We start from the raw sequence: 286,353 nt of genomic DNA, 5'->3' as shown, positions 1-286,353 counted from the left end.
GCAGGAGAAAGAAACTAATGTTTCTTAGAAAATGTTGTGGAAAAAAGTAAAAAGTGTAAGTAGAAAAATAAATCATGATTCCATTACCCAGAGAGTTTTCATATCCTGTCAGACCTTCTGTGTATATAAATACACATGTATACACATGCACTCAAGTATGTTTTAACAACAAGATACCATACATATGGTTTCCATAGCCTTTTTAAACTAAGTAATGTATCATGAATATCTTCCAGTGTGGAATCTTCATTTATGTACAGTAATTGATGGCTGCATATTAATGCATATTTTGTATGCCAGTTGTGGGTATCCCATAATTTATTAATGAAACTAATTACAGATGTGGAGGTTGTAAACAACATGTTGCTGTTGTAGCGCTGCCACATACATCCTTGAGGGTGTGTACATACACATACTAGAGAGAGAGAGAGCCTCTCCAGTGATTAATTTGTTAATCATGAAAATGTCAGATGGTGCCTGTAAGAAAAGCTTGTCCTGGTGCTGCTTCTCCTCCGGTGATGCCACAGAAGGCAGCACTGGGCAGAGGGAGAAGAGAGCTCAGGTCTGAACTAGGTTGTTTTGGGTACATCTTCCACCCTACTGGGTGCATTCTTTCTGAGCATTATATTTAAGTTAGATGAGCAACATGTAGCAGGACCAGAAGGGGAAGAATGCTAGATTCACAAGTGGCCTTGACAATGTTACAAGCAAAAACAAGGTAAAATATTTGATTTTTTTGTTAAACAAACATATTTACTAGTCTCAAATGTGCATCAAAATAATGCCAAAGTCAACACATTTTTCAGGAATTTCTGTTGGACCTTGACTTGTCCTTTGGAGCACTGTGGCCCTCTTCAAGTTCTCTTTCTCTATATTAATAGCTCTTGAAACCTGGAGAAGGCAAGTCCGTAAAACACTAGAGTACCTCTTGTAGTGGAACCTGCCAAACACGCCATCAGGGTGGATTAGCTCCCGGGACTTTTTAGCAGCGATGAGGCCTACAATGAAACTCTGTAACTGGCCACACAGGCCACTCAGCAGATTCCAGCCCTGCCTCCTACCCAGCCCAACCTAGTGTCCTCACACGTTCCCGTTCTGATCAGAAGAGCCAGCCAGTGTTAGTTCATACACAGCTCAACTGTGTGTTAAGTGCTGTTGCTCACAGAAGCCGATGTGAAGGTTTCTTACAAGTGATCTAGTCGTGGAGACAAATGATGGCTTGTGTACAGTCAGCCAAAGGGCTTCTGAGACTAGGAAGGGAATGAGAGAACAAGCCAGCCAGGGAAGGCTTCATGGAGGAGTCGACTCTTATGGACTTCAGTTAACATTGATGATGAGAGGGAGCTTGCAAGGTGGGGGTGGGGGACGTGTCCTTGCAAGGGAGCAGCAGGATTGAGGGGCAAGAAAATGGGCTGGGGGGTCTGTCTTAGTTCATTTGGGCTGCTGTAACAAAATACCATAAACTGGATGCCTTACACACAGCGGAAATTTATTTCTCGCAGCTGTGGAGGCCGGGAAGTCCAATATCAAGGTGTTTGTGGTGAATGCCCACTTTTTGCAGTGTCCTCATGTCGGGGAAGGGGAAGGCAGCCCTCCGGGCTTTCTTTTGTTAACGGTACTAATCCCATTTGAGGGGGTTCTGCCTTCATGACCTAATCACCCCCCACGGGGCCTCACCTAAGACTATCACACTGGCAATTAGGTTTTCAACATGAGTTTGGGGGGGGACACGACCATTCAGACCATAGTGGAGCCTATTGTGATGATCCATGAAGGAGGTGATGAAGGCTTGAAACAAGGCATATGGAGGAAATAGGACAAGAAGTGGAGTAAGGCAGGGTATCTCAATTTTGGCACTATTGACATTTGGGGCCAGATAATTCTTTGTTGGGGGCAGGGGACTGTCCTGTGCATTATAGGATATTTAGCTGTATCCCTCTGCCCTTGAGATGCCCATAGCATCTCTTCCCCTAGTTGAGGCAACTGAAAATGTCTCCAGATATTGCCAGGTGTCCCCTGGGGGCAAAACTACCCCTGACTGAGAACAACTGGCATAGGAGAAAGGAAGTGGGAGAACACCAAGCCAGTTTTTGTGCAATCAAGGCACAACTACTTATAGAAAAGCAGAATTATTATAATAAAGTGTTTAGTTGTGTGGAACTTGAGGTGCCTGTGGGATGCTCTGTGGAGATGTCTAATAAGCAGTTGCATATATGGTTTTATAGCCCAACAAAGATATTTGGGCTGAAGAACGGCTTAGAAACAGAATTGAAAACATCAGTGACATACGTTCATCTACAAAGGAGAGTGTTGTTTTTCTAGGTTGGAGACAGAAAACCATTCCAGTGATGTATTGCTTTGAAACTAGGTTTAAGACATTAGATAAATTTACACTGGTGGAGGAACTCAACTCTCCTCTGAATTGCTTCATCTCTAGATGAGGTTTTCTTAAATGCGTTAGCTGTTTCAGAATTATTTCTATCTTCTTCCTTAAAAGAAGATAGAATCTTCTTCCTTAAAACTTTGTGAAGTTTTTGTGAAATTTCTCTACATACCTTGTATGAAATGAAGACCCATTGTGAATTACTCTGGTAATCGTTCTGAACTGGGACTAAAGACATATTTACTAAGTAAAGCTTTGCAGATAATTTCCTTATAGCTACCAGTCCAAAATATCTTCACAAGACCCTTATGACTTATTAATTATCTTATGAGGGATGAAATAAAGATAAGCATAGTTAGGCCTTCTAATACCACTTTTAAATATAAATATCAGAACATTTAAAAGAACGACCTGTGAAGGAGATGATTAGCTGGCCCCAAAAGATCATTTTTTTCCCTTGTAGAATTATTGTCGGAAAGTGACTGCCTCACTGTAGATCACATTCCAGCTTGTTTGCATGTCAATGAAGCTGAGTGCCTATTTCTCACCCATGGAATGTAGGGAGCTTCTAGCCTGCAGTGTTAGGAAGCAGGTTTGCTATTTCTCCTTCCACTTACCCTGACTTGCAGGCTAGATGTTGACACCAGCAAGGGTGGCCTTGAAAACCACCATCAGTGAGCACATGAATGACTGCATGGAGCAGAATCTCCCACCCGCCCCCACCCCACCTCGTCCCCTTTATTGATGGGGGAATCCAGCTTGGACTTTGTGTTAAGTGAGAAACAAATATCTATATGTTAGGACCCTGGGATTTGGGGATTTGCCTGTTATAGCAGCTAGCAATACCTTAACTAATGCCCCTGTTTGAGGCAGGCACTTAATAACCCTAATTAGATATTTGCCAATCCAACCAGATGAAAACGACACGTTTACTCACCTGTTCCTGAATGCTATACTGAACCAATGCTGACATGTTCCTTATTTAATGTTGACTTGTTTACTTATAGTTCAGAAATGCCCCAACTCTTAGATTAAAAGAAATTTTCAAATATGACAACCACAATATAAAACATTCTTACAGGGTTTTAAGAACATGCTGCATTCTAAGATTTATTTTATTAGTATTTGTAGCCATCTACAATATCCTGGGTGTGGAAGATTAAAACAAGGAGCTCACTATAGAGGAAGGGAAATACATACGCCCATGCCGTATAGAGGATCTGAGAAGAGAGAGTGACTCCTTCCTTCTGGAAGGGGTGACTTCAGTCCACCAGGCTGTTGACTCGACCTTACCATGCCCTCTAGGACAAAAAGCCTGTTTTCAGGTCAAACATGTCATTTTAGTTTTTAACCATTGTGACACTTAACAAAACCTTTAAAAACTCCTTAATAACTTCTAATAACCAGTCCATATTCGTATGTACAGCTGGTTTGTTCAAGTAATGATTCAAACAGGATTCACACATTACATTTGATTTTCATGTCTCTTGGGTCATTTTAGTCTAGAACAGTCCTCCACACTCCCCTTTTTTTCATAACCAGTTGAAGAAACCAGGTCAGTGGTTCCACAGACTCACCCACGCTCTGGATGGAGTGCATTGCTTTCCTGTGTCATTTACTTTTTTTCTTTATCATCTCTATTAAATCTAAAGGCTTGCTTTTAGGTTTAGGTTCAAGATTTATGGCAAATCTATATTGCAAGATTTTTTCCCCCTGAAATAATAATTATTTTAAGAGGCCAGTTCTCAAATTATTTAGAGTAATAGAGAGTTATTATGGTTATTTTATGTGTCAGCCTATCTAGGGGAGGGATGTTGTTTTAAGCAGCTAAATTTGTGGTGATTTGTTGCAAAGCAATAGAAAACGAATACACTCCCGTTCTCTTTCCAAACAGCTAATCTCTTCATAATGTTACCATTGTGTTTAAAATATTTCATGGGTTCTCCATAGCCTGTAGAATAAAGCCCAGGTTCCTTATGATGGCATTAAATTCCCTCATGAGCAGACATTTGGCCCAGCCTTACAGAACTAGCTGCAGATGTTTAAACACATTCTGCTTTCTCTCCTCTCTAGGACTCTGCACTGCCTAGAATAATAGGGCACCTCCTTGCTAATTATTTCTTACTCATGTTTTTAACCTTAGCTCAGGCACCATCTCCTTGCAAACCTTTCCCTGGACTTTAAATTTAGGTTCAGTGTACACTCTTGGGCTCTTGTCTGAATCACGTTTTTCACACCGTATTATCATTCTCTCTTGGCGTACCCGTCTTCCCCCACTAGGCCACGAGCTCCTGGTGGGCGGGATGATCACTCACCCTCCTTGCAACTGTTGGCTCCTAGCACCCCGCCTGGCTCTTCGCGGGCTCTCCATTACTGTTCATGAGTAAAAATAACCAGACTGCTCCTTGCTGCTGTTCCACAAGCTTCAACTGCCCTAAAGCAGAACTCCAGCTTCCTCGAAGCAACCCTCCTGCAGGCACTCTGAAGCCAAGGCGAAGAGAATGGCCCACTGAAGACAGGAGCATGTTCACATTTTCTGGATTTCCTGCACTTGGATTCGGTTGGGTCTAAATGCTCAAAAAGTAAGCCCTGAGCCCAGTGGAATCGGGCAGGAAGCAGAGGAGCTTATCTGCTCTTCTGTGGCTTTCCCGCCTCTCCAAGGCAGAGAGCTCACATAAAATGGACAAAGCAGATGAAAAACAGCTCCAACAGCATTATTTTGGATGGTAAGATACAGCCACAGAAACCCAGGGAAAGGCCTAGTCAGCAGCGACAGCACCACCGGGTCGCTTGGGACAGGCTTTAGTCACTAACTCCCATAATCTCCACAAGCAAGTCCCTCTCCAATGTTCCTTGTCACGGACAGATGATCTTTATTCAATCTTATATAATCGTACTATATAAACACATCTCCCATATTCCTTTCCAACCAGATTGTTGTCGCTGTGCTGTTCCTATTTAGAAATTTGGGAGCTGCTCTGAGTAAGCAAATAAGGGCATAACTCCCGGCCATCCCTCCCTCCAGACCACCCCAACCAGATTCTCCATCCCTGGCCAGCACTGGCAATGGCCGCCGAGACATGCCTTTGAGGGGACCCACCTCCCATCTCTGCCATAACTCGGCAGTGAACGAACACAGCTGCCCCATCACCCAAGTAGCCACTTCTGGAAGTTTTCTTTCATTTCTGCTGAAAATTATTTTTCAGGTTAAGGAAGAAGTTTTAAATGAGGTTAAAAAAAAAACACACCAAACCTGCAGCTAGCTAATCATTTGTATGCTGAATATTAGCCCATCACGATTTGAAACTCCTGGATAAAACAACTCATAATGAAAATGCAGGGAGACTCGTAACTGCAGCGATTCTAATGCTCGCTCACCTCTATTATTATAATAATAGGGGTCTCAGATGGAGCCGTGGAGAACAGTGGCTGCCCCTGACTAGAATTCATCCAGAAAGATCAAGAGAGAGCCCTAATTGCCTTTCTTCTCAGATCAAACAATTGACTTAATTCTCTAGGCCTACACACCAAAATGTGTTTGAGGAGATTCAAATAGGTTACTATAGAGGATTAAGGTTTTCTCTGCAGATTATACTTTTATGCCCTGTAGTTCATTGCTTGAAGTGTTAAGTAGTTTTGTCAAAATAAGCAGGGCTGGAAGGATTTTTTTTTTTTTAGAAACTTACAAATCACATACTCTCGCTGAGTAACACAAGGGACTTCTGTTTTTTTCACTTTCTCTCTCTTTTTTTTTTTTTTTTAATTTAGTGGTTGAGGCTTGGGAGTGGGGAGAAATTAACCATGTTAAAGATTAGTTGGAAATTTCAAGAGGCATCTAAGATAAGAGAAATACAAGTGCGAGGGTTTATTGTGTTTCATCTCTTAAAAATTGTTTCACAAATGATGCGGCTGAAGAAGCCACATAAAGAGAAGGGATTTTCTTGTGAACGCCTAACTGCCTGAAGAGAAAGTCCAAAGGGGACGTGAAATCCGACCCTTGAGGCTTCTCTGTAGTGCTGTGCTAATCAGTGTTATTTTACTCACTGAGACTTCATTTCTGCTGAAAGGAGTTGGTGGCAAAATAAGCTTTCATTCTCTTGCAGTGGGATATTCCCAGGAAAGGGCACGTGTCGGGAAGTCATCAGTGACATTCTGTCCTTGGTTCCACAGGTGGCCGTCGCTCGGCCAATTTCATTCTGCTCAGTTGTCTCCCCCGGCTCCCTTGGGCATGCACCTCCTTAATCAAAAGACTGTCTGATGAATTTACCCAGCTCCTTCTCTGCACAGAGCACGGACGATCTGTACACCCTCCCTGGTTTTTTCAGCTCTCCTGGGTCCGTTGCTCTTAGCAAAGATACATTAGGAAGCTTAATTGATGCTGCACCATTGCACAGCACGCATTGCAAATGTAAACCACAGACTAGATAAAGCCAACTGGACAGCGTTGGAGTGCGAACACCCCCTGGAACCACAGCCCGTTTGTTTTTGTCCTGGCCTGGCACAATCGCGGTTACTTTCAGGGTCATTTTCCCAGTTTCTCCAGAACCCAACTACATTGCCCTGTGTCTTGGCAGGTGCCAGGAAAATTATTCTTCTTGCTTTGATATCTCATCTCCTCTAACATGGGCCTATCTCCATTTTTCTCAGCCCTGTTCTCTGTCTTCCCAAATGTAAGAAAGCGTGGGGTGGAGGATTGCCTTTTGGGGGACAAAGTGAAATGCTATGGATGGAAGAGAGACACCAAAGCCCGGAGGGAAGGTGTGAGAACTAGAGGCTGGGAATGGGGCCTCTGGTTCCTAGAGGCCAGGAGAACAGGGGCGGGAAGAGAGGGAGCCGGGCAGAGGAGGGACATGGCAGGTGGGTGCAGACAAAAATCTAACAGGGTCAGGGGCACAAATGCTACGTGTTCAGCACTGCAGACGCCCTCTGTCTCCTCCAAGAGAGCATCAGGAAAACACCTGTTGCTCAATCACAGAGGTGAGCAATGGACCAAATTAGAGTGTTGAGTCCAAGGTCCAGACTGACCAAGAGAACCGAGACCACACGCGGGATGGCTGTTTCTAGACCACATTGCCGAGCGGGCTGTTCCCAGCTCTCTTCTCCTCTCTGTCACACTTTCCCTTTTGGTCATCCCCATCCCGACTGAGTACCAAATGGACCCCTCTGCTCTTTCAGTGCCCAGGCCTCAGTCTTCTCTGTACAGATCTCCTCTCTGCTAGAGACTCAGCACAGATTGAGTCCCTCGGGTGGCAAATAGATGAGGCCTTTGAATGCCTGGAATTCAAGAGCAGAATGAATGCTGTAAGACAGGGGTCAGCAAACTGTTTGTGAAAAGAGCCAGATAGTATGTATTTTAGCCTTTGTGGGCCAACAGGCAAAATTGAGAATATTATGTAGGTACTTCTATAATAGTAAGACAGATTTTCACACATTTTTTAATTGGTAAAATTCAAAACTTTATAGACACTGGCATTTGAATCCCACATAATTTTCACAACCATAAGATATTATTATTCTTTTGATTTTTTTCCAGCTATTTAAAAATGTAAAAACTATTCTTGGCTTGCAGGACATGTAAAAGCAGATGTCGGGCTGGATTGGGCCCATGGCTTTGCCGACCGCTGCTCCAAGAAGACTGAAAACTGCCACCACGTGGGGAGCTGCACCCAGGACACTGTGGTCTTCCCATAGTCTCTCTGGACTTTGATCCTGATGACCTGGATAAAAATGCTGGTCATCCAAACCTCAGTTCCCAAATCAGTGCCTGTGATTCATGACGGGTAGACAACATGACAGAGTGATGGAATTTTGTGCCTTTTTTCCGGGCTGTAGGCCCCAGTGCCTTTGTAACAAATGCTGGCAGGCATATCACTTAAGCACGTACCTTTATCAGAATTCTGCACCAGGGACCACATGCTGATCTTACCTTTTTATGGCAACATAGGGGTTCAGAGCACTTTAACATGCAGTATCTCATCTAATCCTCGTAAAAATCCGAGAGGTAGAAAAAGTAATTATTATCCTCATGCTACGATTGAAAAGGGCTTAGGCATCCAGGCATGGATGGAGAGTGGACCCCAGGTGTTGCTAGAAACTGGTTAGAGCAACAGTGAAGACAGACCTGGCCATTTGGTCAAGAGGGGAGACACCAACCAAGAAAATAAAATAATCCTATTAACGTTCAAAAGAATTGGTACACATATCAAGATGAAAAAGGAACACGTCCTCCTTTGAATATTTCCAGAAATATTTAGCCTTGTTTATTGTAACCTAAAAGCATATCTTAAGGCAAAAGGCTCCAAAAGCTGAATAAATCCAAAAGATAAAAAGAATAGACTTCAAGGCAATAATTATACTTCCAAAAACAGTCCCAGGACGCTTCTAAGGGCCAGTACCTAGTATGTATGTTTTGTTATTGCCGTATGTGTCAAGGTCTTAAAACAGGCTGCACAGGAAAGCCTGAATTGGGTCACAAGCCTGAGACTGTGACCCCTTTGCACGGATTGCAAGGAGATCACAGAGGCCTACGGCTTTAATGAGCCGCGGCCGGTGAGTGGCAAAGCTAACCTCGCTGCCCACCGGCGAGAGGTCAGGGAAGCGGGGACAGCCTGCTGCTGCCGTCTGCTTCTGTCACAGCCACACAGTGACATCACACAAGCCCAGAGTTCTTTGAACACTACCCCCAGGAAGTGTCGCTCAGTGACAGAACTGATGCCCTTGGAGGGTAACAGTTCAGAGCAAGAGCTCTGGAGTCACACTAACCTGGGTTCAAATCCCCAGTGCTCCCCTTCCTGGCCTGTGACCTCGGGGACCCTGCCTTTGTGTGGCTGGTGGTTTATGAAGGAGGATGGTACAGGAACGGGTGCCAGCAGCTTGTGGGGAGCACTAAATGAGCGAGTGCATGTAAAATGCCTGCCACGCAGCAGGTGCCCGGTAAATGCGCGCTATTGTTATCAGTGTTATTTATGAAGCCCGGTAGCAACCCTGAATGGCTTCTGACTCTGTGGAGAAGCACTTCAGTGGCAGAAGAAAAAGCTTCGGGTTGGGATTCAAAAGACCTGGGTTGCACGTCAATTTCTGACCCTCGAGAGAGGTTAAGTGATCTGAGAAAAGCTACTCACAGTGCCTGACTTGCCTCATCTCGGCAATGGAGTTCATCACATCTATCTCGCAGGGTCACTGAGAGGAGGAAGGAAGACGGGGTGCAAGATTGCTTTATAGATTATGTTATTATATAGTGCAACAAAAATGTTCACAGCAACTTCTCTAAATGTACATATTTATACAATACTACATCTCATTCCGCGAAAGATTTGAGACATTCTTCAAACCTCAGGCAAAGCTCAAAACCACATAAAAGAAAAAATCCACACGAAATAATGAACCACAAATATGATTTAAAAATGAGGATGCAGGAATAGGTGAAAGTAGGAACAAAAGATCCAGGAGAGATAAACATTCAAAATTATAGATCAGAAGATTTTGTCTGCTTTACTGTTCAAATTGAATACCAAATTTATCTCTAAGTTTCCTGGGAGCTAAAGGAATAAAAGGGAAATGTGGTTTTTCATTTTTACTGAAAAAAAAATGCACACATGCCTATCTTGCCCTCTCCTCCCTTCCCTCTCTCCGTTTCTTTTCTTCAAGTGAAGCAGTAATTTGTAGTCCTCACTACAAGCTTGCCAAGGTATTATTTATAGATGAAGAGACTAGGGATCAGAGAGGTTACCTAGCTTTCCTGAGATCACACAGCAGTATGAGGCAAGGCCAGGATTCTGAGCCAAGTCTGCAGGCACCAAAGCCCTTGCTCCTCCCACCGCACTAAGAGTAAAATTGTTTAGCAGGCGCCTTCGGGAAGGCTGTTTATAAGAGAGTTAGCCAGGGACTATGTTAGTGCCCCAAATTTCTGCCTAGTGTGTGATTCAGAAGAAAATTACTTTTCAGCGCAAAAGAAGCAGAATGAATCCCTCCCATTACTGGAGTGTTGGGCGAACAGAACAAGCCTTGATGGGGGTATGAACTGGGGAACACGGAGGGAGAAAAAGGGCAGTTTGGGCTCATAAATGAGCTTAGCAGGGACACTTGCAGAGGGTGTCCCTGCTAAAGGCTGTGTGTGAAGTAAACCGGAGCAAGGGCAAACAGAATCTCATGGAAAGTGCCCTAAGACAAGAAAGAAAATTCCAGCCCAGACCTGGTGGGGCAAGAGTGGTGCAGAAGGAAGACACCCGTCAGCAGGAGGGAGACAGGGCAAGAGGAGGAAGGAAATAGAGTCCCAACCAGCCTTTTATTCGGGTCTGGTAACTGACACCACAACTCTGTGGTCCGGAATTACAAGTCATCATAACTAAGTGCGGTTCAAGTTTAGTGTACAGCATAAAGTATACAGTATACAGTTCCCACTGCTCTTTTTAATAGATCCATAAAGTCCTGAGTTAAGGAGCTCCTCGGGGCACCATCATATTGATATCTGGACCGGAGGAACTTACCCATTATCACAGCCCAGAGTAACTGACACCCGTGATTTTAACAAGGTTTACGTCTCTCTGGGCAGCGGTAGATTACGTTAGCATGGATTTCACAAGAAGGTCATAAAAGATGCACTGAGTGACCAAGAATGCAGTGTCTTCAAGCAATATCCCTACAGTAAATGTGGCATGTAGCATCCCAAGGCTTTCCTCCTAGTGTCTCTTGATCAAAGCCGGGTGCTTGGCTCCTACGGTATAGCTCGGGGAAGGAAATTCTGCAGAGGCAAAGATTACTTGGTTCAGTTCTGTGCCTTTCGATGTCAAGTTTGACCAAGGAATAGTCTTTATGTGGCATTGGATCATATATTTTTATATACATATACATATGACATATATCTTACATTAATATTTTAAACAACTGTCCATTGACATCATTTTTCTTGATGTGAGATTTTGATAAGAATTGGTCATTTGGCGGTTTGGTTATATTTTTGGACACACATATTTAAGGGAGACAATGTGTCAACTGAGGATGAAACTATGTCTTTTGGAAATAAAAAGTAAACAGATGACAATTTTATACTATTTTATGAAATGTGAGTAGGCAAAATATACTATCTACTTGGATTGATAGCTATTTGGCCACTACTTAGAGACAAGATGCAGAAAGCTAGAATTGTTCTTGGGAAATAGTTCTGGGACTTTTCTGGTACTTGAAAAAATGATTAATTAAGCCTTGCAAATTTTACACTATCGAGCATGAGAAGCAGCTTTGGGCCTGTAAACCATCAGAGCAGTTATTACTAGCTCCCCTCAATGACCGTATAAAACCTGGATAATGTTCCCATAGATAACAGTTTTGATCAAGGCAGTTTGATACTGCCAGGATGCATTAATTGAAAGATGTCTTTATTTTAATTTCTAAATAAATTTACCTGTTTTATGAGATAATTGGACATAAACCAATTACATTTTGGACAACATCTGCCAAAAATGATTTTAGTTGGGTCCTATAATTAATTAACTGGAAGGCCTCTCAATCAGAAGGGTTTACCCATTAGTGAATGTAATTTGGAGGAATTTGGGCCATTAATTGCTACTGTGAGGATTATTCAACTCTAGTCATGGTATTTTAGAATGAGAGCCCCAGTGTTTGGGAGAGAACCCTAAATGGAATCCCCACCTCTAGTTTGAATGCACAGCATTTGCAGACAGGACCAGTGAAAGAAAGTCAAGACATGAGAAGTGACTGAGACAGAAATGAACGTGGAGCCATATCTCCTGGGCCCAACATCACCCAAATGAATTGAAACGCCATGTTAGTAGGTCCGAATGTATCTGGGCTTCACAGATGAGTCACTTACCACCCTGCTGACTAAAATCTGGTTCGGAGAGTAAAGTTGTAATGGCTGTATATTGTATTTCTGTCTTTTTTTTCACTTATTTTTTTGCTTGGCCAAGATACCACCACCATAACTAGAAATGCGAGGGTCTTTTCAAGAAAAGGCCTCAAGTAGATGGTGGCTCTTAGGAGTCCTGGTCTCTTGTCAATAAACAAAAGGTCATCTTCGTCCCTTGGGATGGTGTGGAGTTCCCAGAGTAAGGAGCATGATATCCCACTTATCTGCCTTACACCTTCAACTTTTCAAAATGCAGCCTGACACAGAAGTGAGTTTTAAGGAGCCTCACATAAGACACCCTGCCCTAAATAAAGCCCTGAAGTCAATTCCTTAGCTCCTCTCTCAGACTTATTGACTCTTCTTGACCAAGCTTTTCAACAAGTATGTGAGCCTGGTTTCTCCTGCTCTTCTGATGCGAAGCAGTATTCAAGACAGGAAGAGAAATAGAATGGCTCAGAATAGCTGGAGACATGACTGGAGACAGTGACAAGTTTAGTCCAAAGTCATAACAATAAAAAACAATCCCCAATTCTAGACCTGGAACTGTATTTTATACAAGAAACAAATATTGCATATTCATAATAATAATTCTGAATCAAGGAGTGGCTAAATGCTTTTTTCAAGGCATGTATGATACATGTTAAAATTGATCATAAATTATATATATTTTTTGTTTTGTTTTGTTTTTTGAGATAGAGTATCACTCTGTTGCCCAGGCTAGAGTGAGTGCCATGGTGTCAGCCTAGCTCACAGCAACCTCAAACTCCCGGGCTCAAGAGATCCTGCTGCCTCAGCCTCCTGAGTAGCTGGGACTATAGGCATGCACCACCATGCCCGGCTAATTTTTTCTGTATATATTAGTTGGCCAATTAATTTCTTTCTATTTATAGTAGAGACGGGGTCTCGCTCTTGCTCAGGCTGGTTTCGAACTCCTGACCTTGAGCAATCCACCAGCCTTGGCCTCCCAGAGTGCTAGGATTACAGGCGCGAGCCACCACACCCAGCATAAATTATATTTATAAGCTCAAAATCAAATAATATTTTAGCAAGAAGCATATTTTACCATCTGAAGATAAATAGATATGTACTGAAGACAGACTCAAAATAAGAGGATAATGAAAAGAAAAAGAGAAAAAGAAAAAGAAAAATAACAACTACCTTCCATAGGATATAATAGGAAGTAAACATTTGGATTCCCACAAAATTTGAATCACAGAAACTCCACACAGTTTGCACACGTGACTAAAAAGAAACCACTGGCAGTAGAGTTTTCATCAAGGAGGAACTGACCAGGCAACAAGTAAGGAAACTCAGGACACACACCACTCTTGGAAAGATGTGCTCATGCAACAAGGTGCTTGTGCAAGTGAAACTCAGGGACAGAAGTTGGCTGCACTATGGGGTGTATTGGGTGGAAACCAGCTGTATAAATATGCAAGCTCAGGTGTGTGCATTTGTGAATATCGGAGGGGCGGGTGCCAAGTCCATGTAAAGAAAGCAGTGCACACTGAGGTTCCTCTGTCTCCTTGTCTTCATCCATTGTCAAAGTCTATGGGACAGAGGAGGTCATTTTTAAAGCCCTGTGAGTCCAGTTGGGATTACACCACGACAGCTGTGGCTGGAAGGAAACCACTGTTTTTATTCCATGCCCAGAGAGTAGGAGCAAGAGGGTGTCAACAATGTTTAGTGTTCTCTGTTTTTGGATCTATGGAAATATATGCTCCATTTCTGAAGGTTTTCCATTAAAATAGATGGAAAAGAATAAAAAAATCTTTTGACCTTTACTGAGGTGATACTGTAGAGTGGTTACGTGTCTGACAAACCAAGTTGAAGTCCTAGCTTTAGCTCTTACTAGCTATGTGACTCTGGGCAAGTTTTTAATACTTTGCCTTTTTTTAATAAAATGAAAAAGCAGACCATTTCAAAACCATGAATGCCATTGGCAAAGGTGTGGTTGAGAATATCTGTGCCCCATGTGAGGTCACCACTGGAGATCCTGTCATCTGCCACCTTCACTGATCCTAGAGCCTCATGCTGGGTGGTGTCAAGCTCCACCATGGCGCACCGACTTGTGGGGAGAAAGTGCGTAGAGTGTCAGTCCCCAAATATGATCACAGCAGGGCCCCACCTGGCAGCTAAAACTTATAGAGGCTGCCAACGCTACTCTTCTCCCATGTGAGAAGAAGCCCTTGAAAGGCAATGAACCTCTTTGCTGGCTGTTGTCTCAGAATTCTCACCTTCTTTCCATCTCAGTTTCCCTAAGAAAAGCAGTTTCCCTAAGAAAAAGGCCAGGAAGTACAATATTTATACTTGGGGTACCAGCCCATGGGTGCATTAGAAGCAAGGGCCTTTTCTATTGATTTCCTATTGATCTAGCCTCCTTGGGTTCTTAGAGTAAAGCTATTTGGAGAGTAGACTTGGTTCAGAATGTTACCTGGAGTAAGTCAGTCTTCAGTGGACAAGCTCCCACCTGGTTTCTCATCCTCCAGAGCCTCCACTTTCCCTTCTGCCTCCATCTCCTGTGAGTTTGCCTGACTTCTGCTTGCTCATACTCAGCACATACACAGCTGAATGCAGCTGCCAGATCCAACAGAAGCAGGAGGAGGCTGAAGGCTGCTGGATCTTTCAAACCTAGGCATGCACAATTGTCAGCTCCTACCCGTGGAAAACATGAAAATCAGGGCTGCCCAGGGCCTCTCCTAGTCTTGGTGGCAGAGCACTCATTCCTAAAGAGCACCTGGAACTCATTTTGGGTCCTGGAACCTGCACCTGATAACAGGAACCTCAGAGAATCCCTGTGGTCACAGCATTTGGCCAGAGGGTCCTTTGGTGCTGACCAAGGTGCTGATCCTCTGGCTGCCAGAAGTCTTCCTGCAAATGCAACCCCCGCAAGGCAATGGAACTGGAAACCTTGTCCTGATTAGAGGACCCCATATTTCTTGCTACTTGGGAGGGGGAATTATCATTATGTTCCTGGGATTTCAAACGGTGATCTCCTCTCAACTGGCATTGGGGAGGGAAGCTGGAGAATAGTTGCTTATAGGGCAGCACATTCAGCAAGAACATGGAGTTTTATTTTGGGTAGAGACACAAGTGGGGTGGAAAATGGGGAGCTTGGGGCTGAAGTTCCCAGGCTGGAGGCAGGGTGCTCCATGGAGCTGGTTAGGGGCAGCAAACAGATGGCTGCAAAGGACCATAGGGGTTGCCCAAGTGACAAGAAAGGGTAGAGGGTAGGAGTGAGGCAGAGGTTGAAGACAGGAGGAAGGGGGTGGGGCTAGTAGGATTTAAACCTGGACTATGGTGAGTGGGAGGAATGATGGTGTTTGGAGAGGCTTGACCAGCAAGAGTCTTGTAGGAAGAGCAGTGTCAGGATGACAGAGGCTCCCAGGAGGGGCTGTGGAGGAAGGCCTTCTCTGCCTCTGTAAGTGCAGGATGGCTATATGAACTGTGACTTTGTAAGGCAAATTCTTGTTTTCAAAGAGTTTACAATTTAACAGATGATACATTCACTCAGTAGAGGGTTAAATAAAAGCCCAGGCAGCAAGCATCACAGGGCAAAATGACTAATACATGGTACTCAGTGTAAATGGGAGTTCTAAGGAAGGAGGATTTGCAAATGGTATATAATAATTGGAGAAGGCAGCATGGAGAAACTCCAATCTGGTCCAATTCTTAGGTATGAGGCAGGCTTTGGAGAGTTAGAAGTGGGGCGAAGTGAGTGTCCAGGTAGGAAGAATGTACTATGGCAGAGTTGAGTAAGGCATATTTTCAGGAAAAATATAGCAGGATGGCCAGGGTGGAAACTTTATGAAGGGAACAAATGGAAGATGCTTGGAGGATAGCAAGGAGGCCAGAGTGACGCATTCCCCAAGAACTGGAGGAAATAAGGCTGCCAATGCATCATGAATGGGTCAAAGCCAGGTCACCTGAAATACCATACTGTATCCTTGGCCCAAGGGATTGCACAGTAACAAGACAGAATATATAAACTTAACACATATAAAGAAAACAATCAGAAAAAGTAGGACTAATCAGTCTTAGAAGCCTCGCAAATGAAATTTAGCTGTCCTTGTCAAACTCTGTCAGGGAAGAGGGAGTTTTACCCAAATGATTTCTGGTCTTTCTGGTTTTACCTAAATGATTTATGGTCTCATTGGCAACAGCATGGTAGAAGGGGATGCCAGCATCAAAGGCTCGAGTAGATGTTCAATTAGACGAACAGATAGATGAATAAAGATGTTATTAAATATCCAGTTAATCCAGTTCTTCTCTTTCTATATTTGCCATGTATTCTTTTGATTGTAACCTAGCATTCCTTATAGATTTTCTTACAGAGAGAAAATTACTAATCATAGACGTTTCAAGGATTCTAGTTTCTATAGCAAGAATTTCGTATTTCAATTAGTCAGCTGTCATCTGGGTTTCTACATCAAACTCATGAGTTTGGCTCATGGGGAGGATCCACTTTTGGTTTCTGAGGCTGAGTACCAGACACTGGATGGTGGTCAATTTGCCGCATAGAAATCATTGTGCGAGCCCTCTTGCTGAGCCCTGCCGGGGCTGAGAAAGGGCTGTGGGGAGCAGGATTATGGAAGGTCTTAAATGCCAGTGTGATGAGTTTTGAGTTTATCCTGTGAGTATTCAGGGGTGGTTCAGGTCACTTCCTGAGCACTTGCGAGAGGAAAGGCGCTGCTCTGCAGGGTAAGAAATGACAAATGCACAATCTTCCATGGAATCCACCATCTAGTGGGGAAGGCAGGTCCTCACAGAACCATTCACGATGAGCATCCAGAGAAAGGTAGAAATGGATTTCAGGGAGCAAGTGGCATTCAAACTGGGTCTAAACAAGAGAGAACATTTTTAACTGACAGAACTAGGGGAAAGGCCATTTTAGGGTATGGAAATAGCCTGAGGGATAACAAGAAACCCCTGTGGCTGCAGAGGGGTGATGAACGTGGAAAGGAGAGGGCTGGCTAAGGCAGAGATGACCTTGATCAAGGACCATGCTGTAAGTGATCCAGGCAGTTGGTGGCTTGTGAAAAAGAGAGTGATGCAAATGGATTTTGCTTCTTTTTGGGAAAAAGTTCTGGAAGGATCATGAGGAATGCATTTGAAAGGAGACATTTTTTTTTGGAGGTGAAAGATAAATTCTAAGACTGAGTGAAGTACTAAGTAAAAGATGAGGAAAATCCTGAATTAGAGGCATAGAAGAAAGACACTGGGGGAGGAAAGAAAAGGGCAGCTTCCAGGGCAGGGTTCTTAATGTGATGGCCCAGCAACCCCTACAAGGCCCACGGATGGACCAAGGGACCACATAGACCTCAAAGGCTGTGCGTCAAATTTTGTGGAAGCCACGTGTGAATTTAACTGGGGAGAGGATTCTGTTAGCTAGCAGCCCCCCGACAAGCAGATGCCAAGATGGGATTAAACATTCAAGAAATTTCTTAGGGTAAATGCCTGTGGGGAGGACAGAGAAGGAGCTGGGAGAAGGTGGGAGAAGCCTCAGAGAGAGAAGGAAGGACGTTTTGGCAGAATCCTCTTAAAATGCTTTGCTATGTAAAGAAGGTTCTGCAAAGCCATCGGGGAATCTTCCAGCTAAATCACCCACCAGAGGAGTCCCTGGTCTCCCAGGAGCTGCTGTGCCTCAGTGTTCCTGCTGTGATTGTCTAGGCACAGCGCTTTGAAGCACAGGCAGGGTGCAAACACAGCAGCTCTATTCCTGAGCACAGCAGCTGGGAGAACCGACAGGCTCACATACTTGACCACGACAAGGACATCTGACCTTTACTGAGTTCTCAGAAAGGTACATGACCCAAACAAGGCTAAAACATCACCTTTCTATCATAGAAACTATTGAGGTAAAACTAACAATATGTGCAAATAATTTGTCTGCACATCTAGGAGAATGGGGATGACACTACCTGATCTGTGATGTAAATGTGCAAGGAAATGTGCTTTGTTTCTGCCAGGTTGTGTTTGAGATGCTGGCATGAGAGCCCATTAAACATCTCCCTGCAACCCGGAAGCTCTGATGATGACAGTGTGAGCTGCAAGTCTGTGAAAGAGAGTTTCCATAGAGGAATTGAGGTGACAATGCAAACAATAGGAATGAATGCGTTTCCTTCAGAAGAGTGTTGATTGAGCAGAGCAGAGGGTCAAATGTCTTTGTTCTGGGTGGGAGCACCGGAGTGTAGCTGTCCAGGTATATTGCTGAGAGAAACCAGGATAAGACTGAGAGGAGTGGCCCAAAAGAGAAGCAGACAATCACTAGAGCACCCGTGTCCTAAAAGCAATGAGGACAGAGTCTAAAAAATAGCAGGGTTGTCAAAAATGCCAAATGCTTGCTGAATGTCAAGTAGGAAGAGGTCTGAGAGAGTCATATTTTAAGAAGAAAAAAATAACGAAACAGACTTTTCCAGGTAGGCCTACCGATCTCATCTTACTGCTATCTTACTTTTGTATTGTAGTAGTTCCTTGAATTTTTGTGAAGAACTTTTCACAACATTCTATTTCTCTATTTTGAGTTGTCACCCAAACTCCACAAAATAAAAACTGAACAATACCTGATACATGTGCTTTCTGTTGACTATTTTAGATCTGAGGCATATCTGGCTTTTGAAAGCATCCTATAACATTTTTTTTAAAGTAGGTGTTTGATATCATCCTTTAATGAATTCACTTTTGAAAAACACATTTTCTGGGGTGAAGGTATGTTTCCCTGTGTAATGTGGGGACTGGAAACTTGTAGTATTGTCTGATGGTTCAGAAATGCTTCTCTGTGCCAGCTATTGATCCATGTTGTTTGATGACCAAGACTTCAATTCCTATAAAGCATAAGTGTTTGGAGGATCGATTTAAGAGTCGTCCATTTGAACAGCACGTCTTGTCCTTCTCAAAATGGTAGTTTTGGTTTTCTCCGCTAGGTTACTCAGCGCACTTTCTCTAAAGATCCATATGACTCATTTACTTGATTTTTTGTTCTGGGAATCTTTTATTTCTCATGTGAAATTTGTAGTTTTAACCTATTAGAAAATGCAAACTTTGCAATATAACATATTTCTCTTTCCCTCTTATTACCGGAATTACACAGTACTTAGGTATAATGAAAGGTTAACCTTGGTCCTAGTAAGATGATTGCCAGAGAAGTGCCTGGTTCATATATATTTGCTGAATGACTGCACAAGTTCCTTTTGATCAACTCGGTCCTATCTCTGATGTAGATGTCATATGGTGTTTTAGCTTGTAAATTATCTTGGGTTGTCTCAGAAGGAGACTGAGAATTTATCTTGAATTCAATTTATAAAACAAAGAAGCAAGCTGCAACTACAAAAAACAAAGAACAAGACAATGAGTTTCTCTGATTTTTCATGGCTTAATGTAATATAATGTAATCTATAAGAGCACAAGCAATGGTGGTTTCACCTCTAAGCTTAGTCAAGAAGAAATATCACCATTTCACCACTTTTTAGATAATACATTAAATTGGTTCAAGGCGATAAGGTCGTAGAAGGAGTGCGGTCTTTGAAGTCAGACAGATTATACAAAACTTATTCATGTTGTGACCTTGGAAAGCTAAATAGTCTCTTTGTCTATAAAGTTGAAATAATAACTCCAAATATCTCCTAGAATGGTGTATGAATTAAATGCTATAAAATACACGAAGCCCTGCACTTACGATCAGACATAGCTAATTTTTCAGGAGACTTCAGTTTCCTTTCTCCCTTTCCTGTGAGCATCAGCACGCTGAGAAATTCAATTATGGGAGATGAAAGGCAGTCAAGAAACACTCAATTTTTCCTCCTCTTATAAATCAAGAACGTATTTATGAGTTATAATTTAGTATGCTTCCCGAAGAAAACAAAAACAACAAACACAAAAACTAGGAACCAAACCTCCCTGTTCTCTTGTATTAGCGTGACTGTAAAAGGCCTCCTGGCATGTTTAGTTTGCCACTTAAAGTCTGGCATTCCTGAGTCCTATGAGGAAGATGACAAAACACTCACTCTGCTTCAGGTATTGACATTCTAGTGAAGAACTGATATTTTCTATAGGATTATTACTCATCATGACTGAAGTTCAATAGATAAATTAAAAGCACAGCCACTCTTCAGCCCTGGAAGTGACTCACTTTTCAAGTAATGCTTTCGCATCACTTGAAGATGGGCTGAAAGATGCCCTGGATCAGAAATGCTCATTGTCAAAGGGGTCTCTGGCTCATTCCCAGAAGAATTTGTGGGTTGTCTAATAGAACTGCACAGGCATTTAGCTGAGTGCTTTCTGGAGCTTGTCCTGCACATTCCTGTAATTTGCACCAGGTCACTTGTTATCCATTTTAGCTGACTGAACAGTTTGAATCACGGGTGTGAAAAGGCAACTGAAGCAATAGTTAGCAAAGACCTTCCAGGAATATGCTATTGACATCTTGACCATGTGTAAGCAGGGTCATGAACTACAACCAGCTCTTCCCTTTGCAGATAACACACACAACACATACACACACACATTCACTGTTTAAGAACAACTATTAGTCACTGTGAAAATGGGCTTACGATGAGAATCTGAAAAAATATATATATAAGAAATCTAACCCTGAGCAGAAAATACTCCAACTAACTGAAAGCAAACACTTTGCAAACTCCAACGGGTCTCCAGCCTTGATGTGGATATTTTTGGCATTCTTTTTGAGATTGATTAAAGCTTAAACAGTTCAGTGTTGGTCTCTATCTATGCTATACTGCAAATGTGGTGTTCAGGTACTTATTTTCCAGTTTAGCATTTCAGTAATAGTCTGTTATTTTCTGCCTAGGTTGCTTTGTGACAATCTCATGCAGAATTTCCTCCTATGTGGTCTTTTCTCTTCTAGATACATCTCATTATCCATTTAAGAGTAATGAGATAAATATGTGCCATCAAGTGACTATAGGGGAGTAAGTGCCCAGCACAACCTTGCAAATAAGTGGTTGCTCTCTCACCTGGAGAGCTGTAAAATATGTCCACACTGGAAACATTTTAAGGTACTGGTCTTTTAAAAAATCTTTACTTACTATACAGTTCTCACAGGAGTTTTGTTAAAACTCTTCTTACCATGAATGCATGTGGGTGTTTATAGAAGTAAGAAAGTGAACATAAAATGGTTTTCCCATTGGGCATGTTTCATGCAGGTTATAGATCACAGCAGTGATCAGAAATGCTAGATTTCTGCAGGAAAAGGCAGTCACCAAGGTCAGAGCCTTAGGGAATGTTGGTGGGCAGCAGCAGTGGTATGATCAGAACAGCTGGTGGCTGCTGCCAGCAAGGGCAACCATTATTTTCTGGGCTTTCATTGCAAGGAAGGAGGGGTGGTAAGTCCCTATCTAGGGGGCCTGGCTGGCTCCCCAGGGTATGGGGATGAATCTGAGGCTCACTGTACAGTGTTTAGTATGAGCAATAGGACAGGCTGCAGCTGGGCCTTCCAGGCCCTCTGCTGTTGGTAGGTACTTCATTAGAGCAGGAGGTTAAACCTTTCATCCACAATTCAAGACACCACCCTTTATTTCTTTGCTCAAATGCCCCATGGAGTTTTTGCTGCATAGTCTATGGCATTCCCTGATCATCATGCACCCTCATCTGTGTCCAATTCTCTGACTCTTCCCTAGTTAAATTTGTGAAATGGAGGTTTGAAGCCAGAACAATACACATATTACAGTTTGGAAGTTTAAAAATAGTTATTCAGAAAATCTCTTATATCCTCTCTCTCCATCTGAGTATCATGGGAATTCAAATTTAGAGATTAGTTTCTCCTAAAATCAGGACCGATAGTCATGTTGCCGTAGCAACATTGCTAATGAAAGAGTTTCCAGGAGGCCCATTTGTCAAACTCTGTTCCAATCACAAGGGCTGGATTTATAAATTTCAAAGAGTGCTTCCTCCTCTATGGATTCATGTATTATTTTATAAGCAGGCATAAAACTATGTAACTGGATTAAAAAGTAATGAAATACTATGACTGGTAGGTTAGCTATTTGAGATAAATGAAAAACATCACAGTCATCATTGTACATAGCCAATGTTTTCTTTCTTGAGTTCATTCTAGCTTGGGTGGCAAAACTTTTTCCAAATCCTGCCCATAGCCATGATATAAGAATAGACTCCAAATAACTGCCTGAAAACCAGAAAAAAAAATGATACATTTAAACTTGTGGAGCTTTGGTAAATTGAATTCCAATCCCAGATTTTGACTTTGACTCCACCATCAGTTTGATGTTGCTAGTGAGTGTGTGACGCATTCTTTCAGAAATGCCACGCTGGGGTGCAACAGGATATTGCTCTGTGAAATATGTGCTTTGGTTTGAAGATGGCAGGTTGAGCACACATTTTCCTTTTGGAAGTCCCCCCAAACCACTGGGGACAAGAAAAAGATAGACATAGTTAACCCATAATGAGAAGGGCAGGATGAGGACAAGAAGTGGATAACCAACGGATAAGAAAGTTCAGTGAGTTTAATGAATTTCTGGTAGATAGAGAAAGGAAATGAGTTGAAGGAAGGAAGCCCAGAACGTGGTACGGGAGGTAGCAGTGCCAGTGGGAGGAGACAAGAACACGGAAGAGACTCCAGGCTCCACATCAAACCATGGTATAAGTCAGGAGTAAGGGGCAGCAATTGAAGATAATCTCAAGGAACAACTACACAGGTGGGTTCCACAGCTCTGCATGCAGAACAGCAAGACGCCTAGGACTTACCCCTAAGCCAAACTAACCATTCAACTAATCAGCAAAAACAGAGGGCTGTTTTCTACAACATATATGAACTCTGAGAAAAAGTTAAGGTTCTAGCTGTGTGTTTGTGCCTGTGGTAGACCTACAGCCTAGCAGAGGCTGGCCCTTCATTCTTCTATAGCAAAACAGTCACCCACATGGTTCAACCATTTGAACAGGCTTCCCAATCGGAATTCCCTCAGGGAGAGAGACAGTGGAACTTTTGGGATGCAGATCTACTTACACAGCAGCAGAGGAAAGCCATACTAGTCACCCAGGTTTTTGCTGTTCCATATGAATGAGCACCTTCAGCAGCAGGGCAAAACCCAGCCGTGTGGAAAAGACCAAGGGTACCCGAATCAGCTGAGATGCATTCAACTGCAAGTAACAGAAAACCCAACTGAAATTGACTTGAGCAAGGAGGAAGTTTATTTTCTCATATAAAGAAGAGTCTGGAGATAAGAGGGCTCTTAAATGGAGTAGCTCAGCAGTGTCATCAAGGACTTGAGGTTTCATCTTTCTGTTCCACTGTGGTCAGCATGCCAGTGATTTCTTTCCTCTGGTTACAGATGGCAGCGGGTATTACATGAAGAAGAGTGCCAGATTTTTTTTTTTTTTAGCATGTGTCGCTTATTATTAGTGAGAGTACCTTTCCCATAAGTGTCTCAGGAGATTTCTCTCAGGTTACATTGGATCTCACAGTTATGCCTATACCAATAAAACTAGAGATGGAAACGAGACTATTGTGATTTTTCTAGACCAGGGCTTCTCAATCTTGCCATGACTGACATTTTGGACCAGATAATTCTTTGTTGTGGGGGCTGTTCTGTGCAGTGTAGAATGTTTAACAGCATCCTTGGCCTCTGTCCACTACGTGCCAGTTGCACCTTCCCCTGTTTTGACAATGCCAATTGTCCCCTGGAGGCAAAATCACTTCCATTCTTCCATTTTAGAACCATCACCCTATGGTAACCCTCAGACCTCTGGAATCTGTACTAATAGGAAATGCACTGCAACATTGTACTTCATTCTGGAGGGGCAATGCTTTCACCAGTCTCAAGTGGGCTGCGGAAGACAATGGTCAAGAAAAAGACTCCCAGAGAGCAGAGCCAGGGCAGGAGCAGGCCCCGGGGAGCTTCACAGAGAGCAGAGCCAAAGATTGTCTTTGCTATAGTGGGATTTAATGTAGGAGTCTAACAGTGACCTCTGTGAATTTCCCATTCTACCATTTCTTAAATGAGTGGGTATTTGTCTTGTTTTGTTTCGGTTTTAGTTTTACTGGTTTTGTTTTTCAGTTCTTCTTTTTCTTTTTCTCCATTGTATAACATGTGTATTTTTTCTTAGCCATAGGATCATCTGACTCCAAGGAACCCATCTACACCTAGCAGAGAGGATAAACCATCACTTAGAGATTGAGGCAGCCACTGAACGAGATTCTGTGGTGGTCTCTCTTGTAACAGGTGAGGCATGATGTTCCACTAGCATATATGAATATTGAGGAACTAAAGGGAGGACTTTGGTATACCCTATAAATTGGGTTACTCAATGCTTACTTCCAATCTCCTTCACTGTTACTTGTCTTTACTATAAAGGTCAGAAATGTAAATACTTACCAAGCCACCTACACAGCTCATGGTAGCCATATGACACAGTTCTGACCAGTAAGACACAAACAGATGTATGGAGGGAACTGTTCTAGGGAAAACATTTGCTTTATGCATAAAGGAAACAGATGCAGTTGGCCCCAGCCCTCCCTTCCCTGGATCACAGATGTAATTCCTAGAATTGCAGTCATCTTGCAACCATGGACAACAAGCCAATGTGCAAAGGATGGCAGAGTGGGAAGATAAAGTCTAGATTTTTCATAACGTCATTATCCATTGTATCAGTTCTGGATTGCCTGTCTCTGGACTTAATGATAGTTGAGTAAATTAAATCCATATTTGTTTAGGACATTATAAATCAAGTATTCTGTCACTTGAGACTGAACAGCAACTGATTAATAAGGAAAGGAGGAAGGGAGGAGTGAAGAATAGTCATGCGAATAGCCTCATCTTCCAAAGGGGAGAATTGATATACTGACTTCTGTCACTGGAAATTGGTCTGTGGTAATATTTGGTAATTCTCCACCTATGCCCACCTTTTTTGTTTGTTTGTTTGTTTTTCATCCTGCAATCTTCTCCCCATTAAAAACAGTATGTTAGGCTGAAGCATTCTGGGCTTATTACCTAGATTCTAAGTGTGCTTTTGAAATTCATCATCTTGAAATCCAAAGGCTTTTGATTTACAGGGGAAAGAAATATGTCATTGAATCCCAAAAGCTTGGTTTTGAGAATCTAAAGAAGGATCTAGGAAGGAATTAGGGAATAAAGGTTGGTTTGCCCAAAGTGAGGAAGGAGGATGGAGGTTGAGATTGAGATGGTCAGAGGGAAAGCCAGTACTTAGGGGATGGCCTGGGCTCAGCCCCACCATCTGCCCCCACCCCTGGGGTGGGAGAAGGTAAGTTCTCAAAAAGTGAGAGTAGAAAGGAGAAGTACACTCTTCTGTGGGGAGCGGCAAGCTAAACAGAAAGCCTCACTGAAGTGCCACCACCTGCTAACAGAATGATGCCAGAGCTATAAAATGGGAATTATAGTGGGGCAGGCCAAGGCACAGGAGGCCTGAGATGACCCTGCTGGGATCCCTGTGTCCCCATGGTCATAGAAGAGAGTTGGAAAAGTGGTTCATGCCCCAAAAAACGGTCACAGAAGGGTTAAGATGGTTATTGGATCTGAAAGGGATCTCTTAGCAGAAAATGGACAACACAAACCACGTGGACTAATAACCAGAGCTCATGGTGGTGTCTTGAACCGCTCAGTGGATGTTCACAGTGATGCTAATGACCAAAGATCAGGAGATGCCCAATAGGACGGGGTCAACCATAGACTAGCAGCCTACCTGCCCCCAATGATTTGGTACCACATAAATCCCCTGGACAAGACTTGCCCTCCCAGGAAAAGTGGGTGGGAAGGGAGGAATTAGATCCAACTCCATACAGTTTAAATGTAGAATGACTGAGTCCACTTGGAATCAACAACGATTAAGATTTCTGCCAGCTGGTGAAATGTGGTCTTTCAGTTACATAAAATAAAGAAAGTTAATCCTTTTTACACCCAAGAACATGGCTTGAGAAAATTGAACCTACATCATAAGAAATTGAGGCGTAAGTATATTATTTAAAGTAATTAAAGATAAACAAGCAAAGAAATAAAAATGATAATACATCAAATGTTATAAGGAGGAAGAGGTGGGAGAAGAGAGGATGGTTGTATATGTTAATTAAATCCTCATCTTTCATTTCTGGGAGACAACAGGCTAAATATAAATTTGATACATTCAGAAATCTCATGTGCATATTATTTAGTATTTTGAAGATAACAAGCTTAAGAATTAAAAAACAGAAACAGTTAACAGGTTGTTTCTTGGGAGAGGGAGTGTGGGTACATAGGAGACCATTTCTTTCCATCATAAATTGTGTTTTGCTATTTGATTTTTTTTTCTTACAATATACCCATGTTACTTTTATTTAAATTAAACTAGGAAAAAAATAATCATGAGCCTGTGCGTGTTTGTTTGTGCTATATGCTGCAGTGATTCATGCTAACAGAATATGCATGCTAAAGATAAAAATACCTCTGAATAAATGTTCTGAGAATATGGAATACTATGCACTAGAAAGGCTTTACAGATCTCTGCAGGAATTCCCAGGGTCTACGGGCAAACAGGGCAACTGCCAGAACAATGGGAAATAGACGCGATGGGGCAAGAGACAGGGGAAGGACAAATCACATGCAGAGTTTAGATGGGAAGGCTTTTCAAAACAGTTATTGTGATTGTATCAAAGCTTGTGCCATGGTGATCAGAGTTTTGGGAGGATAAATTTGGAATTTGGATTGTCTTCTGTGAAATATAGAGGGAGAGATTCTTAAGGTCTACACACACACAAACACACACACACACACATGTTGGGTTTAGCTTTAGCTCTAGTCCACCAATCATCATCTTTTCTCACTTAGACCTTGGGTATTGGGAGCACAGTTAGAGGCCTCAGAAGTAATAGTCTGTGACAAACCCATGTCCCCTTATAAGCAGAGGACTGACAGACAGAGAGTCGGGAGTTATGACTGAAACCCGAAGTCATTTGACTTGTGTTTTAAACAGATGATGGTTCGTAGGAGGAAGGACTGTGAATTATAGGGGTCTGGGAAGCAGCCCAGCAAATCCTTGTAGTGGTGTCAAGCATGTGACCCCTTGTGCAATAACACTGAGATCACTTTGTCTTCTTTTTTTTGCCTGGGTGGCCTTTGTACCCACAACCCTGGTCAACATCCTTCATTATCTTCTTGAGCTAATAGAACCAAAAGAGTAGAGATGCATTCTGGGACAGGTGAATTAGTGGTATGAGGAGCAACACCCAATTCAGGCAATACATGCAAAGTACCACTCAACATGCGAAAGAGGCTAGTTAGGGCTATGTAATATGTTGGATCACAAATCAGTTCAGTTGGTTTAGAGCTGGTAGAAACAATTAATGGGATTAGTTAAACATCTCAGCCTGCCACTTCCTGAAAGTATTTGCAGAACTCAAAAAACCACAGAATGAATGGAGATATTTATTTTCTAAAAATGGTTTTAGTCCATGGCACCAAAGTTATAATCATGCTGTTCCACAACTATATTATGGTCCCACCAAAGAAAAATTCTCTTCATGTGGCCATAGAGAGGTGAATAGGAGCTTCTGGTCTCTCACCGTGCAATTTTGCTTTCCCAATAATACTATTCTGGAAGCATTGGGGGTAGATTGCTTTTGCTAGAATGCAATACCTGAAAACTGGCCTTTGCTTTCTGGCCATTCATCTGACCACCCAGGAGAGAGCTTATTCAGAGCACACAATACAGAAAGAAGCTTAACCAAAATCAAACTCCATACACATATTTTATGCCTACAACAGGGTGCTCTGGTCGAAATTCAACCCTAGGATATTTGAAGTCTTGATGTGTAGGAGTTGGAAAATCTGTCATTTGAAAACTGCCAGCAGTTGTCTAATTCAGTGGAGGCATTAGAACTCCTCTTGGAGGAAGATGTTTCTTTCGTTCTGGGTGAACCACCTGAATTGGGCTGCTTAGTCTCCTAAAAGCTAATACACCTACCTCTTTTCCGTCAACTTGAATTCTTTCCTGGAAATCCTGGCTTTCAGTGAAAAGCTGTTACATGAAAAATATTTCCATTAATTGCCATGAATTTTGTCCTCACCTGAGGTTCTCAAAAAATTTTCTCACAGAGAGAAATACAGCAGTTGGATAGTGAAAACAAGATTAAATTGTTAACAAATAATTTTTACAATGTACATGGACAGAATTTGCCCATAAACTGTAACGTAATAGAGGATTGTAATCTTTTTTTTTCTTGCACCATTTACTTCACCAGTTTTTCCACCATTTTAGGACTCATGGTTATCTTGCAGTCAAGCTGCATTTAAAAATAAATTTAAGCACAAATATCTTTAGGGCAAAATAAAGGCTAAACATGAGAATGCTTTGGGAGATAGTGCAAGGGTACAATAAACTGAAGATTAGTGGAAGAAATAATGGGAATTGAGGTTGAAAGGAGAAAGAAGGAAGGGTAGATTGTAGAGCAGGAGAATATATTTGTGGTAATGCAATCTTGGGAAGAAAATTAAAGTAAATTCTTGCTAGAAGAGCATATCTTTAAGATGTCTGTAGGGAAGATTTAAAGGAATCTAAGTATCTATTGGTGAGATGTTTTGAGTTTTCATTTCTCTTTCTCTGTGTATGTCCACAAAGCAAAACATTCAAACATGTACACAATTCAGATTCGTTCCAGATGACATTCTCTAACTTGAAACTATTGGCCTGGGTAAATCAGTGAATTTATTGCTTGAACATATAATTTCAGAATATGACTTCTTATGTCTCATTTATTTAGAATGTTTTGGGATATAAAAGTCATCACAGTCAAAAAAGGAGTATTGCAAGCAGAATAATGGCCGCCCCAAAGATGTCCACATCCTAATTCCCCAAACCTGTGAATATGTTACATCACAGGCAAAAGAGACTTTGCAGATGTGATTATGTTAAGGATCTTGAGACGGGAGGATCATTCTGGACTATCTAGGTGGGCCACTGTAATCACAAGGGCCCTTACACGTGGGAGGCGGGGGCATAGGAGAGGCAGTGTGTGATGATGCAAGCAGAGGTCAGAGCAATGCAAGCAGGGGACCACGGGACTAGGGCAAGGACAGGTGATCTCCAGAAGCTGGAGGAGTAAGGAATGCAGTCTTGCCATCCTATTTCAGACTTTTCATCTCAAAAATTTTAAGATAATAAATTTGTGCTGTTTTGAAGCCACTATGTTTGTGGAAATGTGTTATAGCAGCAATAGGAGCTACTACACGGGGTCATTGTTTGAAAGTGGTGTAATTGTCAAGAGCCATTATGGCAAACTTATTAATTTGACAGTCCTTGTGAGATGTAGGTCTGTGCCCACCCGTTGTTCTAGAGGACCAGGCTGAAATCAGCACTATCCCGGCTGTAGATGTTTGAGACTGAGGAAATAAATGCCTATGTTGGGAGCATCCGTTTCTGAATTCAGCTTCGATAGAAATAAAAAAAAAAATCACTTCTTGTTCTGTATGAATCGAGTTGGCATTATGCCTAAAGTACTGACTTTCCTTGGGGTGGAAATTCTGTTGTTTTTATTTTGGTACTGCCATGTATAGTGTCCCCTCAAAATTCATATGTTGAACCCCTAACCCTGATGTGATGTTATTTGGAGACGGGCCTTTGGGTGGTAATCAGGTTAGGTGAAGTCATGAGGGTGTAGCTTTTTGGTGGGATTAGGGCCTTAAAAGAAGAGACACAGAGAGCTTGTTCACTCCCTGCCAGGTAAGGAACTAGCAAGGTGGGCCACCTGCAAGCTAGGAAGAGGCCCTCACCAGAACCCAACCATGCTGGGACCCTGGTCTCAGACTTCCAGCTTCCCAAACTGTGACAAAATAAATTTCTGTTGTTTAAGCCACTCAGTCTATGGTATTTTATGATGGCAACCCCTGGCTGACAGAGACAGATCTGAGAAGAAATGGAGAGAGGGTGTATGGCTTGATTTCTGTATGGCCCTGGTGGTAGGATCCAGCCCAGTCAAGACGGAGCAGAAGAACAAGGTTGGGAAGAGTTGTTATTTCCTGAGGAGATCCAGGTGGCCCCTTGTGGTAGGGGCTGGAATTTGATTATCTCGCAGACGCGACAGGCAGAGATTCCTGGTCTCCAGTGCACACTCACCGTCTTCCAGTCATTCAGTCAAACACTTTCCAGCTGCTGCTGTGGAGGGATTTTTGTGGATGTGATTAAACTCCCAACTCAGTTGATGTTGGAGAGCCCTGGGTGAGCCCAACCTGGTCAGATCAGCCATTAGAATCTGGGTCTAGAAGTCAGAGACAGACGAAGTCAGTGATTCAAAGCACAAGAAGGACATGACACATCATTGCCAGCTTGAAGGTAGAGAAGGCCACATGCCAGGGAATGTGGGTGGTCTTGAGATGCTGAGAGCAGTCCCGGCCGATGGCCAGCAAGGAAACAAGGACCTCAGATCTACAACTGCAAGAAACTGTTCTGCTAGCAGCCTGAATGGTTTGGAGTCAGAATGAATGCCTTGGAGCCTCCAGACAAGGACTGAGCCCAGACAACACCATGGTTTCAGCCTTGCAAGTTCCCGAGCAGAGACACAGCCGTGCCACGCCAAACTTCTGACCTACAGAACTGTGAGCTAATAAATGGGTGTTGTTTTAAGCTGCTGCATTTTTGGTAATTTGTACTCGGCAATGAAAAACTAAACTAGCAGACTGTACTGTTCTGGTTCCTCCAACTCTGGATGCACAGACTCCAGCTTTTCTAGGATTGAGACTTAATTAAATAGTGAAACTTTTAGTTGGAGCCACACATTCATGAGAGGGTCCCACTCTGCCCAGCCTTTGAGATAAACCATCCCTAAAATAAATTTTGGAACCCTTGGAAATGGCCCTTAGAGCCTTGGAGCTTTATAAAAGACTATTCATCCTGCATTGAAGCATATGGACTCAGACCTTTATAATTTTGCTGTTAAAAAATCAGTGTGGCTCCATTTCTGTCCACAGGCTAGGCTATTTTAGTTAAATATAAAAATTGCCTAGCTAATCAAACTTTAGGAGGTGATTACCATTGTAGACTATTTCTGAGAATTACCTTTTTTAAAAAAAATTTCTAGCTTAAGAAAAAGAACCTGCTGATTACTTTCCTAAACAACTAGAAATTTAAAAAATAGTTTTGAAAGCTTTTTTCTGCTATCAGTCTGCTTGGTAAAGTGTGCCTTTAGTAAGTATCAGTGTATTTAATTCAATTTGGCAAATATTTAGTGAATATTCTATTTTCTTTTTAAAAATTTTGTCTAAGTAAATTCATGGAAACATTTTTCCTACTGCACAAATCAATCCCATTTTAAAAAGTCTATTAAAAGGCTGTTATGTAAGGCACTATGAGATTCACTACAGTAGATTTAAACCTGACCCAAAGGAGAAGATACCATATATCTTCCAGGGGCGTGAAAGATTTGTTGTCGGAGTCAGAACATCAAACGCAGATTGGCTTACACAAAATTAGGAATTTATTGACTTAACTGAAAAGTACAAAATTAGGCCTGGCTCAAACTACTGTTTTACCCAGAGGTTCAAAATATCACAATTTCTCCACGATTATTTTAGCTCATGTTTCCTCTTTTTTTCCAGATTTATTTTCAGGCTGGCTGTCATCATGCTAGCAACATGACTTCTGTGATTCTAGACCTCACACCCTCACCACCACATCTGAGAAAGGGAGGAATGTCTTTTTGGCATTCTTTTGGAAGACAATGGAGGCTCCTATTCTCAAAGCTCCTGCCAATGTCTCTTGTGCCTCATGGGCCTTAATTGGGTCATGTCTTTTTCCCTGAACAAAATATCGAGACTCTGGGATAGAGGAAGGGAGGAGGTAGGAAGCAGTCGATTGGTTTATGTTCCACTTGAAAAGGAAGGAGAAGTAAATTCCACCCAAACTACATGGCTGAGAATAGGAAAGGAGCAGTTGCCTGAAGAAAAATGTGGGGGCTGTTGGAGGGAAGAGGGGAATCAATATATGTCCACGATAGTAGAGTAAAATAAATAGAGTAAGAGAATCACAAAATACTCGGATGCTATGGTGTCAAAAGAGAGGAAGGCCCAACCTTTTATCGGGGTTTGGGGGATAAGAGAAGATTTCATGAAATAGTTGTTATTTGCCTATATTATCCTTCAAGATTCATCTCAGAGAGGGAATAAAGATATCCTCAGAAGTAGGAACATATTGGCAAAAGCAAAGAGGCAGAAAAGTGTGGAGCTATATGATGGTGACACTAATTAATCTAGCATGACTACAAGACAAAATGTTGGGAAACAGCTGAAAAGGGAAGTTGGAGCCTTATTGAGAAGGGCTTTCTCTGAATTCCAGCAGGAGGACTCAGCTTTAATTTAGAGGCCAGTGGAGACTCGTTGATAGTTTTTGAATAGGGGAGAGACATAACGAAATATATATGCCCTTTGGAAATATTAATCTGCTTGCAGTGAACTGGATGAATTGCAGCAGAGAGAGACAAAATTTTGAGAGCTCAGTTAGGAAGCTATTGCAGTACCCCAAGGAAAAGCAGTGAAGTAGCGTGGCAGTTAAGAAATGGAAGGAGGTGATGAGATGATGTAGACTCTTCATGGTTTGCTAATAAATTAGCAGTAAACAGTTAAGGAGGAGGATGAGTAGTGACATAAAGCTCTGATGCCAGATTATCAAGAAAGTGATATCATTCATGAAAATGGGGAGCATCAGAAACACAAGGGTTTGGAGAGCTACGAACTCCACTACTAAGGAGAGGTAAAGATTACAAGCCCCCATGGCACGTGATCCTCAATTGCTTGAAAGTGTAAGGTTCCCTCTGCTATAATTCACCCCTTTTATGAGCAAACGTAGTTAACTATTTTTTTTTGAGACAGAGTCTCGCTTTGTTGTCTAGGCTAGAGTGAGTGCTGTGGCGTCAGCCTAGCTCACAGCAACCTCAAACTCCTGGGCTCAAGCGATCCTACTGCCTCAGCCTTCAGAATAGTTGGGACTACAGGTATGTGCCACCATGCCCGGCTAATTTTTTCTATATTTATCAGTTGACCAATTAATTTCTTTCTATTTATGGTAGAGACAGGGTCTTGCTCTTGCTCAGGCTGGTTTCGAACTCCTGACCTCGAGCAATCCGCCCGCCTTGGCCTCCCAGAGTGCTAGGATTACCGGCGTGAGCCACAGCGCCCGGCCCGTAGTTAACTATGACCTTTCTACCATAACAATTCATAAGCAGACCCATAACCCAGAGGGAGAATCACAGGCTTTCAAAAGTGTTGGGGTTGAACGGGTTCAAATGATGCCCATGTTTCCCTAAGCAGTGTCAGAATTGACCCTCTAGAGTCAAGTGAGCAAAGATCAAAATATTAACTTTAGTGCTGAGAAAACTGTACAAAAGTGAGGCTTAGTGTGAGGGTCAGATGGCCTTCCTCAGGCTGTCCCCAAGAACCAAAACAACTTGCTGCTTTACAGTCAGTGTTTGGGATGCAAGTTTTCTCCTGCAGGGATGCAGGCTCTAAATAAAAACTTACCGCTCATGCTAAGCGTGTGACACTTTCTCTATGGGCAAGCAGATGCCAAAGAAGAGAGGCACACATCAGCCCAATTCTTTCATTCCTCTTCCCCAGGGAAGAAACAGTGAGAGGAGTGGAGGGAGGCCTGGGGTTTTACTTCCAGATGTCCCTCCAGGTGGTGTGGCAGACACACGTTCCTCACTGCCAGTGGGGACTCTCCCAAGACCTTGTGTAGAATTTGTCTTCCTGTTCTTCATCATCAAAGCCCAGGGTCCCTGATTTGTGATGGCCCCTGCCTTACCCCTGGCTCTAGCTTGAGAGAGGAAGCCAGATCAGGTAAGTTTCCCTGTGCTCACCTAAGGAGCTAGGAGGATTTTAATCTATGGGGTGTTGTTTCACTCTGGTGACAATGTGAGGAATGGCACTTGGTGGAGAGGCCAGGAGAAGATGGGGCTGGAATCTGGGGGAAGGGTGATGAGGAGATTCACTGATGCCTCGACCCTGGGGCTGGAGATGGGTAGACAGAGATGTGGGCCATTTAAGAGGAAGAACTGCTCTTTTCCGGTTATTGTGGCACGAAAAACCATGAGTGGTAAAGTCTCTCGCTACACCCTGTACGAGTTGGTGCGGGAAGTCCTGCACGGGAACCAGTGGAAGCGCCACAAGTTTTTGGAGATGGTGGAGCTGCAGATCAGCCTAAAGAACTATGATCCTCAGAAGGACAAACACTTCTCTGGCACCATCAGGCTTAAGTCCACCCCCCGCCCCAAGTTCTCCGTGTGTGTCCTGGGGGACCAGCAGCACTGTGATGAGGCCAAGGCTGTGGACATTCCCCACATGGACATTGAGGCACTGAAGAAACTCAACAAAAGTAGACTCTGGTCAAGAAGCTGGCCAAGAAGTATGATGCCTTTTTGGCCCCAGAGTCTCTTACCGAGCAGATCCCACCAATCCTGGGCCCAGGCCTAAATAAGGCTGGCAAGTTTCCTGCCCTGCTGACACACAATGAAAACACAGTGGCCAAAGTTGATGAGGTGAAGTCCACAATCAAGTTCCAGATGAAGAAGGTTCTATGTCTGGCTGTGGCTGTTGGGCACGCGAAGATGACAGATGATGAGCTGGTGTGCAGCATCCACCTGGCTGTTGACTTTTTGGTGTCATTGCTTAAGAAGAATTGGCAGAATGTCTTGGCTTTATACATCCAGAGCACCATGGGCAAGTCCCAGCGCCTGTATTAAGGCATAGTCTAATAAATCTTAATGCTGCCAAAAGAAAAGAAAAAAGGGAGGAGGGCTCTTTTTTTGTTTGTTTTGGCTTATAGATGATTATCTTCTTCCTGTGTCCTTACATTGTCTTCCTTCTGTGTGATTCTTTGTCCTAATTTTCTCTTCTTAATTACTTCTGTAAAGACCCTATCTCCTGAAATGGTCACATTCTGAGGTACTGGGAATTAAAACTTTAACACATGAATTTGGGAAGGGGGTTCACAATTCAGACCATAACAGAGAGAATGGTATTCCTTGACGATCTTAAACTCTATCAACAGCCCCTCCTTAAATACATTCTCTTACATGATTTTGTGGCAGATCCCCCCAACTCCATTTATTTCAATGCCAAGAACTAGGAAAATTTTAATGAGGGCATTGTTTAGTTTCATTAAAGAGAAACCAGGGCAGAGATGCTCACAGGCTGGATCCCAGCAGCGGAGGTTTTCTAGGCTGTCTGTCATCCAGAGCCAGAGAATGTTAAAGCAGGGCTGGTGAGAACCTGGCCCCTGATAATTAAGACGATGGTAAGTCTTCCCTCAGCAACAGTGTGGAGCAATGAGATCATCCTACCACAACCCTGCAGACTTTATGATTTGCCAAAGTATTCAAGGTTAACTCTGTGCATAAATTTATGTTCCCCACTAATTATGAGGCCATAATCCAGGCCCATGTTTCTTTAGTAGCTTTGTTCTCTGATATTTCCCCCACCAAGTTTGAGCTTGAATAGTTTTCCTAAGGGAAAGTACCCATCCAGAGCGATGACTGATTTTATGGAATTTTGTTAATATCAAACACAATTGAAGACTGTCATTTAGAGCTTTGTTTCAGGGACATAAAACCTTTAGGCAGTGCCACACAATGAAGGGAAGAAATGACAGATCTGCAGTGATGAAACACTTTTCTTGATCAGTGTGATTGTATTAGAATGCTCTACTTGGATATATTGATTTGTCTTTGAGAGTGCTTTGGGCAACATAAATCTCATAGAAATATCTTTGAGGAGCTGCCCCAGAAGGCCACTGCTTCCCTCCTCAGCAAAGAGAAAGCAAGCCAGGGAATCATTTGTCAAAGTTTCAAAGAGAATGGTCCATTTATGGACTGACGCTGGATGGTTTCCTATATGCCAACATTCGTGGGATTTAAAAAAAAAAAAGATGCATTTTATGATTAACCTCCACACATACAGAAGCAAAGAGCTATATTTGTCTCTTTTGACTTACTTTAGCAATGTGATTTTTTAAAAAATAATTACCTTCAAGGGGAATCATATTTATTATAGCTCAAAAATTCCGTTTATATGCACCATTGTTCAGAGCAATTTCTTTTTCCCTACATTTAATGGCCAAGTGACCATTTATTTTCTAGATTCATTCATGCTTTGGAAGATTTGGCCACCCATGGAAAAGAACATTCTCAAGAGCATTTGTATCCCTCTTCTTATTTAAGAAAATAAGTTTTGAACGGATTATAAATTAATTGAAAAATATTGATTAAAAATGCCTCACTTGCTCTATACTCTGGGACATATAACTTCACTTTTCCAATTTTTAAGAGCTATAATGAAAAGAACATTGATGTATGTTAAGATTCTCTCTCTTTTGAATTGAGTGAACTTGAGAAAATTTGTGAATTGAAAGTTTGCTTTCCTCCCCAGCCCCCTCACGCCCCGCCACCATGAGTATTTGTGATGTTCATGTTACTGAGGATATAATATTAGAGGAAGGGGGATAGTTTTGTACATTATTTAAGAGCTTGTATTTCAAGCCAGTCTGGCTTGGTAAATCTGTCGCTTGCTGGTTGGATGATGCTGGACGTGGGACTTAACCCTCTAAATATCAGTTTTCTTACCTGTGAATGAGGCATAATAATTGATCTTACCTCATGTGGTTGTTTTGAAAAAGAAATGAAATAATTTATAAACATATTTGTAAAGTGCCCACCCACTTAAAAATGTGAGATCATTGACATCATCATCATCATCATCATCATCATCATCATCTCACCATGAAAATAAGAAATAACCATTAACTGGCTTAATTATTTTACTTTCCTGAATATAATAAGACATGGAATCAAAGGAGAAGTGAAATCCATAAAATTCAAACTCTGTTCTGGGTAAGCTGTGTTGATTTATATTATTTGAAGAACATATCTTTGAACATCTATGTTCATATATATACACATATATTTATAAAGAAATATATACTTATATATATAAATGTAAAAAGGTATATTTATACTAAGTCATAATTTCATAGAAATTTAAAATAACAACTTGAAATGTGTTGACCAAGATTTTATATTTAATATTAAAACTATACTTCACATGCAAAATCATTTTCTAAATAAAAAAATATTTAGTCACAAGTGCAAAATTGGAATGAGATTTAATAATCTCCCTTAGGAACTGATTTTAAGGTTTAAACTGTGCTTTTATGAACACTGCATTAAGAACTCCTAAATCCTTCTTATAACGTCTTCATATTTAAGCTTCAGCAGAGAAAGAGAGGAGCTCACCATTCTCTCACTTATTTAAAAATATTCTTGGATTTAAAAATATTAAGAGCTTCTGCTTGAAGATGACAGCATAAAGATAATTGTACTAAGCTGTACTCTCTAATATTAACTGAAAGCAACACAAATTCTAACAAAAGAGTCCATCTTTAATGAATTCAGAAGACAGACACAACGTCAAACTATGAAGAATTGCTTCTAAATATAGGGACATTTGGCCCCAATTCCAGAGGATGCCAAAAATGGATTCACACTGGACAGTCCAGGCACACCCTGTAGGGTTTTCCAAGGTGGCACAGCTCCAAAGGATTTTTCCAGTTATCCCTTACTGGGAACCATTAATTCCACAACCCATGCTGAGGAACTGCAGCCCAGATGGGACTGGAAGGAGAAAAATTCGTTAACTTTGCAGGAAACGGGCTGGGGGCATATAATGGGCATAACAGCACTAATAACAATATGGACAGTAACAATGGCTGGTATTTATTAAGCGCTTACTCTGTGCTAGGTAGGCACTGATTTCAATGGCTTATATGTACCAACTCGGTTAATCCCCACAGTAACTCCATGGTGAGGGTACTGTCATTATCCCAGTTTTACTAGTCAGTTACAGAGCCTGTATTCCAATACTGAGCCTGTCCTTTTAATCTCCACACCCTGCTGCATTTCTGGGGTGCGCATGGAATCATCTTTGATCAGTGGATCAACACAGTTGAGGAGAATGAAAATAAATGCCAAGTCACCATAGAGAGGACTTGAGCCTTCTGGGTCTTCACTGTGAGCCACAAAAACTTTCCTCTCACTCCCAGAAGGAACGTGGGGTACTGGGAGGAGAAATGTCCTTGGAGCAGAGTTGGTGGAAAGTCACCTGAGGCAGTATCACTCCTGTGGACTTGGCTGTCTCCCTCTTTCACGCTTCTTACAACTCTTGAGCAGAAAGCTGAACAAGATGGAGCTGTCCTCATTTAAAATGAGTCACAATTAGAAGGAAACTAGTGTAGACTAATGTACGGGATATTTGAGAGACAGAGAGCAAAAAGGACCAAAAAAAAAAAAAATCAGGTAGGGTGAAGGGAGGGAAAAAAACCAACAAAACAAAGGCAAGTGGACAATACACATCAAAATATGAATTAAATCATCAAGTGAGTAAAATTTCAAACACTTAACACAGAGCACAGAATTAATAGGTCTACACCCACCCTCCACCAAAAGATTTTAATGCTAAAAAAATTGCTGCCATAACAGAAGACTTGATTCTGTGATTTGAAGGTGCATACCATGTTGAGAACACAGAACCTGATATGGACTCAGAAGTTATAATAGTATCTATTGCATAGTAGATGTTCAACTAATACTTGTTGAGTAAATGAATAAAAGCAAGCCAGAAAAATAAGAAGTAAGTCACCTCTATCAAGAGAAAAACAAGTTGGTATTAAATTTCATAGCAACAATGCTAGAAAATGGAGATGCAATTATCACAAAGTCTTTGGGGAAAGAAAGTGTATTCTAAGATTTTTGTACTCAGTTAAATGTAATTCAGGAGTATGGAGAATAAACAGATTATTTTGACATACAAAAGAACTCAGGAAATATGATACATCTTAGCTTTTTTTTTTTTTTGCAAAATAAATGAATGAATGAATGAATGAATGAATAAAAAATCTGCTTTACTACAAAATCCAGCTGACCAAGAGATAAGAGGTAAATAAAAACGTAGAGCTCAGGACTAGCAACTGAAAATACTGATGTGAGTGCTGAAACTATTTAGATGCAGCACAATGACAAAGTAACTGGAATTATGGCATTAAAAGATAATGTGAAGGTTATACATTTTAACAGCATAGAAATAATGATCTTAGTATAACAGTCAGGAGGTCGGAAGGAAACAGAGAGGGGAGGAAGTATATGTCTTCTCATTTCCCTTTGTTTCATTATGGAGCTTGAGAAGTTCTAACGCTGATAATTCAAATGATAAAGGCTTACGTGTGTTATTTTAATGCATAAAGAAAACACCAGAATAATCTAAAATAGCAATACAGCCAACCAAGTCAGTGTATGGAGGGGTGTATAAATTTGGGAGGAAAGGTATATATGATAATTTCCTTACCCCCTTAGAGGAAGGTTGTGGATACTGTTCAAGGTTGACAAATAAATTTTAAAAGTTGCTTAAATGTATTATTCAAAAGTATAAAATTAAAAAACTAAAAATTTATTATAAACATAAAGCCACACAAAACAAAATAGAGAAGTCCAGATCATATAGGGAAGTATAGAAAACAATGGAAGTATTAAAAACATAAAACATAACGTAAAATGTAGAGTTAAGACTACAGGTTGATAAATGTAAATGACTACAGATTGATAAATGTAAATGGAGTAAAAAATCTGTTGAGTAAAAGATAAAAAGTGACTCAGCAAGGCTGAAAATTAAAAGTGGGTGAACTACTTCCTCCCACCCCCAGAAAAAAAAACCCACAACAAATCAAGGCAATGCAAATAAACAGGAAATGGGGTTGCAATGTTAATATCATCCAAGATTGAAATGAGGGAAAAAAGCTATTAAATGAAAAAGAGAAAGGAGCTTGCAATGAAAGAGTTTACAATCCCCAATAATTGTCTGTCATGGATGGTTAAATGCCAAAGAAAATAATATCAAAACTTCTATCATTAAAATTGTATGAAATGGAAGACAAATATATAGAAACTCAAGTGTGGAGTCTAAGTCTAGCCCTCTTCTGGAGTTATTAGATAATTAGATGAAAGATACATTCATTCAGAAAGTCATTCATTCATTGAACCAATACACATCTACTGAGCACCTACTTACTATCTGCCAGATATTGTGCTAGGTGATGGCAATGATATGGGAATTCAAAAAAGATTCCTGCTCCCATGGAGCTTCCAATCTACCCAGGCTGACATTAAATCAGCACAAAGGAAATGTATAATTGCACCGTGATAAATGGTATATGAAGGAAAGTTATGTGGTATAGTGTATGATTAAAAGAAAGGGATCTGGCTGAACCTAGCTGAGACCTGACAGATGAGTAAGAAGTAAATCAAGTAGGGGATGGGGAGGAGCACCCCCAGGAATGGGAACAGCACATACAGAAACCCTTTGGGATGGTGTGTGTTTGAGGAAGAGAAAAGGGCAGTGCAGTGGGAATGGGTAGAGGCCAGGCTGTGCAGAGTCTTGCAGCCCATGGTAAGCAACTTTTTTTTTTTTTTTTTTTTTTTGAGAAAAGGTCTCACTGTGCTACCCAGGCTGGTCTAGGAACTCTTAGGCCCAAGTGATCTTCCTGCCTCAGTCTCCTGAGTCACTGGGACTACAGGTGTGCCACAGTATGCGGGGAACTTTTACTTCATCCTAAAAAGAATGGGAAAACATTAAATAACTTTAGAGAGGCGTGGCAAAGCACAGATTTATGATTTGGAAAGATCTCTTTGGCTGCAGCATAGAGAATGGACTGGAGGGATGAGAGTGGACATAGGAAGACCAGTTGGGAAGTTACTCAAACCTAGAAACGGCAATACCCAGACCAGGATATAGTGGAGAACATGGATTAGGAAGATATTTAAGGGAAAACTGTATCTGGTTTTTGGTGATGCCTTGGCTATGAGAATGAGGGCAAAGGGAACGTTGCAGATGAGTCCTTGGTTTCAAATGTCCACAAACAGAAAGGATGACATGGACTTAGTGACATAAAACAACACCTGCTTATTAGCTCACATTATTTCTGTAGGCCAGAAGTCTGGTGTGGCATGCCTAGGTTCGCTTCCTGGGGTCTCATGAGGCTGAGATCAAGGTGTCAGCTGGGCTGGGCTCTTCTATGGAGACCGGGGGAAGAATCTGCTTCCAAGTTCATTCAGACCATTGACAGAATCCAGTCAATGGTTTCCCTGATGTAGTTTCCCTGATGTAGGAAACCCTGAAGGAGACCAGGATGGTGGTGGGGAGTTGATGAGTTTGGACATGCTGTGTTTGAGGTGCTGATGAGGAGTGGAGATGCTGAGGAAGCAGCTGGAATAGAGCCTGGAGCTGGTGAAGGCAGAGTGTTGGGTGAGTCTCCCACAAGGTTGTGATTGTCTCCAAGACGAGAGGAGTCCAGGTAAAGATGCTACCGGTCAGTGCTTAGCACAGTGCCTGAAACAAGGTATTGTCTCAAGAAGTGCTATTCTATTACTCATTTGAGCTTTGTTTTTCTTCCATTTGCTGTAGTCTCTTTCAGATTTTCCGTTTATCTGTACATTGAATCTCTGCTGTTTTCAGGGGCCAAATGTCTACATCTAATTTTTCGGTGTGGCTTGACATCTACTGTAGGAAAAGCTGTGGCTGTTCCTTTCCTGCTTCTTCACTCATGGGGTCATCCAGCCCAGTGGCCGTCCGGCTCTCAGCTGGGCAGGTCGGACCATGCTCTTGGGTTCACAGTGCAGTGTTCCAAGTGATGGAGCTTCATACTTCCTGTTTGCTGCTCTTCAACGTGTGGCCTTCAAACTTGGAGGATGCTGCTGGGATTCCCCCAAGATCTCCTCTACTTGTTATCACCTGGCACCATCTCTACGGCATCTCTTTGAAATTATGCCATGTAGAGGAGCTTTGTTGATACAACTTTTTCACTATTTTCAAAATCATTGTGTCGCTATCACAAGGGGCTGAGCGGGAAGTTAGATACCTTTGCTTAAGTCACTATTTTATTTTACCTAAAGCACCTTCCTCCCAATCTGTCTTGACTCATTGGACTCTTATAATCCTGGCTTTTATTATTCGGAGTACATATCCTTCTCTTGGGTTCTGCTTTCAGATCTTCTCTTCAGAGACCTATTGGCTTCTCCATTTGACTCTCTGATTCTGTTTTTTTATTCAACTCTCTACTCTGATCTTAGTGTCCTTTGTCATACCACCATGGTCTTGGAGGAGAATTACTTCTTTTAGCTAAACCTTCGCAAGCTGTAGAGGCAGAATTTTAAGACAGCCCTTGTACCTTCTGTCCCCTCTCATCACTCCCATGATGATGTTATGTTACCTAGCCAAAGGGAGATAGTCCAAGTGTGCTTAATCTAAACATGTAAGTCATTTTTAAAAGCAGAGAGTTTTCTCCAGCTGGTGGCAGAGGGGAAGTCAGAGATTCGAAGCATGAGGATTTGACACACCTTTGCTAGCTTTGAAGACGGAGGAGGCCACATGCCAAGGAATGCAGGTGGTCTCTGAAAGCTGACTGTAGTCTCTGGCTGCCAGCTAGTAAGTAAACAGGGACTTCAAGCCTACAGCTCCAAGGAACTGGATTCTGTCAACAATCTGAATGAACTCGGAAGCAGATTCTTCCCCTGGTTTCTGTGGAAGAGCCCAGCCCAGCTAACACCTCATGATCTCAGCCTCATGAGACCCCAGGAAGTGAACCTAGGCATGCCACACCAGACTTCTGACTTACAGAAATAATGTGAGCTAATAAGTGGGTGTTGTTTTAAGTCACTAAGTCCATGGCAATTTGTTTCACAGCAATGGAAAACTATATGTTAACATCACTCACTAGCTTAATGTGCTTCAGAGAAAAATCTGATAATAAGTTTCTGATGGAAAGAGATCAAGGAACATTGCAACACTTTTGCAAACAAGGGCTAACCAAAATATAACATTAACTTTTCCCCTCATGCCTGCCCATTATCCTCATAGTCACCGGACTGGACTGGACAGAGCTGATGGTCATCCTAGCCGCCACTTCTCCCTCTTCCTCACCCTCAGTTAGTCAACAAATTCTGTCACATATCCATCCAAAACATCTCCCCTATTTTTTATTCTCACTGAGTGGTCTTATTTACAAAGCCTCATTATGTTTTGATTGAATTACTACAAGAGCCGTCTAACTCAGAGGTTTACTTAATTCTCTAAATTGCTCTCGTTTTAAACTTTCTGGATCCCTAATTTGATTAAGGCACCCCTTCTGCTTCAGCTCCTTCAAGGACATCCTGAAGCCTTCAGAAGAAAACTCAAAGTCCTTGGCAAAGTATTTCCAGCTTGAAGTTCCCACATTTATCCTTGCCTTTAGTCATGCTAAGTTACTTGCCTTTACTATGGTGAAGCATATTTTTTCGCCATTCTGCTTGGAAGACTACCCTGCCAATTCTGTCTGAAAAATTGTTATTCATCCTTAAAACCCAATTCGAGCATCATTCCTTCCAGGAAGTGTTTTATAAGTTAGATACTGACACTTCTCCCATGGAATCTTCCTCGTGCTTAGATAGTTGGGTGCCCTAGGGTTTTTTTCCCCCTTCATCACTGAAAAACCTGGACAACCACTTTCCTGATAAGCAGAGAGACCCTGGATTTAGACCAGGGTCATACAGAGGTGTATCAGACAGGGTCCAATGTCCATCTTTATCATTGTCATGGGTATGGCCAGCTTTGGGAGTAGAGATGGGGAAATTTGCATGGGAAACTCAGAGTTGTCTGGGAAAGATGGTCCAATTACCCCTCTATCTCTTCTGATTGAAATTTGAGTTTGTGGAGACCCTGGGGTTTACAGGCTTGACCTGAAGAAAGTCTAACGGCAGGTAAGGACAACAACGAATTACTTCTAGTGCTAGTTTGAGTCCAGTGGACAGGCCTCCTCATGGTTTGGTAGGTAGTAGGGTAAGGACTTTGTCCACCCTATGGTGCTTTGGCCATGATCTGCCATAGCCAACTCCTACTCCTTAGCAGAGACGCTCCTCACATTGGAGGTGGGATCACAGGATGGCTTTCCTTTAGCTACCAGCACACTGGTATTGAGCATGGTGTGCTGGTTTCTGCCTATTGCCTGTTGTTTGCACCCCAAACTACCACTCATCGTCATTTTCTTAATAAAGTTTATTATAACCAAATAGTATTGATTATAATAAACAGAAATAATACTTGCCCTATCAAAAGCATTTGTCTAACCAACTATGGCCAAGAAAACCGAATCATGCTGGTGTGGGATTGTCAGTCCTTAGGGAACTAAGGCTGGGCAGATGCCTCAAGAGGTGTCTACAATAACACTGGATTTTGTTCTCTGGTTCACCTGTTGGTTTCTCCAACCAGCTAATAAGCATGTTACAAAGTCTTATTCCTATTTTCCTATTTCTAGTGAGTATCTCACTCACAATAGGCAATCCAATAAATGTTAAACAAATTTTTAATGTGCAAGATTTTATGTCCTGCATTTTTATTTATATACATTATTATCATATTTGGTTTTACATTTTCAAAGGAGGATGAACTCTGATCATTAAGATCAGAGTTAAGATCATAACTCTGTCATTAAGTACACTGCTTAATGACATGGTGTTTTGATCATATGTGTTGCTACAAATGTAATGTATATTGTTTTCCTCCAAATTTGAAATTTTTCTAAAAAATACAAAGGTTTCCTACATAGAAAATATAGAAACAAGAAATTAATGATGAAAAGAACATATCAATAGATTATACATGGTTACATCACATATTTTTACATCAATAAAATACTTAAATATTTAATTTTTATAATTTTCCTCTAATTTCCGGAAAGAATTAGTAACTCATATGATAAAGGAAGAATACCAGCAATTTGAACTACTATGTTAATTTTTAAATTTTACTACAAATGGGAAAGAATACTTTTTGTATAACTTTTTTCTTTCCTCGCTCCATGCAAAATTATGTAAAGACTTTGAAGTACTTGAAGAATGATTCAATGTATCCAATTCTGTAAATGGAAAGATAGTCTATTAATTTCTTCTTGGGAGTTTATTAAGCCACATAACAGACTAGTTAAAAAACCACCCATTATGGGTCAAATAGCTAAAGGAATCAAGTAATTTCTTCTTCTAACTAGTGAGAGTATATACAACCATTTTTAATGAACAATGCTGAACCATTCCCTGCATGAAAATATTTAACAACTCTTCTAGGATGAGCAACAATCTTACTTTATTTTAATCTCCGACAAAGCTTTGCAAAGAACGATGCATGGAGCAGGTGCACAACAAATGCTTTGAGGGACAATTGAATAAATGGATCCAGAAACAAAGAGGAGTAAGTGCTAGAATATGCTGAAAGCATTACCAACATTAAATGTCTTGGGTGTTTGGGAGATTGAGGGTGAATTTTAAATAAAATAGTTCATACATGTAAAAAGTTATCCATTCCATTAACCCTCATTTGGAAAATCATTATTTTCATCTAAATCAGCGATTTAATATTTTTTTCCCTGATGGGAACTTTCTGGTGCTGAATCTCTTTTTGTCACATTCTCACCCCAACAACAGACCATCGTACATAAGTAGTCAAATACAGAAAAAGTAATGCTTTCTCTTCACAAAGAGCTAAAAATTCAGGAAAGCAATGAATCCCAAATCTTTTAAAAAACATAACCTAACTTTTAAAAAATTATAAAAATATTTTCTGAGCTTCTAGATGAGAATTTTTCCATCAGTTCTGATGGGGCAGCATCTTTTCATGGTCCACACTAATATCCTGAACACCCTGCTGGCTCAGCACCACCGTCCCCTCCATTATCATGTATTCAGAGGAGATCAGCATTGTCTTTCAGTGTGTGTCTAACACTTATCCCTCAGGTATTCAACCTTTTTTCTCCTGATTAAGAAGCCCAGCTGCAATATTCACCACTAAAGAAAGAAAAATTAATGTCTTTTCCTGAGTCACCATCCAATAATGTACCTGGGGATTTCAAGGTCAATGCATGTGACAGCTCGACACTGAGAATCTGTAATATGTGGGATCATTGGAAATGTGAAAAAGATGCTCTATGCATCACTACCTGAGAGTGAATATGAAAGAACGTAAAATTTAAGGCACAAAAGCTTAGGGAAATATTACCATAGTCACACTTGATTACTTTAGACGTACCTTAACATTTTGGAAGAATAGATATTAAACAGTATTCCTCAAAGATTGAAAAACTCACTCATTCAGGTATGCAATAAATATTCATTGGAGGCCTACTGTGTATGTAACACAGCAGATACATTAATGGATAACAAAGGTGTGTAACATATCATATCGATCATGTATACACCATTTCCCAGAAGGCCTTACCAAAAAAGCAAAAATAAACAGGATTGATTATTATAAATCGTGATGAAAATCGTTCCTTATGTACAATAGTAACACGACCAGACATCTCTTTAACAACCTTGTCCTGCATTATACATTTTATAATATTTTTTGGTAACCAGGGAGAATTTTTAAAAGACTCTTATATGGAGGATGTAGACCTAGACAAATTCGATTGAGGACAGATGATCCAAGCACTAATGCTTTGAAAAATTTCCAAGTGAAATAAGACAAGCCTGACCTGCTTATAGAGATCATCTCTTTTCTGAGATAATCATACAGATTTAAAACAAAAGGTGTTGATGCAATGCAACATTGGGCTTTCATGACTAGGAGGTGGGATTTTACACATACTGGAAGCTGCTCATTCTCTAAGAACAAGTTAACAGCCTTTAAAACTAAGGGAGCAAGAATAATCATGTAGGTTATTTAAGAGAAGCATTGAAAGGCTTTTTCTATGAAGAAACATGATCTTCCAAACTGTGAACTAGATTATCAAGAGAGTAAATTTTAAAAACTGTTCAATATGTCATTGAATTGTTCTATAAAAATACAGTATTATCATTATTAATTATTATACTATTTCCCTACATTTTCCATGTTAGCTTGCAAGTTTGATGGAAAGGTGAATGACTTTACATCACACTACATCGTTTAGGTTTTTGGACCTAAAAGGAGGTGATTCAAACTTTAGTTACATCACGATAGAGATTAGGGTTACTACAAAGTCATGGTCTTGAACATCAACTTGGTTCGTAATATTACCTGGAAAGTCTTCTCTTTCTCAGTCATCTCTTTCTCCTGTTCTCCATAGAGGTAACTATGCCTACTTCTCTGCAGTAACACCAAAACATTCTGGCTCCAAATCTATCAGCTTAGAGGATGTAAAACTCACATCCTTTCCATCATACTCCCTTTCACCATTTCCTAACTTCTGGAGCATTGGAAAAGCTAAATGACTTCACATCCTTACCCACAGCAACTTGGCTAAGATCCCATCTCCCACTGAAATTACTGTAGCCAAAGTCTTCAGTTACCTCCTTTTTTCTACATCCTTTGGAAACTTTTCAGTCCTCAGCTTAGGTGATACCTGGGCCAACTTTCAGTCCTTATTATAACTCTTTCCCTAAAGCCAGAAACACCAAATCTCCCTGCTTTTCTTCTAATTCTTGAGAAAAATCTTCCTTCTTCTGCATGAAAGTTTTTTTTGTTCATTACTTAAATACTGGTGCTTTGATCAGCTTTGTCTTGTCCCTCTTCCCTTTGTATTCTATAGATTCTCCCTGCACAATCTCATCCATTCCTTTGCCTGAAATTATCATCTAGATGTTGCTGACTCTCCAAGGCACAGCTACATCCCAAATTGGCTGTCTTAAACTTCAGATCTATATAATTCAACTGCTGCTTGACTTCTCCTCCTGAATGTCACATAAATATCTCAAACTTTGCATACTTGAATTGAACACATTATCTTTTCCTGAGACCCTCTATGATAGAACCACAAGCCAAATAAATGCTCAGTATGGAAATGTGCAGGGATGGTCCACAATGCAGTCAATCAGCAAACTTGTTTTAAATCCCTCATTAATCCATGAACATAAAAGCCAAATTGCTGTTACCATTGTGCTAGTGCTGGCTCTTCTCACCTCCTGTCTGCATTACCGCACTAACCCCCTATCATGTCTCTAAAAATTTGAAAGATGAAAGTAGTATAAATGAGTGGCAACTTAGCAGAATGGAGAAACTGAAGCCTGATTGCAAGCACGGGGGTGGGGTGGGGAGGGAAATTCAATAAGAAGCAAACCAGTTCATGATGGAACAAGTACCTCTGATTGCCAGGGTGCGGGGTGTGGCTGCAAACACATTGACTATTCATCTGTATCAGGAGCAGTTGGACCCCAGATCCTTGTCCCGTCCTGCACAGCCAGGTAGCTTTCTTCACTATTCTTTCCCCATCCCAGCAGAAGGTGGAGATTTACACTCTAGAAAAGCTGAATCAGTGAGGCCATGCACGCAGGAACAATAGGCATTTGAGGGCAGGGGGAGGAGCTGTATCTCAAGGGTAAATTAGGTGAAAATCTATATTCTGAACATTGGGGTTGTCCCTGCCCTCTTCCCCTGTAAAGCTCTGTGAATGTTGGCAGCCAGAATTATACCCCTAGTGAGGAGATTGAAGGAACCTCTTGGTAGAAACTGACTCCAAACAAAAGATTTACAAATGCTAGCAGCTGGGTACTCCAATAAAACTATAGGTTTCCTTCAATCACTCTGTGGTGAGGCCCACCAGCCCCACGTAGAGCTTCTAATTAGTATTTTAGTACCTCACTATTAACTATGAAGAGACAGCTAAGGATCACCGGACATTTGAGAAAGACTTGTAATGTGGAAGACAAAGACCAAAGCAAACAGAGAAAAGAAACTCAGAAAAAAAAGAGATAACCATCAGCTAGCAGAAGAAAATATTGTTTAAAAAATCATGACATCATAGAGATAGAGTAATAATATTGCAAGCAAAAAAAAAAAAAAAAAAAAAAAGAAAGAAAGAAAAACCCTGAGATTACCTTACATGGTTGAGAGGAATTTAAGGATCATGTCAGGAAGTTTGTGGCTGAATTATGACAGGTTTATAGAAAATTAAGCATTTTTTTTAAAAAAAGAGGGAGTTATTCATTTCAGGAAAAAATTAAACTGAACAAGAAAGAAGTGAAATGATTGTACAGTTTAAGGCTCAGCTGTGAACAGTGTTTACAAGGGATAATATGATAAACTCTGAATATTGAACTTCTACTTGCACTGTAACCGTGTTGGAAAGATGGGGGGGGGAAGAGAAGTGTGCACAGGTGTTTGTGGGTTTGTGTGTACTGGGGACGTGGTAGTTAATCTAAATCCTTACTCTCCATGGTGGTAAGTCAGTAAACAGAAATAATCCCCAGAAATGGTCATATTAAGTTGGAGCATCTAAAATTATTGATATTAACCCCTTTACACCTATAAGTGATGCCTTCTAAGGACTCATGTTACTTAGAAATATGGAAGAACTATCTAGAAGAGTTGAAGGAACACCCGTGTGTAAGGGGATTGGGGGTAGAGTGGAAAGTTTTTGCTATAAGCGTTGAAGAACACTTTGGCATTTTAAACAATATACATATATTAATTTTATAAAATTAAAATTAATAAAAGAATGAATAGGTGGCTTACTTCCAAATCACCTAAGCGGAAAAAACCCAATTTACTATGTGGGATGATTAATAGCAGTAATTGATCTAATTGTGCCCACCTTTTCTCCTTTAAGGATTTTTACCTTTTAAAAAATGACTATTAGGAGAGCTTGCTCTGAAAAGACAAAAATAGTCTGCTCTAATAGCTCGTTTAGAAGTTTAATTGGAAATTTGGTTGTCTTCTTCCAATTAAGCTAATTGAAGTGGAACTCTGATTGGGCCCTGGGAGAGAGGGAGTTCCCCAGCTGAGGTTCGTAGAATAACAGCTGACTTTAGACAGAGAGAAATAGAAGCAAACGCTTAGGAAGACTGGTGAATGAACTCTAGAGGGATTTCGATACGCTTATTGACTGACATATGCAGGGAAAGTAGCCAGAAAAGTTCTGAAGAAAAGGTGGGGGAGTGGGAAGCCTCACCTGAGATTTTAAATAAATGTGTATGAACTTACTCTTGGTATTTTAATTGGAAATGTGCAACCTTTTCAAGAGAGGGCATTTGTTTTAATCCCTTTATCATTTGCTAGACAAGTACATGGTTTGCATCTGGCAGGTACAGCAAAGTGGTAAGGTATGTGCAAATATTAAAATATTAAATATTTAAATAAAATCAACAAATATGATTTAAATAAAATAACAGATTAAATATTAAAATATTAAAAATATTAGAACTTATCTTTCTCCTCATCTCTTAGAAATGCCCAAGGCCTGTGGAGTCCATTTTATTTTATTTTATAACCCTGATTATTTCTGGATTTGGATCGGGAAATTTGCATGTTGGAGAAGCATTCCAGTGATTTAGCTGTAGATTCTAGTACTCCTGGAGGCCCAGCTCAAGTCCTAATGCCTAAACTACCCCATCCCTCAACCTCTTCTCACTTGACAGCTATCATTTGAACTTTTTCATCTTGCCGAATTCTTTTAAGGTCGATGTATATCTTTGGATTCAAAGAAAGCCAAATAGTCTGGATTTAACATGTTTGTTGTTTTCAGTACAAATTGTTTATTAAATATATATTTAATGGTGATTCAGTTTCTGTAACTTTGTAGGATTTTTCATGTAAATGTATTCACAAATCAGAAAGCACTTTTTGTGTCCTTAATTTATGATAAAGAAAAAAACACATTTTACACATAAAGTAGGTGGTAAAGGACACATCATATATGTTCAAAAATCGTTGGCTCAATCCTTAACATATTATTTGATATATTTTAATACTATAAATGAATACTTTTTATAATGATTGAGGTAGTAAAACATAAGGAAATACTGTTATAAATTAGCAGTAAGTTGGAAATAGTGACATTCTGAGATAATTTTCAGCTTTCTGAATCTCTGCTAAAGTCAGGAGAGAATCCGGTGTCTTTCCTAAGCTTTTGATCCTGACCTTCTGAGAATGAGAAACCATGACAATAACATTAAAAAAAAAATTCTGATCGATAAACTTCTGTCTCTCATTTTGTGATGAGTGGGAGGACAGTCAGGGAGGGTTAAGACAGAGAATTACCATATTTTTTCTGGAGTCTCTCTTCTCTTCCCATCTGCCTTAGCCTTGACTATGCCTCATATTCCTCCTAGCAACCCTTGGCATTACTGTAGCCCCTGAGAATTTAGCTGTAATGTCAGTGAAGGTTGCGGGAAGAAACCCCACATGACTAAAGTTGAGGTTCTGCTGCTCACAGGAATCAGGACTTAAAACTTCAACTTTAAAAAATTAAGTTCAGTTCCAGAAAAATGGGGAAAATATATTTCCTTTAGTTTGGAAACAGAGATTTGCAGCTGCTTCTCTGCTACCCAGACACGCACCTAACTGAGCAGTTGGGCTTTCTGGAAATATCGCAGACACCACACTGTTGGGTGGAGAAATGGATCCCAGGGATGCTCAAGGTCAGAGCAGGTCTCCCCTCCTCCTCTACGACACCTTCCTTAGTCATGGAATCTGAATCACCTAAGGAGAGCCTGGAAGTCCCCACCCCTCACCTTTTTCCTCTCCTGTTCCAGGGCTTTGCCACCCTACACAGGGCTCACTGCAATCTGATGTTTGAAGTAGCGATATTGTCGAGGTTATTTTTATATAAGCAATTAGAGCTTTTGCAGTCTTGGGTGGAATTTTAGGTTTCTTGGGGATATTTTTTCCTTAGAAACACTGTTCTGATTCTATAATGGGAATCAGGTGAGTAATTGGGGTTAATAGGCAGAATTTTGCTTTTCAAGCGGTCTTTTTTTCTTCACTGAGCCTTTGGACTGATCTTCTGGAGAGAATGTCTTTGAGGCTGCAGCCATCAGCAGAGCCCGCCATCATCTGCATCTGTATAAAGGAAAAAGAGAATCCTTTTTTCCCCCAAGGAATGTTCTCTCAAATGGATGGCATTAGACTACGTGTGCAAAGGGGAAAATGCGGGGCTCAGTGGCGGGATTGCAGAGTCTGAGTCAAAAGAAGTGAGTTTAATTCGAATTCCTGTGATGGGGTTAGGGCAAATGACCCCACTTCCCTTGTGAATGTTACAGCCTATTGTACAGAGCTTTTGTGAGAGTTGTATTAAGTAATATATATGATGGTTATTCTAAAGTGCCGCATAAAAGTAAGGCATTATTATCAGGCAGCTAAGCAAAGTTAAAAGCTTTAATAAAACCTATCCTTTACTGACTATAAGGAGACTTTTTTTTTTTTTTACATCAATGTGCAAACAAGACATATTTGATGCTTCAAAGTTAAGTTTTTGAGACCAAATAGCTCAGGAAGCAATAAAGATGATCTAATATGTCAAGGAAGACATTTTAAAAAAGGAATAAGTAGATTATAGAGAGAAGTAGGAGACAATCTACTTCTTTTAAAAAGCGATGTCTATTCATAGCATATTTGGAAAAGTATTGAATTCAGGAATATGAAACCTGGCAAGGTGCTCTAAAGAATCAGGTGTCAGTCGCTACAAAATGTTTAGGCAGGCAAACTGAGGTCAGTAATGGGACCGTAATCATGGCAGCCCTTGATGGAAGGGCACGCACACAGCAGGCGTGTCCATCTGTTTCACCCTCTGTCCCTGTCACTTTCACCTGTGCATGGCCCAAGTGATTTTTGCAGAATGAATGTAACAGTTCAGGAGTTTCACTGAGAGGAGATTTTTTTTACTGGGGAACTTCCTCTCTTAGGTTTGAGATGGCACATAGGTCAACATTGGTCTATCGGTGATGGCTGCTTGGGGCATTCCTTTTAGGGACTCTAAGGTTACATGTACGAAATCCCCGTGAAAGAATGTGATGAAGGGTTGGCAATGTCTGCCAGGGGCATCAGAGTCAGGGATGGTGGACAAATACCTCTTCAAAGGGTTTTCAACTGGAAGGTTAAAGTTGTGAACGACTTTCTACCTTCTCTTCTGATAACACCCTCATGATTATTTGAAGATGTGGCAGGAATTGGGGGTAATTTGGGAAAGATACTGCGTGCTTGACAGGGACTGAACCCATATGTGGCCAAGGTTCATAGTGCTCAGAGGATACGCATGGGCTTGTCTCCATTTTCCAGTCTCTTCTCAGTTAGTCTGGGGGCATGTGACTGAGTTCACCCTGCCAGGGTTACCTCGGCGGCAGTGTGCGCTAGATGGCATTGCCAAAAGAGGGAGAAAGACCTACAGGCCCCTTGCACTTTGCAAGAGAAATAAACTTTGTGAAGATTTTGGATTTTGTCTCTTGCTACTGCCAGGGTTAGTTGCTCTAATACATACTAATAATTATTATGGGACATGGTTTGTTGTGGTGTTGGCAAAGGGGTTACCCTACCCAAATGTTTGCAGGACTCTTCTTCATGAACTGGGTCCCTTACGTGGGGTGCAGCCGGGAGGAACGTGGCTCTAGAGCACCGTGCATACTGTTGTACAATGTCCATACCCTTCAAAGAATGTATTAATCGCATCGTTCCCTCCTGTGGGTTTCTGTTTTGGACAAAGTTAATGTTAAATAAAATGGTAAAAAACAAAAGCAAGAACAAAACAAAAGTTAGCTTCCATGGGATCTGTGATTCTTATGTTCTGATGCCATCTGACTTTTCTAGGCCTAGTCCCTCTTAGGGACCTCAGCTGACACCAATTGCATTGCTTAAACGTCCCTCTCTTTTCACTCTTTTCCCTGCTATTCTTTTTGATTTCTTATCTCCCTTTATCTTAATCTTACTAATTCTTTCTTTCTTTCTTTTTTGAGACAGAATCTCACTCTGTCATCCTGGGTAGAGTGCCATGGCATCAGCTTAGCTCACAGCAACCTCAAACTCTTGGGCTCAAGTGATCCTCCTGCTTCGGCCTCCCAAATAGCTGGGACTGCAGGTGTGTGCCACCATGCCTGGCTAATTTTTTCCATTTTTAGTTGCCTGGCTAATTTTTTTCTATTTTTAGTAGAGATGGGGTATCTCTCTTGCTTAGGCTGGTCTGGAACTCCTGACCTCAACCAATCCTCCCACCTCAGCCTCCCAGAGTGTTAGGGTTACAGGCGTGAGCCACTGCACCTGGCCTAATCCTACTAATTCTTAAGCCTTCCATGCACCCTTCTACCTGGGCAGAAGCAGTTTCTCCTGCATATGAACACTCAGTACCTCTCATAAGACATCTCCACAGCACCTTCTAGTGTGTACTATAGTTATGACGTTATGGCATCTCTTCCTTCTGGATCATGAGCTTCCCAGGAGGAGAGAAAAATATCCTAATCTGACTTACCATTGAATATCCTGCAGCACACAGTGGAGCACCTAATATACATGGAACAACTGAATGAATAAATGAAAATCTCCTTTGTGAAGCTGTGAATTCTCCCAGTTGAAAAAATTATGAAATGGCCTCTGTAGAAATAGGAGGCAGCTTAAGAAAGAGCAAGCATGTAAAATATTATAGCTCTAAATATGCTAAAAACATTTTATTTACTCATAGTATCAGAATGGTGGAAGGATTTTATTCTTATTTCCCTCTAATCCGACTCTGTTTTTTTCTTTGTATAAATCAGAGATCCACAGACAGTTGTTTTTATGGGGGTGAAATAAAGGATGGAGATGGTGAGGGGCACAAATACAGAACTGTCCTTTTTAATCTGAAGCAATTGAGGATAAACAGCTTTCTTTTTTTTATAGAGCAATTCCATAAATAATAGTAGAATTCTTGATGTCCCAGCAGCAAGAAGTCTGCAGGGCAATGATATATATTGCTGGCGGGGGAAACTATTGTTTACAAGCTAATTATTGTACAAGATGGATTTCGGTAGCTATCTGAGAGATTAAAACAGCAGATTCAGAAAGATAAAGTGTGTCAGTGTGTACATTAAAAAAAAAAAATCTCCGTGATTACAAACAATAGTTTGAGAGAATTGGAAAAAAAAAAAAAACAAGTTAGAAAAAAACCAGTTTATTAAGTAATATCATATAAATAACTTGTTACAAAAATTGATTTGCAAAAGGCATATTTACTCTTTGTGAGAAATCACTTTTTAAATTGCATTCTTTTCAAATTTATAAGTCTAAGAAAACAAAATAAAAGAAGCCATTTCAAGGAGTGCGTATTTGCCATTTGACTACAACAAAAGGCCCGGCCACACTGAGCTAGACGTTAATATTCTCAACCCCGTTCTTCTCACACAGAAAACTTTCTCAGGTGAACTGTGAGGTTATGGAAATCTCCCTAACTAGAAATGCTGACGGAAGCTGAGCAGTGATTTCTTCCATCAGGTGTTCTTGTTGCCAAAGACGCGAATGGTACCGAGGAAAACGACATGAACTGAGCACTCCAGCCGGTAAATCTTCAAGGGTGGCATCAGTTTCAATTTATACTTGGAAGTATTTTTAATTAAAAACAATCAATACCGAAAAGCTTTTATTTTCTGGGTTTAGAAATCACAAATCACAGTAGGAGAATGCCAAATTGCCTTAGCTTGGTACTACTGAAGACGCACATAGCATTTATTATAAGGCCTATTCTTATGCAGTTCACTCTCAAAGCAACGAAAATAATCACAAAGGAAAAAACAGTACAGTGGGTTTGGAGCGTTCCTATGTTTCTTCCGAGCAGATCAGTTTTACACTTGCTACACAGCATTCCCCCTAAATGCCTCGTAACTCTATACATTTGATTCTTTAATAAACGCTAAACTAATAGATCATAGAAAACTAAAAGATTATAAAAGGTGCCTCCAGACATATTTACATAAATAGCATAGTCTCACAAGAAAGACCAAGATCTCATTATAGAGGAATGCTTTTTCCACAACGCTGGGTCCATGCCTCATTTGTCAAATTAACCCCGTTTGAGGAGAAATTTAAGTTTGTGGTCCACAGGTTTAAAAAAAAAAAATGGAATTAAGCAACTTGTAAAAGCTCTTTTGAAATTAATCTAATAACCCAGTGGCTCCTCGGCTAAGTGCCTCAGTCCTGTCTGAAATATAGTGAGTAAGAGCCTTTGTTTTCATTTGACCTCTTTTCAACACTTTCATCTGCTGGCTCTGTTGGGCTAATGTCCCCCCCCCAAATAAAAAATAAAAATGCGTCATAAATAAGGTATTACAAAATGGGGAGTAGATTAAAGATAGTTGCAGCAATGCTTAAATTAAATTGACGATGCAGAGGCCATAAACTTCTGGCTTTAAAAATGAGCTATTTCTTTATTAACTTTTAACAAGTGTGTGAGTCAATGTATTTTCTCTCTAAGAGGGTATATTGCTCTCCACATTAAATATGGTCTGGGTCTGATATTTTTAGTAGAGAATTATCCCTTTAGAAAATTATTCCATAAAGATGCCATAGGGAGATTAAAAATGCTGCAACCATAATAGTCCCTGAACTTTTAAGCAGACCGTACTGTAAGTCTGTATTCTCTGGAAAAGAAAGCTGCTGTCAGAGCTTAGGAAGTAGTTCATCTTCCTGAAGATTTACATACCAAGTGTTAATCTTTCTACTCTTATAATCTTATAAAGAAGGTTGTGGTGTTAATTTGAACACAGCAGACTGCTTGGATTTTGAGTCCCTTGCTACACTGTTGGAATTCAAAAAAGATTTCATCTAGATAAAACATAAAAATTAAAATTATATTACAACAATCCTTTTCAGAGGGTACTTTTCAAAATATTGGGAATCATGACTTTTTAGAGTGTTTCTTCCAGAGTAATTATACCACTTCAAAACTAGTGACTAGGATAAAAGAATTTATTTGGAGGTCTATTCCTGGGAAAAATGAATTGAGCTGATAAGGATGAGTACCTGATTTAAATATTTAGTTTGTTTTCAGGAATCAACTCTGATCTCTCAACTGCACATTTTATGATACTCAAGTATACAGAATCTAGAAATGTCCAATGCATAGTTTATATACCATTATACCCAGTGAAATATCCACTTCTAGGCAAAGCATTTGATGTGAGATATTGTTCAGCAAATCAGGACTTCAAAAATTTCTGTACTTAAAAATGAAAGTAATGGAAAAGTCCTAACACTAATTTGGATCCATAAAATTTGGATGCTTCTAAGATACAGATTCAATTTTTAAGAACTTTTGCACAACTCTTTGGGACCTGAAAGTGAAAACTAAATCACACTTTTTTATACTGAGCTAAAATTGAACTGCCAGGTTTTGTTCTATCTGAAAATGGAGTAATTTTGTAGCTGAACCTCCCTTTATGCATCCAAACTGTAAAGGAAAGTTCTGAAACAAACATACATTTACTGTGCCCAGATTCCCTCTCTTGTGGTTATATGGAGCCATCTTTGCTTTTCTCCAATCTGATTTAAACATCTTAGTAGTTTAAGGAAATCTTTCTCTTTGAAGAGAGGGGAAAAAAATGTCAGAAAGGCCTCAACGTCCTTGAAACAATGCATAAAAACAACCTTGCTTATGTTGAAGCAATTTTAGTTTTTCAGTGACTAAAGCAAATATTTAAATTTTACTTCTTCCCATTGTCCTTCCATTTTTTTAAACCATAAACATCTAAAATAAGGACACAGGCAGGCAATGTGAATACTGAGCTTTTGAAAACTACTTATTTTCCTCCAGTAATCTTTCATATTGACCCAGGACCTATCACTTAAAAAAAAATCTGCACATGGAATCGTGTTTGACCTGATATTTTAGTGGTAAGGAAGTAAGACTGAGCCGGAGAATGATGGAACTGTGGCTTTTACTGTTTCCATGATGTCAAAGAGTCTTAATTATAGGAAGATATCACTCCAACTTGATACTTACAAGACCCTAGTACTAAATATTCAGCTCCAGTTTCGAATTATCCAATTTCCTATAAATTTACTTCATCATCGGATTTTGTGGTAAGAGATTAAAGTTATTTCAATATTTTGGCATATTATTCTGTTCTTGGTACATCGTATCATCTTCAGGGTGAGATAAAAGATCCTGCCAATTACATCTCAAAAACTACAGGAGTACATATTTTCACTTATTAGGAGAAAGTAAACCCTACCCTTAAACACTGGAAATTGCTGGTGTCAACCCTCAACTTTTGATGATAACTTTCTTTTTACAGGACTATCTTTCTTAATTCAATTTGTTAAATGACAGAAAACATAAAGATAGAGAGCTCTTTAATTGTACAGTAAGTCGTGTGATTAAGGTGCTGTTCTATTGCTATAAATAACTAGTACTTATTAATTAACTTTAAACTAACTTTTTTAACACTTACCTGTGACTATGATACATATCAATTAGAGTGAAGACCTCTTATAGATTTTTGTTTGCATTCTTCTCTCTCTCTCTCTCTCTCTCTCTCTCTGTGTGTGTGTGTGTGTGTGTGTGTGTGTGTGTATGAATAACTAGAAAAAGAAACCCTGAAAGCAGGAAATAGCTCAAGCATGAAATACTTGTTAGCATACAGGGTAGTCCATTGTAAAATAGGAAACCATTCAGGAAACACAAGGAATAATATGTTTGTAAAAATTTTTCACTTGAATTGAGTAACCCAAAATACTACATTTCTCTTGTTTTAAAGGTGACATATTTACTCTCTGGGTAATATACCTAATTTAAAACTTAAACAGCAATGAATTTCCTAACAGAAAATATGTGCTGATATGACACTATTCCCAAATAGAAATGACACTACGATTATTTGTAGAAAATTAACATTAATTGAAAATAAATCCCTAAGACTAATAAGTGAAGTCAGCATATTCTTAAGTATATATTATATATACACAGAGCCTGTTTTTTAGGTTTTCAAAACAAGGATATTTTCATTACAATACTTTGGAAATTTCTGATGACTGAATAATGTAAGATTCTATTGACAAAAGTCATTAGAACAGCCACATGAAATAAATAATTTGAACCTGCCAGAAGGATCAGTTCAGTTCACTTGGGTCCTCTGAATAATAACTGACTATGAGGCTAATTGCATAATTAGAGAAATAATAGATTGGATGGATTTTACATTACTTTTCAGTCGTAGTTTGAGACCATTACTTTATCATTAGTTCAAAGACAAGCACGGCAGGATGGCCATGAAAGCAAAGTTAAAGACAATGGGAAAATAGTAATGCTTTTGAAAGTCAACTATCATTTTAATTACAATCTTAAACACTCTTGTTGAAGGGAATCCAAGTTTTCCCAGTGAAAGCGTCTTCCAGACATGGAATATGTAGGTTTTCACCATGATCTCAACGTTGTTCATAGATATCTATCATGTTATATAAATATATAGATGTTTCTGGATGTGAAGGGCTGGGTATTAGGTTTATGTGTGCCTGGCTCTAACCTGTCCATTGAACTTCAAGAGTGGGATTTAAGTTTTATTTAATCTAACTTTACTAATTCAATTTAATTGTGTAAGAAATAAAATATCTGAAAAATATGAATTATTGTACTTCACATTGCTACTTTCAAATACAGTATAGTAGAATAATACTGACAACTACAGACAAGGAGTTAAAATTTATCTCAGAAAAACTCTTCCAAGAGCTTTTAAATAATTAGACTTGTTTGTCATTAACCTACTGACAGTTGAAAGAATCTCTAGTAATCCTTGATACATTTGGTGGCCAAAGTTGTCACATATGCTAAAATATTCCCTTCGTTAACATTAATAGCTATTTTCCCTTTCCCTTTATAGGGTGCAAGAGTAACCTTTTACATGTCTAATATATAACAAATTAGGAGTTAGTGGTAAGGAATGAAGTCTTATTAAGTTTTTTGTTATTGTTTTTGAATGCTGCCATTGAATTTCCTTCTATTCCTTAAGAGTAACAAGAATTTTAAGACATTGGTGGATCTGATGTTTTGAATAGTAGGTGGTGCCAGAGAAAGTTCTTGAAGAACAAACAGGACGGGCAAGTATCATTTTAAATTCTTTGTGACAGAAAGAACACACCCTTATATAGTTTATCTCCTTGTGAGCTGATATACCCTTGTTTCTTTTACTAAGGTTATATTTTGATCGTTAAAGTACAATCCCTTATCCCATTAGCATGTGGAATTTACAGTTAGAGCAGTCAGCTGACCTGAGTCAACGGAGTGTAGCCAAACACCAGGCCAGAGGAAACAGGCATGTTCCCCACCTGCCCTAAGAGGACACGCGAAAATGCCGCTCCCTGCGCCTCCCGGCACGTGCCTGTTGAGCTGACTGGGTTAACTGGATGCACTGAAAAATAAAACTCTGCCTCTCGGAAGCTCATAAAAGTGTACTAGAAAAAAAAAGTCTCTAACATTAGATCCGCACGGACTTGCAGCCACTGGCTTTTCGCAACGGGTGGAACAGGGGACCCCTTCACAAGAGCAGTGGATAAATATAAAGAAATAGCCAAATCTCATGTATTTCAGTGTCGCACGGGCGCGTGAAGAAGGCAACAACACATCAGGAGTCTCTGTCACTGTCCACCCCTCCGTACATATCCGCGAGCTTTTTGAACCGAGGCCCCCAGTCGCTGAGGTAATCGTAGTCCTGGTCGCCGTCCGTGCTGGCCGACTCCAGCGAGCTCAGGGACTCGGCCGCCGAGCCGGCGCCCTCGTAGGCGTAGGTGGCCAGGGAGTCGTAGGGCGGCGCGGCGGGGTCCGCGTCGTTCTCCTGCAGCCTTTGGTTGATGAAGTCTCGGACGTCGGCGTTGTCGCGAGCCGCCGCCGTGGGAGTCCGTCGGGGCAGAAGAAGGGCCTCGGGCACGATGTCCCTGCGCAGCTTGCCGTCCTCTATGGCTTCGGGATTCCTCAGGGTGCCGATGTCAAAGGCCTGCGTGTCCTCCTCGCCGCCGCCTTCGTCGTTGTAGCTCACGATGTTGTCTCTGATGTCCTCCTTGGAGATGATCAGAGGCTCCTTCTTCCGCTGCCGCCTCAGGGCCGCGAACAGCACCACCGTCACTGGAGGCAGAAAACACGACAGAAAAGGGAAACGGGACGTTAATTTGCTGCCCAATTAACGTCAGGGAGAAGCAGCAGTGCTGGAATGCGAAGTGTTCAAAGTTCTCCAGAAAGTGCAGACTCGACTTTTTATTTCCCTAAGGATGCACTTGCCTCTATCCGTGATCAAACCTCGGCCCCCCCCCAAAAAAATACAGAGGAAATATTTGAAAGAAGGCTATAATTTAAGTAGAGGATAAAACACTATCATACATTGTCAGTAGTTTCTTTCTACTTTGAAACGGCAAACTAGTTTCAAGGCAAGGAAATAAAATAAAATAATAGAAAAAGCTCAGCCGCAGCGAAAGTACTGCAATGAGGGTGCAAATTATGCCGAGCACCTGAAATGCTGCATGAAACCGGTTATAAGGACAAGGCTGGCACCTCCGGGGATGTGTGGAAGGGTTTGCATAACCCCACATCTAAAATAACTTTTGCACTATGCCTCCTTTGTTTTTTTCTTCCCTGAGAAAAGTGTCAAATTAGTTTAAAACCCAAAGTAAGATGCGAATGTTTGCATACCTTGTCTACATGTAAAGAAATATCGTTACAGATAATACCTGGAGAGACCCAGGTCTGTAATTCAGAAAGCTACTTTGGATTTCAAGGTTGGCCAATGTGAAGGGGGAAGCTAATAATCCACAGGCCATATTATTTCTGTTTGAGCAAAATGAAATAAATACACTTAAGTGAGAACTTAAAAAATTTTTTTAAGTTTCATGTTCTATAAGCTTATTATCCAGAATGTTCATTCTTTTGATTTTTCCTCCTAACTCAGATTAGAGGAAATAATTGTGTCTAAATAGCTTCTGATTTTTCTTCATAGCTGGCTAGGTGGAACATAGCTGACTAGCTGTAGAGAGAGACACATCTATCTGCAAATGGACGTAGGGCTGAAAAAATAAAAACATAGCAACGACTTAGAGAGAAAATAGCCATCCAGGGCTGAAAATGTATTGTTAAACTGAGTTTGTCCAGGGAAGTTTATTGCAGGAAGTCCCAGTAATGTCTCTTTACTGTTTCATCTGTGACAAGGTCCAATTTTTGTGAGCCATGAAAATTGAATTATTGCAATAAGAATTACAGACTAATGGCTTTTTAGAGGATATACGTAACTATTTATATGGATGTATTCTTAGACATGTGTCTATATATTGAAATTTTAGACATTAATAGTATTAATAATAATAATGGGTTACCTATTGAGAGCTTTCTATGTGCCAAACACTGTGCTAAATGCTTAACATACTGAATCTCACTTAATTATCATAATAGCCCTGCAAAGTGGATACCATTATTAAAACCCCATTTTACCTAATAGGAAATTGAGGTTTAGAGATGTTACATGTATATGCAATTCAAATCCATGTTGGTCATACTAAAAAGCCTATATTCTTAATTGGCATGCTTTGAAGCATGTTTGGAATATAGACTATTTCCAAAGGAAGTGGCAATGTTGCTATTTTCAAGTGTGTGGTTCCATGATTGTACACACTCTCTTTTGCTTCCAGAGAGTATTCCGATGCCTCGTTCGTCACATTCATTCATTCATTTGATAAATATGTATGTAGTGCCTACGCTGTGCCAGGCAGGGTTCTAGGCACTCGGCAGGTGGATGGGTCGGGGTGGTTGGATGGAGACAGAAAATAAACAATGTGTATAATATATAAGGAAATTATTAGAAAGTGATAAGTGCGGTATACATAAGAAAAAGCAGAGCAGAACAAGGAGGATGGGGAGTGCTTCTGTGTATGTTTGAGGAGCCCATATGAATACACAGCATATATGTTTTGTGTATGTTGCATCATTTGATCAAAGACATGAGGACTTATCCAAGGAGCTATATGGCAAAGAATAAAGAGCTAGAGGAAAGGCCCTGGGGTGGGAGTATGCCTGGAGTGTTTGAGGAACAGCTAGGAGATCGGGGGTCTGACCAGAGGGAGCCCGCAAAGGAGAGGATAGGAAAGGCGTGCATCTTTGGGATCTTTCCCCTTTCCTCTGGGGGCTGGGATGGGGGCAGAGAACCACAGGGCTTTGGGCAGAGGGATACCATGATCTACCCTTCATGTTCGTTTCCAGTGTAAACAATAGGGTTGTTTTACTTACAACCCTCTTTTCTTTGCAGAAGAGAGGGTTGTAAGTAAAAATGGCCTTGGGATCTAGAGAAAGGAATCAAGAGAGCTGTCTCGCAAAGAATTAAGCTTTGATGTACACAGGTCATTCAATCACTTGAGGCAAGGTAGGTGGCACTTATCACTTCCTAATTCTTCTGGGCTTAGGGTACCTATCTATATCTTTTATTTTAGTCCTATATACATCTGAAAGTACAACTGCCTAGAAGAGAGAAGACACATTTAAAGATGTAAAGGCATTTATTTTAGGCCTTATTCTTCTATATCTAAAACTGCCTATATATTTTCCAATTAACCCAATGCATATCTGAACAGAATTTCTTGAGGGTATAACTGTCTAGAATAAGCTCTCTCAAAGCTAACTTACAAACTAAAAACATGATTTCTAAGCACATGGGGCAAAATATTCTAAAAAAGTGAGACACTGGCACTCTGGGAGGCTGAGGTTGGAGGATTGTTTGAGGTCAGGGGTTCGAGGCCAGCTTGAGCAAGAGTGAGACCCTGTCTGTACTAAAAATAAAAAGAAATTAGCTGGACAACTAAAAAACTACGTAGAAAAAATTAGATGGGCATGGTGGCACATGTCTGTAGTCCCCCCTCCCAGAACTCGGGAGGCTGAGGCAGAAGGATTGCTTGAGCCCAGGAGTTTGAGGTTGCTGTGAGCTAGGCTGATGCCACAGCACTCTAGCCAGGGCAACAGAGTGAGACTCTGTCTCAAAACAAACAAACAAAAAAAACAAAAGAAAGTGAGACACTGATGAGGTGCCCTTACCAGGAACTGAGCTTCCCTTTTTCTTTATCCTTTTTGAAGCCAGAGGACAAAAGTAAGATTCCTTTTGGGGGTGTGGGGTGATAATCAGGCAAATTTGTACTCAGATTCCATCCAAAAACTAGGAGATCAACAGATCTAGGTTAAATTAAATAATGTTATCTTTCTAAGCCTATTTTCTTATCGGTAAAACAGAAGCAATAATACAGTGCCCAGTATTGTTGTCAGGAATGAGTTAATGTGAAAGTTTTGCAAATTCTAAAGCACCATAGAAAAAGGAGATGTAGTAGTTGTTTCATTGTCTTTATTGATGTTTTATTTTTGTAAATAAACATCATTTTGTAAATGCCAGATGCCCAATGATCCATTCTCTTGACTCCAGATTTCCTCCTATATCAATGTGACTTTCCTTTTACAAACTCTCAGGGTTGCCTCCACTTTCTTCAATTGCTCCATTTTATTTAGTTTGGCTCTCCTTCAGCCCGGAAATTGTCTCGAGTCCCACAAGCTTACAAAGAAAGTGGAGTGCAATAGGGAAGCACCAAGCCTGGGTGAGAAGACCTAGGTTTAGAACTTAGTTCTACCACGTGTTGGACATGTGACTTGGCTACGTGACTTCACACTGTGCAGCCTCAGTTTCTTATTTCGGATGCAGATAAATATACACCAGATGGTTCTGAGGATTAAGTGAGAAAAACTTTTGTAAAACACCTTGCACACCATCTAGCCTACGGTATGTTCCCAGTAAAGGTTAAATCCCATTTTTTTTTCTCCTTTTTTTATTAGGTACAGAATTCCAAAGAGACTAGACAAGATGTGGGAAGCACCAAGGCCAATTAAAAATAGTAAAGAGACAGGAAATGCATTAGGGAAGGGAATGAAAGGGAAGACACAGTGAGTTGATCAGAAGGAAGAAAAGAGGGAAGATAAAATGGGTAGACAATGAGGGACAGGAAGAATCACCTCTATCAGATGAGAGCTGGTTCTCTTTCCATAGACCACAAAAAGGGTCCATGGAATACTACTTGACTACAGCCAATCCAGGGCTTCTAAAAGTGACTTTTTGATCAAAAAGAACATTCATATTCTTCTCTTCCAAAGCAATTTTTACAGACTCACACCATTAGAAACACTGATTTGTCTTTGCACACTGTCAGTTTTTATTTATCTTCATATCTTAAAATACTTTCTCCAAATCTTAGTTGACAACAAGAATCACAGTTCTGTAGTTGAATTTTAAGGCTTCTGTTATAATTAGCAAAGTTGATTTGGAATGGGAAGCTCTCAAGCAGGGATCCCTAGGCATTCTTTTCTTGGAGAAATGTAGGTTCTCTTTTACTCTTCTCAAAATCACTCTGTCTTCATTTTTTTAAAAAGTTTTTTTCCAGGTGTAATCCAGAATAACTCTAATGCCTTACCTTTTTTCTTTTTTCATTGTATATGCAAGGTTTACAAATCTTGCTTTTATTTTTGGAAGGGTTGCAGTAACTAACATTTGATTTCTTAGTTCACAGCCTGTTGAGTGATTTGAGCTCCACTTGTGGGCTTAATTAGTTGGTTGAAGGTAAAAACATCATTTGAATCATTGTTAGACATTGATTTTCACTTTTAGTACATTCATTTCTTTTGAGTGCTAGATTTATTTCCTTAATCACAGAAGTTATTTACTATTAAAAATCTAAGAAATAACAGATATTACATTATGTACATATGTGGTAGTCAGAGAGCAATGCTAAGAAGGTAGTCGTTTAAATGGGTAGATTAAGTTCTCTGGGTTTAAAAAATTTCACATCTTTTATTTTTCCCAGAGGAGAGAAAAAGTCATCACATTCCTCCTTCCACTTTCCCACTGATCTTTAAGCTTTACCTTTGCAGAAAGGGTCTTCATCATCTACTTCGTGCTGGACATTTTCACTCTTTAAAATTTAACAATGTTTGCCAAGTTGAATAGTAAACCACAAATGAAACGAAAAGGGTATATTTCTATTGCCTTCAACTCCCCCCTCGTCCCCTCCCGAGATTCATTCCCAGTCTGATAGACAAGAGATTCTTTTGGTGGAATGACTGGTTCCTGGGCAAGCAAAGACATGGGCCAGTTTCACATTCTTCCATTCTCCAAAGCCATTTTCAAGCAAAAATGAAGTCATAGTCGAACAACACAAATTCTCAGCATGTAACTCTACTCACCTAGATCAGGCTGTATGCCTTAATGGGGGAGGCGGACAAATCTAGGGTGTCACAGTAACAGTGTGAGCCCCTCACCATGGGGAGATAGGATGCGGGGAGAACCAGTTTACCTAGTAGGATCACGATGCACAGAAGGATGGCAACCAGAGCCCCTGTGCTCAGTCCCGTGGGGTGGATGAGCGCCTCCGCGTGGCAGGACTGCATGTTCCCATGGTGGTCACATGCACAGACCCGGACAGTCACTGTCCCAGTGCTGCTTTGAACTGGGTAGTCGTTGTCTGAAATGACCACGGGCAGGAGATAGGTGCTCATCTCGTGTCTATTATAGCCATTTTTCCGAGTTAAGATTCCCGCTGTGTTGTCTGGAACAGGAAAGCAGAGAGATGAATGTTTGTGGGTACTGTGTCACGTACTGAACCCACTGTGATGGGAATAGATAGAGGTCAACACAGGCTCAGATAAAGAGAAGGTAACTCGAGCTCATTTACCTTTGTTGTCTTGAATGGTAAAGTTTGAGCCACTGGCTGCTTCGGGGGCCAACGAGAAGGAGAATTTGTGCCCGCTGTAAGGGTCGTCCTTGTCAACCGCACGTAGGGTCTGAATCAACTAAGATAAAAACCATAGAGCTGCCATAAAATTTTTTTTAAAAAAACTCCTGTACAATTATGCCATAAAGTTTTGATAACTCAAAATCATTTCTTAACAGTTTTACAATAAATTACTTGACTAAATGATTTTTACTTTTAATTAAAAAGATAATAGCCTTTAAAAAATTTACAATGAATCCACTCTGTTGAAAGAACTGATGGATTAGAAAGCCATAGAACAAGGGATATTTCTTTGTTGCAGGGGACTGCCGTGTGCATTGCAGTCCGTTTAGCAGCAACCCTGGCCTCTGCCCACTGGATACCCAGTAGCACCTTCCTAGCTGTGCAGTCGAAAATGTCTCCAGAGGCAGGGCACGGTGGCTTATGCCTTTAATCCTAGCACTTTGGGAGGCTGAGGCAGAAGGATCACTTGAGGCCAGGAGTTTGAGACCAGCTTGAGCAACATAGTAAGACCCCATCTCTATAAAAAGTAGAAAAATTAGGCAGGCATGGTGGAATGTGCCTATAGTCCCAGCTACTTAGAAGGCTGAGGGAGGATCGCTTGAGCCCAGGAGTTTGAGATTGCAGTGAGCTATAATGGTACCACTGCACTGTAGCCGAGGCAATAGAGTGAGGCCCTGTCTCAAAAAAAAAAAAAAAAAAAAAAAGTCTTCAAACATTGCACATATCCCTAAGGAGAAAAATTGAGGATCACAATGATCTATGACAACATTGCAACTTAATAAAATGGAAGTGCTCTTTGGACAGTCTGTTTAGAAATACAATCTTAGCATATACATAAGCTGTCAACTTGCAAAAACTGAAAAGTAAATGAGTATATAAAACACGGTAACTGCAACTTTCCACTTGCACGTGTACTTTAATAATGTACTTCTATTTTGACAAACTGTATCATAATTTTTATATCACTGGCAGCAAAGACCTATTTCAGGTGGGGACAAATGTGTAAAACAGTAAAACATTCATGAATTAGTATTATTTGTACAGATGGGCAATGTAAATAAGTAAAACTATGAATTATGGGCAATTGTAAAATATGTTCTAGTTATTACTTTCGAGTACATATGGTAATTAATCTGTTCACCAATAAAGATTTTTCCAATAAAGCTGTGACTAATCTATTTTAATGAAAACTTAAGACCAATTTGGAATCAGCGTCAGTCTTTGATGAACTTCCAGTTCTTAAAAGCTGCTGGTTCTCTTATGCCAGTCCTGCTTTTTATTTATAGCATTAATTTCCTTAGCATTCACTTCATAGACAATTCACAACTAGCCCTCAGTTCTGCGAATCATCTAAACGATTAGACGATCTAAATTAATCTGACTTTCAATTTGAATGCGCTTTCTTATGAAACTCACCTGATCCGCCTTTGCTTTTTCACAGACAAAAGTTTCATAGAACTCAGCAAATTCCGGGGCGTTGTCATTGACATCTAGAACTTTAATATATAGAGGTACTCGGCTGCTTTGCTTTGGGTTATCTGTCACATACCAAAAAGAGAGAAATAGGCATTTATATGTTGATCACAATCCCCTGTAGGCAATGCTGACTCACTCTCCCACTCTCATTCATGCAGACATTCCCCAAAGCTGCAGTGAGTACTGCAGGGTGCTGAGTGCCAATGTGATCACAAAAGGGAAAATTAGATGGGTAGGTCTGAAATTGGACATGCCTGCTGGAGATACCTAGCTGACAAAGCTACGTGTGTTGATAGAGTGCACCTGCATAAAAAACCCTAAGGTAATAGAAAATAAAGAAGGGCATTTTAGAGGTAAATTTTCAAGGAAGCCAAGGAAGCAGGTAGATGGGAAAAACATGGGCAAAAAGAAGAAAGGAGAAAGTGAATGAACCTCCAGGAGGCCAAAGGACTATTATTGCTCTTAGTTTTCTGAGTGCTGAACAAGAGCCGGACATCATGCTAAGCATTTTGCTATATTATGTTATTTAATCCTTACAGGCTTTTGAAGTAGATACAGTTATTGTCCCATTTTAAAGATGGGAAAACTGAGGCATAGAGAAGGTAAGTAATTTATCCATGTTTACAGAGATAGTAAGGAGTGGAGTGCAGATTCAACTTGGGTCTGACTCCAAAGCCCAGGCTGTTCATCTAGAATAATGACAGAACATAATCAATGTTTGAAGACCTGAGACAGATAAAATATTTTGGTTGCTTTCCACGATCATCTCCTGATGGTATGGAAGACAGATTCTTGGTGTAAGAATCAGAAGTCAGAATCTCTTGCCTCAGCTCTCTTCATTCACTTCATTCATATTAATATATCTTTTTGTTTATTCACTTTATAATTATTTAGTGACTATCTGATACTTAATATATGCTGGCCACTATCTGGGGTGCTGGGACATATATGGAACATAACAAAGATCCTGCTTCCTGGAGCTTTATTGTAATAGATGAACTGTAGACACGTAAATATCTAATTCATCAGATGGCAAATGCTATGGAGAAATTAAACAGGAAAAGAGATGGAGAGTGATGGAGGTGGTCTTTTGAATGAGACGCCATTTGCCCAGGGACATAAATGAATAAAGAGAAAGAATAAGCCATGTGAATATTTTTTGCTCTCCAGGTAGAGGAATCAGTAAGTGCAGAGGCCCTGGGGTGAGAGGAGCTGACTTTATATAAGCTCTTGCTTTCTGTTACATCAAAGGTAGTTAAGAAGTTTAAGCAGTAAGATTCCTTAAGATCCCTTCCATCTAAAATCTTACACTATTCTTCCAAAGTTAGAGCAGCTGCATATAAACTTTTCAAAAGTCTTAATCATTAACACTTTCAAATATATCATAGAAACATTAAATCTTAAATACAGAATTTTTAAGGCACAAAGCTTAAAATACTCACAAAAAGACTACTCAGTAAAAAATAAAATTTCATGATGCGATAAAAAATGGTCCTATTCAGTGGGATATGATTTTGTAATTTTAAACCTTTAAGGGTGCTCTGTCATTGGTATCCACATCAGTCCCTTAACGCAAATTAACGTAAATGTTAAGGTAAATCTTGACAAAAATTCTGAAGAGCAAATTCCTACTTAACAAATTTCTAATGAGGTGTCCTTACCACTATCAAAAAGCAATGCTTCATTTTGCCCATATCAGTTATTCATTATTCTATCCAATATCCTGTAGCCGCTTCAAATCTCATGAGTTATGTTGACAAAAAATACAACTGTAATAAACCATTTGATATGGAATATTTCACACTAGATACCAACTGAAATAAAAGGTTTAGACCTTTTAAAATCACAAACAAAAACTAAAAAATGAGCTATAATTTAGAAGCCTATTTTTAAACATTAAAATACTATTTTAAAGATCATTTTCCTTGTATGTACTTTAGTCTGCATATTGTGGTTATAATACACATTAACTTTCATTGTGTATAATCATTTTATTTGAAGCATTCTTTTGGCACTGTTTTTTTTTTTTTGCCTTAAATTTCATGGGGACTGCCATAAAATTCATTCTAAACATTTTATTGATTACTTGGTGGTTGTATTGCTCCCTTTGGTGTACAAAGGAAAAGTGAGAATTTCTATCTTTTAATTCTGTAAAGATTTTGAAATAGAAATTCTATAGAAAGCTAGAGAAGTGATATCTACGATTTCTAAACAGTGCCTGTATTTTAGAACATACTTGACCCCTCTCATCCTCTGCCCCCACAAAATGTCTGAGAGTCCGTTTTATCAGCCATTCCCATAATGTTCTAATTTATAAGCTTTTTGCAATCAAATCCAGCAAATACCAATTTAATCTAATTTGAAAGATGCATTCCCATTTTATTGTTTCCAAACTGCAGAACTTCCATGGTTGGCTCTCAGTGAAAGAACCAACACATGTCTAGAAGAAACGTCACTGCAAATCATTCCAGGGCTCTTTCCCTGGCTCCATATGTATGAGTGTCCGCTGTGCCCCGCCATGCTTGATTGGGATACTCACTCCACGGACTGGGGAAGCACTAGTATTAGGTTGGACTTACTGATCTCGGTTGCTATCACTGTAATGTTGTGCCACAGCAATGTTTCACGGTCAAGAAGTTTTGATGTAAAAATCGAACCATTTCCAGAATCAATGTTGAATATTCTGTCCATATCTGTGTGTCGATCGACAGAATACCTAAAAATGTAGAGAGGAATTCAGAGAGGCTTTCTTTGTATTTGCTTTTCTCACACCATGAAACTAATTCCAGAATATCTATGACATGAATTTTTTCTACCTGTAGTGTATATTTGAATATCTACAACTTAACATTAGGCAAAATATTCTGAGAAATTAGTTCTTTACAATGGAGGTCTCAATAGTAAACTCACTAGACAGAGAAGTTGCGTGATTTTGAGAATCACCACTAAAGTTTCTTTTCTTCATATGTAAGTAGGATCAAGTTTATGTAGGAATTGTTACATTTTTAACACTCAATTTTTAGAACCCCAGAACTTCAATGTGTGTGTGTATGTGTGTATGCACGCATAGGTATGGTATTGGTTATTTTTCTATTATCCATTTTATTTTAAAAATCATTCTGTTGCAAATGATGGCTAGTGTGGCCAAGGTCAGTGAGGCAGGAAAGAGAGACAGGAGATGAGACTGGGGAAAGAGCCAGAATCCAGACAGCAGGACAGACTGACCATGGTAAGGAGTTGGGATTTATTCTAAATGCAAGGTAAATCTACCAATGGGTTCTAAGCAGGAGAGTGTCACACTCTAAATCATGTTTAACAAAGACCACAGACTGAACTGAGGAGTGTGGTGGACAGTTGGGCTGTCACAAACTGATAGAAGAGGAGTGACAAACAGGATGGGACTGAAAAACAGGATATTGGGAAGATCATAAGTTCCATTTTTGATATGCTGAAGCTGAGATGCCGGAGAAAGGTCTAGGAAGAGACATGTAGTCTGAAGCTGAGGATAAAGATCCGGACTGACACCCTAGATTTCCAATATATCTGTGTAGAAAGAGAACGTCCAGTGAAGGAAGAAAAGCACTAAGGACAGAACCACTTAAAGAACCAATGGGAGAGCAGAGACCCACAGTGCCTGAAACAGAGTAGGAACTTGATAAATATTTGGGAAGGAGAGTTTGTATAAATTTGAAGAAATCCAAGAGTGGCATTTTGGAAACCAAAGAAGGATAGTCTTCTGCCCTGGTGGAAGACTAATAAATTTTGAGAATGTTATCTTATTTATAAATTGATTAATATTACTAGTTTTTAGAATAGCTATCTAAGAGGACAAAGTACGTGTTCATATTTATTATGAGTGGGGGTAGGGTATTAAAGAGAAAACTCCGAAGAAAGTTGATACCTTAAGGCCATTAGGGAAAAATCTTGCCCACTTCAGCTGGATTTTTAAAACTTATATCATGATACAAAGTTTAAAAACATTGGCTCAGTAGAAATACAATCTAAATAAACGAGCTAACTAGTCAGACACATATGGAAGTATTATGAATGCTCTAAGAAAAATAAACCCTTGTTACTAATTTGCAGTAGTACACCATGTCCAAGATTCTACTTCAATAAATTATTTTGGTTTAAAATATAAGTAGTGAATTATAATAAACAATACTTTATCTTCATAAAATTAATTTTTGTCATCTAGCAAGTGTATAAATGAAGTTTGGAGGTTTATTGTAGGCCATTTAAGCCTGACTTTAAAGAGAATTAACGATGTTCACAATGGGTATATATATCAAATTGGGTTGAATTTCAGTTTCAATGTATGTAATGTTTTTATTATCAAAAGGGTTGAAACAGATGAAACAGCTATTGTTTTTGCCATTTATGTCATGAATTAGCATTTACTAAGAATTTAGGCAACCGCATTGAACTTACTTGATCACTTTCATTTTTAACTTGAGAATGATAAATATTTATAGCACATAGTTAATTACCAAAAAGGAAATCTCAATATTCATAGACATTGTAAGAAATTTAATAATTATCTACAAACATTTTTTTCCTCATGAAAAATGTCAAGCTTAAGATGTGCCTCTTCTTGCCTTTATAAGCTATTACAATTATATACAGCAGTGACCTTTTTTTGTTATTTTTGTCTCTTTTCCTCCTGCTATAGTTTTAAGTTTTAAAAATAATTATATTTTCCCAAAAAGCCTTGAAATAAAGTTTAAGAGATGAGAATTTTTAGTTGGAGACAGCTTTCTCTTTTAAAGAGAAAGTCACTATTTAAGAATTACCAAAAATTGTATACTATTTGTTTCCTTTTATTGGGAGATTTAAAATGAATAAAAAACCTAACATGCCTACATTATTTAGAAAAGATGCTCACACACAAAGCCTTACTAGTTTGTTTTTTATATTTCCAAAGTAATTTCAATTTATATCAAGGATAGCTACCATCTAGTAACATTAACTATAATCATTAGTGATAAGAAACAAGGTAATCAATCCCTTCATGATTATGGTAGATCAGTCTGCTAGGTAACATTTTCCCCCCTAGGACTACATTGTATTCTGTGATTAAATAATCTGTCTTCTAATGTATTTAATGTATCTTCAAGTCATGAAGATTTGTGGGTCAGGAAAAGAGGTGTGTTTGTGTGTAAAATTTTCATAATGCATATTTATAGGGACATAAGATTATTTCATGAAAATCAAATGGAATTCATGATAAAAGTTATTGGAAGAAAATTATTTTTTATGATTAAAGAATTAAATATCTGTGCCTGCATAATGATAAATCAATGTTTGCAGGAAAAATTCTCTAGTGTTAATTTCGCACCTAACACATTGTCTAGCACCTAGTTGTTCAATATTTATGGCTTAAATATCCAAAACTATGTATGGATTTAGTTTTCTAATATAAGAATAAATTTTATCCTATAAAAGGACACTGGAATATAAATTTATATACCAATATATCTACGTGTATTTCTAGCCTTAAATCTATATCTATGTATCAAATCCATATGTACCAAGGTAAGGCTGGCAGTAAAAAACTTCAAAATTAGCTGACAGCAAATCCAGTCTAACAAGCTAACTACTTTCTTTCATAAAACAGAAAATAATGCAGTGGGTAAAAATGGTATTTGGTATAAAAAGTAATATAGACATAAAAACAAAGTCTAAATTCCCAGAAGACATTATCTCTTTCAATTAAAAACATGTTGAGGCTGGTCCGATGGTAGTGGGTTATCAGAACTTATTCACATTAGTGTCACTAAAGTTGGTATTCAACCCCCCACTGCTAAATTTGACTGGCTTTAAAAAAAAAAATAAAAAAAAAATAAAAACATGTTGATCTATCAAAGAACTAACCAACGCTCATATTTGTAAACTTCTAGCATTAATACTTTCAAATCTTCAAATCAAATTTGACCCTGAGTTACTAAGATTTTTTTTCTTATGCAGTTAGAAGAAACTCCAAGTAAGAGAATAGTTGTGAAAGTACTTATGTTATTTGTGCTGTATAAGTGAAAACCATCATTTATTTTCTTTATTAATAATATTAAAGGTATTGGAGAAATACTTGATCCATGGAGCTCACATGTGGCTACTCTGGGTTGACTAAAGCCCAATTCAAGGTTTCTTATAGATTTTCCAGTGGAATGATAAAATAAGAGTTTATTTGCTCAGCGATTTAAAATTATTTCACCAAAATAAGGTAGGCTTTTTTTTTCTTCCAGATATGGGACTTATCATAAGGTCTCATTTGAACAAAGAGCTCAATGGCTAAAGAGAAAGCGACTGACTGCCTTAGAGCCTCAGATTCTTTTGTCTGCAATAATATTCTTCATGCAGCAGCCAGTGTGATCCTAGTAAACTTTCCAGGGGCTTCTCATCTCACTCAGAATAAAATGCAATCTTTACCATGGACTTCAAAGCCCTATAGGACACGCTCATTGCCACCCCTTACCAAACCTCCTTGTGGCCTCGTAGCTGACCTCCCCTCCCTCTCTCATCTCTTCCAGCTGTTGTAGGCTTCCTTGCTGCTCTTTCCACATGCTATGCAATGGATATCAGACCTAGCTCTTGCTTTTTCCTCTTCTTGAAATGGTCTTCCCCAGGTATCGGCATGGTTCGCTTTTTAATTCCATTAAAATCTTCACTCAAATGGTTCCCTACCAAGAAGGCCAAGCCCGACCACGTTATCTAAAATAGCACCCCAGGTACTCTTTATTTCCTTATTCTGTTTTATTTTCCTGCTTATAATTTATTTTCACCTGATACCTTATATATTTGCCATTTGTTTGTTTCTGTCTGCCCCAAGTAGAATGTAAGCCACACGAGACTAGGCGAATCTTTGGTCCTTCTTTAGGGCCTAAACGTACCTGGCATACTTGGCAGGTGTCCTGATCAGAATCTATTCGTGTACTCACTGGCAAGAACTTCTAGAGTTTTTCAATCTGCTCACTTTATTTATGGGAAATAATTTATACAATGAAATTCTGGTTTAGCACTTTTCTTATTTAGTCAACTAAGCTACTAGCTAAAGCCTGGAGGTTGGTTGACTCGCGAATTTTCTTGATAAGATTCTAGAATACAGAAACATTGGTGGTCCCCAAGAGCAACGAGACCTTCTTTCAACATGATTTACAACTAAGGAATAAGGAAAGTACAGGAAAACAGAGCTTGCTGACACAGAGTAAATTTGGATTCTACTCTACTAATTTCCCCAAGATTTCACAGACATATAACATGAAACAGTTCTTGTTTATATAATATCTGCAAAAGGAAAAATTATGTATACAAATGGAGGATAATTCGGTATTATTGTATTATGTATACAAATGGAGCCTCTCAGTGTTACACCATAGGTTTTTCCACACTTGAAAAAAAGGCTCTCCAGCCCAGTAGTGCCTGGTTTGTTAAAAATCAGGATACTTTATGCTCTTTGACAAGTCTTAAGCTTAAAAGAATCTTCACCACTAAAATAAATCCCAGGCCATTCAGCTACCTCACCTTAGACTATTTCTACATAAGCAGTAAACTCCTTATAGCTCATTTTGTATTTTTTTCTTCAAATTTTGTGATTTTTAGGTTTACACAGGCAGCCCTCCATATCCATGAGTTCTGCAACCATAGATTCAACCAACCGCCAATTGAAAATATTAAAAAAATAAAAGAGCAAACAATAAAAAAACTAATACAGCAATAAATAATACAAATAAAAAATCAGTATAAAACTATTTACGTAGTATTTAGATTGTGTTAGGTATTACAAGTACTCTAGAGATGACTTAAAGTAGAAGGAAGGATGTGCTTAGCTTACATGCAAATACTGTGTCATTTTATATAAGGGACTTCAGCATCCTTGAATTTTTGGTATGGGGATGGGTGTGATCCTGGAACCAACTGCTCAAGGACATTAAGGGACTACTGTATTGCTGCTAAAATCATATGTATGCAGTGAGCAATGAGAGTTAAAGGTGCTGTTTAGAGTAGTTTTTTTCAAGAAAACACAACTGTCTAATTGGAAAAAAAGGGATTCATCTTTTCTAACAGACAGGCAGGTCTTTGCATATAAACTGACTGAGGCTAATGAAAGAGGCATGGCGCAGAAGTGCGCTTACTTGACAGGATTCCTGGAGGCGTCTGGATCTTGAGCTGTGACGGAGCCGATTGTGGTGTTTATCTGAGCATCTTCTCTTATCTGTAGGACGTAGGCCAGTTTGCTGAAGACAGGAGGCTCATCCACGTCCTCCACCACAATTCTGACCGTGGCTGAATCTTTGAACGGCCCCAGGTAGAGAAATCGAGGCTCGACGTGAGGATTGGAGGCTTCCACTTTGAGGGTATAGACTTTCTTCTTTTCGAAGTCCAAGAGCTTGGGAGCAGGGGAGGGAGGGAGGGACGTATTTAAAGTAGCCAAGACATAAAAAGCCAAGACATGAAGCATTTTGGGGACAAATCACTGATAAATGAATGTAAACGTATTGCTTAGAGAAATCACTACACATTAGTGTGATATTGGGCAAAGGCAGGAAAGATACAGTGTAATAATTTTTTTTCCCCATACCTAAACCATTAGGTGGGAAATTATTATAAAGCCTGTGAAGGAGTTCAGTTGCCAAACAACCCTGAAGAAAGTGTGGGCTGAAACCATGGCTGACCTTGACTTAAAAGTGGGTGCCGAGGTGCAAGGCCTCACACCAAGCAGGAGGGGAACCTGGAAGCAGGAGTCTAGTGCAGCCCACCCTCTCTCCCCTGAAAAATCTTTATATTTGACTACAAGGGCACTGCCAGGGGCAAGGTAGCAAATATGCAGATGATGCTATGTCAGATGTTCTTATGTCTGGCTTTAATTGTACCTGATGAGTGTTTAAAACTGGCCGATGTCTGAGCCCCTCCCTGGTCCAAAATATCTAGAGTGGGGATGACAATCTGTACTATGAAACACCTCCCCTAGAGATTCTAAGGATTCTCAGAATTGAGAAGCACAGGTTTGCATTGTGATTCCCTCTTCCTCATTCAGATAAAACAGATTAAAATATTCCAAACGATATTCTGATAACGGTTTGCCAAAGAAGGTAATGATCATTGTCATCAAAGGTCTTTGGGAAAAGTACCTCTGCTTTGGAGGCACAGTGAGCCCAAATGCTTGTTGCTGACTTTTAGTTTTAGATGATAATATGACAAGGCTCACTAGAAACACAATTAATCAAGATGTTAGTGAATGTGATTTAGTCGGCTAGGCAAAATTTCAGTTTGAATCTGATAAGGCACCAAGAAAATTAGAAAGGTTAATGCACACTAATGGGCTTCCTAATTATATTATAGCATAAAACATTGGTCTGAGTGTCACTTAAACATGTTTTATTGTGTTTCCAGATATTAAGACATGTAATCCAAAGCTTGAGAGGAGAAAGTTTCTTACTTATATACATGTATGCTTATATTTACCAGCAAAAATAGCATAGTAGTGTGGCAAAAGAGAGAAAAATATTATACCAATGTAATACAAGTGAAATCATAAAAAATTAATCAAAATTAACATTATTTTTAGTCTTAAAGCATAATAACATTTATTGGTTTTTAATTTTGGCCACACTTTTGTATACTGCTCTGTAGTGCTAGATAATTTTGGGGGGATAAAATAATGTACATTAGGGAAAAATAGGAATGCAAAACATAAGAGATTTATTATTGTGTTCCAGAGAGTAGCTAAAGGGGTCACAGGGAACTCATGTTAATTAACTTGAATTTGTCGTATTTATATATCCTCTCTCCGTAATTCAAGTCCTCTTGATCACTGCTTGCATTACCCTTTTTCTTCAAAGCTTGCATCACAATTCGTAATTACACGTTTGTGTGTTTATTTCCTTGCTTTCTTATCTCGTCTCCCCCTAGACTGGAAAGACGCTCTAGATGACAGCAGAGACCATCTGTTTAATGCGACATTGCACCTCTAGCACCTAGGACAGTGACCGGCACTGTGTGTTTATTGTTCATTTATGGTATTTACCTTATGCATGTTTATGTAAATACATTATGGTGTTTCCTTTATGTATCATTTGTTTATGTTTATTTACTTAGGAGGTTCTTCATAAAAATTTATTGAAAGTATAAAATTAATAAATGCATAAGATTACTTTGGACCCCTAAAAGCCAACCCAAGAGGCTCAGTGTAATTAAAATTAGCATTTAAAAACATAATCATTAAATAAGAATCTAAATTATAAGTGCCCCAGTAACTCGGGAACAAGAGAAAAGTAAATGCATTCACTCGTATGATATTTAAGAAGCGGCATTACCTTTTTGACAGTTATAATCCCTTCTTGGGTTTCCTGGTCAGTGATGACATCAAACATATCCAGCCCTTCTCCGTCTGTGATGCTGTACTCAATTTCGGCATTTTCTCCCACGTCAGCATCGCTGGCTTTGATCCTGCCAATCGGTGTACCCGGTGGAGAAGATTCAGGGGTTTTAAACTGATATGTACCTATTAATCACCAGACAGATAGAAGTCAAACCCAGACTAAGCACACTCTATCATCATAAAAACAAAACCCATTTTCTACAAGTTCTTTCAGACATTACCATGGATACAGAGCAGATCTGAGCTTTCCTCGAAATAATAAATGGTGGCCTGTTTTCCTTGTGTCTTTACTTTCATGGTTGTTAAGAATATTTCTTCTATTTCATGACCTGTCTCCTTGTAAATGGAGAACACTTTTCTTGTCCTGTAAACAGGCTTCAAAGTTTATGGTGTGACTGTGAGAATGGCTGAACTCTTAGAGGAGGCACAGAAGGCTTCAAAGCCCTCTGTGAACTTAATCTATTTGGAAGAATAGAGAAGAATTTAATCTGAACTGTGACTTTAAGCCAATTACTAGGTATTCTTTAAAAGAGTTCTTTCTGCTATTGCTAATAATAGCTGCACGTGGAAATAAATTACAGCAATTTGGAGACTGTATCCAAGTAGACATTCTTTCATTCATGCATAGAGCTGGATCCAGTTGCATGGTTAAGGATACAGATAAATACATTGAGTGATAAAACTCTTAATTTTTTTCTTTTGTCTAACTCTTTCTTTTAAATTTTATTACAGTACTTTTTTTCTATTTTTAAGTTTCTCCTATACTTGTTTCTTTATTACTAATTCAAAACCTGTATTTTGTACACAGACATGTTTCTTATGTCTTTATGTTGTAAAATTAGTTTAAGGAGATTACATGTGAGTTTCAGTTTAGATCTGCCAGGCCAGCATGTGCATAGTATAAAAAAATATAATAAAATAGTAAAAACAAAAGTTATCCTAGTCTTAGCCATTATATTTTACCAATCATTCATACAAATAGTTTTAGAAAAAAACTTAGACTATGGCACCACTAAAATGTAGGCATTCTATAATAGTAATTCCCTAAGTATTGGACTCAGACTTGGTAAAATGATAAAACAGGTTAAATATCTCTCTAGTGTATTCAACTTTCATTTTTAGGGCCTCCTGCCCTTTCTACATTCTCCTCTCCCTTGCCTTGGCACATTGCCCAGTAATAATTCACAGGCTATCTAAGAAAAGAGTTGAGTGAGTTACAAATCCCTGTGGTACCAAGGTGCTGATAAATCTTTATGTTATCCTTCCCCAGGGCATCTCCATACTGAAAAGGAGGGTTTGGGGCAAAGTGGTGGTGATTCTGATATTTTCATCTGAAGCCGCTGTTGGGGAAATTTTAGGGCTCATGATACCTTTCTTTTACTCATTATATCAGAAATTAATTAGCTTTTCTGTTTGTGCATTTAGCTAACTGATTAAATACTCAAAAAATAAAGAAAATAAAACTATTTCCTGCTGACCCATATATATCTCCATTCTAAAGGAAGCCCATATCAGCTGATTATCTTTTAAAAATGCCATATACATCAGTCTACCAGACTTTAAGCTTTACTACAAGGCTATACTAACCAAAACAGCATAATGTTGGCATAAGAACAGAGATACAGATATTTGGAACAGGAGTGAGAACCCAGATATAAAACCATCCTCATATCATCATCTAATCTTTGACAAAGCAGACAAAAATATACATTGGGGAAAAGAATCTCTATTCAATAAATGGTGCTGGGAAAACTGGATATCCACATGCAAAAGATTGAAATTTGGATCCCCACCTCTCACCTCTCACAAAAAACAACTCATGATGGATGACAGACTTAAACTTAAGGTGCAAAATTTTAAGAATTCTAGAAGAAAATGTTGGAAAAATTCTTACAGACATCGGCCTAGGCAAAGAATTTATGAAGAAGACTCCCAAAACAATCACAGCAGCAACAAAAATAAATAAATGGGACCTGATCAAATTAAAAAGCTTCTACACAGCTAAGGAAACTATCATTAGAGCAAATAGACAACCTACAGAATGGGAGAAAATGTTTGAATGCTACATATCTGATAAAAGGCTGATAACAAGAGACTATATAGAACTTAAGAAAATTAACAAGACAAAAATCAAACAACCCCATCAAAAAGTGGGCAAAGGATATGAACTGAAAATTTTCCAAAGAAGACAGAATAATGGCCAGCAAACATTAAAAAGTGCTCAACATCTCTAATCATTAGGGAAATGCAAGTCAAAACCACAATGAGATATCACCTAACTCCAATGAGAATGGCTTTTATCAAAAAGTCCCCAAACAACAAATGCTGCTGTGGATGTGGAGACATAAGAACATTCTTATACTGCTGGTGGGATTGCAAATTAGTATAACCTCTGTGGAAAGCAATTTGGAGATATCTCAAAGAGCTAAAAATAGAAATACCATTTGATCCAGCAATCCTACTAATAGGCATCAACCCCAAGGAAAAAAAGACCTTCTGTAATAAAGACATCTGCACTTGAATGTTTATGGCAACACAATTCACAATTGCAAAGATGTAGAAACAACCCAAATGCCCATCAATGCATGAGTGGATTAATAAAATAAATAAATAAATACACACACACACACACACACACACACACACACACACACACTATGGAAGACTACTCAACTACAAAAAACAATGGTGAAATAGTACCTCTTATATTATCTTGGATGGAGCTTGAGACCATTTTTCAAAGTGAAGTATCTCAAGAATGGAAAAACAAACACCACATGTACTTGACATCCAATTGGTTCTAACTGATCAACACTTAGATGCTCACATAATATTCACCGGGTGCCAGTCAGGTGGGGCAGGAGGGGTGGGTAAGCTCACAAGTAACGGATGTGGAGCACACTGTATGGGGGAAGGGCACACTTATAGCCCTGGCTTGGGTGAGGCAAAGGTATTATATGTAACCAAAATGTTTGTACCCCCAGAATATTCTGAAATTAAAAATATAATAAAAATGCCATGATAGAGCCATGATAGAGTGTGTTTTCTATTTAGTGATTGAGATAACTTTCTTAGGAGATCACGGTCAGAAAGGGATTTTGTTCCTAGAAGAAAAATTACATTAAAACCAGTTCCCTCTTAGGTGGCTGTATGTGAAAGAGGTTAGCATACTGCTGATACAAAGTTGGTATTCATAGATGTTTTTCCTTTTTCTTCCTTCCTATCTAATCACAAGAGTTAATGATTCTAGAGATGACTTTCAGTATCTCAATTAGCCATAATGTAGAAAACTATTTATGACTGCAAATGGATTAAGTACATAGTTACTTCCACAGTTGTATTTTTAGAAATAGCAAAATGATAAAGCCTCCCCTTACAAAGCTTTGTGAGGATTTAAAAGAGATTACATGCCTGATTAAATTCACAAAACATAAAGTCAAATTTTTCCTAACAAATAGCAGCATGCTTGTATACATATGTTCTGCATAAGCAGATTTATGTTTGTGGTAGTCTTCTTAATAAGGAAAAATGAAACAATGATGTTGCCTTTACAACAATAGCCATATCAGAAATCGCTCAGCTAATTAGCAATAGAGAATCATAAATGTTCACATTTCCTGAGTGTAAGCAGTGTTGCCAAGTCATTTTTAATAAAAGTGCCAGTTCTTACTAAGTCCACTAATTTTGACAATAATGACAGCAATGGAAAATAATCATTAAAGTTGGAGCTTTACAAAAGTGGATGGAAGAAACTCATTCAATCAAATGTTCCTACTCTGGGGGAATCGAGGAGGATTGTCATTGACATCCGTCAGCGTGATGTTCACTGTGGTGGTCCCAGATAATCCTCCCATCTGGCCGCCCATGTCCTTGGCTTGGATCACCACTTGGTACTGTTCCCTGTTTTCTCGGTCCATGTTGAGCAAAGCTGTTTTGATGATACCTATGGATATGAAATTTAGGAGTGGAAAGGGATGCATTAAGAATACTTTGTGGAATCACTTATTTATGCAAACAACCATAAACTGTCACCCACAATATGCAAAACATTATGCAGATGTCCTGGTGTATAAACATGATTATATACAGCCTTTATACTGAAGGATTTTACAACCATGTAAGGGAGATGGATATATTAAAAAAAAGCCTGTAATACAAGGAGAATAAAAATAAATACAAGTCGAATCCTACAATACTATAGACTATTAAATGTTATAAGACTTAATATTATAATTATGTTATAGATATATGATTTTTTTCTTTTTTTTTTGAGACAGGGTTTTGGTCAGTCTGTTGTGCTAGAGTGTACTAGCATCATCATCAAAGTCACTGCAACCTCAAACTCCTGGGCTCAAGTGATCCTCCTGCCTCAGCCTCCTCAGTAGCTGGGACTACAGGTATGCGCCACCATGTCTGACTAATTTTTATATTTTTTATAGAGATGGGGTCTCACTTTTGCTCAGGCTTGTCTCTAACTCCTGACCTCAAGCAATCTTCCCACCTTGGCTTCCCAAAGTGCTAGGATTACAGGCATGAGACACCACACCTATAGCCATTAAGTGTTAAAAGATGATACAGTAAAATCAAAGTTGACATGTGGTATAAAGGTATACTATAGTAGTTGCTTGATAAAAGACATTTAGGTGTATTATGAAAAAATTGTTAAGAAAGCTCTATACTTGAACTAACTCTTATGTTTCATGTTACTGAATTGGCTAATTATTCCTCAAATATAGCTACCATAATGAAAGTTCTGAGGATTTTCTAAACCACAAAACTATGGTCTGAAGAAAACACAGCATCTCTCATAATTATCATCTTGTATAATCCTAGAGAATTTAAGTTTTCCTAAAGCTGATGTGAACTTTAGTTCAACTGGTCCCAACAGCAATCAACATTCTTAAGTTAGGTTAAATTTATCTCTATTGTTAGGTAGTTATAAAATAATTAGTTAAAAAAACCTCTAAAAGTTCACCTAATTTCTATGTAGGGTTTATGCTTAAATTAACTTTCTTTCAAAAATCACCGGAGAAGGCTTTATAACCTTCTCTGGTAGCACGTTCCAGTGCTTAACAACTAATGAAGCTGAAAATATCTTTTTTTATTTTTAACAAGAATACCCCAGACAACAGGTCCATTTTATTCTTATAGTCCTGGCTTCAGTGAAAGTGCAGCTGCTTTCTGTTCTTCAGATAATAGTACTTCTCTATTTAAATACAGGAGATCACCTTAGCCTTTTGTCCTTTAAGCTGAATAATTCTAATTTTTCATCCTCATTGTTTTTCAACTCAACATTTTCTTTCTCCTTGGGATTCTTTCCAAGTTCATTCTGCCTCTTAACACATCGATTTCCAACTGGATGTGGGTAACCTAGAGAGGTTTTGATTCTACTAACAACAGTGGATGTTTAAAAAAATGTGTAAAAGCAAATTACTGCATTATAATAGCAACGCTTGATGTAGGATTTACTATGCAATACAAATGGTATTTGCTAAAAAACAAATCATTATAAGCTAGCATGATACTTGAGAAAATACAGAAAAATGAAATATTGAAAAGAGGATTCCACAAGGCAATTCAGTTTGATTAGGGCTGTATCAGTTAGGATGGGCCAGACAATGATAGGATAGCAAATGATGCAAAATCTCAGTGGCTTAGCACAAATAAAGCTTATTTTTCATTCATGCCCCAAGCAGGCAAGCAGGAATCTCTGCTCATGATACCACTCAGACATCCAGGCTGCAGATTCCATCTGAACACTGGTTTCTATGATCACTCTGGCAAGGGGAAGGGAATGTGGTGGGTTGTGTACTAGCTCTAAAAGTTTTATTTAAAAGTGACTTGCATTACTGCCACATTTTGTTTGCCCATATAAATCACATAGCTACATCTGGCTTCAGAGCAGAACAGAGAGATGCATTCCTACTAAGCAATTAGAAAAAGAAGAATCAAAATATATGTAAACAGGCCTAATAGCTATCAGAAAGGGTTGATCATTTAGCATCACCCCAAACTGGAAGGAAAATAAAGGAATGCATAATTTTTTTGAATCAACCCTATAAAAATACAGTCGATGAAAGATTCATTGCCAGATTTCTTGATTAAAATGATCCAGATGTCATGTTTACAAATGTATCATTAGCATTTGGTAGATGAATGCAAGAAAATTCAATCACACTGATTGTTTTTATTAAAAAATACGCTAGTTCAGCTGAGCATGCCAATTAAAATTACAGACTGAGAAAAAGATGATCAAAAAGGAATTCTAACCTGTTTCTGATTCAACTGAAAAATAGGGCTGTCCCTGTAGAATACTATAGACAACTTTAGCACTGTTTCCATACGTTGGATCATCGGCATCAGTTGCAGTGACTTGGACAACAAAGGTACCTGTAATGACAGAAACATAAACTGGAAATAAATCAAGGCTTCATTACAATCTTTGATACACAGAGAAAAGGAAAGCACAGTCTTAATTTTGTGTAAAACTATCATGGCGAGGAAGTGGAGAACTTCTGTAGGAAGCTCCATTAAAAAGCTCCATTAAAAAGAGTCCTCTGGATTCTTCACTCCAGAGGAATGTGACAAACACTTATAAACATCATAAAGGTTAGGTTAAAAAGAAGCATGGCGATGATCATGACTTTAGGTGGCATTGATTCTAACCCATCTCCAATTGTGGGATTTGACTGGACCCTTGTTATGGTGATTCTTTTAAGTTATCCAGGACCAAGTAAATCAGCATCTTGCATTACTTTGTCCACAAGAATTAGATTAGGAGTTGTCCAATTGGGGGCGCCACTCATGATTTTGCTGGAAATTCTGTCATAAATACTTTTTCTCCTGGACTGTAATGTGCTGATGTACACTGCAGCAGCTATTTTGTGATCTTAGCAATGTCAGCCTGAGGACAAAGTGGAATAGAATAGAAAATTACAGAGACACAGCTAGAACCCAGAACAAATCATGTCCAAAGCCCACTTTACTTTTGGATTTAAGTAATGTAGCCAGGAAATACTTTTAATGTTTAAACTAGTTTGAGTTGGGTTTCTTGTTACTTGCCAATAAAAGCATCCTAAGTGATAAATCTACCTGATAATTCTAAGATGTTGAAAGAATTTGAACCTTAAATGTTGTAGTTTTAGATTAAAATAAAGAATTAATTGGAAGACAGAGCATAAAGATCTGGAAGCTGTAATTCCAAAAGATGATTACGATTAAATATAAAAAAAGGCTATTACATTTTAGATCAGCATTCTTATTTTAGGGACCACAGTTGCCTAATAACCTTCAAAGTATCCCTAACCCCCTGACATTCCATGCAAATTTTCATGTGTGTGCTTACATGTCTATTTCACTGATGAGAAAGGCCATAGATTTTATCTGATTCTCAAAGGGCTGTGACTTTAAAAAATGATAAGACCCTTTGATTAAGATCATTTTATGGTTGACTTTTGATATTCATATCAGATACGCAGTGAGCATACTGCTACAGTTATTCTGTCCATGAAAAGGGCAGGGAAGTTACATCTAGGGAATATTAAAATTTCTACATTGCTTTTGTACTATCCAACCAACTTCATTTATTGAACAAATAGATTGCACCATGTTAGGGCTGGATGCTTGGGATGTATAGCGCTGGTGCATGAGACAGAGGGCCCATCCCTTGAAGCTGGCAAGGGAGGTGGGGAGAATGAGAACGCCCTATGATTTCAGAGTGAGAGCTAACAGGATTCAACAAACACTCAAGTTCTTATTTGACATTAATACAAAATTTGACTGCTTTTAGAATGTGATTCTCTGGATGCGTTAAGGGCCTGTTAGTTGCCAGATACAGTACTAGGGGCTCCGTGCTTGTTTTTTTCATCTAATCCTCACGATAACCCTTAGGAGTTGACATTTATTATTTAGTTTTTTCTAGATACAGAACTGGAGGACCAGAGAAATCAAATAATTTGCCAAAGGCCACACTGCTGGTTCTTAGCGGAGATAGTTTCAAATTCAAGTCTGTTTAATATCAAAGTGCATTATTCTCCTCCCTCTGCTGGTAGTTGTCCCACTAGCTTTATGGACTTTCTTTAAGATGCCTTTATATATCGCAACAATGACACGTTCATCTATGATAACAATGAATATTAACATAGTGCCTGTGTGCTAATTGAAGAAAGCCTTCCTTTTCTCAAGACATGTTACTGCCAGTAACATATTTAATTCTATAACGGGTTCAAACGTGAATGGCACCCCTGGAAGTTGTGAGTGCACGACCTGCATAGCCGATTTCAGTTGCCTGATTGGTGCTGGTGACCAGATTGTCCTTCATTAATTCTGCCTTTTATCATCCAGAGGAAAAACATTTTTTTTCCTCCTAACAAACTTTCCTCTTTAAAGAATTACGAACTCCCTCTTTGCTTTGGTGAGGGCTTGTGATTTTTGTCAGAAAACAGTGGTTTTAAATAATGAGATGAACAATTTTTTTCATGAGAAAACTTTAGATGTTTTACAGTCATTTTGGTGGATTGGATATTTTCCATGTCTTGGATCTATGAACTACATTTCTGGTATCCAACCCACAGAATCATAATAAAGTTGTGTAATTTCAATCCTTTCGAATTTGACAGAGGGAAAATAAAAATAACCTTTTACATAAATAGTCTAAAATTTGTCACTGTCTCCCATGAAGTATTTTAACATGGCTGAGTGATATCAGTATGATTTTTTCCCCTTAATTTAAATCCTGTTTACCTTCTCCCAATTTAAACAAATTAAATGCACACACATCAAATTTGAAATTGGTAGTGGAATTGTGCAATAAAATATTAATTCACACTATTAACGTTATGAAAGTCTCTTAATTTCCACCAAGTCATAAAGGATATATCCTCTAGACACCACCTGTATATTGCTTTTGGATTTTAAAAAAAGTTTTCTTTGAGTCTTTTCCCCAAACATTCAGTTACTTATAGCCACTGTCACTACTCTTCAGACTGGACTGCAAGTTCAGGCTTTTATTTTCTACTGGGGAGAGCCCTACTTGGAGATTGACACCAAAGTAGGCTGAAAGAAAAATGGTGAAGGCTGCTGTCTTTCAGCCCAGGAAATGGAGTGGGAGTTCAAGGTGGGAGGAAAAGGAGATGATCTTTCTTCCTACCTCCGACCATCAACCTGCCACTTTTCATACCCTCATCCTTAGAGGAAATGCTGTATTCTTAGAAATAATAACAGAAAGAGACTAGAATAATATTGGGAAATACAGTGCACTTACAAAAAGGACATACATGGATTGCAGAAGTTAGCATCTAAATTCATTCAACTCAGTAAATTTGGCTCATAGGATTCCTTACTTGGTGCATGCGCTAGAGAAGAACCCGTTTTTGGTTGAAATCACATCTCACTCACCGACGTCAGACATTTCGGGGACGGTGGCTGTGTAAACCTCCTTGGTGAATATTGGCTCATTGTCGTTGATGTCATGGATTTTGATGATGAATTCAGACTCGGGCTCCACGGGTCTCCCTGTCCTTCTGTTTATAGCTTGAGCTCGAAGGATGTAAACAGGCTTTTCTTCCCTGTCCAACCTCTTAGTGGCCTGTATGTCGCCTGTGTTTTCATTGATAATGAAGAGATCTCCTGCTCCATCTCCTGAAAGGATATATTTAAGTGATCCATCTCCTCTATCCTGGTCTGAATGTAACTAGTGTAGAAAAAAAAAATTAAAGAAAGTAAAAGTCAAGAATGCGATCCTAAACCATTTTTGTCTTTATGGTGCATGCTATGTTAACTTTTACTCAATCCTTTCTAAGGCATACACTTTTTTTTTTTTCCTTTTTACTCTTTACATAACCTCTCAGTAGTAAATGCCATTCATTAATGAACATGTTCCCTTATAATCATAGAATCTTCCAGACCTGGAACAGAATGTGGGGGAAAATTGAGTAATCCTTCTTACTTTGAAGAAGAGAAAACTAATAGCTTGAGCAGTAGCAAGATATCCAAGGACATATTAGGCTAGCTGGAAAATATTTCCACTATTTTCTTATTTTCACTACAGATTTCACATTCTACTAATACACTCCCCTCCTCACTTATATGTAAACAAACATATTAGTGAAGCAATATACATTGAGAAAAGGACTTTGTTGTTTTTTTAATCAGAGAGCTCTGGATACATTCTGCTTCTGCACAAAACTTACTATCTTGGTGAATTTAGGGAAACTAGATAATTTCCTTGAGTCTTTACTGATGGAGATTATAACCACTTTTCTGGGAAGATGTGATTATTTATTTATGATATTCAACTTGAAACATTTGAGAAGCATCATAAGTGCTGCCATGGATAATGTCTTGAAAACCACCTGGCTAGATGACTTAAAAGGTCATTTAGAACAATAACATTTAACATTCAGATTTTAGTATGAGATAGGAAAGGGCCTTCTAGTAATTAAAGCTAGCTTAAAATTGAAATAGTCTGTCTTATGAGGTAGTGAGTTCCCTGCTCCTGAAGGTAATCAAGCAGAAACTGATGATTAACTGTCAATAAAATGGGCCTGGGAAAAGGACTGAATTAAATGAATGCTAAGATACCATGAAAGCAGAAGATTAGGATCCTAACTTGGGCAAGTTGTCCATGTTTCTTATCCCAAAGATTATTTCCATAGCATTGAGCTCCCTTTGTTTCCTTTTCCACCAGCCAAAATTTTGATGGTATCTCATAGGTCTTCAGATAATCTAACCCTATTTACAAATTTTTAAAAAGTGCTGTTTGTTGAGGAGTACCATTTATAAGCCCCAGAGTAGTGAGTATAAGTGACATATAGACAATCAGTGTTAGTGGGAAGGCTGCTAATCTCTGCCTTGTTTCAGCCACGTCGAAACAGAGCAGGGCTGTGTCACAACAACAAAGCAGCAACAGAAAAAGGTAAAGCAACTCTGCATTCTCCAGATTAATATGAAACGCTCAGAGTAGCGTCTACACAATTGAAAACAGACCGGTAGGGCAAAAGGGACTTTAAGAAATAATCTAGCCTAGTCTTTCTAAAATTGTATCCCACGGAATATCATTTACACAAAGTGTTGAGGTTAAGCAATACTTCATATTTTGCCTCTTTCTTGGAGTCATCTATGAACATATCAAAGCTGTGTCTACAGTTTGAAACTATTGACTTTTTAAAAATCTAACTTTCCCTAACTTTCTTGTTTAAAGAATCCTTTTTGGGTGTGACCATTTAGATTTCTTCCATAATCAATTTTCTAACAAAGATACTTTGGGAAACATGAACTAATTTAATCCATCATTGTAGCGTCAAGAAAACCGAGGCTCCAGTTTATGTATTTCCAAAATCACACAGCTCGTGTGAAAGGAGTCAGAAGATTAGAACTTGAGCACAAGAAGAGGCTTTATAGATTATTTTCTACGGCTTCCTCATTTTTAAAGTGTGTCCAATGGCACACAGCTAAAGCTGGTTAATGGCTCAGTGTTTGGGGAAGAGAATATTATTCATACAATTAGCAGCCTTGAAAGCAATTTGACAGAAATAATGGAAGATAAATGGGAACGGAGAGGAAATTGCTTAGAAGTGAGATGTATGCAATAAGAAATGTAAAACAAGAGCATTCTGTGATTTGTGTAATATGATATGCTAAGAAAACACTGAAACCATGACGACACAGAAAGAGCCACTGGGGAAAATTTAACTCTCCATTGTGAAATTCTAATGAGTGAAGAAGCCTCTTAAAAAGCTATTTCATTAACCCATGAGAAAGGAGACCAATGTCATTGCCTGGCAGATCCTTGCTCCAGAGCCGCTGTGGTCAGCGGCCTGACACGGGGGTGGGGTGGTGGGGGGTTGGGGGTGGGGGTGGGAAAGGGGGGTGTCACTTTACCTCACACCTGAGTAGGGGCCACTTTCATTCTCTTTCACTCACCACGTGTAAGACCATGGCAGAGTCAATCAACCACTCTGAGCCAGAATCTCTACCCATAAAATGAGGATAGTAAGAGCTACATGCCCAGGATGTTGTGAAGTCCCTAATTAGGGACTCTCTAAAAATAGCACATTAATCTCCACGAAAGCATGCAATAAAAGTACGATATGTGTTTTATAAGTTATAAAGCATTTTCTAAATTTGATACTGCTACTATTATTGGCCTTTAGTTCATAATCAGCATATTTTTGCTCTTGTTTTGACTTTGAGAACTTTATTTTGAGGACTTTTTGAAAACCCAATTTTATAAACACGTGGTATCTCTAAGGTAAAATCTATTATCAAAAGCCAGCATTTTTCTACCGGGGGCAGCTGTTGTCTTTACACGTGATTTATTCTATCACATTCTGCATTCCACTAGATTATACACTCTCCTCGGCCAGTTCTTTCACCACTTCCAATATGTAATTGTTGCACACTTAGTAGGTGAATACTGCATCTAGCCACATGATTTATCCAGGTAAAAGTAATCAGAAACTTATTTTTAGCTGTCAAGAGAGACCATTTCGATGACTTATGGAACAAACACCCAAGACGATGTAAAGGGCAGAGGAGACGCCAAATAAGAGTGTGAACAGGGATTGCTTTGCAGATCACCATTCTGATTTATCAATATCTGAAAACTAGTGGGAAAATGCATCTCTTCACTCAGGCATTGTCTGATAATAAAACAATTCAACCTCCTCCCCTCTCTCCTCCCCAAGTGCATTATCTGAGTCTGGCAGAGTACATATAGCAGAAACCTCCAGAAGCCTCTGGTTTTTTTTCCCTCTCCACACTCCTCCCCTTCCGTTGAGCTCCCCTGGGGCCAGTTATTTTCTCTATTCTTCAGGAAAAGAGGAAACATAAGACATTGGTGCCCTGCCTGTGAAAGTGGTGGTGACAACCAGACATTAGGGGTTTATTGAGCACTTAGATTTTAATTGGATTTTTTCTTTTGTGATGTCATCCATCATGGCCACTGTAAACGACAGAAGTTAAACAACAACAAATAAAAGGTTGTAGGCTGCCCGAGGCATGTTTTTACTAATTTCAGTTTAATGTGGCTGTTCCATTAAGTTTAATCATCTGGTTCACTTTTAACGATTCACCATCAAGCAAAAATTATCCACTTCCCTCCGTAAGTCACATCTCACCTGTGGCTAGTAGGATGTTTTACTAGTGGACTGGTAGCATTTTCTGCCAGAGGGAGCTCTTCTTGGTCTCTGTTTGTTTCTCTGTTAGCTTTTTTTTTTTTTTTAATGCAGCGCCTTGGCAAATAAACACAGGGATCTTTGGCTGTGGACGTGGCCCCATAGAGGGTGGCACCAAAACCGTGGCAGCATCTTTGCCTGCTAGGTGCTGTGCTTCCCTGGGGACAGAGCACCTTTTCACATGTCACATGTGCTGACCCCAAGGTATAACACTAATTGTGTAGAATTTTAGTGGTCCATGAAGCAGCTAATGATGCCACAATGCTCCCATTTCCTGTGTGTCCCTAAGTCACTATTTGAGTCAGTGACCAAGCTGAGTCTTCTAAGCATATGTACTGTTTTTCTTTTTTTTGAGACAGAGTCTCACTCTGTTGCCCAGGTTAGAATGCGGTGGCATCAGCCTAGCTCACAGCAACCTCAAACTCCTGGGCTCAAGTAATCCTACTGCCTCAGCCTCCCGAGTAGCTGGGACTACAGGCATGTGCCACCAAGCTCGGCTAATTTTTTCTATATATTTTTAGTTGGCCAATTAATTTCTTTCTACTTTTAGTAGAGACGGGGGTCTTGTTCTTGCTCAGGATGGTTTTGAACTCCTGACGTTGAGCCATCCTCCCGCCTTGGCCTCAGCCTCCCAGAGTGCTAGGATTACAGGCGTGAGCCACCGTGCCCGGCCGCATGTGTACTGTTGAGACAGAAAACAGAAGCTTATGTAGATGACACACCTAGGGATGGCACCTACAACAGCCTTACATGGGCTTAGGGAGGCTGTTCAGTGATGTTTAGCTGAAATGAAAGATTGAGTTACGGCTAATATGCTTGTAGAGTGTGGTACAAATGTAATGTTGCTCTTTATTAAGAAATGTAATGGTTGCCAATCCGAGAGGTCATGGGCAAAGAACAGTGGTGGTGAAAAGATGCAACCTGTCTGGGATTGAAGGAGAGAAACAGCATTTATAGCAGAGAGAGAGGGGATACCTTCATGCTGCATAGGTTGAATATTGCTTCAAATTAGCAAAGTAAATCTACGATTAAGTTATGCTAAACTGAGGCTTAACATATATATATAATATATATTATATATATATTCAGTATATATACAATATATATATGGTGATGGCTGTATATATACGTATATCGTTCTATATAATGCATGTATAAATATATATGATGCTAATAAATATATTTTGTGTCGTGAAAGCCAGGGAGAGCCTGTTGGATAGAGTTTACATTAGGAAGAAATTGAACCTTGTCTGAAGTCCATGCCAGGGAGTGGAAGTCCATTCTGTTTTAGAATGGACTTCCATTTATAGGATTATAAATGGAAGGATTATAGGACTACCCAATTATAGGATTGGGTAAATAAAAATATCTTTTAATAAAATTTCATATTACATATTTTACTATGCAATATTTGAGTGTTAATGATTTGGTATGAGTCAACTAATTTATAACTGATGATTATTTCACACATTATAAAGTTGATGGCAGCCTTTTGTTGTGGCAGGGTGCTAGTTGTGGGTCAGCTGGGCACGTGGCTATTCAGCTTTGTGATTAAGTTTTCACAGTGTATTAACGGTATGTGTGAATGTAAAGGATGTAACGTCAGTGTCCCTTGCTTACTAGGAATTGGCTGCTCTAGACTTTTTTTTCCTTTTTCCCACAGGCTGCAGTGTAAGTGAGGCAGTGACCTGGTTTCCATCAGGCTGATGAGGACAATGCCCGAAGGGATGGCAGCCACAAAGTGCAAGGAACCTGGGTTCCAAAATAACCTTATATCTGACCAGTCTGTAATGTGAAGTAGGAAAAAAAATCGTACTTCAGCCATTGTATTTTTGAGGTTTTGTGTTGTTGTTATAGTAGTTCTGCGTCTCCCCTAACTTAGGGTGGTTCTCAAAGTGGGGTCCCTGGACCACCAGCATTTGCATCATCTGGGAACTAGTTAGAAATTCCAATTCTCACCTCCAGAACCGGAAACTCGGGGGGTGTCCACCCAGCAATCTGTGTTTAAAGAAGCCCTCCAGGTAATTCTGATGCGTGTTCAAGTTTGAGAACCACTGCCTTAACGGGTAAATCTTAATGGCTTAAAGCATGGACTGGGGCAAAGGGAAGAAATGGGCATAAATTCATGCTCTATACTAGTCCTGTAAACTTGGGGAACTTAGTTAATTTCTTCAGCTCTCTGTTTCCTTATCCACATCATGGGGATAATGACACTTAATTTGCAAGTAGGTTGCTCTGACAGTTAATAATATAATGTATGTAAAATGCTTAATAGAGAGTCTAGCTCAGAGAAAGCCTTTGATACATCCCCCATGAATTCACAAACATGAAGTAATCAAAAGGTGAATTTTGAAAGTGGAAAGATTTGGGGCCAAATTCTGACTTTCCTATTAATCTGCTAAATTAATTAAGTTATCTTAGCCTTCATTCTGTCCTAAGATAGAACTCATAACAGTTCACACTGCCAGCTATTCCTCCTCTACCTGCCCTAGATGTTGGTCTTCCTTTAGCCTGTATCTTAGGTCTTTGTCTTTTCTCTTTTCACATATTCTCACATGAGCTCATCTATCTACTTTCATGGATTCAACGACTATCTATGTACCATCGATGCCCACATGTATAATTGACCAGCGCAGACCATTTTCTTGCAGTCCAGAGTCAAGGATATAATTACTTTTCAGGCAAGTTTCTTAGACAACTTACATTCAGCACGTCCCAGTTGACCTCATCGCCATCTCTCCAAAACCGTTTCCTCCTCTTGTACGTCCTGAAGGCCACCAGGGAATCATCCCCTCTGCTGCCATCTCCCCATTCATTGGGCCACCAACTCCTGTCAACTCTCCCTCTTACCTATATCCTGACTCACCTAATGTTCTCCATTTCTACTGCTGCCCTCCTGGCCCAACCCACCACCTTTTCTCATTGGCCTAAGAAGGGCATCCAAACACACACCCAGGCTTGCTTCCTTTCTATGTATTTTCCTCTCTGTAAACAGATCAACTTAACAACACCAACACCAATTCCAAAAATGCCACTCTTTTCTGATTAAATCCATCAGTGTCTTCTTTTTATTCTTGAGATAAAGCTCCCACCCCTACACAGCCTCTGCCCCCTCTTTGACTTCATCCACCACCATTCTCTCCCTAACTCTCCTGGTTCTAGCCATACTCTTACAGCTTTTTGAAGAACATTACCAGCTTTTTCATAGCTAGGCCTTTCTACATGTGGTCCCCTTGGCATTAAGCCCTTTTAACATCTTCAATTGGTTAATGAAACTCAGATGCCGGGTCTGCTTAATCATTTTCTCCTCTGGAAAGCCTTCCCTAAACTGCTGGTCTAAGTTAGATTCTCCTCCTATATGCTCTCAATTCATTCCACACTTAGCCATCAGCCCATTCTATTTTTTTTTTTTTTGATGACTTGTTTTACAGCTGTTTTTCCAGCTAGATTGCAAACTCATAAAAGAAGGAACCAAAACTGTCTGTATCACTTCTGCATTCTCAGCACCCGACATACTGACACATTACAGATCCTCAAAAATTAATGATAGCAGAGAATGAATGAATGGATGTTGTAAAGATTAAATTGGATAAGATAGCAATGATCAATGAAGGTTTCTGGCCACATAGTAGACAATCAATAAATCTTAGAGTCCTTTATCCCCTTTCTCACTTGACGTTAAGCTAACTCTGTATATTGGGAATATACATTTCTGAAGTCGCCAGATAATTTAGCAATTACTACCAAACACTAGGCACATGGTTTAATCTGAAAAGTCTGAGGGAACAATTCAAGTTATTGCCTCAGATCTAAAAAAAAAATTCTTTAATAACAAATTCAACCTCAGTGGGATAATAAAACCAACTTGTAATGGATTTGTTGACAAGAACAGACCGGTTATAAGTACACTGAGTTCATTGACCATTATAAATACAGGGGCGCTGGGTCAGAAGTCACTTGTTCATGGTGAAAAAGCTGCAAGATTTTACTGAACCCTATTTCAAGTATCACCCTGTTGCAGAAACTAATAGAAAATGCTCCATTTCAAGAAATGTTGTTCCATAATAAAATAATTTAATTCATTCAACCAAGACCATTTTAAAACACTTATTGGTCTGAAGTGTTGCATACAGCAATGCATAAAAAAGCGTCTAATGCCTGCCTTCTACAAACTTGCAATTTAGGCTTGGAAATACTGACTCATATATTTTAAAAGATACAGAATGAAAGCCAAAATTGAATACTTGAGTACTGTTACTATTAGTTAGGGATAACAAGCGAAGTGAAAAGCTGAAGAATACCATAGAAAGAACTTGTAAATTGGACAAGATGAAGTCAGGGAATGTATAAGGTTTTTGATGGTTTAGGAAGACTTCTTGGAGAAGCTTAGCTTTCTGATGGGAGAAAAATGATTTAGTAATGGTGTCTGTGGCATGGTCTCAAGGCTCAGTGTGGGAGACAATCAGACCTGGCCTTGAGTATGTGCCTGGGGTAATAAAAGCCGTAAAGTCAGCAAAAATAGAAGCACTCCTTCCCTTGAGTTGCATGGTCACATATTTTCTCACACTGCACTCAGATGTGCAAGGGAAGATATAGCTTCCTTTTTTTTTTTTTTTTTTAGTAGCTTATCCCTCAAGTCCTGGTCCCATTGAATATTAGGAACTCGATATAGGTTGAATATTGATTCAGTAATTTAGTGCAATCTAAAGTCTGCCTGACTCAGTAATACAGTTTCTGTAGATAACTCGTTTAGATAAATCCTAGGCTTTCTGGTTTCTTTCTCTCTTCTTCTGCTCCTGATTCAGTTCAAGGTGACATCTGGGAGTATGAAGGACACATGACACATGGCCTATGTGAGGTAGGAATCTGGAGGCTTTTGGAGCCATGGCTAGTTCCTGTCCTTTCCTCTGACCCGCTGGTCTCTAGACAGTATCTCTCATCCATTACTTTCCTCGGTGGCATCTGCGGGTTTGGTGGGTAGAGTCACGACCTCAGCTCTCCAGGGTCCAGGAGACTAGCTTCATCTCATGTCCCTCCCTCGGACTCTGAGGTCTGGCTATGACTTCTTTATTGCTCTTGGCACCCGTGGTCCTTGTTGCAGGATTGCTTTGTTCTTGGCAGGTACTACTATGGGATCAATCCTTCCCCTTCTCGCTCCTGGAAACAAACCAGGACTGGTCCCTCACCACATGACTGCTCCAAAGGGAAGTGGGAAAAACCTGCTCTGCATTCACCTTTACCCATGACCTTGTTCCTGCTTCCCCCTGGGGATCCAGATTCCTATGTCTTAGGGTGGTAGAAGTGAGAGTGTATTTGTATATCTGATAGCCAGGAATGTGAAGTCCCTCCCTTGGTTATGGGAATACCCTACCACCCGAGTTTCCGTGGAAGGAAGGGCATCTAATTTGGTGTTTTTAACTTGTGCACTATTGACATTTTGGGCTGGACAACTGTTTGTTTTGGAAGCTGTCCTGTGCATTATAGGATTTTCAGTGGCATCCCTGGTCCCTACATGCTAGATGCCAGTAACATCTTCCCAAGTTATGACAACCCAAAATGTCTCCAGATGTGGCCAAATGTCCCCTAGGGTCACAAAATTGAGGGCATCTATCCATCCATCCATCTCTCTATCCTTCCATCTTTCTTCTCCATGTGCACCTTTTAACTTTTAAAATGCACTTAAATAAAACCAAAAGGGGTTCTGCATTTGCAGAGATTCTGCATGACCCTACTCAATTCAATCTTTTATCTTTTGTTAGATTTAATAACCACTGAAACAGACCTTGTGTTATGTGAAGGAAAATTTTTGACAAAGTGCTAAAAGCAAAAGAATTTTACATCTGAATACAGGAGAAATTTATTATATTCCCTTGACATTTATCTTTTACACTCAATATCTTAAATTCAGTGTCAAAAGTACCAGAGTAACTATTACATGAACAAAACTTTAGTGCTATAATAGTCGTAGTAGGCAGAATAATTCCACCGCCCCCTCCCACGCCCCAAAAGATGTCCACATCCTAATTCCTGGAATCTGTAACTGTTACCTTACATGGCAATAAGGACTTTGTACATGTGATTAGGATTTTGAGATCGGGAGATTATCCTGGGTCATCCAGGTGAGTCCAGTGTAAGGATGGGGGTCCTTGTAAGTGAAAGAGGTGGGGGGGGAATTAGAGTCAGAGAAGGAAATGTGACCAGGGAAGCAGCAATGAGAGAGAGAGAGAGAGAGAGAGAGAGAGAGAGAGAGAGAGAGAGAGAGAGAGAGAGAGAGAGAGAGAGAGAGAGAGAGAGAGAGAGAGAGAGAGAGAGAGAGAGAGAGAGAGAAAGGGAGAGAGAGAGAGAGAGAAAGGGAGAGAGAGAGAAAGAGAGAGAGAGAGAGAAAGGGAGAGGGAGAGGGAGAGAGAAAATGAATTTGAAGATGCTATGCTGCTGGCTTTGAAGATGGAGGAAGGGACCTTGAGCCAAGCAACACCGGTGGCCTCTAGAAGTTGGAAAAGACAAGGGGACAAATCTTCCCTGGAACCTCTATAAAGACACCTCACAAACACCTTGATTTTAGCCCAGTGAAACCCACTGCAGACTTCTGACCTCCAGAACTATAAGATGATAAATTTATATTGTTTTGAGCCACTAAATTTTTGGTGATTTGTTACATTAGTTCCTTATTTCTGGAATTCAAGGTGAATGGAAACTACATGAGGTCCTTCAAAAATTCCACTGGAAGAGGAAGAAAACAAATTCTAAGCAAATACTTTACTATGTATCAGGTACTACAAGAATGCTTTGTGTGGTACATCAGTTAATTCTCACAATGACTCCAGCAGATAACCTGTATTTTCTCTGATTTTTCAGGTTAGGAAACTGAGGTCAGAGAGGTTAAGTAATTTACCCAAACAAAGTTAAGCACAGACCTAGAAAGGGTACAAGACCTGCCTAACTCTGAAGTCTATGCTCATTCACATCAAAGTGTACTGCCAAAGCAACTCTCACCCCAATGATTATAAACGTTTCTGGATTCATTGTATTTATTATATTAGACCCCAGGCTAAGTTATTTGTAAATTCTGTTGGCACAAATGATACAAACTATAATAAATGTTATAGTTCATTTGGGATTTATCAATGAAACCAATGCCTTTTGGTTTATCAACTGTATGAGTTATTTCCCCCCAAAAGGCATTGTTTACTGCCTTTTGTTTGGCTTCCAAAGTTTTTCTTGTGTTGGCAGACTGCGACATTAGCCTAGGCTTCTGCTTAGTCTAACATTTTCATTTTCGAAAAGTCAGTGGTAAATCAAGCTGAGAGCAGACACTTGGTCAAAAATTGATTTAGTAAGGCATTGTAACTCACCAGTTATAATCCTACTTTTTTCCTTATAGTGTAATCTCTTCAGCAATAGCCAAATCTAAGGACACACACTCACACACACACACACATACACTTCTCCTGCCCCCTCTCTCTTTCTTTCCCTCTATTATTCCCTCTCTTTCTTTCTCTCTGAGACATACACCTTAGAGGAAAATATTAATAGATAAAATGCCAACATTTGAGATATGATGATTCAAAAGCAGAAATTTTAAAAAATGTGTTTTTTTTTCTTTTTGAGACAGGGTCTTGCTCTGTCTCCTGGGCTAGAGTGCAGTGGTGTCATCATAGCTCACTGCAACCTCAAACTCCCTGCTCGAGTAATCCTCCTGCCTCAGCCTCCCAAGTAGCTGGGACTTCAGGTGCACACCACCATGCCTGGCTAATTTTTCTGTTTTGTGTAGAGATGGGGTCTTGTTCTTGCTCAAGCTGATCTTGAACTCCTGACCCCAAGTGATCCTTCTGCCCGAGCCTCCCAAAGTGCTAGGATTACAGGCATGAGCCAAAGTGCCCAGCCAAAAAAAGTGTTTCCTAATAGCTAATGGACTTTTCCCAAAATGAGTTTTTCTTGAAAGGTAAAAAAATATGTTGGATATTAAATCCTTATATGTTGACTTGTAGGATCTAAAAAGTTAATGCTGTTTATCTTTATAAAACAAGTAGTTGACTATTTCCTCTTCAAATTCATAACTCTCAAGCAACCGTTATGTGCACAATGAATGAATTGAATTCTGTAGCCTCTACAGTCAACAAAACAATGGAGACTGATTCTAGGAAAGAGGATTATGAGCTTATTTATTAGGTTTTCTTGCTTGGGAACCCTCTTAGATTTCAAAAGCTTTTCTTCTTCCTCTTCTTCCTTTTCTTCCTCTTTCTCTCTCCCCACCCCCCTTCTTTTGCTTTGCAGGAACTAGCTGAAACAGAAGAGAAATTTGCACTGCCGGATGGCCACCCTGGGGAAAGTGTTCTCACTGTGATGTTAGTGCCATGATCTTGTGTTCCTCTCCCCCGAACCTCCCATTTCTAAGCATTTATGCCATTGTCTCATTTGTCCACCATATCTGAAGTACTCTGCTACTTTATCTTAGTAATGTGCTGTAAGGAAAGATTATTAGACTTAACCCCCTCAAAAATGCCGAACTCCAGACCCAGCATTCTTACTCTGCTGACCCTGACCCTGTGATCCCTGAACCCCTCTCAGACTGTTTCCTCACATACAAAAGGAATGAATCGTGCTCTGCTGGAAAAGTGGTTATGTGGATTGTTTGAGGAATGCTTGTACACTTGAGAGCATTTTATAAACTGTAAAGCCTGATAAAACTTAAGAAAACATTATCATTGCACCTTACTACAAATTTTTGCAATGAAATGCTATGAAAAAATAATCTATGATGACTCTTAGCCTGCCAGGGAATTATGTCTCTTGTGTTGTGTTCTCTTTTCTGTCTCGCCCATCCCACACCTTCCCCTTCTTTAGGAGTTACTTGCTGGTTTGCATGGTAGTCCAATTTTTACTGCCACATTATCATTTTAAAACTCAAGGAAGTTATGTCTAGACTGTTGAAAAGGAGATAAAGCTGAATAAAGTACTGCCACTCAAGTTTGCTCAAGTCATTTAACTTTCTTCTTTTCTTTTCTTTTTTTTTTTTTGAGACAGAGTCTCCCTCTGTTGCCCAGGCTGGAGTGCAGTGGCATCATCATAGCTCACCACAACCTCAAACTCCTGGGCTCAAGTGATCCTCCTGCCTCAGCCTGCCAGGTAGCTGGGACTACAGGTGCATGTCAACACTCCCCGCCAATTTTTCAATTTTTTATTTTATTTTTTTGTAGAGATGAGGGTCTCATTCTTGCTCAGCCTGGTCTTGAACTCCTGACCTCAAGCAATCCTCCTGCCTTGACCTCTCAAAGTGCTAGGATTACAGGTGTGAGCCACTGTGCCTAGCCTATGTCACTTAATTTTCTTGACTTGATTTTAAAACTCTTCTTTAAAAGGCAAGTGGGTTGGCAATCACCAAGATCATAGCTTTAATACAAGGTAAATAGTTCTCCCTTTTTATATAATTTACATGGCTGGGAGGATAGAACACTCAAGACTCAAATAGGATAAGAAAGTGCAGTTGACCCTTGAATAACATGGTTTGAACTGCACAGGTCCATTTATACTCAGATTTTCTTCTGCCTCTGCCACCCCTGAAACAGCAAGACCCAGCCCTCCTCTTCCTCCTCCTTGGCCTATTCAATGTGAAGACAATAGGATGAAGACTTTTATGATGATTAACTTCCAGTTAATAAATAGTATTTATATTTTCTCTTCCCTATGATTTTCTTAATAAATTTTCATTTCTCTAGCTTACTTGATTGTAAGAATGGAGTATATAATATATATAACTTAACAAAATATGTGTTAATGTACTGTTTGTGTTATTGGTAGTTACGTTTTGGGAGAGTCAAAAGTTAACACGTAAATTTTTGACTGTGTGGGGTTGGTGCCCCCAAATTCCACATTGTTCAAGGGTCAACTGTAAAGCTTGACCTAATTTGTAAAGGGAAAGTTTGCTTCCTAGATGGCATTTACTTGCATTGACCTGTCCCCCCCACAAAATTTCCAGGCTCCAGATCAAGAAAGGAAAGAGCCAGATTCTTATGTTTTACAACTTATGAAAACAAAACAACCAGCATCTTAAAGTTTTGCATAACTATATTTTAAAGCGGGGTTTTCTTTGCATTTCCTCTTTCATGTTTCTCTTCTGAGTTGTATTCATAATGTAAGTAGCAGAAAGAATTAAGATGAGATTATTTTGTAGAAATCATTATTTTTTTCTGTGAGAATCCAAAATATGTTGATTAGAATATACAGTTGGTTAAAAAAATTAGTCATTATGTAGAATTTTTCCTTCCTTGTATTATCACATTTCTCTGTCTAGCTGATTCATTTTGTGAATCATTACAATCAGAGCTACTCAGGTCTTAAATGATTTCTCTTTTACTGAACATTCGAATTGTCTGTACAGTGTAGCTTAGGAATTTTAAGAAAAATTTGTTTTCAATCAGCCAACTCTCTTTGCCTTTTTCTCATTTTGTTTCGAACTTTCTTCTACTAAGAGCCAAAATAATGTCTGATTTTCATTTGTAAGTCTCGAAGGAACTGCTTTTTATGATAACGATATTTCTATTTGTTATAAATTTTCTTATTTTTCTTGTTAGTTTATGCACACACAACTGTGTTGTCTTCAGCTTCTCTGTTTTGCACTAAGGAAGCTTGAGATTTTCTCCTTTGTATTATAAAATATTTGGGCCATTTTGATGTGAAATTTCCAGTGGTAGTTTCCATAATAGAACTTTCATAAGAAACTTAGTTTATATACTTGCTATCTAATACATTCTTGAACTTTAAAGATTTCAGATTTTTCAATTGTCAACTCAATGACACAAAACACTATCAATGATATTCATATTAAACCACTGCATCAAGCAATTAGGAAGCATGGAGATCTAATATCAACCTGGTGACAATAGTTAATAATACTGTATTGTATTGAGATTGTCGAGGAAAATATATCTTTAATGTTCTCCGTATACACATAAAAATGGTAATTATATGAGGTGATTAATATGTGAATTAGCACAATTATGGTAATCATTTCACAGTGTATATGTATACCAAAACATCACATTGTATGCCTTAAGTCTATATAATTTTTATTTGTCAGTTATACCCCAATGAAGCTGGAAAAAATTGGGAGGCAGTTTTTAGATAACAAGGTGGATTTTTATATTTTGTGGTCACTGTAGCTTAATTCAAATAGTATTTGGTTGTTTCCATGTGCAAAATCTGTATTAGGCACCACTGGGGGTTATAAAGATGAGTAAGACATGTAGTTCAAGGTCCTGCAGAGTTTACAATGATATAAGTATTCAAATGCTTAAATTCAAGAACTAATTCAAAGACCATGCCTGGAACTCAATACAAAACATGACTCAATATATTTAAAATCAAAGTTCAACCTTAAGCAAGAAATTAATTATTTTGCTCTTAAAAAGGTGAAACATTCAGGGTAATTTAATAATTAAATCAGTAGTAATTTTCCCACAACAAAGTTTGCTTCAATAATATAAGGAGATTATATTAATTCTAATTTAACAATGATAACAATTCCAATTTAAAACCTCAAGCAAAAAGAATCATTTTTTGAATTGTGAGGGTGCCTTAAACTTTTTTTTAATTGAAAAGAAACAAGATCTAATCAGATTCTAACATTTCACATCAATTGAGATAATATAAACCCCAAATTGTAGCATCATAAAATGACGATGTTTTCAAATGAAATGATAAATAGCCTTAAATAGGTGGAATCCACAAAAGTCACCAGGATCATCAAATAATGTGAGGTGTAGTGTGCATTCTATTTTTATCTTGCTTGGGATAATAAAGACAACTTCATATTTTTATATTAATATATACTTAGCACCCTGATTGCTGTTGACGAGTCAGATCCAGCTGCCTTCGCTGTTTAGCTCCTGGCCCATAAAACTTGACTCCACAACACTGGACACTGGTGCAATCAGCTTTGGCTCACCTTTGGTTCTTTCTCTTCCTTTTTCCTGTTTTCTAAAGGCACACGTCTTAGCAGGACGCCTTCGTCCTTACACGGCTCTTCTCTAAGCTCCTTACTGGTAGGTAGGATATGGCAGGCCCCATACTAAGCCCTCACTATGTATTAACTTATTTAATCTTCACCTCAATAATTTTATTAATCCCTTCATTTAACAGTTGAGGAAACAAGGGGGCAGAGGGGGATTAAATAATTTGCCTAATATTACACAGATAGTCAGGAGTGCAGCTGAGGCCCAAATGCAGTCCACAATAAATGCTATGCTATTAACTTACGATCTCTAGTGAGTAATTGTTAAATCAATGAGAAGCATTTTCTCTCCAAATGTATTTGAAAAATGCCATAGCGGAGATAACGTCTTCAATTGCCTTCTTAATGCCAATCTCTGTCCCCTCTCCTCGCCATTAAATCCCACATTCCGAGTGAAATTCCAGGCTTTTTGTTGTACCCTCTACCTGCCCTCAAGTCCTCTGAAACACACCAAATCACCTGAGATATTTAGTCATATCTTTCACGCACATATACATTTTAATCTTTTAAAATGTCTGTTTTTTTGTGCATATATATTCTCTGTGAATGGAAGACTGGAAAAAAATATAAATATTTTCCCTGTGAAATATTTTGGCGTGCTGCTTTTCTTCTTATTCCAGGTCACATAATTTCAAATTTGATTCCTTGTGCTGGCCTTTGAGAATACCTGTTACTTATACTTATTTATTGATAATGGCAATAAAAAATATCTTATTCTCTTATGGGGAATGCTGCACTTCTTTTTGCTCTTTTCTTCAATTCCAGAGGGAAAGATAGGTTTGCAAAGAATACTGACGTATTTACCGTGCTCACAAGGATTATATTTCATTGTCATCTTGATAACTGAGAACATAAAACTTGTCGGAAGGCGGAGTTTGCCACCAGCAGCCAACACCTGCACAAAAAGAGTTGCCTCCTTGAGGTTCCAATGGCAGGTTGACATCTAAACATAATTTCTAGGTTTGATGAAGGTTGTCAAAGGGAGGACCTCCCTCACCACAAACTTGTTTATTTTTCATAAAAGATGGGTGGATCATAAGGAAGACATTTTGAAATTTTGGCTAGAGAGGTTGGTGGCCTCTAAAAGTTAAATTTATAATGCTGGGTACAACACAGTCTTGGCTTTTTATATGAGGGGAAATGAAAAAAATCTAGTGGTTTTAGAATCTATGGATGGTTGATTACAATACGTCAGGAATTTCTTATCTGATTTTTGAAACCAATTTCCGTCAAAATTACAATTAGGGATTTTGATTTTAAGAGAAATATAAATTAGGATGTTGGCATTCTGCATATTTATATTCCCAGCTGCCATGGCGGACCCATGATATGACAGAAAATGAAGAACTCTGGTGCAAATCAAGTATTTACATGGTTTGCTAAAAACAAGTTATGCTAATCAATAAAGGAATACTTAACAATGCCTATAGAAAAGGTTCCAGAGAATTTTTCATAACGAATGAGGGGGCCTTTCTAACCTTCCAACAACCCCTAGTTCCCTGTAACTTGTGGAGTGTGGAGGTAACACAGCCACGGTGGGAACAAAAAGGATCCGAACTCTTAACTCTCTTTTATTCACCTTGATCCCTCCATTTTGTTCAACAAATTGAATTCAAGCTAGCGGCTGCAGGATTCCACAGGCATAATGAATTGGAAGCTGGAGGCTTTGGGATTGGGTCCTTATTTGGCTTGCTACATATTACTCTGCTTATGCGGCCTGGCCAGTGGAACAGTTGCCTTTGGGTTTAGGATCAAGGTCAGACATTCTAACTTTCCTGCTCTCTGCATGAGCTACTGTGCATACAGCGAAGTTTAAGAGTCAGAAAATTGCTGCTACACAGGACATTTTCTTGGCATCATATGGCAAATTGAAGCTTTTGTCATTAAGAACGTGAAATTGGTTGGCCCATAGTGGAAACACAATAAAGATTATTGCCAATAATGGTGGTTGGGAAGTTACTTCTTGAAACATTTTTTTATAAATACATTCAATGAACGAATGTACACATGCATTTTCTCTTAAATACACTAACCAGTTGAAATATAAAAATGTTAAATGGCTGAGCATTAAATTTAAATGACGAAGAAGAAAGATGTGCCGAAGGCACTTGCCTCACTCAGGGAGAAAAGATTATCGCAGGCCACTGAACCAGAACAGAAGTTTAGAGAAGATTATCAAGGGAAAGAAAAAGACACTTTTTAAAAAAAAAATCACAATGACCAAAAAGATCACGAATGGCACATCTAATTTTAAAATGCTCACATATAACTATTTCGAATATCGCCGATGCGTTCAGGAAATGAAAATCAAGAAAAAGCAAAAGGAACATGCATAAGAATAACGCAAGCATATTGGTGTAGCTCTTAGACCAAGAAAATTCTTTTTCTCTCTACCCTTGGGTTTCACACAATAGATTCTCAGTAGATTTTTGTGGTATTGAGTAAAATGCAATCACTGAAAGCATGTTCTGGGGTTGTTTTTCATTTGTGCATGGGGATGGCTCTGTGAAGCAGTGGACATGCAGGGGAGGGGCTGTCACTGAGCAGGTAGTGAAGTGGCCAGACAGCGGAGTCACTGTCAGGGCCCTGGTAGTGTGAGACTTTGGGCCGAAAGACTTCGCTGCTCTGAGCCTTAGTTTACTCATCTGTAAAACAGGGATATGAATAATGCCTGTGCATTAGGGTTGCTGTGAGGACCCAATGAGAGAACACACTTGAGGCACTTAGCATGGTGTCTGGGACACAGTAATGCTCAGTAAATAATAGCTATGACAACGCTTTAATCTGATGTTATTTGAAGTGACAAATGGTTCAGTGACTCTGAATCACCCATCGAATTAATGTTAGGAGGGTTCTATTCTTCAGTTTACACTCTTTTCGAAAAAAAAATTAATAACATAGAAAGAAAAAACTATATTTTAACAACAGCATATTTTAAGTGACCTTTCATAATGGATAAAATATTGCTTCACGTTTACTAATTTGGATCATGTAATTACAGGAACAAATAATGGCTCATCCCTAATTTTAAAGGTGTATATTGCTGACAACTTTTATTTTTATGGGCTAGTTAAAACATTACTGTTTAATTATCTTGAGAAGAGTGGCTTTGTTGAATTGGGTAGACATTAACTTTAAAGAGCCCAGAGAAAGGCATTCTAGGAAGACCTGTGTATTAGCACCTCAAATAGACCCCAATTTTCATGATATTAAAAAAAACCACAGCCTATCAATTTTTTTTTCAAAACTTCCCAAATGAAAACCATCACCAACTTTCAAAAAGCTAAGATCAGAAAATACCTATGAAAGTATATAGTTTATTAAATCCCACAAAAACAGATCTCCTGGTATGCTACTAAAGATAGAAGCATCTCAAGTGGTTCTAGTGGAGGTTGGTCTTGGCTACACTGTGTGTGGAAGGAGGAGAGAAAGAACACTATGGAGGATAAAACAAAGGAGATGGGAATTAGGCATTGCCGTGGGCTGCTTAATGATAATGTGTGAATCTTTTGCCTAAAGTTAGGCATAATTTTAAGATTTAAAATGAATTCATCTTTGTATTAGCGAATGCCCACGTCTTTAAAATCTAATCTGTATCTACATCTACCTTTGCTCTTCTTTTCTTATGGAAAGTAATATTAGACTACATACCCATCACCGTCAAGAAATTGCTACATTATGTAAAGCTGGCTCGAGGGATATAGGGATTTCCGAAAATAGGGAATTACAATGCTTCCCTCCATTTTTCTATTAAATTTACATAAGACAAAGATCACCCAACTGGATTTTGTACAAAAATCAAATGCTCTTTCCTTGACCCCCTGACAAGAAAATATGTACCTCTTTGTGTTTTCTGTGTCAATGTGAGGACCCTTTCACTCTCCTGGTTGTTCAATCTTTAAATCTCTGACTCTTTGAACCTCTGGCCTTCTCTCCTTTGGTTTCTGCATCCTATTAATTGAGAGGTCCTGGCAATTCTCCCTCTGCAGTATCAGCTAACACTTGCTCTGCCTTTGAGATGGGGGGTTCAAAAATCCAGGAAGCTCTGCTCAATCCCAAAGCCTTGTTGGCCCCTCTCCTTTATATTTTGATAATACTTTGTGGATGCCTGTTTTATCATTGAACTTGCCACATTGTGTTATCATGATTGGCAATAATATCCAAGGACAGTGGTTCTCGAGTTTGGCATCATGTTTGAATCATAAATAATTAATAACCAACTAAATCAGAATCTCTGGGGAGGTGAGACCCAGGCAAGGTATTTTTAAAAGCAGCACTTCTCAGATTTTAATGTGCATACAGTTTGCCTGGGAATCTTGTTAAAATGCAGATTCTGATTCAAGAAGATCAGAGGCAGGGCCTGAGATTCTGCATTTCTAAACAAGCTCTCAGGCTAAAGCAGTTCAAAGTTGCCCCCAAATGGTCATGCATTTTAGAAAAAAAAATCATATCCTATCTGTTTGCATATTTTAAGCTCACAAACTCTTACCCAATACAGGACCACTTGAGTAGAAGTGTTGAGGTTTTCTCACAAATCAGAATTTGGTTTTTCAATATTTCAGCTGTAATTGGCCTTTGCCACTTTTAGTCTCAGTGGGCATATCCCTCCCCAACCCTCCCTTGCTGGTGTTTCTGCATCAATATCTCTGGCAAAAGAACACAGGGGAGGGCTGAGCAACATGAAGATGGAGGAGGAAGGTCTCATTGCTTGTGCTTTATTAAAATATGATCTTGTCTATTTGCTTCATTGCAGTTCCAGCCCCTGGATTCCCTCTTTTGCTGGGTGACCTCATTCGACCCTCCCTTTTTCCTCCCATCTACACCTGAAAATCCTTTGTTTCCTACACCCATTCTCACATTTCCCTCACTCCATCCAATTCAAGTCACTGCGGTCCGTATGATTTACCCCATAGTAATTTGAACAAATCAACACAAATATACACAAATGTTTGCAATGGAAAAATTTCTTTTTTTCTACTTTAAGTGCTATTTGCTCAACAGCATTATTTTGCCTCAGTTAATCCTTCCATCCTTCCACGTACAGATCAATCTTTTCAATTTTAAGCACTCAGGATAGGATCTGAGTAATTTTAATTTAGTTGGGCTAATAGCATGGTTAAAAGTTTTATTAGCTTTTCTAGACCTTTATATATCCTATGGTTCCCAGAGCGTGAGCCTAGGCAGCCTGAGGTGCAGCAAAGAACTCACTAGGAAATCTTTTAAAATTTGGAGGGAAATATAGCTACATGTGACCTCTCTCAGACACCTTGCAAATTACTAGCTCAAGGTAGTTCACAGTATCAACAGTAGGTGGCACTGCATTCCTTTTGATGATGTCATACATTTCTAAACCTGGGTTTTCTACAGTGGCTGTGATAAAAAAGCAGTTACAGTGCAAAAATCAGTGTGGAAAAGGAAACAAGGGGGGTGTGTGCAATCTGATTGAGAAGTTGTGCAGTGTCCAAGAGACACACACAGTATCATTGGAAGGAAATGTGGTCAAGAATGAAGTAAAAATATTACTTTCTTTTTGTCAATTTATGTGTATTATTTTTTCAAGTCGTTACCAATTTGTTAGTAGAGAAATACTTACTAGGTTGTTTGAGCCTAGCTACTTAATTCATGGAACTGTTAGGTATTTCTTTCAGCTTAAGGCTACTGTGAAAAAGAGCTCTGTGAACCAAGAAAGTTTTGGAACCTCTGCTCTAGTCTAATCATTTTTCTTTTTCTTGCCCCAAAGTTTCCTGACCTAGTGGATCTGGACAATCATATCTGGTGTCTGCTTTATTCCAAGTCAATTAAACATGGACCAAGTTGTGGCCACAAATGAGGGACAACCCCTCCATTTCTTTCTTCTTTTTTAAAAATTTATTTTTATTTTTTTCTATTTTTAATTGTGTTAAGAAAACACACGGCAGTTTAATTCTCTTGTCTATTGATATCCTATAACTTCAAGGATGGATTTGGGAAAATGCCATATCAACAGTTCAAGAACACCTCTTACACGAAATAGCAATGCTGACAATGATGACAACTTTTTGCCCTTGATTTTTCCTCCAGCTAATATTCTCTCACGTGTTTCAATTCAAAGAGGAGAAGGGTGGGCAGCAGGGAAGGCACATGACGGTGTGGTAGGGAAATTTATTAGCTGCCAATAAAATACCCAAACCCAACTGATCTAGTCAAAGCCATGCTTGTGAAGGGATTTTGCCACTATTCTCTGTATTTTCCCCTGAGAGATTTGTTAATTACCTCATTTTACTTCTGCAGTGCCATAAAAATCGATATTCTACTTTGATGCATTGCGCATAAATTTAACAGAATGTATGCAATGGATATTTCACCAATAATAGTAACTTTATGCACCTACTATGTGCCAGCCACTAGTACCTATCTCACTTAAACTACACTGCAACGCCAGCAGGTAGGCATTGCCGCATGCATTTTCCAGATAAAGGAACTGAAGCCCAGAAAGGTTAACAACCTGCCCTCTCTCGGTCACAAAACTGGCAACTGGTAGCGCAGCGAGGCATTCTCGAATCTCCTCGAGTCCACAGCTTGCAACTTTCCCCCATGGCAAGATTATCTTTCACAATTATAATTGTAAAACCAATTCTTTTTTTTTATTGATATTTTTTATTTCCCCCCCCCTTTTTTTTAGAAAGAAAACTAATTCTGTAACAGATTAGTAAAAAAACCGATTCTTATGTGGTTTTATCCACTGCTGCTCTGAGTATCCTGAAATATCCTGGCCTTTCTTTAAGAATAGGTGGTATTACAGATGTAAAATGGCACCACAATTTGAGTAGAAATGCAGGAAGAAAAAAGGGATCCATCTTAGACAAGGCACTTCTTAAAACTTAATTTCATATGACAATAATGCCGTTTGTGTTGTAAAATGTGCCTTAAAGAATTTAAGATTATTATTTTTTTAATGATCATCACCATATTAACATTGTGTTATTCAAACTCACAAAGGACATGGAGTGAAGTACAACTAAGGGAACTGCCTTTCTCCAGTAGTCACAGAGCGTGTGAATTTCCCAGCGAATACATGGCTGATCCTTGGGGACCTGTGTTGACGCTCACCCCTTCACCGAATACTTCCTCTCCCACTTTATTCCACATTAATAATTCACTTCATTGGAACACTGCCTGGTTACCTCAGCTCAAACCAGGGATGGCTTTCCTTCGTTTATGGTGCTAAATACTCAAAGAGAATATTTGCACACAGTTATTCAGGGATATTTCATCGAAGACTGAAGTGTGAACATGCAGGCCCTTAGAATCTGCAAAATTTATGTTATTTGCATGCTATCCTAATATAGATGTTTTAACATCATAGCTGTGATCATAAAGGAAGACATTTTATCATGTATATTTTTACATCCATTCACAGTTTGTTTATGAAGGGATGTGTGACAATGATTTTTTTTAATCAACACCAACTTATGAAACACAGAATCCGCAAAGTACAAAAAACTGTATCCTTGTTTTTTTCTTTTACATCTTTTCGGTATGCAGATATTCTGCAACAAGAATGGAGCTGGTGATAAAATTCCAGTGAGACTCATGATGACAGTCTAACCAAGCTGTTTCCCTGACTCAGCTCCAGTAATCTGGCAGGGCTATAATAGGCCATGCCTCCTCACTTTACTTTCTGGAGTCAATAAAATGGTCAGATGATACTTGGAAATAGCACCTTTATATAATCATTTTTCTTTTTTGCAAACCTTGCCATAAATAAATCGTAAGATTTTGAAATGCCTGGCTCTTGCCAATTATTTGAGATAAGATTAAACAGCAGCAGCAGCAGCAGCAGCAGCAGCAACTACCAAATCTAAGGCTGTGGTGGGTTTGACAGCAAAGGGCTCCCTTTGGTCAGGGGATGGGTGGTGCCGTAGGTGGCAGAGTTAAGAAACAGTTAATTTGAACTTGGCCAAAGGACTATAGCTCAGAATGTTTGCTTCCAGAATGAGAAAAAGAAAACCTTCCTTTCTTTATGGCTTAATCACTCTATTCCTATTTTTAATACACCCTACTTTATAGAATAGCTGGACCACATTTTTTTAAGCTAAAGTAAAAATTAAAGGATTTATGATAATCCCGTGCGGATGGCTGTGGGTGTTTCATTTTCAACTGGAGCATTTTCTCTCTCTTTGTTGCAGTGCTAACATTCTCAGCTTCTTGCTACAGTCTTTTTTTCTCCCGAAACTACTCAAATAAAAAAAAAAAAAGTCTTACCAGATAAGGAACAATGCTTACTGTATTGGGGACTAGTTCACAACCTCCCCGTCTATTTATTAGAAGTAACTTCTTCAGGCTTTTAAACCCAGAAAGTCAAAGTGCCCAAAGGAATCCTACCTTGCCCACGTACTGATAATCGGATCCTGTGTATTCCTCCAGGAGAAAGAACTGATTCCACATCCAGCTCCTTTTCGAACGGTTCAGCTCATTTTTGCTGTTTCCAGAGAGCTCCAGAGCCCTTTTCTTTGCTGGGAAACCACTAGTCCTCTTAGATAAAGGAGTTGAGAAAGTTGGGTAGGGCTGGCCAACCCAAAAGAGCAGAAAGAAGTACCGGTAAGTTCTCATTCTGCTGGCACTGCCGAGTTTCTGGTATGAGTCCCCCTCTCCTGGAAGTGCCTTTTGTTCACTGCACTGGATCCAACCTCATTCCTCTTTTCTTCCTTAATGTTCTTTGCTTGGCTCTCAGAGGATATCTGGAAAGAATAATAACATATCAAGCATTTTTAGAGATGCTTAAAATTCAGTGTTAGAGCAAATAGGCTGGAAAAAGAGGACAGAAATTTGAATAGCAAAACAACAAAAAAAAAGTTGGCTATCAATTTGGAAATGAGGAATACGGTCGGTCTTTCAGATATGCTAAATGGAAGGCATGTGCCGAGTGGGAAGCTGCTGTTTCCTTTCTCCTTTTCTATCCCTTAAAAATCCTATTTTAAGTAATAGCATTGCTGCAGGTCAACACACCAGCGTGGATTATTGCACTGCTCTTTTTACCTCTGAATACGTGGGCTGAGATACGGTTAGAAGAAACGAGTTTGTGTTTCTGGCTCTATTTCCATATTTATCCTCATGAACAAGTCTAAGGCAAAGAATATCACAGACCATTTGAATTCAGTTGAAAGTGGAGAATGTTGAAACCTCTCTAGAATGCACTGAGTCCCTGGGCCGTGCCAGGCGTGTCTGCAGACCTTGGTTTTGCAGCTACACTGCGATAGGACCGTCAGGTCAAATAAGGTTGCCAAAGACCACCCGCCTCCTCTTTGGAGTGCACCTGAGCATATCGAAGTGTCTGAAGTGAAGTTTCTAAAGTGATATTTTGCAATGATGAGGATAAGCCCATACATATTGAATCCAGCATTTCCCAAACTTGCCCAGAAAACTTTTTCTTCCTCCCAAGAACTGATATCACTATAGGACAGCCGATTGAACAACCTATAAAATCGGTATTTAACAGACTATACGAATTAAATAAGCAATTTTATTCAAATTTCTTTAGGAAGTCTTTGGCTTTTATCTCTAAATTTTACTCATATCATAAACCATCAAGCATATTTATTAAAACTGGTCAAATTACATTTTTCTTTGTTAAAACTGGAAAATGACAGTTTCTATATAATTCTCACAGGTGCATCAAACATATCTCGGTAGTATAGTGAGGGCCATTGACTGGCTTTTCAGAAAAGTCAGCTATTATGCTTGTGGGTAATAATTTTCCACGGCAAATATTAATTTTCAAGAATACAACCTACCATTTAAAAATTCCTGGGGCCAGACTACTTGGCAAAGAAGCCCCAAATTGGTTTACTAGTATGCAAGTAAAGTCATATGTGCTTAGATTTTCTTTCTACACTTTTCTATATTTAAAAAATCCAATAAATTACTCCTTTATATTGCTATGTGATATAGGAAGAATATTTTCTTAAATATCCTAACAACAACAACAGAAAGAAAGTGTTTTGTAATGTAGAACATAGTAGTCATTGAACTAGTACTTTCACTCTAAATCATGCAGATAAAGAAACACGTTTTAAGTAATCTGATTAGTATTTTTTTCTCTAAATCAGAAAAGATTGGTTCACTTCATTCCTATTATTCTACTAAGTAAATGTACAATGTGACCAGGTTTTTTTGTTTGTTGTTTTTTTACCCCAGCAATGAATAATTATAACCACCTAACACGTGGCTTAGTGAAAGCTTTCTATGGAAAGATAAGTGCAATATTTCATAGCATTCAGCATTTTAATCCCTTTATTCCATTATTATGCATCTTCTTGACAGCAGGCTGGGGAAGTTGAAAATTCCACAGGTAAGTTAAATTAGTACAGTGACAATTAGTCATGCTGGAAAAGCGCCAGGCAACAGTATCCTTGTCATTACGCAGCCTTGATGCAGGTGTGGAATGACTGGCAATCAGGTAACGATGCATCTTCCCTCCCTCCTGGTTGGTGTATAAAGGGAACCTGGAAGATATATGGACACAAGCCCTCCAAAGACATCCATTCATTTTTAGTAATAGAGATTACACTGAGGTTGATTCCGTGGAAATTACATTTTTCTTAATTTCCCACATTCTCCATTATTTGCCAAGACAAATCCTGCGGTGAAGAATTACATGTCTGCTGCTGCCCTCCGTGAGCACCCCATGGTGCTGGCAGAAAAGAGGGATTCGGAGAATGGAGGTGTCAGCTGTTTAAAAGGCAGACTCCTAAGGGCCATTTTAAAGAAAAACAGATCCCTGTGGGTGTTGTGTGCAAACTCCACAAGCTGTTGCCACTTGATTATTAAATATTAGTTCTTTTTAATATCACAGATACCAAAATGTCAAGTATTTCATTTTTTTTTTCTTACTTGGTAATGAGCTTTTAAAGTGATACAAATTTAAGCGGTATTTCTAAGGATACTATAACATCTAGTTTTGCTACAACCCAGATCCTTTTGTATCAACTTGACAGGGTGTGTCCTTGTTAAAAACTTAATATGCAAAATTGAATTACTATGATCTATGAAGATTTGTGTTAGTTTTTTAGACAGATAGGTTTCTCCCTGTAATTCTATAGATTTTTTGAAATTAGAAAACCCTCTAAATTGTTGAATCCATAACTTAGCAATTCTCATTTAATACTTCTTAATAGGCAGGATTGTATAGTGGTAAAGGTCATCAATGCTGGAGCCAGACTGCCTGGGTTTAATGTAGCCTCTGCAACACAGTCTCTTTGACCTTGGGGAAATTGTTTTATCTCATTGTACCTCAATTTCTTCTTCTGTAAATGGACACAATTACAGTACCTATTAATACCTCATAGGGTGCTGTAAGGATTAAATGAAGCCTTATGTGCAAACCACGTAGAACAGTGCCTGGCACTTAGTAAGGTATGAATAAGTATTAGCTGTTATTATTACTAATTATTATTGTTATTCCTATTTGTATTGCATGTGTAGAATCCATCCATATCACACTACAAAAGTCTGCAGAAGATAGCATACTTCCCTCTTAGGCCTAAATGCTTTTTTATCATTCAGAAAATATTTCCAAGCAAATCAAAGTCTCTTAAAATTAAAGAACAGATGCACTTTAGAAATCAGAATTCATACATACACTAATCATTTGTGTGTGTGTGTGTTGACTTCAGTATTGAACAGTAATTCTACAGAAACAGAAATGGCAGGGATACTTTATGCCTTATCTCCAGGGCTTGCATGAAGGGGAATATGGGCAGAAAAGAAAGTTCACTGGAGGATGGATTCATTCTTAGAATCTACATATTTTTTTCTTTCCATTTTATTATGTTAAAGTTTTAAAAATCATCTTTGCTTTATTCAGGTGAAAAAAATCAGAAATAACTTCAATTTAGTAATTTTGCCCTTGTCAAAATGGTACTGGTAATTAACATACTGACATTATTCTAATGTTATATCAGATAAGAAGTGGATAAGCTAAAATGAATGATATCTGCTATGGTGAATATCTGTCCCCTCCAAAACTCATGTTGAAATTTAATCTCCAATGTGGCAGTATTGAGAGGTAGAGCCTTTAAGAGGTGATGGGGTCATGAGGGCAAAGCCTTCATGAATGGATTAGTCCATTTATAGATTAATGGATTAATGGATTAATGGGCTATCTTGGGAGTGGGGCTGGTGGCTTTATAAGAAGATGAAGAGAAACCTGAGTAGCATGTTAGCACGCTGAGCCCCTCAACATGTGATACCCTGCATTGCCTCGGGACTCTGCAGAGTACCCCACCCCCAGCAAGAAGGCCCTCACCAGGTGCAGCCCCTTGCCCTTGGACTTCTCAACCTCCATGACTGTAAGAAATAAATTCCTTTTCTTTGTAAATTACCCAGCTTCAGGTTTTATGTTATAAGCAACAGGCAAACAAAACAAAACAACAAAACAAAAACCTAAAACAATGCCTGTATTTTCGATTTTACTTAATCTAAAAACATGAAATGAAAAAAAAATAGAATCCTTCAAGCATGGCCTTAAATGCAAACCCCTCCAGGATTATTAAAGTGCTGAGTGGTCATGAATTCAAGCAAAGGAAAGAAAGGGCCCAGAAGTAGCACAACTTTGAAAAATGTGGGAAGCTGTTGATTTCTGAGCAGTCAAAATACAGGAGAACCACATGGCAACTAGTAATCAGAGGTGGTGGCTCATTTTGTAGATGTCAGGGAGTAAATGGAAAGGACAAAGAAGAAAGGACATGTCCAGATACTAAATTTAAAATAGCAGGCATGGTTATTCAGTCAGGAAAGAACCAGAAGATTGGACAGTGGAAAGGGGGATAAAAACAAAAGAAAGAAGATACTGTGTCTTTTTGCTCTCCCACCCTCACCCTGCAGTCCCTCTTGGCATTAAGAGGAAATCGGTTGGAAAATAAACAACTCTATAAAAATAAAAATTGAACTACCTAATTACAGTCTAATGACAGTTTAGCAATGGATTTAAAAGACTATTTGATAGACTATGTCTTTACTTTTTCTTTTTGTTGGGATCTACTTTTTTTTAGGGGAGGAACTATTAATATTTTCTATAGGTGATTGAATGTTCTAAAATTTGATATGCAAAAGTGGTTGGTCAAGAAAAATGGTTGAATCTTTGCAGAGGCCTTACTTTAGTGATGAGTAGAAGGTAATTAAGATGTTTATGGATAGTGGGGCCAGACACAGATAGCATTGATAATTGCACACTTGGAAAATTTATTTGCCTGGGAGCCAATATGCATATATACTTCTATTCACAAGAGTACATAGTTAAGCCCAGGTTTTGTTTAATGCATGCCATTTAGGAGGAGTCTGGGCCTCATTAATTCAGATTCTACCAATTTAGAATATGTGATAATTAGTGCAAAAGCTGGGCTGAAGTTTTCCTTTGATTAACAAGACCTTATTCCCTAGATTATTGGAAATAAATAGTGTAAAAATATTTCATAGAAATACATAGAATGAAAAGAAACTAGTATGTCTTCAAGTTCCCCAGAGTACTTTGGAATCACCTTTTACTCATAAATAATTAATATGATAATTAGAAAATTTCTCCATTGATTGAATTGATTCTCTAGTGACTTATGTTTGATAACAGTTTGAATGACTCAAATGTATTATCTGGTTTTGAGATATTGAGTCCATTACACTATTTACAAATAAACATATAAGTAATTATTACACATGTTTGAAGGCAATAGAATTATGTTAAAGTTTTAGAATTCAGACTTGACATACATTTGTTCTGGTGTTCTTGACTAATTGTAATCAGTGCAATATTACTACGATGCTATCTAGACTTACAAACTAAACCAAGCACACTTATTCTTTGGTACATGGAGCCTTAACTTTGACATTGAAAGCATTCAGTAAAGCAACATTATTAATATACTTTAACCATTTATCATAGTAAGAGAATGTTTTAAAATCTATTTTGAAATTGTTTCTTCAGAAAATGGTGCTGCATATACATACTGTAGCATAGTACTTTGTATGATGCGGCTCACAGAAAACATTTCTGTAAATATTGTCTACACTTAAGTCATCCTAACCCATACACATAGAACTCTTCTTAGTATATGGATCATAAATCCCTTATTAATTTTTGGTACATTTTCTCACATTATATCATTGATGAAGCTGGTTATTTATGACTATTTAAGATCTATCTTATTACACTCCAACTCTGGGCCTGAAATCTCTCCGGTCCCCCTCAGGTCCTTTGGTGCAATTGGGATGAGGATGATATTTAGTCTGTTAAAGCCTAGAAAATTAAAGCAACAGAATTGTATTTCAGGATGAATTAAACAGAATGAAGTCAAAGGGAAACATGACTCCCTGCAAGTTAAGGCTTAAAAAATATATATGTTATTTATTTTGAGACAAGAATTTTACAGCCAATTAAGTTTGCTTGAGATCAATTTTCTAATCACCCAAGAACCTTTGTTTTGAATAGGTTGCTACCTGCTGTGAATAAAAATAATGTCATATAACGTGGTTGATCTTCTAGAAGTGATGACATAAGAATAGAGCCAATTTAAAGTTTTGGTAGGGATTTCACATGAAGTCTTCATTTCTAAACCTCCACTTCATTTTTCTGTAAATGTCAAAGTCACTGTTGAGTAAAATTGGTTGCATTTCGTGTGTGTAATGAACTCCACTGAAATGTGTCAAACAGCTTTGGCACCTCTCACCACATAGCACTTCTCTTGTGCCAATGAATCATTATGGCAACAGCCATCAAATGATGCCTGATTTTTTTTTTTGGTAAATGTTTTTATTTGTGGATAACATGCCAATCTGTTTGCAAACTGATGTATTTCCTGATGAAGCTATTTCAACAGTATTACCCTTGTTCTAAAACCATATTCCACACATTGTATTAATAAAGATAAAATCAAATGTGCTACAGAACATAAAATGGCATTTTATATATAGCTGAGGCTCAAAGAATCTTCATTGGTTTGAAATACTCACTTGGGACCAAAACAAAACTTGAATTAGAGCATTAAGCAGAAGTTCTTTTTCCACATGGGGGGAAAAGTCCAAACTATTTTATCATGAGAGGAAAGATCAGAATACGGTTAAGGGCAGATTCTGGCCTGCCGCATGTCTGGGTTAGAATCTTAGCTCCCATCAACACCAGCTAGATAAACAGGGGACAAATTTATGTCTCATTTTCTTCATCTATAAAATGGGATAATATTAATAGTACCATAGCTATTAGTAGTACCATACTATGGTATTATAGTACCATACCATCCTCATAGGATGTCTGCAAAAAGAAAAATGAATGAATTCATGAGAGGTCTTAATTATTAACATTAAAAGAGCTTCAATTACTTAAACTGTCAAAGGAAGTCTTAGCAGAGGATTCACACGGGCCACCCTGGGGGCCCATTTTACCTCTCGTGCATCTTTTTGTTTTGCCTTTTACAATTAAGAACTTCCAATAGTCGCTAATATTCAAAAAATCAATAGATCCTCATTTCTGGATGAACTTGAAACCTTAGCGGTTCTGGAGACTCTTATTTCTGGAGTTGCCTCCTGTAGTGGTGCCAGGTGCTCCCTGGGCTGCCACAGTCTCCGCTCATCCTTACTGTGCTCCCTGCTGGGGCCTTCTGATCAAGTGCCACTTGCCATCTCACTTCCACTGTGGTTTTCTGAGACTTGCCTGCTTCATCCTTTATGCATCTCACCTGGCTGCTGAGGGCCTTTGGGCATGTGGACCTTGTCTTTTCCCAAAAGATTTACTCATGCTGACAAAGGAGAAGAGAAAGAATTTTTATACTTTAGTTAGCTATTCATGGCATGAATTTTAAACATTTCTGTGGCAAACTATACATTTAGATTGCAGAAATGGATGAAAGATTTAGTTGCACGTCACTCTCTGCTTATATGTTCTTTGGCATATATATTAATTCTTTTGGACATATAGCTATTTAAGACAATGAAGCTTAAACGAGACTGGGAGATGTCAAAACCCACTCACAAATTAGCATGAATGATTCCCATGAGTTTGCAATTCTTTTAACTGTTCAATGACAGGGCAGCCTGAGAGTACTGGCTGGCAGCTATGGGCATGCAGGAGTAAGGGCATCTTAGTGGAAATGGGGAGTCCAAAACAGATTTAACTTTATTAAATTGCAAAATGAGTCACATGGTTGGCTTTACCATTTGGGAACTTGGCACATCACAGATGATTTTTAAACACTCATACTTGTATAAAATGTTATGAGGAGTGGAGATGTTTTATTTATTTTTGCAGAACTAATGTCTAAGTCTTTTTATCAATTACATGATGTCTAACTCATAAATAATATTACTGGTTAACATTTGCTATATTCTATCCGTGAACTTATTATGTGCTACGCACTACACTAAGCATATCACAAAGTTGCTTTCATTTCTCACATCCATCCTGAAAAGTGGATACTATTCTTTCAATTTCTGTAGATGAGAAACTGAAGCTTAGAGAGGCTGACTAACTTGTGCAAGGTCAGGCAGTCAGTACATAAGGAAGCCAGAACTTAACCCAGGCATCAGACTAGGGCATCCTCACTCTGAACTCATCCTAAGGAGGTACAGTCCAGGCTGCTGCCCACATGGTAAGCACTCAATATATCTGTGACCTTAAAATTGAGTCTTCATGTTTCTCCTAAAAAATAACACCATACAAGTCTCTTAGAGGTAAATATAGTTGTTACAGAGTTTGTAAGATAAATAAGAGCAGCAAACAAACATGCCAGGTAATGGGATAAACCCTGTAAGTCTCACAACAATCCTTTGAGATGGGAACCATCTTTTTATTCTCTGTTTCAGAGATGAGAAATGCAGCATAGAGGAAATACTTTGCCAAAGGTACACAGCTTTGGCAAAGTGAGTGGCAAAACTGGGATAAAACCCAGCTAATCTAGAGGCGCCCTCTTTAACGATGACATCCACTATCTCATTTGTATTTTGCTCATGGAAACAGCATCTAGGTTTTATTTACTCTCATTTCAGACAAAATTTGAACAAATTTATCATCAGGTTTCTAAATCCCTAGCAAATTGAAGGGATGGGGCAAGGACTGCTGGGGATTAGAGTATCATTAGTGGGAGGGGGTGGCAGAAAGGTACAGACAGAGTAGCTATAAAAGGCAAGCTGGAGAACTGAAGACAAAACAGAGTGAGTCAGGGGCTGGCCTTGGGAGAGTAAGGGAAATTCTACGTCCCTGTACCAAGAGCATGGCCTGGCCCATAGTAACATCAGATAAACATCTGCAAAACCAGTGAGTGTGTGGATGAATGCATGCACAACTGATCGTCTGAATGACTAAATGCATGCATTAATGACTGCATGAGTAATAGCTGTAAGAAAGAACATGCGTATACTTCACGGCACTTGAAAGTATTACCACATTGCAAATACAGCCCACAGAGATACATAATGATGACCTTGAATCGTTAAGAGAAGGTCCAAGTTCTCTTGAATGTTTTGCTTGAGAAAGCATGGATGCATAGAATAAATATAAGAAAAATTACTGTCAAAAGTTGTTATAGTGGTATTTAGATGAACTGGGTTTACACCTCTTTCCTCGTGTGACATTGGGTAAGCTATTATATCTCTCTAAACTTTTGTTTCTCATGTATAAAATTTGGGCTAATTTACTAATACCCAGGGATATCCCTGTGGTTGGAGGCACACAGAAGCCAGTTTACCCATTTGTATTCTAGCATCAATATGTATTAGCCATGAGATGCTGGCAATTGATGATATAATGTGCTCCAATTTCCTTACCTTTAATCAGGAATAGCAAATTTTGGGGACTCAGTGGAGTCATCTGAAAAATAGCACCCCTCTTTCTCTTCTAATTTCCAAAGAAATTAAGAAATACAGGAGTGTTAGATGAAGACTTAAAATATCAACTATATGACTTAAAAAAAAAGTCAGGTTGGAAAGGTAGCTTAGTGCAAGGCGCGAGCAGGCTTGCTAAGTACACCCCAGAATGGGCAGGTTCCCCACGGAGTCAGCATTACATTTTATTTTGTTCTTTTACAAAAGCACAAGTGGTCCCTACCTCTGGGTTGCGGGCTCCAATTCTACAGTTCAGAGCCACAGGGAATGACTTTCTGTTCCCACCCCGAGCCAGCTCAAGGACAGACCCTGAGGTCTGAAGAAAGTGATGGGGAGGAATCCGTTTTAATCCCCACTAATTAAAAAAGATCATTAGAGATATCAGTAATCCTGAGAGCCAGTAAATCACTTATTATTTACCAACAGTTCTTGTATTTAAAGCTTAGCTTTTTGGAGTTGTTTACAGCATCACTAAAAGGGAAAAGAAGTATGAATAATTTAAAGATAGGGAGTTTAAAGTTTCCCTTAAAATATCTTTCATTTCAGGTCAATCAATGCATCACAGGCAAAATGAATTCTTTTCCATCTCTCTTCACTTTTCCCACTACACACACACACACACACACACACACACAGCAAAGGATAATGATCCATATATTTTTATGTTTTTCAGACATTTGCCTGTTAGCATTAAAAATCTACCATGGCGATTCTCACCTAAAAGGATAGTGGTGTTTACAGAGGTGTAACCCTTTACACCAAGTTATCATCAAAAGAAATTATCAAAGCTCCACTTGCTGTTTGGGTAGGTTTGTCCATTTCCTGTGTTTCATGTAACATTTTACTTGCAAAGAAATCATAACCTAAATTAGATGCTTCTCATATCTTGGTGTGATAACTTAGAAACAATTACATTTAATAAATATTGTATAAGAACTTATAGGGGTACACAAACATTTATAGATTTCTTCCTGAGGCTAACTAAGGTGGAAGTGGGCTTGTGAAGGTAGGCACATCTTAACTAATCCAGGCTAATGTTAACTGACCATCAAATTAAACTTGCCCAAGACATGAAGACAATGTGCTTCAATGGGATGCTGGGTGTTTTATCAATTTTGATTGCCTTCATTTAAAAACTTTAATTAGAACCTCCGTTTACTCAAGTCAAATTGCACATAAAATATAAGGCAAAACATTTAAAAAGAGAATTTTAATTATACCACTAAAGAAATGCCCTTGTTCAATGTTTACTAAACACTTGCCAGAACAAGTTAATTAATACATGTTTAAATAAGTGAAAGAAGAAGAAGGAAAACAGAAAAAGAATCACATTCATTTTTGTCAAGTTTTACTGCCGTTGTCAAAGGAGCCACTTTCTAATGTAATGACTACAGTATCACAATGTGCTTGTGTAATTATAAACAATGGGGCATCAGAACACAATGGAAGCCAGTGCAAAGCTAATTCCCACTGGAAGTTGTTGTTCAAAATAATTGCTCATTGTTGCTTGATGTTTTGCAGTCACCAAATCAATGTTTTTCAATTTCCTCCATCTACTCATTTATTCCATGGTAGAATATCTGAATGTTCAGATGTTGCTTTTTTAATAGGTCAGTAATATGGCTGTTTAATTATTTAAAACCATAGAAAAATACTTTTTAAATGGAAATAGTATACATATAGAAAAAGAAACATTTTGATGATATTGAGTTTTTAGTTCTAATTTTAATAGACCACCAATGTTTCCACTTTAATTACCCTTTGGTGTTAGGGAAGATTGAGTTCTTAAAGCAGTTGATCTGCTAAAAAGCAAAATGATATCACTCTTTCTGAGATATGTCCGGTTATTTCAGTAGCTTTATGAAAAGTCAGAAGAAAAAGTATCAAAAATAATTTTGAAATTTTTTGGAGAAATAAAATGCACACATCACATTATTTATCACTAGCATTGTAAAGAAAATTATTTTCCTAAACAGCATAACAGGCCCAGTCATCCCCCTCGTCCTCTGGGGATATGTTCCAAGACCCCAATGGATGCCTGAAACTGCGGATAGTACCAAACCTGATTACCATTTCTGCTCATGTCTTCCATCCACAAATTTAATGTCTTTTCTATGTTAACTAGGCACTTATCATGCACTGGGGTTGTAACTTCTGCAGTTTGAGGTGTGACAGCAAAACAAGCTCAAATTTCTTTTTCCTTTTTCATAATTTCACAGATAGAGGATTAGTTCTTAAATGTAGATTTTAGCAACCTCGGCATATGATTTTTTTCTTTCTGTATTAACTTGAGAACTTTCACTTAGAGCAAGCACTCTACCTGAATTTATTTATCTGAATGGCCAGCATCACTACTCTTGCACTTTGGGGCCATTATTAAGTAAAACCAGGGTGACTTGAACACCAGGAGTGTGATAGCTTGGCAGTCAATCTGATAACCCAGAGGGCTATGTGACTCACAGGCGGGCAGTGTAGACAGTTTGGATATGCTGGACAAAGGGATGATTCACATCTCTGGCAGGATGGCACCTGAGATTTGGTGTGAGATTTCACCACGCTACTCAGAATAGCATGCAATTTAAAATTAATGAAGCATTCATTTCTGGAATTTTCCACGTAATATTTTCAACCCACTGGTTGACCACGGGTAACTGAAACCACAGAAAGGAGACCTAGGTCAGAAGGGACTGTTGTATTTACCTTTCTTGTTTTTAAAGGGCAGACTATTTTTCATGATCTACTTGCTGGGACATCCCATAATCTTTTTTTCTGCAAACTATTCCAATATTAACAATTTCATTCAGCATTTTTCTGAAAATAAATTGATATCATTCCTGTTACAGTTTGTTCCTATGTTGCTGAAACTGCTAGATTTCTCAAACCCACAAGTTCTGCCACCACCTATACAGGTCTGGGAAATGACATTGACTTAGGAGCAGGCCTCCTTGGGTATCCTGTTTGAAATTCCACTTCCGTTGAGATAGTTGAGTTAGGTTTCTTCTAAGCCTCCACCAGTTTGCTATAAAAATCAAATAAGATATAGTGCTGTAGACTGAATGTTTGTATTCTTGGGAAATTCATATGTGAAAACTTAATCCCCAGTGTGATGGTATTTGGAAGTGAGGTCTTTGGGAGGCGATCAGGTCATGAGGGTGGAGCCCTCATGAATGGGATTAATGCCCTTGAAAAAGAGACCCCAGAGAGAGCTCTTGCCCCATCTGCCACGTGAGGACAAAGGAAAAAGACAGGCTATGAATCAGAAGCTGGGCCTCACCAGACACTGAACCTTTTGGTGCTTTGATCTTGGACTTCTCAGCTTCCAGAACTCTGAAATAAAAATTTCTGTTCTTTATAAGCCACCCAGTCTATGGTATTTTTGTTATAGAAGCCTGAGTGAACTAAGATATACAGTATGTAAGACACATGCCACATAAAGAGGAAATAGATATTGGACAGTCCTGATTTTGATATTATTGCCTACTAAGAATGGTGAGAGAATGGCACATATAACAATCTACTGTCTTTGAGCCAGTTAATGTCAGTTAAGAACATTGTCACAGTATTGAAAGAGGCAGCCTTCTTAAAAACTAGAATAAAACAAAAAGCTCTTTCTTCTATGTATTACTTTTCTTTAGGAAAAAAAAAACTTTATACCTATAGAAAAGCATGTTTTGGTACTTAAGCATGCCATTGACTTGCTCTTATTAACTGTAGCTGGCAGGGGAAATATAATTTCCTAATGTATTTTTTCTTATAAAATAAGAACCTAAAGTGCTAGCATTTTTGCACACCTACCAATTATCAAATGAGTTTCCCTGAGTATGAAAACTAAGCCAAAATATAATTTAGCCCCATAAGGTACTGTCAAACTCAGCTATGGTTCAATTTGGAGCATCCAGGGTTATTATTTGATTAGCAATTGTTTAATGGATTTTAATGCAGCAGTTTAGATTTTTCCACAACATATTAAAAAGTTTTTGTAAAATGAACATTTTTTTTTTCTGATGAAGAAAAAATACACACACACACACACACACACATGCACATATAATACACCTTAAAAGCATCTTGGAGAGTGAAGTGTTTCTGACATCCTGACTTTGGAAGATGTTGTGGTTTTTGTTGCTAATGTAGAATTTCTTTCAGATGACTGTAAATAAAAATAAGGTATCCATGGTTATAAATATCCCATTGCACATTTTCTTTAGCCACAGCAAAAAATTTCAATTAATTGAATCACAGCCAACTACAAATAATGCCAGAAGTGCAATACTTGGTGTTTCAGGTCATGGGTAACCATTAATTAAGATGCAAAGGATCAGCAATAAAGGCTTCAATTTTTGTCCCAGATTTTTTTTTTTTTGATGGATATGGGCTAAAATACCTAGAATATGCAGCTTCAGCTACATAGGAAAGAGGGAATTAGGTCCAATCTTTATTTTGCTTGATCTGGAATTTTTGATAAAGTTCTGAAGTGTGTCATTTTTGAAAATTAAAAGGAAAATAATCTTACTTTAGGGTTTTTACTTTTATATTTATTTATTCATTTATTTAAATTTGATGTACAATTTATAATAATAAGGGCAGCTTCATGGGTACATATATAAGTCAACATATACCAACATGGTAACAATGTGGGAAGATTAACATTCATACACTTCATTCAATGATTTCATGGAGCTGCTGTTCTAACTTTCCCTTTTATTTTCTCTGTTTCAGTGTTCAAAGGGAAAACCATACATGAAAGCTACTCAGGATTAGGGATATAAACTTGTGGAATTGATTCCTGAGAGATGGATGGTGATGTGACTTCCAATGTTCAGGGCTAGGATAAAAACTCCTTATCATGAACTCACAGGACAAGGAAAAACAGCATCCCCCCATTTTCTAGACATTCGCCTGCCCTCAGGTTTGACTTTTAAACTTGCCAGAGGAAAAGAAGTGTGAATGTGTTCCCCTCAGACCTATTCTCCTTGTCTTGGTTGGGTCCAGACTGTTCAGGTGGTAATGATCGCAGGGAGGAGATGATGTTCGCCATGACAATACTTTGATTCTTCAGGATTCAGCAAAGGCATCCGGAGCCTGGTGCCCGTGGTGCCTTCCAGGTCAGTATGGAGCTTCCCAACAATGGTTCAGGCCATTAAGCAAGGACAAAAGTTCAGTGCTGCCCAAAGACCAAGTCAAAATGCTCCCTTTGGTTTCCAAGTGGCCAATGCGTCTTGTTTTAGTCTTACGTCTGTGGTTCATCCTCCTTTCTATCACACTGATTCTGCATCCAAGGAATAAGGCCTGGGTCCTGGTGGTGAGGGGGTGAGGAGCTTTGCTCCTCCCAAAGCTGATGTCCTGGTGAGTTCTGCAGCATGTCTAGCGCAGCCTGAAATTCTTCCTCCCTGAGTGATGGTTCACGTGGTGGGGTGGTGGAGGGTCCTTCTCCTGTGCATCTGGATTCAGAAAGGATGTGCCTTTTCTTGAAACTCTAGGGTTGCCAGGAGTCTATCTAAAAGGCTGGATTCTGCAGAGAGCTGGTATGCTTGGTTGCTTGAATGGCTGAGATGGGTCCTCATCTGGCAGAGCCTGCTGTCGCCACAGGGGTGTCCAGGGATGTCCAGGCTGCTGCACTCCCCCTTTTCCAGCTGCCCATGTGGCCATTGTGCCCAGGGCTTTTTGTCCCACTATTACTTAGGATCATCAGGTTGAGGCTAGGGCAAATTCTTAAAGGGCAGAACTGTCGGCCTAGTGTGCTTACTGTCCTTGTCATCCCGGCATCTTCCTTGGCACAGGGGCCAGAAAGAAGTCTGAGTATGTGAGAGTCCCTTCCTAGCACTGGTACTGTTGACAGGTGACTCCTAAGTGTCAGGAAAGGCTGAGAGAGGTCTCTTCCCAGCATAGCCTGGGTGGGTTGGGTCCTCCTGACCCTTGGTGCCTGGCTCACCGAGGGACCCCCATCCACTCTGTCTGAGGGGTCCTGTTCTCTGGTTTTGAAACCAAATCTGTCTTCTAGACTCAAAAATGCCAAGTTCTCTGACCAGTTGTTCTCTGACAGTTATATTGGAGTAGGGGTTCTGTTCCAACAGTGCTTGCAAAGAAGGCATCTTTTAACTTGGGTTCAAAACACTCCTTCTTCCTCGGGATCTTCTGGGAGGGAGCCTCGTGAAGTGCTGGTCAGATGCATAGTGAAAGAGTCACCTGGAATCCACAGAGAGTGCTGGTTACCTGGGCAGCTCCTGGAGGCTCAGGCTCCTCAGGACCCAGCAGGGCCCACCCATTTCTGAGATACCTTTTGAGGTTAGCCCTTCATTAAGCATTTGAGAGCTCAATGAATGCAGAGAAAGCAAGCAGAAATTGAATTTTAAGCAGAAGTGCAGATGTTACCAGGTAGTTTTGCACCTCTCATAGTATTTTTCCAAATATGACTTTGATTCCCGGATGCCTAGTATTGATACATTGAAAAATGTTGGTTTCTGTGATGTTCAGGAGCTCTTGTTCCTTCATCATGGAAGGCCACAGTATAGAAAAGATGGGGAGCTTCTCCCCACATGTGTGCTTTGCACACTTTCCTCAGCTTCTCGAGCACTTTTCATTTCATCATCAGATCCATTGGTTGATGTCAGTGGAATGACATGAGAGGAAAAGTTATTTTGGTGAATTGTTCTCAGGGTCAAACTATGAATGATACCAAGCAGCACTGCTCTCTGGACAGGGGGCAGCCAATCTGATGCAGCTACTAAGTGTGGCAAAGCCGTATCAGCCAACGAAAACCAAAAGGCGGAAATAGGACATTCTCCTTTACGCTTTGAAGAAAAGGAAAAAGACTAAGTGGTTAGGCTGCTCTTTTCTCCCCTCAAATTTATTTATTTATTCTTTAATTGACAGATAAAATTGCATGTATTTATCGTGGATAGCACGTTTTGAAGTGTATATGTACTGTGGAATGATTGAATCTAGCTAATTAACATATGCATTACCTTACCTAGTTATTATTTTTGTGGTGAGAAGGATTTTTATTTTTAGGAAAAAACCCATTTGCATTCCATGTTATCTTCATTTTAGGGAACACCAATCCAGTGAATTCTCACTGAGGAGATAGGAGAGACAGATCTTTTTGAAATGGTTAAAGCCACCAAGTGTGAAATTTGTCAACTATGACATATCTTATTGGGAAATTCCCCCCAAATTTCCTGCCAAAAGATCAATAGAAATCATTTTCAAGAGACAATGCATAATCTTTCATGGCATCTAGATTTATCTGTAATTTTGTGTGTGTTCATATATGTACCTATGTTTTGCTTGTGGGAGCTTTCTGGAATATAGATATTTCTTCATGTTGCTTTATGGCGGTTGAGTTCAAACAAGAAGAATTCTGAGAAAAAGATCAGTACAACTTGTTAGCCTCCAATTTATCACCTACCTATACAAGATTTAATGGTGGTGTTAACCTGAAGTCTCAGGAATAATTATAGTCTAAAACAAGTTCTTAAAGTAAAGAGATGAAAAGAGCTATATAAAGAGAGGTCTGTCATGAAACAGAAATTGCACAAGCGAGGGAACTTTCATCATGTTGAGTAAGTACTTTACTATGGGATTCTTTTTTAAATTAAGGTGCCTAGTAAGTTGGATAAAAATAAAATATATATGACTAACAGGGAATACCTTGGCCCAGAGCAGTTGGAAATGAGTGGAAAAAGGGCAGAGAGGTGTTTTTTCCCCCAAGTCATTACCAGCTTTAGTTCACAGAGAAGTTATTTCAAATACTTGCTTTGAAAGGCTGCTTTGAGGTCTGCTTTTAATTTGAACAGTTAAATATCATATTCATGCCAATGAATCCCTTTTCTTGTTTTAATATCATTAGGAAGAAAGCTTTTCTGGCCAGAGTGAATAGTGTAATTGCTTAAAAGAAGAAATATATAATATACATAATTAATAAAAACCTTTAAAACAATTTCCTTATGTTGGCTAGGTACCTTGGTTTATACAAGATAGGCTTTCAGTTTTCAAAACTAAATTACATTGAACCATATGGCAAAATTAGATTTTAGCAAATAAATAATCTCTCAGAGCTCTTTTTTGTTGAGCATTCTCTGGTTGTATGTGTTTGGGCTGCAGGGTAATTCTTATAGGGAGCCTTTATTTTGCTAATATAATTAGAGTAAGCCACACTTTATGTAAACTCAAAAAACTACTGAGAACAAGATAGAGGTCATAGTAAAATTTTGGTCATAAATTCTATATCATAAGTGTTTTGAAATTTGCTATGTCTTCAAATGCTCTTACCAATGGGAAAATATTTGTTTTCATTTAAAGTGAAATGAAAAGATTTTAAAAAATAGAGTGAATTGTCACTTTTCATAAACTCAACAGATTGCTGCCTGCATGCACGGCACTTCCTGCTGCTTATAACTAAAGAGAAATGGCTTTGGCACTTTATCTGTTTGATGAGCGATTGTAGTTGCAATTGCCCTGTGAGATGTCAAGACACCTGCCACAGCATCCCTGGCTGTTTTCTTGTTCTCCCCAATCAGTGTGGGGGTAGCAAACTAATATGCCACCAGATAGAAACAGGTACAATGTTCCAGTTAAGAGAATGGGCTTTGGAATCAGCCAGATACAGGTTGAAATTTTTATTTATGTGTTTTTGGACATGTTACTTAACCTTCTAAAGTCTTATCTTTTTCACCTTTAAACTGAGGATGGCCATATTTGGGTCCTACCATATTAATGTGGAGACAAAACGACAAGGTGTACGGAAGGAGTTGATATATATATATGTGTGTGTGTGTATATATATGAAATAGTAGCTATTATTAGGTATTTTTTGGTGATGGTTTGGTAAATTGATAACTTTTGATCATTAATAACTTTTGATTTCATGTTAAATCAGCTCATTCTCAAACTTTTCTGCAAAGATGTCCTGAGTAAGGATCCCTGGGAGATAGGAGGGCAGAACCCCAAAGGCAAAATTTTTATGTCTTCAATTTTCTCTTAAACATCTGTGCATATTTTACATTCTACTCAATAAGAGATATAAATTGTCTTATTACCAAAATCATTTTTACCCCTGAAATCTTACATCTGATGCTCCGATGTCACCTTCACACTGTGGCTTCACCTGGCCTCTGACACAATGCTGGGATGAGGGCAGCTCGGCTGGGCTGTGCTGGAGACAGACCAGGCAATTCAGACTTCCATAAACTCTGCTTTCTAGTGCTATTGTACAGGGACGGGGGAGCTTCCTCCCTAGGACTGTCCCACTTCATCCCCAACTGAAACATAGTCAGGGCAGGTGCTCACTTATAAATTATCCTTGCCATTTAAAATTAAAATTTAAGCTCATCTGGCTGAGCAATATGGTGCAATGGAGCGGGGGGATGGAGAGAACACATTTCTATTCCTTAGTGAAAAAAATTAAGATATTGAATGGTAAAGCATGTGCCACCCTATGTTGTTCCCTACACATCCCTATTCTGGAGTCCATTAAGAAGGCATTAAGGCCAGGCGTGGTGGCTCACGCCTGTAATCCTAGCACTCTGGGAGGCCGAGGCGGGCGGATTGCTCGAGGTCAGGAGTTCAAAACCAGCCTGAGCAAGAGCGAGACCCCGTCTCTACTATAAATAGAAAGAAATTAATTGGCCAACTAATATATATAGAAAAAATTAGCCGGGCATGGTGATGCATGCCTGTAGTCCCAGCTACCTGGGAGCCTGAGGCAGAAAGATCACTTGAGCCCAGGAGTTTGAGGTTGCTGTAAGCTAGGCAGATGCCACGGCACTCACGCTAGCCTGGGCAACATAGCGAGACTCTGTCTCAAAAAAAAAAAAGAAGGCATTAAGACATATTAAGACAGCCTTAGAATCAGGATAGTTACTCTAGAAATCACAGCTTATTGCTCAGTAGAGTTTGAATCTCATGCTAAGAGTCTTGAGAAAGTGGATAACTTTGCAGATTATGTGAGAAGGAAAATAAAAACATGCTTTGAGAGGCTGGCATGTTCTTTGCTTAGATTAAATAACATTTCTTGTAAATAAAAATCCACACTAAAGAACAATTCCTGTTTGTATCAGTTCTCAACTTTCTGGCATTCTAATAAGTTAAACAACTATTCTACTTAAAAGTAAAAGCCTCATAGCTTCTCTTGTTAGCCAGCAACCCTTGTAACCCCTATGAGCTGGGACACAGAGGTTGAGGAAATTGCAGAGGTAGTATGGTGCTTGTCAGCATTTCATCCTGGGCAAAATGGCCCAAAAAGTGGAGGGGAGAGAGGGAAGAAAAGAGAGAGAGGGAAAGAGGAAGAATAAGGACAAACTAAGTGGTGGTCTACTTATAAGTACAACAGGGAATAGGATTGAAATCACAATGCAAAGTTATCTCTCACTGTCTGTTGACATTTTATTCAGCGGAAGAAGTACTTTGTTCCTGGGTCCCATGATTATCTTGGCCTTTCTTAGTTCATAGATGGGCTATGAGTTAGACTGTGTCGTATATATACTCAATGATCAAACCCCCAAACTCTGCTCGGTGTGAATCTCCCTCCTCACCTAGGGCTTGCTTCTTGTTAGAAGTCTCCATTAAGGAAGGGGATGTGGTTCCTCAATTTCCTGTCTCCCAGCCCTAGTCCTCAGTTCATTAGCTTGGTTTTCTGCTCCATGTCAGTGTTAAAGTTGTTCCTCACTGAAGGCAGGAACGGTGAGGTCATGGAACAGTTCTTCATGCTTCCTGGGCTTGGCATATTGTTCAAGCTGATGTTTCTGGGTGGCTCAGGCAAATGATGAGAATGGACCTTTCCTGTCTTGAGGCACTTTGATGGGGGCCTCCAAGGTCCCCCAACTCTGGCCCCTCTTCTCCCATAGTACCTGGCTCTCAGGTATATATGGAGGATTCCTTTGGTGATCCTGGGCATTTCTAGACTCTTTCTGCTGAGGCTGCCTTGCTCTTCCTGGCAACACTACCGTATAGAGCCCAAGGAACCAGTCCCCCTCTGTGCCTCCCAACCGCAGAGAGCACATGTCACAGCTCTCCGGGAGGTCCCATTGAGTCCCCCTTAATATTGGACATCTCCCTTAATTAGGTTTAGGATTGGAAGGTAGCAGCCCCTCTTACAAAGTGTGGGGGGTGGGCACGGCAACAATAGAGCCTTCCAAAGGAATTTCTTCACTAATATCATGTCATAGTTGTTACTCTGACTCTCCTTTTATGTTCTTGATGTGATGAGGTTGTCCTTCAGTCCGTTGCAAGTTCTGCACACATGTGCAGTTTCATGGGTTTCTTTGCTGTCTTGGTAATTGCTTTCAACTGAGTTAGGAAGAGTCTTTATCCTTGTCATACACAAATCTGGCTTAATTCAGTTAGGAAAATAATCAAACTTTCCATAATGAATAGAATTAAAAAATATGTAAACATGTCACCAAAATGAAGTTGCTGCAATGCATTTAACATCTCTGGCCAGGTAACCCAGCACTTAAAGTTTGATTTGACCACAAAAACAAGACTGCATAAAATTGGTCTGAAATTGTCATAAAAATATATGTAGCAGGATCGATCCCCGTTTTAGCAGGAGCTGTGTTTACCTCTGGGATCCAACAGGTCCAGATGTGCCTGCCAGACTCCTGGGGTTGGCCTGCCCAGCATCTCTGAGCAGGAGACACCATGATGCCTCCCAGGAGAGAAGTCGTCCTTAGGGAGGAAAGTGTCAAGCAGGCAAGCTTGAACCAGTAATGAAGCCTCAGCCATGACATGCTCTGAGCACAGCATGATGCTGCCATTTGGATTTGTCTCCCCCAGGAACTCAGATGTGAGTCCCAGGGAAAGAGGGGGCTGCAAGTAGAAGTCGAAAGAACTATTTTCACTAAAATCTTCACTGAAGATTTAGATGATCTGAATACCCTGAAACCCCAATTGTCCCCCTGTGTCCCCCCATTCCCTCCTTGCTGACAAAAGCAGGCTATCCTTCCTCTGTCTGTTGAGATAGATAGTGTCTGGCTTGAAGGTGGTCTAGGAAGTGCACTCATGATAGTTACCTCGTAAGGGGGTGCCAGTTCTCTCCTCCTGTCCCCAACTTACCAGCCCCCACTGCCTCTGGATCTGTATCGGGCAGCAGACCTCAGCAGGCTCCATAAGGCCAAATACAAAATCAGACCCAGGGAAAGAAAGCTCTTACACCAAAAGAATCGCAAGATTTTGAGGAACACGTATGGGAATGGATCCTAAGAGTGTTGTACCACGTAGAGAGGAGCACAATTTTAGATTGAGCAAATATCTTTGATTCTGTTGGCTTGGCTGGTTAACTCAAAACTGGCCTCAGAGGTGGCCTGTCTTGAATTAGGTTGAGAGGCCAGAGATTCACTGGTAACATAGTTGAAGGAATCCAAAGACTTAGCAAGACAGAAACTTGTGCATTTATCTTTTGTGACTGTTTATGTACTTTAACTGGACAGCCTTCCTCTCCTCTTCCCAAGTGCCACGGAGAATAGTCTCTTCTTTAATCTATTGAGAAAATATACCAGCATCCTTGTAAAGTGCCAAAGAGGTGTTCTCTGTAGGCTGGTGATGAACATGGAGATGCTACGACATCCTAGTTGCCACAGTGACTATACGCTGTAGGGTGGCAGAGGCAAGGTGCAGCACATGAGGCAGGGGTGAGGTAAGTGTGGCATCATAACAGATATCCTCGCCAGAGTGGTGAGCAGATCGGGTAACCCACAGAAATCTGTGGTGGTGGGCAATGGATCATGGAGATCCTAGGACTGAAATAAGATGGTATATACTAAGGTCCTCCTTGTCCTGTAGAGCTGAACAACTCTAGATTTGGCAAGCTGAGTCACCACCTACAGAGACCAAGACACTAACCAAATTCTAAGACTCTAGATAGCTCTTGGAGCTGGTACCCTTGAATGAAGAGGAGGCTTAGTATCTGTGAGATCAGACCCTATAGACCCCAGCCTTCCTCAAGAGACTTGTGGCTCTTATTACTAGAGTTACTGTGTTCAAGAAAAGGGAGAGATCTCAAATCCTTTACATTTCTGATGGTGGCATGTCTGAGGCTCCACTGGTCATATGGTATTACTTTTGGCTTATTTCGTTAGAGAGAAAGACCTCTGTTGACTTCCATGAGGTCTTTTCTGTTACAGTGCTCTCATTCCAGGGATTGGGGGAGGCAACACAGAGATTCAGTTCCTGGGTTTATTTATTCTAACTATATACTGAGTAACTGAGTTGAGGTGGGGTCACGGACACTGGCTCTGATCTGAGGATAATCCTGGGGCCCAGACACCACTATGTGACACTGGTCCAAGCAGGGGTTTCTGGGAGTCAAGTGAAAAATGGTATTTTGGGTCAAGCCTGCTCCTCAGTGGGCCCAATGGGTCCGTTGCTCTGGAAACACACACTGTGGCTATTTTCTTAGTGGAGGTGGTAAAATTGAGTCACCCTGATTAGGATTAGGGAGGCTTCAATTGCCTGAGACCTCTACAAAGCTTCACAGCTTAAGCAGAGACTGAATTAGAGCATCGTGTCCAAATATAGTATATATTGTCTCCCAAACTGAAAGAAATTCTTATTATCCCATGGGGAGGACCAGGCAGCAATCTGATTGTAGGTCAGTTTTATTAGATCTCTTCTCTACTGGAATTGATGTTAATCCTGGATATAGATTTACTTTCCCTGCATGCCACAATTCTGCCACTACTACCATCCATGGACTTGCAATAGTGAGCCACTCAGCACTGCTTCTGAACAAGAAAAAAAGCAAAAAGCAAAGCAGTGGGTGGATGCCCACGGGAGCCTCTGATTTTTCCATGTACACTATTACCCTGAAGCAGCTGGCCTTACAAAAAAGTGGATTGACCTGTTGAGAACTCAGTTGCAGCTACAGCTGAGAGACAACATTGTGAAGCTGGGTTACTGTCTTACAGGATGCTCTGAACTAGTGATTAATATAGGGCACAGTTTCTCCACAAACAGAATTCATGGGGAAGAATGACAGCTCTCATTTATTACATCTAAATCTCATGTATAGATATTTTATTTTCCAATCCCAGATTTGGGCTTTGCTAGTTTAAAGAACTCATGATGCAAAAGAAAACTACTTTCACTAGGGGACATACTAGTGGGTCCATTTGATTGAATGTTGAGATTGCCATATAGGTATTGGACTCCACATGCCACTGGGCCAGCAGGGAAAAAAGATGCCACTGTGTTGTAAGATAATTCATCCTAATTATCACGGGGAAATCAAGTTAGTGCTTTGTAATAGAGGCCAAGAGAAGCTCAGGGATCCTCCCAGTGACACCAACACCGCCATGGAAGGCGGTAAAAGGAATTGGAAGAGTGGAACAACCCTATGGCAAGACTGTGATATAGTCACCAAAACACATTTCCTTTTCCCTCCTGAGCACAAGCCTAGACTATAATACCTACTCTGCAGCTAGGTTTGACCGTGTGACAAAGGTCTGTCAATGGGCCATGAGGGAAACATTACATGCTACTTCCAGGCCTATCCTATAAACACTCTCATGCAATCCTCTTCATTCTCCTTCCTCTGAGGCATAATGCCAATAATGCCAGGCTCTACAGCTTGGCAAAGCTATAAGATAGGAGCAGGCGAATCTAAAGATTATCATCATCTGACCAAAGCTACCCTCTTTGGGCTTTACTTAAAAGAGAAACTTCTGCTGGGTTAAAGCACTTTAATTTTCAGGCTCATCTGTTACAGCAGCTGGCATCACCTTGATTAATAGCAAACCCATTAAAAGCATGATTTTTCTCATGGGTCAGTGGTACTCTTTAGAACAGAGCCTGGCCACAGCCCTTCATGCCTTTATTCCATCTAAGAGGGATGCTTTCTGGATGAGGGGATCCAAATGGCAAGAGATCACAAGGAGATGCAAACACAAGGGTAGGAAGAGGTGAGCTGGAGTCCTAGCATCACAAGGAGATGCAAACACAAGGGTTGGAAGAGGTGAGCTGGAGTCCTAGCATCACAAGGAGATGCAAACACAAGGGTTGGAAGAGGTGAGCTGGAGTGCATCTCTCACCTTAGGAAACTGGAGCTGGATAGCCCTGGTCGATGCCTGAAAACTCACACTTGGTTCACATGGGAAAGCTTTATTTGAATGTCTGTCACACAGACAGTACTGACGGCCAGTGAGGTGGGCTGACAGATGCCATTACCTATACAAGAGACACTTGCTTTGTCCACCTCCCTCCTTCCTGCACTGAATGATGAGAAGTTAGAGCTAGAAGAATGGTGGGAAGGAGGAGAAGGGAAACAACCTCTGTTCAATCCAAGTTCCTGGGGGCTGCAGCCTGGCTGAGGTTAAGGAATTGAAAAATCTTTAGATTGTATATGACATTGGAATTTCCAACTGGACAGGACTAGACTGGACTATAAAGATAACAAGGCAACCAGAAAGTTAAGGAATTTGCCCAGTATATCATTGATAGGGTGGGAAAAGAGATTCAAGACAGTGTGAAAGAATGTAACAATTGAAGAGAAATAGAATCATGTCATGCTGTTCACATGTGTTACACACCACTTCCAGTGATACCCTCTGTTGCATACCCAGTTTGTCTACTTTTCACTCTGTGTTGCCAGATAAGTGTGGAGAATAATCAGAATGAATCCGAGCATCATGTTTTCTAATTGTGGGGAAAATGAATTCATATTAATCAATAAAAATTACAGTGTTTCATCTTGGCAGTTGGTGAGCTGAGAAGAACAAGGTTTGCATAAGGGAGGGAGACGTTCTTAATGGAGCTGCTGCTCCCGGGATATAAGGTGATGATGTCATTGATTCAGCATCATATTCTCTGCTCCAAGAATGGCCTAAATGATCTGACTGTGTCCAACTGTGCTCGTCTTTAAGTGAAGGTCAAAGAGCTTCAGAGCGCTAATGTTGGTGGAAAACATGTCCTTACTGCCTTTCACGAATCAGTGCTTTTGGTCTGGTGAGGTGCAATCACTTCTTCCTCTTTCCCCCACAAAATTGGAAGAAGAAATACATAAAATTAGCATTTCCTAAAGTATGTTCCACAGGACTCTAGTTCCATGGGATATTTATAGATGCTATAGAAGGAAAAGAAATCATTATGGTCAAACAACTTGGTTAAATGTGGATTAAACAAAAGGGAGTCGTTTTTGTCTTTCCCACAGATCTTTTCGTAGCCTTTAATATGCTGCAGTGTATGGTGGATCTCATTCCAGTGATGCAGAAACCAGATTTCAGAGACTTCTGAGTCTAGGGATTCTCTTTTTACCCCAGATTGTCTTGGAGGCTTGAATGTTCATCAGCCCATACTTTGAGACCTGCTGGTCCAATTGATTTCCCCTTTTGCAGAAAAATTCACAGGTAATGAATCGATATGAATAAAAAGAGAAAGGCAGTAAAATCGTATTCATTTATCTAAAAGGTCATTTGAAGAATTGTCTCTGTTGAAATTATGTGCTTTTTTTTCCCCCGGACTAGAGAGAGGGGCCAGACCATCCCTTGATAAAGGGAAGATTGGTGAAAATGGAAAGCATGTTTCATCCCAGCGCCAAAGAGCTATGGTTTCCTCTGCGACTCTTCTAATATATAGCCTTTGTGCAAGCGAGTTTTAAAATGAATATTATGCCTTTGCCTTGTCAGATTCTTCACTTTTCATCACGTGCACCAACTTTAAACTGTCCGTGAGGATAAGAGAAGCCGTGCTGGCAAGTCACACATTTTGTTATAATCAGGGAAAACTCTAAATTCATCTTGCTTTTAAAGTTGGTTTTATTAACCATTTGTTTATAAATGTGCATTTCCGTATACTTCTAGGAATGCTTCTTTATACCATTTCACATCTTTATATCAATGTTTTCTAATGAGATAAATTTTATTTTTAAAAATGTCTGAACATAAATGGAGAAATAATCTCTTCCACTAAAATAGTATGGGTTAGAAATATAGATTTGGTAATCACCTAAAGCACCGGTGCAATAACTAAACCACTTCTCTTTATAAAATAAAATAAGTCTCTTCTGTGTTCTGAATAAGTTCTGTAGCCCTTGGCAAGTTTCTTAACTTCCTAGGCCTCAGTTTCTTTAACTGTAAAATAAGAGGGCTGGAGACTATATCCTCTAAGGACCTTTCAAACTATACAATTTTATGATTTTCACACTATTTTCCTCAGTTTTCCACATTAGCAGATTTCAATATGTATCTATCGCTGTGATGCCCTGCAGAGGAATAGTTATGATTTCTAGAACCACACACCCATGGTACATTGAAATAGATGACCTAACCGGCAATATCTTTCTCCATTATTTTATAAAGGATGAACCCGCATGGTTCTTCTAGCCATCCATCAAAATTGTATTTGGGCCTTTAGTTTCTTAAGCATACAATTTTTTCCTAAACATACAGAAAGAAGTGAATGTATGATCCAAAGCTAAGAGTAGCTTTTAACTTCTGAATCTCCTATAATGCAATTAAGAACAAGACTAGGAAAAAGCTGATATACACATAGCATTGAGAAGAGGCAAAAAATTCTATTGCCAAGCTGTCCAACACAGTAGCTATGAGCTACATGTGTGTTGAGCACTTGAAATGTTGCTGGTCTGAATTGAGGTGTGCACAAAATACACACCAGATTTTTAAGACTTAGAGCAAAAAAATATGGTAAAATATTTCAGTACTTTAAAAGTATTTTATGTTTGTTTTAACTTCAAAACTTATGGTTTGCATTCTCGTTAAGACATATGATCTTTTCACTACCTCTTACTTATTGCCATGATTGCAATATTTGTTTTGACCTACGACAGTAGAAACAAAAGAAAAAGAGAAGCAGAATTTAGAAACATAGTTATTTCTGTCTACTTTCAAGAGAACAGCTGAATGAAGAGAGCTTGGTTTGGAGGAAAGTAGAACAGCTTTGGGGTGACAGGGGTCAGGAGAGAGTGGAGCAAAGGCTATTCCTATGCACCACATTCCTTTTTTTGAAACAAGACTGCAATGGGTACATTTCATTTCTCACCAGAGCATAGGGCATTATTCTTAAGCTGCAGAACAATTCTCCCATTTGATTGTTTTTCTGAAAACTTAAAATGCACAATAGAATTTGACTAAATTATTAATATCATTAGCTGTCACCATCTGACATCTATATCTCAGACTGAAAAACTGTTAAATGCAGAGTTTAAGGTATTTTAACAAATCTATTTTCTACTTATTGAAAAAGTCAAAGACTATCTGAACAAATAAAGATTTAGGTGGTCCTAATTTCAGAGTACACCTTTTGTCTTTCTTTTTTCTTTTTTTTTTAGAGTTAGGGTCTCACTGTGTTGCCCAGGCTGGAGTATAGTGGACCAATCATAGCTCACTGTAGCCTCCAAGTCCTGTGCTTGAGGGATCTTCCTGCCTCAGTACCCTCAATAGCTGGGAATACAGGTACTTGCCACCACGCATGGCCCCCCATTTCTTTTCCTTTAAGTTTTCATTGAGTGGAAGAGCCTAAAGAAGAGAAAGGAATTAACTTTTATGGACCATCCTCTATGTGCCAGTTGTTACAGAAAAGGATTAAAAATCTTTGGAATATTTAACTATTGCAACAATCCTGTGGTGTAGACATTAGGATCTCTGTTGACTGATGGGTAAACTAGGACTCTGGGGTTTCCAAGAAGATGAACAAGCCGTCCACATTTGTACGGTGAGCGACACACGGCTCAGAAATGGATTCCGTATCTTCTGGCTGAGAAGCCCGTTCTACCTTGCTCCTACTTCTGCTTTGTGGCCCAGAAAACAAGGTGAAAGGAAGAAGAAGGTGTGGAAGAGAAGAACTGAGGATTGGAAACATATTTCACACACAATGAAATACTGGGGAGGAAAGGATCAAATCCATTTTCTTACCTCTGTCTCAGGAATGAAAAGTCAATTTTTAATTATATGGCTAAGGTTGTCTGGGGGTCAACCTATCAAAAATGCTGAGTACAGTCTTGGAGATTAAATATGGAGAGAGGCTCAGATTTATTACTGTTTGTGAGGAATCTTACAGCAGATAGAGACTAGAATATCTCTGCCTCCAGCCTGACCTTGACCCTGGCGTGAGCAATGTAAAGTATGATCTCTCCAGACAATAGATAAATAGCTCGTGGATAGCATGGTTTTAGGTCTATGCCATATAATCTCGGGTGCTGATAGCATGTGGGAAACCATGTGGCTATTATCATCTGCTGACACTTCTGTCCTTTTGGGGACACAGATTTGCTTAGTTCATACAACACCCTTGAGAATCTACTGAGAGTTTTTTTTTTTTTTCCTTGTGATAACAGAGACTCTAAATCCGGTACCTGATTCATTCATTCTTTCCAAACCACATGTCTCTGGTTGCTAACCATCTATTAAACATTATTCCTTATGTTTACCTGTCTCGTTCAGCTGCCTTAAATCCTCTCTGGAACAAGGTGAGATTTAAATAAACAAACTGCATTTATTCATTCTTAAACACACTATCTTGCCAAAAAGCTATTTTTTTTCTGCATGTTCAAAAATATAAGATGGCTAAGTGGCAGTGTATTCTTAAACACACAAATCTATGTGGATTTTCCTCCAAATTGAGATCAATTTTGCTCTCTACCATTTTATCAGTGTGATTCCACAGTACTCCCCAAGCATCAGAAATCACATCGAATAAGGAAGTAAACATGATGAAAGATGCTTAGAGGAGAGAGCGGTGCATGGGGACCCCCTTCTCCACTCAGATGTTGGACACAAATATTGACATTAAATCCCAGCATGAGGGACCAGATTTTCAAATTCTGCTGATCAAAACAGGTTCATAGCCAGCACACTCAAGTTCAGATAGAAGACAAAATTATATTGGGAGTTGGAGGGTGGGGATCCCTTGCAAACAGAGCCTTCCTTTTTATTTCCTGTAGTGCTCTAGTAGCTTAAAAGCAGAAGGGTCGGCCAAAGAAGATGGAGAAGATTTAATGGCGTTTGTGGTAAGAGGCGGCACATGGCCACAGCAGTGCCTGGGAAGGGGTACCTCCTGCTGGGAACTAAGTAGATCAGATAGAAATTCGCCTCTTTTTTCTCTGTTTCACATCCCATTCATTCACATTGTGTTCCTATCACTTCTTAATTAGGGGAGTATATTATGATACTTCAATGGATCATTAGAAACCATAACTGAAATAAAGTTGAGTGGTTGTTTCAGTGAAAGACACCTTGATGGAGGTGGTTATTAGGAAACTATAAAATACAATGAGGATAATTGATGTGAGTGCTATAATTATTTAGGGATACCTTCAAATTTTTCCATTAATTTTCCTGTGATTAAACAAAATAACATCTAGCCAAATGAATATGGAAAATAAAAATAATTTCCCAAAGTATAAAATTGCTATTTATATTTAAACCATTAATAAAAATTTATGCTTCATAATAAATTGTTACATATTTTTTAAATATGTGGTTCTTATTAAAAATCTGACAAATGTTTCCTGTAGTTCAAAAAAAGAATGATAAAAAAGAATACATTCTTAGCAATTAGAAGCAAACAAATATTCAAGTATCAATCATGTTAGTACAAACAATAGGCATAAGTTAACACAAATAAAGTGAACTAATGTTTCAAAATGCCAATTCCCTTCTGATCAAAGGAATACAAAAACTGTAAAAGCTACTTTGTAATTAATTTAAATTCCATAATTTAAAAAATTAATATTTTAGAATGTGACTCAAGTGTTGCTTCTTGCATTTGTAACAGTATCGTCAGCTTTTGGACTTTTATTTTGAGTTAAAAAAACAGAAAATATGTTTGGCAGTTAGACTGTCTTTCATTTGTTCCCTGAAAACAAGAAATTATTCATTTAGTTTTTACTGGTATAAATCAATTACTCATTTGGGGCTGGTTTCTCTAAAATGCAATGCGTCATACATATAATTTGATATTTTCCTCCACTTACTCAGTAGCTGCTTGCAGAGAAATTGTATGAGTACTTAGTTTTCACTGTCATTACAGCAAACTGGAGACAAAAGAATAAGGGAGAAGAGCAGAAATCAAATAGAGGAAAACTCGAAATGTACCATGATGGTGGATAGCAATATAACTGTCGACTTTGAAATGAAACCACAGGACAATATTTCCTTACAAATATATGGGCACAGAGAAGCCATTCAAATCACAAAATTACTCTTCTGTTGTTGTTGGTTCTGATATAATATACTGACTGAAAAAGTGGAATTTTTCTAAGTTTGGGCTTGAAACAATGGCATATAATGCAAAAAAAAAAGATGAAAGAATACAGTATCGTAGAAATATCTTTAAATCTTAAAGAAAGAGAATATACAATAGGATTGCATGGGTGGTTAAAATTTTTCTTCCACCCCAAGTTTCCCTTAACTGGTTTCTGATATTGGCAACTTCGTAGCTCAAAATCTAAAATGGATTGAAGAAATCAATTTATCAATGATATTGACTATAGTGTGGAAAGCTCCTTCACCCCCACAGTGATGCTGAGAAAGCTTTCATATTGCATCTTGTGGATAATGGAGTGCTTGGATACAGGCTGCTTTCAGTTAGAGTAAAAGAAATATTTAAGTAGCTTAAATATTTAAGTAGCTTCAATATCTTAAAGAGTATATATATGCATTTATGCAAATCTACATATGTGTACATGTATGCATTTATGTATATGTGTACATATAAATATATATGCACACATATATATATACACATGTGTGTATATATATATGTGTGTGTATATATATATATAAAATTTGGTCTATTCATCATAATAATAATATAGGCCTAATAAAAAGGCCCGGAGCCTCGAAAAGAAGACAAGTCTATCTTTATAAACCCTGACTAATACATGAGGCTCAGAAGAGTCACAGAAGAAGAGAAGCAAAGAAGGGGAAAGGAAGGAATGTAGATATTTAGGGATTTGCAGTGAGAACCCAGTGGTGGAGTGAAGGTATGATTCCTCATCCTTCTACCTGTATAGGATTCTGAAGGTCAGGTCTTAGAAAAATAGCATCTAGTTATTAGTAACGTTCTTTTAGTGTTTTTGCTCTGTGGATACCTTCCCATCATCAATCCCTGATAGTTTTGCTAAATTGAAAGATATGATTCAATTAGCGGACACATATACATTCAATATATGAGATATGACTATAAAGCCATGACACAGTCTGCTGATAAAAACAGGAAATAGTGTTTTAAAATTTTATCCCAATCTACAGAAATGTACAGATTTATAAATTTTCTTTTCTGATACTATTTTGGCATAATTTTTGCATACATTTAAAAATCTAGTGTCTCATAAGTTCTTGTTATAACATTGGGCAAGAGTAACATATTAATAAAGAATGAAAATGTATCTTTAGATAGAAATATTACTAGGCTATAGGTTTGAACATTTCCAGGCTTGAAAATATGATATTTAGCTAAATATTAAGAACATATTTTTGAATAGCATTATGAAAAACATTTTTTTAAGACATTGACTATCACTACAATTTTTCATTCATTCAAAAGCCATCAGAATTGAACATTTAATAATTCAATCATTCATTAAGAATTATCTTGTGAGTTCCTAACACATCCTGCCTTATGGGGTTTATGTTCTAGTAGAGGAGACAGGCTCTAAGCAAATGAATGATAGGTAGGTAATATAGTTTTGGATGCTTGGCAAGGCCTATGCAGACCAAATGGACAGAGCAAAGGGATGCTGAGTAGCAGAGGGGGAGGTGGTGGGTATTTCATACAAGGTGGAGGAGGATCTCCCTGTGAAAAAACTGGAATCAGACAATGAACCAGTCATGGGAGGAACTGGCAGAAGTTTCTAGTAGGGGAACAGCAAGTGCCATAGCCACGGAGGAAACAAACTTTCAAGGGGCTTAATAGAGCAAGGCCAGACCAAATGAAGCAGAGTATGAGGTAAGATAACCAGAAACTGTAATGGGTAGAGTAAATAATAATAAGGAAAAATGATGAGCTGGTGATTAAAATGTCTGTAACTTATATTTCTCCTCTTTCAGCTTTTGTACCTTAAAGCTTCTGGCCCCAGTCCCCTGGCTGCAGGCCGGCACCAGTCCGTGCAGCCAGCCAGGAACTGGGAAGCACAGCAGGGGGCACACGGGGGGCAACTGAGCGAAGTCCCACCTGCACCCAGCCTCTCCCCATTGTTCCCATCACTGCTGGAGCCCCGCCCCCGTCGCATCAGACCCTCATAGCGCTAACCCCGCTGCAAACTGCACCTGCAAGGGGTACAGGTTGCGCACTTCCATGGGAATCCAACACCTCGTGATCTGAGGTGGAGCCCATGCTCGATGCCCCCTCACCCCCGCCCGGGGAAAAACGTGTCTTCCATGAAACTGGCCCCTGGTGTCAAAAAGGTCGGGGACTGCTGCCTTAAAGGAATTGTTTTGGTATAAAATATGCTCTTTATAATATATACTCTCTGTATGTCTATATCTATATGTGTGTGCATGTGTACATATGTGTGTGGATGTATAACATGTGAGACTGTGTGTGCTTGTGTGTGTATACAGAGTTATGTCTACGTACACATGTGTGTGTATTTGTATATTGAGCTGTTCACTGCATGGTAAGCAGCAGCCTGGCACAGTGGACATTGGACTGCCTGGGTTTGCATCCTGACTCTTCTATGTTCCAGCTCTGTGACCTTTGAAAGGTTATTTAACCTATCTGTGACTCGGTTTCCTCATCTGTACAGTGGAAAAGAATAAAGAGATGTTTCAAGGATGAAATAAATTAATATATGTAAAGTTCTTAGAATAGTGCCTGGCACATAGTATATGTGGCATACAGTATAAGTGCCACAGAAGTGTAGTTTTTATAATTTTATATATTTTATATAAGTTTATATTTTATATAAGTTTTTATAATTTTATATAAGTTTTTATAATTTCCTCAACAAACAGTGTTTTATTCAAATGAATAGAATCTACTGTAATTATTAATTCCAGTTTATGCTCTCACAAGCAATACCAATTATCAAAAACCTCGACTTGCTATTTTTTTCATTATCCACTTGTATTCATTTACTTGACAAACTTGTTTGAACTTTACTTTATTTTTGGAATATTTCTAGCTTCTAAATTGGGACAATGCAGTGTTTCTGTCCTGAATGGAGGGGGCAGCCAAAAACGTATCCTAGAGGTTAAGGTGCATTAAACATATGTCCACTTGAGGGAGCTCTAAGATTTCTCCATAGCCCTGGTTTGCCCAGCCCTGGGGCAGCAACCATGACACTGGGCTTGGGTTACATAAACTGTGGAAGAAAGTATTAAAATGTCCAGAATTAAAGTTTGGAAAAAAAAGTGTGGGGTAGTAAAACTGATAATTATTTTACTGTTTTCCAGTTATGTATTTAATTGAGGGGAACAGAAACACTTTTTTGAGAACTTCAAACAGCTTAGCTAGAAGCACAGGAATTAGCATAAAGTGAAATATTTATGGGACCTTAATACTGTTTAAGACTCATTTTCTCCTTGCCTTAAGACAAGAAGTCAAATTAACCATTTCTAATTAAAGAGTTAGAAACAAAGTAGTGTAAGACCAGAAGTAGAAGCTAAATGGTAATGTCTGAGTCGTGAAGTGTGAAAAAATCATTTGACATGGAGGCTCAGAATGGGAAGATACAAAAACATCCCTGGAGAACAAGAGGAAGCAACCCCGGTGATTTTAAAAGAAACATAATTATGGCAGGCTTACTCTACTCCTCCTTAAATGAATATTTTTCTTCTAAAACTGCACATGGTAATGTTCCCATTGTCTCTTTATATTAGTGGTTGAGGCACAAAGGAAGTGCTATGTTTTGAATGTCTGCCCCCTTCAAGATTCATGTTGAAATTTAATCCGCAATGTGGCCATATTGAGAAGTGGGACCTTAAGAGGTGATGAGGTCACGAGGGTTCTGGGTTAACAGTGGCGTGGGACTGGTGGCTTAGTAAGAGAAGAAGAGAGACCTGAGCTAGCGTGTTAGCATGCTCAGCCCCTCACCTTGTGATGCCCTGTGCCACCTTGGGACTCTGCAGAGTGTCCTCCCAAGCAAGAAGGCCCTCACCAGATGTGCCCCCTTGACCTTGGACTTCTCAGCTTTCCAAACTGTAGAAAATAAATTCATTTTCTTTATAAATTACCCAGTTTCAAATATTCTGTTACAAGCAACAGAAAAAGGACTAAGACAGGAGGCATCCATGCACTATTCAAAAAGAGCTGGAATTACTTTAAATACGATTCATGGGAATTCTAGCCTCCCCAAAATAGTAATCTGTTAAGGATACCAAAAGGAAAAGAAATTCCCAAAGGCCAGTGAAGATACAGTCCTGGGGTCTTCAGGCTACTCTTTCTCTCCTTATTTCTAAACCACTATGTAGATACACAGTGATTTGATTAAAATATCAATTTTATGCACATATTTTAATTTCAATTGCATCATGAGTAATCTGTTAAAAAGAGTTTGAACATTTGGCCCCTAAATCATTATAGGCTGAGTCACCGAAAGATGAAAATAAGGCAATGAAGACTGCTACCCAGAAGAAAAGGAAAATATTGCATTTAAATATACTTTCAACAAGTGAAAACTATAATTAAAATGTAATCATGTGATTAGAAGAAAATTGAAAAAGAACATATTGTGCTTCCTGTATATTCTTTATGTGCTTAGATCTTCAATTTTGAAGAGTTCGTCTGTCTTAACATGGCTTTAATCATTTTGCACAGATTCATGTTAATCTTTTTATTCATAGTTCAGGAAATCTCCTACAATTGCTTATTTATTAATTAACATATCATATTTTTTACCTGGATGGTATACTGTATTGCTAAACAACTTTTTATGCATCCTGAATTTCTTTCATCATTATTTTGATTTTAACTACACTGAATGGATTGGTTATTCTACTTGACAACAAAATCAGGATTATCCTGAAGATGGTTTTTAAATCACAGGTTGGTTTTTAAAAATATATCCTTTCCATTTTTTTATGGAAGATTTGTTTTTTGTTTTGTTTTGTTTTTTTGCTTTGCCTCTAAGTTTCTTCTCTCATTTTTTATCACGTACATTACCTCATGGTCTTAAACACTGTCAGTTGCTTTCTTAAGGATGAAATAGGAAGATATGTCTGTAGAAGCAGCCTAATGCTTCTGAATTCTGTTCACAAATAAATTGAAAGTGTATTTTAATAGTGTTTAATATAAAGAGTTTAATACATACTCACAGAGACTGTTTCTCTGGCAAGTGAGTGGAAATGAGCCAGGCTTTTTTAAAAAAAGATTTTCTGCATCTGTGATGGCTATAAGGACATGCCTGTGTACAGTTTGTTTGTGCAATATCCATCATCCCTCTACGTCTTTGGAGAAGTCATCAATTGTACAGAGAGGACTTTTCTCCCATGGATGCTAAGTTGATCTTTTAATCTGCAGTGGTAGACCATGTACATAACCTTCATAATGAACCTGCAGGAATTCATAGGTCCTAGGCTTCTTAACTGCTGTATCTAGTTGGGACTTCAGGGCTCTTCTTGTGCCAAAGAGAAAGCAAATTCTCTTCAACTGGAGTATTCTGCAATCAGTGGATTATTGTTATCTTGACTTTGCGGTGGACATGAACCACAGTGGCAGCAGAAATAGCATCCGCCAATTAAATACCAATACAGCATTCAAAGGATATGGAAGATAGAATTTAATTATGAAACAGATGACACTACTCAATCCTAATTGTCATACCAGGCTCCAAGTCACCAGTGTGTTAATCACCAGACAGGAGAATGGATAGAAAAGTCCCTTACGTCACCAAGGGCAAAAAGCCTTGGGCCATAATTACGCTGCTCCTTAATAATCCCAATTAGGACCAACAACAGCAAAAACACAAAACTTCTTCCTATTTTCTGGGACCTTAAGTACTGGGGAATGTTTATTCAGTTACCATCATTGTAGGCAATTGGATTTTTCTTTGCCATAATTAATTCTTTCACTAAAAAAACCCTTAGGTGGGACTCTAGAGTTTCTTGAATTCTCACAAGTGTTTTCAGAGTTAGAATTCTTTTTACATAAAAAATTAACCACACTTATTGGTTTAGCCAATAATATCAGGGGAACTAGAGACCTATAAAGGCTTCCAAATTGGCACCAGCCATACAGTTGTAAGAGCCAAGCTGCCTTAACAACTTGTTACAAATGCCTAACAGCTCCAGAGAGAAAATATTTTCCTGAGCCTACAGTTCCTCATTCTGTTTTGTTATTCTGCAAACTTCACAAAGATAACAAGCAATATGCTTCATTTCCTATACAGGAATCTATTTTGGCCAAACACTTCATTTTCTAACCAGTATGGTGACCAGAAGTGGACAGTAAGAAGTCTGTTTGATTTAATAGAAAAACACAGGATTTGGGGTCAAAATAGTTGGTCTTCAGTCTTTGCTTTGCCTCTTCTTCCATTATCACTAAGTCCTTCATTAGACTCAATTTTTGGAGAGTAGGTGGAGTTCTTGAGCTTTTGTGTAGATTAATTACGATGACATGGGTAGGGCAGTTGGTAACCTCGGAAATACCATACAATTGTTAGTTAGTATTACATGAGATTGGAAGTGTAGGTGTCAGAATGAAAAAAGAACTAACCTTAACTGAACACCTCCTGAGAGTCTGTCAGTATACTAGGTACTTCTGCATTTTTAATGAGAGAGGCATTATTTTCTCCATGTTACAGGAAAGGACATACTTTTTTTTCAGTCCCCAAGTCTGGAATCAAGGTGAATGCAATTTACTTCTCCAGCTGATTCACGTCCTGAACCTGGACACTGGGATCTGTGGTAGGCAGGATAATGGCCTCATGAATATGACCCTGTCCCAATCCCAAGAACCTATGCTACCTTCCACGGCAAAAGAGACTTTGAAGATATGATTAAGTTTAGGATCTTGAGCTAGGGAGACCATCCTGGATCATTTGGGTGGGTCCAGTGCAATCTCAAATGTCATTATACCTTACATCGTAGGGAGGTGAGAGGGTCAGAGAAGGAGATGTGACTATGAGGCCAATCAGAGACAGAGAGAGAGATCTGAAGACTACACTGTTGGCTTTGAAGATGGAGAAAGGGGCCATGAGCCAAGGACTACAGGTGACGCCCTAGAAGTTGGAAGAGGTGAGCAAATGGATTCTTCTCTAGTGCCTATGGAAGGAACACAAGCATACTGACAGCTCTGTTTTAGCGCAGTGAGATTTGTGACCAATAAATCTGTAACAGAATAAATTTGTATTGTTTTAAGCTCCTAAGTTTGTGGTAATGTGTTACCGCAGTGAGAGGCAACTAATGCTGGACCCTTGTCTTTCCCAGAGTTCTTAAGCTTTGCTTGTTCAGACGGAGGGTGGCTAAGGTAGAGTCCCTCAGCCAGGAGGTCATGGAGGTGAGGCACGTTGACAGGCGGGGCGTGTCTGAGAAGCACAGCCACATCTGGGGGCTGAGACGAGATCTATAATTGATTTTTCAAAGAAATAAGGATGATATTAGAGACCACAGAGATGTAAGTTCTGGAAGAACCTCTGCCGAAGCCTTGGCCTGTGAGGTTTAATAGGAAGTGAAGGAACTAGGGTGTTTGCCAGGGAGCAGAAGAAAGTCTACATTCTGGAACCCTTGGAGAGAGTCAGGGAGCATTTCTCTTCCAAAACATATGGCAGAATGACCTACAAAAACTATATAAAGCATATAATGCCCAAATCTGTATATTTATTAATTATATTCACATGCTTCTGTACTCATGTACAGCATATGGTATTGAGCCAATGAAAATATAAACTGACAGTATACATGATGAAAATAATTACATATAGAAGTCCAAATATTTTCTCCCCAAACCCTAGTAGACGGCCTCCCATGTTCACTGTGGGGTCGTGTGAGCATGAGGAAGATTTGGGAAAATGTGATTTAATGGGTAGAGGCGCTTTCCTGTCATATTTTCCTTTCCTTGCCTCTTGCCCAATTTAGTTTCAGAAAAGAGGTGAAGCGGAACAGGGTGAGGAGAAATCTCCTCTCTTCTAAGTTAGCGCATCAGAAGAGAGAGCCGTGCACTTTGCGGTTTGCGGAGCCCCGTTTTAAGGGGAGCGTGTCTGCCCCTAACCCAACACGCGGTGCTGGGAGGAGGGGAGCAGCTCCCAGAAACAAGTCGTCTTCAGGCTTTGTGCTTGTACGGTTTGAGCAGGGGAACTTTTTTAAAAAAAGAAAGTCATGAGATTACCTTTCTTTACCTTTGATTCTGAGAAACACAAAAACTCCAAAATCCTTAATTAGTTTCACAGAGTGATTTGCTTACATAATAATGAAGACTGTAGGGTTTCATGGTCTCATCTGTCTTCAAAAGCCTAATTTTTTCACAACATATCTGTGGTCCTAAACAGTTTCTGGAAAGAACAAAGGTAATGAATTTGTGCACCCTGTCCATAAAGGCATTTTGTGTTAAGAGGAGGTTGAACTGACTGCTTTTCTCCCCTGGGCAGGACGAGACGGGCTCACCAGGGGAGAAGGGGCGAGGGATGAGGCATAGAAGAACCGTCTGGATCACAGACTTCCCTTGACTTGCTGTGTGAACGCAGTCAAATCACACATCCTCTCTGCATCCTGGTTTTCTCTTCAGAGAAAAGAAAGCTTCTGATTAAAAGATAAATACTCTGTTTTTATACACTGTTTGAAGTGTATTTTTTCTGTGTAGTGAGAACATGTTTTCTCAAACGTCCCATCCAATGGGATAATTGTTTATATCTAAGCTGAGGAGTGCTGGGCTGTATTTCAGGAAAAGCCCTATTTTTAGGATAGTAAAGGATCAGGGCAGAACTTAAGACTCTACATTTCTTTTGCTAATTGTGTCTGGGGTATGTTGAATAGAACTGGGATATGAATTCTGGTTTATCTACTTACTAGCTATGCAATTTTAGAAAAGTTATTTAACCTCTGCACTATTCAGGTTCCTTATCCACCATACCGTATGGGGAAAATCGTACCTATCACGTAGTATTGTTGCGAACATTTGAATATGTAACATAGTTGCATGGTGTATGTCTAGAATGGGTGCTCATGTTGTGTCCGTAGCAATAGTAATAATATCATCATGGCTCATACCTCTTGAGACTTGAATGGATGATGTAAGTCCTTTCTAATAAACACAAAGCCTGGAGTCATTTATGCATCGAACAGAGCAGTTAGAACAGAAATCAAGCCATATAAAGGCATGATTACCAGAAAATCACTCACTGGACAACTCCTTAAAACAGGGTTTCTCAACCTCAGCAGTATTGACTTTCGGGCCAAACTGTCCTTTGCTGTGGGGCTGTCCTGCGCATGCAGGGTGCCTAGCAGCACCCCTGGTGTCCTTGGGCCAGTAGCACTTCCCCGTGGTAACAGCCCAAAATGCCTCCAGATATTGCCAAATGTTCCCTGGGGGGTAAAATTGCCTCTACTTGAGAGCCACTGTCATAAAATTATGAGTTAAACCAAACAGGAACTAGACTGAAACATAAATACTGTGAGATTACTTGCTACACTCATAAAGACTAAACACACTAGTGACAGCGGTTAAAATTTTGTCCCGGGAAACTTGGAATTTAACTCTATCTTCTAGCTGTCCACGTGGCTTTAGATCATTTACTTAACCTGTCAAAGTTTAAGTTCTCTCATTTGTGAAATGGTAATAAAAATCATACATGTTTTATAGGGTCATTGTGAAGATTAAATGAGATAATGTCGGGATGTTTGGCCCACAGAAGCACCCAGTAAATGTTGATTATTCTTTCATTATTGTTTATCACCACGACCACCACCATCCTTGTTACTACCTTTGATCTTTCTTTATGCAGCAGGAAAGTATTCCTCAACAATAAAATATAGTTTTAAAAAATAATTATTCAGGAAAATCCATTTTTAAATTCCTTTATAGGATTTCAAACTTTAGCCTTCCAAATGAAAGGCTCATCAAAATATCCATTCTTTTTCTTGACTCGTTCATTCATTAGTAATGATTATATTGGACACAGTTAAATATGCATTTCATCCAGCTATGCCCACAGGGAACCCAGTGCAACATACACTACCAAAACCAAAATGTAATGTTAATAGAAATTAACAAAAGACAAATCATTCCATAGCACACTAATTAGTTTTTTAAGAATTAAATCACCAAGAGCTGCACATTCTACAAATAATTACAAAAAAGAATAAAATAAGAATCTCATTAAACTATTTAAACAAAGTACTGGATTTATAAAACTCCTAAGTTCCACATTAGAGAGCACAAGTATGTTTCCCAGAAGGAGGGATAATGTTACAAAGCTTCCGTTTTTCTGAAATCCTAATTTTATTAGCAGCTAAGTAATTAATTTTTGTGACAACAAATTCTTCAAGGAGAAATAAATACTAAGTCAGAGCAATGTGAGCAAAGCAGTTAAAGAAAGGGAGATGAAAATACATCAAACAAGTCTTAAGAGCAATTTTTATCCCCCACTATGAATCCGTGTCCTCAAAATCTGGTTCATTTTCAAAAGGGCTTCTAAACAAATCTCCACTACTCTAAAGATAAAGGTGGAATCAGTGAGCTTGCAGATAAGTCAACTGGGAAAGAAAATGGGAGGTGTTTTTTTCAGGTACCAAAAGACACCATATAGGTTGAGAGAGTGAAGAGATGGCTACAAAGAAAGCTGTGGGGGGGGGGGAGAGAATGCTGGTGTTGCAGAAGGACAAAGGACTTCACCATTTCAAAATATGGGGACTCAAAAATTGTGAGTCCTTCAAATATCTAATGATCACGGTATTAATCAGGGTAATGCATAAAATAATGAAAACAGGAGATGACTTACAATTAATATTACATTGGCTTAATTTTAATTTTGCCAGGTGTAATTAATGAACAGAGACTACGTGGAATTAGACAGAATTTGATTTAAGTTGTAAAATCATCATTCCCTAATTATTCCACTTTAAGTTTCTTCACTTCTCCTAATGTCAGTTTTCCCAACCGTATAATGAATTTATCTCTATATATGTAAATATATATATTTATATTTTATAAATATTAAGAGGATTAAGTGAGATAAAGTGTACTAAAGTCTTAGCACTGAACTTGGCACCCAGGAGGTGATTTAAATTACACGGATATCTGAATCATCAACAGAAAACACTTACATGTTAAGCTCAATTTAATGTATTCTTTTGGGAAGTTTTTTTAATTAAAAAATTTTCTGTAGCATTATCCCAGGCAAAAGAAAAATGTATGAACTCTGATATAGATGACAAATAGAAAAAGAAGGGATTTAACATACTTATATCTTTTATCTCTGATGTATGGGCAGGGCTACCTTTTAAGTCTATATCAATCACTTTTACAAGATGGCAGGTAACATTCTTAGAGTAAAGAAAAATTGACAATTGATTGTCAGAGTTTGGTCATTGTACATCATGTATTAAAAGCTATATATTTCCAATGTTAAAACATTCCTAGAAGTAGTGAATATTCCTCTTCAAAAACGTTGTTACTTGGGTCATTTTAAGATTTATTTCTCTTGTAAGAAGTTTTATAGAAAATCTGGCTTAGGAAGTCTTTTCTATTCTTAAAGCTATAATAGAAAAAAGTATTTTATAGTTTTACTGAAAAAGCTAGTAGGTAGAAAAAGGCAAGCTAACGTATACAGAGCTGACTATCTGAGGGAAAGCATCTCCAATGGTTTTGCATTTGGTTTCTCATAAAAGCCACACAACAAATCTAGCAGATTTGATCTCTATTTTTACACATAAAGAAAACTGAAGTTTAAAGAACTTGACAAAGTACCTGTCTCAAAAACTCATAACCCATAACTAGCCAACCCATATGTAGCCAAAAACTCATAATCTGTAACTGGAATTTTACCAGTTTCCCATATAATACTCTCCAACTCAAGCTTGCCTACCATATCACAGTCTTTCTTTGCCACTCTCCCCCAATACCTCAAACAACATCTGCGCTGATTAACTGACCAATGTGCCTAAACCTGTTAACTCGTACTTTTCATTAGAGAGATGGTATTTATTCTATTTTATAGATGATCAAATGATGCCTAAGAGAAATCAAGTGCAAGGTAGCACGAAGAAATCATCAAACCAAGTGTACATACGTAGTCATTAAGTTTTATCATGACTCTAAGTCAGGTCTTCTGATTCCTTCCAATTCCTTCCACGAGTCATGTATCTTTGATGACAATCTTCTCTCAGGTGTCTTTAAATATAATGTTTAATAAACATTAGTGAAAAAAATAAAAGAAGGTAAAATCTTCATCAATGAGAGAAGCTTCCTAAAAGCCTGGAGAACAATTCCCCACTTAATTCCAAAACTCTATGACTTGGCGCTGTTATGTATGAACTCTTTGAGGACAGAATTAAAGTTGATTGCAGTTGACCAGAATGTATGTGGGCTGAGCATGAGACCGAGAAAAGGTTTCTGATTCTGGCCTGCAAAATCAACCTTATTGGTGTGTAAGGAGAAGAACTGTGGATTCAGCCTATTGAATCAGAAGTGTTTGCTTTTTAAAGGGTTCTAGCAGTGAGCTGGGGTGCTTGACTAGTGATCGAGGAGTGACAGGGGACACCCTGAGTTGCTGCCATTGACAAAGGACTTCATCAATGTGCAGCCAGGCTGTTGCTTGTACAATGAACAGTCAGAACATCTGTTAAATTGAATTCTTTTCTAGAGATTCAATTTGCGTGGCAAACTACATGGTTTCCATTTAAATACCCTCCTCACTCCCCACCCTGTGTCCAGGACACGGTGAGAATTCAGGCACAGTGACAGCATAACCTCTTAGCCAAAGGCTAAAAGAAAGAAAAAAATCCAGATGTTCAGGATGATGCTCCACGGAACAAGATCACTTTAGTTCTTAAACTGGATCAGGCAATCACTTCCCTTCACTTTTTACCCAGGCTGCTCCCTCTTCCTGGTATTCTCTACCAGTTTTTCCATCTCCCCACACTCCACCTTTTCTCTTGGCCTCTTCCTTTTCATCCTTCAGGTTGGGGAATAAAATATCACTACTACAAAGAGGCCTGTCATGAGCTCCCTATCAGAGAAGACCTTTCCCAGTTATTCACAACCACTGAGCCCAGGTCCACCTCCTTCATAGCACACATTATAGCTCTTAGGCATGTATCTATTTATTGTCTTATTGGCTTACCCCTTTTTTCTTCCTCCACTAGACTGTAAGCTTCTCAGTGGCATGGAATATGTTTATTTTATTCACCAATGTATACTTAAGAAATCACCTAGCTCAGTACTTGGTGCTTAGCAATGCTTCATAATGAAATGAATCAACAGATGAGTGAATAAATGAATGAATAGAGAATTTGGCCTCCCTCACTTTAATCACCTACACTATCTCTAAGAATTCATAGTATAAGATAATATGAGAGCCAAGGAGTGTGATAGAATGTGCTTATGAAGTTAAAATATTCCAAACACCTTTAAATGGATTTAGCATATCTGTTGGAATTGGTCCTGTTTCCTGAGTTCTCACATTTATAAAAATCACCATTATGCTTTGATTTTTAGCAATATGGACAATATTGTCTCATTAATTTAAAAGAACTGGTTAGCAGGTAGAACCTTTGAACTAGGTTCATACACTGCCAAGACCATTTGGTGCTCTCCATAGGAAAGATTTGTCATAGAAAAATATAAAGATCTGTTTATAATTGTGGACATTTACAAAGGAAAAATAAAGTTCTTGCTCTGATTTAGTCAGAGATTTGTTACACTAAACTAAGAAAGGAAAGAGAGATTTAAGATAATTTAATATATATCTGAGTTTTCCCATTGAAGACTTAAGTACTACAGTATGTGTCAAATTAAGGGGAACTATAACTTTTTCATGCAATATGTAACTGGCTTTCTACTTCATTGTAGAGACTATAGATGGAGAATGACCTCCTGGACTTAACAAATTCTGATGCTTCATTGATGCTTAGGAAGTCATTTGAACTTTTAACATTTGAACTAATTCATTTATTCAATACATACTTACTAAATACTTCCTATGCCCCAGGCATTGTTCTAGGTGCTGGGAACAAGGGAACAAGGAGCAGGGAACAAGACATATCAAGCTTCCCTCTTGGAACTTGGAATCTGTCAGGGGGAACCAGACAATATGTAAGTACACAAATGAATAGAAGTCATTTTAGGATGAGAAGTTCCAAGCGGGAAATAAAATGGTGTTATGTGATAGTGTAATAAATGGTGGTTTGGACATAGGTTCTGCAAGTGAGAGAGGAAAGGAGACTGATTCTTGGCATATCTGGGCAACAGAGATGACTGGGCTCTGATGGGCTGAGTGTGGGGCTAACAGAAAAGGCATCCAGTGCTTAACCCTGTGCTTAGGTAAGAAGTGGAAAAGTAGAAGGAAAACACTTAGGAATTTTCTATCAAAATAAATGGGACTGGGTATAATTTCTTTAAAAACAAAAAACCCTATGCTTTCTCATATCTACAATTTATACCAGTAAAATGAGTTCTTTGTTAAATGGATGAAATTGCAGTGCATTTGGAATTACCTACCCATGTTTTACTTTAATTAACTATAAATCTTTAAGACATGTGAGATAAACCTCTTTCAGGTACAGTTTTCGTTGGGCTATAATTTTAAATACAACAATTGAGTATTGTGTCCTTGTTTTTGTGAATTTCTCTGCTTATAAAATGTCTAATTGTTTCATTAGATAATATATTATAATTAAAATAGTAATGGCTACAAAAACATATTGCAAATATATTTCAAGTTAGTATTCTCATGATTACAAAAGCTCTGCAATTTCAAATGTATAATAATAATACCATTATTTAGTAATTCGGTTATAAAAATGAATTAAAATAAACTTAAAAGACTTTAGTGATACTGGACAAAACAAATGCCTTTTGTACTTAAGCAGCAAACTTCTAAATACCTAATTCCAGCTTCATGTATCCTTACTCTCAATTTATATCTGCATTTAAGCTAAATATAGCTTAAAGTTGTTTCTATTGGTAAAACTGGTTTAAATTTTTGGGAGTGATTAGATCTTAATAGCAAAACAGGAAGCCATGTCCTAAACCCAAGGTTAATTAAAATATTAGTTACATGGAGGCAAATCTGGGCCTGGGAATCAGATTTCTTTTTTTACTGCTGGAGGCCTGATACTGTAACTGTGTGTACTTCCTACACATCAGCTACTGTTTTCCTACCTCCCACCTCAGCCTTCAGCCCTTCCAGGTTAAGGAGGGTGTCCTGTTGATCATAACATCCCAGAGTCTGGGATGGTGTCTGGGCCAGGCACTTACTAAGGTGCTTAATTAACAGTCCTGAAATAACTGATTGAATCAACCTACTTTGAGTATACAGCTATCTATTTTGAAATAATATAGATCCAGCTTTTCAAACTGTGGGTTATGATCCATTAGTATGTTATTAGACCGATTTGGTAAGTCTGATGAGACTTTAAAAATAATTGCATGGAATAGAATATAACAGACAATTTTGCATGTAGAAAGGTTTTTTTTTTTTATTAAACTTTAGTTATAGGAATATATGGATGTGTGCATTAGGTTGCAATGTTAAATGTATTTCTTATGGTAGTCTACAATAAAAAAAGTTGAAAATCACTGGTCTAGATTTTAATGTTGAAATAATTATTTTTTTAAAAGAGGATCTGAATTTATGAAAATTTTGCCTAATAATAAGAGACAAGGATTATCTCTTGGGCCATATTGACCATTCAACACACAGAACATGGAAACAGAATAAATGAATCCTACTTCATTTAACAGGTATATACCGTGCACTTATAAATGACTTTGGCTAAGTCTTGTGAGGAATATAAATGTGCATAATGTAAGGCCCCTCTGCTCAAAGAGCATGAGTGCACCCATGGAGAAGGGCCCTAAGGCCACACATGTGCCTACAGTCTTTCAACCAGGAGAAGGTTATACAAATCTTTTTCTTCTCTCTTCTGCAACTTACAGTCACCTATTTCTAAACTTTGTAACTCAGGCTCTTAGTACTACAGCTAAAATAAATTATAAGTCAATCAGCATCTATGGGCTAACCCAGGAATCAAATTGTCATTTATTATTTGGTTTTATGGACAACTGACTTCCAAGTGAATTTCTGGTATAAAACCTGTTTCAAAGTTGAATGTTGTTCATGCAATTTTTTTTTTTTTCTGGTAGCAGGGCTTGCTATATTTCAGCAGGAGTCAGCAGACTCATTTTCTAAAGGGTCAGATAGTAAAGATTTTTGGCTTTGTGGGACACACACAATCTCTGTTGCAATTACTCGACTCTGCTATTGTAATGTGAAAGCAGCGATAGACAGTATACAAATGATTTACTAAAAAAATTACTTTTAGGCACTGAAATTTGAATTTTATATAAAATAATATGTACTATTATAATATATAATGTAATATATAGCAGAATCATGAAATACTATTTGTCTTTTGATTTTTTCAACCATTTAAAAATATGAAAACCATTCTTAGTTTGTGGGCCATACAAAACAGGCAGTGGCTGGATTTGGCCCAAGAGCCATGGATTGCTCACCCCTGCGTTAGAGCAACACAATTTTTTCTCCAAAAGATTTATTGTAATTTTGATGTGCAACTGATCTAACAAAATAAGCATTAGATTGCAAACAAATTTCATAGGCTCCGAAATTACCTCAATTTTTTAAAAAAAATCCAAATTTTCCAAAAAAAGGAGTTAGATATATTTTAAGTTTTAAAACTGTATTGAATGTGTGCATAAACAAATGATTTAAATGATGTAATAGATTACCTGGTATAAGTTGTAAACATGTAAAAGCCCTTTATACTCCTAGTGTAGGTGTGCACAGATTTTGAAAAAAATCAAAGAGCCTCCCTCCAGCTTTACAATGGTAAGTATGTTTTGTAGTCTAGTCATTTTCAGGAAATACAGGTCTTATGTCATCTGTCTCTTGGTTCCTACATGGAGCTTTTTTGTCCACTGTCACATTGGGTGAATTGGATTTCATTCTATGAAGGAAGCTTGCTGGTTCTTACATGTGTGTGGTGTGTGATGAGGGCTGTGTGTGTATGTATGTGTGTGTATGTGTGTGTGTGGGTGTGTGTGTGTGAGGATGCGGGAGTCACATTTTGCCTTACATAGAATTTTAAGCCTGGGAATAATCATTGAAATGTCCAAGATTTACTGAGTACCTACTGGGAGCCAAGAACCATGCAAAGGCTTTACCATACATCTCACTTAATCTTCACCATAATTTAAAGAGGGAGGACACTGAGGGAAAAAGAAGTTGAGCGATTCCCTCAAGCTCACCCTGCTGGTGAATATTCACCCAAAGACACTGACTCCGACATTTAATTTCCACCCTGAATCTGCATCTACGTAGCAGCACTCTTTAGACATGGAGATAATAAAATCACTGTTTTAGAATAAGTAATGAGTCTTCTGTACACCATACATAGAATTCTCAATTCACCTAACTTTGTCAGAGTTATATTTTACTAGGTTACGTCTTCAAAGCATTGATTTGCTCCAGTCAGTGATTACTTTACATGGTAGAACTGAATTGGGCCCAAGCTATTTGGTTTTACATTTTTATTACCCAAGGATTGATGGTACCCCCAAACCTCTTCCCTTCACTGCATTCTTAAAGGTATGGATAATAAAAACAGAAAATTAAGTGTTTTAAATTATTTCAGGGATCCAGTGTAGGAACTATATTGAAGCATAGGTTGAATAGTATTCATACCCACAGAACCTTATTATGTTCAATAAATGCAGTATTTAATTCTATGTGATATTGTATTTAAAGGTTTCAAATACAAAAAGGCTTTAAAAATTCATTATTTTCAATAAAAAAGTAAAATGTCATATAAAGCATCACTAACTAGTTGATCGGTGCTTACTGAAGGACTTTTCTTGTAATTATAGTTGAACATACATTAACATTAATGATAGACACAATTCAAGAGAACATTCAGCAAGAATTATAGGAGAAAAGAGTTGCCAATTTATCCCAAAGTAGGTAAGATATCTCCTCAGCAGCAGGACTATGATTTCAATTGTAATGACTAGATAAAATATAATTAAATCTAATCATTCATATATGTGACTTGATCTATTTCTATTGGATTTCACAAATGAACTGATATGAATTGTGATACTTTTTACATCAAAGTTTCACACATGTTGAAGCTAGACATTTCAAAAGTAGCAAGAGGAAAGTCCTATTATAAAATCATTCAAAGTTGGCCGCTCATATGAGTTTCCAAAACTTTACCAGGACATGCTCACAGTTTTTCATTAATTTCAGGTCAAGATTTATCTGCAATCAGTAAATAAAGGCTTTCAGAAATGTAGTTCCATTGCCAAATGCCTTAGCTTCTAATGTGATTTTCCTCCCAATGTGATTTCTTTTAGATACAACATAATTTCTTTCTGATCCTGAGCATATGGGCCTATGCTAATATGAAATGGTGTCTTAGAAAGATTATTTTTGTTTTCGGCAGGGAGCAGTCATCCTTTGACCTACATTCAATATGGGACACAGATCTGATTGTGCAACAACCATTAGCCTCATCCAAATTCCCTAGTTGGATGTTGGGTCTTAGGTCAGGGGCCATTACTCTTGGGTGTCAGAGCTAAACTTAATTAATGCCTTTGAAAAATATATGCATGATATTTTCTTCCTCTTGGGATGTATAAAAATGGCCCACAGAATTAAATCCTGAAAAACGTTAAAAACAAGAATGGCTGAATTGTTTGACACGCCCCATGACCTCTGTGTGAAATAAGCAGCACTGCCCAGTGTGTTTGGCTTTTTCTCAGCCTAGTTGTGTGTGCGCGTGTGTGCGTGTGCATGTGCGTGCATGTGTTTTAAGGTGCAGATTCCTTTTGGTGCACCTTTCTTGTACTCAAGGTAGGACATGGCAAATCATTGTCCTTTGCACATGAGCCCTCCCTCCTTGCTGTTCCAAAACCCATGAAGGCCACAGGGACAGGGAGCTACAAAGTAGAAGGCTTGGATTCACAATGACGAGGAACAATGGTGGTTTCTATGGTGCCAATGGGCAGAGGAGGGAACTCTTCTTGAGAGCTGGTGCTGAAATGTTTAGCAATCATTTTTCAATGAGAATTGGCAGGTGCCTGCCAGGAGGGGGGGAATGTTATGTCAGCACAGGTGTCAGAGAACAGAGAGAGGTTTCTGAAGGAAGTAATTGGCAAATCAGATAGGGCTGGGGAGGGCGAGAGGAAGAGGGCAATGTGCTTTTCAGCAGATAGCTTTAAAAGTAATTTTTAACCAAGATTATTGAAGAGCCTGTTATAAAGCAGGTCCCCTTTTCCCAGAGGTGTGTGCCAACTGACAGTCCAACAGGAAAAGAGGAAACTACTTCCGAAAAGGCTTTAAAAAAAGACTTTTAGAGGCTGTTAAAAAGACATACAATCATATTCTGCATAAACCTGTTTAAGCAGCCGTTTACTGCTCAGACTGCGCTGCTGTTTTCATTAACAGCCTGCGGCCTTCCTTTACCCACCAACCTACCAACCCACCACCCACTCTCCAGAGCCTTTCACCCAAGAGCTAAATAGCACCCCTGTTTCCTTGCTGAGCTCCACACAGGATAGAGATAGCAATGGCTAATTCCTTTGAGTGTGGTCAGGAGATGTAGTTTTGATTTTAAGCCTTTCATCCTTACAGGAAAATGCATCTGCCCCACATTTGAATGTCTGCAGCTTGTGCTGCGTGGGAGATTTTCCGATGGGTATACTCAACTTTCATTCTGTACTCTCACTGTTCATGTGTGTTCTAGCATCTTTTTCCATCATCCATTATCGAGCTAGTGATGTAGCTTGCATCTTGTGTTTTCACATTTGAGGAATATGCATTCAAAATGCCCTCTACCAGGTTTCTGTTTTTTATTTTTTTGAGAAGTTTCCTGGAGAATGTAAAACTCTCAGAGAAAGAGGGTTACATCATTGTATCTGCTGTAATTAGCACACAAGACCAGTAGTCAGTACTTGTTGACAATAAGGATAAACAAATGAATGAGTGAATACGAATGAATGAAGGGCTATTGGTGTGCACCAACTGGGGGTTGGACACGCTTGAAGCGCTGGCACAGAGGGGAGAAGGGGTGGCAGGGGCAATATATGTAACCCCAACAATATTTGTACCCCCATAATATAATGAAATAAAAGGGGGAAAAAAAAAGAAAAATAGGAGTTGAGAATAGCAAAGGGAGGTATTTAGGGAGTTGAACTAGGAAAATCAGCTTCAATCAGCCGATAGCCCTGATTTCTAGAATTGTAACTCATTTCCCCAGTTTTATTTCAGGCATTTTGGGTAGTGGAGCTGAGTATTTTTCTTCTTTTTGTGCATGTATGTGTGTGCACACATGAGCGCCATGTGTTTTTGGTGCTACGGTTATGATCTCTTGCTTTTCTCTGGTCATAATCACATGGTCAAGGGCAGGCTGGCAATCAAGGTAGAGTCATACCAACAGGCCACAACAACAAACTTCTTAACAGAATTCACATCTTCTATTCTCACTTCATTTTGGCTACAGTTGGTTCACACCTCCACAAGCCCAAATGAGAAATGAAATTGGGTTGCAGATTTTCAGGGGAACGTTGCTGAAGAGACTGAGGAAATTCTGAATTTAAGCCACATTTGGCACAGTGCTGTTTCAGCCAAATCACGTTTCAGTGAGTAGAATTATGGGCATGTTGCCCCCAGTGGCACATTACATTTGTGACATTAAAAAAAAGTTGTGGCTCATTCCAATTAGTGATTTTTTTTTAAAGCTTGCAGGATGCTTAAAAATACTCAAGACCCCCCAAGTTGATGGAAACTTTGGAAGAAATAAAGAAAACAACAACAGTCCCAGTAGCAGAAACATCTAACATTTAGGGGGTGCTTCCTACATGCTAGGCACCACGCTAAAGTTCTTTTCAGCATTTTATGAGTTACTCCTCACAACACCTTTATGAAATTAAAACTATCATTATCCTCATTTTATTGGAGGAAACTGCACTTAGAGAAAAGTGTCCAACAGGGCATCTGTCTGACAGGGTAGTCATTGTACCTACAGTCATCCTGGGACTTCCTTTGTCATGCAAAAGTAGGACAGTTGAAGAGGTCAGTGATAAAGATATCTCCTTTTCTCCAAATTTCATACACATATAGCTTATATGCTAATTAAATATGAAGGTTTTATGGTCATAGTTCCTTAATTCTGTCCCCAAATTGCAATTGCTAGCCAAAAAAAAAGTCATTATTGTCATAGGTACATTTGCAGAGAGGTGAACTCACATTGTGGCAATGTCAGCTCCAGGAGAATACAAATAAAATCAGGGAAAAAATTTAATATTTTACATTTTATTCCATTTCAAAAACATGCATCACAACCACCTAAATTTGTAAAAAAAGCAACCCCAGAACCTAATTTTTGCCTAAAATTACCCAGATAATAGAGGTAGAACTCTGTTGGATTTTCATTTTATAATTATTTCTTATATTGTTTTGACTCGAATTTAGATAAACATTTGCATTTCAGCTTATTTTCCTTTCAAATAAAACCTAAAAGAACAAAAAAAAAAGTTCTTAAAGAAGGATTTGGGATTTTTATAGTAAGAAAAAAAAGGAAATCATTTTGTGATTCTATTTTTAAAAACACCTTTTTAAAGTTTCTTAAAGCTCCAGTGGTTAGGACAGAGCTAAAGGCAAAAATGTTGCTTAAGAAAACGCTTCAGAACATGCTAGAAAAGTTAAAGCTCAAGCCACGCCTCCCCCCTTCAGAGCAAAGAAAGTGCCCACATAGCATGGTGTCCTTTGAGTCTCTTAAGGTTATTTTCTAAATGAGACTATGAGAACAAAATGAAATTATATTTTCCTTCCAGCTAGTTAAGCCTCAAATCCCTAGATAAAAAAAAATGTTTTTTTTTTGGACAGTGATATATTTCTAGTAGTCTATGTCCAAAACAAATACACCAAAATCTCATTTCACGCACAGACTAAAATAAAATATAGGAACAGAGTTCATTCAAATAGTTAAGTATTGCTCTAAGTTGCAATTTTAGAGGTAACCCTCACTCAATAGAATAGGTGGGTTTTGTTCTTTTTATCTATTACCTCTAAAGCCATAGTTTATTAAGATGAATCCCATTGAACACTTTGCTTATGTATATAATATAGTAAGTCCTCTGTATCTGCACGTTCTGCATTCTTGGGTTCAACCAACCTTGGATTGAAAATATTCAAGAAAAATCAAATCAAAAATAACAATACAACAATAAAAAATAATACAAATAAAAAACCAATATGGTATAACAGCTATTTACTTAGCATTTATGTTGTATCAGGTATTATAAATAATTTAGAGATGACTTAAAGTATATGGGAGGATGCATGTAGGTTATATACAAATACACTATCGCATTTTATATAAGGGACTTGAGCATCCTTGGACTTTGGTACCACTGGAGGGTGAGAGTCGGGTCCTGGAACCAATCCCCTGTGGGTACTTAAGGACAACTGAATTTACATTTTCACTTAGAGGATTACTGATTCTAAGTGACTAAATTGTAATAGGGAATATTGGTTGACTACCCAGTATCTTTCTCATCTTTTTCTTTCTTCCTAATAGAATTGTAGTTTTGTTCAAGTATCTTCTCTCTGCAAACACACACACACACACACACACACACAGAAGCTGATCACAAGAATCGATCTTTAGTCTAAAAAGCCAAATAGCACCTAGAATTTTCCTCAAATTAACATTGTCTTGAGAATGGACATATGACCTGAGTTGGCTCAATGGACTGAAGGAGGCTACCCTTAATCCCTGGTTGTGGGAGAGGTTTTTTCCTTTCCTGCTAGGTGAGGATAAGGAAGCATGTAGCCCCAATTGCCACTGGCAACCATCTTAAACTCTAAGGGAAATCACTGATGAATGACTTTGATGCTGAGAACAGCAGGAGGGAGACAGAAAGATCCTGAGGTTTTGCTTATATCATTGATCTACAGATCACTTGGAGCCTGCACTTTCCTATGAACTGCCTCTTATGTAAAATAATAATTTTATTTATTTTTAAAATCCTCTTTGAGATGGAATTTTCTCTTACCCATAGTCCCAAGTATCCTAATAGGCAGGCTGAAAACACTTAGTGAACAAGAGTGGGAAGTAATCAGATTTTTAGGATGCTGAACATGAATTACTACATCTCGCTTTTCTGATTGCCTTTCCCCGTTAATAGGGTTACTTATTGGCTTCTCCTTTACTTTCACTTGCTTAATCACTCCTGAAAATCTCTTAACTTTCTATTTCTCATTCTAAAGTTGGGGATTACAGTGTGGGAGAGCACTGCCCTTAACAAGTTTAGGTTACTTGTGTTAATGAGAGGTGTCACCGATTAGGTGTTGATCAAGAGAACAGTACAGAGGCAGAAAAACAATGTTGGGAATTTTTATGAATCCGTAATTTCTACTCCTTTTCCTTGGAAGTTACAATTTCCAACAGTGGCGAGATGCAACAGAAAATTTTCCAGAAGTTAGTAAGTAAGTACCTACTCTAGTCTAGGAAATCCACTTAGATAAAAGGAACAATTTCCATCCTAATGATTGGTAAGTTTAAAATTCTCTATGTATCTTTGGCTTCAGGTTAATGGATATCATACTAAACAGGGGCAATATAAAGAAAATCATCCAAACCTCTCCTACTTCATCTTACAACCTTACAAAACACTTGGCATGCTCAGTTAGAGCCGGGTTGAACTGCATGTTTCACTGCCAAGCAATATTCATGAAGATCCTATCCCATGTATTGACTGCCACTTAAGGAATGAAACAGGACTACATAATCAGTTGAATTTAATTCAGTCTATTTGGTACAGCCATGTTCAAGGTTACAACAAAGAACACAGAATCTCATATTAGATTTCCTGTAGAACCTCAAGAAACATTTCCAGGGTAGGAATTTAAGGGAAAAATAATTTTGCTCATGAAACTCATGCATAAGACTGTTCCATAGATAGTTTTGTAGATTCAGTTTGATGTACTACTATGGGTCAATAATGAACTAAAAGATAACCAAGGTTTATCATAGCAGCCTACACCAGTGAGAAAAAATATACAGCCACAGTTTTTACCATGAACACATAAATGAAAACTGTAAACAATTCAATGCCTTGGAGTAGAGTGACCAAAGAAATGTCAACTTTTAGACAAGACATTCAATTTTTCTGTTAGGAGACCCACAGAATCTGTTATAGAATCTGTTATAGAATTTGTAACTCTATTTCAGATATTTGGCCAAAGGCACCAAGGTCATCCTGGGGATATAGTTCCCTTCTGTTGGGTATATCCCTTTGAACAGTCTAGAAGGTGGGGACCTACTTTTCTGCTTCTTAAGTGTATTCCACAATATATCAAAAGGAAATCAGATTACAAGAAAAGAAAACTAACATCCAGCATGAATAATGTAAGAGTATATAAATGTAGCCCAGAATTTCATAAGCACTCTCCATGTTCTTTCAACAAACATCCAATGTGTCCTTGCCACTTGTCAAAAACAGTGCGAGGCCTTAGTGGTAAATGTAAGACTCAGTGGTCTTGTAGTCAAGATGCTTACAGTGTCACAGGTGGGACCTCCACACAAAGTAGAGACTTTTGAAAAGATGTTTTTAGTTACACTGAAACTAAGTAAAGGTTATCACACAGTGGCGCCATGAGAAATCTAAGCAGAGAGCAGGATAGGTAGATGGGGGGGGTCAGAGAAAGCTTCTTGGAGAAGCAGATTCCTAACCTTTTTCCTGAAGATGCAATACGATTTGGCCGGATGAAGATGAGAAGATGAGGGAAAACACTGTTCAGCACCAGGACAGCTGTGCTTGTGCACACCTGCTGAATATTAGTACTGAGTTTGGGTGTCAACACATTAAACTCTAGAGTTCACAATGATAGATCCTAATCTATTGCATAACTAAAAGATTCAACCCTGGCAGACTAACTTTCTAAAATGGCAGTTTCTAGCAGTCATATTTAATATTGATTATATGTTGCATCTCACCTGACATCAAAGCATTGCTTTATCCATGACACTCAATAACAATGTCTTGCCCCAAAGTATTCATTAAACTGGTGAATTTGCCATCACTGAAATCCTAAATTTCAACTAGTCTCCTTGTGTAAAGTGATTTCTTGCTGAAATGTATTTTGACTGGGCAGTATATGTATGGCTTTCGGCTTTATGTCAAAAATCACTGGGGAAATTGCAGGAATTAGTGCAAGAAAAACACCATGAAAATATTCTGAGACATATCATCAAAAATATAAACCTATATTAAGCTTTTGGTAGCAACGATAGTCATGGTGTTTCTTTCTATGTTGAGCAGGAGGCTGAAAGCCAAACTTGAAGTTGAATAGAAATTCTACAAATTATAATGTAACCTGAAACTCAAAGCTAATTTCTGTATTCATGTAAGATGTTAGTATGGGGAGAACAGAAAATATAATCAACTCTAAATATCCTATTCATTATATACAGGTCTTGCATTATGAGGGAAGAATCTAACTATTTTCCCCAGATTGCTAGTGTATGTTTGTCTTGTTACCTACTGTCTCCTAGCTCTGAGAACAGGGGCCCCTCAATAAATATTATAGAATGAATAAGTTAATGAATGATGAATCTGAACCTTTCAAACACTCTTGTCAGGTTTCCCTTGGGACTAACACAGTAAGTGATTACCGGACTGATTCAAATTAAAGCAAAGAGCCAGGCCTAAAGCTAAAAGGCCTCTGTGAGGCTGAAATCTGTGGCTTTGGGCTATAATTAATTGATCCCGCTTGTTTTAGAATATACTGATATACTCATTAAGGGATGAAAAGGAAAAATGAGTTTTCTTTATAACTATATTTTTGAGTCCTGAGAAATGTGTATGTTACATATTTTATATATTATGTATATACATAAAATTCCTAGACTTATGACTTTTTTTGTATTTGAGACACATACATTTGAATCCATCTAATCTATCATCTATCCATCCATTATCTGAATATATAATACAGATATATATATCTCTCTATATATCAATACATATATACACATCTATCTCTCTCTCTATATATATATATCAAGCATAAAAGGCACAAGAATGCAACAGTTAAACAGTATGGGTTCTCAATGCTGCCAAGATTTGATTTTGGCTCCAACAAGTACTAACTGTGTGACCTTGAGCAAGTTGTTTAACTCCTTTGTTCCCCAGTTTTATCTTTAAAATTGAGACAATTGGCAGTATTTACTTCCAAGCCTTGTTATGAACATTAAATTCATGCAAGACATTTATAATAGTGCCTGAAATATTGTAAGTGCTCTCTAAGTGTTAGCTTTTATTATCATCCTACTCCATTTCCCCAATCATCTTTCTTATTTTAACTCCTTAAGTAACAGAATTCAAAACATTTTAAAAAGAACATATAGGATTATTTGTACTAGAGGTGAAAAAAAGTCACTCACTTAGCAAATAAGCAATTGTTTTATTTATTATAGAAAGTACATAGTAAAACACAAATACTAAAACTGTAAAAGGAAAAAATATCTCAGTAAAGGCAATGTTTAGTGTAGGTATGAATTAATATATATATATGTATATATATATATATATATATATATATATATATAAAGTATAAACTGAGAGGTACATTCTGTTTCCAAACAAAAACTAAGAATTAAAAAATCAAAATGACAGACTTCTGCTAATCTGCTTAGGAAGGCACAAATTGTTAATCATGCTCCAGGCAACAATGTTTAATACCAACTTTAATAAAAAGTCCGCCTGGAGGAACGAGAGGGCTGGTGGCCCCGGTTTTGAAAGGTGGGCAGCCCTGTCAACCTGCTCGGTCCCTCTGGCTCTCGGGACACCATTGATAGGGTTTCCTTTGATATAGGCTCCTTTTAAAGAAGTCAGCATTATTAAAAATTAAGTTGTTGGCACTAGGTAGAAAAGTTATGTTTTCACCAGCATGAATGAGCTTGAAAGGAAATCAGCTGGAAAAATATTTAAGAGACTCTTTAGTAGCTTGTATGAGAAGAATTTCACCTGGTAAGCACTTATTGAGTCCTCACTATGTACTTACATTTACTAGCGATGCTCTTATCTTAAAACTCTGATCCTGAGATGGAGAAGTGATATTTTAAAACCATTTTCTCATTTTCCCCCCAACCTGGATTTATCTATTCCATAAAGCATCTTAAATTTGTATCAGGTGGGCTTTTGCTGTGCAGGGAATCAAATAATAGATTTTCCAAAAGTCTTGGCTGAATATCATTCTTAGGAACACTTGTCAATCAGGTAAAACCTAAATTGGAAAGTATATTTGACAAGCACAGCATCTCCTTAGCAGTCAGAGCCTTGTGGCTGCTTTTTTGGGTTGTTGAGTTTAACACACAGCCCAAATCTCCCTCCTGGCTTTAAAGCCTTTCTTCATAACATCATGGATATTAGTGCATATTTCTTAATTACAAAACAAGGCAGATTTGGCTCTTGTCTTCTGTGATGGTTTCTCTAACTAGCCATGATGAAAAGATTATCATACAGAGAAAAAAGAAAAAAATATATAAACCATTTAAAAATCCATTTTTAGTTTAGTGACAAATTGGGAAGCAAACATATGCTCAATTAATGTTCAGAACATCAAAAGTACAAAGGAAACTTTTTATTCTATAGTGCCCAATTAATCCAGCCTAGGGTTTCAATAACTTCTCCTCTCTCTGCCCACTACATAAAAATCTTTCATCACATTAAACTCAGTCGCTTGAGAGCATTTTACTCTCATGTAGCTTTCAACTTCATGTTTTAAAAGTGCCCGTGTTCTTTAGTATTACAGTTGGGGAGAAAGTGGATATTCAGATCATCATTACACATATTCACTCTCCGCTTCTGTTCTGTGGTCATCTCTTTAAATTTCATTGTTTTTCAGAACACAGAGTATGTGCCCATTTCAATTCAAGGAGGGAAAGTTTTCTAAGAAAAACAAACCATGTTGCTCTTTGGAAAGACATTTTGGAGTATGGTATCTGAGAATTAAGAGTGAACTTGAGAAAGAAAAGGAAGTATAATGAGACAAAACTTTAAATGCAGGGCCGGGATTTGGCATTCCTGTACTCTATTTCAAAGGCAATTTTCTTACAGGTAAACACACTTTCTATGAATGCAAGAGTTATTGCAGAGCGGGAGCTTTCTGTATCTGGAAGTTTGAGACCACTTGCTCTTGAGGATGCTAACAAGTAAGTGACCCCACGTCATTCTGTTGTCTTAATTAGGACCTGCCCCAAACATCTCTTTTTTTTTGATAAAAAGGCAGGTGAGACAGAGTGAAACTATGGCACTGATGTTTATCACAAGGTTATCCTCATAGAATTAATTCTTCATGAAACACTGACAAAATCCCAACTAGATACTTCTAAACAAGTAGCTTAATATGAGAATAATTATTGAGAGGTACAGTAGCTCGACTTGGTTCAAAGGAGGAGTCAGCAGTAATATAACAGTCAATGGTGGATTTTATCATTTTGCATTGGTGATTAGTCTGACCACACACCATTTTGATTGGTGTTAAATTAGAACCTGTTGCTGAGGAGAGCTTAGAATATTTTAGTTGAATGTGAAATTGAGCAGTTTCAAACATTTTATAGAGTGGATGATAGTAGATTAATAAAACTCTCTTTTTTAATCCTGCAAATGAGGTTTAAGCTTTGCAGTTAAAAATATGATAAACTCATTTTCATGGCTGAAATCTACACTAGATGCTAGAAGGCAATTGCCTTCTGAATTAAAAGTGCACACCTCAAAATACAAATCAACACCTTTGAAAATTTTTGTTTGTTTACAATTACACAAAGTTCACTTTTAGGGAACAACAGATATTCCTTTTATAATTTCTATGGTTGAGGTGAGCTCTGTTTGCTTCACAGATTATCAAGTTAGATATAAATTTAAAACTTTGTTTCCCGTTGAATAATCCACTATGTAATCAAGTTGGCAAATTTGTTATTTATGACATGCTTTGACTATGAGCTTGGCAAAGCATATTTTTAGAGGACCTGTTAATATGGCAAGATATCATATTAGTATTCCAAACATTAATATTAATCTCTATGGTTTTTGTTTAGTTTGCCTTTTTGGCTGGTTTACATATTATCACAATTCCCCTTTGTGTTTTGTTCATCCAGATAAAAAGGAAGAGAACTCAGTCAATCATTTTTCAACATGATGTCATTTATTACCTAACCCAGTGGTCCCCAGACTTTTGGATTTCATGGAACATTAACCATTTTATTTTTTAAAAGGGAGAGGGTTGACACTGGGTTGCTTGCCAAAGTTTAACTTTGGCAAAGAAAAAACCATCATAATCTATCCATATACTTCCATGAAAGAATTGACATTTTAACTCCATAGGAGAGGGAAGGTCACTGTTTGAGTTCTTTAAATCAAATGAATGGAGATTTATGAAAAACACAATAGGTTGCCATAATTTTTCATATGTGACCACTGAGCAATAAGTTTTTTTCCAAAAATGGACACTTGACTTCGGATATGCTAGGGGAATCCCTGATTTAGATGAGGCTTACTCAAAACTGCCATCAAGCCATTACAAATAAAAGAAAACCTCAAAATGTTTCATATGTCCTCCCAGCAGTGGTCAAAATTTTGAGGAAAATTTTTAATTCCTCCTTGTGATAGGAGCCTTACAAAATGTACAAACAAAGGACATTTCTGAAGAAGCCTTTATCTATGTTTTCACTGTAAGTTTCCATTTCCACTCCTTCACAGAATCCTTATAAATGACAATATTGTAGATTCAAATTTCCTCTTAATTGTTAATGCCAGAATTAAGTGGAGATGATAAAAAGCAATGACATCCAACAATTAGAAATCAAACTATGAGAGAGAAAGGGAAGGAGGGAGGGAGGAAGGGGGGAGAGAGAGAGAGAGAGAGAGAGAGAGAGAGAGAGAGAGAGAGAGAGAGAGAGAGAGAGAGAAAGAAAGAAAGAAAGAAAAGTACAAATACGTCAAGTGTATCCATGGATAAGTCATTCATCTCTCTGGTCATCAGTTATCTGAAATGTAAATGATGAGTGTTGGGTAAAGCCATCTCTAAGCTCCTTCCTGTGTTTCACATTCTCTGATTATATTTCTAATTAGCAAACTTTCCTTGAAGGCTAGATTAACTACATGACGTTTTGAGTGGTGGCAATAGAAAGAATATAATATAATGAAATGGCTTATTAATGTCAGCTGTATGTAATAAGAGCGTATTGTTAAGAGAGTTTCTCTTTCCTTCCCTTTCTCTCCTCCTCCCTCTCTCTTTCTTTCTTTGCTTTTGTGTGTGTGTGTGAAGTTTACTTGGTAAAGCAATCATTCAGAAGAAATACCGAATTGTGATAGTAATAAAGTAATAAAATTGTGGTGATAAAAGAAGAAAATAATTACTTTTACTTATCAGACAAGGGAGGAAATAACAACATTTTTACTCAGTTCTACCCAGAGTCCCAAAGGCTATGTACATAGTATGTCACTGAGCAGAGACTGGACTGGTGCCCGTAGCAGGTACTGTGAGGTTGAGATGCCCCCTACCTTGTCAATGCAATGAACAGCTACCTTCCTTAAGTCCTCCCTCCATCATGAAGCTTTCTCTGAAGTTGGGAGAACATAATTCATTCTTTTATAAAAAGCACCATCATTATATTCAGACAAGTGGCCCACACAACGCTTTCTACTACAATTATAAATTCTGACGCACACTTGCAAATGGTTTTTAAAAATGAATAACCTAAAAACATTTTCCTCAGCCTTAAAATGTGCCTTATTCTGGTCAAAATAAATCATTCCCGTGCCCTCTGTTGCTCTGTAGTTTTCAGAGAGTCACAGTTTTATTTCTAAGACATCACAAGTGTTTGTTAACAGCACATTCATTAAGTGCCTGGCTCAAATGGAGATTCCCTGGAAATTCAAGCCAAAAAAAAAAAAAAGGTCCAAATAAAGAGAATATAAGTATAGCAGTGTCCTTTTGGCTTACTGTGTAATTATTACGGTGCAAAACACATGTACAATACTTAGAACAGTAGGTGACATAGAAAAGGTCAGTAAAGGTTAGATTATTTTTTATTATCACCATTAATATTTGGATGTACAAAAATTCTGACTAGTCAGAATTACTACTAGTCAGTACTTTTTAAATCTTGGCCAAATACACACACGTGCACACACACACACACACACACACACACACACACACACACCATGTATGGAGCTGGGGGTGTGCTGCCTTGTTAGTTCAACCCTTCCTCATGCCATATCACATATAGGACCCAAATGGGTGACAGATGGGATATTTGGTTTATATCACCATTGTATACTTTGGGTTGCAGGCATCAGAAGAACACATGGTATATCTATTCAGCTTGTGGGACAATAAAGATAATAGAAGGAAAAGAGTTGATAATTTTCAAAGTGCTAAGAAAACCTTTTCCTTAATTCTGATGTGATTTCAGATAACTTTTTGGAAAACATATTCCTCTGGTTAATTTATGACCCATTCAGGATTTATCTACTTTAGATGGTGATTTTTTTTTTCCTAAGGACAATTTTCAGGGTTTGCATTCCATGGCAGAGAAAAGTAGTGCATATAAACATGTTAATGATGTAATCATGTTATAAAGTTGAATTTAATAGAAATACTTATAAAAGAGAAAATGCAGCCTGTGTCAACATAGCAATTTTGATTCCATTTCTATTTTTATGTTTCCCATTCATGTAAAAATTTACCTGCTCATCTACTTCTATTTTACTCACTTGGGCACCTCCTCAATTTAATTTTTTCTTGCTGTTTTCCATTCCTATAACTTATTAGGTCTCTTGAACATCTTTTGGCCAGACCTACCAATTTAGGAAATTATAGAAAGAGAAAAACACAATGTTCTTTCAAGTGGTGAAATATGAAGCTAACTCACACTCTGTGGTATGCGAGCTTTATGTTCCTCATCTTCTTCATAAGTTGTTCCCTCCCGCAAGATAGCGCCACATATATTGGGAAAAGCTTGAAACCCATGTTGCCCATTTATACTGCAAATCAAATTTAATAGTAAAATTCTGGCTTTAATTAAACTCTTCTTATAAATCTTAGCAAGGTGATCTGATTATTAGCATAAAGGTATCAGACAGATGAAACAAGGTGAGATAAGCTCTAACCATCTGTGGAGATGGGGACACAGCACCCCCTGCGTATGTGTCTACCTGCATTTATGAATGTGTGCTCAGAGTATTCGACCTTCAACCCGTTATCTTTGTTGGAAGAGTTGAAGATTTCTTGGATAGTTCAGACTTGAACAGCTAGACTACTGGCTGAGGCTGAATCCCTCTGATCTAACTACTTTGGCTAAAGGAGCCTGACTCTATTTTATTTCTGTAGTAAATGAAGGGGCACCATTTTTGGGAAGGGTTATTTTTTCTCTTCTCTCTTCCCTTATCTTCCTTCTTTGTGGGTGATAGTGTTAACAAAGACTATATACATTGGGTTCAATAGCTAATTAGAGAGAATCTGAAGTTCCTCATCTACCTGCTTTGAAAAGAAGAGCCTTCTTTAGGAATAGAAAAAAAATTTTTAAATGTAGCCCAGTTAATCTTTGTTAAGAGGCAAGCTTGAACAAAAATATTACTGTTTAGATCCAGGAAAGTGCCTCAACTTCTCATTCATCTTCAATATAAAATAAAAATACCAATGGAGGAAAAAAAATAAAAGAATAAAAAGAAAAGAAAATCAACCCAAACCCTACATTTCTATATTTCTTCTCTAATATTATTGGAATAGTGTCATAACTGGGTGCTCTGTGTGTGTGTGTGTTCTTCTTTCTGCAATTCTCCTATTACTATAATGTTTTCGAGTCTTTGTATGTAGAATCATTATTCAGAAAAAAATTTAAACCAGAGTAGATTTGATTACCTACATTTTCACTTTTTTTGTGAAGCAAATAAGGTAGGCTCAGTAGACATGAGGTAGGCTGAAACACTATTAAAAAATACTATTCAGACTGAGTCACTAGTTGCTATTTTTATAAGCGAAACCCTAATTCTGATGGACCCCAAAGAATGGGCGGCCGTGACTAAGCAAGCAGCACAAGGCAAGTGGATTCTGCCGGATGTTATCTTATTTGGAACACATTTCAAACTTTAGAACAGATTTTTAAATTGGAAGTTGAAACCTGCAGACTGTCAGCAGAAGAGGCTGATTCACCCTACAGAAGTTATCTTACTCCAAGTTCCAGGCAGTTTTTAAAGGATTAGGTTACCTAAAATGTGTTGTGATACATCGAAGAAAGAAATTTTAAAAAACTGGGATAAGGATGACACTGCATCTAAACATCTTTTGGACTTTTAACATAAGTCCCCATTTGAATGGGGACTTTGAATTAGATGCCCCTAGTTTAATACAACCTGTGAATGTTCATGGATCTCTGAAATGGTAGCTAAATTTTTTATGCAAATTATTTCTTTAGTGGTCGGGGTTCCTCATGTAGAAGGTCTGCAATCATAACTATAATGCCATTGTTATTACCTAGTAAATTAGAATGAAGGAAGTAGATAGAGTCTTGGGAAGGTCAGAAATAAGAAAATCTTATGTTGAAGATGGTAGATTCTTTATTAATGGGCCATTGCTTTCATTAGGAATCATAGAATGGTTATCAAAAATCTAGATATACAGAAAAGCATTACTTACAAGTTTCTTAAATCAGAGGAACTATAGAAATGATTACAATAATAATAATGTTGACCTGGCACAAATATCAAGACAGTACTTGAAGAATCCTAACTTGTCTATGGAGAAAAATCTATTAATATTATGCTCTTATTATGTTAAATAACAAAATCCATGCTGCAAGTGAACTCCAGGGAGAGATGTATGGAGTGACCCAACCGAGGTCCCTTCCAACTAAAAAAAAGTTTCAATAGTTCAAAGGATGCAGCCTTAGTAAGTTGGCATCCACAACTGCAAAGCAACTAGGGGCCAGAAGGGGAGACCACACATTTCAATTCCTTAGGAAGATACATGGTTTTACTCAGATTATTTGTCACATTTTATCTCCCTTTTATCCCTATGTGGGGCATTCTCTCAATTATCCCTAATTAGATATTCAGAACTTGTTGCAACTTACTGATACAATAAGGAAGTGTCATTTAATGCCCTGTTATGGTAGCTGTGCTTTCTAGAAATTTTAGCTGTTGTCAAGTGTCTCAAGCAGTATTTTGTAAGATAAATTTTTTTCTTAAAAAGGAAGCATGCCTTAGTAAGTTTTTCCTTACAAAGCTGATGGAAGTGGTGGGTGGAGGAGGTAGAGTACACGTTTTTTGATAGTAGGCAACTTGGTAGAAAACGATTTTGTTTCCATATATTATCTTTGCAGAGTTAGCATTAAGAAATGTAATTGCAATAAATTGGAGTAAAAGCCAGATAGTAAAAGGGACTAAAAGTCCCTATAGAGACACCAGCCTGTCACTTTCTTGTAATGGCAGCAAAAGATAATTGCAGACAAATACAGTAGAACTAAACCATTGCCATTTTCCTTCAAAAATGGGCTGCTGCCTCTTAGTTTTTCTGAAGAAATTGGTTACTTCCTCTGCTTCAAAAGTATGACACCAACCGTCAAATTAGGTAGGAAAAGATCTGCCTTTCATGTTCTGCCAGTACCTTTTTAATTAGAACACACCAAAGAGCAAAAGGGGATAAGATACAATCTTATGTGATTGCACTTCCCAGTCAAGTGTTAGATTTCTCTAAGTTTCTGAGCTCTGCACTGAAAATCTGGCCTCTGGCATAACTTTGCCCTCCTCTATATGACATAATGAAGACATCTGCTTGATCATATTCCCTTTCTTCACACAACTGGTTTTCCGGTTCTCTGAAATAGCAAACATAGAGCCTTGCAAGAGCTGGTACACAAAGGAAAATGCTCAGGCTAAACTAGAAGAGATTTTTTTTTTCTCTCTCCCAAAGTAAAATCCTAAGGGTTTTCCTTTTCAGGTAAAGCTGTCAGCAAGAAAAGAAAGAAAATAAGCAATCCCTGGCCACTGTCCACATAAGCATATTTGCTACTCATTCTTGGAAGAGTTGTGCATTAACTAGGTATATCCTCGTGTTCCTTTTCCAACAGAGGGAGGAGTTTGCACCCCTTGGATAATTAATCACTCAGAAAGCCCATATTTTGCATCTGCACCCCCCACCCCCCAGAGTAGCCATATATGCACACAACAGCCACTCCAGCAGCACTCTTGCCTGAAAAACCTCTTCTTTCTACCCTCTGTGCTTCAGTAAGTGAAAGTAAAGACTGGCCGCGACACGGTCTGATCCACTTCTATGGTGTGACTACCACAATTAAAATGTCTTTACAAAAATTAATAAGAGTGGAAGAGAGAAATGTGTGGCTATTCCAAATGATTAAACTTCCCGGTTTTTGAATGTTCTCAGTAGTAGTTAACTCAGGTGACCAACCCCTGGCACTAAAAGAGACCTGCATTTAACTCCCCATAAAATATGGATTTTATTGCAGCAGTGACAACACTTCTCAGCACCACACTGACCCTCCTAGCATCTCTCATCTCGAGATCTACGGCAACTCTTGGCAGGAGAATATCTAACTACAAGAAGAAGTAATCCCGGCTCTGCAGCTGCGGTACACAACATTTATTTATTAAATTCTGGGATTATCGCGCTGGGGGCTCCGCTATTCCTGCATCTAACACCGAAAGCCAGGCGGACTCGGTCTGCTCTCCCACCAGTCCGTTATCCCCCAGATTTGAGCCTGGCCAGCCGTGGAGGAGCACGAGCGAGCTGCGTCTTCCACATGACTTTTCCCTGGACAGTGTGCTCCATTTTCGGAGTCCGGCGTTGGACTTTCCTTGCAACCTAAGCATTTCTGTCCTACATGAGCCGGCAGGCGTTGCCCCGAACGTGCAAGCTAACACTTTTCTTTAGCTCCTTCTCCCAGCTAAATCGTCTCTTTAGTTTAAGTTTTTCTTATTGGGAGCATTCCGGAGTTTTCAGGCTACCTGATTTTCTGCTTTATCCCCAAAGCCAAGAAATGTAACTGAGCCCAAGCAGTCGCCGCACAGCCCCTTGTGATGTGGGCAGGTGGAAATAAATCAATCCCCAAACGGCTCCGCTAGTCCTGCACGCACCGGCGCCCTTGGTCATTGACCGGCCAACTTTGCAAATGCCCGAGCTCCCCTGGCAGCCTCCGCGGGCGGGGAGAAAGGCAGCGGGCTCTTCCCGGGCGGCGCGCTTCCCTGTGCCCCCAGCGAGCCCCGCGGCGGATCGGTCTTACCCGAAGGCGGCGGAGCGGCGCCCCGGCTCCCCGGGAAGCGGCGTCGGTCCTGGGCCGCGGCAGCAGCGCCGCCCGCGCAGCCGGCCCCGCGCGCCGGCCCCGACCCGGGCTGGCAGGCTGAGCCTCCCTCCCAACTCGGGCGCGCGGCACCCGCCGGGCGGAGAGGGCTCTCTCTCTGATTGGCTTCCATCGGCGCTACGGAATTAGAAAAAGGAACATGCATGCACGGCCACCAGCACCGCCGACAGAGACCGGACCCACCTCCGCTCGCCCTCCTGCGCCCCGGGACGCCCCGCAACCCGGCCGGGCTGCTCCTGCCTCCGCCGCGGCCGCCCGCTCCGCCGTTCTCGCCGCCGCGGCCGAAACTGCGGCTCCCGGGATGGGAAGGTTACGGCTCCCGAGAGCTGGCTCTTGTGGGCACACACTGATTTGCAAGTGAATGAAGTGGGAGGGAGCAAAGAGAGGAGGACTTTGTTAAAGAGGCCCAGTGCCTGCCCCCGCCCGCCCCCTCCCCTTGACAGAATGACTCCCAGTGTTTGAAGTCCTGAGCGACTCGCTCCCTGTAGCAGCACTCCTTCAGCCCCAGGCGCTCCCTTCCTGCTCTTTCTTGTTTTTGGGGGGTTAAGACATACTCAGAACTTGTGTGACTCCGTCGGTTCCTCTTTTATACTATCAAAATGCACCTTGTGCTATTATTACCAGCAACGGTCCGATGTTCTTTTTTTCCACCGACCCAGCAATTACAATTCCCAGGGACACGGTACCTCGCCGCGCTATCAGCTGGCCGGCTTCGCGCGGTGGCGCGCGGTGGCACGCGTAGCATGCACACACACGGAGCAAACCCGGTCTCCCGAGACAGCAGTGCCGAGGGCTTCTCTTCACCACACAGACAGGCGTTCTCCAGGCGCACGCAAGCAGACACGGATTCATGTGTGCCTCTCCTCTCCTTCCAGGAAGACAGGCGTTTGCGTCGCCCCATTGATCTCTGTTACTCTTTCAGAGTAACCCCGGGATACTGTAGCATGAAGCCATGCTCCCCCACGCTTCCCATGGGCTTGCAGAAACACTCAAGACCCATCCCAAACCCTTCAGGCTCGCCAGTGACTTATGGCTGATGCCATCTTTCTAAATGAAGTGATACAAGGACACAGCAGACTTGAAGAAGAGGAGTGTATAATGATATTCAAGGTCTGCTTAACGTTTTAAGATCTTTCTGGAAAGTTACCGAAGTAAGATAAGCTCCAAATCAAACTCTTTGGTACACATAGCCGTTTGAATGGCTGTATTTGCAGTTACAGAGAAGTAATTTCTAATATTAAGGAACTAAGCTGCAGAAATCTTAAACATGTCAAAGTATTATTAAATGAGAGTAATGATTTTCTACACAGGCGATGTAGACATCATGGAGTCAGGCACTGCTGGATTAGGAAAATTAAATCTAATTACCGCAGTGATTGCACCCGGGGTCGGTAGCATCCCAAACCAGCTGTTTGTGTGCTGCAAGTTCTCAGGGACAGTTCCCTCGCACGGAGTTCTCAGAAATGCCAGGCTGCTTGGCCTCTGAGTGGTTAAACTGGTTGGAGGTTGGTCTTGTTCCCAACTGAGCTCTCACTAGAAAACCTTTTGTTTCTCCAGTAGAAGTTCAGGCATTTAAATAAAGCCAAAATCAAAGTATTCCTTTAGGCAGCCAGTGCTTCAAAGAAGTGTGCATGGAGTGGTTTTAGCACAGATGTTCTGCACATGGATGATGGAAAGACTTGAGTTTTCTTTCCTGAAAAGACCTTCCCATAATGAAGAGTTGCCACCAACTCACAAAAAGAAGCTGAACATTTTCTTTTTATGCAGATATCTAAACTCTTATGGAGAGAGGGTGGGGGAGCCGAAAGCTGCTTCTGATTCTAGTCCATTTTTCAGATTATGAATTTCTTATATATTTAAAATGAAATACCAGCTCCTTATATCTGCATAGTATTATTACTTTATTGGTTACAAAGTACTTTTGTAGACTATTTTATTTAATTCTTCTTTCAACAAGTGATATGATTTTTCTTCCTTCCATTAGGACAGAGAACACAGATTGATGAAGAGACAATAGAAGCTAAGTAACATGTCTAGGCCAATAAAACTGGAAATCACAAAAGGCAGAAATATTATTGGTGAAACTGTGTGCAGGTGTGTGTGCAGACACAGAGACCCACAAGTTATATGTGCAAATTTAGTAATTTATTAGCATATGCATAATAAATAAATAATATATAAATATGTCAGTAAAATCACATTTTAAGACTAGTTTTAGCAGAAAATATGTAAATCAACTAACTTTTATGGTATAAGAGGGACAATATCTGCTCAACCAGTTAATTTCTCACAAAAGATTCCCTAATTATTTGTAATATACTCTCCTTCAAACCCCATTGAGCTACACAGTAAAGGTGGTTAAAACAACTACTTTTTATTAAGAGTACACAAGCTGTTTGCTTCTGAACAGTTCAAGTGGCAGCATTAAATTATAGAAAGGAAAGCACATGTTGTCCTAAATGATTTCATGTGATATATGAGGCTTTCTAATAACATTTGCTACCATAATTATTAATTTTCAATTACAGAATTGATGCAAATATCCAGAATTATTTCATCCTCATTTCAAAGACAAGGAACTGAGAGTTTCTAAGATTAAATGATTACCTGGTGTTGCATAAGAACTGTTTTTAGTTCATTCTCTGACACATCAAAACATGTTGGCAAGTAACAGAAGCCAATAAGAGACAGACAAATGAAGAGGGTTTTCTCATGAAACTTAAGAGTGGAAATTCTGCAGGACCTCTAGAAAAGCCTGGAAACGGCTGCTGAGAAGCCACCAGCATTTGCTTCTGCTTTCCTTTTGTCTCCTTTCACACCTGTCTCCTTTGTCCCCCAGGCTACAGGACAGATCAGCACCACTGACAGTTCCAGAGCTTACCTGGAAAGAGAGTTTCTCTTTCTGTTCCCTTTCCAATTTATTAGAAAGTAGCTTCATTGGTCAGGTGCTGCCCTGGGCCCATCAACTGGAACTGGGGCTGAAGAGGCAGAGGTGTCACATTCCTGTAGTCCACACTGGCTCCCCCAAAACCAAAGGGGGGTGCAGTTAGGGAGCATCTTTGTGTACTGGGAAGACAATCCAAAAAGTGTCCCATTTCCCATATTCTCTTGTTTTGTTTAGTAGTTTGGTACAGCTGAAGCATCTCACCTCATCAGTTTTTAGGCTATTTCATTGTTTTATATGCCTCAGTTAAAATTACTTGTACTTCTCTTCTTTTATAGCTTGCAAAGTTTCAAATTTTTCTTTTAAAAAAACTCCTTCATAGACCATCACTAGGGATATTAATTTTGATGAAGGATTTTCTAACTTCCACTAAATCTCTCTTCAGATGATTAAGAAGCTATCTTATCCTTATAATGGGGATGCATATAAATAAATAATTACAAGTTCCCTGACTTTCTTTTCAATAATATACATCTGTATGCAATGATTATCTGATGAAAACATTTTCATGATCATTAACAATTATTTTCGATTAGGAGAAAAAAGTCACTTTTTTAAACCATGAAACTAATTAAGAATCTTAGTATTGGCAGTTTTAATTCAACCAATCCAAATCTTTGACCTAAAACTTACCCTAAAACTTGCTGCTAAATAAAGCACACACATTACAATGCTTATGACTTAATTATCATGGTATGCACAAGTGAACAGATTTCACTGAGGAATGAATGATCATCCCCCACCTCTGCCGTGTGTGTGTGTGTGTGTGTGTGTATACACATGCACGTATGCATATGCCAGTGTTCAAAGGAAAAAAAGTTTTAACTACTCTGGATATTATTGAACTGAAACAAAGAAGACAAGAAATCTTGATGGAATTCTCTTTTTGTAAGAGCCGTGGACATCTCAATACAAGCTAAAATAAATTCACACAAACCTCATGCGCTCATCCAGGTTTTCTAAGCCTGGGAGAGCTTCCAATACTGTATTTAAAGTGGGTTGGATCCCAGGATGCATTAAGACATTTCCCTCTGGATCATTAAATTTGACTCATCACTATAGGTAGATTACAATAAGCCAGAAGATTTCCAAATGAGATAAATGCACAGCAGCAAATGTTATTGACCCATACAGGGTATTTTAGTACTCTGGGTATTTCAGAGTAGGGAGAGTGGACTTCAATTTTGCTGAATTCTTTTTACATTTTATTTGCTGCCTTGTAGGAGAAATAAATTTGCCTGATCAGATATGTACAACTCAAGTTTGGTAGACTGAGAATCAAGATTGTACTATGGCAATGAAAGGGCATGTTCTTGTTTATCAGAAACAGTTCATTAAAAGGAAATGCAATGTATCAGTATATTCTTTTGGAGAAGTGGTATAGACCAGAATAAACACAAAATCTTACACTTTCCTTCAGAGGGAAAAATAGTTCCCTCCCACCACCTTCCTCTCAATTATAGAAACATTTGATGGGAAGAGTGACGGGTTGGAGTGGGAAAGACAATTATGCTTATGTTCAAAAAAATTTTGGGATTTTATAGGTTGTAAGACTATCAAGATTTCACAGTATATCATGTCTGTCAGAAAGAAGACCAAGATGAAGATGAGAGGATATAAAGAAGATTATCTTCTGCATAGGTTTAAGTATTCTCTTCAGCATGGACCAGACTTCACCTCCAGCCTTCTGTTCCTCTTTCGGAACCACATTTAAATGTCCTTTTCTTTTTGCCCTTCTCTTGTGTTTCCACTGCACTGCATAAAATAGTTAGTACTTTGGCCAGACTTCATTGTTCACATGTTCTTTTCCATCTGCTGGACTGCTTATCCATTGGATGATTGAAGCCAGAGCAGTTGTCTTGGTCATCATTTTAAAAATCTCTGGTTGAAAAGGGCTTGGTGCTTGCATGTATGAATAATTAGAGATTCAGATAAACTAGAATGGATTCAGTAGACAGAACTGGAGATGATTCATAGACTTAAGATTATTCTCATGAGCTAATGGTGGTAGGTCTGGAAAAGAGAAGATTCAAGTGGGTCATGGCCCTCTTCAAATACTTGAGGAACTGCCCTATGGAAGAAAATTAGCCTGGCTTTTAATGTGCCAGAATCTTCCATTAGGATCAACTAGTGAAGCCACTAGAAGATATTGCATTTTGTTGATTCTGAGACACTCAAATTTTCATATTTTAACCTCTCTGAAATTTTGATACCTCTTACAATTGACATGATAAGAAAACATCATTTCATGGTGTAATGGCAGTGTCTCTTCTTTCTCAGGGCTACATAAAAGAATGGGGCTACTTCCTATCATTGGTGTCTTAGCTCTGATGATATGCAGATGGTAGGTTTCAGCTCAACATATGGAATGATTTTCAAAGTATTAGTTTGTTCAAGATGAAAGGGGCTGGCAGCTTTAGGGTAGAGATCAGTCCCATCCCTGAAGATACTTAGTCATGTTCTGGACAAACACTCATTAAAAATTAGCTCAAGCATCAGATTTGGAATTGAGTGATCTTTTATATCTTTGTCAAACTTGAGAATCTTGAATTTGGAACCAACTTTCTTATTTTTGCAGTTGAGGAAAAAAGAACCGCACAGGTTGAATGCCTTTTTCACAGTCACACATCTTAGAGGTGGAGAGACTGGACTGGCCTGCCTCCCTTTACCCATCAGCTACTTTTATTCACTGTTTATTGTCTTCCCTTCAGGCGTCAAATATAGAAAGTGAATACAGCAATATTTTGATAAGAGCAATAACATTTACTACATACATAACATGTGCCAGGTCCTTGTTCTTTATGTATATTATCACATTTAATCCTTATGACAGCCTGTGCACTAGATATTATTGTCACTTTTGTCTGTAGATGAGGAAACTTAAGAGTGGGAGGTAAAGGAATTTGCTTAAAAGTCACACAGTTAGTATGAGTCAGAGCTGAGATTTAAACATGCACTTTGAAGTGAGTTACTGTACTTGTAACCATTAGGTAGGTGCTTTCAGATTCATAGAATTTACTGTGGAATCTATGTTCAGTGATGTGAAAATCAAAACCTGTAGTAGTCTGAAGTTTCTGATTTTAGGATAAACATATTTTGGATGTTACATTACTATCTTCTGTAGTATTTGCCTCAAAATATCTGGATAATGGTTTCAGTTCTTTCATGTATTTATGTTCAAACAAAATGTGCACTTTTGTTAAATTTTAGAGCTAATAGAAAGCTTACTAATAAACCAAATAATTTATCTTTTTTTCAAACCAGAAAAATTCAGTTTTATCCTCTGCTATGTGTATACCCTGCCTACTTCCAATTTTTCCCTATTTAGGGGTATGCTCCAGTTGAGAAAAATAAGTGTTTTAACTTATTTCTTGACCTTTATTTCTTATTCATTGTGGGCCATTGGCCATCTGCAAAGATGTGTTGACTCTTGCTGGTATTTTCTGTGGAAAGCTATCTTTGTGCACTTCTCAACCCTCAGGGGCAATCTTTATTCCTCAAAAAGGAATCCTTCATAAAGGATTCAGGCAGAACTCTTGGTTACAGCTGAGGTCTTATCTTTGCCCCTGAGAAACTGTACTTATTATCCCTCTTACAAGGAACAAGAAAACTGGAAATAATGCTTCCCAGTGTCAATTGATAAGAAAATTTAAGAAAGAATTTTAGGTAAGTCCATCTGGAGGGTACTTTTCCAGACATCATAATATTTAAAATATCCCAAAGCCTTTTTTAAATGCTGATGGCTTACTGAAAAATTATGTGGTCTTGGCCAAGTCCTTACCTGACTTCTTAGTTTTTTTTAATCTATGAAATGAAGGTGTTGAAATACATATATATATATATATATATTTTTTTTTTACTCCAGTATTCTCTTTTCTTTACTTGTTATTTTCTGTATGGCCACTAGGGGGACAAGGGACAGATCTTTCTAATGAAACTGTTGCTGCCTGTTAGATTCCAAATAATGGTCTTGAAGAACCACTACAGGGAAAGCTGATTTTTTAAAATGAGACATTGAATATTTTAAAAAGCCTTTTTACTAATTGGTATTAAACTGCGATATGAACTGGCACTTCTTTGTAAAATTTGAAAATTTAAAGAAAGATTATTACTGTTCATATGACCAGTAAAGTCTTTATGAGTGTAACCATGTATCTTCATGAACATTTCCATGTAGGAGATTTCACTAAGTCCATTAAGAATCAGAGATACGAGGCTTCTTTGAGAAGTTATCACAAACCACAATGTTGTAAGAGGGAAGATAAGGACATTTAAAGGATGTTTTGAAATGTTTTAGCAGTTATCAAAGTTGGTAACAATTAGCTAACCTTTTAAAAAACTAAAGGAACACAAATGAAAAATTTCTAATTGTAAAGTGGAAAAAGAAGTCAGTGTTTTGCAACTGAAACTGTCCATAAAGTATCTAACTTTACTGAACACTTGTGATGTGCCAAGTGATACGTTAAAAGTTTTCGTTTATGTTCTTTTGATTCTCTCAACAACGCTGTGAAGTTATTACTCTTATCATGCCCATGAGGAAATTGATATGTACAGATTTATTAATAATAATCTGTCTCCTCACACTGCTGGCCAGTAGCATGCATAGAATGTATAATGATAACGTCAAGGTATTTGGGGTATCCATCACTTTGAGTATTTATCATTTCTAGGTGTTAGGAACACTTCAATTCCTCTCTTCTAGCTAGTTTGAAGTCTAGAATACCTTGCTGTTCACTTTACTCACCCGACTTTGATATTGAACCTTAAAAAATTATTCCTTCTATCTACTTGTATGTTTGTTCCCATTTGTCAACTTCTCTTTACCCTACCATCTTCCCTTCTCATCCTCATTCTACTCTCTACCTCCATGAGGTCACTTTTTTAGCTCTCATGTATGGATGAGAGAACATGTGGTACTTGTCTTTCTGTGTTTGGCTTATTTCACTTAACATAATGACTTCCAGTTCCATCCATGTTGCTGCAAATGACAGGATTTCATTATTTTTCATGGATGAATGGTATTCTATTGTGTGTGTGTGCATCACTTTTTTTTATCCATTAGTCCTTTTATGGACCTTTAGGTTGATTCCATATCTTTGTAATTATGACTCGTGCTATATAAATATGGGAGTGCAGGTATCCCTTTGATGTACTGCTATCTTTTCCTTTGGATAAATACCTGGTAGTGAAATTGCTGGATCATATGGTAGTTCCATTTTTAGTTTTTTGAGTAATCTTCATACTGTTTTCCATAGTGGCTGTATTAATTTACAATGTCACCAACATGGATAAGAGTTCCCTTTTTTCCACATCCTCACCAGCATCTCTTATTTTTATCTTTTTAATAGTAGCCATTTTAGCTGGGGTAAGATGATCTCTCATTGTGGTTTTTTTTTTTTTGTTTTTTTTTTTTTTTTTTTTTTTTGAGACAGAGTCTCACTTTGTTGCCCAGGCTAGAGTGAGTGCCATGGCGTCAGCCTGGCTCACAGCAACCTCACTCTCCGGGGCTCAGCGATCCTACTGCCTCAGCCTCCCGAGTAGCTGGGACTACAGGCATGCACCACCATGCCCAGCTAATTTTTTGTATATATATTTTTAGTTGGTCAATTAATTTCTTTCTATTTTTGGTAGAGACGGGGTCTCGCTCAGGCTGGTTTCGAACTCCTGACCTTGAGTAATCCGCCCGCCTCGGCCTCCCAAAGTGCTAGGATTACAGGCGTGAGCCACCACGCCCGGCCTCATTGTGGTTTTTATTTGCATCCCCCTGATGATTAGTGATGTTCAGCATTTTATATACCTATTGGCCATTTGTATGTCTTCTTTCAGAAATGTTTATGTTCTTTGTGCACTTCTTAATGGGATTTTTTTTTATTGTTGAGTTGTTTGAGTTTTTTTTTTATATTCTGGATATTAGTCTCTTGTTGGATGAATAGTTTGCAAATACTTTCTCCCATTCGACAGGTTGACTCTGTTGATTGTTTCCTTTTCTGTGTAGAAGCTTTGAGTTTAATATTGTCCCATTTGTCTATTTTTGTTTTTGTTGCCTGTACTTTTGTGGTTATAGCTGTAAAATTTTTGCCTAGACCAATGCCTTGAAGTATTTCCTCTATGTTTTCTTCTGTTAGACTTGTAGGAGAAACCGAGTGTTTTGTCTTCAGCTATTAGCACCAGAATCTGGGAATGAGAAGAAAACTTCTACTTCCTAAGCTCTTGGTTTTGAAAAGCTTATGGTTTTAGTCTAGCTGTCTTTAACTTAAAAACAAGACCCTAAAATTTTCAGAAAACTTGGAACTTCATGTTTTTGAACAACGATAACCACTCCATTTATTGAGTGCCTATTATGGGCCAGGAACTACACAGTCATTGCTTTATAAGTTGCCTTTTGATCCCCACAACTTTCTAAGGTCAACATTCACTTCATTTTACTGAGGAAGAACACATATCCCAAAGAGATTAAATAATTTGTCCACGGTCACACAGCTAGCAAGTGGTCAGAGCTGAACCCAAATCTTAAGTAGGATTTGAACTCAATATACTTAAAATGAGGTTCAAGGTATTCAAGGTGTCATATTGGTTTGAAATGGTTGTGATGACACTTTCTATTCTTAGATATAAATATGACCCAAGCTGCAGTTGGTGATGTAGGAAGCCCATGGCTTTTTTGTGGAGGTGAGGAATTATGTGCAATAAAAGAGGAGGGTGAGATTTCTGCTAGTCTGTTGTTTATTTTGCAAAATATGATTTTTTTTAGTGAAAAATAAGGGCAGAGTTATCCCGTCATACAACAAATATGGGGTGTTGTCTTGGAGTGATTGGCTGTGAGCAATCACACATAACACTGGAGCCCAAACACTGTCTACTAATATGATGATATCCAGCTAGCTTATTAGCACTCCTACCCCCCTGGTAATGGGTGGTGGAATATTCCCGTCTCTGCCTAATCCTTGCAGGTCAGCCCTTCATGTCTTACAATTTATTTCAGTTTTTGTTCATGTTAGCAAAATGTTCATTTAAAGTGGAAGAAGGATGCACAAAGAACGCCTCCCCTTCAGTCCTGTTGAGATGCCACTAGACAAAGAGTGAGACCAAGAACATTATATGGCAGTTCAAAATTAAATTGATGATTCTTCTTCTAAGGGTTTCATTTTAAATAACTGATGGTACACAGAAGATTAGGACAAGAAATAGTATGATGTTATATGCCCCTGGATTTCTTTTCCTGTTGCTATTTTTCATCTGTGACGGTTTGTCCATGAGGGTTTCTGATAAGTCATACAAGTGCTGAAAGATAGTAGTTTCATTTGTTATTTCTATTTGTGCATTTATTTACAAATGTATGTAGTCTTCATCTAAGTTTTATCAAAGGGCATCATTTTTTTTGCCCTGAAAAATGGTAGATTCTCAAAGTGTGACTTGTTTCCTGTGTATATGTAGTTAGATCTCAACTCCATCACATACTCTTTCCTTGTTCCTGCACTCAGGTTTTCCCATAAAATTCTGAGGCAAAATGTTTGGGGTAGCTTGAATTATCTGCATAAGTATTGCAAGACTATATTTAACTGTCATTCTAGTTTGACTCCTTCATTTCTTATTACCTCTTCCTCCCCTTTTCCACCTGCTGCTTGGAGTATCCAGGCTATCCAGAAAGAAAATGATTATGTGATTATGATACCAGAAAAAAGCAGTTATGGTATGCCTTGCTAAATCCTTTTTGGGCACGTATCTTACTCTGCTAGCATTCATATGGCCCGTGATTACAAACATACAGAGTTCTTGAAGATTGATTAAACATTAAAAATACAGCACCCTTTTGCATTTCTAAATGAAAATCATTAGAACATGCTATTAAAAATGGCAAGAGAGTACATACCCTATCGGATGAAACATTGAAATTCAGATATTTCTGGTGCAAGTTTTTATGGTGGAAACCATGTGAAAAATATTACTTAGTTCACACCTCTTTTGAGTCGCTCTGCATGTTGCTGCCTCTGTGGTGTTTTTTATTTTTTTGCTAAAAAGTTACAGTGACTTCAGTGAGATTTAGTGATAAGCTGAACTCCTCACAGCTTGATCCTTTTCTGACTTTATAGTGAAAACCACTGTTGTTGAGTGGAATACAGGTTGCTAGTTGCTCTGCTAGACCTGGCATTCGACCCAAATGCCTCATGTTTATTCGTGCTGCTGGGTGACTCCATTCGATTGCATATCTGATGCATGGCTTAGACTATAGACGGGGGTGAGATAATATTTTGGGGTTCGATATTTAAAAACAGAGTTTAGTGATATGGATCTTCCCATAGAGCCAATTTCCAGGTTTGTGGTTTGCCCTCTTGGATTTGAGACTAATTCAAAGATGTTGATGGGTTTTAGAGGCTGGCCTCTTGGGATGTGGCAGCTTGCCACGGTGCCATCAGTTTAGACTAATGATTGCACAGAATTCTCATGAAGCAGATGGCTACTAACCACAATATTAATATTATTTTGCTTTGTAAATTTAGGAAAAAATAATTTGCATGGTTGCAAGGGAAAACCTTGTTTGGATTTTATAAAGAATGATCTGCAACAGAAATAACATGCTGTCAGGACCTGTTTTATATGCTTTCATTATCAGTGACAAATTGTGATATTAATTCTATAGCGAATTTGTGCTCAGGATTTTAGCATTTCTCTCAGCCATTTCCTTCCTCTGCATAGCTAGCTGTAGAATAAAATGCTATGAATTTTACCTTGGAGGGATCGACAGCTGGATTTAAATGTTACCTCAGTAATTTGCTTGGAGATACTATTGTTTATAAATTTGAAGAGTGAATATTCTTTGACAGGACTCGGAATGAAGTGGAGGTTTGAGGTAGTTGCTTAGATAATCCAGGTAGCAGAGACACTTCTGCCTGGATTCCCCTAATAATGTAGCCAAAATAAGATACATTTATTTCTGTCTGAATTAGCCAGGTAATGACTTCTGTGCTCTGCTTTGTTTTGCTGATGACATTCTGGTTCGTGCAGGTTGGGAAAGATGATGGTGACAGTCAAGTTCACATTGATGGAATCCTGTAATTTGTGTAATTCAGCCGGAGTGCCAATCATTATTTTGTTTTGATTAGTGTTCTGGATTTTCTTGATGTTAGTTTCAGGAGAACTCACAAAGAAAGGTAACTCAGGAATGCTTAATATTAGGGGATTAGGGAATTTAGCACAGGAATTTTAAAATTTGGAACATGAAGTCAAAATGAAACACTTGGCAGTGGTGTATATTCACTTTCCATTCACCTCTTAAACAGTCTTGAAGCCCAGTGTGGGCAGACGTGATTCACTGTCTGTAGTGATTCACTGTCTGTATAGAAGATATAGGCCAGATGTTTGGAAGTGGTTTTTCACTTGTTTCGTTTTTTGACTCTCTTAATCTTGTGAAGTCCTTAAAACATAATGTAAAAAAGGAAGAGAAAAGACAACTATGTTTTGAATTTAGTCAACTAATAAAAGAGATAAAAATCACAAAAAATTATGAAATGGCTAATGAATAAGAAGAAAATCACATCTTTTCACAGATAGAGAAGGAAGACTCAGTAAAGGATGCTAGTCCCCTTCCACTTAGAAGGTTTGTTTCAAACTCTTGGCCATTCAGTTGCAAATCCAAAACAAGAAAAATAAAGACTTAGTATCCAGGTGACTGTTTCTTAACAAACCATCCTTAATTATTAATGCATTCGATATCTGGTTTTTGATCACTTAGCAGTTTTGCAGCAATAAATTAGAGGGACAGAGGGTGACATGATGTTAGATGGAAACTTAATGACAGTGCAAGTGACAGATGACCTTGGGTGGAAAGAGGACAACAACCACCATAAAAAAGCAGACATGGAGAGTATTGTTGCCAACATACCATTGAATCCTCTCAAATATGACTTTGAAGTTCAAGAAAAGCTGAATTATAACCACTTTCCCTTAGAAAGCTAGCAATAATTTTTTTAAAAGTTGAAGAATGAGTTGATGATGAAATTTGGCATATGAATAGGTATACTTCAACAATTTGGAAATTCATCTGTGTGGAATAGTTGATTCTCAGTGATCAGGTGATGAGGTGACTTTGCATTTGAGTTGGGTCATATCAAATCAAATGCCCTATTCTTCTCTGGGTAATAATGATTCAAGGAATACTGGTATGGACCAAACATCTAAAATTATTCATGTGGAGATTTATTTCTTTGGGCCTTGAAAGACTTTCATTTTATAAACCTCCTGCTAAAATTAAAATGCCTATAGGTCAAATAAATCTATAGGTATTAAATTATTAGATTGCTCAGGCAGCTAGATACTGTGAGAATTTTATGAAGAATGAGCTCATATTCATTTCTTTTTTTTTTCTTCCTTTTATTTCATCATATTATGGGGGTACAAATATTGTTAGGGTTACAAATATTGCCCCTGCCCCACCGACCTCCCCATGATGTGCCAGAGATTCAAGCGTGTCTAATCCCCTGGTGGTGCACACCACACACATTATGTAAGTATACACCCTTCTCCTCCTCCTCCCTCCCGCCTGCCCACCACCAGCTAAAAAGTTCTTTGTTTGTTTGACATTTTGATTACATTGTATATCTTTGCCTCTCCCTAAGAAGGGTTAGAGTCATGCCCTTCCCCTCCAAAATGCTCGCCACATCCCTAAGGTTGGGTCTCTCCCCCGCCCCCCAATCCCTGGTGAACATTACCACCATTTGAGAACCATAGTTTTAATCAGTACCAATTTGATGGTGAGTAGATGTAGGGCCCATTTTTCATGTCTTGTGTCGCCTCACTTTGGATAACGGGCTTGAGCTTAATCAAGCATAAATGGTGCTAGCTCACTGTCATTTCTTAGAATTGAGTAATATTCCATTGTGAGCATATACCACATTTTAGTTATCCACTCATGAATTGACGGGCACTTGGGTAGTTTCCATGACTGTGCAATAGTGAATTGTGCTGCTATAAACATTCGGGTGCAGATGTCTTTATAATAGAATGTCTTATGCTCTTTTGGGTAGATGCCCAACAATGCTATTGCTGGGTTGAGTGATATTTCTATTTCTAGCCGTTTGAGGTATCTCCAAATACTTTTCCACAGAGGTTGCACTAATTTGCAGTCCCACCAGCAGTGTAAGAGTGTTCCTGTCTCTCCACATCCTCACCAGCATTTGTTGTTTTGGGATTTCTTGATATAGGCCATTCTTACTGGGGCTAGGTGGTATCTCATTGTGGTTTTGATTTGCATTTCTCTGATGATTAGAGATGTTGAGCATTTTTTTATATGTTTGCAGGCCATTATTCTGTCTTCTTACGTTATTCATTTCTTAAGCTATAATTACCTCCATGTTTTGGATACTGAGGAGAATATTTTGAAGACAATTTCACCCAGCTTGCTTCAAGTCTATAAAATAGTTGCCCAACTTTCATTTTCACCTTCTTAAGGACAGAAATATAAGCTTGATGCACTGGAAAATTCCATCTGCCGTGTTAGCTGCGGCTGATGAATTGGTTGGACACTCTTTTTGACTATATGACAAACTTGCTGGGTTAATGATACTACAATTGCAAAACAAACTGTGCAATTAAGCAGCATTTAGTTTTCTGCAAGGAGAACTTAAGGATGATTGGCAATATTGTATAAGTTAGACAGGGAAATAATAAATATGTTTAATTCCAGCTGATACATAACTACATGGGCAACCATATTTCTGAGTGGTAAGAATAAGAGAGAATAAGAGATGGCAGCTACAGTAGGGATGAAGGGGAAGCTGTGGTTATAGCCAGTGTGGAAATCAAGTGAAATAGTGGCCAGGTGGCCCACCTTGTTTGGAGAGGGCACCAATGGTAAGCACTACCAACCTTAGTTTCAAGTAGAAAAATATTTTGTAGGAGGCTTGCCTAGTTTTAGGATAATCACCCATCCTAGTTTGCCTGGGATAGTTCCAATATCCTGTACTGGCTTACTTATTAATAGTGCCTTATTTTACAGTCAAAAGTATTTTGGCTTGGATAATAAGTAATTATATGGTCACTCTGCTTAATTTTGAATGAAATAGAAGAGAAAATGTGAAACTCGTTTGGAACTCATTTATCATTTACAGATAAACTCTTTCACAACTTCTTATTTCCTTGCAAGTGAAATACTAAAAACACACCTGACAGCCATAAGTCTAGTGTCCTACCTAGTAAAGAAATGACATCAAACCCTACAGCAACTTCAACTGTCTCCACCTACTGCCTTTATAGTTTATGGAGCCACCTATTTTCACAGTGGAGTTGATAATAATGAGGCAAAGACTAACATTTTTGGTGAGAAATGTGAAAATAAATAAAGCTATGCTTCTGAGTTTGTATCTAATAGTGTCTAAGACAGGAACAGGAGGGGGAAAAGTAAAGTCCAAAAATTCTGTCCAGGGAAATGTTAATGTCCCCAAAGTATCATCCTGCTGTGTCTGGCCTGGTGCAGCTCCTCCCTGGCAGCCTGGCCCACATCACTAGCTGGGCAGGTTGTGAGAATGAATTTATCTCCCTTCTGTGGTCAGTGACAGTGACTGCAGTGGGCAGGAAGTTTTTTACACTCCTTATGAATGAGTCTGGAAAGCAGTTTTAGGATTTTCCAAAGTGACTTTTGGGGGTGATATTTATTATACCAGGGACATATCCTTACAAACATGATGATCATGAAGGCCTGTCTCTCACAGCCATACAGAGTGGCCTCTATGGTGTTTCCGGTGTTGAAAATCACTACTTACTAACTTTATTGTCACTCCCTTATGTGACATTGGTATTCTCTCCCCATTGGGTCTTGGAATACAATAGTGTACTACTATCTTCCCCTTGGTGAAGGCAATGAAGGTGTTTCTGAGTATTGTGCTTACCTAATCACACCAAATCTTTTTGCATTGTGACATCTGTCCAATAACCTTCTTTATCTATACCCTCTTTTTATGTCCCTGCCATGAAAATTCTCTTGAGGAAGAGTTTGGAGATTAAATAGGGAGTTCCATAGGGCATAGTGTCACTCTGTTAGTAGGAACATGAAAGGTATAAAATGGACACATACATGATGTGTGGGTGACAGGAAGAGGAAGAATTCAGAGTCAGAGAGAGGAGTAAAGGGATGCAGTCCTCAGGACCCCGGCGCTGGGTAGCAGGCATGAAGAATGCAGTTAGTTAGTTGTTAGGCTAAAGATTCCAATAAGCGTGAGGGGCAGCCCTCTGCAAGAGTGACATGGTGGCAGGGACCTCTGAAGACCGATAAAGCGCAAAAAAGTTCAGACCCTGGACTCTGGAGCCTCATAGCCTGGATCTAAATCCCAGTGTCTTCCCCTAAGTGCTATGCAACTTCCAGCAAGTATCTCACTTTCTCTCTGCCTCGGTTCCTTCAAATTAAACTGGGGATAATTGCAGTATGCACATAATGGGGTTGGTGTGAGGATTGTATGAATCAGTCCATGTAAAGAGCTTAGAATATTCACAGGCACATCATGAGCGTTCAGTAGATGTTAGCTCTATAAGACACCCCCGACTGTTGGTTTTTGGCATGATCCTTCCCTCCAGCTGTGCGTGCTGAGCCAGGGAGGACTTAGCTAGCAGGACCAGCAGCAGCACAGCCTTGTAAGGCCAGCAGTGTTTCCCGAGGGCACCAAGTGGATTCTCAACTGACTAGCTTGAATTTCCAACATTCGCCTCTGGGCCAAAGAAGACAAAAATGCTGAATGAACAGCACATAAAATGGGAAAATTATGACCCAAGATCCAGATGTCCATTGGAAAATACCAATTGGCCTTAAAACAAATATTCTCCCCTTGATGATAAGTGCTAGAAAAACGGAAAGTACCTCGTGTTTTCTCTCTCTTTTCCACACTGTAGCGGTGTCCTTAGAGACTGTGTTTCACACTGGGCAAGTGTATTTTACTTCCTTTACAGTTGAAGATAAATTGTGCCCTTTAACTGGGGTGACTAAAAATCTCATTTGCTTGCTTAAAATTAGAAAAATCTCGAGCAGTGATTATTCAAGTCTACCAGGCTCTCTTAGTTTCTAATATCAATGCTCAATAAACTAGCCTTTACCGAGTGTATCTAGGACTGTGAGGGGGATAATGGACCATAAGACATGGTTCCAGACTTCAAGGAACTTACGATCTAGTTGAGAAATAGAATACTAGTGTGCTTTTAAGTACTAAACTTCTGGATGTCATTACCATTACAGTTTGTAAAAAAACAAAATAAAACAAAACAGTGTCTCCCAACCCACTCTTCATATGTGTTCTCCTAATTCAACCTTCCCTTTCTCACTTATCTTGATTCACCATCTTAGTAACCCAACACTGCAGTGCTTTAGCTTGCATGTAGGTTACTAATTAATAGTTGTTAAATTAATTACTCCCCAGTTTATTCTTGACTGGACAAGGAAAAGATCTTCTTTTACACGTGCTTTTATGATCTGTCCTGCTCTTACATACTATTTTTTATACCCGAAATCATTGCTTAAGGCTTACTGTCATCATGCTGATTTAGCTGTACATTTTTAAGCCTCTTTTTTTTTTAAAAAAAAAAAAACAAAAACAAAAAACCTGAGATCTTCTTTGTGAGGTGCCTAGTACAGTGTCTAGGGCACAGAAAGTGATCAATGAAAGTTAATTCAACCCAGTAATACATTTTTGCTCTTCTGCTCTGCAGTTCTGGATCATTCTTTTCAATCGTGTGCTATATTCAAGTCCATTTCCATTTTATGCATTTATTCTTAAGTTATGGAAGATGAAAACTAAAATGGGAAAACACCAAGAGTAGGGTCATCTCTCTCTCCTGGGACAGGAACTCGAGCTTGAGTAATATATTCTGTGGGGAGAAAGCAAGAGTAAAAACAATAAACGTCCTGAATATACTTCCCATTAAGCAAGTAAAATTATTCTCCTGTTCTCACAGCTTTGTATTTGAGGCTTTGTATTTTATTTATAGTATAAATTCTATGCTCTTTTCAGTAGGTGCTGCTTCTTGTACTGAGCAATGGTTGCTGGAGTCTATTTTTCACCCCTCATGTAATGTGCTCCTGTGCTTTCTTCCAGTTAACTTGCTCGCACCTTTCATAGCCGCAACATAGAGCAGTATTTTAAAACCTTGCAAACCTCAGGTTTATACACAGTGTTGTTTATTTGTATAGCCTTTCAAAATACTCTTCCTGCACAAAGCAACTTTCAGTTCTTTCTCTGAGCTTAATTTTATAAAGAATACAGCATGGCCGAGTTGGATTTCGTGATTCTTTCTAATCTCAAATTTGGGTTTCCTTGTCTCTGATATATTTTTTTCCCTTGGAAGATGAATTGCATTTTATCACTTATCTCAGAGGAGTCCTTTGAGATGAACCAAAGAAATAAACATGGTCCTACAGTTTTACATGGGTGACTTGTTACAAGGCTATGACCATATGGAAAAAATGCCGACTCCCTTGAGGTTTATGTGCCAAGGTGTGATTGCACACTGAATTTCATCAGGGTGCCTCCTGGCTGCTGCGGGCTGAGGGCCACCTTCTCTTCCACATCATGGACATTACTGCTGATCCTGTGTGTTAAAGAGGAGACTTCAAAAACAGAATGTCTCCTTGTGTTCACGTGGCTTCTTGGGATGGTACACTGACATCACAGACCCTTTGGCCATTTCTATTATAGCATCTAGTGGGGAGATCAGAAAACTACCAGTTGTGATCTCATTTAGTACTTGTGCCAAATGGAACAATCTTTTAATTTTCCCAGAAAATGAAATTAATTGAGATTTTAAAATTATAATTAATATGAGGAAGTGAAGATGAAGATATATGATCAATATTTACTCTCAACTTTAGAATTTGTTCTCCATTCAAGAATTCCATTCAAGTTCTCCATTCAAGCCATCCAATTAACTCTGGCTACAGAAAAAATGTTAGACAATTTTGTTCTTTTCTTGAACCCAGAAGACTGGTTTATCTTCATTTGTGTTGGTTGGCAGTAAAACCCAATGCCCAGGAAGATGAAACACTGCTGGGTATTTCTCAGGAATGGCTCAGAAAATTTATCCCATTCAGACTTCATGTCTTATTTAGAAGGCATAGCCAGTATCCAAATTATGCACTCTTCCAGGACCACACAGTGTCTGAGATTCTTCAAGTTTCTGTTATTTTACACAACCACCATCTTTTATTGTCCACTCTGGATGGACAATTAACCCCTTGACTAAACTTTTATCTAGATCTAAAGAAGAGAAAGAAAAAGAGGAGTTATAAAAGGTTATGTAGCCTAAATCTCTGGGTATTTTAAACCTCTATCTTTTGTAAGAGAGTAATGGCATGCTTTTAAACTTTGAATCCTTAAAAAATTTTTTTGGCTATGTTCTATGGTATTTATGTGAACTAAGTAGTATATAGTCCAAGAGAAATTGAGATAGAAGAGAAATAAGGATTATCTGTGATTTGAGCTTCCTAACTGCATGTGATAAATAATGATGCATTCAATAAGACAAATTAGAATGAGGAGGCAGGAGACATAAAAAATATCTATATGTCCTTCTGTGTAATTTTTTTTTTCCATATCCAAGACATGGACTTGTATTTAGAAGAGAACTTATAAATCATCTTGGAGGCTATTGCATTTAATGCAATGTCTGTATGGGTGACCAGTTGGCATGGCAGTGATAGATGGACTCACACAACTAGGTCCGATGGTTCAAATGTAGTTCAGTTTGGCAGTGACTAAAAGTCTTTATGATCCAGCGATTGCTCGGCGACCTGGATGAAATGAATTGGTCTCTTTCCTAGTGAATAGCTGTCCGTGTCGCAAGACTGGAATGTAACTGGTACTAATTGTCTCCCTGGTTGATAGCTTCAGCAATGGGGTTAAAGAGGTCATAAGGAAAGGTGACAAAATGCTCTGTCTTTTTGCACCATTGCTCATTTATTGCGCTCATTGTACCAGGTCATCCCATCATCAAGGCAGAGAAGAAAAAACCATCCATTGTTGCAACCTATCTGAGTTAAACTGAACCTATCTTAAATGACATGTCTTCAATTCTCTTGATTATCTCTGTGACCAAATCTTTATACATGCTGAATTTAGTCCAACACCTTCACACCTGGGGGAACAAAGGCAAAAACAGAGAAGAAAAAATAGTCCTTAAAATGACAGATGTTTCTCCTCATTTAGACCAAGTCTAGATTTAAAAGATTCAAGAAGTTAGCTTCATAGTTTCTTTATAACTATATCCTGCTGTGTTAGAGAGTTGACTTAAAATTTACTCTCATCAGTGCTTGTCCTTCAGGACCCATAAGAATATTTCTTGAAACATTTTGTCCTACATAAAATGAAATTCAGAAGAATCTTCCTTGGATGGGAAGAATTAATAATAAGAAGATGTCAATCTTTGCTACATGAATATAAAAATATAACTCGATCTTAATCACTATCCAAAAAGTTGATGTTAAAGTTCATATGGAAAAATTCTAACAGAATTAATGATAATAAGGTATGTACAGTGATATTGAAAGAGACAAATGTTACTGCAATAAAACAAGATGAGACTAGAAGATAAATCGATCTGAGCAAATCAATGGAACCAAACTAGGCAGTTGTTAAAAACATATCCCTACATAAGGGAACTTAGTATTTGTTAAGCAGAGTATTTCAAGCTCATGAGATGTTTGAACAATTGAGTATTCAAAAGAAGAACACAAAATTAGAGTCCTCCCTCACACCGTATAAAAAGGACACATTATAGATAGATAAAAATTCTAAATGCAAAAAAGATAAAATATTTAAAGAAAATGTTTATAAGTCTGGAGAGGCATTCTGAAGTAAGACATGGAAACCAGAACCCATAAAGAAAGCACCAGGGGCAGATTTGAGTGCATTAAAATTCTAAATGCTGTAAATGACAGCAAATACAAATTAAAACAGAAATATCTAATGTGAAAATACTTGTTTCATATGTAATAGGTGTGTGTAACAAATATTCCTAATATTTTGAGAGTTCCTCTAATACAGTAAGAAAAAATTAACCACATAACATAAAAATGGACAAAGGATATGAATAGGTAATTCAGAGGTAAAAAGCTAGAAATGACTGATAAACAGATAAAAAGTTCTGAATCTACTTACTAATTAAAGAAATGAAAATTGAAGCAGGACACCTTTTTTTGGCTATCAGACTAAGATAATATGAAGAAAATTGAAGACATTCTTTGCTGTGCTACACTGGGCTGTTCTGTGGCATGAAAACGACCTTCTCATCCCCTGCAGTACTAAAGGGAATTTCTAAGACCTTTGGAGATTAGTTTGGTAATAGCTATTAACATTTTAAATACACATTTCCTATAACCTAGAAATATTATTTTGAGGAATCTGACTTACAGCTATCAGTTCAAGCACATATGTTTGTGCCTATCACAGATACTGCTGTCCACGAATAAGAAAATGGTAAGATAAATTACCTCACATCTTTACAATGGGCTCTATGTAACCATCAAAAAGAATGAGGTAGAAATATATGTAATAACATGAAAAAATATTTGTGCTATTGCTCAGTGAAAAAAATGTGTGGTGTGATGACAGCTCTTTAATATTCGTTTGTATATGTTTGTGCGTATTTCTGTGCAACCTTAGGGAAATATTGAGAAGTATGTGACCCCAATTGTTAAAAGAAGCTAAGAATTGAAAGTCTGAAGGGTGGGTGGACTGGAGAAGCCAAGGTGGGACTTATGTGTCTTTAAATAACTTTGTTAAAAAGGATGGGACTGTGGATAATTGTCTGGACTTGAACTTTGTGGCTTTTCAGTGATATAGGTTTGTGTGTATACAACCATGTACCTTGTATTCTTGTCAATTCCCATTTTTCCAATAAGGCTAAAGCATGAATAATCATTAGGGCTTAGCCTGATCACTCACTAAAGGAGCTATCCAGACATGGCCATTGTGAGTGTTCAAGGCACCAACATGGTTTTGAGGGATGCTCCATGCTGGGATACAGGTGGAGGGAAAGTGTGACCCTTCAATGTCAGAAGAATGTTTGCCTTCCAGGTGCTGATGCCTTATTTCAGAGCCATTTACCTTTGGTTCTTTTTCTTGTTAACTTGTAGTACCAACCCTAAAATATCTCAATAAATATCAACTTTGTGAAGTGATTGTCAATTGGAAAAATTATTTTAAAACATTAGATTTTTAAATTCAGTGTTTTTCATAACTCATGAATGTTTTAAATATGAGAGGATCATTTCTTTTTTCTTTCCCTTCCATAGATTCAGATTTCTTCTGTAAATAGTTTTAATAGTTTGCATTGTCAAGCTGGCATTTGAATTCATAGTTCCCTGGAACAAAGAAGTGGACCACGATTTCCAATTACTAAAATGCAAAACTTGTCCTCCCAACTTATGCTTTTATAACACAGCATAGAAATCTGTCTTCTGATTTATCCGAATAAGAAATTAGTTTCTAAAGTACCAAATTGCTTTTAAAATCACTTTATCTTCCCCACTCTTATTCCTTCTTCTGTTTCCAGATAACATTTTCTCAGTGATGGGCTTTTGAAATGGGTTTATTTGTTACTTTTATGTAGCGTACATCGAACTAGACATTTATACTTTTGTATTTAAATAATTTTTTTTTACCATAATCAGTATCCCAACTTGTAGTTATGATATCAAAATGATATCTCTCACATGGGAGATATTTCATTGCCAGACTGTATGTGAATTTTTTTTCTGTTTATATCACAGATTTCTGTTGTCATTTCTTCTGAGAAACACTTTTGTTCCTGTATAAAAAAATCGTAAGTAAAATCTTAATTTAAGGGATCAGTGATGGGAAATGAGTATGGCATTTGCCCAACACTAAGCTAATAATAAAGCCTAGAGAGAAGGAATTATGGAGATCAATTTCCTCAAAATGCTGCTTTTGACTTGCCATCTGTTATTCAAAATCCTTTAGTGTTTGAATTTGTTAGCACATCCTGGCTTTTGTAAAATAAAATAAAATAAAATAAAACATTTCTCCTTGACCTTCTCTACCATCTGGCACCACTCCTTAATACCTGAAAGAGGTAAAGAACACCGAAGAACAGCACCCACCTTGTGGCAAGGACAAGGCTTGAAAGAATTCTCCTATTGTTTAATAGAAGGAAGAATGACCCTCACATCAGTGATATTTTTGATCTTTCCTCTAAAACAAAAAGACAAAAACTGAAAACATAAAAAGCTAACAAAAATGAAGTCAAAACCAAGGCATATTTAAAAAAAACTATACACACATAAGTGGATATTTGTATAAGAATTTTATATGTGGGGAGTAAAAATTAGCCATTTTAGAATGAACACTTTGGGAATAAGTTCAGGAGATTTAGTAGTGGTAATTCAGATTCTAGGCAGGAAGGTCCTTGATGTCAGCTTTAGAAGTAGGACAGTTTTTTTGGCTAGAAATCAAAATGGGGGGAAAAAGGCACAAAATTGTCGGAATAACATTAAAGTGATACCACTGAGTAGACTTGGAATAAAAATGATTTACATATGATTTAGTAATGAAATGATGCAGACATTATTTTAAGTGAAAAGCAATGTGATATAATAAAGTTTGTGGTAGCATTTAGATCCAGAGTAAGGAGATGTATATTTAGAGCAGCTAGGAGACAAATGGATGCTGAGTTAAATCACTCATGATGGAGGGACAAAGGGTGACACATGAATGCAGATGGGCTGCCTTGTGCCTGCTTATTGGGTTCTGCAAGGTACTAGGTGAGCTTAAATGCTTCAGGTGCTCAGAGGAGGCACACAGCCATGAGAAAGAAGCTGCTCTGTACCTGGAGCGGTCAGACAATGAGCAAAGATACACACTGTCCTCATTCCTATGCCTGCTCAGGAATTAGGCTTCCTTTGTCTTGTTTCCATACTTATTGGGCAGGAAATGATCTGTCACTTTAATGTAGAACTTGTATTTTCAATACAACTGACATTGGGTTAAAACAATCAATATAAGACTTACAAGATACAACAATGTTATCTTATTGATAGCTATCAATAATGGATAATGAGGCCTTTGTTTTAACTTCCTTGAACAAACAAGGAATTGAGGCTGTCAATAGGTTACAAATGAAATTCTAATTGTGTAGAATGGTTAGCTTGAATTCCGGTCTTAGACACTGGTGTAATTAAAATTTGTGGAAAATGGTAACTCGAGTGTGATAATTTAAGTATGTTTTATTACTTTTTTTCTCACAAATAGGTAGGATTTTAGAGAAAAATACCTTTCCCCTTTGTAAACAGAACTATTGAGCATATATATATATACATATATGACATATGAGCACATGTATATATGATACAGCTTTTTTTTCAGCTTATGGGACATCAGTGTGAGTTTCCTGAGAAGAAAGAAAATATAAATTGCTCAGGAAATCTAATAACATTTAGATAGAAATAATTGAGTTTATACTCAAGTTCCTCAGTAGTATTTCAAAATTAGAATAAATTTTTGTGTTCTCTGAAAGTAAGGTCACTGTTCCTGTTTTCGCTTGCCATGGTTCAAAATACAAGAGCAATAGCACAACTCTAGAGGAATTCCATTAGGTTGGCTTTTCTAGAAAATCAGGATCCTTAGAAAGGGAGAGGTAAAGATCAATTTTCAAAAATTCTCTCTTCTGCATCTTTATTCACAAAGTTCAAAACTGGTAAAGAGCTAAGATGTTCTTCAACAGGTGAATAGATAGATGAACTTGTGATGTTAATACAATGAACTATTATTCAGTGATAAGAAATGAGCTATGAAACCATGGGAAGACATAGAGGAACCTTAAACGCACGTTACTCAGCAAGGAAGCCAGTCTGAAAAGACTATATACTGTATGATTTCTCCTACGGAGATTCTGAGAGAGGCATACCTGCAGAGACAGAATAAGATCAGTGGTTTCCAGGGATTGGGAGGGGAGCTGAAGAAGAGGCATAAATAGACAAAACACAGGACATTTTTAGGACAGTGAAACTACTCTGTGTGATACTGTAATGGTATCATATGATACTGTAATGGTGAACATATGACATTATACTTTTGGCAAAAATCGTATGTATAACATAAAAGAATGAATCCTAATGTAGACTATGAACTTTAATTAATAATTTATCAACATTGGCTCATTGATTGTAACAAATATACCACACTAATGCAAGATATTAATAAAATGCATAACTGTTTGTGTGGAGGGGAGGAAAAATTTCTCTTTTTACCCGATGCTAGGTTCATGGCTGAGACCCCTTTAACAACAAACAGATTTACAGGAGAAAAACACACACATTTACTTAATGTAAATTTTATGTGATGTAGAAATCTTCACAAATGAAAACCCAGAAAACCAGTGGAAATTGTATTTTTCTGGACAGTCATGCAGAAGTATGATTGGAAGTCAAAGTGTTATGTTCTAATGATAATAAGTTGGGAGGGGGGACTTAGCAAGGCCTATTTATTCAGGTTCTTTTCTGTGTTCCTATGTTCCATTCCTTTCCTCTAGGTAGAGATAGAGAGTGGGCATCTCTTGAGTGAGGGTCTATGACCTACTTTAGAGGAAGGTCAGAAATTCCTTATATTGTCTGCTTCAGGGAAGAAGGGTAGGAGAAGGTTAGAGAAAGCTTCCTGCTTCTGCTGTTTTCTCAAATGCCAAGGCACCATATTTGGGGTAGCATGTCCTGAACCCTATCAACTACTCTAAAAATAAAGTATACTAATTACAAAAGTTCTTTCTTCAAAATTAGTGTTTGAAATAGAAACTTTCACCTCACAGGTTAAGGCCAGCCTGGGTGATGATCATATGACATATGAAACAACACCACTTCTCTTTCATATATAAATACATGTACTATAAGTGTATATACACAGAGGACATATATATGAGCATATATTTATATAATGGTACATTTTTATGTGTATATATATTCTAGGTTTTATGTATAAATATAATTGTTTTTCAAAGCAGTTTTCAAAGTGAACCACTTTGCCTCCCAAATTCATGTGGTCTCCCATAACACCTCACTACCAGAACGAAGCTATCACCTTGAAAGGCAACAAGATTCTCTCAAGTCCATTTATGAAGTGGAAAATTTTCCTTTTTTTTTAAACAGGTGAATAAATAAAGAAATAAGCAAAACTTCTCCATATCACCATCTTTTCCATGTTTTCATTTCAGGACTTACATAATTATATAAAGAAGAGTAAGATAAAACAAAATAGCCCCCCACATCTATGTAGGTATAAGAGGTCACATGTGCATGTGTGTCTGTGTTCATGTGTATTTGTCTCTCTCTGTGTTTATTTTTAACTTAAAGATACCTAAGCTTACAGAGCCATCAAAACACAGTAGAGTAGAAAGACAATATATGTAAATAAATTATTTTTTTGTGTTTAGTCTTTACACAAAAAGGAAGATAGAAATATGGGGAAAGAAGGTTAGGGTGTGGAGATTTCCCATCTGGATTACTTTCATGTAAAAGGTGGTCAAGAATAATTTTTGACATAATTTTGTGTCAAAATGACATTGCTAAACTTTATGACTTTTCTAATGCCTGTTGAAAATAAGCGGATTATTATGATTGCTGTGACAATGCTTACATGTGAATTTATGGTTTTGCTTTCTTTAATCATTGCAAAGCATTTTTGAATCTCTTTTTAAATGTTACCTAATCAGAGAGTTCTTCCAAATCTAATATAAGCTCTACCCGATCCTATTTTTCTCTCACTGCAGTCCATTCATTTACTTCGCAGGATTTTACCTAATTTGTAATTATATAGTTATTTGGTTACTTTTCTACTGCCTTCTACCACCAGAATGTACATTTTGTTCTTTTCTGTACATTCAGCAGCCTGAACAGTACCTGACTGATGGTAGATGTTTAAAAAGGATTTGTTGAATGAATGAGTGAATGATTGATGATGTTGTATAGCACCATAGGTCAGCATGGGCTCTGGAACCAGACTGCCCAACCACATCTTGGCTCCGCCACTTAATAGTTATGTGATTTGGGGCAAGTTATTTGAACGTTTTGTCCCTCAGTCTCCTCTGTCCCATGGGCCTGATAATAGTAGCTCCTGTTTCTAAGGTTTGCTCTGGGGAATTGAATAAATTAATGTATGTAAGGAAGATAGGAAGATTTTTTTTTTTTTTTTTTTTAGAGAACACCTGCCTTGGGTAGCGTGGGTGATCACTTCAGGCCAACCAGGTTCGAGCTGCATGACCTCAGGCAAAGCACATAAGCTGAGTTTCACCTGTGAACTGGGGAAAGGAATATCCACTCTGCAGGATCGTGGGGAGAATTAGAGGAGTGTGGCACAGAATGGGTGCTCAGTGAAGCTTAGTTTCCTTTCCCCTCCTTCAGCAATACCACAATCACCAACTGCATAAACCCAGAGACTTCTTCCTGCTGCAGGTGGAGCTGGGGCTGGGCCCTAAGGGCCAAGGGAGAGAGGAGCTACACTCATGCTGGAAGCCTCCCTGGAACTCCCTCCCTCGTGAGGTCCTGGTGGCAAATGGAAGACCATGCAGTGGGCAGGCTTCCAAGGAGGAGATATTAGTGGAAACTTTTATAAGAGATAATCTAGTCATTAACCACACAAATATTTGAGCAACTTACTATGTGCTCAGCACCTTCTAGGGGACCCGAGTCAGTAGATGGAGGAAAGAGTAAAAGGCAGCTGAGATAAGCACACTGTGTTGAACTTAGAGTTTTTTTGTTTTGTTTTGAGGCAAAGTCTCACTCTGTGTCACCAGCTAGAGTGCCGTGGTGTCAGCCTAGCTCACAGCAACCTCAAATTTCTGGGCTCAAGCAATCCTTCTGCCTCAGCCTCAAAGTGGTTGGGACTATAGGCATGTGTCACCACGGTGGGCATTTTTTTAGTGAGCACTCAGTAAATGTTTTTAATCATTATATTTTTCTTTTGTCCAAAATGACTTGCATCTACAATGAATACCATTAGATATAGAAATACAGAATTTGAAAATAGGCACAACTTATTTATTTTAAAAATTCTAGTAGATGAATACACAGCAGCACATATATTGAGGCTAGTATAGAACACCATTTTGCTTTTTCTTTATAATTCACAACTACTATTCTATATAATATTGTATTTGATTCTGATAACAACATGGTGGGGTAAGTATAGGAGCCCAGTATTATAAAGAGGAGGAAACTGGTTCAGGAATGTTAGCCAAAATACCCAAGATCACATATTAGATTAATGCCTGACTTTAATCTACACCTCCTAACTTTAAGTTTGAGGCCTTTTTCTCTCTACTATCACTTATAGAGTTACTGAGTTGGAACTTTACAAGTCATCTGTTTAACTACTGTTTACTAAACACATGTTCATTACCAACCATGTGCACAGCATCACATACCTCCCCTTTTATTTGAGTTTGAGATTGTAATTTGCATCATTACATAGAGCATATGTTTTAGAAATGTATTAAAAAGAGTAATATATTACATGCATATAAATAATATATATTTCAATATGTATTTGCTTTCTCTGTGTGCTTATATTTGATTAAGAATAGTAGATAATCTAGAACAATGCTTCTTAAAATTTGTTATGCATATAAATCATTGGGGGATTTTTAAAAAATGCAAATTCTTATTTTGAAGGTCTGGGGTGGGGCCTGAGATTCTGCATTTCTAACCATGTCCCAAGTGATATGAATGCCATGGTCTATGGACCATAACTTGAGTAGCAAAGTTATGAATTACTGTGTTAAACAAATTTATTTTTGTATATATGTGTGAATGAGTGTGCACACTCATGTGTGTTTGTGTAATAATCTAGTGGATATTTTATGAAAGGAGTTATGAAAGGGACTAATTATGGAAATTAATTCAAGAAGAAAAATGCATTTTCAAAGAAAGTGAGAGCAGTAGATGAAAGAGAGAGAAATAGAAAAAAGTGTGAAACTGGCTTCATCCTTGTTTCTTAAGGTCAAAAGGCTTTCGGGTATCTTTACCCAGATGTTTCACAGATTCCCAAAACCTCAATGAGTCCAAATTGGGCTAATTATCTTCCATCAAAAATCAGTTACAAGCATCTGGTGTCAGGCAGGTGGGAGGGGGCAGGTGGGGGGATGGGTATATTTACACCTAATGTCTGGGGGATGGACACACTTATAGCTCTGACTTGGGTAGGATAAAGAGAATATATGTATCCAAAACATTTGTACTCCCATAATATGCTGAAATAAAAAAGAGTAGTATTTAAAGCTTAAAAGGTTACCAATAGAAAAATAAAACTATTAATAAAAAAGTGTAATTTCCAAAAAAAGAATTGGTTACAAGAAGTACAGTCCTGGTGGCACACATGCTGCCTTTGCAAAGGAAGAGCTGTTTTTACTCATTGAAGCTCTCCCAAGTGGGACCTGTGTCAGGGACAGATTGACAGTGCCTCCAATGTGTCCTTCTGCTGGCTGGTAAGCTGTAGGGTTTCCAGTTCCATATGAATGATTGAGCTGAGTTCCTGGTTTTGGAAGAAATTACATGATTGAGGACAGCCAGTTCAATCTTTCCTGTTTGTCTACACCACTAGTGTGCCCTGTGGGATGAGTGAGACTGTCCAGGAGACACTGGAAAGTATCATCATATATTTTGCGTGGGAGGTGCAGGAGCTGGGGCCATCCCTACTGTTTCTGTGGACTGTTCAGTAAGGGAAATCGTGATCAAATTATAGTCAGAGCCATCTAGCAGGGTGTCAGCCCCTGATAGTTAAATTTAAGGAACATGCAACAGTTGGGGAGAACCACACTGGGGCATTATCTTTCTTAAGGAAGGGCCCAGTGGATAGCTGTTTTATTCTCTGAATGTTCCAGAATCAAAGATGTTCCCTTTCTAGTTTCTTGGATTGTTGCCCCTTCAATGTCACAAATTGTTCTCTCTTCTTCAAGTAGTAGTAGTAATAACTTTACCATTTTCCAGTCTTCTCCTACTTATGCACAGACATGCATAAGTATAATAGATTCAGAAATGTGAGGTATAAGATAGACAGAACATTGTTATAAAACTTATAGAGAACCAAAATATCCCATCCTTGACCCATTCAGCCATTGTAGTGGTACCTGAGGGTTATTATCCTTATGATCTAAGGTCATTGGACCATAGTGGCCATTATCCTTATGATCTAAGGCCATGCCAATCTCAGAAGAGCATCCAGGCAGCTGAACAAAAATCAAGTTTGAACCCCTCACCATTCCGTTTGGATGGGCTGTCATCCAGAGAGTGTACCAACCAGATCAATCTGGAGTTACTGTTTTTTGTACTTTTAAAAAAAATTTCGAAGTATCAAGGGATACAAATGTTTTTGGTTACATGGATCAGTTTTGTAATGCTTGAGTCACGGCTATAAGTGTGCCCATCACCCACATTGTGTTCATTGTACATATTAGGTATATTTTTGCCTCTCTCCTCCACCCTCCTCTCCCCTGATTGATTTCCACTGAGTTTTACATTCCTCTGTACACATGTGTTCTCATTGGTTAGTTCCAATTTAATAGCAAGTACATGTGGTGTTTGTTTTTCCATTCTTGGGATATTTACTTAGGATAATGGTCTCCAGTTCTATCCAAATTGTTGCAAAAAGCATTAAGTCATCCTTTTTTATAGCTGAGTAGCATTCCATGGTATACATACACCGCATTTTGTTAATCCATTCATGAATATATGGGCACTTGGGTTGATTACACATCTTTGCAATTTGAATTGTGTTGCAATGCTGATCTGTTCAACATTTTGGATAATACCTTGTTGTTTTGCTTTCCCTCTTATGTTATTGTTTTATGAGAGTTGTGAGTTTTAGGTGTTTTTTGTGTGTGATTTTACACTGGTGGGTGTTCTATTATGCTGATTTGTGTATAATGGAGTTCTGAGAATTTCCTGCAAGGCAGGTTTGGTCATGGCAAATTCCCGCAGTGTTTGCTTGTCTGGAAAAGACTTAATTTTCCCCTCAATTGTGAAACTTAGTTTTGTAGAAAACACATTCTAGGTGGCAGTTGTTCTGTTTAAGAAGATTGAAGATATGACCCTAATCCCTTCTGGCTCATAAGGTTTCTGCTGAGAAGTCTGCAGTTAGCCTGATGGGTTTTTCTTTGTAGGTTAGTTGTTGCTTTCATCTTACTGATAGCAGAATTTTCTCTTTCCTTTTGACTTTGGCCAGGTTGATTACTATGTGTCTTGGGGATATCTCATTTGCTATGACTTTTCCCAGTGTTCAATGACCATCTTGTATCTGTTTGTCTTAATCTTTGGGAAATTTTCCTCAATAATTCCCTCAGATAGGTTTTGCATTCTTTTAGCTCTTTCTTCTTCTCCCTCAAAGATACCTATAATTGGTATGTTAGTTAGCTTCACATAGTCCAATATCTCTCTCAGTGATTGCTCAGACTTTTTAATTCTATTTTCTGCTTCTTTCAATGACTGGATTATCTTGAGGGCCTTGTCTTCAAGCTCTGAGATTCTTTCTTCTCCTTGGTTTAGTCAGTTGTTGAAGCTTTCTCCTATGTTTTGAAATTCCCTAAATGACTCTTTCATTCTTTTTTTCCTTCCTTTTTCAGTTTTTTAATATATTTTTTAAATTTCAAAATATTATGGGGTTACAAATGTTTTGGTTACATAAATTGCTTTAGTACAACTCTTTCATTTCTTTAAGTTCTATTATATCCATTCTTATGTTATCTAGCTCTCTAGTGACTTTTCCTTTTTTCTATTGATTTCCTGAAATAGTTTTTTGGCTTCTTTTTGTTGATTTTCAACTTTCTTTTCAATTCCATTCATTTTATTTTCCATCTATCTTCTGAATTTCAATTCTGGCATTTCAGTAATTTCCTTGTGGATGAAGTCCACTACTGTAGCTCCATTGTGATCCTTTGGGCATATTCAAAGTATTTTGTTTTTTCATGTTGCCAGGCTTCTTTTGATGTTTTTTTCTCATCTGGCTTCTCTTTTCTCAGCTCTGGGTTAATAGGATTGGAGGGCTCTTGTTCTCCTTTGCTGGGAGCATTCATGTTTTGTTAGGGGGAGGGGAGGACTCTACATGGAGTTTTGTGACCTACTCTGGAATGTTGACCTATCAGGGGTGGGGTGGGTGCACTAAGAGCCTGTAGAACAGCTGTTCTGTTTTGACCCAGTCCTTTGTGATTGCCTCAGTTTGAGCCAGTGCTGGATGATCTTCATGTGGGGTGTGGGGTTGTTCCCCAACTCAGTGTTGGGAGTTTGAGTTGGGGGCTGCATGTGACCCTCTCCATTGTAGCTGTTATTTTGGGGGATTGCTCTGGCTGGGGTCACTCAGTGGAGATGACAAGAGCAGCTGGGTAAATCTATTTAGGCAGTGGTTGTGGATGCCCCAGCTGTGGGCACTCACATGAACCAGGAGTAATGTCTACTCAGAGCTGGGGGTGCTGGGTGAAGTGTTGGACTTCAAGAAGGTTCTGCAAGCCCAGTGGCAGTGGTGGAGACTCAGGGGTAGTGTCTTGGGGCATAGGCTCAACTGTGGAATCTTGGGGCTGGTGTTGCCTGGAGCTACAGGGGCCTTGGAGTTACCGGGCAGAGCTTTGGGCTCAGGTATAGTGAGAGCTTCAAAGCTGCAGAGACTCACCGTTGGAGGCCTGTTCCATCAGCGTGCAGACTGCTGATGCCCTGTTGCACAGGCAGGGTTTTGTCTCAGAGACCTACAGAGCAGCTGGAGCTGCTAGTTGGCTGAGGTTCTCCTCTCCTCTCTAGTTTCCACTGAGACAGTCACCTAAGTCTTCACAGGTGGTGCCTGTGGCATCTGAGACTCCTCCTCTGCTCAGATCCCATGCAGGGGGAGAAGGGTGCTCACCCCCCCCCCCAGTCTCAGGGTACAGCATGGGGGAGCATCTGTTCTGTCTGCTCACTCCCCAGCCTGGTGGAGGTGATGCAAAGGCTACTACTGGAAAGCTGTGTCCTGGTGCTGTGTGTCAGAGTGATCAGCACTGCATTGGCTGCAGAGTCCAGGTATCGGCAGCCCCTGATCTCTGTTGTGCCTGCTATCTGGTGCAATGTCTCTGCACAGACTGAGCAGCTCCCCAATCAGCTCAGAGGTCTACAGTGGAAGAGGGAGACCCCTCACAGCTCAAGCCACCTGTAACTTTTATTCCTTTTTTACAAAGCAGTGTCCCTTCAGGCTGCTTCTATTCTGTCTTCTCCTCCCCTCAGCTGTGTTGATTGTATTGGGACCCCCAGCTTAATCTCTGAGATGATGGGTGGTGCTTGTAAGAATCGGGGATGATGTGTTTGACTGAGTTAGTAGATTGCGTAATGGGCTGTTCAGTTGTTCTCCCTGTCAGAAGTTGGTGCTTGCAGAAAAGATCCAACTGCAGAGTTGTTCATCAGTGCCTGTAATTGGCTCTAGCCCCTCAGGAGAAGCACTTTAATGCCCCAGGCAGTGGGAAGGGCCCTGGAACTCCAGGGGATTGCTTGTTCTCCAGAACAGCAGAGGTTGGCAGAGGAGCAAGGCTGGACAGGGCTAAGTCAGGTAAGCCTGCCTTAAGTCTGTGCAGAAGTAGGTCCTAGAACTGTCCCAGCAAGGATCAAAAGTTACCTCCCACACTGCTGGGGAAGACTGTAAGAAGGAGTATTAAGTGGCCCCGCCAAATCAGAAAGTCTGCTCATGGGAAAGAGGCCATCTGCAATTCACCGACTAGTATCAGGAGTAACTTTTGCTCCCCACTCTTCCCCTGCCCCACGAGACTCCTTCCAGTGTCAGGTTGCAAACAGGTGTCTGAATTTGCCTAGGTCACTGGCAATGGCATTGCGGGCAGGGAACTGCCCCACCAGTGGCTCTGTCCCAGTCCAAAGGTATGGCTTTCCTGAAGGGGGATGGATGCTCCACCAGTTTGTTGCAGCTCAGACCTACAGTGCACTCTCCTGTCTGTTCTGCCCACCTGGGCCCCTGTGCCTTTGAGTTTCGCTCCCGATTCAAGCAACTCATTTAAGTCCTGGAGGTACAGGATCCAGTCCACACTCCTTTCTCACTGCTGGGTGTCTCCAGGGAGTATCAGTGGGCAGGGAACTCCCAGACTGAGCACACTTACATCCACTGTAGGTCCTCAAGTGGAAAGGTGTGGGCCACTCTCTCTGTGGAAACCTTAGGCTGCAAGGTGCAACAGCAGAGTGCAGCTGGCTGCTTTTGAAAGTCTGGGCTCAATGGCCTCTCTTGGCTGGAGTGGGAGGGAAAGGAGTGGGGAGGAAAACAGTCTGAATGGAAGAGAGCCGGCACTCCAGTTCTTCCAGTTTCTGTCCCTGGAAGGAAGTCTGCACAGAATGTCCAAGTTCTGGGATCACACAACTTCTCCAGGGCCCACCGCAGTCTGAGCAGGGGTTGGGAACTGTGTGTGGGAAGAGGTGATGTGAAGACTGAAGGGGTGGAGCTCCCTGGGTGTGGAAAGGGACAGTACTTCTGGAGAAGCAGTGTGGCCTCCATCCTCTCAGCTGATAGCTGTGGCCACCAGGGCAGGGCCAACCCTGAAGGGGCTAGAAGCCTGATGCATTATTTTCAATAAGGTCGCCGCTTAGTGCTTGCAGCAGCGCTTGGGCTTGTGAGGGTAGAAAAGCTCCCGAGCAGCAGAGCAGCCCCCAACTACTGGGGGTGTGTGAGAAGGAGAAACGAAAGCCCCACCTAACACTGTCACTGGGCTTCGAGCTTCTCCCAGGTTGATCTCTGTTGATATCTTTTTTTTCTTCCTGCTCTACTTTGCAATTTCTTTTCATAAAGTCTCTGGCAGGCTCCGACACCTGAACTACCCTGAGCTGTTCCCATTCCCCCGCTTCCCTATCTGAAAGTCTTCCTTCCCTCCGGAATGACGTAGCAACCGATATCTCCAGTCAGCTATCTTTTTCCTCCTCTGAAGTTACTGTTGAGGGAAAGGATGATGCGTCATGCCCAAGAATGGTCAGGTTGGAGTTCTGAATTTCCATTCTAGGTCTATATAAATCCTATTACCCTTTTTCTCTGATCACTATATAGAGGTTATTCTTTGTTTTGTATCACTCCATATTGCTTCTATTTTTTCATAAGTCAGATTGAATAATTACTCTCTATATGTTTATTTTTCTGACAAAACAGTGAGTTCTTTAAGGAAAGGAATTTTGATTTTTGCATTTGTATTCCTAGAGCCTAAGAGGGTAGTGGCCTGCACCTGTAGTCCCAGTTACTGGGAAGGCTGAGGCGAGAGGATCACTTGAGCTCAGGAGTTTAAGACCAGCCTGGGCAACATAGCGATAATTCATCTGTTAAAAAAAAAAGTTTTTTGACCGGAACTCAATGGGGAAAGATAAGCTAGGATAATACCATTCAAACTAATGGTGAATTGTGTAAGAAACACAGAATCTGGTTAAAAGGAAATTATTATTGATTAGTTATGTGTAGAGGTAACAATAGGTTTTGGGATAAATATTATACATTTCTTCAAAAATTCTATAATTGTGTATTATTTCAGCAAAAATTCAATAAAAATGTAAAAGATTAATGTATGTTTCTTGTGGTTTTTTCCCCATTGCATTAAACTATTGAGCAATGTTTTGACATTTAATAGCTATCTATAGACTTATTTGATTGGATTATATTCAATTTTTTTGATCTTAATGATGCTTATCAAATTAGTTCATTAAAGGAAAAAAATCAGACTAAATTTCAAAGTGCCTGCCTGAGATGAATGACAACTTTGCAAAACTAAAGAAAAAGAGTAAAATACTTAAAAACAAAATAAAACAAAACAAACAAACAAAAACCCAACCAGAACAGGGTTTTTAAGCTTTGTTCAAATATCTTGGGTGAGGTTGGGTAACAGTGGGGAAAAACACTCTGATTTAAGCACCAATGTATTTACATTTGGAGAAGTTCCACAAAGCAGTTTTGTAAAGGCAACATAAGAGGAGGGGAGCTATGGATGAGCGGTGAATGGCTGTGGATGGCAGGGCAATAACAAGCTTGTCTCTGAATCCATGGTGACTCAATGGCATGCTTTACTTGCTGGCTTTCAAGTCTAAGTTACTGCTTTACTGCTGTGCTACAAGGCTCACCTTCCCTTGTTTTTCTTCTTGTTTCTTCTGAATGCACACCCCAGGAAGTGAAAGTTACAACTTGCTTTGACAGACATTCCGGAGCCTTTGGATTTTATAGACATAGGGAATGTATTCAGAAGCTTCCTGCTTGGTGATCACATCCTTTGTTCTTTTGTGCATATCCTAAGTGAACTTTGCTCCAGACAAATTAGCCTAGGGCAAGGCATTAAAAAGATGAGATTCCAAGAAGGACACATAACAGTAGAAAAAGGGAATAGTTGTTCATTCCCATTTAGGTTTCTATTTTTAGTCAAACATTTATCATTTTCATGTTTAATTCCTCCTAAGAATGCTGGTAATTTATAGTTTTATTTTGTGATGAGTGTAAAATTGCTTCTCTTTTTTTCCTTAAAGTTTTTAAGCAATGATCAACTTTAGGGGCAAGAAATCCTTATACTTAATGGGGAAACAACTTGATCAACATGTGTGCTTGAAGTTTTTACTATCTAGAATTTGAGACAACATACAGATGTTATAGATCTATTGAATTATGCCTGATGACAATATCCCACCTCATGAAAAATCTCAATTTCATTAAGCACAATTTTACCTTTCTGATTCAATAGTCATTTTTTCTGGGAAGTATCTCCTGACTTATTTTGTGAATAACATAGTAAGTTTATTATTATTATACAAATAACATTCACATAATAATATATATGAAAAAGAGTTATTGTAATAATAATATATCACATATATTATGATTGATTGTGTATATGTTTTATATGTGTCTGATCTTGAATGACTCAAGAGGGAAAGAAGAAATTTGCATTTGTATCTTGGTTTACACAGCATCTAATCCAGTGCTTGTCACAGAGAGCACCCATTATCCCTTGCTTGTTGACTTGAATAAAAGTAAATCCTAGTTTCATCTGAAAACTTAGTGGGGCTGCTTAATTTTAATAGAAGCATGGAAGATAAATTGATATAATGATCTCATTTATGAATGATAATTTATTTATACATTTAGGGAATACAAGTATTTTTTGTTACATGGGTAAATTCTATAATACTGAAGTCAGGGCTTTCAGTGTACCTGTCATCAGAATAGTGTACATTGTGCACGATAGGTAGATTTTTATCCCTTACTCTCTTCTGACTATCCCCTCTTCTTAGTTTTCAATGTCCATTGTACCATTTTATGACCATATATGCTCCTCATTTAGCTCCCACTTATAAGTAAGAACATGTGGTGATATTTGTCTTTCCAATTCTGAGATACTTCACTTTTAGGATAATGGTCTCCAGTTCCACCAAGTTGCTGCAGAAGACATTATTTCATTCCTTTTTATGGCTGAGTAGTACTCTGTGGCACATATATATATCTTTGCTATTGTGGATTGTGCTACAATAAACATTTGGGTGCAGGTATCTGTTTTATAAAGTAACTTCTTTTCCTTTGGTTAGATACTGGTGGGAATGATGGATCAAATCGTAGGCCTACTTTTAGTTCTTTGAGGAAACTTCATGCTGTTTTCCATAGAGGTTGTACTAGTTTACATTCCCACCAATAGTGTGTAAATGTTCCTTTTCACTGCATCCATGTCAACATATATTGTTTTTTGACTTTTTAATAATGGCCATTCTAACAGAGATAAGGTCTTGTCTAAATGTGGTTTTAATTTGCATTTCCCTGATTAGAGATGCTGAACATATTTTCATATATTTCTTGGCCATTTCTCTACTTTTGAACAAAATCTCTTCATGTCTTTTGCCTGTTTTTTAATGGGTTTATTTTTTTTTCTTAGTTTGTTTGAGTTCTTTGTAGATTCTAAGTATTAGTTCTTTTTCAGATATAGAGTTTGTGGATATTTTCTTCCATTCTGTAGGTTGTCTATTTACTCTCTCAATTATTTCCTTTGCTGTGCAGAAACTTTTTAGTTTAATTAAGTCCCAGTTATTTATTTTTGTTGTTGCTGTATTTGTTTTTGGGGTGTTAGTTATAAATTATTTGCCTAAACCAATGTCTAGAAGAGTTTTTAATATGTTTTCTTCTCAAATTTTTATGGCTTCAGGTCCTACATTTAAACCTTTAATTCATCTTGAGTTAATTTTTATATACGGTGAGAAAGAGATATCCAGTTTCATTCTTCTGCATGTGGTATCCAACTTTCTCAGCACTATTTTTTGAATAGGTCATTCTTTCCTCAATGTATGTTTCTGTCTGCTTTGAGAAAAATCAGTTGGTTGTAGCTATCTGGCTTTATTTCTGGGTTCTCTATTCTGTTCCATTGGTCTATGTGTCTACATTTATACAAATACCATGCTGTTGTGGTTGCTATAGACTTATAGACTAATTTGAAGTCAGGTAGTGTGATGCTTCTGGATTTGTTCTTTTTGCTTAGGACTGCTTTGACTATTTGGGCTCTTTTTTGGTTCTATATGAAGTTTAGGATTGTATTTTCTAGATCTGTGAAAAATGATGCTGGAATTTTGATGGGAATTGCACTGAATCTGTAAAGCACTTTGGGTAACATGGACATTTTAACAATGTTGCTTCTTCCAATCCATGAGCATGGGACATTTTTTCATTTGTTTGTGTCATCTGTGATATTTTTCATCAGCATTTTGTAATTCTCCTTGTAGAGATCTTTCATCTCCTTTAAGTTTATTCCTAGGTATTTTATTTTCTTTGCAGCTATTGTAAATGGTATTGAGTTCTTGATTTGATTCTCAGCTTGATTGTTAGTAGTGTATAGAAATGCTCCTGATTTGTGTACATTAATTTTGTAATCAGAGACTTTACTGAAGTTATTTATCAATTCTAGGAGTCTTTTGGTAGAGTGTTTAGGGCTTTCTTGATATAAGACCATATCATTTCCAAACAGGGATAGTTTGATCACCTTTCCTGATTTTTATTTCTTTCTCTTGCGTGATTTCTCTGGCTAGGACTTTCAGCACTTTGTTTAATAGAAGTGGTGAAAATGAGCATCTTTCCTTTGTTCAGGTTCTTGGAGGAACACCCTCAACTTTTTCTCATTTAGTATGATGTTGACTGTGGGTTTGTCATAAATGGCTTTCATTGTTTTAAGGTATGTTCCTTTTATGCCTAGTTTGTCAAGAGCCTTTATCATGAAGGGTGCTGGATTTTATTGTATACTTTTTCTGCGTATATTGAGTGAGATGATCATATGTTTTTTGTTTTGAATTCTGTTCATGTGGTGAATCACATTTATTGATTTGTGTATGTTGAAGCTCCCTTGCATTCCTGGGATGAAGCTCACTTGATCATGGTTAATTATCTTTTTGATATGCTATTAGATTTGGTTTGCTAGCATTTTGTTGAGGATTTTTGTATCTATGTTCATGAAGGATATTGGTCCATAGTTTTCTTTTTTTTTTTGTTATATCATTTCCTGGTTTTGGTATCAGGGTGATACTGGCTTTGTAGAATGAGTTAGGGAGGATTCCCTCCTTCTGGATGTTATGGAAGTTTCTGTAGGATAGGTACCAGTTCTTTGTAGGTGTGGTAGAATTTGGCTGTGAATCCTTCTGGTCTGGGCCTTTTTGTGTTTGCAGATTTTTTTATTACTATTTTCATATCTCTACTCATATTGATCTGTTCAGGATTTCTATTTCTTCCTGATTCAGGCTTGGGAGGTTGTGTGTTTCCAAAAATTTGTTCATTTCCTCTAGATTTTCTACTTAGTGTGCATAAAGGTTTTCATAGTAGTTTTGGATGATAATTTGTATTTTGTGATATCAGTTGTAAAATCTCCTTTTTCATTTCTAATTGAGCTTATTTAGGTCTTTCTCTTCTATTTCTTTTTAATCTAGTTAGTGGCCTATTGATTTTTTTATCTTTTCAAAGAACCAACTTTTTGTTTCATTGATCCTTTCTATCTTTTTGTTTCCATTTCATTTAGTTCTGTTCTAAGCTTTGTTATTTCCTTTCTTTTGCTAGCTTTGTGTTTGGTTTGTTCTTCTTTTTCTAGTTCCTTAAGATGTGATATTACTTTGTTAATTTGTGACCTTTCTGTCTTTTTGATGTAGGCATTTAAGGATATGGACTTCCCTTTTAGCAATGCCTTTTCTGTAGCCCAGAGATTTTAGAAGTTAGTATCACCTTTGTTATTCAATTAAATTTTTTTTTTATTTCCATCCTGATTTGATCATGACCCAAGGCTAGTTCAGCGGCAGGTTGTTTAATTTCCATGTATTGTGTAGTTTGAGAGTTCCTCTTGGAAATGATTTCTGGTTTTATTGCAGTGCAGTCTGAGAAGCGACATGGTATGATTTCAATTTTCTTGATTTTGCTGGGAATTTTGTGGCCTAAGATATGATCAATCTTACAGAAAGTACCATGTGCTGATGAGAAGAATGTATATTCAGTAGTTTTGGGGTAGAATGTTTTGTAAATATATGTTAGGTTCATTTGTTCTAGAGTCATCTTTATGTCCAGTGTTTCTTTATTGATTTTCTGCCTCTATGATCTCTATAGTTCTGTCAGTGGAGGGTTGAAATCCCCAGCAATTGTGATGTTGCTGTTTATTTCTTTCCTTATATCTAGTAGAATTTGTTTTATGAATCTGGGAATTCCTGTGTTAGGTGCATAGATATTTAGGATTGCTATCTTTTCTTGCTGAATTGATATCCCTTTATCATTATATAATGACCATCTTTGTCTTTTTTTTTTTTTTACCATCATTGATTTAAAGTCTATTTCATCTGAGATAAGAATAGCTAGTCTTGCTCACTTTTGGTTTCTATTTGTGTAGAATTTTTTTTCCACCTTTTTACCTTGAGTCTATGAGAAAAAAGGATTCAAAGTTTAAAAGCATACCATGACTCTCTTACAAAAGACAGAGGTTTATAATATCCAAGGATCTAAGTTACAAAACTTTTTATAACTATTCATTTTTCTCTTTTTCAGACCTAGATAAAAGTTTAGTGAAGTGGTTATTTGTCCAACAAGAGTGGACAGCAAAAGATGGTGGTTGTATAAAATAGCAGAATCAAATGGGTTTCTTGGAGAAAACATATATTTGAACTGTGCTTTTTAAAAATCCATTCTGCCAATCTTTATCTTTCACATGGGGCATTTAGACTGTTTACATTCAATATTAGTATTGATATATAAGATACTGTTCTGGTCATCATGTTGATTATTGCCATCATGTTGATTCTCCCTTGTGTTATTCTTTTATAAGTCCTGTGAGTTTTAGCGTCTAGGTGTTTTTACACTGGTGGACATCAATTTTTCTGTTTCATGTATAGATCACTTTTAAGCATTTCTTGTAGGGCAAGTCTAGTGGTGACAAATTACCTTAGTGTTTGCTTGTCTGGAAAATACTTTATTTCTCCTTAATTTATGAAATCTGATTTTACAGGACACCAAATTCTTGGCTGAGTTATTGTGTTTAAGATGGAACCCCATTCCGTTCTGGCTTGTGTGGTTTCTGCTGAGAAGCTTGCAAGTACTCTAATGAGTTTTCCTTTGTAAGTTACTGGATGCCTTCATCTTGCAGCTTGTAGGATTTTCTACTTCACTTTAACGTTGGCCAGACTGATGACTGTTTGCTTTGGTGATATCCAATTTGCTGTGAATCCTCCAAGTGTTCAATGACCTTCTTGTATCTGGATGTCTAAATCTCTAGTGATACAAGGGAAGTATTCCTTCAAATAGATTTTCTATGTTTTTTGCTTTTTCTTCTCCTCCCTCAGTGATATGTATAATTATTATATTTGATTTCTTTACATAATCCCATATTTCTTAGAGTGATTGTTTATTCTTCTTGATTTTTTTTTTCTTTATTTTTGCTGATTGGGTTAATTTGAAAAACTTGTCTTCCATCTCTGAAATTCTTTCTTCTGCTTGGCCTAGTATATTGTTAAAACTTTCACTATATTTTGAAATTTCCTAAAGGATTCTTTCATTTCCAGAAGTTCTGTTATATTTTTCTTAGATTATCTATCATTTTAGTGAATTTTTTATTTATGTCCTGAATTATGTTTTTGGTTTCTTTGTTTTGGTTTTTAACTTTCCCATTAATCCCATTGATCTTACTTGCTGGAGAGCTGGTGTGATCTTTTAGGGGTGTCAAAATAGTCTGTTTTTTCATGTTGTCTGAGTTTTTCTGCTGGTTCCAGCTCATCTACAACCTCTTATCTGAGCTCAAAATAGGTAGCTTTGTAGCACACTTGTTCTCCTCTGCTGGGAACTTTGTTGCTCAGTGAAGAGAGGGAGAGGTCTTTGGATGGTGTGCTTGAATCCTGCTCTGGAAGATCGACCAGACGGTAGAGAGGTGGATGCACTGTGAGCCTGTGACACCGCTTCTTTCCTGCATATCCCTGTTCTCCTGTGGTTGTCACAGTCCAAGAAGGTGCTGGGGGATATTTATGTGGAGAACTGGGCTGGTCCCCAGGCAGCTGGCCATGGTGGTTTGCTCTGCTTGAGTTCCCTGGCAGCAGCAGCAGTGGTGGTTGAGTGACGTTACCTAGGTGGCAGCAGCCAGTGCTAGGGCTGTGGGTGTTTGCCCCAAACAGGGCCATTGGTGATGGTGCTACCCATGTGGCAGTGGCAATGGGCACCAGTGGCCATGGGTGTGTGCTCCACCTGGGTCCTGTGGCAGCAGTAGCTAGGTGGGGCTACCTAGGTGACAGCAGGGGTCCAGATCCATGGGCACTTGTTCTGCCTGGGTCCTCTGGCAGTGGTGGTGGTGTGCTATACCTGCTTATGTACCGTGTGAGAGTGCCCACCCTCCCTGCTCCCTCCCCAGTCTGGTGGCAATGATGAGGAGGCAGAAGCAATGGAGTTGAGCCTGGGGTAGAGGCAGTGCTCTGAGGCTTGGTACCAGGTGCAGTATCCAGGGTTCAGAAGTCAGTGGGACCCCATTGTGCCTTCTCTCCAGAGTGATGCCACTGCAAAGTTTCCAGGAAGATCCATGTGTCAATCTGGAGACCTGCTGTGGTGGAGGGGCTCTCCTGAAGCTCAGATTGCAGTGTCTGTGGGGATATTGTGGAGCCCCAGGGTTCTCTCCTCTGTCCCTTTCCCACAGGCTCCTTCCTCAGATACCTCTGACTCTGCTCAGTGGGTCGCCTCATTTTCTTCTCCTTCATTTTGGGTTCTTCCTGTTGTCTCTTTGTTGATTCCTATTGCTTTCACTTAGAAGACTGATCTGAAGGTGGATGTCTACTTGTTACTTTTGATCCTCTTTGTGAGAGTGGTATGTGCAGGCTGCTTCTAGTCTGCCATCTTCGTCCCTTCCTTCCCCTTATCCTCTTTAATAAAGATTGTATTCTAGACTTTTCTTTTTCTCATTTGCAATATTATAATAGTGTTTGGTGTTATCATTTCTGGTACTTCAATTCTTAGTGGACACCACCATCAAGTTAATCTTCTGGAAACACTTCTTCCATTATGTCTTTGCTATGAATCCTTTGCTATGAATCCTAACCACTTTAGTTACCTTGCAGTGCCTAGTGTGGCGCCTTGTACAGAGTTATGCAGTGGATGCTGATGAACAAGAGGATGTCTGCCTGAAGGTGACTCTTAACAGTGGGCTGCTGAGCTCTGCTTTTAGCCACATCTTGTTAAATTCATATATCAATGATGTGTATGAATACATTCAATGTATGCTTATCAGATTTGCAAATGACCTGAGGCTAGAATGGATAGCAAATATATTAGATGACAGAATCAGAGACTGAAAACATTTTGACAAGATTCCTTTAGCATGATGAAATTTAATAGGGATAAAGGTAAAGTTCTACCTTAAAAGCAAACGAAACAAAAAACAAAACAAAACAAAAAAACTCTATCTGCTTAGCAACTGAAGGTAGAAGATGTTCAAAAAGGGTCTTTGGTTGTAGCATAGCCCCACAGGTCAATGAAATCTTAAGCTTTTTTGGAGAGTAGAAGGAAGGAGGTGAAGATCTCCCTGGCATTAGTCAGACCCCATCTGAAGTTTATGTACAATTATAGCTTTCATGTTTTTAGATATATATAGACAAATGCAAATGTAGTTAGATAATGTTAAATGTTCTTAAATCTATGTTGTTAAATGAATATTTTTCTATGATAAAATAAATCTCAGAAAAATATGCTGTTTTTTTTCCTAATGGTGAAAATAACATCATAAGGAAAAGAGATTTATCTGGAGCTGCGTGATTTCAAAGGTTTGACTAGCATTAGTATCTAGAAGTTATAGGGAGAACAAATTTGACTAACTCTAAGGGAAAAACTTTTGATAGTCAGCTTCCTAATTAAGTCACAGGTTGCCCAGGAAAACATTGAGTTGCCCGATTTTCTTCCTCAAAAGGAAAAACTCTAGTATGTAAGAGGCTGCATGAAAACAAGAATGAGATACCAATATCCACCTAATAGAATGACAACTCAAAAACACTGACAACACCCAATATTGGCAAGAGTCTGGAGAAACAGGAACACTCATTCTTACTGCTGAGAATGCAAAATGGTGTAGCCAGTTTGGAAGACAGCTTGGCAGTTTCATACAAAACTAAATGTATTCTTACCATATGATCCAGCACAATCATGCTCTTCGATATTTGCCCAAAGGAGTTAAAAACATAATCTACACAAAAATCTGAACTGGAATATTTATAGCAGCTCAATTCATGATGATCAAATTCAGAAGCAACCAAGATGTCCTTCAATAGGTAACTGGATAAACAAACTGTGATACATCCAAACAATGGAATATTATTCAGTGATAAAAATAAATCAGTTATTTAGATATGGAAAAACATGGAGGAAGCTTAAATGCATATTGCTATGTGAAATAAGTCAATCTGAAAAGGCTACATATTGTATGATTCCAACTATATGACATTCTGGAAAAGGCAAAGCTATGGAGAGAGTAAAACGATCAGCATTTGGCGGAAGTTCAGGGCGAGGGAGGGAAGGGAGAGTAGGTGGACTATGGGGGATTTTTAGGGCAGCGAAATTAACCTGGATCATACCAGTAGATGCACGTCACTGTAAATTTGTCTAAACCCATAGAATGCACCATACCAAAAATGAACTTTAGTGTAAACTATGGACTTGGGGGATAATGATGTGTCAATGTAAGTCCATTGATTATAACAAATAACATATGTATCATACTAATGTAGAATGTTAATAATAGGGGAAACTGAGGAAGTTGGGGCTCAGGGGAGTTTATGGGAACTCTCTGTACTTTCTGCTAAATTTTCTATAAATTTTAAACTTCTCTATAAAAAAAGAAGGCTGCCTAAGCTGGTGAGGGGGTAGAACAGAGGGAAGATATCCAGGGGGCTGAGGTTTCTCCGTAGCATCTGGTAAGCGTTAATAGACACTGCGTTGGAGCAAGGGAGCTGACGTCAGCATTCTGGGAGCAGTACTGAGCACCAGGTCCAAAGGACACTTGAGAGACCAAAGACAAGAGTTGCAAATCTCTAGAGGAGTTTATAAGTGTAAAGAATAACGAGTGAAGGGCAACATGAGACTAAAGATGTCAAGATGAAAATTGAAAGCATATCAAGTTGTCATGGCTGTAGGACTTTGGTGTGGGCTAGCTGGTTCAGAGGCATAGGGTCCTGCTGATCTTGAGTTTCCTGTCTCTGGAAGGATTCACAATAAACTGGGGGCTACTTCCTTGGAATGTCGCACACAAACACACGTACACGTGTGTATGTGCCCGCATGTATACACATATACAGCTATGTTTATATATATCAATACACAAACAGATAAATAGGATAATTTTATATAGTGATAAGAGCTACTAAGAATATAAAATAGATAATATGATGGAAAACAACAGTGGCAGGGTGGAAGGAGGAGATTAACTTTGCTCAGGGTGGTCAGGCAGGGTTTCTGTGGAGAAGACATTTGAACTGATACTTGAAAGATAGAAAGAAAGCAGCACTAAGCAGAGCTGAAGAAATAATGTGGCAAGCAAAGGTACATATTTTGATATTTTATTGTTAATATCTTGCTAGTTCCCTTTGGTTGTGTGTGTGCACATGTATGCGAATTATGAAGGTAATAAGAGTGGAAGTATAGAAATCCTGAGGAACCAAAGATAGGCAAGTACAGAAGCCAAAACTATTTCAAAGATTGGACCCAAGAGTTTTGCAGAAGGATTTAAGAAAGACATGAGACTCTTGTATTTATCAAGAATGAAATTAGATGATTTTTCTTGTACTGGGTCTGAAGAATAAATAGTTTCCTAACTAACCTGGAAAAGTTTGGATACTATTGTCAAGTTAAAAAAGCTAAGCAAGAATAGTGAGAATAATTCAAGATAAGAATTTCTTATATTCTAGAATTTAAAAAAAATTTGAAGGGTTAAATTCGTTAGCACAAGCTGGGCACTTCTGCGAGTGGAACATTGATTTGTGAGCATGACAATTTTTTTTTTCCTGTTAAAAGAGGTGACAGGAAAAGGGCACAGCTCAGATCTCTGTGAAAATGACCGAGCTGTGCACATGCTGGAGCACATGTTGTCTTGGTCCTGAGGGAGACATGAAGAGGTGAAACACGTTCAGTCATGCAGGCTTTGCAAATATACACAGAGAGCTAGAACAGCTAAGAGCAAAGAAAAGTGAGAGAGCAGGGAATAGGGGGAGAGAAAACAGGGATAACAGAGTGTATGGTAGCATGCTAGGGTAGGACTTAAGAGAAAGAACAGAGAGAGAAGAGATACAGGTAGAGTCCTGTAGCACATGACTTGGGAAAGAATATTTAAACCATAAACTTGGGATATGTATGAATAAATTATGAATTTATTAAGAGATATATGGATAAAACTTACTAAGAGCTGCACATTTATCACACGATCCAGCCATGATCAGCACGAAGCTGCAAATGTCCTGTGTGATGTTACCTTTCAGTAATCAAAAGTGTCATAGTCTCTCCTCTTCCAAATCTATGCCCCTTCTCCCCATGTTTCTTTCCTGTGAAAATGGCAGAAACTCATCCAGCTTGTGATGCACTCTCACATATTTCCAAGGTCTATCCTTATTCTTCTTTATTTCTTTTTTTGATCGATAGCCCTCAAAATGCTTGCCCACTGTAGTTCAAATCTCTTTGGAAAGGGTTGCTGGGGTTTTATTTTTGAGAAATGTTTAAATGGTATTTACATGATATACTACGTGGCATTCATGTTGCTTTCAGAGTTCAACAACTGCAACTTCAGTCAAATAATCTCTTTTCAATGTCATATATCTGCAAATTTGAATTCCAGGATAGCCATTTGATGCAGTGAAATTAAGCAGTAATTGAAGTGGATATGAGCTACTTCAGCACAAAAGGTTTTATTTTGGTGTATTTTTAGGGCTTGGTACAACACACTGATACAAAAATACTAAATCACCAGAAAAAAAATCAGTAGTATTGTAAAATATGCGAGAAGGGAGAAAAGAACAAAGGACTTTTCTCCAATCAAATGCAAATGAAAATGACCCGCAAGATTGTGAAAACCGTCTTTCTCCTGACAATGAACATTTTCATGCAGTGAAATCCGTTTTTGAGACTCATTAGCAAACGCTGTGATCTTGCTTATTTTCTATAGCGTCTGGTTATTCCAAATTGATTAGGAGACCTCTGATGTGGGAGAGTGAATCACAGAACTACCCCAGGTATTTCTGTAATTGGTTATCATGCTTAATTACAAATGTTTCAGCACAACCAATTTATTCTGGGCCAGATTTCCCTTGCCTTTCTGCTGCTGCTCTTGCTGGTGCTGTTTTCTGTTTTCAGAGAAAGAAAGGAGAAGAAAGACAAATTAAGCACCTCCTATGTATGCTTTGATTCTGAAAACAGCAGATTAATAGATTGATGGATTCATTCAAAGTATCCTATTGAAAATAGTAGTTGAAAATGAGTGAAATGAAAACATGTATATATTAGTTTGTAGAGGGAGGTCATTCACTGGGAACTGTTACCAATCTCTTCTGGTTGCATTATTTCCATTAATTAGTGCTGGGAACTGGACGTTCAGCTCTTGCATCTCTCTCTTCCTGCCCTAGTGCTGGCTGACCTTCATGTATTCAATCCACTTGCTCCTGAGCTCATCAGAAATAAATGGACTAGAATGGCAGAGAATATGACTCCACATAGTGCTTTTCATAGTCTGGCAGTCCTGAAGACCAGAGCACGTGGTGAGTTGTGCTGGTGTCCCACGCTGCAGACGGGGCACACATTATATCCTCTGTCGTCTCTCAGCCACAGCCTGGGGAAATTCAGAATCAAATAATGAGAGGTGGGACCCTGGCGAGGGTCCTAGTGTCGTGACACCTGTTTCAGCAGGATCAGTGAGGATCTATACAAACCTTGCAGCCCCTAAGGGAGATAGCAAGAACCTGTCTTTAAGATTCTATGATCAGAATGGGGATTTAAGAAAATGTGGGTGTTTTTTCAGGCCATCCCTGCTGAAAACTGCTCATCACTGAGGGAGTTGCTACCTGTTAAGAAGTGTGGGCTTACTGGTGCTATGGCAGATATTTTGGCACAAAAGCAAAACACATATCGTGTGATGCAAACTTTGACTTTAGGAATTTCAAATGTTATCATTGTTGCTATTATTATCTTAGAAGTTGAAGGGAACCTTCAAATAAAGTGAATTTTTAAAAATCTGTACTGCTAAAGAATAGGAAGGGTTAAATTTGAACTAGGTTGATTCCCCATGGGTGAAACTTGCAGAATATTTATAAAAAATTAAAAAAACAAGCAAACAATAAGATACTGGTGCTGGGTCTTTGAAATAATTTAGGCTAACTTATTTATTTTTCAGATGACAGAGATCAAGAGAAGTAGAGTGACTTTTTTCGAGGTTAGTGACAGAACTGACACCAGAATCTAGCGCTACGTCAGGTGTAGAACATGCCTGATAGAAAAAGTTTCCTGTTTTCTCTGTTTTTCTGTTTTCCCCAAAAGTGGTATCCTCCTTATGTAAGGAATTTTCTGTCCTTATAGAATGATTTCATCCTGTTTCTGTCTTTGAAATAATTTAGGCTACTTATTTATTTTTCAGATGATAGAGATCAAGAGAAGTCGAATGACTTTTTTCAAGGTTAGTTAGTGACAGAACTGTGACCAGAATCTAGCGCTGTTTCAGGTGTAGAACATACCTGATAGAAAAAATTTCCTGTTTTCCCAAAAACTGGTATCCTCCTTATGTCAAGAATTTTCTGTCCCTATAGAATGATTTCATTCTGCTTTTGTCATGACAATACACAAGAATTGCTGGTAATAACAGAGTACAATAAAGAGTGACATTTTCCATTTTTCAAAATTCATCACAACATCTAATGAAACTGATTGCTGAAATTTGAGTACATAGAGAAGCTACTTTTCTTCTGTGGCAAAGATATCTGTTTTACAGTTCTCAGGATTTACTATCAGCACCTCCGTAAACTTCTGCGCATGATTATTTAGGGTGAGAATTAATTTTGAGAAAAGTAGCCATTGGCAACGTTCAGATAAATGTGTGAGAAAAACATTCCAAATGGGGGTTTTATAGTCACCGAAGGAAACGAACGCTCTTCTGCTATATTAGAGCTGCCAAAAGAATTCAGAACTCAAAAGATCCAAATGACAGCAAAGCAGATTGAAGCTGCTCTTCTCTCCACGTTCTCTTTTCTTTATGCATTCAGGGCTGTGCATCAAGAAAACTTATATGCGAGAGGTGCAGAACTGATCCAATTATACAGAGCTCCAGCTAATGTCTGACGCTTTAAGTACTTTTCAGAATTTTTGTAGATCGCTATAGAGCCACCTCTCAATTTCTCAAAGTAATGAGAAAAGCCTCAGAATACATTACCCCAAACCCCATAGAATGAAGTAATTAGCATTCATTACCAATTTTATTTCAATGGCTAATTGCACTTCACACTCATATATTGGTACAAAACACTGGACAGTCAAGTAGCTTCTATGATCATTTATTATATGAATACAGAAGGGAAGTTTTACTGCTCCAAAGAGTCTGCAAAAATTTGCACACAGTTTGATAGAGTGCTGTGATCCATTCAAAACTAGACCTGAGCACTGGTGAGTGGAATGGGGCTGGGGCTGGGAGGACAATCTTGATGGCTAGGATAGGTACCCATTAAATTGGAGAGGTGAATGGAGCAGGGAAGGGGTGGCCATGGGTGAAGGTGATAGTGGTGCCATTCTTATGCATATGTGTGCGTTCTGACACCTAGGGGTGCCTCAATGGGGATCAGCAAAGATGCCAGACACTTTGGCCATGAGTGCCTACTGAGAATGCAAACAGAGAGACTTTCTATTTGAGCGACATACTTTTGATTTTTCTGCTCTGACTTTCAGGAGGCAGAAGACTCTGGTAACCTTTGTTTGAAAATACCAGAGTGCTGCAGATGTACATGAAATTAATTCTTATCTTATTCTTGACTCACTTTCATTAGCACATCAGAGGAATAGGAAAAAATACGCATGGTACCTTCACTCAATGCCAGTTTTCCGGAACCCTCTTATAAGGCAGGTGCTGTGCCAGGGGCTTCTGCTTGCATACTGGGGGTCCTGGCAAGAAACAGAAAGCATGTGAAAAATAGAAAATTTTGGAAGGATATAAAGATAGAGAAATTAAAAAATATGTGGGTATTGTGTAGAAACCCAAAGGGATTGTGTTATCTTACAGCTAGGAGGATTACAGTATCCTCATGTCCCCTAAGCTGGAAGGGCAAATGGAATTCAGAAATAGGGCTGGTTCCCAGGAATTCTAACTCAGTGGAAAGACACAGTAGTGAACAGCAACCCTTTAAAGCAGTGGTCCTCAACCATTTTGGCACCAGGGACCACTTTCATGGAAGACAATTTTTCCACAGATTGGGGGTAGGTACAGGAGGATGGTTTCAGATGATTCAAGAGCATTGCATTTATTGTGCACTTTATTTCTCTTATTATTACATTGTAATATATAATGAAATAATTATACAACTCATCATAGATTGGGGCTGAGGGAATAAATACTTTTCCCCACCTCTCCTTCTTCCATAACATCTCATGCTGTGGCTTTCTATTGGCTAAAGTCAACCACAAACCAAGGAGAAGGGAGCTCCTTGGTGCAGTGCATTAATATTTTCATGGACAGATCAGGATGGAGAAGGAGAGAAATCAACAAGAAAAGGTGAGTGCTGAAAATGCGTGCTTATCTGATTTCATTGCTCAGAAAGACTGGAGTAGATAGTGTAAGGCGGGATTTATAGCTGCAAACAACAGAAACGAACTTCTCCTGCTTAAGCAGAGAAGGATATTAGATCCTCCTGGGGTCTCCAGGACAGCAGGAGAGCCATGTCCAGGGAGGACACCAATGCTGCTCACTGTGGGCTTACATCGCAGACACACCTGCTCCAAGACTCCAGCTACTGCAGAAATTGCCTTCATGGCCAGAGATCCTTCCTCATAGATCTCTTTCCCTTGTTTTACCAGCTACTGATTCCAACCAGGGTATGTGCCTATGACTGGCAGACCTAGGTCTCTTGACTGAGTATTGCTGCAAAAGAGGGTAGAAGGGTGAATCTTGGGCATTATTAGCTTTCTGTAGAGGAAGCACTACCTCTCACAAGAATTTTAGGTGAGGAATTTCTTCAAAGTTAGAAACAAGGTTCTAATGGTGGATGGCCAAAAAGCATGCTGGATGCCTACCACACATAGATAAGTTTCATTAACTCTGTTTTCAGATGATGATCTGGGTTTCAGAGGGGCTAAAAACCCTGCCAAATGTATAGCTTTTGTTGGTAGTCAAAACCTCAAGTGCAGGTTTTGGCTCTTTCTAGTCTGTCAAAATTTCTCTCTTCTCTTCCAGATAACTCAATCTGATTTTCACTTTACTGATTTTTTTTCTTTTTGAGACAGCACTGGATATTTTTTTGAAAGTGCAAATGATTCTAAAATTGACTTGGATGAAGAAATGTATGAGAAAAACATTAAAAAAGAAAGAAAAAAAGAATAGCAAGCGAAATGCTTTCCCAGTATTAAAACATAATAGAATGCTGTTGTAATTGAAATAGCATGGGCATGGTGGGGCCCCAGCAAGAGACAGAAAGCACACAAAAAATAGGAAATTTGGAAGGATATAAAAATAGAAAAATTTAAAAATGTGTGGGTATTGTATAGAAAAACCAGAAGGGATTGTGCATTACCTCAGGGGTAGTAGGAGTAAAATGTCTTCATCACTCCTACTACTGGGATATACAGATTAACACAATAGACTAGAAGTTCTAAAAATAGACCCACAGAAGTATAGCACTCAGTATGTGATAAAAGTAACATTTTTTTTTTTTTTTTTTTTTTTTGAGACAGAGTCTCGCTTTGTTGTCCAGGCTAGAGTGAGTGCCGTGGCGTCAGCCTAGCTCACAGCAACCTCAAACTCCTGGGCTTGAGTGATCCTTCTGCCTCAGCCTCCCGAGTAGCTGGGACTACAGGCATGCGCCACCATGCCCGGCTAATTTTTTATATATATATCAGTTGGCCAATTAATTTCTTTCTATTTATAGTAGAGACGGGGTCTCGCTCTTGCTCAGGCTGGTTTTGAACTCCTGACCTTGAGCAATCCGCCCGCCTCGGCCTCCCAAGAGCTAGGATTACAGGCGTGAGCCACAGCGCCCGGCCAAAAGTAACATTTTAATAGTGAGTAGATGAGAAATTTGTTGGGGCAACCTGCTGACCATTTGGTTTCAAAAAATTATGTCTTACACTAATTGAATTCAAAAGGCATTAAGTGTTTTAACATGAAAAATGAAAAGAACAAAAGAAAATATATGTGGATACTTTAATAATCTTGGTCTGTGTAAAGCATTTCTAAGTATGGTACCAAAGGCAGGAAGACAGAGAAAATGATTGCTAGATTAGAGTATGTAAAAATTAAAAATTTCTCCATGGCAATAACAACATAGACAAATAGTCACCTGGAAAAATACTTGCAAAGTATATGAAGGAAAAGGACTAATATTTGTAGTACGTAAAGAAAAAATTTCACAAAAGAAGGCATGAAGATGGATGATTAACATGTGAAAGTCTCTTATTATCTCCTTTACAGTAGTAATCAAATGAATTCACATTATAACAAAATTAGAAGAGATTAAAATAATTAACAATGTCCAAGGTAGGCACAGTGGGTAGGCAGGAGGATTTTTATTTTATACTATTCTGGTCACAGTCAAAATTAGATTAATGTTTCTAGAGAGTTATTTTGGTACTATATATACCAAAATTCCACTTCTAGAATTTTTTTTTATCATAAAATAGTTCAACAAACACATAAACCACATAGGGATAAACATTACAGTGTTATTTATAATAGGAAAAATTAGTAAAGGAACAACTAAATATTCATAAACTGGGGATAGTTGAATGACTTATGTACATTTATAAAGTGGACTACTACTTAGCGATAGGAAGGCAAATATCTACCTATTGATACTAAAATATATCCATGATATATTTTTAGTTGGAAAAAAGCAGGGCATGAAGTACTATGAATAAAATAGCTAATATTTTCAAGAAAAAATAAGCATATTTAGATGGTATCTCATTGTAGTTTTAATTTGCATTTTCTTGATGATTAGTGATATTGAGCATTTTTTCATATGCTTGTTAGTCATTTGTATGTCTTCTTTTGAACAATGTCTGTTCATGTCCTTTGCCCACTTTTTAATGGGGTTATGCTGAGATTTTTGAGTTCCATGTAGATTCTAGATATTAATCCCTTGTTGGAAGAAAACCTTGTGACTATTTTCTTCATTTTCTGTTCACTCTGTTGATGATTTCTTGTGCTGTGCAGAAGCTTTTTAGTTTAAATAAATTCTATTTGTCTATTTTTGTTTTGTTGCATTTGCTTTTAAGGTCTTAGCCATGAATTCCTTGCCTAGGCCATTATCCAGAAGAGTTTTTCCTGTATTTTCTTCTAGCATTTTTTTAGTTTCAGGTCTTATGATTAAGTTTTTAATCCATCTCGAGTTAATTTTTGTATTTGGTGAGGGGTAGGTCTAGTTTCATTCTTCTGCATATGGCTATGAAATTTCCCATCACCATTTATTGAATAGGATGTCCTTTTCCCAGTGTATGTTCTTGTCAACTCTGTCGAAGATCAGTTGGCTATAGATATGTGACTTTTTTCTGGGTTCTCTGTTCTGTTCCATTGATCTATGTGTTTATTTTTATACCAGAGTAATGCTGTTTTGGTTACTATCACTTTTTAGCATAATTTGAAATCAGGTGTAATGTGATGCTTCTAGCTTTATTCTTTTGCTTAGGATTGCTTTGGCTATTTGGGCTCTTCTTTGGTTCCATAAGAATTTTGGAATTGCTTTTTCTAATTCTGTGAAAAATGACATTGGTATTTTGATGGGAATTGCATTGAATCTGCAGATTGCTTTGGGCAGTATGGTATACTAATTAGAACAGCTATAATTAAAAAGTCAAAAAATAATGGATATTGGCAAAGATGTGAAGAAAAGGGAATGCTTATACACTACTGGTGGGAATACAAATTAGTTTTCCTCAATGCAAAACAATATGGCGACTTCTCAAAGAACCGAAAATAGAACTATTCTCCGATCTAGCAATCCCACTACTGGATATCTTCCCAAAGGAAAAGAAATCATTATATCAGAAAGATACCTGCATTCGTATGTTTATGGTAGCACTATACACAATAGCAAAGAAATGGAATCAACTTATGGATATGGAATCATCAACCAATGATAGGATAAAGGAAATGTGAGATATATATATATATATCCTCACAGATATATATATATATATATATAACCTATCTATCTATGTATCTATCTATCTATATATACTCTCATACTACTAAGCCATAAAAAAAGAATGAAATCATGATTTTTGCAGCAACATGGATGGAACTGGAGCGAAATAACTTAAGTGAAATAACTCAGAAACAGAAAGTCAAATGCCACATTTTCTCACTTATAAGTGGGAACTAAATAATGTATATATATGGACATAGAGAATGAAACAATAGACATTAGAGATTCAAAAGGGTGAGAGGGAGGTGAAGGGTGAAAAATTACTTAATGACTATAATGAACACTTTTCAGGTGATGGTTACACTAAAAGGCCAGACCACATCTACACGATATATTGATGTAACAAAACTGCATTTGTACCCCTAAATCTATAGAGCTAATTTAACAAAAATAGAAAAACCTGGAAAACTTATGCCCTAAAACTGTGATTGTCACCTGACTAGTCCCATCTTGAATGACTGTTATTTTGCCTTCATCCATTTCTGCAATTTCTAATTATTTTATGATAAGCACTGATAAACATGAAAAATAAAAAGCTGTGTATTTTGTAAAAAAATGAAAAAATATATGTCATCATTAAGAAACATATAAAGACTGAACTTTCATGTTCTTATGCTACATGACTTTTGTAGTCTAACTGTGTGTGGGGGGTGGGTGAGTGGGAGTGTGTGTGTAAGAGGGTAGTAAGAAGCTAGAAAGGAGTGAGGAAGAGAGAAAGTGGGAGAAGATAGAGAGTGATTTGTCTTCATTTGCAATCCTCAGAGAACATGGAGGTAGGTGAATTGGCCATATGTCCTACTTTTTACCTGGAGCTGGTCCCAGTCCTGTGTGCAGCCTTCCAGTCACCTGGTCTAGAAGAAGGCTGTCCCATCCATTCTCCCCAGCCCTCTCTCCTCTACAGAAGTGCTAACATACCCAAGATGACCAGACACACACAAAGGAGGCAGAGGTGCATGCCTGAGGCTAGATAACCTTCTCTTTGATCACTGGATGTTAAACTGCTGTACTCTGGAGATGTGTTCATTTTTTAGTAGATCAGAATAGTCTTTGATGGCAAGTAGAAGAAAATGAGGCATTGGGGAAAGACTGTTGGGAGGATTAAGGGAGAGGGTTCAGGGATAGGCCAATGCCTATCACCTTGAAGGCCTCCAGGGTCATTTTAGAATGTTAATATTCAGATAAAGTGATTCCAGCTTCCAGGCCATGCACAGATAGGTACCTGGGAGTGTCTCAGTGTGCTCAGCCATGGCCAGGGCAGCTGTCCCAAGGGAGAGAGAGATCACACCCCTCTTTGGTGAGCACTGGCTGTAACCTGAGTCCTGCTGTCTACCTTGGCTCCTGAGGCTCCGCTTTCCTACTATTTCCCCCTTACTGAACACCACCATTTTCTTTGTTTTATGCCTGGAATCTTAGCAAAACAAGTGTGCTATAGGCAGCAGACTTTTACTGCAGTTTTTGAGTGCAACGGCAAAAGACATGTACGGTGAAGGTGGTAAATCATTTGGAAATATTCAACCTGAGGTCTAAATATTTCTTAAAATTTATTGGTGTTTGGGAATCCTTCTTTATTCTCAAGCTATCTTACATATCCCCTCTTCTTTAATTTTTGGGACCTTCACCCTTCTGTTTTGGGGGCAGAAACTAAAATATCTTTCCAAAGGCAATTTAGTTCCCTATTTTTCAGTGCAGGGAGTAGGGGTAGCTCACCTTTCATATCCAAAAAGACCCTCAATATGTTTTCCTAAATGAAAGAAATCTTTACTGAATGTTACTTACATTGCTCCCCAGTTGGTGTTAGGAATTGTCTAACTTTTAAATTTTTTCCATTATATAATACTGGATTGGCATAAGACTAGAGGAGGACCAAGGTATTCTTGGGATCTTTATTCTATCACCAGATCTTTCTTAGTTCTCAGAGGCTACTCTGTAGGCCAGGCTACTTCTGATACCAAATAGACCTTCACTTGGGCACATAGTAGGGAACAAAGAGGACCTTAAAGTTGAGAACCTAGGGATTTCTCTGCTCAGAGCTGTTCTGAAACTGAACTGATAAAGAAGGATGTTTTATAACCAATGGGCTTTCAATAGACAGAACGAATATAATAGCTCAGCAAAAGGAAAGAGAAAGGAAAAGGTATGTATAGGGAAGAGAAAACATAATATATAAGGAAAAGAAAGGGCAGAGTTGGGCAATGACAGGAGAAGCTAGTTTAAATATCCTCCCAGAGTACTAGACATAGAATGAATTTTAATGATATACTCCACCCTGCTCTTAATACAGCCAAGAAAACTGAGTCCCAAAGAATTTAGGTGACTTGCCCACAGCCATTTGATTAATCAACGTAGATTTGAGACTGGAATCTAGTTCTTCTAACCATCAACCCATGTTCCCACTAGCACGTATTTTAGTCCTTCCTGGATGTACTAGATCAGCTAGATCATTGTTAATTAATGAAAATAGTATGGAACAGATATGGATATTAGTCCAGCAAGATGACTAACAATGTCAATGGTTCAGGATGGCCTCTTTTTAGGAATTTTGGTACCTGCTATTTTCCCTGGTTGCTTATAAAATTTAGTAGCTTTTCCCCCTCTAAAACAGAATGTTGTTTTTAGAAAAGTAACTTTCAATATGAGAGGACTGTAATACTAATAATAGAGCTCATTTTCCAAATAATGAAATAATAATCTATGAGGGGAACTAATAATAGAGATGCAATAATAATAGCACTTATGAATTCTTGAGCAAGTATTTAATGTTTTCACATTGAAGATTGGAGGTATATCTATATATCTCCAATTGGTTGGAAAAGATCAAAAGACCAATATTCACAAGACCACTTCAAAAAGCAAGCCAGTATTTTTGAGCAAGTTTTATCTCTTTGCATATAGGTAACTACACAGCAAGAACAGCAGCAAAGTGAAAGATACCAAGTGAAAGGGAAGAACATTTGAAGCAGGAGAGAAATAATTTCCTAGCAAGAAGGGCTATGTGATGATGGTTCATTCAGCTGGTGATCCATTATGCCTGTTAAGGGGCCAAAGAGAACTGTAGATCTCCGAGGTCCATGGGAGCAGGGGCAAGGGAATAAGATGAAGGGAACACTAGAATAAATGAAGTGTCTTAACAGCTGAAAACGGCTGATGGATGTGCTCTATACCTCAGAAGACGGAACTCCCAGCAGGAGAACAAAGAGTGCAACAGAGCAAAGCCTGCTAGAACCACACAGTTAGAGAACTGATCCTCTAATAACCTCCGTTTCAGAAGTTTATAATGTGCTATAAAAACCCCTGTCTCTGGACTAAAACCTGGCACTACCACACTTAACTGCATTTTATTGCCATTGCACAAATCCCTGATTTGCTGTTACTTTCTCTTAAATAAAATTGGTTCTATTTTCAGCAATGCAGGTGCCAAGATGTTTTGTAAAAATTTTCTGTAGAGAATGGATTTGATTTTTAAAACACAGAAATTGGATTTCAATTCTAAATTGAAATGCTGGACTAGGCACCAAGGATATTTTGATTAAATCATGCCCATGTCCAGGCTCTTAATCCCAACTTGGATGGTGTCTGTAAATACAGAGGACTATGTGAAAAGCAGAGATATTTAGTCCCTAGTGTGTGAAGGTCATCCTATAGCTAACTCTTCTCAATGGCCTTCATAACAAAATTTTGGGAAGTTTTACTTCTCATATATATACTGGCAGTTTCATTTACTATCAGTCAAGAGGAAATAAAATACTTTATTTCATACAAGAGTCTCTTAATACTTTAAAAAATAGACCCAATAACAGACACAGTACTTACACGTATATTTCAAACATTGTAACCATCAGTAATAAGTTTTTATATGCTTTTACCTGACACGATTTTATTTCAGTGGTGGTTGTAGTTCATGACTTATCCATTCTATACTTCATAGCAGGCTAATTAGAATTCTAGTTAAATTAAATAGATTGTGTATGGTCAAATTCAGAGTTAGAAATAAAAGGTCATTGTATCTCTACTTTCCTTCTCTACATTGCTTTCTATAATCTGAATTAATAATAATGAATGAATTCTTTTTATCTATTCACTGATTTCCAAATAACAACCTTTTCCTAAATGTACCGGGTACTCTATAAAGTATAGAAAAACAGGCTACCATCACAGAAGCACAATAAATTGAAGTAAAAAGTATACTTACCTATTTGGAGAACCAAAAGCCTAATTAAGCAATTTATAATATTTTATATTTTATAGGATTTGTTTCTGATGAAGGGTCACTTTGATAGTCCAGATGTTCCAGTTAATTGGTTTCAAATTGAATTGCTATTTGTTCTTGAATCTGTTGGTTTATTTATTTTCAAGTTAAAGGTCCAGTTTTAACCTGATATTTTAAATTCAAAGGTCAAAATAATCCCTGCCCACCTCCCTTCAGTTCTTCTAGTTTTAGAGAAGCTAGTGGACTAAGTATGCTTTCTGAGGAAAGAAATATTTTGCACAATGGATGGAAAAACTTAATATTTTATCCAAGTGTAAGCTATATATTTGCATTTTTCTTTCTATTGTCATTGGAGACAGTAAGTGAAGGGTGAAAAGGCACCCTTACATTTAACCAAAGTTTATTATTTAAAAAATTCAAAATTCAGGAAATAGAATAAGAAGAAAAGAAGAATCTCCTTTGTACATAGATCCTTTGCAAGTGTTTTGATTCTGTTGTTAAGGCTGAATTATACTTTGATTATCTGAATTACAGGATGATGCACTGGATTTTTTGGGGGAGTGTTCTTTTTGCACATGTTGAATTATGATAGTCAATTGGTGCACTGTTTTAGAGTATAACTGATCTGCAGTTGTTTTTGCCCAACTTTTTTAAGTACTCTGTATAGTAAGATTCTAACTGGGATCTGTTTCTATATGGTGCACTTGGAACATAAAAACAGGATGTGTTATCTAGCCTAGGCGATGGATTCCTGCAGGGATGAGCTGAGGGGTGGTGATGGTGTTTGAGGGGTGAAGGGGTGCAGAACATTTTCTGGAAAGCTTTAAACAGGTATTCAATTGCATATGGTGAGACCAACTATTTAACATGTTGCTTTGGAGCCCATGGAGAGCTTTAGAATTCATTTTTATACCACCTGGTAGGCTACTGTCCAAGATTCAGAAACTGACAGTCTTTCAACCAAATAGAACAATTGGCTGAACTTCCTAATGGCAGGGCTCACCTAATGTAGGTGCAGCAAATTCCTCTGGATATGTCCTTGCTGTTTTCCCCTCTCAGCTTTTATAAAATGCCTGATTCTTTCCCAGATATCCTGACAAACTCTTGTAATAATGGATAAATCTCCATCAAAATCATCCCTCCCTTGTCACAGATTTGCATTTGAGCCTGAATCCTCCGGAATGGCTTTTCTGGAGGAGCTTTCAGGCCCCATGCCAGGCATGAAGAGATGCGAGCTTTCAACTCATCTCAAACTAGGCTGTGTAAGTGACTGTCTATGCTGACTTCAAAGACATTTGGTTTTGGTGCTTAATCTGGTCTGCCTGTGAGAGGCTCGCCATTAAACCTTCCAAAACTAAACTGAGTGTGTGCGGATGTGTATTTAGATTCAGCATAACAGTGTGTATGATTTTTTCTTTTTCCTTTTTTTTTTTTTTTTTTTTAGTTTGTGCTTTCAAGAATCAACTAAGAAAGTTCTGTTATTTGATCCTGCTGATGTTCTCTTTCAGACAGCTGCCACCAGCACTGCTTGGCCACTTCCTTTTTATTTCCTATTCCCTTTTAACTGTCTAGCTTACTTTGATATGATTTCGTCTCTCTCTGTTATGGCAATGAGAGAGGATGTTTTCTCCCAAGGCCATGGCATGATATGCCTTTTAATTCATTTTAGGCTTATTACCTTGCAAATTTAAGAACGAATTAGGGCTGTGTTTGCTTGGGCCAAGCATGCTTCAGACTTGTTGGAAGGTGAGAGGCTACGTTAGATCATGTGGACTCCTGACAGCCCTTTTTCTAGGACAAAATTGGTTGTTAGAGGTTTGATTCTTGGGTCTGCCACTTTCCTGCCTTGTGACTTTGGATAGTCCATACAGTAGTATCTACTCACTGCCTCCTTCTTTCATAAAATAGTAAAAAGAATATAATTTTACCTTCCTGGATTCCCAGGGATGTGGTGAACTTTCCTAAAGTTGTTTCAAATTCCATGAATTCCTGCAAGAATGTTTTTTAAATGGCTTAAGGCAAAAATGTTAAATAGAGAGCATATTTTGTTTTGGAAAGCAAGGTATGTTTTTTAGAAATAATATTTCCATTGCATAATTACGGTTTTTTAATTTTTTTACTGTGACTTCTGGATCTCATTTTAAACACATGATTTAACAATATGCTGTGTTTTTGACAGCCTTATATATCTTTCTCGAGAAATCTGCAAGACTGTGCTGTTAATTTGAACCTAGGGAGTGAATCTGGTCCCCAGTGAATATTGCCACCACTGGAACCCGATGTCCTATTAACAATCCACAGAATAGAAATCACAGGTAATGCTGCTACATAGTGGAATGACTCTTTCCAGTAGATTATAGTCCCTATTTTGCAATGCATTTTTCTTTCTCAGTCATTCTCTCTCCTGAATTGCACTCGGCTTCTGGCTGACCTATTAGTAATTGCAAGATAGGACACAGTACTCTATAACTTTGGGCAGGTGGGAGGGGGTTTTGCCATTAACATAGAGACCATACACTGATATTAAATAATATGCATAATTAAGTACCCTTATATTTGTATTTGTAATTCCTTGTTGCTAGACATCTCCAATTATTTCTGTGTTGGATAGTGGCAATTTGCCACTGTTTCTTTCAGAAGAGAGGGAGCATATGGTCATCTTCCTAGATTTGGAAATTCAGACCATATATGTCCACTAATGAAATGATTTTGAAATTATGGAAATTGCTTCTTTCTCTCTAAAGATTAGAGCTGTGATCCCTAACTCCAGTTTCATCACCCTCCAGGGTAGCTCCAATCATCTCAGAATGTGGCATGAAAATTTTAAGACAAAATTGATTTTCGTTCAGTTTAAATTAAAAACAAATGCATGCCAAATTGAGCTGTTAAAGAAGGGGTTATCTTGAGAACCAATAAGTGTCATTTTTTAATCGGAAAGTATTCTATTCAATACGTGTTGTACGTGAGCTAGGAATTCTTTGAAATTTATACTCTCAGGGCAGCCCCCTCCCCCCCAAAAAGGGCAGACTAGGGAGAACGGATCCCATTATTCTCCAGAAACTTATTTTTCTCAGATTTTCTAATTAAGGCTTGAAATAATTTCAGGACAATGTGAAGGAGGCAAAATTATAGTTTTAGGTTGATTTCTGCTCTTTGGTAAATCTGTTTCATTTGAACTATAGATATACCTCTTATGCTGGGATGAAAAGCATTTTGTTTAATTGTCCTTCCATTTTATGTTATCTGTCCATCAGCCCCTGAATGCTTACCTAATGTGATCTACCAGATACCTATTAGAAAGTACTCATAAGAAACATCCCTTACTTTATTACATCATTACCATGCTTTTATAAGAATTATTATTGTATCAGTTAAATGGTCTTTCAAGAGCAAAAACATTCTTTATTAACCATGGCAGTGTCATCATCAACATTTTTGCATTATTTTTTCTCTTCTGATCCTTTTGCTGAAATTGAACATAATTTCTTTTGAGTCAAAGGCATGTTATTTCCTTTCTGCTATGTCTCCATGAGATCTCTGTCTCATCTTAAATGGGATCCTCCTCTTTAACTTAAAATATCTTTAGGACTATTTCTAGATAATTTTTATATTTATGGTTCACACAAGTCTTCTTATATTTATTGCCCCATTTATATTAAATCAAATTATAAGCACTTTCTTTCCTTGGCTCAAGACTAATCTCTCTAGCACAGAGGGAAAAAGGCAAGTCTTATATTCCACAACTGCTTTTAGAGTCATATTCATAGCAAGTGGTGTCTTATCAGTGGAATCTGGGTGTTGGTATGAATCTTTGTTAGCAATTTGGTAAGATCTGAAAAAATGTAAATAAACAAGATTACTATATATATTGGAACTTAGCCTACAAGATGCTAAGTGAGGCCCTAATGGATTAAGGACCCTTCATTAATGCATTACCTAACATTTCTATGCTTTTCTGTTTAGAAAATGGGGAAATATGTTTCATCATAAACTTAAAACTTTCAAGAAGAATGAATAATAGGATAGGAAAAGAAGAAAATTCCATGTGTATGCTAAAATTTTCAATATTTTTGTCTCCCCAATTTTCAATTATTATTATTATTAGTAGTAGTAGCAACAACATGGTTTTATATAAAGATCCAGATGCAATTGAAGTCTACCTTAGTATTATGAAAGAGGCATCACAGATATTTTTGACCTACAACAAAAAAAGATTCATTGCGTATGGAATGTGTGTGATGATTTGACTTCCCCTGTAGCCAATTTTGGATATTTAAAGGCAAAGGATATTGACAAGAAATGCAAATGGCACATGAGGCAGACACTCCTAGCTGAGAAGTCTGGGGCCTGTCCAGTGAGGAGATGCTGCTGGGCTGTGACTGCTCAGTCTAGTGGCTGCATGTCCCAACCCCCCATACTCCTCTAAGATGGGGCTATATAACTAGTTGTCACTGATGGAATATGAAGAGAAGTGGGTTCCAGATCAGTGTGATTAAGAAACATGTGGGTATTGGCCATACTCTCTTTCCCTATCCACCAACTGAATGAAGAGGAACCCCATGACCTAAGCTAGAAGATGTGGAAGTGTGGTCCCTGAGTGACCATGTGTAAGGCCACCCACCCAAGACCAATATAAGAAATAAACTTTTATTGTGTTAAGCCACAGAGAAGATGGGACTTATCTGTTACAGCAGCTAGCATTTACATTGATAAATATAATATGAAAAATATCATATTGTAGTTATGGGACACAGCACAAGCCATGTGCATAACAGTCAACAGCAGGAAGGAAGAATCAAATTGAATACATGCTTACTGTGTACTTCTTTTAAATTTCAACAGTTGGAAAATACTCTGAAATGATTCCCTTATTTCTAATTTTATTGATTATCTTTCCAACTGATAGGGTTGCCTTAAAGGCTTTTATGAGCCCTCAGAAAGGCTAAGAGTTTCAAAGGACAGTTTACTTTTAAGGATTATTGTACAGTGGGTCATGTTAGTGTGTGCTTATCATTTATGTAATACAAGTGCATGACATGCAAGGGTTTGCATGTGGCAATATATTAGCACTAATGGTTTAGACATTGCGTAGCATGATGTATTATAATCTTCTTCTCATGAGATAATTAAAATTGTTCACATGTAATAAGAACTAGGAATGACAATGCACTGGACATTAATACTTGACAGAGAAAAGATTGTACATTCCCCAGCATTCTAAAGATCATCATCCTTTAGCATGGACATTCTTTCTCTCTGTCTCTCTCTCTCCCCCTCTTTACTTCTCTCATGCAATTCCATGGGGACTGGACAAGACTTCAAATTCTGAAATGTTTCAACTGCAATGTGACATGATAATAAAAATTAAGAATCATAATTCTCATTTTAGTTACCTGCTTTCAGATGTGTAAGAGTTCTGAAGGCTTTGGGGGGTTGGAGGTATTTACTTTAAATATAACATCAGGAAAATTTTAATGTTGATCTCAGGTGGGAATATTATATTTAAAACTCAGTTGTAATTCAGTCTCATTACTTGAGGGACAGAAAGTCCTCCAGGGAGAATGACACATTTGCATGATGCATCCCAAGGCTCATTTGTAACTCTGTTTCAACCAAGAAATGTGTAAAATCACAAATGAGTGGTCAGCTCCCTACTGGATGCAACTGAGAAACCTTATGAATTCCATTTTTCCACTTATTAAAATTTAATGTTCTAATATTAATAGAGGCTATGAACTAGGTTCTTGCTAAGATTTTTCAGATGAGAATCTGAAAATGGGCCAGACAGCTGGTAGCTAGCAATATTTGGAAACTGGACAATTCTTTCTACTTTTTATCTCTACTCTACACCCCTTTCTCTCTCAAACCTGACTGTTCATTTTTAAAATTATGTTCCTTTTACCTCCTCTCTTGGTGGCTAGTGTTTATATCTTTGAGAGGTTCTATTTTCTGTTGTCTCAGGGGAAAACAATCTGACACTCAAGTTTATGGCTTCCTACTCCACTGTCATCTTTCTATCATCACTTCTTGCTTGGAATAGTGCAATTGCCATATTATCTGGTCTCCATGAATCTAATCTTCCTTCTTCTAATTTGTTCTCCAGATTGCATCCAGAATTATGTTCCAGAAATGCTAATTATGTTCCAGAAATGCAGATCTGTCCATGTTTCTCCCTACTTATAACCTTTCAATATTTTCCCATTACTTTCAGAATAAAATCCAAAGTCTGTAACAATGTTGATAGGATTTGGATTTGAGGAATGGCCTGCTGTTTATGGGTGTGGGACATGACCTAGTCACATCTCAGTTTCATTACACTGTTGATTCTCATTATTTGTGGTAGTTATGCTCTCCAAAGTATCCATGAACCCTGAATTAGTGAATACTGAGGCTTCACTCTCTGGGGAAATACAGGGTTAGTTAGGTTCCTGTGAGCCTCTGGTCACACCATTTTTGTCAACAGATCAATATATAACTTTGTTTCATGTGTGTTTTTGTTTAAAAACAACCTAATTTACATAAATTGTTGATTCCTAAACATTGAACTCATGGTCAACTACAATTCATGCCTAATTGAAGCTTACCTAACCCACATATTTTCTCTATAACATACATCACAGCTTTCTTGAACTTAGAAACACTAAACAGCATTTCAGCACTATGCTTGGGAACCATTTTAAACAGTGCAGTCACCAACAAAAAGCACAAAATTTCAAAAAAATATGTGGCATTAAATAGACTGAAAAGGATACTTGATTACAGCATAAAAGCTGAAACAAGAAGACACAGAGTCACCTTGTTTGACCTCAGCCGAAAACAAAAGTGCACATTGGGTGACTCAAAATTTTCATTGCCTCCCCCTACATATATTCATGAATGATGGAAAAAGTGTAGTAAGTATTGACTTTGGGGTTAAAATAAATTTTAGCAAGTAGATGAAGTTGCAGATATCAATTTGTGAATAATCTATTTACTGTCCATGAAAAGGAACATATTTATAGCAAATACACTTGGTTTTCTACCCTCCATGTTCACCTTGTGCTTTGTTTGCCAACTGTTTTCTGTATAGCCATGTGCTTAGAGAGGAGGCCCTGGATCTCTGCTAATTCATAATCAACTAAAACATTCACAGGGAACCCCACTCCTTTTTCCAATGAAAAGTTTAGGGAAGAGCATGTAACCCAGTCTAACTAATCAGATGTGGGGCATGACAGAATTTTTTGCTGATGAAAAGACATACCAGAAGAGACACTCCTTCTATTTTGTTGTTGAAAGATTTTTGTGCCCATCTGGAACAAGAGAGATGGCCTCTGACACCATGATGACAAAGCTGACATGTTGAGTATGACTCAAAGAAAATTTGAACAGAACCGATGTTTTTGAGGACATTGATGAACTAACAAATTAATCAACCAAACCTTTTAGATATGTGAGATAATAAGCCTTTATACTGGTTTGAGTAGGTTTTACTTGTTTGTTAATTATTTGTAAACAAAACGTCCAGACAGCATGTCTATTTTTCATAAGACTAGTGTTAGAAATAAATAGGGGAAAAAAGCATAAATATACATGTATATGAACACATATATAACATCTGTCATATGGTTGAACCTTGATAAATGTTACTTTTCTCTATTGTATTTTTAGGTATAGAAAGACTGTACAAGTTAAAGACTAAATTACCAAATATTTGTCATCACTGTCTCTAATTAACAAGAAAATGAGCATAAGCTGACTCAAAACCTTATAGGATATTTTATTTCAATGTTGTTGCTTACTTAGAATCATTATCTCTTTAACTCCTTTTCCCCTCTTGGCCATTTGCAGCTCAACTATTCACTTTTTTTGTTATATAAGCCTCTGGTTATATGCTTTAAATTGGAGTATCAGGATGATTATAAAATCGTCACAATATTTCTGAAACAAATTCTTTAGGCTGTGGGGTAGAGAGAAACTATATTGCAGGGGGCTTTGTGAATATCCAAACTGAAGAACAAGTTTTTGGAAATTGTGGTTTTATGTATAAGAAATAAATTGAGAGGGTTAATTCTCAACCATTGTTAATTCATTCAAGAAAGTATTTATGAAGTCTTTACCATAATCAAAGCATGGGTTGGGTTCCAAAGTATTCTAGAGGATATGCATCATGTCTCTAAGGTTGGCAATGCTTGTCCTGGCATAGGTTGTAAACTTTTGTAGACCATGGGATAGTTTTCAAACGTCTTTGTACTATCCATGCTCTCAAGTCCAGAAAGTTTTACACAAGTCCTTGAAAAATACTTGTCAGATAATGGTCTGTTGTGAAGAACACACACGCACGCACGCACACACACACACACACACTTACATAGTGCTAATATTTGCCAAAAGAATGTATAATTGTTTCTTTTATTGGGATTTTAAGTAGTATTGGATGACCCTGGGTCCTAGCATTTCCTCAAGTTCACACATTTCTCTGTTAATTACATTGCCTGAAACCATCTGAGAAGTGTCGTTAGTGTCGGGTTTTGTGGAATGATCAGTCACTTTGCGACATTGTCATATCTGGTAGCTTGTAGGTGATAGCACTTGGTGACTTTCTTTGTAATTTTACTTTCCTGAGAGGCCTGATGAAGCCACACCATTCAGCTGGAATTTGCAGCCCTGCCATCTCCTGTGAGTGTACATTGAGACCTTGAGCTAATGCTCTTTAACTTCCAAATGATTTCTTTTAGACATTTCTAGGATTCTGACAAGTAGTCCAACATGAAGCTGTTGGATTTTTTTCCCAGTATAGATAATTCATTTGAGCATCTCAAATAAGACCATTTTCTCTCTTTGATAGAAACAGTATTTAACTTCCTTTTAATCCTTTAAGTCTAACATTTTCACTTACTCTGCTATTATTTTTCAAAGTGCATTTCAGTCAGTGTGACATTGGAATTGCCATATTATTCTCTATACAACACACATGATAAAACTGAGAACCGTCCAATCAGACTTCCTTAAATCATAATGAAATTAACACAAAACACAGATTTAAACCTTTTTGGGGTGCTGTGCAAATGCGAATGTTGTCACTATTACTATTAAATACTATTTTAACCGTTATGACTGTGGAAAACATTACTAGAATTTAAAAATTTATTTTTAATGGAAAGCAATGGATTTTTAGATTTTAAAATTAAAGAACAAGAGAACTTTCATAGATTTGGTGGGGGGTAATTTGATTTTTGATATTTTGAATAAATTTGTTATAATATTTGCCAACTTTTACTGTCTCCTGAGGGGTCTCTCATGTTTCTATATGAGATGGTGTGTTAGGGTAGGCTAAGTTAGGTTGCAGTAAAACAAATCCTAAAATCTCAGTGGATTAACAAGACAAAAGTTTATTTTTTTGCTCAGGCTATGTGTTCATTGCAGATCGCCAGAGGAGAGGCACCACTCATTGTTTTCACTCAGGGTTAGAAATCAATGGTGGCTCAATTTGGACATGAACTTCCCAGGGACAAGACAACGTCCTCTTAAAAATTCTGAGAAATGACAACATATTTCCCTCATGGTCTCATTTCATTGGCCACAGCAAGTCACATGACATGACAGGAAGTACAACTTTCCCACAAGGCTGGGAGAGAACAAGGACCTTTGTGAATGGACCTGAAGTCCGTCACTCTTGTATGTGATAACTAGAAAGGGAATTGCGAAGGCAAGTTAGGGGCTGCTTCCTGAAGTTGCGTTTGCAAAACACACACTGTTTTTACTTTTATTTAGGTTTGTGTGAAGTGGTTTTCAGTTGAAGGGATTGATAGAAGTTATTAAGAGAGAAGGTTTAGTTGTTACAAGCTACCCCTTTGTCCCACCTGTATTCATCTTCAGAAAGTATGTATAATGCTGAACTCTGTTGGCTGAGCACTAAGTGAATTAGTGCATGAAGGGCAGTGAGATCTCTGTAAAAATTAGGTGAAAAGTTTATGTATATGTGTGAAGTTTATTAAAAATTTATTAAAGTTTATTAAATGTTTTTTTTCAGATATCAATATCTATTGCTTCATTGTCTGTTATGTAGTGATACAGTAAAATCCTTCACCTGGTTAAGACTAGGAGATACAGGCTCCTCCTGCACATGTACAGTATTCTCTTTGTCACCTTAAAATATGTGTTTAATTTCAACAATAAAACTTTTTAAAACAATACACAAAGGATGAGAAGCTAGGTTTCTATTTTATAAAATGTCATGAAAAAATCTTTTAAAAAGTGTCAAATAGGACTGTCTCATAAATGTTACGTTTATTTTTCAGGGACTTTGAAGCTAGATTTCCTTAGCTTGGGATTTGCTCTCTTTGGTTATTCTGTGCCTTTCCTTGTTTGTTTATGACTCTATTAAGGCAGAATCCTCGCAGGAGCAGACATCCTGGCCAGACAGAGTGGGACCTGAGCATGCTGGGCGCAAGGAGCCTGTCGCTGGACCGAAGGGCCTTCTGCGGAGATGTGTCTCTGTTCACAGCAAGAGAGGAAATAGGAAATGACTCGGGGCAAGTCTTGCTAAACTGGAAAAATCAATTAGATACACTCCTAAATAGAATCAGAGAGCATTGCAGTCAGAGAAAACGGAGAAAAGGGTATGAGAAAGGTTGCTTAGCACTCCCACCTGGGAACTGAAAAGCATTTACAGGGCTGTAGTACTTCTCCACAGCTAGAGGTTAGAGGTTTCTTCTCAGTCATATTAACCTGAGTGGGGAATGACCACTGTATAGATGTTCTTGTTATTTCCATTGGTTCTGCCTTTTTAATTTTTATTAAAAAACATTTGTAGTTATGAAAGTACAGTAGATTAGAAACAGACATTAGTGAACTTGACTGAAACACACATCTTGTACTTTAATTTGACAAATAAAGCTGTCAGTAGTAGCTCTGACTCCAGAGGCACTGTCCTTCCCAACATGCAATGCAAATCTGGGCAGTGGCTTAACATCGGGTGTGTGACCAATTGCTAAAATTGCAAACTTTACTTCATTAGATTATAGTATTTAGGCAAGACATTGAAAGAGAAGCTAGAAAGTAAATTCATCTCCCAGAAGAAAATCTCCCAACAATAGCTTCTGCTGTTCTTTATGTTGTCCTAGTATAATTGGTCACCGTATACCTTTTTTTAAAAGGAATGAATTAGAGTTTGAGAGTTTAAAACTCAATGCCAACTACATGTCCTCTCATTTGATGAACTTCTAGTTTTTGTTTATCTTTAACCATATTTGGTAAGGATGCTTAGTAAGTTATTTGCTAAGCCTCTTTGGGTATTTACTCTTATTTATTCTGAATACCAGAAATTCAAGAAATGGGATGAAATGCTACTCTCAGGAAGGTGTAGGGCCTATAATAAAAGCAAAATATAGACTAAACAACAACATAACAAAGACAAACAGAATATGAGCTTAAGGGAACCAAAATAGAAAACCCCAGCATGTCAGGATAAAGCAGTCAATAGAGTTTATATCTGTTGACTAGTGCATACAAGTGAGAAAGTTTCTTACCTCATTTACTTTCTTCATCCTCTTCTCTTCCCTCTCCTTCTTCTCTGTAATGATAACTGCTAGAAATTCATGCAGAAAAAACTTGATATAAAAAAGCTAAACAAATATTAATCATCCTAACAAAAAATATTTTTTAGATACTCTAGAGATATAGGAATCAAAGGAACATTCTTATGGAAAGCTCTCTTTATGACACTGTTTTTTGGGGAATATAATTAGCACCTATGTTGTAGCTTTCTATTAAGCTTATCGTTTATTCTCTGAACTTACAATATTTTAGAAGTGAGTATGACCACTATACCCGGGATGCATAGACTTGAGTTCTAATAAAATTTAGAAATTTTATTAATCTCTAAACAAAACTACATTTTAATTATTGACTCTTATTTTTAAAACGTATCCCGTTTCATCACAGTCAAGCTTCCAGAGGAATGAACAAAGCAGTGCTGACTTGCAACATATACATTTTCAGCTCCTTTAATAAGTTATTTGTCCTTAAAAGGTTTTAAAATATTTTTGTTCCCCATGACACAGATTGAGAAAGATTATCTAGTATTTACACACGTCTATGTTTACTCCCTAATTTAATTGTGAGTCAGAATTAACACTCGGGAAATGAGACATTGATGTGGTTGTGATTCTCAGGCGGTTGAATGCATTATTTTCCTTGGGCGATAACCCAGTGAGTGATGCGGGACTCCAAACACAATGGTTGACTGCACAACAAGTTTCAGCACCATCGCTCTCAAAACCCTTTTTGGTCCAGTGCAGAACTTCTTAAAGATTAAAACAGATTTGTGGTTATCAAAAGGTATTTCGATGGTCAGCCAAAATTCCACGAGGATGGGTTTATGCCCCATAAACTTTATCCTCCTTTCCAATGATTTTTTAAATATAATTTTTAGAGATAGATTAAATGTAGATTCCCTTTGTATTTGTAATGCATATTCCAAATTACTACAATAGATTTACTGTGCAGTTCTGCATGAACTCCAGGGATCTGAAGGCTGGCTTGATCAAATGACTTCCAAGAGTGTTCTGGTTATTAACATGCTTAATGTTGTAAGCCAGATGAAATAAGGAAGCTAGCAAAAAAGCCCAGCTTTCTTTGGAGACAGTGTACTATATCTAGCTTTAATTTGTTCCTTGGAGTCTTTGCATGCTACTGATGATACAGGTAAGACAAGGTTACAAAAAGGTCTTTCTACTATTGCTTCAAGGCACAGTTTCTGCTTTATGCTAAATTCTGTAAATTTGGGCTTCCTTAAATCCATAGTCCACAAAAATATTACATTTTAGTTTATACAAAAAGTTTATAATCTCTCATTCAAAACTCTTGGGGCCAGAAATGCTTTTAATTTCAGATTCTCCTCTAAATTTTAGAAAGGTAATATGGTGCATATATTGTATATGATGCAATGTTAACAGCAAGGTTTGGGCAAAATTCCATGATCAAAAGATTAGTATTTTTCCAGAAAACATATCCACATTCATAGTAAGTAGGATAAACAGAGACCATAAGCAACCTTTTCTCAGTTTACATTAGGTTTTGTCACCAAAATTTATGAAAAACCTTGAAGTTTTTCAGAACTCTTTGGATTTTGGAATTTCAGATAAGAAATTATGGATCTGTACTGATTTTGTTTTTCTGCTACAACTTTGAAGACTTTGTGATGCTTTTAAACATTTATCAGTAAAAGGAAGCATAGTAAGATTATTTTAAAACATTCAATTAAATGTTTATAATATTTTAAAATATTTGAAACATTCTGTCATCATAATGTTGTTGACATAAAGACAGGAAAGTATCACTGCTAACTAGTTTATACAGATGCAAGCGCCTGTATTTACATTACAATGAAATGAATGAGATGAAATCACATTTAAATTTAAAAATTTTTCATTAGAAACTTTGAATACTGGTATACTTGAGATACACATAGTCGCATCCCTCTTCCTGTTCCGTTCCCCCTTTTCTACTCCAGGTACTTTTCTCTGTAGTTTCTCTCTTTCCTTCTTGGGTAATCTCTTTTTGCCTCTAGATCACTCTCATCAACATATGAGTCGCTCTGTATTACTCTGTGTTTAAAAAAGTCTGCAACAAGATTTAAATTTGCAATTTCCGCTAAGTACCATGATAAAATAGATGGCAGATTCCAAAGCAGGTGCTAAATCATATGCAGGACTTCCAAGGCAGTTTTAGAAGTCGTTACATGACCTTTGAATTCTATAAGCACTTTGTGGGCAGAGAAGGGTCAGCTTTGTAGAAGATTTCCTTTAATACAGCAGCCCACGTAAGTCAATTGTCTCTACCTCTTCCACTGTTTTATCAACTAAGTTTATGAATATTCTAATTCCCTTGTTGTCATTTCAACAAGGTTCACAGCATCTTCACCAGGAGTAGAGTCCATCTCAAGAAACCACTTTGTTCATCTATAAGAAGCAACCACTCAACTGTTCAAGTTTTATCATGAGCTTCGGCAATTCAGCCATATCTTAAGGCTCCACTTTGAATTATAGTTCTCTTGCTATTTCTACTACATTTTCAGTGATTTCCTTCAGTGAAGTCTTGAACCCCTCAAAGTCATCTGTGAGGGTCGGAATCAAGTTCTTCCAAATTCCTGTTAATGTTGCTACTTCAACCTCCTCCTATGAATAATGAATATTTTCAATGGCATCTAGAATGATAAATACTTTCCAGAAGGTTTTCAGTTTGCTTTGCCCAGATTCATCAGCAGAATCACTATCTATGAAAGCAATGGCTTTATGAAATGTCTTTCTTAAATAATAAGACTTGAAAGTCAAAATTACTTCTTGATCCATGGGCTGTAGAATGGATGCTGTATTACCAGGCATGAACACAATATTACCCTCATACATCTCCATCTGAGCTCTTGGTTGATCAAGTGCATTGTCAAAAGTCACTAGTTACATTAGCCCCTAACAAGAGAGTCAGTAGCCCTGTGAAGTTTGAAGTCAGGCATTGACTTTTCTCTAGTTACATAAGTCCTAGATGGCCTCTTTTTCCTCCAATATAAGGTTGTTTTGTTTACAATGAAAATCTGTTGTTTGTCTGGGTGCAGTGGCTCATGCCTGTAATCTTAGCACTCTGGGAGGCAGAGGCGGGCGGATTGCTCGAGGTCAGGAGTTTGAAACCAGCCTAAGCAAGAGCGAGACAGCATCTCTACTATAAATAGAAAGAAATTAATTGGCCAACTAATATATATAGAAAAAATTAGCCAGGTAAGGTGGCACATGCCTGCAGTCCCAGCTACTCGGGAGGCTGAGGCAGAAGGATTGCTTGAGCCCAGGAGTTTGAGGTTGCTGCGAGCTAGGCTGACGCCAGAGCACTCACTCTAGCCTGAGCAACAAAGCAAGACTCTGTCTCAAAAAAAAAAAAAAGAAAGAAAAAAAAAAAAGAAAAGAAAATCTGTTGTTTAATGTAGCCACCTTCATCATGATCTTAGCCAGCTCTTCTGGATAACTTGCTATAGCTTCTACATCAGCACTTGCTGCTTTTCCTTGCACTTTTATGTAATAGAGACAGATTTTTTCCTTAAACCTCATGAATCAATCTCTGTTAACTTTAAACTTTGCTTCTGCAGCTCTGTCACCTCTTTCAGCCTTCATAGACTTGAAGAGAATTAGGGCTTTTCTCTGGGTTAGGCTTTGGCTTAAGGGAATGTTGTGGCTGGTTTGAGCTTCTATCCAGACCACTAAAACTTTTTCCATATTAGCAATAAGGCTGCTTTACTTTCTTATCATTTACGTGTTCACTGAAATAGCATTTTTAACTTTCTTCAAGACCTTTTCCTTTGCATTCACTGCTTGGCTGACCGTTTGGCACAGAGACCTAGCTTTCAACCTATCTTGGTTTTTGACATGCCTTCCTCACTAAGCTTAATCATTTTTAGCTTTGGATTTAAAATGAGAGACATGAGACTTTTTCTTTCACTTGAAAGCTTGGAGGCCATTGTAGTGTTATTAACTGGCCTAATTTCAATATTGTTATGTCTCAGGAAATAGAGAAGCCCAAGGAGAGGGAAAGAGATGAGGAAAGGCTGCTTGGTGGAGCAATTGAAGCACACATAACATGTATGAAGTTTGCCATCTAATATGGGCATGGTCTGTGATGTCCCCCCAACCAAATTACAATAGTAACATCAAAGATCACTGATCACAGATCTCCATAAAAGATATAAGAATAATGCAAAAGTTTGAAATATTGTGAGAATTACCGAAATGTGATGCAGAGACACAAAGTGAATCCATGCTCTTGGGAAAATGGCAACAATAGACTTGCTTGATATGGGGTTATGCCAAAACCCTTCACTTTGTAAAAAACTCAATATCTACACAGTGTGATAAAGAAAAGTGCAATAAAATGAGGTATGCCTGTACTTCAGCAGGTGTCCAGTTTCTTTCTATTTTCTTACAGAGCACAACTGTTCTTTTGTTGAACAAATGTTACCTATACTCAACTGTTTTTCCTTTCTCACCTCTCATTCATGATCCAATCTCTTCAAAACTGTAGCCATCCCTGTCACTGCAGAGAAATTAGTCTTAAATACCACCAATGACCTTCCAGTGGTCAAATCCAACATACACCTTTCTGTTTTCTTCTTACTGAACCCCTCAGTGGTATCTGAGTCAGCCAATTATATTTTTGGAAATACTCTTCTCTCTTGGTTTCTTTAACACATACGAACCTTATTTCCATTATCTTATTGTGACATCTTCTTCTCAGGATTCTTGTTGATTCTTCCATTCCTTGACCTCTTTGACATCAAAGAGTTCCAGGACTAGAGTATGGATGCTATTTCTTCTCTGAACATTAGGTGACTTTCATTTGGACAGTCAACTACAGGCTGATAGCATCCAAATTTATGTCTCCATTTCTGATCTTTCCCCTGAGCTATGGACTATGTATGTGACTGTTCACACACATAACTTTGGATGCCCCAAAGTTATTATCTATCTGGCAGTTTTCCCTCAAATCTGTTCTCCCTGTCTTGCTCATGTAGTAAATGGTGGCATCACCATTCACTCACTGCCTTGGGCCAAAACTCTAGGAGTTTTTTTTTTCTTTTTTTTCTTTTTTAACTCCTATTTCTTCATATCCCACATCCAACCCATGAATTATCATGTCTTATCAGTTTTATATTCAATATTCCTTGTGAATAAAGAATCTATCTCTACTGCAACAATCCTGATGACAGAATATTTATGTTTTTAGATCATTCTGACACATATATGAAAAATAGGTGATAGGGGACAAAAACGGGACTTCTACTGCACCCCTTCAATAGGCTGATCTCTTCCTGTGTCTCAAACCTCATCACACACCCAGTTTCTCTGGTGGGCTGTGTAGACTTGCCTCAGCTTGTTCTTGACTGTGCCAGACTCTTTACTGACTCAAGGCCTTTGCACTTTGTGTCTTCCTGTCTAGACATTTTCTTGTTTATGTATTGGTTCATTTGTTTATTGCCTCTTTTCTTGCTTCCCTCAACCAGGATATAACGTATGCTATTTTTCCTGCTCGGCACGGCATTCCCAACAGCTGTGGAAGGCCAGCACACAGTAATTACCGGTAAATGTTTGTTGATTGAATGAAAAAGTGTATGTGTTTAAGGCTTACAAAGTAAATAGAAAAATAAAATCATGCTGTGATAGAAAGCACTGGGAGGCCTAAAGCCCTCTCCTAAGCCCTGTCTCAGCCACTCTGGAGAACTCAATTAAAAAGAGTTCTCCCCATGTTTTTTCCTTACTCTCAAACATGTAGCTTCTAGTGTCCATTAAACAAAAACAAATGACAGGCCATGTCTCTACATTGAGTTCAATACAATAGAAGACACTTATAATTTTAAGCAAATAATCTCTCTCCGGTAACAGGGCCCTGTTGATAAAATTTCACACCACGGGAAATCCATTATGATAAATATCTGTTCTAGTATCTGCCCATTTAGCAGTAATTCTTTTTATGCTTGATGCTTCTTTCCCGATCAACTATCCTGAGGACCCTCCTCTCCTTCTCTCTGAGATTTCCAGAGTTTTAGCTCTGCCTCTAAGTACTTGCTGTTGTCATGGTAGCCTTGCTAATTTTGCTTATATTTTTTTCCCCATATTTTCCCACAACCTTTGAAAAGACCAAGCTAAATATGTGCCAAAGGCTATTTCTGACTTAATGCTGTAGGCATGAAAATATTTCTTTTCTTACCCTCTTGAAAAATATTAAACGGTTGTCTCAGCATCATTGATTGAAACTATTTGTTTATTCCCAGGGCTGAAAGTTAAGGCCATTCTATTTTGATAGAACTATTTATTTAAAACAAGCTCAAAATCAAAGGCATCTCATACAGTATGCGGGGAATGCTGTTTAACCCAAGTAATCCCAAAGTAAATAATTTATTGGATTACTCAGTCAATTGAGAAATCAAGGTAGGATTTAGGTGTATTTGTTTCACTTTTTCTTTTTAATTACTCACTAAATAAGTGCATATGATGTATGAGTTTAAAAGAAAGGAAAGTTTTATTGAAAAGAAGACATTATCTTGGTAGTGACCTTAAGAGGTCCCAAGAAAGAACAGGTCCCATCTACACCACAGAGCAGGGGCAGCCTTGCTCTCTACTTCTGCCTATTGGCAGACATACTGACATCTAAGACCTATTTTCGCCAAAAAAACAGCTGTGTGGCTTCAAGAAAGCCATTTAAACTCTCTGGGCTCCAGTTTCTTTATCTATAAAACAAGAAAAAAAAATCTCTCCTGTCCCTTCCGGCTCTAAGATCAAGCCATTCTCTTCTCGACCAAACAAAAATTATTATAGCAATGGGACAAGATACAAGGCAGTTTAGCAGGGGCTGAGAGACCCTCATGTGGACCTTCTGCAACCCGAGACAAGGATGCCTCTCCTCCCTTTTTATAGCAAACACTCACTTCCTTTCAAGCTGATAAAATGTCATTTTGTTTTGCTGTTTTTTTTTTTATGGGGGACATGCTACACAGATCTCCTACCAAAGTTATTTTATTGTTGTAGATAAAACAGCATAATACAAATTTTTGTTCCTTATTCTTGCCTTTTCAATGGGTTTTTGAATTGCTAATTTCTTTGTTGTCAATTAAAAATACATCTCCACAGCCCAGCTGCTCGTGGACTCATGTCGGCTGCACACCTCGTGTCCTTGGCAGTCAAGCTTCTGTTGTTAAGCCCTGAGAAACAATGCTTTTTTATTTGTTTTGTGAGAAGAATCCTGATCAGTTCTTTCTGGTAAAAAGAAGGAAATTGGCTAACTGTTAAGGACTGAATGTTTATGTCTCCCCCAAATGCATATGTTGAAGCTCTAATCTCTACTGTGTTGATGGTATTTGGAGATGGGGCCTTTGAGAGGTAATTAGGTTTAGAAGAGGCCAAGAGAATTCGGTCCCCATAATGAGACTAGTACTCTTATAGGAAGAAGAAGAAAGGCCAGACTGTGGGCTCATCTGCTTTCTTACTCTCTCCTTCCCTCTCACTCTCTCCCTTCCTTTCTCTCCCTCTCTCTGCCACGTGAGGACACAATGAGAAGGCAGACATTTGCGAACCAGGAAGAGGGCCTTCACCAGGAACTGAATGGGCTGATACCTTGATCTGGGTCTTCCCAGCCTCCAGAACTGTGAGAAATATGTGTCTGCCTTCAGCCACCTAAACACTAAGAACTAACTAATGGAAATACTTAAGTGGAGTACAAGACAGAACGTATTGACCCTGGAGTAATAATAAAAAGCTGGCAGAAAGTGCTAGGACTTGTAGATGGAAAGTCCATCGCCACCTGTTTGGTGGGCTTTAGACATCTAATCAACTCAATACAGAGACCTCAGTTACACAAAGTGCACATAGCCACACTTAATGGTCTATCAGCTCCAACTGGGAAACTCTTGAAAATGTGAAAAAAGCAGTTTAGGCAAAATTAGATGTAATGGATTTATAAAACTCATTACATAAAAAGTAGTACATGATTTAAAATATCATCAGAAGGGTTTAAATGAATTTATGTGTAAAGATGTGGTACACATTAATAAAGGAAATCATGGACCTTTGAAATAGATACCTGATCAAAGAAACAGTCCTGCTTATAGCCTCAGATATTTCGAAGTTGACAATATGCACAAAATGTACCTTGTTGCCACTCTCAGAGACAGCCTATCACACTAACTGGCTCATTAATTTGACCTATTATGGCATTTCTTATGTTCTTATATTCCTATGACCTCCTTGAAGGCTCATTTGGCCTTGAAGCACCACAAGGTGAAAAAAAAAAAAATCTCAAAATTAATCGAGAAGTTGCCAGAGCGCTTTTACATAGGCTTCACAAATTGTCAGTTTATCCTTGAAAGAACAGCCTTCACCAGAATCTTTTTCCTTCTGACAGTCTCGAAGGGGCAGAGGATTGCGAAGTTGCTGCCAGAGATTGGGTTTCCTCCCTAATTCTTGTCCACCTTTCAGCCAGACATAGAAAAAACTTGAGTTTAAATATTTAGACAATCTCAGATTAAGGAATCTCAGATCCAGTCATTCCTGAGAGCTTCATACTAAGGCCTGATTAACTGGGCACAATGGGCAAGCATAAAATTTCATCGCCAGCAAGAAAGCCAATACTGACTCAGTCTACAGTAAACAAATGTACATGAAGCAATGAAGACAGTGAAACATGTATTTCTATTTCAAAAATATCATAATAATCTTAAAGGTGTGCTCTCTTGAATGCATATGACCTAATGAGAAAGTAATTAGTTACCTAAGTATGCTTACTTTGACTTATGTCTGAGACGCATAACATTTTATGGCCAAAAGAAATAGGTTGGGACAGTAGCCCCATGTGAATTGATCTGTTTTGATGAAAAACGCCAGTATACAAACTGTCCTTCCAGAAAGTAGACACTTGCCCCTGAGGTGGTTGATTCTTTCACCTATTTGTTATGTCTGAAAAAAATTATTGCTTGTTCCGCAACTATAAACCAGACTGTGAGTGAAAGCAGCTTTGCCAGCATTGTCTGAGTCATTAGAAGAGTCAACCAGTTGTTCTCCTGTCCTTTCTGCGTGGCTGAATTTCCTTAATGACCAATTCATTGTGTGTCTTCAAGCATGACACTCGAAAAGCTGTGATCTCTTTAATGAAGGATCCATTAGTCTTTCAAGAATGTGAACATGTAAAGTTGAAAAACCTATTCAATAAGGTATCTCCTTGAAAGAACTCTAATCATACTGTGAAGTACATTTACACAAAATATAACTTCTTTATGCATGTTTTACTGAGCAGAATGGATTCTGGAGTCACATTAGCTGACCCTGAGAAGAACACAGGATCCGTTTACTAAATACTTTCCATTTTCATAAAATTGCTAAAATGCCATTTTCTCTTCAGTCCACATTTGTACGTAGCAGAGCATTCTTTCTTAGAACATAAGCCATTGTACAGTCCTCTTTCTGTGTTCTTTGAACTTTGGCAGCACACTATGTCCAAGATTCCACTGTCACAGACAAGTCACCCTGCTGCTGTGTGCAGAGGACTGCCTTCCACAAACCTTTTTGGTGCCATTGGAAGGGACTCTGGAGACAAAACCCAAGAATGACCCTGAGTATTGTCTCTTTGTATATTCACTCGTGCATTTCATCTTTGCAGCTCTAAACCTATTGAAAGGTTTAGAAACTCTTTCTGTTTGAGCTTCTAAAATTTAGCATATCCTCTGCTAGGAATCTAGAGAGAAAAAGATGTAATTATAATACATGTACTGCTCTTGCTTTGCACATTAACGCAGTAATAGGAAATTGGAGTTTTTAATAAAAAAAATAGGTTTTTGCTCTTATTTCACATATTTAAAAATAATGCAATGTATCAGGAGTTAATTTTAAGGTAGTCAAGTGTGATTCGTCACCATTAAGTCACTTTTCCCAAGGAAAATAACTAGATATATTTTCTATATCATAGAAGGAGAAATAAAGTATATTTCATTTTAACACAGAAATACAATTTTGTCCCACAGCACAATTGGATTACTGGTATAGGAAGGCAACTCATAATAAGGTTTTATTGTATTTTTCCCTAAAGTTGCATAATAAGTATCAGCTTCCATAAAAGCACTTACCTGGAAAATCATCTGAATATTTCTTTGTCTGAGTATATCACATAGTGTCCATTGAACATATTCACGTGGGAGACTTCTATGTTAGTATTAGTTTTTTTTTTAATAGCAAATTAAATATTTGGGTACTCATTATTTGACAAAAATTGGAGTTAATAAAGAGTTCAGTAAGCAAAGAGTTGCTCTACTAACCAATTTTGTCATGTCAGGAAGGGTTGAAGCTAATGGTGTTGATTATAGGACAGGTGAGAGTACCATAAATATTGTTATAGCTGGGTCTTGCCTAAGTCAAACACCTTGGATACAGACATGCCTGGTCATATTAGAAATCCTGTAGGATTTCAATGAGGGATGCTCCCTCATTGCATAAAGGGCACAGGATAGAGGAAATTTCCTGGAGAGGATGCTGTCTGAGGAAAGGGGGAGGCAGTCAAGCTTGACCCAGTAACAAAGACTCAATCTTCAGAAGGAAGTAGAGATTGTGAGTTCAGCATGGGGCCTTGTTGTTTGCGGCTGATTTGTCTTCCAGTCTAGCCCCATGGACTCCTTCCTGTGGATTCTGACTTCTATGAAGTGTGTGTAAGAAGCCTGGGTGGGTAGGAGAGGAAGGATGACTTTAAATAAAAACTGGAAGAGCTGATTGACTAGGGATTCTCTCCAACACTGTTTTGGTACTAAAACTAACAGATGCAACACAAAAAGTGGAACAGTATCTGTCTGTTTTACAAACAAACAAAAAAACAAACAACCCCCAAAACAAAACACTCTCCCTAAAAAGAAAACCCAATAAACAAATAAGCAAAAACACTGCTGTTTTGACTGACTGCTAAAGGGCCAGTAGATCTGCAGTGTGTGAAATTGTGGGGCAAATTGGGAAGTGATGTGACTCCACAGAAATCTTTGTGTTCTAGGATTTAGAGGAAGAGGCCACTGGGAGTGGAATGAGAATGGAAAAGATATAAAAGGAATAACTGAGGACACCTGTGTTATGATTAACTTTTGTGATGACGAAAGTACCTAAATTCCTTCCTCCATTTAAAAATTATTACAATGGATGTTAGTACCACTTGCTCATTTTCATATTTAATGGGCAGTGGAACTCTTAAAATACTTTCATTGCTTTAAAAACTTTTAAAAAGTTTTTTTTAGGGATTTGTCTATTTATGATAGATCTTTCTTGTTGTTATTAAAATGTTAGAAAATCTTCTCCACTCCCTACATAGCATGAATATCTATAGGAAATTGGAAAGTCTATGGAATATAAGGTCAACAAACTGAATTCTTCACTCTTCTGAGCCCCCCCAAAAAGTTGGCCTAAAACCAACTTTTAGAGTTTCTCAACACTTTGGACCAGAAAATTTTTTATTTTGAGAGACTGTCCTGTGCATTATACAATGTTTAGCAGCATTCCTGACCTCTATCCACCTCCTCATCCCATAATTACAATAAAAAAAGTCTCCAGACATTCCCAATGTCCCCTGGGTGGGAATAGAAGAGGGGATGTTATTGCAGATTGAGAATCACTGCTCAAAGGTAGTCATTTGAAGCAAAATACTTGGAGAAAAAATAATGCTGGTAGAACCGATTCTAAAGTTATTAAAATAATACTAATATTTTGATGCATTGTTTACTCAATTCTTGAAATATTTGTTTCTTGATATGTGAATGTGGTAGGTGCTTAAAATTGAAAACAATAACAGTTGCCATTTATTGAGAATTTCTTGAGTGCTGGACATTGTGTTAAGCACTTTATCAACGTACCACGGAATTCTCGCAGTAACTCTTTGCATTTGGTATTATTATCCTCCTCTTTCAGAGAAGGCTCAGAGAGGTAAAATAACTTGCTCAAAGTCACACAGCTAGTCACTGAAATATATAGTATTCAAGTCTACATCTGCTTGGGCACAGGCTTTGGGGGGTTACTTTATGCCACAGTCAGGGTCCCTGGAGGAAAATGCCCACTCCACTGGGTTAACCCAGGAGACTCTACCAAAGGACATATTTGCATATGGTGGCAGGGACACTGACAAGAAATGGCGAAGCACTCTGCCACCCATGGGCTGGAAGACCTTATGCTAGGTCTGAGGGGTTCAGGGGAGAAAGTAGGGACCGTAACCCAGAACAAGTGGCTGTAACCTCAGAGAGGACTGCCAGACAGAAGCATGGAGGGATACAGCCAACTCAACTGCTGCCAGGCTGGAGGGCACTGTAGGGACGGAACATCTTAAAGCACACCCACCTTCCACCCTTTGACCTACCCTTGATGACTCCCAGATCCAAGAAGAGCCCTGGGGCAAAGAAGCCTCTTGCTCTTGCATCCATACAGGTCAGCTCCTGGGCTCAGAGCTGGGTAAGAGCAAAGAATGGATCTGGAGGGGCAGAGGGAAACACTTCAGGCTGTTTTAACTTTAATAAAGATTTATATAGTTCACATTTTACTAAATGTTTTTGAGCACTACACAGATCATGACAATAACAGCTGGTAACAATGAGCTATCGCAGGTTTAGCTATAAGGTATAAAGGTATAAGGTATATATATAAAGGTATTGCAACCTTTTTTTTATGAAGGGCCAGATAGCAAATATTTTAGTCTCTTTGGACCATACTGTGGTATCTGTTGAGATTACTCAATTCTGCTGTTGTAGAGAAAATGTATGAATAAGTCCAATATTTTTTCTTTTTTTTGGTCCAAAAGCTTGGAGTTTGTCAAACTCCCTGCTGTAGGAAACCACAAAGTTACGTACCACATTTACTAAATTTTGTCAAGTCATTGTTCCTCCAACCCTAACAGGTATTAAAAAATATGGTACAATTCCTTTATACACATAAATTTATTTTTTATGTGTATAAAAAAAATGTACCACATATGTATACAAGAAATATTTTAAAAATTACCCTATCTAGGCTTAGATAATTAAAGTAATCCTGCATTAAGATTTTTGAATTTTATTTTTTTTGTCATTTCAACTGTATTGTTATAAAATGAGCTGGATGATGAAATTGATTTTGTATTTAACATACCTTTAAAGCACAATACAGTGTTTACTGGAAAGTGAGAAAAACCAAATGGGAGGAACAGAATTACTGTTTATGAAATCAGTGAACCTGTGGAAAAAAAGACATGCATTAATAATGTACAGAAACTAATTTAAATATTATAATTATTCTGCCTAAATAATCCTTATTAAAATGGTGCTAATTAAAAAAGGTCAGACCCACTCAACCTCTGTGCTGATGCTACACAGCGATCCCCCTTGCCCTCAGCTTTGCTTTTTGTAGTTTCAGTTATCCATGGTCAACCGTGGTCAGAAAATAGGTAAAAGAAGTATAATAAGATATTTTAAGAGAGACGGATAGAGATAACATGTAATTTTTATTACAGTATATTGTTATAATTGTTCTACTTATTTACCAGTTATTGTTATTAATCTCTTACTGTGCCTAATTTATAAATTAAGTTTTATCATATCTATATCTGTATAGGAAAAAATATCGTATACATAGGGTTTGGTACTATCTGTGGTTTCAGGTATCCACTGGGAGTCTTGGAATGTATCCCCTGCAGATAAGGAGGACTACTGTATTAGTCAGGTGCTTGTGCCAGAAAGTTCATATCTTATAGAGGGGAATAACTTCATTTAAAGATCCTTGGGACAAATATCCAAATTTCAATGGCATGTCTTTGTCTCTTTCTTCCTTCCTCCCTCTCTCTCCCTCTCTTTCTTCCTTCCTTTCTTCCTCTCCAGGTTCCTCTTTCTCCCTCTCCTTTCTTTTTTCTTTCTCATATTTTGATTAAAACGACATTGTCTTAATGAACCACAGCCCATACAGCACCGGACCCTAGCCTCCTCCTCAGTTTTCTTTAGGCATCTCTGGCTGACAATTTTGTGCGTGGTTTCACCCTTCCAAGTGTGTAGCCCTCTTGTATGCCTTGGTGTCCCCAGTGCGACATGACTCCTTTTCTTTGAGCTTCCTCCCACTCCCAACAACCTGGCCATTAAAAAGTCCGCAGGTATCGTGGACTGTATTGATGGTTCAAAGAGATATAGGGGGCATTGTAATACAAACAACTTATAATTGACTGTTAGACAAATTCATATGTTCTCTGATATCCTGAAGTAAATCTTTGACAGTCTTTACCCTCCAATACATTTGGCTCTCACCCAATCTATTCCTTCTCTTGTCCCTGGAATCATCACCTCCCCCAACAAATCTCTTCCACTTTATTAAGGGCAGCATTCTGTTTCTTTCCAAGCCTAACTCTGCATATTCAAAAACTCCCGATACTCAATACTCTGTGCTTGACAATGTGCAATGAGCTCTGGCTCACACCAACTCCCCCTCCTCCACTGTCTGTAGGGGAAGGAAGGAGCCAGATGAGTTATTCCTCCCCTGATATGAATTAATTAACCTTCCCTAGAGGGCAGATACAAAGAGTCTTATTTAATTTGGAAAAAAAATAGGCTTAATCTTTGTTATGCATTATAACTTTAACAACTATAGTACATAAGAAGTTTAGATTTTATTCATTATTTTTTGCTTGTCTTGTATTATTTAGTTTTTTGTTTGTTTGTTTTATTTGCCTGCCACTGCCAACTGTGCAAAGATGATAAGATCCTATTGACCATGAAATGGTGGAGAATGGCCATGAAATAGCCAAGATATCCTTTTCCACAATTTTTGTTTGGGGTTATACTCATGGCAAAATATAGAGACAATTAAGCAATTTGGGTTTATTTTTGAAACTACTCTGCCAGACTTTCAAAAAAATGTATTCTATTTATAGGAATTTTCTCTTTTCTTTTCTATCTTCATTAACCCTTCCCTCAACTGAAAGTGAGCAATTCCAGCGGTCCCCAGCCTATTTCGTACCAGGGACCATTTTCATGGAAGGCAATTTTTCCACAGTCTAGGGGTGCGGAGGGGGGAATGGTTTCGGGATAATTCAAGAACATTACATTTATTATGCACTTTATTTCTATTATTATTACATTGTAATACATTATGAAATAATTATACAACTCACCATAGATTGGGGACCCCTAAATGAAGCAATTAATTGAATAATTTAGGTCTTGAATCATCTTTATTTTAAACTTGTATGAGAGGTCATCCTGCCCTACTTAATCTTACCTTTTTAAGATGGGAAAGAGAATTGATGGGGAAAAGTTTTTTCCAAGAGTGGTTAGAGGGATAGAGAGCTGAAACTAGTAAGTTTAATTCTTGAGATGCTGATTGAGATGATCACAGTGTAGTCGAGAAGAACCAGATGTTGTCTCTTGTGTAACAAGAAGCCTTTTTCTAACAGTTTCCTAGTGTTCATAGTTTTAGCTTTTTTGGATATTAGTGCTAGGAATGAGTCAAGAGCAATGAATCAGGTTGAAGTTGACAAGAAATAAGTGGTGATATAAATGGTATAGACCTGAAAGTATTTATAAAATTTGATCCAGTAAGTACTGAAAAAAAAAAAAAAGACACATAGAATATTTTGGCTTTCATAAAAGCTTATTTTCTGGAAATTATGTACATCATGGCCTAAGGAACCTTAACTGCATTCCTTTTTGGAATAAAAAGCTACATTACCACAATATTGATGTTATAGAAACCTATAGAGGAGAAATTTTGATTAAAATTAATTCTGGTTACTATGAAGAGAAAAGGCAACCAGCCAAAGCAGGGACAAAATGAAGTATATGCCTTAAGGAAGAGCAGCTTCAGACTATAAAAATGTGAGTCTAGAAGAGGAGGGAATTGGGATGATTTATTTAACTAAATAATGAAACTTAAGGGTAATCTGAGTAATGGTTTCTAAAGTAACCTAAGGTGCAAAACCTTCAGCTGTGAAAATCTAACTTTGAATGAATTTTAATTTACAAAGAGAAGGTACATACTCACCTATTGACTAACAAAAGAAGTTCACAAGCAAAGAAATTTCCAGAGCATAAAGCCATGGAGTGAAAGGTATGGCAGATATTCCTAGGTACTTTTGAAATTAGAGTATTATTTTAATGCTTCAAATTTTGTGGTTAGTGTGGAATTGAAGTCACTGATAAAGCTTTCAGCATGAAGATAAAGGGGAAAATTCCTTCTCTGTAAAATTCAGTTTAATTCAATTCAATTCCACACATATTTTTGAAGGGTGGGAAATCTCTAGGGAGCCTTTCCTAATACCGTCCTGAGTTGCAAAAGGCATGGTTCAATATTGCTGCCTACGTGGTTAAGAAAAAATTTAACCAAAGTATTTGGATACATTTTAAAATTTCTTCCTGTTTCTCTTTTGTTTCTTGACTTTTAAAAAACTTTTCTTGGTTCTTTCTTTCTTTGTTATCATTTTTCTTTTAGTTACTCTAGTTTCTTATAACATTTTAATCCCTTATTCTGTTGTTGTGACTGAGTTTTTTACAGAACCACGTATCTTTCATGATACTCTTTCAAGAGTCTTGGTCTTATTGTTTCTGAATCATATTGTGAACGATACCCTATTCTAACAAGGATCCTGGGACCAATGGTGGTTTCTGAGATTTCAGAGTGAAAGAAATGCCGGAATTATAATTGTTCACATCTTGAAAATGTACACAGGAATGAGAGGTGGAAACTCCTCTATCCTTGAGTTTGTTTTCTGCTTTATTCTTGAGGCATTTCCACAAGGGCATGTTGTGCTTATCGCTTTTCATGTAGCATCATTTTACCTTCACCCTCAGATTAGCTACATCATCCATTACCAGCGAATAATAAAGCTATCCCCACTGCCACCCTCGTCTAAGCTAATGTCATTTCTGTCCTGGCTACCAGAGCAGCTTTCTCAATGGACTCCCTGCTTCCACTCTTGTTTCCTTGCAATTCACCATCCATGAGGCAATCAGAGTGGTCATAAAGTAGGAGTCAGATTTGGCTGAAACACTCCCAAGGCTGTCTGTGATATTGACAATAAAATCCAAGTATGGTTTGATCCCTGCCTCCTCCTGACCTCTTCTCCCACTGCTGCTCCTCTTCCCCACCAGATCCTAGGACTACTTCACCCAGCAGGCCTGTTCCTCGGCGGGCTCTGCTCTTTCCTCCTTTCATTCATTCCATGCCTAGCCCTTTCCTGTCCCGGAGCTGTTGGTTTCAATGGCACATTTGCAGAGAGGCACTGCCTAACCCATGCAGTGGTAACAGGCGCAGTACCAACAGGGCACTCCTTCTGATTCTCTGCATACACTTGCTGCTGTTTCGTGCTCACCTCGTTTACTTATTCTTGTTGTGTTTTCCCTGCCTTTGCCCAGTGAAATACAGACCTTTAGGACTGAGGACCACGCCTGGCTTGTTCATCTGTTACTGCAGAGCCTAGGATAGTGTTTGGTGTACTTAGTGGGTGCTTAATAAATACTCATTTACTAAATGAACAATACCCTTCTTTACATTTTCCACCTAGTATGTCAGACTACAAACAAATTATAAAAAATGTAGGTCCATTACTAATTCAATTGGTTGATTGTGTCCTCTACATAAATAACCAGATAAAATGTGTCTCTCCTATAGTAATCCAAGATATCTCTAATGTGCATCTATTTTTTTTAGCAATGAATTTCTACTGCTGTTGAACTGAAAGTAATTTGGTATTTTTTTCATTATAAATTTTATGCATTTAATTTGAGTATTCTATTCAGTCTTCTGCATTCAAGACAGATTGTTTTAGCTTTCCCTTCTATCTCTTTAATCTTAGTTTCAGTCAGAGATAGCCATAATTTTAGGATCCTAAGGCCAAATGTTTTAAAGATCTTCATATTTCTGAGAAGTGTATTGAAGAGGTCTGCCCTTGAGTTTGTGGTGCCTGACAAGAAAGCCAGCATATTGTTCATGCCTGGGGCACCTTTTTTTTTTTTTAATTGACCCTAAGTAGCAACACTGGGACTATGGTGGTAGCCAGATATCAAAATAGATTTTGTCTAATGAAGCTTCAGTTTTAATATTAGAAGATGGAGGTAATGCCTAGAAGGCTGCAAAGTTGGAAAAACAAATTTCTGACTTGCTCAAGCTGAAAGTATAGGGCACATATGGACTTAGGGCTGATTTAAGAATATATCTATGACCCATTTACAGGTGCTTACAAAGCCAGCTCAATCTTTTAAAGCTCCTGTTTGAAAACCAGTTGTAATTTATTTAAGGGTGTGTGATCCTTAAATCCATGACCTATTTCACTAGGTCCATTCTAAGTAAAGACGTAGACTCTGGAGAAATATTTTTAAAATTGTAGTAGTGACCCATTAATGAGTTACAAAATCAACTCAGTGGGTCATGATCAGCAATTTTTTTAAAAAAAGAAATATAATAAAATTGAATCAAATAGAATATATCAGAGGACATCATGTATTGTAAAACTTACAGCAGTTTCATCGAAATTTTCTATTAGTTGTGTGACTGTAGTGTGTAGGATATTATGATGTAAAATACATTTTTCACTGTGAATGGGGTCAAAAATCTGTGAAAGCCACCAGAGAACACTGGATTGGATTGGTTTGGGTTTACCTGATATAGAATGAAGAATAATTACAGAGAGAATTTTCCCAAGGGTATGAGAACCAGTCCCCAAATAGAAACAAGTCAAATTGTCCCTGAATTCTGTGAAGTAGAAAACTGCTGAAACATAGAAGATATTGGGCTATGCAATTCATAATTCCTTTCAACACAGCCCCACATTCTTTGCCCATTGCTAACTCATAATTTGTTTAATGATATTTTGATCTCTCCAACCAGAAGTTAATCTCCTTGAAGCAGAAGTGGTCATATAATTCTTCTGTGTCTTGTAATGCTGAGAACATAATACTTATATACAGCATTTTTGTTAATTGACCAATTGAAAAATACAGAGGTAGGTAACTAAAGAAGATCAACTATAGCCTGCATTATTTGAGCTGGATCTCCATTACAACTGTGTAGTTTTGCTGATCACCCCTGCCTATGAGTAGCATACACACCAGCTTTCTATCTGCATGTGTTTTCAAGCCAAATCTGTTTTGGATTTATTAAAAATAGCCCAGGAGATAGTTATCAAGTATCAAAAACACCTTTCAAAAATTCCCAATAGCATATCACCATCAACTTCGTTTTCTTAACCCTCAAATCTCTGATTCTATCAGGGAAAGAGATACCTTTCTCCTAGGTTGATTTATTTTTCTTCATTATGGTAAAGTCAGAGCCCAGAGGAGGTAGACATGGTTTTAGGTTTCTGTTTAGATTCCTTTCATCTAACTCAGGTTTAGGATCAGCTCTTTCTTTACAATCCGAAGTCATTGAGTGAAATTAAACAAGAGATTCCTGAGAAGATGAAGCCAAGCATGACTAAAGTCTTGTCTCAGACACATGTCAAGCTTGGTTAAAAATTAGACTCCCCTTCGTTATTGCCAGGAAAGAAGGAAGTCTCTTTAAGCGCGACCCAGCATGAGTGAGCTGGTCTATGTTAGTTTTAAGCGATTTACTTTTGTATTTCTCTTTTGTGGTTCACAGCAGGTCCTTCTAGGAGGAATAAAAGGGCTTGCTCTGCAATCTACCTTTATTGTTTCACTGAAGAGCGGAAGCAAAACATATTTCAATCAGAAAAATTATACCTGAGTGCTATAAATGTTTCTGTCGCCAATAGATAAAGCCCAGATACATTTAAGGTCAGGGCTGATGTTTTAAGTGAAAAATGTTGATGATCAACCCATGGGGAAATAAAACCCTATACTATCCTAAGTGTAGTAATGAGGAGATAAGGCCAGAAATTCCAGAGATTAGCTACAATAGATAAGACGCCCAGACTTCCAAAGGAAAAAAAGACATTGCTAGGATATGCAGGGACTCCTGTAGAACTCACTCAAGTGCCACTGTTTTAGAGTGCAGCCACCTTTCTATTGATTAGTGTTAATGAGATGAGAGGGCCCCACATTGATGGATTATCAAAGACTACCTAATCTTGTTTTTTACTACTTAATCTTTCTTGTTGCTATGGTTAGAAATATGTGCAAACTAAATCCTTGTTTCTTCTTTCAGTTGACCTTATTCTGATTCATCAAATTGATTCTCTTACACTCTGAACTATGCCAATTATTGTGTCTGTCAAGCCATACATTCATTAGAGTATCGGAGCTAATGGACATGCTCTAAGAGCACATTCATCTTTAGTAATACGGTAAAAGCTCATTCTTTTGGCTCAGCAAAGCTCAGGTTGACATCTTGCCACTCTTCTGCTGCCAGGAATATCTGGTGACTTAATGAAGCAAAGATCTTAAACACACAACTCAGTGGATTATTCAATATCAAGGTTTGCACTAGAGTCTGTGAAAAAGGATTAACACCTTCAGTTCTACCAAAGCCCAGGTGGTAAGTTAAAACACGAGAGGACTCCCAGAATGGACAGTTCATCAGAAGTATTACGGAGTCTCTTGTACTTCAAGAGCTCATTGATCTTCCTTTTCATATGGTATTTAAAAAATAATCTTTTATATGCCCGTGGTAATGCAACTGGATTAGTGGAGCCAACGGGCTGTGACTCTTTAAATATTAATTGGGACAGCAATGTCTAAATCAGGGGTTCTCAACCTGACTGCATATTAGAAATCACCTAGGGAGTTTTTAAAATTTGCTGATGCCTAGTCCCTACTTCCAGAGAGAATAGTTTAATTGGTCAGGGGTGATGCCCTGGCATCAGGATACATTAAAAGCTCTCTAGGTGATTTGCATGTGTAGTCAGCACCGAGAACCACTAGTAAATAAATGCCAAAACAGAATAGCTTTTCGTTGCCAGAGCACCTAACTTGAACATTCTGTTCTTTTAAAGATTCTCAACCTGTGTATCTTTTGTTAAAAGAACAGAGCAAATCTCCCTATTTTATTCAATTGCAATTATGAATACTTTGGCCTTTGCTGTGTGATGACAGGCTGTGTGGTGTGCAATTAAAACATTTTGGCCATTTTTAGGAAGTCTTTTTAAATTTTCCAAATAAGCTCAACAGGAAATTTATGCTTCAGAAAAGTCTTGAGATTTTTGCAGTGTCATGGAATTTGTTCATCAGAGCAAAAAAATGCAAAACGTACCCAAAGACTCTGCCAGTCCAATAATCAAGCAAACACAAACACACCCTTAATCTGTTTTGTTTAGTTAGTTAAATTGACTAAAAAGTTATTTGTCACTTTGTGCTAGGAAAAAACCACCAAGCTATATTTAAAGGTAGTGATACATAAACAGAAATGCTAAAAAAGACCCTCTCTTCACTGCCTGTGGGGTTTTGATCATGTCCTTTACTCGTACTGGACCTCAAAGTCACACAGCAACAGTGGAGCTGGGATGAGTTTCTGTGACTCTTGTCTTATACTCTGTGCTTTGATATTTAGAAAAAGAACCACCAGGACCACAGGGTGGAGAGACAGGCAGAGAGGACTTACACTGGGGCCCTTCCGTAGAAGATGAGTATGGTTTTTAAATTTCTCTGCCGGTTACCCCTCCTAACTCTGCATTTCCTGGCTGGTTTACACAGGACACTAACTAAACAAACTAAACAAAACAGGTTTAAGGCTTTTGTTCATTTGTTTGCCCATTGGTGTGGTAAAGAGTCTTTAGATATATCTTGCATTTTTTTGCTCTGATGAACAAATTCCATGACACTGCAAAAAATCCAAGGGAATTTTCTAGAGCATAGATTTCCTATGAAGGAAGAATGACCTGTGGTCTTCTGAGGAGCAATGCTGGGGGCATAACTGATGACCTGGATTCACAGCCAGGACCCTGGTACCTCCCGTGTCCCCCCCCACCAATGACCTTTTGTCTCATCACACACTCCTGCTTGTGGTTTCTCCAATCTTTCTCCAATACGGAGCCACCTTGAACAAGTGCTTCTGTGCCTGGAAGAACTAGTCACTGCCTTTCAGGTAATTTCTTAGCAAATGGTCATCAAAAAGGGGAGAAGCAAACAGGAGGGATGTGGGCTCAGTATAACCTTTGAGGGAAACTGGAACCTCATATGTTTAAATTCTTAGAGTACTGTCCTACTTTAACCTCTCTTCTGATTTAAAATGCAAAGCTTCTGCATTTCTGCTTGCTTTCTCTCCATATATTTGTTTTCCTAAAAGATTTTGGTGGTCTATACACTTTTCTTTAAATTCACTAACTTTACACATTCTTTTTCTGATCATTGTGATACATTTCCCTCTTCTAATCCTAATTTCCTCTCTGATAATCTACTGATACAGATCTCCTACCTTTTATATGTCTTCTTAATTTGATTGCTCTATAAAAAGATCCCATTTATGACATATGTTTTGATTGGTCCTTCCTTTTTCTTATTTAATGATGAATTTTACAGTGCAACATTAAAAAGAATAGTATGACCTTTTATTATGATAATGCCTTCCAGCCTATTCTTCTAAAAGCGACATCCTCTTTGCCAGGCCTAATTGCTAAATCCAGAAGCAGTGTCTTTTGACCTTCATAAATAACTTTATTCTGCTTCTTGCCCAACACCTTTTTGGTTTTTTGTATGTTTCTATCTTCCACTGCAATCCTCCCTCCCCCCTACACACTGTTTTCTGGAATTTTTTTTAATGGCATATTTGAAACCTGAAGAATAATGTAGAAAATGACAGTGAATACCTGTTCACCAAATTCAATCAAATCTGGACATTTTAAAAAACCTGTTTCAGTTATTTTGAAGGCATCGAACACTGCAGAAATAATTGTAGTTCCCCACACACCCCTTACTCTCTCTTCCCATTCACCTCTCAGCCTCCTTCAAGATAAGCACTATCTGCAATTTGTTATCTCCATGCATGCATATTACCATTATTAAACACATATTTGCATAAATAAAATATGGGATTTTACTCAAGTAACATTTTATGAAGTACTGTTCTGTAAACTGCTTTTTTCACTCCATACTATGACTTTGAAAACACAGGGATTTATTTATTTTAACTCTTACATCATGTTCTATTGACTATTCATGCAATTCACTTAGCTAGATGATAGACAATTAGTCTGTTTCCAATTTAGAGTTATTATCGACAATGTTTCAATGAACATTTCTACACCTGTTTCCTTGAGCAAATGGCCCTGGTTTCTCCTGTGTCTCCAGTGCAATGCTAGGTTCTATAATAGTTTCTCCAAAATTAAACTTCCTTGTCACTTATTGCCAGGGGGCCAAAAGGCAAATTTCCTTGTTTCCATTTCATTTTCGTGCACTTTAGAAGTGTCAATAGTAAGGTTCTGACCAAGACAATTAAAAGGGGTTGAGCTACCCGGATAGAATAAAAACAGCCTGTGGTGTGCTCTTTGTGATTCATTGGCTCCCTTACCTGTAAATTTGCACTGCTCTTGCAGTAGGTAATTTCTGATATGCCACATCCCTAGTGTTCCTCTATTTTATCTTCCACTTGAAGCTCAGAGGAAATTGTTCCATACACCCCTCTAGGATGAGAGGCTTTTCCATGAGCTCTTTCAGATACATACATTGCACTCCTCCTAGAGAGATCAGAGATTTGATATTTAAGATCACTGCTCCAACTTTTTGTGAGATAAGCTGCTCACTGGACTCACAACCACATATTTTCGACATTTATACTTACAATCAGGCTGCACCATATTCCACTTCTGCCATGGGCTCATTTCTCTATAAAATAACAAGAGAATCTTTCCTGCAAAACATCATCAAATAATTGTAATAATTGAGCAAACATAAAATTCTAGGTTGAGTGAGATTGGTGAAAGTTTGGGTCAATCATGGAAGCTCTTGCTTTGTGCAATTGCTCCCATCTTCCCAAGCTGGCCTCCATGCCTAGTCAGATGCAGGTCTAATTTTGCTTATTCCTGCAAGCTGAGCCTCTTCATGTTGGGAAAGGCCCCCAGTCTATATTATGCTCCTCCCCTTGGACTCCAATGACCTCAAGGGAAGTAGACTAAGCCAAGCTACATGGGCTACTGCTTGCCTCACCTAGTTGTTTGTGTGGTTTGAGGCAGCCTCGTGTTTGACCCTTGTGATATCCTACAGAGCAGTCACCTTCTGTCCCATACAGCATGCCATAGTTTTGCAGCTGAGTCACCAAAGTTTTTCTACTTCTATAATATAGTCCACCAATAATTTCGACCTGAGCCACATTTGTTCCATTAGAGAAAACAGGGCAAGGGCCAACATTAACAAACAGAGAGGATCAATTCCTTAGATCAATACTCTGATTGAACAAGACTCATGACCCCTCGACTTTTAATAAACTATGTAAAATCTGAAACCAGGAAGATGAAAGGCAATGTTGCCTACTCCAAGTAAGTTACATTCTTCATCTGAGCTTTTGTCAGCTAAGCCCAACTCTGATGATTCCACTACTTAGGACTTAGGATAGCGTGCATAGACAGTGCTATCTGGACACCAAATCTGAATTTGTATCAGGAAGAAAGATCGACTTATATCCCATTATCAAATTTTCCTTGCAGGAAGGATTTTCCTATGCATTCCCAATCTTTTGTTTCTTGCTTGTATCTATAGGCAGGTGCCATCTCTATTAAAAAGAAAAAGACATCATAATTCTCCCTAGAAATTGGAAGTCTTTTGTATACTATACTCTTATTCTCATAGGTAAAAGGATGGATCAAACCAAAAATAAATAAATAATAAATAGCAAAGGAAAAAAAAAAAGCATAAGATAAATTCACGACGGTCTTAGTTCCAAAAGGTTTTGCAGTGGCTTACTCAGTTGGCTTGTGTTATTATCATCTAAACCATGCACTACACAAAGACCTGACATGGTATATGCAAACAAGGCAGCTCTCCTATCTTGGCCAAAAGAAAGGGATATGTTAGGGTCTGTGCATTATCACTACTTTATTTCTTGCCTTAAGCTCTGCAGCTTGTTGTGCTGGCATGCTCATGTGCGAACATGTGCTGTACCCACTCTCCATGAAGCCAATTTATTTAAATCCAGGACAATCTGCTGCTGATTCTTGCTAAACAGAGCTGTCTGCTCAGCTTCCTACTTCTCTGGGGTGAGGTGGTGGCATCTGAGCACTCAATTATTGGGCCTTTCACTCCTACAGTCTAGTTCTGATCTGAGTGGGGAGGAAAGACTGAGTATTACCTGCCTCCCCACGTCAGAAAGAGATTCCTAAGATGAATCATCTGTTGGTCTGTGAGTTTCTATCTTTTTCCCATTCTTCAGATTTCACTGCTTGATGCGTTTGATTATGGGCTTTAACTGATGGTCACTGATAAGGGTGTATAGACTTTAATCAGGTAGCTAGTGTTTATCAGAAATGTCCTGTGGCTCTAACTTTAGGTGAGGTAGTAGGAGGAACATTTAATATAGTTCTTGCCCGCTGAGTGCACATAGACTTCCTTTCATAGTAAGTCCGTGCACGATTTGGGAAGTGTGTGCATGTAATTCACACCAGTGGGCAATCTCCACATGCAACACACTGTGAGGGCCAGGCCTGCCCACGTACTGGGCTGGACAGTGACGCAGCACATGGGGTGTCGACAGCCATCCCTGATCACTCTGTGGAAACCTCCCTGATGATTGCTATAGATAGCAGCAACCGAACGCTTTCCCCACAGATAAATGGGAATGCTGCAAGTGGTTTATTTGCATGAAGCTTCGTGGACTGGGTGGCTGAGTGGGATCTGGCCAGTCAGGAGCTTCTGACTGCTCACCATCTCCCCAAACCACCCCACCATCTCCAACCCCCAGGGGTCCTTCCAGTTCACTGCAGGGCACACCACTATCAACTGTGAAGGGATGTGTAAATGTCTGGGAAGCTCCCTCTAGATGTGTTCTCAGGCCTCGCTGTGCTCTAAGATCAACTGGGAGCTTGAAATTTATCATTTATTTATTTATATATTTTCCCTCCCTCCCTTTCCCAAGGGAACTTTAAATTTAAAAAACCCACTGCTAGACCCCTCAAAACAATTAAATGATAATTTTGGGGTAAGTCTTGGGCACTGACATTCCCAGGTGATTTGAATGAACAGCTGGGCCTGGGTACCACTGACACTGAACTGAAATTCAGACTAGAGGAAGAAGATTCTGGAGGTAGAGTGTGAGCAAGAGAAATACCTGGGAAGGAGGTAAGATCCAGTTACATGGCTTGATTGAGATTAGAAGATGGGGGTCAGGTTGGGACTCATTGAGGCCCAGAGAATACACGCTCTGGAGGGTTTCACAGCTTCATCTTCTACCCCCAGAATCTAGGAATAGTCACCTTTGTTGTTCAGCTTTATATCTCTACTTTGACATTGCAATTCCTTTAACTGCTGATGCACAAGGCTTGTAGAGAGGTGTCATCTGACCCACACATCTATGTTGCTCTCAGAAAAGAAAAAGCCTCATGCTAGAATGCCTTATGTTTAGGAATTTTCACTGTGCTCAACGCTGATGCAAGCCATGTCCTGGGTGAAGCTGGAAATGGTGAGGAGATGCATTTGTCCACAGAAGCCACTTCCAAGTGGTCAACTGGAGGGAAATGAGACAGAAAGTTTGCTTTCCCAGCATGCACTAGAGAAAAATGATACTTGAAACCTAAGGTAAATGTTTGAATTGCACAGGCAATAAAGTATGCTAACCCATTACATGCGTGTGTATATAGAATATTCACATCTTCCATCTTACTCATCGACACAAATATTCAGTATCTAGGGAAGCAGGCCAATTTACCCAAAGCCAGTCCAATAAATGATCAAGTAACTGCATGGCTAATTCTTCAAATATACAGTTTGCCAATTTTCCCAATTTTATCCATTTACCAAAAACTTTGAATATTCAAAAATGGGCAAAAATAATCACAATGATTGAAATTTAAACCTTTATTGCTAGAAACACAAACTAAGGCTCATGTGTCAATTGAAGGAATTGGCACAGAAATATTTAACACATCTAATTTCGTTTTTTAAAATAGAAACACATGTGAAGGAAGTCAGAAATGGCCCAAATAATCAAGTTACATAAAAAGTTTTGGTTTCTAACAAAGGGGATATGTTGACCTGGCAGTTGTTAAGCAAGGAGATTCAACACCAAACCTGCACAATTTTTAAAGTAATGGAAAGGCAGTGAGAATGCGTGGAAGGTGTCACCACTTATGACAACAGTGGGAAGATAATAAGCATAAGTGAAAAGAGCAAAAAAGGAACAAAAAAGCATAAATTTGGTTAAATCTTAAAAATCTGAAAAGCTTCCACATGCTAAAAAGATGGTAAAGTTTGAGCTAGGCAGAGACAGGAGCAATCATGTTACATGCTAAATTTGGGGTATTAATTACTAGAAATCACACACTAATATTGATGTACTACTTGAAAAATTGGTAAATGGATCTCAAAATTTTTACAAAGCAGAAATGACATAGAAGAAAATTGAAGAGACATCAGCATAAACTGAAAAATTTCTATACAAAACTCTGAAGTAAAAATCAATCAACTAAGACTGCAGAAATCCTCAAAATGTCAGAAGCCATCTCATCCTATATAAATTGCTAGAAGCTTTATAAGTAGTTGCCTTTTTAAAACAAATATTTTGATGAATAGGGACATTAGTAAATATAGCAATTGGCCATTCATCATACTGATTTTTTTTAATTGACTAGAATGGTAAGGTACATAGAAACAGTAGAATTAGCCCTATTTTTCAGAGAAACTCACAGTTTCATAGATAAAGGAGGAAAGTTTATATCTGTTTTGTGTGTACAAGTGTATGGTTGCAGGTTCCTTGGAAATCTGAAGATTATAGAGTAGATGATTTAAGCCCTGTCTAACCTTTCAGAGGTACAACAAAAATAGTTCACAAAGCATATTAATTAAAGTATATCAGACAAGAAATTTAAAATGTAGTATAACTAATTGCTAGAAAATCTCCTACCAAGCTTTTCAGAAACACACATAGTATCATTTGAGTTTTTATGGGGAAGAATAAATCCATAGCTACCAGAGCTCCAAGTGCCAGTATATATGAGAAAATTGTCACTTCCAGATCTAGGATGGTATTTGGCACATGGTATGACATATGTCATCTTCACTGCAAGCAGTTTCTTATGCATATGGTCCTTCTAGCTAGAGGAGCCCATCCACAGCCTATTTTATCAATAGTGAAGACACCCAGACTGAAAATAATCTTGCATTAACAAGGATCAACTTATATTTGACCAAGAAAGCAATATATATTTTATTGATATATTGTTTTCCTTAAGCCCTTGTTGCAGAAAATAGTGTATACAGTGGTATAGAATAGTTCCATGCCTACATGCTAAACATTAATTGTATTGTAACATGGCTTGATGAGTGTTCATTAAATATAAGGGATTTACTATGGATTTTCTGAGTTCCATATCTCACTAAACTTAAACAAAAAGCTTCCTTTTTTCCGATTTGAAAATGGTTTATAATTTTGACATTCTTTTTCTGATGTGTACCATTGGAAGTTTTATTAGTCAATATGATTTAAAGATGTAATGTTCAAAAGGAAATCTCAGCACAAATTTCTTGATGATGTCTGCCCATCCAGTATGGTGAAATTATATTAAGTAACTAATAGGTAAATGTAATATGTTAAGTAAAGCCAAATTCATTCCCCTTTAATAGATTTTTTTTAAATGAAAATAATGTGGCACATGATTTGTGAGTTCTAATTTGATTGTTTTCTTTCAAAAATGCAGGAAAGTAATTTTAGAAACTAAAAAAGACTATGATTTAAATGTTGTTTTTAATAATGAAAAACTTATTTTTAAAAAAGTATATTTCACTATGTGTGGCAAGTAAATCTGTATAAGCATAAGAAAACTCAGAGCCAAACTGCAATGGCTATTTTTGGAAATAATGTTGGAAAGTACCAAAGAATTATTTTGAATATTAAATAAGTGGAATTTGGAAGTACCCAACAGGTCAGAAGACAAAAAATAATATTTTAGTTGAAGGAATACTTTCTAACACTGCTAAAGAAATGTTTGCCATAGGATTTGCAAGAAAGGTTCAGTGCTTTTGCCAACACTCTATGAACTTAGAGCTGGAGAATCTAGACTTCAGTAAATTGCAGTAGAATTCACAGTGCCATGCTGTAAAGTGGTACCATCTTTGGTGCAGAATCTCCGCAAGCAGGAGGCATTTAATTACATCCCTCTTTCAGATTGTTTTTGGCAGAGTTACAATGACTGTCCTAATAGCCATCTTAAATATTCTGGCTTTCCTTTTTCTGGGCATGTGGTAGAACTGCACTGCCCCATTGCTCTTGAAATTAGACATGATCATGTGACTTACTTTGAACAGTGAAATGTGATTGGAGGTGATGTATCACTCTGGGTGGAAGTTTAAAAGACACTGTGCCCCTTGCTGTGCTCTGTTTCCCTCTGCCACAGTGATGACTACCTCTCCATGGAAGAGTTACTGTCAGCTTGGTTACTAGAGAGAGAGAGAGAGAGAACACATGGAACCCCCAGCTGACTCAGTGGATACGAGAAATAAGCCTTTGTTTTTACAAGTCATTAAGGTTTGGGAGATTGTTTATTATTGTTGCATGATGTTTTATGTGCTTACTTATTTAACAGTGATAAAAGTAACAGCAGATTAGCTACTCTCCCAGAAAAAAACAAAACAACTAAAACAATATATCACAAAGTATTTGTTAAAAAGATATTACTTTTTCTATAATGTGAAGAAATATATACAGTGAGAAAACTAATCAAACTGTGCTTTATAAAATTTTATTTGATTTTAATGCATGATACAGAATTTATCACTGGTCCTACATCACTTTATTTTATTAGATAAGGGTCAGGAAGCTTTTTATGTATATATATAAATATTTTAGGATTTGTGGGCCAGACAGTCTCTATCAGAACTCACATCTGTCAGTGTAGCCTAAAATTAGCCATAGACAATACGTGAACCAAATGAGCATGGTTGTGTTCTAATAAAACTTTATTTACAAAAACAGGTGGTAGGCCTGATGGCCTAATGACTGTAGTTTGCCAACCTCTGTTACTAGGTAACATTTATGAGACCTAATACCATTAGACCTAATAATACTGACATCTCTTGTATTTTCCTACATGATCCAAGCAAGTATGTTTTTTTTTAAAGCGAATTACGTTTTATTTTTTTACCACAGTCCAACCAGTTTTGTGGTCTAGGTGGCATAATTATCATTAATGGAGAAATTATATTTACTACGCAGTAAGAAGGATGCACATACAATTTCTGATTTACTAAATCATATGATTTTTTTTCATTTACTTTAATTAAAATTTTTTTTATTTCAGCATATTATGGGGATACAAATGTGTAGGTTATGTATATTACCTTTGCCCCACTGGAGTCAGAGCTTCAAGCGTGTCCATCCCTTCATGTCACAGCACCCATTAGGTGTAAATATGCCCATCCCCTCCTCCCCCTCCCACCTGCCCAACACCGGATGAATGTTATTACTATATGTGCACTTACGTTTTGGTCAGTTAATACCACTTTGATGGTGAGTACATGTGGTGCTTGTTTTTCCATTCTTGTGATTTTTAACTAATTTAAATATTTTGTTTCTTAACAGCTGAGGCCACTGAAACACATTGAGACAAAAGATTTGTTTGAAGTCACAGAGGCAGTTTGCAGAAGAGCTAGTCCTACAAACCTGGTTTTCTGGCATCCACCTATTCTCATTTTATTACCATTATTATACATTGAATTTCAAATGAATAGAGCAAGTTTAGAAGGATTTGGCCAAGAATTTTAAACAGGTTTAAAATTTGAAGACTTTATTTGGACTTTATCCTGGACTTTATTTAAAGACCGTGGAAACTGATTTTAGTTAATATTGAATAAATCATGTGTTAAATGAATACATGTGAATATGCACTAAATGTATTAGGCTTCAGTTTAAAGTTTTTTTCAAGGTAGGAGGGAAAGGAAGATGTAGAGTCCTGCTATTAACCTAATTTATGATGTTTACTTATTCCTACCTATCTGACTAATGCTCCTTTTGTTCTCTTTATAATTCTCAGTTTCTATCTCTACCTCTGCCCCCCACAAGAGCTGCAAACATTAGCTGATTAATACTCAGTCTTCTTAGCTGCTGTGATCAGTGGAAGTAATCTCTCATAGCACATTGATATCTAAATCAACATAATATATCTAAATCACCTTTGCTAATCTGTTGAAATTTGCTTAGTGTTTCCTGAGCTTATATCTCCACCACCACAGTGTGTTTGGAAAAAGAAGTAGCCGGGACATAAAGATATGAAAATTCAATTCTGTAAAAAAGAATAGGTTTCACTTTTGCAGTTTGAAACGTTTCATCAAAGTCTTTTTTTTTTTTTTTTAAAGTTTTCTTTACTTTTCTTTTTTTTTTTTTGGTTTAGGTTATTCTGAAGAGAATTTTTCCACTACAAGCCACTAACTTAGATGGCCATTTTCCCTTATATTTTATACTCTATTTTTCCATACTCAAATAACATAGGAGGAGAAGAAGAAAAAAAAAAAAAAACACTTGGGGCTAGAAGAATTTATTTTGGAAATCTCTGCAATTCAGCTGTATGCTCCTTTACAACTTAAATTGTCATGTGATTTATTGTCTTGAAGACCGTGTTATGGAGTGGATATTTGTGCCCCCCTCTAAATTCATATGTTGAAATCCTAACCCCCAATGTCATGGTATTAGGGAATGGGCTTGGGAGGTGACTAGGTCGTGAGGGTGGAGCCCTCATGAATGGGATAAGTGCCCTTATGAAAGGGACCCCAGAAAGCTCACTTGCCCTCTTCCCAACATGTGAGGAAAGGGGCAGAAGTCTGCAATGTACGTGTGGAAGAGGGCCCTTACCAGCCCTGACCATGCTGGCACTCTTATCTCAGACTTCCAGCCTCCAGAACTAAGAGAAAAAAATTTCTGTTGTTTATAAACTACCCAGTCTATGGTGCCCTGCTAAAACAGCCCAAACTGACTAAAACACCTAGATTGTTAATTGTAGTCAAATTTTGATTACTTGTACATTATATGAATTTCCTGTACATGTACTTGATCACAGATTGAATTTGGCTACTGTGGTGGTCTGAATAATTATCTATCAGAAAAGTCCATGTCTTAATCCCTGGATCTTGTGAATTTGTTACTTTATATGGCAAAAGGGACTTTGCAGATGTGGTTAAGGATCTTGAGATGGGGAGATTAACTTGGACTATTCAGATGGATCCAATGTGATCCCAATGTGATCCAATGTGAGGAAAGCAGTGGGGTTAGAGACAGAGAGAAAAAGAAGATGTGCCCATGAGAACAGAGGTTGGTGTGATGTGCCTTGAGGATGGAGGAAGGGACCAGGAGCCAAGGAATCCAGGCAGCCACCAGAAGCTGGAAAAAGCAAGGAAACCTCCAGAAAGAAGGGGCACAGGGACAGTCCTATCAATGCCTTGATTTTAGACTCCCGACCTTCAAAACTATAAGAGAATAAGTTACTACTAAATTTGTGGTAACTTGTTACAGTGGCAATAGGAAGGTATTGGTTACTTGCCTGGATTATCAAGGAATGTAAGCAAGTTTGAATTTCACAATGAAAACCTGCAAGAGAAACAACCAGCTTTTAATTTGAAAATACCAGAACACTGCAGTTCCCCACCACTGGGCCACGGACCAACACGGGGCTGTGTCCCATTAGGAAATGGGCTGCATAGCAGGAGTGATCGGTGGATGGGTGAGCGAAGCTTTGTCTGTATTTACAGCCACTCCCCGTCACTCACATCACCACATAAGCTCCGCCTCCTATCAGATGAATGCCAGCATCAGATTCTCATATGAGCGTGAACCCTACTGTAAACTGCGCAATGTGAGGGACCCAGGTTCCAAGCTCCTTGTGAGAATCTAATGCCTGATGATCCAAGGTGGAGCTGAGGCAGTGATGCTAGTGCTGGGGAGTGGCTGCAAATACAGTTTATCATTAGCAGAGAGGTTTGACTGCACAATAAATGTAAGAAACTTGAATCATCCCCAAACCACCCCTTCCCCTAGTCCATGGAAAAAATTATCTTCCATGAAACTGGTCCCTGGTGCCAAAAAGGTTGGGGACCTCTGAGAACACATGTTTTAGTACAACATAAATTTGTTTTGGATTATTTGTCATTTTATCTTCTATTCTTCCCTTGGGGATAATTGCGAGTTCTTAGAAAGGCTACTGCTTTTACACCAGTCTTTCATTTGTTATGCTTGCTCTTTGGTTTGTCTTGGTAATTTTGTATTTTCTTCTTGCTTTCTATGAAATTTAAGGGACACTGTGAGGAAGTGGGAAGCTGGGCTAGTTTGGAGAAAGAGTGGGCGTGTGGACTCACTTCCAATTAGGTACGGAAAGTGCCCCCGCGTTTTCCCCAGCCTAGCACCTGCATGGCCTGAGGTGGGGCCAGAGGCCAGAACACAACAAGGGAAAGAAAAGTCTCCTTACAAATTAATTGGAAGAGAGGACAGAAAAAAACAGAAGCATCCCACCCTTTCTCTTTACTCAAGCTGTCTGTGAACTCCAGAGCTAAAAGGAAGAATAAAACTCCATTGTATAATGTTTTTTTAAAAAACTTGGCCACGGCCAAGATGCAAAGGACTTTTAAAAGTACAATAGTCCTGGAATTTTCTAGGACTTTTAATATTAAACCTCAAAAAATGCACTTCAGTCACTTGGTGGCGGGACCCACAAACCCCACACACCGTCGCGGTGCGTAGTCAGTGCTCTTTGAAGAATCAACTTACAATTCCTGTAGTTTTATTGTACCCGTTACTCCTTGCTGGTTCCAGTTTTTATAAAGCCCGGAAGGAATAGCTGTCCTAAAACACTGGCAGTTGCTAAGTTTAAAATGCAGATTTCAATAAATGCTGTTTTTGTACATGGTCTTCCCTTCTGCTGTCCACAGGGAGTTTGATTTTTTCCCCTTTCCCACCTGATTTGAGAAAATATTTGCTTTGGAAAGTGGTTATATGATTTATTGCCCAAGGGAAAAATAATTCATCCTTACATTGGTGCTGGGTTTAAAAACTTACCATATGATTATAAACCGATGCAATTCTCAGGAAAGAGATGAAGAATTCAAGCACTTCGTACTCACTGGTCTGTTGGTATTATGCAAAGTAAGACAGGCTGCTATTATGTCCCTCAAGCATCTTTAAACCTTCCTGGGGAGGCAAAATGTCAGTGCCTGGAAAGGCTAGTTCACAAAGCACACATGCCATGTGGTCTCGCACCCGGCGAATGATGCAAAGTTAAAGGAGTGAGGAAAAGAGTGGGCTGCATAGGGAGGTTGAAACTAATCTTCCCAGATGAGCTGGGGCCCAGCTAGATTTGGAAGTACCGGGAGCATTGAGGAATGTGACGAGGACAAAGGAGACAGACACAGATCCAGCGCGACAGGTAACAGCAACAGCAATTATGGGCACATCATGTTCCAGAGATTAAGAGGAGTCCTGTTTTGTGCCACTGAAAACATGCATTTATAATCTAATTTGAGGGCAGGCCACTGCGGTATTTTTCTTTTCTCTGGGATTCTAAAGAGAAACACACTCTTCGTTCCCAGGTGGAGCACAGCTTTTGCTCTGTTGTGCCAGCCTCAGCTGGTGAAGTGCTGTTTTAGTCGTAATAGCAGACTCTTCTCCAACAGGCCCAGACTTATCTTGAAGGCGTAGCATCCTGTCACTTTTCACTTAGCATTTGCTTCAAATAGATGGAGAAAAAAAAAAAGCCCACGTCCTAGCAATTGGAAGTTTTGCAGTATCAACAAAACCTGTGTGAGAACTAGTCCTTAAGTGCATAGTTTTCCTGTTAAAATCTGGTATCTCAGGTTCCCCATCCCTCATCATAACCTGCCAATAAGGTATAATTTTAACATTATCAAAATAGACATGGACTTGTCTTTTTAATTTATTTATGAGCAGTTTTGAGCTACGTGCCATGAGAAATAAAATGTCCTACCGGTCAAGGTCGCTACCCTGAAATTAAAAAAAAAAAATTTTTTTTTTTGGTCTGCTGCAGAGCTTGAAAGTATGACAAGCTCTGAAAAGCCACCCTTTGAAAGTGAAAACAAAGCGGGTTACGTCAGATTCTGTTTTGAGGCATGGCTTCCTAATTATCTCGTAGGACTCAAAAACCTTTGAGAAGAAAAACCTAATTTTGGAAAATCAACTTCTTTCCAAGAGTGAAAATGTGCCACACGGCTGAGTGCTGTTATTATAACTGAGAAGGAGAATTCGCAGGCTGCACAGGAGGCCAGCAGCCACGGCACCTTCTGTACTTGTTTTTAGTGTGTGTGCTCACAGAACACTCCCAAATCCACCTTCTTCCAGCTCTTGGTATTGGCTTGGCCTCCAACCTGCACGACCAAATACTATGCCCAGTGGCTCCCTGTAATAAAAATCCAAGCTCTTTAAACCAACAAAGCCTTTCACACTCACATCAAGTTTTCAATAAGATTTTCAAAACTCCCCCTTTGTATGCCATTTTCTGAGCGAAATACACTATTCCTTGTTGCCTGTGCATAACTCCTATATAAGTAATGACTCTAGAATTCATCTATTCTCATTTGATCCTATGAGATTCACTTCCATATTTCCAACAACCTATTGGAATGAAGCCACCTAAAGTCAGGAAGTTCAAAGCCAAACTGACTTCACCTACTTCAGGTGATTACCTCACAGTTCATCCTGATGCTCAGACCAGGAAGCTCAGACTCAAACACGAGCTCCTCCCTTGGCCTCCTATCCTCTGTCCTCCTGAGTGTTCCCATCCTCACAGGGACTCTGGTTCATTTCACACTCACTTAATTTCTCACCTGATTAACGCCACAGACACCTCATATATATTTTTTTTCTGCTATCTCTAACATAGTCTCTGCACCACTTCAAATAAAACATCTTCCCCAAACATAAATTTGTTCATTATAGCATCCTTTCAAAAATCCTTTACCCAAAGAAAAATATCCAAATTTCTAGACATGAATTATGTGCTCCTCTGTCATCTGGCACTAACCTACTTTATTTTTGCTCTAGACACATAGAACTTATTAGTCCTTCCCTAAATATATCGTTCTCTGTTAAGTCATTTTTTTTTTTCACTTTCCCTTGAAATTCTTTTCCACCTGTATCTATGTGTTAAAATGCTCTTTCTCCTTTCAGACAGTTCAAATGCCACCACATCAGTAACTCATTCCTGATCTGGCCCTTTCAACTCTCATTACCTTTTATCTCTCTCACTTTCTCTTTTCTGGTGCACATGAAACCTGTCTCACAGCATAAATTAATAGAAGAAAGTTTAAAATTCTCATCACAAGTTCAAGTTCAAGTATTGAGTTTGTCCTTATCTGTGATATTTAATTCCCTCTCAATCATCAAGAAGTGGGTGCTATTACTTACTTTTCAGGGGTGATGTGTGTATAATAGATACCCTTATTACATTATGAAGTGCTATAAATGGGCTTTGTTGGTATTTGAGGAACCAGAAGAAGGTTATGAAACTAAGGCTATGCCTGAACATTCAACAGGGCAGATCTTTTGAAATTATAACTTTTGATTGAACTGGACAGGAGTGGATGTATATACAATAAACGCAATTGGCAGAGAGCAGTCTAAAGAATCTTTGAATTGTCAATGTGTGTCTCTAAGTTCATAGAAGTCTAGTTGCCACCACTGTGTAAATACAAATGTGTG

General features: G+C 38.4%; 1 protein-coding gene, 2 long non-coding RNA genes and 1 pseudogene across 7 annotated transcripts; 2 read left to right on the top strand and 2 right to left on the bottom strand.

Annotated features, from left to right (window-relative positions):
• Positions 1–34,282: 34,282 nt before the first annotated feature.
• LOC105856586 (large ribosomal subunit protein uL1 pseudogene) lies at positions 34,283–34,935 on the top strand (annotated as a pseudogene).
• A 20,197-nt stretch (positions 34,936–55,132) lies between these two features.
• On the bottom strand, positions 55,133–179,929 carry CDH6 (cadherin 6). 4 transcript variants are annotated; one of them, XM_012738426.3, is made up of 12 exons: positions 179,788–179,929; positions 112,164–112,519; positions 88,011–88,305; positions 84,885–85,004; positions 82,390–82,557; positions 78,550–78,737; positions 76,369–76,622; positions 70,819–70,955; positions 68,180–68,301; positions 66,701–66,818; positions 66,323–66,574; positions 55,133–61,085 (listed from the first exon to the last, which is right to left on the bottom strand). In XM_012738426.3, the coding sequence occupies exons 2-12, from the start codon at positions 112,389–112,391 to the stop codon at positions 60,589–60,591; spliced, it is 2,379 nt and encodes a 792-aa protein (XP_012593880.2). In that variant the 5' UTR covers positions 112,392–112,519; positions 179,788–179,929; the 3' UTR covers positions 55,133–60,588. The 4 variants fall into 4 exon arrangements, with proteins under 4 accessions (XP_012593880.2, XP_012593879.2, XP_012593883.2 ...); XM_012738425.2 differs by lacking the exon at positions 179,788–179,929 and adding an exon at positions 179,285–179,473; XM_012738429.2 differs by lacking the exon at positions 179,788–179,929 and adding an exon at positions 179,024–179,142.
• A 68,408-nt stretch (positions 179,930–248,337) lies between these two features.
• On the bottom strand, positions 248,338–254,318 carry LOC142873781 (uncharacterized). 2 transcript variants are annotated; one of them, XR_012921759.1, is made up of 3 exons: positions 254,100–254,318; positions 249,601–249,659; positions 248,338–248,566 (listed from the first exon to the last, which is right to left on the bottom strand). It is a non-coding gene; the product is annotated as an uncharacterized LOC142873781 (long non-coding RNA). The 2 variants fall into 2 exon arrangements; XR_012921758.1 differs by having other exon boundaries at positions 249,601–249,656.
• Positions 254,319–254,382: 64 nt separating this feature from the next.
• LOC105856613 (uncharacterized) lies at positions 254,383–280,508 on the top strand. Its single transcript, XR_001147223.2, has 3 exons — positions 254,383–254,438; positions 255,114–255,190; positions 280,240–280,508. It is a non-coding gene; the product is annotated as an uncharacterized LOC105856613 (long non-coding RNA).
• Positions 280,509–286,353: the final 5,845 nt, after the last annotated feature.

Source organism: Microcebus murinus, chromosome 11 (genome assembly GCF_040939455.1).
Source record: "Microcebus murinus isolate Inina chromosome 11, M.murinus_Inina_mat1.0, whole genome shotgun sequence".
In the NCBI taxonomy this organism is placed as follows: Eukaryota; Metazoa; Chordata; class Mammalia; order Primates; family Cheirogaleidae; genus Microcebus; species Microcebus murinus.
The sequence above is the reverse complement of the archived record's forward strand: the minus strand, read 5'-3'. Positions and strand labels throughout refer to the sequence as shown.

Excerpts from the sequence above, each read along its gene's own strand:
- CDH6 (XM_012738426.3), bottom strand. The coding sequence starts at position 112,391 with ATGAGAACTTACCGGTACTTCTTTCTGCTCTTTTGGGTTGGCCAGCCC. Across the intron at positions 88,306-112,163 it reads ATTATCAGTACGTGGGCAAG|TTACATTCAGACCAGGATAG; the intron begins GTAGGATTCCTT and ends TTTCTACACTAG. Across the intron at positions 78,738-82,389 it reads TCCTCCTCGATTCCCCCAGA|GTACATATCAGTTTAAAACC; the intron begins GTAGGAACATTT and ends GGTGATTAATAG.